The sequence below is a fragment of the Desmodus rotundus genome, chromosome 12, assembly GCF_022682495.2.
Source record: "Desmodus rotundus isolate HL8 chromosome 12, HLdesRot8A.1, whole genome shotgun sequence".
Taxonomy (NCBI): Eukaryota; Metazoa; Chordata; class Mammalia; order Chiroptera; family Phyllostomidae; genus Desmodus; species Desmodus rotundus.
The window spans coordinates 99,773,151-100,028,589 of record NC_071398.1 but is presented as its reverse complement, the minus strand read 5'-3'; the positions used below and the strand labels follow the sequence as shown (position 1 = coordinate 100,028,589).

Sequence of the window (255,439 nt, the reverse complement as noted above, 5' to 3'; positions counted from 1 at the left end):
GTGGGACGGGGTGAAAGGCCCGGACACGCGGGACCACCAGCTCCGCAGTCCGCGCCCGGCCGATCCCATGCGCCCCTCACCTGCCCCGCCGAAAGGGCAGTGCAAGCGGTCCGGACTCGGCGCGGGGCGTCCTCCTGCCGCCCGCCGGTGCCGGGAACGTCTGCGGGAGCAGAGGAGTCGCCTCGGGGCGGAGCCGCGCCGGCCCCGCGCACTCTTGGCTGCGTTTCAAATCAACTTTCAGAAACGCCGGCGCGAGCCGGAGCCCAGCGCGGGCCGCCTCCCTTACCTGACGGGCGAGCTCGCTGCGCGGCCGGAGAGGGACCAGTTGCGGCCCGGGAGGCGGAGGTGCTCGAGGCTGCAGCGAGCGCCCGCCCGGCTCCGGCGCGCCCGGGAAGGAGCCCGCTCCTCTGAGCGCGGGCCAGGCCGGGACGTGGCCGCCGGCGCCGGCCTTCTCGGGACGTCCTGCCCTCCCGGCCGCTCCTCCGGTCGAGGAGATGGCCGACGCTTCTCCGAATCGGGGAGGGACGGCGGCAGCTCGGGTCCTGGGTGCGAGTCGGGCCCTGTCGGCCAGGGCGAATCCGGCCGCTCCGCCCGGGCGACGGCTGCGTGCGCGGCGCAGGGAGGGGTGGAGAGCTCGGGGAGGGGGCTGGAGCGAATCCCGCGGAGGGGCCGCCGCGCTCCCGTTTCGAGCCGGCTGCGCGGCCCCCGCCGGGCGCGCCCTGCGGCCGCAGCGACCTCCCGGGCGCGCCAAGTTTCCTCCCTCCACGTGTAATCGCCACCTCAGGGCGCGCGGGCCTGCACCGAGCTCCCAGCGCCGCCCCGACCGCGGCGTCCGCACGCCGCTGCAAGTGAGGAAGCCGGGCAGCCCTCGCCCGGCCGCGGGGCGCGCGCAGAGGCAGCTTGCCGCGTGTGGTTGCGGCCCCTGCACCTCCGAGCTCTTCTAGCCCCGTCTGGTCACCCAGAGGCCCCCTGGAGCTCCCAAGTTGGGCTCGAAACCTGCTCATCGATGGAGTGTGCAGATGCAACGGGACCCCCCGCCCCCGCGATGCTCGAATCAGGGTCCTGCTGCAGGCCAGGTGCTGTCTGACCCCAGACCCAGAGGCGGCAATGACGGGGCGCCGGAAGTCCGCTGAGGGGGCATTCCCAGGGGAGCCAAGTGTCTGCGGGAAATGTGAGGTCACCTTAGCCTGCAACGCTAGACGCTTGGCCCCTCCAGGAGCAGGGACAGGGTCTTAATCGGCAGTGTAACCAGGAGGCCAGGTCCGTGCCAGGCCCCCAGTGGGCGCTCAATAAATCACAAGGCCAGCTAACATTTATCCTACATCTATTTGGTGCCAGGCTTGGTTAACTCATTTCATCGTTACCACAACCCTGTGAGGTGGGGACACAGTCACTATCCCAATAATCACAGGTGATGAAAGCAGAGCTCGGGGAGCACCTGAGCGCCCCAGGACAGCCCTGTTCACCGGGACCCTCCCCTGCCTCTTAGTGACTGGACTGAAGGGGACTGAATTAGAATCACCAGGCGCAACCCCAAATTGCACCTGAGCCAGTGAGATGCCACATAGCAAGCATGCGCGATTACCTTCTCCGAGGACAGGATCACTTCTTTATTTTTAAGAGAAAGTTTTGGTCAGCCCTCGCTCTGTTGGGCTCAGGGGTGGTGACAGTGGCCTCGCCAGCAGGCACAAGCCAGACTGCCTGTGGCCTCAGGGATTGTGGGGAAGAACAAAGAGTCCCACACTTTGCGTTGAGTGCCGCTTTATCCTGCCGGGCCCTTTCACAGACCTGGCTCTGCTTGATCTTTACCACCAGCCTATGAGGCAGGCAGAGCAAACAGGCTTGGCCGTCTTTTCCCGTGAGTCTTTGGGGCTCAGGGCACTGGGGGAGGTCTCTGATGTCACCCACATGGCCAGTGGCTTGTCTCCAGACACCTGTCCTTTATGCATCTGCCACCCCAAAAAGAGTAGGGGAAACATGAATTACAAGCACTATTCAGATAACGTATAAACGAGAAGTTAGACAAGGGGAAAAAATGGAGTAGGACAAATACTGTCACAAGGAGAACTTATTTTAAAGGTGTTATTTATTTATTTTTAGAGAGAGGGGAAGGGAGGGAGAAAGAAAGGGAGAGAAACATCCATGTGTGGTTGCTTCTCATGCATCTCTCACCAGGGAACCTGGCCCACAACCCAGGCATGTGCCCTGACTGGGAGTCGAACCAGCGAACCTTTGGTTTGCAGGCCGGTGCTCAGTCCACTGAGCTGCACCAGCCTGGGAGCCAAAGAACACTTTTCAATGCCCTGCAGACCATGGGTCTCACTACAGGCCTTAAACTTGGGAAATACATTGAGCGAGTGAGAGAATGTTCCTTGTAGAGTCTCTCGAGTGTTTGGTGGTGATGTCTTTCCCCTGCTGGGGGCTCTTGGGCACCTTCGGGAGGGAGACTGTGTTCCCTCGTCACAGCATCAGCCCCAGGGCCTTGCGCCGAGCCAGGCACCTGGACGGGATGGACAGACACCACTTGCTGGGCTGACGCTGAGCGCTGGGCTGACACTGAGCGCTGGGCTATCTGCAGTGGGATCTGCCGTGAAGGCGAAAACACGTGGGGTCCCCATTCTCAGGGCCTGCGTTCCATCCCTGCTCTGCTCCTGAGTGGGCAGGGCCCTCCAGTGGCCTGGGCAGCAAGCAACCCTTCCTCCCTGAAATGAAGGGGCTGCACCTGATGGTCTGAAAGGCCCTCACTGTCTGAAGCTTGTAAAATCAGGCTGGGGTCAGAGGACAGAGGGATCGGGGAGGGGGAGAATGGGAGGGGGTAGCGGAACCAACAGGTCCTGTGCTTCGCAGAATCTGCCCAGGCGTGGGCTGGCTGGTGGGTCTGAGCAGCGCGTCTGAGCCAGTAAGGAGACCCCTTAGCTGGGGGTCTCTCTTCTGTGGTCCATTGGACCCCTCCCGGTGCATTAGGGACACTGCGTACAGTCCCTGCCCGACTCTGTGATGCGGGTGAGTGGACAGGCATCGCCCCACCTGCAGAAGGCCCTCCCGCGTAGACCTCGCGGTTTTCCACCGCAAACTCAAAGTCTGCCATTTTACCTTTTTAATGAAAGCACGCGCCACAGAGCCACTGGCCGGCAGCGCTGCGCAGAGCGAGCTACATTCTCCCTTTCCGCACGAAGAAGTCTGGAGGATTTGAGGAAGTGAGCCAAACACGACCCCCAAGGACACGTGGAGTTCAAAGTAGCCTGAAAGCTCTTCTGGTCCAACTTCAGCTTAAATTTGGTCAAGATTCACTTTCTCCGAGCTTCCACCGCTGGCCCATTGATTTTGGGGGCCGGCCACTTGCCAAGGGAGCTGCTCCTTCCAAGACCTGTCGGGTGGGGCAGAGCTGCGGCTCCGTCCTATTCCCCTTCCTCCAAACCTGCCCGCACCGGCTCCTCCTTGTCTCTCACACACTGTGGCCCCCAGGCCTGTGTCACTTCCAGCGATGGTGTGTTCACGGCCCCGTCTCCTGTTAGCGTGGCTGCTGCTGACGTCCTGCAGGTGTCATTCCCGAGGCCCATGTCCTTTTCCCCAGGGGGACATTGGGTCCCACACGCAGAAACTTGCATATATCTTTGCTAAGAGACCGGCCGCTGGTCCAAACGTTGGGAGTCACTGAACTTCGAGCAGATTCCAAGACATCTGGCGTCTCTGTCTTAAGCCGAGCACTTTGCTTTGGGCAGGAGTCGGGGGTCCTTACCAGGCTAGCCCTGGGGGGCGTCATCACTAGAAACGAGAGACAAGGGCCAATGCACGAGGGGTCACCGTGGGGTCCCAAGAAGCCGTGCAGGGGAACTTGTGACCTGGGCGAACCTCTTCCAGAGGGAGGTGCCCTCCTATCATCCGTCCTCAGTCAAGTTCAGTCGTGGCAGACTCTCCGGGGCGGGAAATATGGAGCAGCACTAGGAGACCCGTGAATCTCTGTGGCTGAGACCTGGGGGGGCGGCGCAGGGCTGGGTGGGGGGCAGAGAGAGGGTTGTCCCACAGCAGAGTGGAGATGACAGCAACATGTTGTTTTACTTTCCCTTTCTTGCTTTCATTGCTGTGTTTTATTAAGGGAAACACAAAGGGAAAATTGTGTTATTTGTTAAAAAAAAAAAAAAGAAAAAAGAAAAAAGCCAAAGTGCATTTCCAGTGCGAGGAGAAAAAGCAGACACATTACCGCCCAGACGGAGAAGGTGGTCCTCCCGGTGGGGTGGGGGGCAGCCAGAGCCTGGCCCAGTGGGGGCACATTGGAGCTGCAGACCCTCCTGGTCGCTGGATTCTTCCCTGGGAAGGCCCTGGCCCCGGGGACAGTCACATCACTCTGGAGAGCTAGGGGCTAGGTTCCGCCACACTTTCTGGGGTGAAGGGGGCACCACACAGTGGCTTCCGGAAGGGAAGGGAAAGCCAGGCGAGCGTGGACCTGCGGCCAGCAGGGCAAGGATGGCCCCAGGCACGGAGGACACTCGTCCCGGCCACCTGGGGCACCATCTAAAGTACCGTATTCTTTGGGTTTTGTAAAAGAATTATCCACCTACCCACTTATCCCCCCGTGGCACGGAACGCATTCAGAGAAGGACCCACGTCACGTCCACCTGGGTCTCACCTGTGACCAGCACACCAGAGACACAAGGACTCCTTGGTGACTAAGTAGAGAGTGCCCTCCGTTTGCGTCCACGTCACAGGTCACGGGCTATGACGGAAAGACAGAGGTCTGAGTTCCAGTCCCAGCGGTGACGTTTGTGAACGGCTTAACCTTGAATCGCTCGGCCCCTCCAGGTTCCGGGTTGCTTATCTGTGCCAGGGGAGGGGGGCCATTGTCCTCAAGAGTTCACAGAGTCGAGGACGTAAAACACTCAGCGGTCTGTCTGGGTGCGTTCGTGTGTAAATACACGGGGTGGTGAGCGGTCTCCTATGGCCTCCCCACGAGTGAGCGGACAGGGTTTCGAAGGAAAGTCGATTCGGCTGGGAGGGGCTCTGCAGGCCAGAGGAGAGATCCTGGGTCGCCCCCGGGCCTGGGCGTCCTTAACCTCTCCAAGCCTCGGTCTCCCCACGGAGGGCGTCTCACGTGTGTTAGATGACATAATACAAACAACATGCCCCGCACCGGGACAGCACGGAGTCAGAGTCCACATGCTTCAGTCGCTGTCGCCATCCTCATCCTCACCCTCCTCCTGCAGGACGAGTCCACTAGGGCGTGTTGTACTGATAAGTGTGGCCCGTCCCTAGCCCTGGGGCGCGGGCGTGGAGACACGGGACCTGCCTCAGACCAGACTGAACTGAACTGGGACCGCCTTTGGCTGGGAAGGGATTTCCTCTGGGACAACCCCGCCTGCAATGTGACGAGTCCCAAGACCGCTGGCTGCCTGGCGACCCTCTCCCTCCCAGGCTCCCATGGGCCCCGCCTTTGATGCCTCTATGTGACATTTCACAGCAGATACCAGGAACCTGGAAATCATGGGGGCAAGGGGGGGTTGGCCATGAGCAGTGCACTCCCCGGCCCCCAAACAGAGAGAGGCGTGTGAGGAGGGGAGGTTTCCCGCCCTGGGCCCCAGGCACTGACCCAGGTGCCCGCCCCGCCTCAGGGCGGTGGATGAGGCCCCGTGGAGCGGTCCGGGGCCCTTGGCATCACTGAGGTGTCCAGGGCTGGGGTTCAGCAGCTCTGCATGAGCCCCCCCCCCCCCCCACCGGCCACCATGGGCAGGGCCCAGCACAGAGGCAGCTTTACGCTGAGCGGACGCAGACAGCATCCCCACCAGCCCCATATCGAGACCCCGGCCACTTACAGGCATTTCCAGGAAGGAAGGGACCCACCTGCATCTCCACCCACCAAGGACAGTGAAACTACAGTGGCTGCTGAAGGGACACTAGAGGACACCACTCAGGCCTGAACCCACATACCCTCTCACTTCTTCTGAGGGGGGACCCTGTCCCCTCGGTTAACTCATTGACATACGGCATCTCCCCTGCTTCCCAACAAGGACCGGAGGTGACATGCACTTAATATTAACATTGCAATGGATTTTGAAAATTAAAATTGCATACTGGGGACGGGAAAGGAAGTCACCCCTCAAAACAGTAACCGGGAGCTGCTGTTTTAACTGCGGTAGGAGGCTGACTGTCCGTCTGAGCTTACAGGGTGCAACAGGAAAGTGAAGTCTGCAAAACGGCCAGGTCCCACCAGACAGTGGGCTGGCTGCCCTCACACGTCCACGCGGCGTTGGGGGCAAGTCTGCAATGGAAGAACGGGAATGCACACCTCGTGACCCCAGAGGGCAAACCTGTGACCTCATGGCCGGGGCTGGGACATTGCTGCTTTTAGGGGTGGGGCACAAGTAGTTTACAGCTGTTCGTCTGGAAAATGATACAATAATTAATAACAATAATACAAGAACAAACTCTGTGGCCCGGCCCGTGTGGCCCAGCTGGCTGGAGCGTTGTCCCATCACCAAAGGGTTGCAGGTTCGATCCCCAGTCCAGGCGCGTGCGGGAGGCAACCAATTGATGTTTCTCTCTCTCCTTTCCTCTCTCTCTACAATCAGTGAAAAAAAATGTCCTCAGGTGAGGATTAAAAAAAGAGGAAGAAGAAACTGTTTTTCATGTACTCACCAGGGTAAGCCCCCTTTTGCCCGCCCTGTATATAGCAACAGGGCCTCCTCTTTTCTGAAAAGAATTTCAGTTTACATAAAACTGGAGGCATGCGCCACAGACTAATAAGATAGAACTGCAGGGTGAGGACTAGAGAGAGCAGACCGTGCAGACACGCTACCCCTACGAGTTCAAGGTCGTCCCTTGCTCCCCGCAGTCTCATCTGGCAGAGCTCTGAGCGCACCCCTGGCACCTGCTACGTGCACACGTGTGCATGAGCCAACAGGGACTGTGACCGAGAACCACATTTGCCTTTGAGCTTCCTGGTAGCTGGAGCTAAAAGGGGAACAGGACTCCGCAGATGCTTTTGCACCAGTATTAGAGTTGTGATTGTGGATTTGTTTGAGCAAACAAACAAACAACAAAAAAAGTGTAGCCTTAACCCCCGTAGCTCCAGACCCCATGGCCCAGGTGGGTCTCCTGGGCCTTCCACCCGATCCTCAGCCCAGTGTCTGCCACCCGGTGAGCACCTGTGATGTGAATACACGAAGGAGATTGGGAAAAAGAAGGATTCTGTGCTGTACCTGAAATATAATCATTCCCACCCTTCTTATCCCGTAATTACTCCACAACCCTTTCTGAACCTTGAAGAAAAGAGGGGGGGGATGGGGGGGGATTCACCGGGAGGTTGTTGATCGTGAGGCGTGCTGGGCAGGTGGCCCGGTGAACACACCAATGGCAAAGGATCTCTGTGAACACAGGCATGTGGGCAAGCCAGGAGTTCGAATCTTGGGCCTGAGAGTTTATTAGTCTGCATGCTACAGAGAACCTTTGCCGGTCGGGGCTGGGGTGGAAGATACAACAGTGGTGTGGTCTGAGGAGACCGTCCCTGGTCACAGCATGTGACAAGGCAAGAGGAGAAGAAAGGGGAGGTGGTGAAGCAGACAGATGTTACTACTCTAGTATAAGTAAGAACCCCCAGGCCCGGACCAGGGCGGGGACGGCAGCCATGAACTCTCGGGGCAGGAAGGGGAGTCACCTCAGAAACCCGGTCAGCAAGGCCCAGTGCCTGCGGGTGGTGAGGGGGGAGGAAGGCAGGGGAAAGGTCGCACGGAGCTCGGGGACACGGCAGGACAGCGCAGAGCAGGAAGGGAAGAAGGATGGGGAGCAGCGAACGTTCGGCGACTTTTCCAAAACTTTCCACACCCATTACCTCATTGATTTCACACGCCGTGGAGGGAGGTCCGCCCTGAGCCTCAGCCTGAACGTGCTCTGCCCCTGGTTGGAGCTGCCAAGTGTCCATGGCCGAGGCTTTGCCTCCGGTCCGTCCCCTCGACAGCAGGGCCCCCACCGGCAGCCCGGACCCCCACCACAATTGGGCCGCCCGGCCTGGTTCTGCGCCAGCAGCTGCTGAGAGCCAGGTAGCCGAGCAGCCACGGCCCTGCTGGCCCACACACAGTGGGTGTGCCCCAGGCTGCAGCCAGAACCTCCCAGAACATCTGGGCTGGGTGGGGAGGGAGGAGGGCGTCCCTCGGAGTTCCTCGGGCTCAGCTTTCTCCCCACGGGGGCGCTGGCTCCAGCCCCGCTGACTCACTCGCAGCCGCAGGCCGGGATGCGTCCTCTCCCCCAGCGACAGGGTGGACACGGGGCTGGACCTCCCTGGACAGGCCGGTGTGGCCTCCAGAAGAGAAAGTCAGCCTGGGGGACCCTCGGGCTCGGCTAGCCCGACCCCCTGCTGCCCCACTCCATCACCACTGGTTCTCAACACGCATGCTGGGTCCTGTGACAGAGCCCCATCTCCACAAAAGTCCAAATGTCTCCTCACCACTGGCCACATGGACTGTTCGAGCCTCCCCTCCTCCACTCCTCTCCAACACTAGCCCTGCCCCCCAGGCCCCTCCCCCGCACACCCTGCATGTCCCCTCTGTCCCCGCCCTGCTGACTGCCTGCCTCTTACTCTCTCAGACAGGTCCTGGGTACCTCCTGTGGGTCTCTTCGTTTGTCACAGGACCTTACCTATCCTCACCTGTCTAGGTGTGCACACCTGTGTCTGGGCCCTGTCCTCCAGCCTGGCCAAGTTGGACCCGCCGGCTGGTGGGGAGGGAAGAAGGCAAGAGCAGGAGCTGACAGGGTTCGAACCCAGGGCATAAAGACGGTGGCCTGTTCCCCCACCCCCATTCCAGTCCTCCCATGCCGACAAGGTGCCCTTATTCACCCACACCTAACAAAACACGAAGACCAAGCCTTCACTTCCCACGTGGCAACCCAAAAGCAACACCGCTCCAAACCGGGTTTTCCCCACAGGAAGCCCTTCTGCAGCCTTCAAAGTTCCTTATAGTCATCCCGTTTTTATATAAATCTCCAACTTGGAGTTGAAATGGCCAAGAAACAGCGAAGTCACAGAATAGGCACAGCTGGCCTTGAAAAGGGCCGAGTTCCTGGGAAACCCCGTGTAAATCCCATCGCCACCACCCCATCCTGTCTCCCGTGCGTGCAGAGGGGTTCTCCTCGTCAGTGAGGAGCTGGTGGGCGAGGCTGCTCCCCAAACCGTGTCTCAGGCTCGGGCTTGTGGACACCTCGGTCTGTGAGAACCAGCCACACAGATCTCAATGACAATGAGGTTCTCTGTCTAGGAGAAAAAGGGTGAAATTTCAAGCAAGAGTCTCTCCCCCAGAAGCCCCCGACGCCGGTAAAAGTGGGATCTGCCAGCTCGGGCTGACCCCGCGGCCGGGTCCCAAGAGCGCAGCTCCTTCCCGGGAACAGCGAGGTGGGGCCGAAGGCACTCCGATGGTTTCAGCCCACGGTGGGCCACCTAATGGCTTCAGCCGTGACCCAGTGACTCAGCCATGGGCCCAACCCCCTCGCCGCCTGGTTTTGCAAGGCTGGCAAGCTAAGAACAGTGTTTACCTCTTAAAATAATTTTATAAAGTCAAAAGGAGGACGTTGTTGTGGCACCACCAGAAAATCATGCAAAATGTAGATGATAAAGTGGTATCAGAACACCATCTGCTCTTTGGATCGGCTCCCACCTGTGGCCACTCTCCAACTGCAGTGGCGACCTGAGTGACTGAGGTGGAGACGGCACGGTCACAGCCCACAGTACGTACTGCCTGACTCTTCGGAGGGACAGCTCGCTGACCCCTGTGTAACAGGGTCCTCCGGGGCCCAGGCCGGTGTCCGTAGCCGACCGCATAGGCCATTAGGATCTCTGAGCAGCGGGTGGAAGGCTCCGTGATGAGACCGTCATTCCTTCTGAAGAAAGACATGAGTCACCGGAACCAGTGCCGAGCGCTCCCTTGTCGGCATCAAGGATCATACTGGTCATCCCTGGAGGTCAAGGCTGAGGAAACTCGAAGTCACCAGACAGCCAATAGTAGGTCACATTACCCTCCTGCAGAACCACAAGTGTCCACAAGGGGACAGCAGCTCCCCTCATTTGTAGCATTTCCCGTGACCTCCCAGCTTAGGAGGGCCGCCCAGACACCCCAGTCTTGCCATCTGCAGAGAACATTCTCCAGCTTGAAGGTCAGGAATGGGGGCGTCTCACTGTGCAGGAACCTGGGCAGCCGGTCGGACATCTTGGGGGTTGGTCATCCCACCTGTTTGTCTTCAAGCATCAGCCACAAAAAAAAAAAAAAAGGAAAGGGAAAAATCACAGGTTGGGTCCCCCGCGCTTCTCCTTGCTCACTGCTGTCCCGGGGTGCAGCCTGCCCACAGCAGAGCGGGCTGCCCGGTGTCCACCTGAGGGACACATGCACCCGATGGCTGTGCCCCATCCCCAGAGCCCTGCATCCCAGGTCCACAGGCCTCTCCTCCAAGGCCCTAATTGTCATCATTCCAACCTCCTCCCTGGGACCCCCAATCCCCGATAGCGGGCCCTCCCGCTGATGCTACAGTCACGATGACCAAGTGTCTGCCTCCTGCCTTTCGGCGGCCTGAGCGGCAGTGAGGGGCCCCGTCCACTGTTCCTTGTAGGATGTCCTCGCCCTTTCCTACCTGGTCTGGCTGCTACGTCCCTTTCCTCAGCTCTCACACTCCCACGGGATTTCACTGCGAAATACTGGGCCCCAGACCCTCCTGGTTCCCACCTGAAAATTTAAGGCCACAAATGCCTGATGGGTGCCCACCTGTCTCAGGTATCAGACTCTCGGGCCCCTGCTGGGCCCAAGCCTAGTTCCCTGCCGGGCCAGCAGGGCGGCCTGGTGACTGTGCCTGTGGGGAGGGAAGAAGGCAGGCTAGCCAGCGTCTGTCCCCCTTGCCCACCTCACCTGGCCCCCACCCAGCTCCCCACCACCCAGACAAAGGGACCCAGAGAAGTAAGCATGCCGGAGCCCCCTGGGACACTCCCAGTGTGCAGCCGCGTCTGGTCCAGCCGGAGCCCTGCCTATTGGACACAGGTCCCTCCAGCAGCACCGCAACTAGGAGAAGAGGAAGAGGCCACCTCGGACACCAGAGGAGGGGCCCAGATGCCCTACCTGCTGACACCCAACCGGAGCGCCTGGCGGTCACACTGGAGGAAGACCGAGATGCACAGGAAGAAGGCGCTTCGTGTCAGGAGCAGACATTAATTTCCAGTGGAAAAAAATTAAAAATAGAAATGCCAAATGCCGGGTGGCAGATGGGGGTGGGGAGGATGGTCCCCCTGTCCCTGCCTAACACGAAGCCACCAGTCAAGGCCCTCTCTGCAGTGACACAGCGTGCCGTCTTTGGTGCTGAGACAACAGCTGTCATCCCTGGAGAGCACTGGTCGCCAGATGACTTCACTGGGATTCCTGCTCAGGAAGCCTCTGTCCCCTTGCCCAGAATGCCACCAACCGCCACCAACCCGAGGCTCCAACAGTGCTTCGAACTCGAGCACCCCCTGGTGGCCACTGCCTGCAAAGGCATGATGGGGCCATCTCCCAGCCTCCCCACCATCCCAAGTTCAGGGTTACTCAAATCTTCATGTTTTCATTACACATTCCTACGGGGTTAAACAAATGCCAGCCTCCTCATGCCCCTCCACTTCCTGATTTCTCCCTCCAGCTCGCCTACTCAAGCTACCAGGAAGAACTCTCGGGTCATGGATGGAAGTGACAGTATTTATTACAGGGGAGCCCCTTCCAACTCTCCGACTTTCCGGTGTCAGAGGCCTGTTAGAAGGGGGCCACCCCTGGAGACCAGAACCCCAAAACGACATTGGTCCTGCCGCTGACCTCCGCCACCAGACCCCACAACCAGAGAGGCTAACTCATCTGGTTTCCGAATGGACAATAAGAATTCGACGCCCTTGCTGTAGTGTCCTTCCCAGGAACTCGGGGGGATACAGGTAGTCGCCCAGCACCTCTCTGACCTTCTTTGAGCACCGCCCCCCCCCCCCCCCGCACTGTGGCTGTCAGGGTGCAGGGGGCAGGTGTGCGGGGAGGCCAGACCCCGGCACAGTGCATGCGAGCAAGGCTGGGGGGGGGGGGCGTTACTGTAGGGATGGAGCTCTCCCCGCTCTGTGCCTGTGTGCACTCCCCCGGAGAACTGAACGCAAAACCAGTGCTCCTCGTGGAACCTGCCTGCGTCCATGATGGCAAACGCGAGGCCTCCTCGCCGTCGGGGCCCATCCCACGCACATGCACACGCCCCCCAGGGCCGAGTGCCGAGACCCAGCTCAGAGTCCTGCTCTGCCGCAGCCGCTCACATCCCTCGGATGCGATGCACGAGACCCAGCCTTGGTGCTGAACCTGGCCGAGTTCGAAACAAAAGACCGACAGAAGTTGTCCTTGGGCACGCTCACTACTCCCGGTCTGAGTGCCCGGTCCACGGCCTCGTAAGTGTCTCAAAGCCGCCCGCTTTTTGAAATGTGGGTGTCTGGGGTCCTTCCATGTGCCCTTGAACAGGATCGCACCTCAGGGCCTTCGCACCGGCGCCCCTTCTGCCTGTCCCACTCCCCCAGGTGTCTGTGCCTCCTGCCTGCATCTTCAGTCCTCTGTGCTGTTCTTTCTCCATCGGGGGGGGGGCAGCCGGACCCTCACTGGACAGCGGCTCCCTCTGCCTCCCCGTCCACTCTGCCCCTGTGCCCAGTTTTTCTTCATAGCATTCGTCACTGTCGGGGTTGCTATGTGGTCGCCTTTGAGTTGGTGGTCTGTTTCCCTTGTAGGAGGAAAGGCCCGTGCGGTCAGGGGCTGCTTTGCTCACTGCTGTTTCCATGATGCCCATAGTGAGCCATGATGCCCACGCGCTTGGGAAATAGACAGACACGTCCACATGCCAGCAAGGAAGGGACCTGAAAGGGGACATTCGGCCGCACCCTGGAAGGTGACCGGCAGCTCTGCACCAAGGGCCGTGTGACAGAGACCAGACGTGGAAGGTGGACCACAACCTCCCGCCGGTCTTACCCACACAACATTCCCAGTCCCATCGAGCAAAGTTCATAGCCTTAATTGTAAATAGAAACATTCTCGTTTGTTTTCCTGATATAAACACCGAGATGGCCAGTATCTACACAAACATCTCCCAAAACACCTCCAACACGTATAAAATGCCTCTGCCAACTCCGACTATTTGGATATCAAGCGAAAGGGAATTACTGGGAAGTCCAGACTATTACAATTGCTAATCAAATACACTTTTACTATTTTCAGATCCAGGGCCCCCCCTCATTCAGCACACAGACACTTAAAATCCCGATTCAATTTAATTCCATTCAACTGCCAAGAAAAGCCGCAAACCGGGAAGTAATCAGAACCCTTCAAGCATCGACAGCAGTGAAAATATCCAGAAAGAGCCCAAAGCAGGAAATTTGCTGCGATTCCGTTATTTGCCAACCGAAAGTAAGTGGGACGCGAAACAGACAGTCAAGGCCCGGAGACTGGAGACCGCCGGCCCCCCGTCGGGAGGACCAGGAGGAAACGTATAGTAATTTTCATGGTAATGCTCATAATAATGTCACGCAACGTTAGCAACTGGTATTCACTGGGCACTTTCTCCATGACGGGCCCTAGTCCAGCGGCCTGTCCATGCGTTATCTAGGAAACCTATCCAGCGACCCAGTCGGGTAGGAGCTAGGGGCGTCCCCATTTGACAGATGAGAGCCCTGGGGAACAGAGAGCACAGCCGTGAAGGACAAAAACGGACGAGGGAGCCCCTGTTTAGAGAGCTCCACCAACTACAGACGTGGAGAGGACAGCTTAGATTAGAAATACGCAGTCGACCAGAGGACATGGCCATGGTGAGTGGAGGTGGCCAAGGGGGAGGACACACTCATCCGTCCCTGCAGGGGAATCAGTGTGGGGACCCTCAGAGACCGTAGGGTCCCTGTTCTGCAGGACAGGTCCGTTCGGACTCCGTAAGTCAGCCCCTCCCCACTGAAACCTCCTGAGCGGTCAGCTCGAGTTTCCGTACACCGGTCAGCCGGAATTCCTCGCCCGGGTGCGTGGGCAACAGCAGTTACTGCACCGGCTGGCGTGAGTTTTCGGTGTGTCATCCCCGGCACATGTATGTGAAGTGTGGCTCCAGCGTGCCTCACCAGTCACCTGCATGCAGCGCGGGGCAGGCGGGCTTCCCACCCGGCCATTTCTGAGTGACCACCGCTGCCTTCGAGCCTGGGCCGGCCCCCGTCCTCTGGGCGCAGCTGCTGTCCTGCCACCCACAGAAATGGGTTTCCCATGGCTCTGGAGAGGGAGGGGCCGGGGTGGGCGGTCATTTGGAGGTTCAGGGTGTAACAATCTGTCAGCACGCAGCCGGGAACCGTGAGCAGGATGATGGGACTTTCGGGGCTGCAGAGGCTGTCTCCCCGTCGTCCACACAAGGTCACTGGCTGTAAGGCCGCAGCTCCTGGACGTGTCCCCAGCACCCCCTGAAGGTGTCCTCCGGGCCCTGCGTCCGGTCCATGGTGTGGTGAACGTGCTTGTGAGGAGGCGCTTGATAATTTCTCCCACTCACCAGTGGGGCTCAGCCGTCCCCCCAGTTTATCATGTGAGCCCAGCCTCTCACTCACACACATCCCAGACCCCTCAAGCTCGATGCGGACCCCAAGCTAAAACTTGTCAGACATGATTCTGCAGGAAGACCGCGTCCCTGTCCACGGCAGGAGCCTGGCTCCACCACGTCAGTCTCTCGGTCACGGCAGAGGGTCCCCTCTCCAAGCACCGGCCAGGTCTCAGACCTGCTGTGCCCGCCCCAGTGAGCTGAGTCCAGTCATGGATGTGCGGTCACCTCATGCTGCCCACCCGCACTGACAGGGCCCGGAGATTTGTGCTCCGTTTCAAACCCTACCCCCCCAAGGAATGGAACTTGGGGTGTCGCTGTCCCTTCAGGGGACAGATGGCCTTTATTCTTGAATCTTCTAGTCTCCTCTGGTGGCCAGAGGTCCTCGTTCACTCCCTAGAGAACGGCTGCCTTCACGGGGACCCCGAGTGCTTCCCACCAAGTCACCCAACCTCCCCCAAAGGCAGAGCCGAGGGAGGGCTGGCGTCGGGTTGGTGTGGAGGCCGCGGGGCAGGCCTGGCACTGGTCCAGCATGCTGGCATCTGGTGCCTGGCGCCCGGGGGCCCTGGGTAAACTTCGCGTGGCCGCCCTATTTCGGGTGGATCTCTTGCGCTTCCATCTACTTTTCTGCGAACACCACCCTTCCCTGTCCAGGCGTAACCTTCAGCGAGAAAAGCGTCTGTCCTCAATAGGAAGAAATAGCTCAGATCTGCCACAGACGGATTCCCTGTGCATTTCAACGTTAACGTGTTTCGTGGTTTGTTTACGTCAGCGCTGTGTAAGCATCGACGTTGCCACTTGACTAACTGGCCCCGTTATGGGGAGGTGAGGGTCTCAGCTGTGTGTCTGGGTCAGGTGGGCCCCTCCTTCCACCTGTCCCCTCCCAGCTGGCTGGCTGTCCCTTGCCCATGGGCCTTCCTAGCCCAAGTTCACTTTCTCCTTCCCCGGGAGACACACAGAGGCCAGACTGAGTAGTTCCGGTTTTTCAGCTGAGAAAGCCCAGCTATGGTGAGGAGGGGTCCCCGTGGAGCCCCCAGTCCCATGAAGCACTGATGGGGTTCCGAGCTCTGTCCTTGAAGACTCACCCCGGGGCCCAGCCGTGTGTTCTCACGAGTGTCATTGCACCCGGAGTGGAGTCACAGCTAGGGGGGAAGGTGGAGGAGGCTCAGCAGGTTAGCCTGCCCGCAGCCGGACTGGTGGCCTCCCCAGGCACTCACACCCAAGGGTCTCACCTGGGCAGGACTCACCTGCACTGCTGAGGTGCTGCAGCCATCCTGCATGTGGAAAGGAGATGGGGACCCTTCACCCCAGCCCCTCCTCAGTGCGCCCCATCCCCACTGGGGCACCGGCTATGCTCACCGACGTTGGCACTCAGGGACCCCAGGTGCACTTGCTGCACCGCCCCAGGGGCTGCGAGGTGGCCACACCCCCCACCCTCAGGCAGCCCACGGGGTCCAGCTCAGCCCAGGGGTGCTCGGGTAGACCAGCTGTGGCGGGAGCATGGAACCCTGGCAGGGGTGCTTTCAGTCGCCCTCCGCGGCCGGCACAGACGCCCCCGCTCCGAGAAAGTGGTCAGCAGTCCTCCACCTGGGCTTCCCTTCCCAGTGCTCGCGTCCCATCCCCGTCCAGGGCCTTAAGTCCCCATCGCTCAGGCCCTGCCTGCCTAGTGAGTTACATTTATTGGCGAATCAGGCAGGAGTTTCCAATGTTCCCGTCTCTGCGTGTTTTCTGACGGTATTTTCCACAGATGATTTTGCAGTATCTTGGACCAACAAACATAAAATCTCTCATGTTTTAACAGGAATAGCATCCAAAGCACAATAAAACAAATAATAAAAAACACCCACAAAACACTGGAAGACACGGCACGCCTGAGCCCACCCCCGAGACGAGCCGCACGGTGCCACGGAATGGGAGGGGACACTGAGCCCTCGTACCAATAATGAATAATGTCCAACACTGGCCCAGGGCTCATTCTGCACTGGAGTCTGACCACAACCCAGGGAGGAGGGCAGGTTCTGTCACTCAAGGTCACACGTCAGGAAACTGAGGCTTGGAGACGAGCCTAGGGAGGGTGGGGCCGGCCCCTCCCTTGTGCCCTTGTGACCCAGGTGAAGCGCCCAGCTCCTCAGCTCCCCAGCCCCCACCCCTGGGGGGCCCTGGACAGCAGGCAGGCCTGGGGCTTCGGGGGGCACAGCCCTGGGCACGTGGTTAGATCCCCCCAGGATAGCCAGGGCGCACTCCTTGCCAAACCGCAGGGAGGGACCAGGCCAGTGCAGCGAGGGGGCTGCCAGCTGTCGCTGTGGCTTTTTCTGAATTAAAAGAAAACCCAGGAACAGAGCGAGGGAGGGAGCAAAGTTCAAGGGAAGACCTGGCAAGCCACCTCGGGCAGACCCCTGGACGGCCTCCAGAACGCTCTCTTGGAATGGGCGAGGCCGCCGAGTGGGCGATGAGAGCTCCGTGAGGACTCGTGGCGGATGATGGATGGAGGGCCTGGAATCCGTCCACACCGCAAATTTGTTCCTTGTACACCCAGGCAACCGAGAAGCCAGAGCGGGGGTGCTGCTTCAACGGCATTCTCTCTGCGGCTGGCACTGGGGCCTCCTCAGGGCCTTGGCTCCTGCCCTTTCCCCCTTGGCCCCTGGGGTCCCCGAATCACAGCCCCGAGTCACCCTTCCCTCTCTGCCAGCCCGGTCCCAGCGGGCTCCCCGGGCTGGCAGGCGGGACGCTTCTGGCTGGAACCAGCAAGGACTGCCTCGCAGGCTCCAGCCCCAGCCCTCCGCCACTGCGCAGCTGCCAGAATCGCATTTCCGCTCCCTGGTTTTAATCATGTAGCATCCCCCCTTGGAAGACCGGTCTGGGTCCCAGTGGCCTTATATGTCAAATCTCAATTTCTAACTGTGAGCGGCAAGATCTTCCCCCCGGCCCCCCATCTTGCCTGCCCTGCCTCAGGGCCTGCTCTCCAAACTCATCCCCTCAAAACTTGGGCTCAGAATATGTAAAACTCGGGGGCCCCTCCCACACCCCTTAGTCGGCTGGGCAACTGTGGATGGAGCGCCTATGCAGGGCCAGACCCTCAACCCCGAGGGGGCGCGGACACAAGGAAGGCTCATCTCGGCCTGCACAGGCGGACAGTGAAGCAAGAAAGGGAATTTCCTGGCTCCCAATCGCCGCGGAAACCACAGCGCCCACACTCAAACCCGAACACGGGAGATAACCCTGAGAACCAGCAGCGCACAGAAGAGGGACTGAAAGGAACTGAGCCGGGAGGGCCGACCCGACTCCTGGGCACGCGGAGCGGAGTGACCGTCCCCTCCCCGGTCCCGTTGGGCAGTCTCCGGAATCTCCCAGCTGACCAGACGTTCGTTTCATGATAAAAAGCCAACCATGCTGGGAGCTTTCTTACCCTTTTTTCTGACCCAAACAGCCACGCCATCTCTTTTAAAAAAGTGTTTAAACCACACAAAGCAAAAATAGGAAGATTAACAGCACCCACCATTCCGGGGTGAACACCTAACAAATACCGACACTCTCTTTTACTCTCGACTGTCGCCGTCGTATTTTTCCACAAGCTCAGGTCCCCCCCACCCCCCCACCCCCCCACCCCCCGGTGCACAGGGTTGAGTCACCCAGACAGGACACACTGCGAACCGGTTTCCAGGGTGCAGGGGTGCTCTCCAGCCTCGGGGTCCGTGTCTGCGTAATGCACAGCTTGCGAACTCTGGTGCTGGTTTAATCGGTCCTCAAACATCAACCCCTGCCTTCGCCCCTAAAGGGGGAAAAAACTGTGCCGGCTGGAAACAGGCTTTGGAGTCACTCAGACGTAGGTTCGAATCCTGGCTCTGTCTCTTGCTCATGGCACCTTTGGACAAATTCACTCCATTTTCCTGGGTCCCATACTTCTCCCGCACGGCGTGGCCGTACCACTGCCTCCCACCCAGATGCTCCACAAGGGCATCCGAGGATGAAATAAAACAACCCACTGAGACGGTTTGTGCCCAGCCTCGCACACGGAACTCGGGTCATGGGCGCCGTAGCCCCGAGCGTTTCCTTGGAACACGCTCCTGGACGTAAAAAGTTTTTGGGTGTTGGAGTTCGTCTGTATCTAACTTTTCTGAGGCACACCGCCAAGCTGCACTATAAAAAAAGAGCATGGATTTCATTTACTGGGGACAGACTTTTAACAAGCAAATGTGCGTTGCGCCCTGCGAGCCCAGGGCCATTGTGGGCTCCTTCAGGAGCTCGCAGACGTGGGCAACACCCTCACGGCGCTCCAGTGCCACAGCCTGGCCGGTGACTGGCCGCCTTTCCACCAGCATCTGTCCCTCCCTGTCCTGGAAGTCCCCTCCTCTGCAGAGGATTCCAGGTGGGTCCCCTACAGCTTACTCAGGGCGCCTCCCTGGAAGACCCTTCTTTCTCTACGGAACCCACCGGCCGTCTCTTCGCTCTGTGGGGCCTGCGACCTTTGCCGTCGCTGCCACAAGCTCCCACCACCTCCTCCGTCAGATGGTAAACTTGTGAAGGTCAAGGACCAAAGCTAGGCGATGACAATGAACTGCTTTCAGTCCCTTAGTTCTCCCCTCGCTGTCTGGAAGAGGAGGAACTGTGCCCAGGTTAGGGTACACAGGAAGCTCTCGGACACGCGCACCCCAGACTGGAAGGTGCTCTTTGCAGGTGAGGAATTGAGGTCCTTTCCAAGATCTCCCGTGAGCAAAGCAGCCCCCACCCCGCCCGCTGCAGCCCGTTCCTGCCATCATGGGCGCCTCCCACTCCTTTGCTTGTTTTATTGCTCCATCTGAGGCCTGTGCTATCGGCCAGCCATCGCAGCTTGAAAAATCTCGCCCCTGCCTCCTGCTTTCAGGCAGCCCTGGCCTGCTATCTGCCGGGATCGCGTCTGCGCCGGGACCCCACACTCCCAGCCCGTGGCCTGCCCTGAACCGGGAGATAAGAGCCCCTGCCCGCATTCCTGCACATCCCAGACATGAAAGCGGCCGAGACGCACGCCGCACCCTCCCCGATTTATTTCTTTGTGCCGTCCATCCCTTCCGCTTTGATGTCAGGGGAGTCTGTGAAGGGAAAGAATCTAACGTGACCTCCTCGCCTGGAATGCCGAGAAAAGCAATTACCGGGCAAGGGGGCGCAGGGAGCGGACGGCGGGCAAACGGGGCGAGGACGGCTTTGTTCCCTGCACTCCTGGGCCACCTCGGGGCTGAGCGGCCCGGCCTTCTGCTGCAAGGTTTCAGTGCCGCATGCTTACAGGGGCTCGGGGCCCCACAATCCTTCCAAAAGAGGCCCCTCAGATCTTCCGTCTCCTTCCAGGGCTCCTTAAGACCCCTAGAAACTGCCCAGGAGTCAAGTAGATTCAAAACCACTGAGGGAGGGGGACCCACCCTCTTCCCGGGCCAGCTACTGGTGATGCCAAACTGCCACAGGCAGGTCCCCAAGAACCTGGCTCTCTGCTGCGAGGACCCCCATCTCCCCAGTTCCCGCGACGACGGTGACTGTGCCCCTGTGTACAGAGGCGGGGGTGCAGGCGATGGCGGTCAGTGGGGGCTCTGAAACGGGCTGTCTCTGGTGGGCCAGAATCTGACCCTTAGCACAGACAGGGAGGCTGGTCTTGACGTGGTCCTTCGTTTCCTGCGCTTGCCTGCTCTCCAGGACACCGGTTCCTGCCCCCTTCTCACCAGGCTACTTCCTGCCAAGGACCTTACACTCTTGCACACACTCATGCACACATGCACACATGTGTGTGCACACGCTGAATGGAGCACTGGGCCCTTCTCCTTATCCAGGGCTCCGGTGAGGAGCGTCTCTCTGAAGGCCCCCCCAGTCCCTCTGTCTGAGGCAGCCAGCCCCACCCCGACACAGGGCATCCTGCCTTCCCTTCCCCTGTGGGTTCCTCCCTCACGAGGCTGAACCCCACGATCCAGAACAGAAGCAGACTCCCAGTGTGTCATGTCGGGCAGGGCTTCCCCGTGCATCCGACTCCTGGGGTGCAGGGGGGTGGGCTGCATGGCGGCCGGAGAGGCTCAGTGGCTGAATGTCTGATTTTACTTTCGGGCACTGTGTTTCTGTGCACCGACTGGCTGAGCAGCTGCTGCAGAGCTGGGACACCCCAGAAGCTGGGGCACCCCCAGTGAGAAGAGGTTGGAAGAGATTGGCTGAAAAAGGAGGCGTTTGCAAGTGATGGCTCAGGGGCGCAGAACCTAAACAGACACCTCACGTCAGGGGTGGATGGACGCACACAGATCATCCGTGAGTCAAGCCTGGGAGTCTGCTGTCGCCCAAGGAGGCGCTGTTGCCAACAGGCACAGGCCACTTACAAATGTGACAGGCGTCCTGAGCCCGAAAGGAGGGACAGTCTGGAAGAAGGCTGGACGCGGAATTTCAACCTTTTTGCTCTTTTCTGCAACCTGTTGGAATCGGTTCTTTTCCAAGTTTGACTAGCGGAGACGCAAAGGACCCAGGAGGGCGGCCAGTGGATGCCACGGGACCCTCAGCACCGAAAGCTGTGTGACGTGGGGTGGGACGCCCCCCGAACCCGGTCTCTTGTGCCGGTGTGGTGGTGTCTCCTCCTGCCGCCTGGGTGGTGACCGTCCTCACACGCAGTGGTGGACACAGCGCGCGCTCACAGAGGTCTCGGGTTCACTTCTCCCACCGGCACTGTCCCTCCAGGTCGATGTGTTCTCACCTTGGCCTGCGGCCTGCGCACGGGGTGATGTGCCTCGCACTTGGTGGAGAACATTCCAGAGCTGGCCTCAGTCTCCCTGTTTCCTTTCCTGCCGCCGTGACCCCGACGTCTGGCACCAAGAGGGAACTGCAGACTGTCCAGGTGGCCCCCGGGGAGTCTGCCATCAACAGTCCGCCTTCGCCACCGCCCCGAGCACAGCTGCAGGGAGAAGTGAAGCCTTGTCGTACACCCTGAGATGTCGAGTCTGCTAAAAGGGCAGCGGGTGCAGCCTGTCCTGACCCAGGTGGACCTAAGACAGCACGGGCGGGTTTTCCCGAGCGCCAGCTCACGGGGCTGCGCCCTCACCCCACGAGCCACACCCCCACGAGCCCAGGAGTCTCCCGGCTCAGCTTCCAAACAGACCCCGGGGCCGACGGTCTCTGCTGTGCTGCCCACCAGGTCTCCTCCGGAAGAGGCTCGGCCTTCGTGCCCCCCCAGCGCCTGTGGGGCCCACAGCCCCTGTGCCGGAGCCACGACTCAGGCTGGGATTTGTTGAGGCCTGTGGCCTAGTGGCTTCAGGATTTAATGAGGGAATCCGAGAGACAAGGCAACCCTTCCCCCTGCTCCCCAGAAAAATGGGGCCAGAGCAGGCCAAGCGAGGTCAGCAGGGCCCGGGGGACACCGCGCCGTGGGCGGCCTCGGCCAGGGGGCTGACAGTCACGGGTGACGTGAGATGGGCCCAGCTGCTGGCAGCCTCGGCTGGTGAGTCACCCCTGGGCCCACCGCCCAGCTGTGGAGAGGGCCTCTTGGATCCCGGCCCGCCTGTCCTCAGCAACACCTGGGAGCCTTAAGGAGACAAATACACACCCACCCTCTGAGGTTCTGACCCTGAGGTCAGGGCTGTGCTTGGGCCTCTGGTGTCTTCAAGGGCTTTTAGAAGGACCCTGAGGCGCGGGCGGATTTCGGTGTCTCGGACCAGAACATTCCAGGGCACCTTTCTGCCATTCCTGTAGCCGCCGGGCCAGCATGGCTGGGGGCCGGTGTGCCGAAGGCATCATCACCGTTTCCCGAGTCCACCCCGGACCTCTGCAGACACGTGTTGGAAGCCTGTGCTAGAACCGCAGGGCCCCTCAGAGTCCGAGGCTGCAGGGGGCAGCGGGCCCCCAGGGGACGCTCTCCCCGCCTCTCAGGTGGTGCCCCTGAGCGCCAGGCCTCCCTTTCTGGCACAAAGAGCTGGCGGGGCTGGGAAGGTGGGAGAGCAGATGCCGCCCGGGGACAGACCTCAGCGTCCTCATCCTGGGAAAGGTTTCAAGGTGAGGGTCCTTGGGCCCCTGCCTGGGACGTCGCCCTCGCTCCCAAAGCCCGCCTCCCAGCCTCTTCCGTGCTGCTCTCGACAGAGCTGCCCCAGGACCCTGGCCCCTGCAGCGGGGTCGGAGAAGGCCCCCCAACCCACGGAGCCAGTGCAGACCTCGGGCTGCCCGCCCCGTCCTGGCTGGACCCTGGGTGACCCCTTGGCTAGTGCGCTGCGACCGGGCTGCTGGGGGCTCGCCGGCTGTAGCACCAGACTCCGTGGCAGAGGGCAAATTGCGTGCCGCGTCGGCGGGTGAGCACATCCCAGCGTCTAGGAGTCCTGGAGACCACGCGGCAAGTCAGTCACCGAAAGCCCCCGGAGGCCAGCACCGCCTCGTCACCGACACAGGCGGGCTGCTTAACAGAATGGGTGGGAGGAACGTCTCCCCTGCACCCCCCACACCTGTCTGCGGTCCTGAGTCGCTCAGGGGCCGTCCCGGCGGTGGCAGCAGCCGGGTCTCTCTGGCAAGCCCAGCGCCTCCTGCCTGCGGGCACCCGCTGTGAGCACAGCAGCCTCCACAGCTGCACCCTGCGCCAGGCCCGGGCGGCCCAGGGCTGGCACCCGGCCCTGGCACCTTGAGCCCCCCCTCCATGTGGGCGCTGCCTCTGCGGGGCGATTTGAGAAGCAGAGAGGACGCCCTTGGCCCCTGTCCCTGACTCACCTGCAAGGGCTGGTCCCACGGTCTGCCTTCCTCCCGCACAGCGTGCCGACTTCCAAAAAGGATCTGAAAGGACACAGGTCATGACACCGTCACCCCACCCGCCCCCACCCCCCTGACCCCCGACCAGGAAGAGAGGGAAGGAGGCTGGGGGCGGGTCCTGAAGTCAAGGGGGATAGTGAAGAGTAGGAAGTCTCATTCCAGGAAGGCCTTGTCCTGTCCCTGCTACTGGCTGCAGAGCTTGGCCCTGAGCATCCAGTGACAGCCCTCCCCTCCCCACAGTCCTGGAGAAGCAGCTGCCCCCTAGTGTTCACACCCTGAACGCCTGGGGCAGCCCCCCGGGTTCCTGGCAGACAGGGGTCCTTCATTCCCTCGACAGAACAGAGCAGCTGGGCAGAGGAGGGCCCAGGAGTCTGCACCCAACTGGCCGCCTGGCACCCTATGCCCTGCACGGCCCCCGGAATGAAGCCGGTGGCTGCAGTGTTGGCAGCTGCCTTGATCCAGGCACCCACAGTGGGATGGGGGGGGAGTCAGAAACTTTTTCTTGGCTCCCGAATCCAGCCCCATGGCGGGCGGTGTGGAGGTTCCTCGTCCTGCCTACACCTCTGTCCTCACTTCTCTCTCGTCCGTCCCACGCAGCCTCGCTGCCACATGACCACATCGTGTGTGTGTGTGTGTGTGTGTGTGTGTGTGTGTGTGTTGCACACTACTGGCCCCAGGGCAAGAGGCCCTGAGAAGCCACTGGCTTGGAAGGGACACTCCAGAGAGCCTGTCTCTGTGTCCAGGAAGCTTGTGCGGAAGGCGTGGCCAGGAGCTGGGCGTGTTCCAGCTTGTAAAGCCCTTCGAGGGAACTGCGGCCAGTCTGCTCCCATCCTGGACCAGCTTTCAAAGCGCATTTTTGCAGACAAATTCGCTTCCTCCCGCGTCCCCGGACTCCCACTAAATCACACTGTGTCTTTCCGTGGACCGCACGCCCTCACGTAAGCGACTCTGCCTTCTGGGCATTGCTGACAGTTTTCAGCTTCGCCTGCGGCTCATCCCTCACGCAGGGCTTCCTTACCTCAGATGTGCGAGAGAGCAGCTTTGAAAGGGAGGCGCTCAGCCACTTTTGAAATATATGTAAAATGCTCATTTTCGCTCAGTTTTTATCTCTGCGCATTTCCAACAGGCTTGCTCTTTTCCTTACGTGAACTAGCGCTCTGCAACCCTGGCCAGGGTCCCTAGCTGGCGTCACTGTTTCTAACGACTGGGCATCTAGGCGCAGGCCCCGACCCCTGCTCAGCATCACCACCCGCCACCACCATCTCAGATGGGACCCTTGGTTACCAAGCACCGGATGTTAGGGCTGAGAGACGGTGTCCATTACAACCTCCTGTCCCCACCCACTCGTCCTGAGCTCGTCCTCTGGCTGCAAATCGCTCCATGCTCTCTCCCCACCCCAGGGGTGACATTGCTTGGAAAATCTGAACAGAATTGGCTCAGCCAGTTTGGAATCGGGCAACATTGTTGGGGGGTGGGGTGGGTGGGCAGAGGAAAAACCAAGTGTGTCTCTGGCTGTGACCACTCCAAACAGCTGTCCCCTCTAACGCCAGCTGTTCCTTGGGTAGCCAGCTTTCTCCCAGGGAGGGAGTCTGAGTGGAGTGAAATCCAGATTTCACAGCAGAAATCGAGAGTGAAAGCCCGGATTTCTGCATTCTGCGTCAGTCTGTTGGGCGGGGCCTGGAACGGGCTGTCTTCCTGAAGGGGGCGGCAGGGAGGGGGTGGTACGTGATGTATGTTAAGGCGTGTTCCTGAGCTCGTGTTTGGGTTCTGTCCCTCAATAGCCACGTGACCTTGGATGACTGCTGGAACTAAGAGTGTGTCATGAACTTGGGCCCTGTGAACTTGGGAAGGGCTGGGCCAGCACATCTACATGCTACATGGCAGGCAGCTCGTGGCCTTTCCAGGAAAAGAATAGAACTTGTCCCTAAAACACAGTCTTCTTGGACACCTGCCCTCAGTCCCTCTCAGGAGTCCCCTCTGAGAAAGAAGCCTGAGTGTTAGTGTTGCTGTGGGAACATCTGCGGTCACACGCCCTGTGATCCAGCCCCATCACCCAGAAGACCCAGGCCTGGGGCCCCTGGAGCTAGTGAGGGGCTGGCAGGTGAGAAGGGGCTGGTTCCTTCCCAGCCAGACGGGCCCTGTTGCAAACCTTCTCCTCCTGACCACCATCTTCCCCAGGACACCCCCTCTTTCCCATGGGCCCCTCTGATCCTCTGAGCCCATCCCCCTAGAAGCTGACACTCCACCGCCGGGCGTCTGGCCAGGGCTCTCCTTGACCTCCTGGGTCCATTGAAGGCTTTATTTTTCAACCTACAGCTTCCCCCCACTTCCCGAAGGTAGAGCTTCCTCCAAAACCTTCCGTAACCCCAAACGGCACAAAGTGAAGACCGATGGCCGTTGATTCTGCAGGGAAACATTTCCGAGCGTTCCCAGGCCCCCAAATTCCGGAGCGCGTCTCGCCCAATAACGCCTGCGGCCTGACCTGGCGCCCCTGCTCCAGGGAGCCCCACTTACCGGTGCGATGCCGCCTTTCTCCCCTTTTTCCTTAAAGCGACCATCTCTGGATATCTTTCCATCGGCGTTTGGTGGAAACAGGTGCAGACGTAGGTCTTCCCTAAAAGCGAAGCGGCGGCGCAGGGCGAGCTCTGGGAAGGCGGGGGAGACCCGCATCCTGGTGGTTTCCTGGCCCGAGATCGGAGGCCACGCTCCGGGAAGGTGCCTGCGACGCCCCGGGCTGGCGGCAGAGGGCGCCCGCGCCCGGCAATCTGGGCGCCGAGGGCCCCTTGGGATGGGCCTGCTACACTCACCAGGCAGGTGCACCGAGCAGGGCCCGTGGCACGCAGTGTGCAGACGGCACCCTGGGGCTCCACGACGGGGTGACAGTGCCTCTTCCCCGGCTGGGACAGGCCCTGTGTCCCCTCCTCCCCTTCACGGGCTGCAGAGCTCCTCTCTGAGACCCACCTTCTCGGCCTACGGGGCGGTAGTGAGGGGACGCGTGGAAGCCCACGATCCCTGCTCTCGCGGGGTTTACCAGCCGCGCAGGTGGGATGCCCACCGAGTCTGTGGCACACAGCACAGGTGTTCGAGTCAGGGGCCCATGGGGAACACAGCGACAGTGGGGTCACCGTGTCTAATCATGTTGTACACCTGCAGCTAATAGAATATTGTATTTCAACTGTCGCTGAGAATAATTGTTTTAATGGGGGAGCCGAAGAATGATAACGTGACCCAGAGCGGGAAATGGGGGGAAGCTGCAGAGCCCTGGGAGTTCACACCTGGCAGAGAGGAGGGGCCGCCTGAGCAGGAAGAGGCCCCGGTGGGTGGAGGGACAGCTCCGTGGGCAGGAGGGGAGCAGGCCCTGGGTGGGTAAGGAAGAAGAAATGGCAAGTCTAGGGGGGACCCAGCCAGGGAGACCCTTGGTCACCCTGGGAAAGGCCTGTGCTTATCTCGGAGGAGAGACCCCGTTGATGCAGCTGAGGCAGGGGCAGTGGGACCCGAGGAAGCCCGGTGCTGACGGGAGCCGCAGGTACCTCGAACATCTAACGTTCCCCTTCCCCGGAGACAGGGCCCCAGGGAGCACCCCAGTTAAAAAGTCCAGTTGCATCTAAAGGTCCACCACACATCGGCTCCAAAGCCCTCCAGCCTGGCCCGCCGTCCTGTCTCCCTCCTCCGCGCCCCCCCCCCCACTCTCTGGATCTAACTCCCCTCCCTGCACTTGATGGGAAGAAAGGGGCAGGTCCCAGCAATGCCCTTCACCTGGCAAGTCCCCACCAGGTGCCTCTCACTAGGGGTGCAGGGGAGCTGGTTCTTCAGGGGGCCCCATGGGGGACGGCACCCGGGACAGGAACCAGGTGGAGGCAGCGCGGGCTCTCCTGGACCTCGTATTTGATACAAGCACCCCCTGTGTGACCCCCTCGTCACAGCCCGCCATAGCTCAGCCACAGCCTCTTACTGCCGGGGTCTCCTGGCCTTGGCGGCAGCTCCCTCGGGCCCGGACCTGCAGACAGCCCAAGCTTGACTCCCCGCAGGGTGCTCACTTGGCCCACAGGAAATGCCACGTCCTGGCTGGATCGAGTGGGTGGGGGACACTCAGCACTGCCCCCTCTCCCTGCCCCCTCTCACCCTCAAGGTGGGTGGGCCGAGTCTTCGGATCCCCGGTCAAGGGGAAGGCATGGGTCTCCCTGTCCACAGGCACCGCGTCAGGCTCACTAGGGTGGCCCTGTGCTCCTGCCACCGAGGAGCCTCAGCCCGGAGTGGGATCCCAGCCTCCCCTTCCTGGCTTGGGAGGGTTCCCTTGTGGCCCCTCTTTTGACTTGGGGCTGGGGCCCCCTCCATCCTCCTGGGCCCCCTGGCAGAGCGGGATAAGGCCCAGCTCTGCCCCCAAGTTTCCCTCATTCTTAGCAGCTCTCTCCTTCAGTCTCGACCTTCTGTGAGCACAGGACCGAGAAGAATGTGAGTGCTGGCCCAGAATCACCTCACACTGTCTGTGGGTCCTGCAGACGCCTCTGGGAGGTAGTTCCTGCCTAGGATTCCAGGGGACTGCTGGTCTCACCTCGGGGCTTTAGCCAGCATCCCCAAACAAGAGGACGTCCCACTTCATCGTCGGCTCCGTTAGTGACACTTTCCAGCAGTTTCTCAGTCTCCGCACCATTGACCTTTGGGGCCAGACACCTCTGTGGGGACTGTCCCACACATGGTGGACATTTAGCAACTCCAGGTCGGGGGGCGATCCCCCCATGGACAGCACCTTCAGACACCGCCCCCGGTGAGACCCCCTGCTTAGTAGACAGAGGAACTCGCAGGAAGTTTCTGAGCCAGGAAGTAACTTCAAGTTCTAACCCAGCGCCGTTCGGCTGGTTTCCCTGAATGGCAGGGACAGAGGTGGTCAAAGCCACAAATGCGTCACCATACCAACGGCCTCTTCTCCACAGCGCCCCCTAGTGTATGAGGCGCTATTGTAGCCTCATCTCGTTCCCACACCGACCCTCCCCGGAAGGGGGGACCACGCTTCACTTAGGAGTGGGACGTGTGCAGCAGAGAATCGGGCGCCCCCTAAGCCCTGGTCCTACCGCCCGCAGAGAGATGATGACCTGCAGACGGTGGGCTGGTTGTGACTTCAGTAAGACGCAGTCCCTCCCCTCTGGCACGCAGTACTCTGTCCCTCACCGTCCAGCACACAGTAGGGCTCCAAGGGCTAGAGCTGGGGAGGTTTTCTCCCATCCCCCTTTTAGGGACGGGCGATGTGGGGTTAGATAATAACGAAAATAAATTTGGTGGACTCTGGTCTTTTCACTCTTGCTGGGTGATGACAGGAACTCCATTTTTAGTTACCATGCGTCCCCCCCTCCCAGGACCCAAGACTCTTCCCGGCCTTCCTCCTCAATGCCCACCCCTCCCCCAGGCCAGGACGAGGCTCTTTCTGCTTGTTATTCTTAGGAGGAAAAACCAGAACCAACAAGACAAGCCGACTCTGAAACACAGTGCTCCTTCCCCGTGTGTCCAGGGGGCTGCCTAAGGACCCCAGCCCCGGTCCACACCCCAACCCCTACCGCCGGCCCCGCTCCCCTCTGATGTACTGGCTTCGGTGCTGCCAAGAGCAGGCATATTATTTTATTGTTCATTCCTTTGCTTCCTTGGCAAGGGGAAAATAATTTAAACCTGGTATATGTGCAGAGGCTGGGTTAGTTTTCCCAAGCACTTCCAGAAAGATCCCCAGCCCCTTAGCCAGCCAGGAAGGGGTGGCCTCTAACACCTACACAAAAGTCCACCTAGGAAAGTCAAGGGCATAGAAAGGTGTCTTTATTATAAGCGTCACACTGTGGGAACAGGAAGGGGCCATGGGGTGTGGAGGACCGTGGGCAGGGCGGGGCCACACACACCTGCCCGGAGGCTCAGGTGACCTGAAGCGGAGCCTCCAGCATCTCCATGAGGAAGGTGTCGATGGGCGTGTCCCCGATGAGCTTGAAGAAGAAGAGGTGTTCCAGGCACTTCAAGCCGATGGAGCGCAGGGCTGGCAGCCGCAGCAGCAGCTTGGCGAACCTGCGGGGGGGGCGGGGGGGGGGGCGATGCCCAGGAGGGGTCAGGATGCGGGCGAACACGCGTGGCCACGGGGGCAGGGGCAGTGACTGGGGGCGGGGCCTGTCCTCTGGACCTTCAGTGTGGAAGAGGGAGCCCCGAGAGGGTGAGGGGGCCAGAGAATCTGACCCCCGGGAGTGTCAGACACGGGCTGCAGCTGTCTTCCTAAAGGCGGCAGTCAGACCCTGTGACCTCTGGGGAACCTTCCGGTGTGACGGGTTCAGATCAGAATTTTGACACTCCCTGACAACACATCTGTCCCTACACGCACGCCGCAGGGGGACTGGCAATGCGAGAAAAGCAGAGCGGCCCCGGCTGGACAGGTAGGAGTCACTTCTCTGCATGGAGACACGGAAGCCCTACACCCAGGCCGACGGGACCTCCCCAAACATGGCTCTGAGCCTCCCGGTGCGTCTGCCCGGCTTCCCGAGCAGCGGAGGGGCAGCGGCTGAAGGGACCGGAAGTGAGCCCCAGGGTGGGGCTCCACCGTGAGAGGGTTTATGGAATTCAGCAAAGGAAGCAGCTTCCCTATGAAGTGCAGGGTTAGACTAACTCTGAGAACACTTTTTCACTCTAAAAACGTCAGTTTTATTCTTTGTGAAATGCTGAGTATACGGGGCTGCGGCTCTTTGCTGTCTGGCCTGGATTTCGGAGCTGAGATGGGGACTCATTCACAGTCACAGCCCTGACGCGGCCGCTGCTGTCCTTGCTCGCTCACAGGTAAGGAGCAGGGAGGTGGCAGGCTTTGGAGAGGCCTGCTGTGGGTGTGGGAACCCTTCTGCACCCTCCTGTGTCCGCCAGAGCGTGGAGCTTGGCCCTGTGACATGCATTCTGAGGAGTGTCCACAGGGTGGCAGCACGCCACCACCCAGAAACAGCCTCTCCCCGCCTGCCTGACTTGGCTGCTCAGCCTCCGGGTGGTCACCTTGTTTCCTTACCCCAGGGACACCAGGGGCACAGCCTCTGCCCGCCCTCCCTGACCTCCCAGGCTCTGCCCGAGGCCAGGCAGCCCCTTCAAGGGAACACAGGTACATTCCAAAGTTTTTCAAGTGACAGCCACTGGAAAGGAGCTCCGGCCACCCGGGGCCACTACTGCACAGGGCAGGACACACCCACCCCGGGACACTCTACGTCGACACTGAAAACCATCATGTTGCGTTTCTCAGTGTCCAGTTCTCAAAGGACTAGGGGAGGAAGAGAGTGCACCACGCTGCGTGATGGACAGGGGACGCGGGAGCCCCGCTGTCCCCGAGCCAAGGCTTGTCGTGGACATTAAGTCCCACTTGGAAGCGATCGGGGCAGTGCCCACCGGCCCCACCGCCCACAAGGGGCGGTGAGGACAGCGGCGGCCGCCTCACCTGCCTGGCTGCTCCGGGTACTTCTGCTTGGTGTAGGCCTCGAGGGTGGCGTAGACCTTCTCCCGGAGCGCCTCCACGTCGGAGGGGTTGGACAGACCCTTGGCATCTGGAAAAGACTGCTGACTTCACCTCCAAGGACGCCTTCCACAGAGGCCGCCCCCCCGCCCCGAGTTCCCAGACACAGGCTGGCTGGGGAGCAGCCACAAAACACACAGCCGGTTCCTTGTACCCCGTCAGCTCCCACACTCCTGCTGCTGACCCCCAGGAGAGTTTTGCTTCACCTGCTTCAGGGGGTGAAGCAGGTGCCCAGATGGCTTCGTGGTTCCCAGTGCCCATCTCCCAACCACAGCCCAGCGGGCAAAGCCACCCACCCCAGCTGGGGAAGTCTCCTCACTGGCCTGCGGGACCCACTGGCCGGTCCCCTCCCCGCCTCCCTCGCTGCCCCTTCTCGGGTCCTTTCTGAATCTTCCTTTCTGTGCCTCTCACAGACTCTGGCCCTCCACCTGCTTCCTGCCAGCCTTGCCCCGCCCCCAGGGGGTGGGGCCCGCTCACACCTGGCGCCCAGCCCTGCCTGCCCATCTCCGGTCCTGTCCTCTGAGCTCCAGACTCACAGGGACTGTGGCCTCCCGGACACTAGTCCCAGAAGTCTCCCTGTCAGCTCAGACGGTGACATCCAAACACAGAATCCTGGTCCCTATGAAGCCCTTTATGGCCCCACCTCCATTACTGGGAGCTCCACGTCCCCAGCCGTTTGAGGAAACGACACAAAAGCCACGAGGGTCATATTAACCTTTACCGCCTGTCTTTCTTCCACATGGGCGCACCTCGTCTCACCCATCGGCAACGCCCCCCCAGGTTTACCTAAAAGTCCATGCAGGATCTGACCACCTTCGACCTTCCCCCAGTCCTCCCGGAGGCCACTGGTCTCCCCAGTGGCCCCAAACACCCACGCCCTGCACATTCAAGACTTTCTGAGATGGCGCTGGGAGGGGCGGCCGTGCAGAGCTGACCCTCTGCCCTCCCCAAGGACAGTGTCCCGGCCCCACATCCTCTGTCTCAGCTGAGCTGGAGGGCCGGAGGACGTGGGCCCGCTGGAGCCACCGTGAAGAGGGGCTGAGGATCTCGCCGTCACCTGGGTTAAACAGCACGATGGCCCGCAGGCAGCCCAGCTCCGACTTGTCCATCTGCATGTCTTTCATTTTGGAGACCAGCTCGGTCAGGACTCTGCAGAGGACCCAGGGACAGGCAGTGAGAAGCCCAGGCGGGCTGGCCCGGGCCGAGGACATGAGCACGACCAGCACTTCTCAGGCGCCCACCCCATTTCCAGCCGGTGCACCAGGGACGAGGGGCACGGACCGGGATGAGCTGCAGCCCCGACCTCAAGGGGGTCACGTGATGGGAGGGACAGACACGGAAACAACACGCAGCCACACGAAGGCAGTAGTGGCTGTGAGCCAAGTCCAAGGGGGGCCTCTTGGGGCTGGTCCTCACACACGCACACACACATGCACACACGCACGCACACACGCGTGCCGGGAGCAGAAGAGACACCTGTCGAAGATGGAGCCCACGCCCGCGCTGTGAGCGCTGCTCCGGTGCACATGCAGGCCCGTGGCCAGCAGGATCCCGTCCTGCACGGACACCGAGCGGTGGGAGAAGGAGGCGATCAGGAGCTCGTTCCATCCTGCGGGGACGAGAAGGGCCGTGAGGGGACCCGGCCACCGTCTTGCTTCACTGGCCATCGTCCGGCCCCTGTCACAACCTCCTCGGAACAAAGGTGGGGTCACAAGTCCCGGGAGGCTAAAGGCTAGTTCTGGGCATCGGCGCTGATGAGTGCAGAAACAGAGGGTGAGCCTGGGGCCCGAGGCTTCAGGGGGGCCTCAATCCGAAGGACCGAACTATCTTTGAAAATTAAACGCAGACCGTGGAAAAAGAGTCTCACCCCTCTGTCAACAAAAGACGTTTCATTGGGGGATGAAAGTGTTTTGTGGGGGGCCTACAAGCAACACAGAAGCGAGCCACCTGGAGAGTTACCTTGTCGGCTGAGTGGCACACGGCTTGGACAGACCACGGCCCCTTCGACTTGCTCGTTCTCCGGCCCCAAGGGGAATTTCAAAATGGCAGCCTAAAGGAGTGTCCCCAGAAGAACCGAACCCCCACATCCTTTACCTGCCCGGAGCAGGATGACCTGGTCCTCCAAGGTGAGGTCGGAGAAGTGGGGGATGCGCTTGGCCCACTCGACGAGGGTGAACAGCTGCTTGTCGGCGGCGTGACATATGTTAGTCACGGGGTCATTTGTCTGGAAGGGGACGAAGCGCCGGGGGGCAGATTCTGGGACTCTCGCACACCCCTCCCCCCTCCAGCTGCACCCGGGAGGTGGGAGCCAGGCAGGGGGCCAGACCACCTACCGAGTTCTCCGTGCTAACATCACCGTAGGCTTCCGTCTTTGGTTCCACAGCAAGCTCGGCCTCCAGAATGCGCTCCACGGGCATGTCCTCGTGGCCCCCGCTGGCCCCCTCGGCCTCGCTCTCCGCCCGCTCCCGGCCCCTCTGCCTCTCCTCCTGCACAGCTGGCAGATGGAGGGACACAGAGACATCACCCTACAGGAAGGCAGTGGAAGCAGGCATCCCGCCCAGCCTCCTTGTGTGTGAAGTGGGTGTCACCTTGGTGCAGAATCAGGCAGGTCGTGGTGCAGACGGGGAACGGAGAACACAGAGCTTTGGCTTACGCCCCGTGCGGGACTGTGGGTCCCTGGGCGCACGCCCTCCCCAGCTCATTATGCTCACAACCTCCGATTCTTCCCCTTTCCATGAGGCACTCTCCCCTGTCCCCCATGGCCCCCCACCTGCCTCCAGCTGCCCGCCCCTAGAAAAAGTCAGGGTTTCAGGGGTAGGCACCCTGCTTTAACTCTCCGGCCCTGTCAGGTCCCACTCGTCATCCTTGGCATTCACATCCCATTAGCTCCACCCCCAGTGCAGCCCCCCCCCCCCAGACACATGTCACCTGCTCCGTCTTGTCAGGGCTGCTCTTCGGGGCCGTGTGGGGGTTTCATGAGTGAAGTGGCGGAGGAAAGTCCTCCGCACGACACTGCAGCCCCCCGTGGGGGCGGGAAGGGAGCACAGGCCCAGCTGGGGGCGGCAATGACCTCGGCCTCCCCACACAGAACATTCCCACCCAGGCCCAGTGCCGTCTGGGATGTCAGGGGGACCCGGCCTGGCCCTGTGTCCCCCCACTGTGAGGACAGCCCTTGTGTGCTGCTCTCCATCACCCCCAGAGCCAGGGTCTCCATCCGCCTGCTCCCGGAGCAAGGGCGGAGTTAACGTGAGCACATTTTTCTTAATCCCAAGACTCAAGAGAATAGTCGTCTAAAAGCCACAAATCTGGTGTGAATGGATCAGAATTATGCCTATTTTTTGGTCAGATTGGCAAAAAGTATATGTATTTTTTGGTGGGATGCAGAATTTTAGTAATTAGTTTATGTATGCCGTGAGGTGAAAAAAGTTGAAAGTCGTTGCTTTAATGCAATCTTAGGTAACGAAAGCATTATTTTTCCAAGATGACCTGAAACTTCTCTCATCTGTCCTGGGGGGGAGATGACCCTGCTGACACCGTGTCTCTCTCTTGCCAATGGACGGGGTCCCCGATTAGGTGGCGGAAGCTACAGAGAATGTCTGCTCCGTCCTGGGGACGGGGTCCCCAGCTCACTCCCTGTCACAGGTTCTCGGGAGCCCAGGCCATGGGATTGGCCAGCTTCCCCAGAGGGAGACATGGCACTAGAGGGGAGACGACGGCTGCACCAGGGTCGGTCTGCCGTCCCTGCGTGGGGGGCGGGCAGGGGGCACCAGGCCCCCGACCCCCGGGCTCTCAGACTTGCAGTCTGACCACCGGAAGGGGCCCGATGGGGGCTGTGTCCTCGAGGGTGGACACGGAGGCAGAAGCTGCTGCTGCCCCCTTTGCTCTGATGACACATCTGATCACAGCACTCGAGAAACCACAGTCTGCAAAGTCCCCTCCCAGCTGCTGCCCACGGAGCCCAGCCCCGCAGGCTCTGCCCAGTCCCACGTGGGCCGCCCCTTCAGTCCCTGCCACCGCCACCGTCTCTGTGCGTGCGGGAGGGGCCGGGCCACGGCGGGCGCCTACCTTCGCGCTTCATGCCCATGAGCAGGCACTTCTGGTAGCGGCAGTACTGGCAGCGGTTGCGCTGGCGCTTGTCGATGAGGCAGCCCTTGCTGTCCCGGCAGGTGTACAGCAGGTCCTTGCGGATGGTCCGCTTGAAGAAGCCCTTGCAGCCCTCGCAGCTGTACACGCCGTAGTGCTTGCCTGCGCGGGGCAGACAGGCCGGGCCAGTCTAGGCGTGTTTGCGTCACGCATTCAAAAGACGCCCCCCCACCCCCGCCGCCCCCTCCCACGGGGCACCGGGGCAGAAAGCGACCACCATGCAACCCGCAGCGGCGGTGGCAACAGGCTGCTGCTCCCGGCACCAGCCCAGGTCCCGAGCTCAGATATCACTTACTTTTATTTCCTCAAGCAACTCTTGTCTTTAGTGAAACAAAGTATCTGCTTCCATCCCAGACACAGCTGCATTTGCTAAAACTGCCCACGCTCGTTGTGTGTGATGTAGCAGAAAGACGCCCTCGGCTTCCCTAATGTGTCCCCACCGTTGAGGCCCAGAGACTTAGGAACCTCCCCGCCAAAAGTATTATCCTCGTCTACACACTATGAGCAGGCCCAGCACAATGAGCTTTTTAAATGCTCTCCCCAGTGGAGAAATAAATCGGTCCAGGTCTCTGTAGCATAGCGCGACGTGCCGTCTGGAGATACGACATAACTTTCTGACGGAAGGCAGTTTTGCTGGACCCGGAATAATCTGTTACCTGTTTCAGCGCCCTGGTCACCTGTCGCGACGCTCAGCCTGCAGGGACCCTGTCCAGGGACGGCTGCTTTGTGGCAGGAGAGGCAGCAGGCGCCCCCCGCTGACCCAGCCTCACCCTCCGTCCCGGCCCTTTCTGAGCTGCCGACTTCTCAAGACCTCACACCAGGCAGCCCGGCCCAGTGGGACTCGAGAAACACTGGAAAGCAGACCGTTCCCAGTCTACTGGTGTCTGATCCCTGAGGGTAATGCGTGATGCTGGTCAGCTGCAGACCTGACGCGACTCTCCAATTCGCTGCCAGGCCGGCATTACAGTGAACGGGAAGTCCCCGAGAGCCAGCACACGTAGCGTGGTGTCGGGGCCCTGCCTTTGCGAGGAAGCCAGCCTGAGGTGGCACGGGGGCTGAGGCGGGTGGGAAGTCGGTCTCTGTCTGGCCCGCCGACTGCACTGCCTTTCCGGACTCCCGTGGATCCCAAACACGGGGTTTCAGCTTGGGCCCGGAGGCTTCAGGCTCCCCCGGCTCGGAGGTGTTTGTCTTCGAGAAACGTGGGGCCGACTCATCGTCTGCGACCCTTCGATAGACAGATGGCCCTCCCAGGTCTCAACTGAACCACAGCGGAGAAAGTCCCCGCCAGGGCGGGGCTGGCATTCAGCGACTACGGCCTCGGCCAGGCCCGCACGATTCGGAAACAACTCTGGGAAGCACGTGGACATCAGCCACGTGGCCAGGTAAGTTCTGGGAACTCCCCGGGGAGGGGCCTTTAGGTGTGGCTTTGGCGACAAGAAGAGGAAGTATTCGGTCAGTCCTGGGGGACCAGCTACGGGAAGGGGCCTTCCTCATCCTCTCGGTCATCGGATTGGACATTCGACGTCCTCCAAACCAGTGGGGTGCAGTGGGGAGTCGGGGGCAGAAAGGGTGGAAGAAGGGAAAGACTCGGGAAGGAGCCAACTGTGGCAAAAGGGGAAGAGGCGCAAAGAAGATGAAGTCGGTGAAAACACTTATTTCCACCCCTGAAAACAGGTCACAAACCTGGACTGTTACAGTCACAAACGAGCTAAAATCCTAAGGGGTGTCTTTCGAGGGCACAATATAGACAACTTCTTTCAGATTCTTTTGTACTTTTCTAGTTCTTCCAAATTTTCTATAAATTGGGACATTATTTTCGGAATTATAAAAATCATCGTTGTCAAAACCTCACCCGAGGCCGTTCTATTAACTTTCGAGCGAGAAGAAGGGAGAGAGAGAGAAATATCCATCGGTTGTCTTCCGTTCTCACCGCACCAGGGGGTCGAACCCCCAACCTAGGCATGTGCCCTGACTGGGAATCGAGCCTGTGACCTTTTTGGTGTATGGGATGACACTCCAGCCCACCGAGCCACCTGCTCAGAGAACATCTTTTCTTTAATTAAAGAAACTCTAGCTTGTGACCACCAGCCAATCAGAACAGCGTCTCTATCCCAGATACGCACCAAACACAGCGACTCCAGAGCAAGAGGCTTCCAAGATGTTCCCTATACGTCTAACCCTCAACCATCAGGTCAGGCTTTAAATTCATCAAGACTTACAGGTGGGGCCCCAAGCTGGACCATCCCAACAGGCCCTTGTTCTTTCATCGGGGACCAAGCAGCAGAGGAGCAGACCAGCGGAAACTTCCGCGGGTCGCCCTCACCTGGGGCGGTGGGGAGGGGCCTCTTCACGCACCTGAGGACCTGTCCCCGCAGATGGCACAGATGTGCTTCACCAGAGACCCGGGGCTGGAGGACGGGTGGTTCATGCTTCCGATCCCGGGGAGCCCCGGTAAGGGCTTGATGTCCTCGGAAAGGCCGCCACTGTTGACCACATTGAGCTGCAAGAGGGAAAAAAGGCAATGAAACCCAGGGCCAGGCAGGCAGCCCCGGCCCCTGCGGCCGAGGCCGAAAGCCACACAGGTGTCCTCGAGAATGCACGAGGTCCTCTTCGAGAAGCAGTTCCCGAGCAGAGAGCGTCTGAGAAATGCGCGGATGCACGAGAAATGGGGCAGAGCGCCCCAGATCGCGTTTTGGAAGGAACAGTTGATCTTCCCGCGAAGTACAAAATTCGTGGAGCCTGAGACGGTCGCCTCTGCCTTCCCGGTGCCCGTTGTGAGTCTGGCCTGCGCTGGGGAGCCAGCGGTGTGAGCCTCTGAACCGGTGAACCTTCTCTGCACCCCCTCTCTGCACCCCGACTGCACCCCTGCCGGCATCCGTCCGCTGTCCCCCAGCGAAGGAGCCGCTGCTAAGGGTTTTGTGCTCTTCCAAGAAGACAGGTCAGCAGGATCCCACCTGCAGCATTTCTGCGACCCGTGGGAGCAGACCCACAGCCGAGGCACGGTGAAGCGAGGGAGAAAGCCTGGAAGACCTGTCTCTCGTCCCTCAAAACTGCGCAGGCTCATTGAGGATTCAGGACGGGCACCAACATCGACAACATGCGCGAGAAAACTCAAGTGAAGGGGGCGCAGGGTGTTTCAGTGGCCCGTGGAGGCGGCTGGTGACGATCTGGGGGTCTACGGGAGGTCCCCGACTTCTACACGGGCCGTGTGAATTGTGAGTCCCTATCACCTAATCCTGTGACCACCGAAATCCTTGCGCTGAACCAAAGCTGGGATAGAAGGAATGATCGATAAAGCATAAAACACGACAGAACACACGGACAGCCCAGAGGAGAGATGTATGAGCTGTCACACCCGCCAGGTGCCAGGGGCGGTGCCTTCCAGGCGTGACGGGTGGGAGGTGCACCCTGGGCTCCTGGACGCCTGTCTGCACCCCTCCTCCACCACGCTGTCCTGGCAGGAGCCCTGGGGGGCAGCCCCTGTCCTCCTCCCGAGTCCACGTGGTTCGAGGAGGGGGTGCGGCTGGGACGAGTGGTGGGTGCTCTCTTCTCCCAGCCTCCTTGCAGCAGGAGGCCTGGGTGGCGGGCTGCGAGCAGTGGGAGAGGAGAAGCAGGCAGCCCTCCAAGTGTACACCCATGAGCTACCAGTCCCCGAGCCCCATCCCTCTGCCTCTTCCCACTAGAAGCAGCCCCACCGGAGGAGGCTGCAGGCTCTGACTGCCCCCCGAGATCCAGATGCAAACACACAAGGCAGACTCGGCCAGTGAGGAGCCACACAGAGCCTGGGGCCCCACATCGGAGCCACTTTCAGCCCAAACGATCCCTTGGAAGGCAGAGGGGTGGCTGCGGGGGCAGGAAGACCCTCCCTGTCCAGGAAAGAGACTCTTTGCTGCACCCGGTTCCTCCAGTGAGGGTCTTGGAGGGCGTGTGTCGTGAGGATGAAGAAGGTCCCCTGGGAAGAGAGGCGCCCCCAGCTCTGGCCCTGACCCGCTGCTTCTTCGCCGTGCTGAGCGGGGCCGTAGTGGCCAGGCCATGTCCCTGGACTGTGTCTCCCGTCTACAGGTAGGTCAGTGGTTTCCAAACACCGAGCGTGTGGTGGCAGGTGGGGGGAGGTACGTGGAGACTGCAGGTGGCATGGAGAAGGTGTCTCCTGCCCCTGGTTCCGCCAGACCGGCTTTTATTCGACGCGTCTGCGGTTAGCCTCTCAGACAGGGTTTCACGTGAAGAACAGACCTCACGGCTCACGTTTTCTTTCGTCCCTAAGCAAGATGCCCTTTCAGGTCCAGCTCGCCCGTTTGCCTCTGTTGTAGCAGTGCAGACCCTGAAGGACGCTGACTCAGGTACGACCACCTCCTGGGCAGGATCCTCCGCAGACAGAGCCCAGGTCGGGCGGCAAGGTCAGGAGGGGGCAGTGGAGGGAGCCTGCCAGGGACACCCGGGCCTGTTCCGGGTCCAGCCGGCAGGCCCTCCACTTATGACACACACAGACACATACCACACACTGGCGGCATACACTCACACACACATTCGCACACTACACTCTCACATCCAGGCAAACGTGGGCTGGATCGGCTTGTCTGAGAGCGGCATCGGTCCCTGCCCCGCTCCACACTTGGTGCTTTTGGAACCGGCTCATCCTCTCAGGCAGGCCTCACCGGGCCGGCCACGGCCGTACAGACTTCCTAATCCCCGGAGCCCATGGCGGCCAGTGCTCGCTGACGTGAACCTGTCTAGATGCTCCCAGCACCGGCGGGCACCTGAGTCAGTGATCTCATAGATGTATGATACATGTCCCCTGGGTGCGTGACATATCACTTAGGAGTAGTAAAATAATAATAATGAGTAACTTACTGTCATTGAGCTTTGTAAGCATCCAAGAAGTGATTTTTCAAATCACTTTGATTTTCATAAAAATCTCTGTTGGGTTTCAGGGCAAAATTTGTTCCCCCATAATGGAGGACAAGGACCTGAGAGACCCAGTGGTTTGCACAGGGTGACCCAGCCCTCGTCCCAGAGAATCAGTCCAGTTCCCTTCAGTCCTCAAGACTGAGGATCCAGCAAGAGGGGAAAGAGAAGCTCAGACCGCGAGTGACTAAGTTGGGAACAGGGGACCTGCCTGCCGCCCCCACCAGGGCTCCGCCCCCAGCCCCGCGCCCAAGGCCGTCCTCACCCAGACCTGGTCACAGGACAAGGCCCGCTCAGCCCAGGGGGCTCCAGGACAGGCACACCCTGGTCAGGCCACCTGGTCAGGGTGTGACTTGCGTGGCCAATGCCGAGGGCATTACATGTCCCACGTCCCCTGGTTAACTGGGCCCAGTGTCGCTGCCCTGGGGTTCCGGAGCCCCAGCCCACACGCGCTGGGTGCTGAGGCCACCGAGGCCCCACAGCACTTGGCAGGCTGAACACAGCTCCCAGAGCCAAACTTGGCCTCGGCCCTGCCCACAGCCCAGGTGGCCGGGACCCGGCTCTGAGCTGATCTTGCAGCCCCTCCGCACAGACAGACGGTCCAGGAATAGCGGCCACGCTCACAGGGCTTTGAGACGGGTTGATCGGCCAGCGCTGGCTCCTTGGGCGCCGAGTGTGGCGGCCACGAGCAGCGGTGGGGGCCGGCGCCTGCCCACTCCCCGCCCACCCTGTTCACGTGCTCGTGGAGAGAGCAGCTGCCCCCTGCAACTCTGTCCTTCGTCCGTTTGGCTTTGTGTGGCGTGCCTGTGCCACCGTCACTGCCGTGACAGCACAGACGTTGGCCACCTGACGCAGAGCTTGTCCCACCCGGGCCCCAGGGCAGGGTCTCGGGGTGCGTGAAGCCCGAGCGCTTCACGAACTGGCGTCTGGATGAACGGACTCCCTCTGCAAAACGTTACTGTGTCCCGGAACTTCCACACGCCTCTCTCTCTTCACCTGCCCCCGGGAATCCACTGACACGAAGGGAAATGAATCGCCAGCCTCCGCAGGAGGGAAGGGGCTGCTGACCATGCTGGGAGGGCGCCTACCTGAGAGCTGGGTGGGGCGACCAGGTTGACCCCTGGAGGGGCCGCCAGCGCTCCTGAGGGTGGGCCCATGGCCGACGTGATGACTCGATACGGGGAGCCCAGGGCGGTCAGGGGGGTCCCCACCGTGCCCAGAGTCCGCGGAGCGCTCCCGGGGGTGTCCGTGTAGCTAGGGTGGCTCTCCATGGGCTTCCCGCTGGGCAGGGCTGCCGACGGGCTCATGGACGTGGAGCCAGAGTGGCCAGGGGCACCTGTGGGGAGAAGAGCGTAGGTGGAGGGGGCTGGGGAGCGCAGACTGGCCCTGTGGGAATGGAGCTCCCCCAGCCCCACCCTGGGGTCGCCTCCTGGGCCCTGCCCTTCCTCCTGCTGAACCAGGCACTCGCCCCCTCACTGAGCTGGTAGCTCAAAGGCCAGCAAAGAGCAGGGAGGGGAGAGGGCTGCTGAGAACAAGCTCACTCTCTGATGGGCTGGTTGTCTGGGCCCCACCTGGAACCCACCATCAGCAGATCAGATCAGCCAGGGCCATAGGGGCCCGGCCCACAGGTCCCTGGGTCTAGGCCACTGGGGCCTGGGCCAGGGAAGAGGAGCCAACACCCTCCCCCAGGCACGGGGTGAAGACAGCAGGTAGCCAGGTCGCTCCAGAGCCCCCGGCCTAGAGCCACTGTGGTGACTAGGGGCTGAGCCTGCGCATCGGACACCCACACACGCGTGCTGGCCACAGCGAGCACTCACAGAGGTGCCAGGGACTGTCCCAGTGGCTGAGCCCGAGAGCACACAGTTGTCCCACCACGCCCCTCCCCGGGCCACCACCCATCTGTCCTCCGTCTCGGAGTCCAGTTTTTGTTTTGTTTCGTTCATTAGATTCCACGTGGTAGAGTCCATCCTGTCTTTCTCGGCCTGACCTGTCACTTAGCATACTACCCTCAAGGTCCATCTGCGTGCTCGCCAATGGCAGGATCCCCCCCCCACCGGTTTATACGGCCGAGTCCTGCTGCACTGCACACAGGTACCACACCTGTGCCCGTTCACCCACCGAGGGGCGGATCCCACCGCGTGGCTGCCGCGAATGACGCCGCAGTGAGCGCGGGCCACAGACGTCTTCTTAGTCATTCTGCCTGGAGAGTCTCCGCGCTCAGGGACCACTGTCTCACCAACGGATGAACCCCCCCAGCTGAGGAGGAACCACTCGCTGTGGGCCCACGGAGACGTTCACTCATTTCACCCTGCACGGACCATTTCCGCCTGTTCCAGAGAAGCTTGGGCTCGGTCTCACCCACCTGCTGCGCCTGGGGCCCGGGTGACTGGCCCCCACCTCTGGTGTCTACTGAGTTCTTATTCACCCTTCAAGGTCTAACTCAAGTGTCACCTCCTCCAGGAAGCCTTCCCTGGCATTCCTGGTCTGGTTTCATGCTTTCTTCCTGTTTTCTAAGTACCCGTCTGTTTATTTCCATCTCTTCCAGTAACCTGGGACGGGGAGGGACGGTGTCTGGTTCTGTTCGCCCACTCCCAGCACGGTGCCCCGCCACTGCCCAGGTGGTGAGTGGCAGAACCCAGACGCAAGCTGTCCGCCTGAAAGCCCTGGCCCTCTCCTGCCTGCGCTGCCAGGAACAGCAGAGACGATGTGAAGAGCTCTCACATCGCAGAGTCAAGACGATTCAATTCTGAAGTGACCTCACACCGAAAGGCCATATGAACAGGGGAGTGGGGGCAGCTCCCAAGAACCCAAGCCGGCAAAACCAAAACCCTTCCCAGACGGCTAGGGACTGGAAAGAATAATTTTAGACTCTTCTGGGGCCCTGGCAGGCTGTGACATTTACAGAGGCCAGTGTCTACCTGGAGCCCGGCCCTGAGACAGCATGTGACTCGGTGGGGGAGGAGCCGTGAGCCCCCTGGGACTCAGCCAGTCCCCCAACAGCCACACCACCTGAAGGGAATCACTGTCCCTTCCTCCCGGCTTTGCAAACACGACCCAAGGGCCCTGTAGCCCTCCTTCCGTTCTGCTCCCGCGGGTCTCGGAGAGACCTGCCTGCCCTCTCTGCACCCCGGGGACACCTGTGCATGCCACCAGGCCCAGAGCTGCAGGGACGGACGGGGCCGAAACTGTGCCCCTCACACTCACCAGCCCAGGAGGGAAGGGGTGTGGCGGGGGGGCAGTGAGGTGGTCTGGAGGCAGACTTTAGGGAGCACTAATGGTTTTATACTTATGTTCAGCATTTCCCTCGGTTTACAGCAACTGACCGGGCTTCCATTTTTGTGTAGAGTTGTCTTCTGAAAAGTAGCTATTTACGTTTTTTTTTTTAAAGAGTAAATTGACCTAAGAAAAAGTTATACTCAATGAACAAGGACCCTCAATATGTAAACTATCCTAAAATTAGTCTGCAAAGGCATGATATTTAGGAAACATCGACCAGCAGAAATATATAAACATAGACTTTGCAGAACACGGGTTGTTTCAAGACAAGATCAACTGAGATGATGTGCGAGAGATCTGAGATGTAAAGTACACTGTTTTCATCACCAGGGAGAATAATAGAAATGGACACTATCCGGATAGGCCTGGACTGCTCGTCTGGGGGAGGGGTACGTGGGGTGAGGAGACGCTGAACGAGAGAGCCCCGGTTAGGTTTGCAGCAGTTTGCAAAAATGTGCTTTTATTTCTGCTGAGTCGGCAACCCCCAAGAGCAAGGCTAGTGTGTGACGACCGTGCTTTTTAAAACTGAAATTCGAAGGGTCCAAGGCACCTTATGCAAACGCTTGCCGGTTCTTTGCAGCTCCCAGGGACCCAGTCGTTCCAGGAAATGAATGAACGGCTTTGCTTTTAGAAAAAGGTGAAGCAGTGGCTTCCATGACAAAGGCGCTTCAAGATGGAAAGTCCGCCCGCTCCCACGGGCAGACTCGAGGGCTTGCCTGCCCTGGATGGCGGTGCCGGTCTCCCGCTCACCTGCCCGTTTTCACAGCCACGTGGGAACCACAGCCAGGACCGGAAGGCACTGTACCCTTGCCAGAACCCTGGTTTCTGGCCCAGACCCGAAGTCAAGGCTTTCTCCACTGCTTCTTCTGGTCCCACAGCTTAGTTCTACGAGGCTCGGCAACCCCTCAGCCTCGCTCTCCCTGGGCATGTGCCCTCTCCGTCCCTCGTGCCCACTGCCAGACGCCCAGGAAACGCACCGTTCCTCACCCACGCGGCTCACGCTCTTCGCTCAGACACCCGTTTTAGAAAATTAAACCTCTCTGATGGGGAAGGGCTGGTGGGCTTTCCCCTCACGACTTTTCCATGGTCCTGGCCTGCCCCTGCCCGCCAGGAGGGCTCCCCCAGCCCCGTTTGGTGAACACAGAGACGGCAGTGCTGACTGGCATCCATGAGAAGCAGGTGCAGGTGGCGGCCTGGGCTGGTCGAGTCTGGACCAGGAGCCCAGTTGTGAACTGGACCTTGTCAGGCCTTCAGGCTCTCGGGGGGCCACCAGGAACCAGAACCGCTGGGACTCTGCAGGGTGCCCCCACTGCCGTGGCCTCTAAAGTCCCCGCGGGCTTCGGGACACCCAGGTGGCAAGAGGACAGTCCAGAAGAAGACTCTGAAGCCAAAATGCCGCAGGCTGGATTTGAACCTCGAACCGCAGCTCCCATGCCCGCAAATGGAGTTACGCGCGGCCTCTGGCCCAGGGGTAGCAGCCGCAATCACTCACTAGACTGTGAAGGTTTGGGGTGGGGCCGTGTCTGGCCTGAGCTCCATGGCAGACGGTGTGCCTGAAGGATTCGGCCCAGGCCAGGCCACCGGTAGAGGCTCCATTAAGTAAGGTCATTGCTGACAGCGGTGAGGGTGGTGACACGCCACGTGTACAGTACTCACTTTTCTGAATTGCGTAGGAAATAGTCGCAGCTCTGGGCCCCAAGAGCCCCTGCATTGTCCCAGCCACCCCTCTCTCTTCCCCAAGGCCCCCAGGGCTCCTCATGGTCCAGAACGGCACCCAGAGGTCCTCCACACTGACTTGCATTCTGAATTCCTGCTGCCCTCCTGGCCGTCACCGAGTTCCAGTCCCCCGCCCCCCGGCTGCTGACAACGATCACCGTCTAGATGCTCAGAAAGTGTCTGCTGACAAATCCATGAGTGGGCTCCTTTTTTTCTTCTTTTGCTCATTAATGTAAGTAACCACAGATAGAGTTCACCCATAGAAATTATTTGCCTAAGAAATCTATGTCTCTGATGTTTACCCAAACGCAAACCTCTGAAACCTCCGAATGAGGAGTTGTGTGTGCGTGTTGAAGAGGCACTTATTGAGAAAGAGGAGCCGGTACTTCGAACTACAGAATTCTAACCAAGGTGAGGAAGTTGCTTAGCAACCTCATCCTCAGCCAATGAAAGCAAAATGCCACGCATGGGTCTTTCTGATTGGCTGGGTGGGAGCAAATGGCCTTAGCTGTTGTGCCTGGGCAGCGAGTTTGCTGTCCCATTAGCAACCCTGCTGGGGATGGAGATGGTTAGTACCCAGCCACAGGGAAGGGGACAGAGGGAAACACCCCACAGTGGGCAGCCCCTTTCCATCCCTGGAGGGATGTGGTGCAGAAGCCCGAGAACCTTGGCTATCCTCACACCCCGCCTGTGCTCCCTGCCCTCGGGGAACTCCTGCATCCTTGGCCTGCAATACGCAGACAGGCTGCTCCGCACGGTCGTCAGGGCCCTGCTGCGTGAAGGCCCTGCCATGTCACCTCCTCCCCGCAACAGCAACCGCTAATGTTTGCTTCTAAACTCCTTACGTACGTGGTCGTGTTTCATACCCACAAACATGAGGCTGGGACTCTTCTCGCTCCCGGACAAACACAAAAACTGGGGGACAGAGAATTATATGGCCTGCTCAAGGGAGCATGTGGGCAAATGGTACTGGTGGAGTGTGGATCTCGGGGAAAAGCAGCAGTTGTGGGTTCTAATCCCAGCCCCGCCAGGTACTGACCGTCTGCGCGGCCCCTTCTTTTTAAATCTGCAAAACACATTTCTTCGGGGAAGCTGAAATCTGGACAAAGCATGTGGAGCTTTTTAGGAAAAGCTTATGCAAAATTGTGTTGTTTCTTCCTGATACATTAACAACCTAGAAATAAGGAAGAAAAAACTTTGAAAACGGTGTTGTTCCAGGTTGTCATCATGTGACTTAAAATATCCTGTTCTGTGAGGTATAAGCTGCAAACTTTGCCAAAGTTAGAAAAAGAAACAAATAACTCCAAAATATGCAAAAAACCCCTAAGTTATAGTTTTCTTGGTATATATACAGTAACTATAACACATTTTTCATGTAGAAAAAGTGGTTTTTTTTTAATTTGTGTAAATCTCAATAGGCAAGTGGGAAATTCCATTTAAAGGGCCCACAACACACAAACCATCCCCACACTCACCCCCATGGGGAGGACGGGCTGACTCCTGCTCCTCCCTCTTGACACCCCCACCAGGATTACCGTCCCTCTCCTTCCTCTCCTGCCTTTCCCAGCCAGCCGGGGCCTGTCTCGGGATTTTAACCTGGCACTTTCTGATGAGGACCCTCCCGAACCTGGCCCAGCCCCTCACAATTCATTCCCAACTTTGGTTCCCTCCTCAGGGCTCCCAGCTCAGCCCAGCCCCCCTCCCCCCCTTCTTCCACAGAAGCCAGGGCGTTGCAACACGCCTGTTCAATATTTGAATTGCTCTCTGCATTCCCAAGCGCGCTTTCACACGACTGTCGGAGCTGCACAGCTGCCCTGAGCTTGGACAGGGAGGGCAGGTCCAGGCACAGAGCTGTGCAGGTGGACATGCATGCAGACCCACGGGGACACCAGGACCCGAGACACAGGAGTCCCAGGGTGGGGGCAGCGGAGGTGCAGGCCGCCTCTTTGAAGGGGAGCCCCTCAATGGGAACGTGAAGGAAGACCTTCCTCCTGCCCCAGGCTCCACCCCCAGGCCACTGGCAGGACCAGGAGGATGCAGAGAGGCAGCGTCAGATGGACAGACCCCCTGCATGCAGGACTGACCACCAGGCAGTCAGCCTTTCAGAGCCCACAGGGGCAGCTCCGATTCCCCAAAGGAGGGCTGGCTGGCTGGCTGTGCGGGGTGGGGGTGGGGATGCAGGAAGGGTGGGGTTACAGCTTCTGGTGCTGAGAAGAGGGGGTGGGGTGGCCCCTTCTCTCCTGCTCACCTCCTCCTCCCCCCAAATCTGGAATGATGGAGAGGGTGAAAAGCAGGCAAAGATTGATAATCAGCCTCATTATCACCAACATTATATATAATTATAGCAAAACCTCACTCATCTGGATCAATTGAGAGAAAAATCCATCTAAATTCGTGACAAGTTGGCAGATTACTTTTAAATTACAATTTTATTACTTCTAAGTAACACATGTGAAGAGTTTGTGTTTCAAGTACCGTGAGCTAATGGTTATTAAGTGGGGATTTTGTAAAATCTGCTCTAAAAGAGTCTTTTGTAATTAACACCCCGTTAATATGCTAATGATGCTCCTACTATGCCTTTTAAATTGCTTGAAAACAGATGCAATTTAAATAGGCTCAACACTTCTACAATCTTATTTGCTTAACCAACCTTTTGGGGGTTTTATTTTTATTTTATTTTATTTTTTTGGTGAGCGAGCAAATACAAACTAGCTCCTACTATGATGACTTAATCACCATTCCAAGTTAATTATGTCGTAAATTTATAAGGCCATATTGCTTTGGGTTAGAAACCAGACTTTTGAGATTTGAAGATCCACCTCATTTTATAGAAGAGAAAATAATCCCAGAGAAGCAGCTGATTTGCTCAAAGCCACACAGAACAAAAACCCTGGGTCTTCCTGCTCCCAAGTTCAAGCTCATTCCACCCACTGAGTACTACTGCCTTCCACTCATTCACACGACTCCTTACAACACTACACTGCTATTTTCCATATCATCTGGTTCAGTCAAAAAGAAATTTGTTGAGCGCCTACTATGTGCCAGGTCCGTGCTGGGCACGACAGAGACAGTGGTTCTTGCTGAAGGCCACGGTCATTTCATTGACTTCAAACTGGCTCAGAGTGGTCCGTAAGTCCGGAATTTTCCTCACAGAGTTAGGAAACAGGCTCAGAATGATAAAGCGAGCCTTCCAAGGGCCTGCTGTGAATTGCCACGGGCCCGGATTCTGAGTCTAGTTCAGCACAGGGTCCGTCCGCGTTTCTGCATGTAACTCCCCGCATTTTGCTTGCACCCCACCTGCCCCCCCACCCAGAACCAAATTATGAACCTTGATGGGACAGGTGGGTGAGATACTGTCCCTAACACTTGAGAGGCACAGGTGGACAGGGGCGACCCTAATAGGAAACAGCCCTGTCCCTTTAAACCATTTCAAATACTGCACACCCCATAGCAGTTGGTCCCTTAAGATAAATGCCAGAGTGTTTCCGGCAAGTGCTGAGGGTGCCCCCTGCCTTGTTCCTGGGGTCCCTGGACACCAACTGCGTCCACACCCCGCTCCTGAATCCAAGGCCTCCCTCCCTCTCTGTCTCTCTGGACTCGGTGGCCAGATGTCCTCTCCTGAGCCTCTGAACACGGGCCGTCTCCTAAACACTGCCCTCATCTTAAAATAGTGAAGGAGGCCCTGGCTGGGTAGCCCAGCGGTTAGAACGTCATCCCAATGCGCCAAGGATGCAGGTTCCATCCCGTCAGGGCATGTACAAGAATCGACCAAGAATCAGTAAGTGGAACAACAAATCGATGTCTCTCTCTTTCTCTCGCTCTCTGTGTCTCTCTCCTTCTGTCCCAAAAATCAATAAACTAAAAAATTATATATAGTGACCGACGTCTGTCCACTCCAACATTACCATCGGGTAACGCACGCAGCCTCATTCCTCCTCAGGTTAAGACCTCCATTCCTCAGACCCCATTCACCCAACGTGAGCCCTAAGAAACATTCCCAGAAGTACTGCTCTCCAAACGTTCTGCAGACTTGAGACATTGTAACTAGTTCCCCGCTCCCCGCATATTTATTAGGCACGTTCTCTGCCTCCCCTCTGACTTCTTGGGAATGCTTTTGGAATTAAAGGTCACAAGCCTTCCCTCTTGTTAAATTCAAATGTGGGATTCTGAAATCCCATCTGGAGGCTGAGCTGCTCTTGAACTTGAAGCTCTTGCTGTCTCCCTTGCCCCCGCTCAGGCTCAGCCTGTGATGGAGGCGCCGAGGTGTCCTGTAGATCACAAGGTTGGAGGCCCCGGGTCCCAGCTCTTTCTGCCAGATCTCAGGAGAGAACCGGGTGACTTTTTAACACGGAACTTTCAGTAACTGTGGTGGAAACCCGTCTGGTTCGCTTCACTTTGTCAGCCTCTCCCGAACGCACAGCCCAACGTTTTCCAACCAGACGGCCTCCTCTGGGAAAAACCTGCCAACAGAATTCTAGCTGGACTTAGACCGCACTCTCCAGCCGTTCTGAAATGGGCAAGGGAACTACCTTCACTGTACATTTGTAATTCTCCAGCCTTTACTTTGTCGAATCCCCATACGGTGCAGTTAACCCGGACCCCAGGCGGTTGGTGTAGTTACTTTACCTCAGGGTGGGGGGAAGCTCTCTGTAGCTTAGACCCCTCTCCTCTTCCTCCCCGCCAGGGGGCCTCAGGGGAGCTCAGGGGGACCCAGTGCGAAGACCACAAATAGCTATTGGTCCTGGGCAAGCCACACCTGTTTCCCAAGTGTCCTCATCTGTAACCGAGGGGTCAGGTGGCCCGCAGGTCCCTCGGTCTAGCTGTGAAGATTCAGCTCAGTGACAGGAAAACGCCGGGAAGAGCCAGCACTGGGGGTCACTGTGAGCCGGGAGAAAAATCAGCAATGGGAATAAACTTCTCCAGAACGATCCCCTGGGGGCTGGCAAACTGCCCGGCGGCAGCACGCCCTGAGCCCGAGGTGACGACAGCAGCTCTCACACCGGGACAGACCCGAGCACTGAGGCAGCGCCCGTAGCTGGCCAAGACCAGGGTGTTTCCTCTGCAGCTCTTTAGAGGAAAAGTTTGCCGGTCCCTGCCCCGGAAGGGAACAGAAGGGGACAGAAGGGGACATGGGGTCCCACGTATTAGATAAAGTGCGGCCACCTGGAAAAATTGGGCCTGTTTAGAAGGACCCCAAAGGGCCCAGCCCCCTGATCACCCCCCAGTGTTTTATTCACTCGCCTCAGTTACTTCTGTTCGAGAGAGGAGAGAGCATGATGACCCCTCATGAGCTGGGAGGGCACAGAGCAAGAGAGTCCCTGCAGCTGGACACTGCCGAGTGAAGGGGGCGGGGATGAGGACAGCTCCCCCCCCCCCCCCCCCCCCCGTCCCGGGGTCCTTGACAGGACTGAGGTGGCACCTGTCACAGCCTTGGAAAAGGGTCCGGCCTGGCAAACACTGAGTGCTGCTTCCACTCTGTGAGCATCACCTTGCCAGGACTGACGCCGGTCTCGTGAGAGCAGCCCAGGCCCGGGCATCCTGGAGAACCAACGGCACCTACTTCCACTGAACGGGAAAACGACCGGGGTCCTCAGGGAGCCCCGCACGTCCCGGTCCCCCCGTCTGGTGGCTGAGTCTCTGCGGACACACCAGCTACAGAGCGAGGGGCAGGGGGAGGCGGGCAGTCGACGGCGCTCTGCACACACTCTCTCCCCCACTTGCTGTTCCACTCGCGCGCATGCGCTCGTTCACGTGCTCTCTCTCTCTCTCTGTAAAATTTGAAATACTTCAGAAAATAGTTTATGCTAAATGTGCTCCTTCCTAGATCTCACGAATCATTGCTCCCCCCTGCGGCAGCCCTCGCCACTGGCCACTTACAGGACTGTGGATCCCTATCAGCCACCCACACGCGTGCAGAGAGAAAAACGTTCTGGCACACACACACACACACAATGCGCACACACTTATATGCTTGCACATGCATGCACACACCCCATCATATTGCCCCCACACACACACAAGCGTTCTCCAGCTCAGACCTCCCCTGTGTCCACTCGGGGAGGGAGAGGACTCCTCCAGATGGTCAGGGCCGGGACTCTTGCAAATCAGGAGGCCCCCAGAGGAAGCCACCCATGAACTCTCCGGGACTCGCTGTGGGCCCAGAGTGACTGCTAAGCTGCCCTGGTTTTCCTCCTCGAGGGACAGGCCAGGAGTCTGCAGCAGTGGGCGGGGCCAAGGCTGCGGGGCTCCCGAGCCCTGGGGTGGGCCGCCTGCAGCACCCAGAGCAAGGCCAAGGCCCAGAGTGGCCTCCAGATGCAGCTCAGCGGAGCGGGCTTTGCAGCCTGATGCTTGCTTCCAACCCCTGGCTGAGCCTCCTCCCCGCTCTGGGGCCTTGGACACCGGCTGCCCCCAGTTCGGCCTCCGCACCTGCCTCTGCAGGCGGGCCGGGATCACACCGGCACCAGTGCCCATGCAGACACCACCTCTGAGTTTAAGTGAGCGAGCTGGGCAAGAACGTGCAGGGGTGGTATGAGAAGGAGCCCCCTCTCCCTGAAGCCTCCTGGCCCTGAGGATCAGCGCACGGTCGCACAGGAGATGATGGGCTTTGTCTGCCGTCTTCCGAGAGGTAACAACTGGCTCGTCCCGGCAAACTGGTCTCTTCCTGAGCAGCTGGGAAAGCCGGGACTTGGCAGAGAAGACGAGGGTCTTCTCATCACAGGGCAGGGCCAGAGTGGGGACAGTGGGCCCTCTGTGGGGCCACTGCCACCCAGCTGGTCACCACCCTCTGGCCAATCTGACCAGCGTCTTGTTCACTAAGGACCTGGTGGCCTGACAGCTGGCAGATGAGCGCAGCCCTGGACCCCAGGTGTTGCTTCCCGAGGGCGAGGCTGGGCCCCCGGAGGTCCCCCGCACACGTCCCCGGGGCCCCTGAGGCTCTACCTGCTGATGGGTAAAGGGGCAGCGGGGACACCCCCAGTGAGTCCAAGAGTGCCGCCAACCCTCCGCATTGGGGCAAAGGCGGCTAGAAGCCACAGGGGCACCGTCTCCAGCCCTCAGGTGTGCCTGTCCCCACACAAACCTCCAGCAGGTGGGACCCTGTCATCAGCCTCAGAGTCGGAGCAGCCTCCTACCTGGCCCAGGTGAGCACAGCAAACAGCTGCAGGACGAACCGAAACCACCGTTCTCTCAGCACTGAGCAGACAAAGCAGCCTTCAGGGACTGGGGACCCACCCACCTGGACGCGCCTCGGCTTCCTCCCTTCCAGGCGGCCTTTGACCCCACACCGAACACCGAACAGCGGGGCCCCCATCTAGACCAGCAAAGTCTGTGTGTCTTCACGGGTTTCCTGTCGGCTCCCAAACTCCTGATTCGCCTTTCCGCGGGAACGTTGGGTTTTCAAATCAATTGGCACGTTAGAACTGAAGGGGCATGGAGGGAGCGAATGTGTTCGCTTTTTGTTATCAAGTGTCCCACATTGGGACAACGACGCGGGTGCTGCTCTCTCCGCGTCAGCACCTTGAGTTTTTACCGCAGTAAGGAGGGGATTATGACCTGCATTTTACAGATGACGACACCGGGGCTCAGAGAGGTTCAGCATCTTTCCTAACGTCACACAGCTGGTCGGTGAAAAACTGGACACCAAACTTAGTCCGTCCTTCCTTCCTCCATCCCCCCTCTTTCTTCCTTCTTTCTGTCCTGCTCTTGCCGCTACACCAGATCGAAGGGGCACTAGTATCAGTTTGAGTCAGGGCTTTCTGAAAGGGCTTCCCCTCTCAACCCCCCAGACCTTGGACTAGTCCCCGCTGTCCTTGGGGCCCTGTTGATGCACCTACACGGTGAGAGGTCTGACATGCTCTTTGAGGTCCCCAGGGTGCCAGCATTCCAAGAGACCGTCAAGCAGCCCCCCTGAGTTTTATACTAGGCCTTCTCTCTCCAGCCTTTGCCTTAGCTCTCTCCCCAGGTCTCTCCACCCTCAATCTTTTTACGCATCCCAGTTGTCCCAGAGGGTCTCCTTGGCATTCAAGGAGCCAGAGCCTCCCAGACCTTGGGGACCCCGAGAATCTCAGGGGGAAGCCTGTTCTTCAAACACCTGAACTCAGAGGGCAAAGGGGACAGGGCGGTGAGCGGGGCCGAGACGGGAGCTGAGAAGGCCTTTCACCCCCAGGACCTGGCTGCCCAGCTACGGACGGGAGATCGGGTGTCCAGCTCACAGTGTCGGCCACCACCCTCACCAGGCCATGTCACAAGACTGGCCCCAACAGCCTGAACACTACCGCTTCCGGGAACGCGTCCACAGCCCACAGCCCCTGCGTCCAAGCAGCAACCTGCACGGCATTTCCACGTGCCGTCTGCGGGCTGAGCCCACCGGACCCAAGTGGCGAAGCCCGAGTCCCAGTCACACCTGCACCCCGGTGCCTAACCCCATGCTCACGGCTCACCACCGCGCCCCCTGGCCCTGAATGAACGAGGAGGCCCCCTGGCCTGACCCCCCCCTCCCCCCCCCACCGCACGCAGCTCACAGCGCGCCGGGCCCTGCAGGGTGTTGCTGCCGCGCTTCGCTCCAAGTCTGTCCGCACGGGAGGTCAGGCGAGCACGGACGTCTCCATTCTCCAAACTTGACAAGAATTTCTGCTTTGCCCTGCCTGCCAGGACAGGAACTGCAAGGCTCCCAGAAGCACCAGCTGCCGAGGGAGAGGCCGGCCGGTCAGCTGTTAGCTGGGCGACTGTCCCTGAATCCCAGGGACTTGGGAACGAGTGTGCCTGAGGGTGAGGGCTGCCCCCTGCACAGCTTTTGACGGAGCTCCAGCCAGCCCTGACCCTCCATGGAAGTGAAGGCAGTGACCCCTGCCGCGGAATTGGAATTGGGGACAGCGGGGGAGGGAGCCAGAGGCTATTAGCAAATCAAAAGGGAAGCCAACAGGAAGGAAATCAAGGTGGCAAATGAAAGCCTTACGTTTGCTTTTTAAAAACCCAATTATGGGGAAATCTGCTCCTGAATACGACCAGCATGCCCTCCTTGGGAAGCGTCCCGGGGACCCTTAACAGAGGCAAACACTGCTTCTCCCTTTTTCCTCATTGCAAGCGGGGTGGTCGGCAGTCCTAGTAATTCGCCTTGAACTCCGCACTTTCACACCCACACAAACTCGCAGCTGCAACAATGTCTCTTTCCAGCTCTGTCGCAGGTGTTCCGACACGCTGCCTGGAATGCCCCATATCCCGTCCTGTGCTCTCCCCTCCTGGCCGCCTCTCCCCTCTCCCCTGCACGGGCACACTCACACGTACGCACCCTGTACTCGCAGGTACACAAGCAGGATTCAACACTAATCCTGTTAGCTTGTCCCCCACCCCGCCCCCACCGCCATGTCCCCTCCCTCTCCCCAGATGGACCAGATGGTGCGGCACTCACCGCCGAAGCCGGTGGGGAACTTCATGAAGTGCGAATAATTCCCGTACATGTTTCCTCGTCCGTTCCTTGTCCTCTCCGGGCGTCTCCTGAAGCCCACGGCCCAGCCCCAGGCACAGCTCCCGCCCTTCAACTCGGGCGACCGAGAGTGGTCATCGCCGCCCCGCAGCCGGGAGCGCGGGCTGGGCCAGCCCTCCCGGATGAGCCAGGAATCCGCCTCTAGATCGGGGCGGCCACATAGCGAGCTGGAGCCGGCGACCGAAGCAGCTGGTGCCTGTCAGTAATCACGCATAATGCCGCCGCCACCGCCGCCGCGCCCGAGATCCTGTTGCTAGTTTGATTAACTCGGGGCTGGGCTGCTGCGTGCGACTCCTCCAGCTCCCTGCCGGTCCCCAGAGGTCCCTGCCGGTGGCAGGGTCTATTATCTGGGAAGCCGATCGATGTGTGACCGCCCCGCAGGAGGTCAGGAGAGAGGGGGAGGTGGCAGGGGATGGAAGACCCTTTAGGTGCCTGTTCCTCGACTTGCACCCATCAAAATCAATGGGGTTTTATTAAAATGTGTTTTCTCACTCCAGCTGCCCTCTGTCCGACGCACTTGCTCTTGGATCTGGGACTGGCTGTGGGAGGTGGGGGCTTGGAGAGGGCAGGCGGATCCCCAGCGACGGAAACTACAGTGGAGTAGGCCTGGGGTCCGGTGGGCACTCCTGTGCTGGCCGGAAGCACGGGGATCTCAGAGGGCAAGGCTGACCAGGCAGCTGTGGGCCGGGCTCACCTCACAGGCAGGGAGGGCGCGCTGGCCCCATGCAAGGGCCCCTCACTGACCTTCCCAGGGCCAGTGCCCTCACCTACGTCCCCCTGGCAAAGCGCCCCCAGGTCCTCCCTGACACAGACACTCTCGTGAGTATAACTGACCCACAGATCAGAGTCCAGGTTCCTCTTCGATGTCTGGGTCTGTGATACAGCTATCCTAACAAGCTGCTGCTCAGCCTATACTTGAATACCTCCAACAACAGGGAGCTCACTACTCTACTATTCCACTCCTGGACAGTTCTGACCATGAGAAAGTTGTTACTGAGCTGAGTCTGCCCCTCCTCCCTACAGCGTCAGCCCACAGATTCAACTTCCTGGGGCCACGCAAGAGAAGCCTGTGGGGGGTCGTGACCGTGGGGTCTTTGGCAAACTCAGACACAAATTCCCAGGCCCACAGCACCCCGTCTCTAAGCACTCTTATCTCTCACCACCATGCCGTGTATCGCCGAGTGTCCGATGCATTCGCGACCTGTCCTTTCTCTACAGATGGGCTGTAACAGAGCTGCTCTTTCGGGCGCGATACTCCAGATAGGGTGCAAATCTGCCCCCCTGGATTACGCTGGCAGGGCGATGGGGGTGCCATCAGCATCCCCCATGGGGCTGAGCCCTGAGGGGCTGGAACAAGGACCCAGGGCTTCTCCTGATAGAGCCAAGGACAGAGAGAGCCAGGGAAGTAGACCAAATCAGAGCCCCACGGGAGAAAATCAAGACTCCCACGCGAGGAGAACCCAGGGCAAAAACTAAGGAAAAAGGGCAGGAAGAAAGTCAGGAGCTTTGGCGCCGTGGGTAAACTCATGTAAAAGTAACTCTACAGCCGCTCCCCCCACCCAGGTTCTGCCTCTTTTCTACACATTCCCCACCCCATTCTCAGACCGTTAGTTGGGGGGCCCCATGCACTCCTTCCCCACATTTCTCTGCAAAGAAATCGGGGTCCACCTGCCCTTCCAGGTCTTTGGGATGCAGTTTCTTGCCTGGTGTATTTCTTATTCCTCCCTCAGTTCAGAGCTACTAAAGGTCTGGGGGACGGCTCTCCATCTGTAATCCAACACGTGGATAGCAATGTTGCCAAGGGCATAGCCAGGACGTCTTACAGCCGCCACCAGAACGCCCATTCGCTAGTGCCGTGGACCCTCCGTCCCGCCACCTTCCAGTGGCATGGCCTGGAGAGGGCGGCTCCGCAGAGAAACTACCAACGCAGAGTCAGCCGTGCCAGGCCCGGATCCCAGCTCCGCAGCTCACACCCTCACGGTACTAGCAAGTGGCTGCGCCCCCGGGGCCGCAGTGACCGCAGGGGCTCCTCGTGAGGCTCCAGGGAATCCGCACACACCACCCACCCAGACGACACCGCAGGCACAGTAAACACGGACAAGCTCTTTCGGTGAGGATGACAACGATGATGATTTGTACTCCTCACCTCCTTGTGCTCCCTCGTAAAATGACGGGGCAGGGCTGGACGAGGTCTGGAGTCCCCTTCGACTTTAAATTCAACATGCATTCGTCCAACACTCACCCCACAGTGGTCCGTTTTCTCCCTGGGGGTCTTGGAAACACGGGTCCTCACTGAAGCACAAGCCATGTTTTCCATCCTACGCCTGGCGGAGGAGGAAGCAAGTGGCCCCAGCAAAATTGGCTCCAAGCCCTCCCAAAGATCCTCTCAAAGTCTGTCCAGAGCCTTGTCCAAGGTCAACATTATGAGGACCCGGTGGTGGTTGGAGGTGGCGTCTGCTTTCCTCCTGTCGCTGGGTTAGGTGCCTTCTTCACAGAATGAAGGCCAGACTTCTCGGTCTGGTGTGGGGAGGCCTCCGGAGCGACCTCTCTGGCAAGCGCCCTGGGACAGCCGCCGCCAGGCCCACACACCCACCGCTCCGCCGCGGCCCTGTGCCCTGGCTGGCTCACTCACTCTCCAGGGAAACACCCACGCCGCCACCTCACTGAGGTTTCTGGGTTTTGTTTGGCTTTCGTGGCCTACACGAGATAATACTGCATGTGTTTTGTCTTGGGTGGGTCTGAGGTTTTTGTTTGCTTTATACTGTGACGTTCTGTACAGATACAAGGAAGGAATACTTTCTTGCTTTTTCTCTTTCTTTTCTCCGATGGTCCCTTCCGGTCCGGAGACTTTGCTGGTGGTGGAAACATGGCTCGTTCAGTCCACTGTCTGGTTCGTTGCTCATGCCGTTCACTTTGCCCCGCCTGCGTCCCCACAGAAATTGTCTTCCCACGTAAATGCTGGAAATGCTAGTAGGTGCTCAATAGATATTTTTCATTAGAAAATGCTTGGTATGCTTCTACCAAAGTGTTCCTTGTGATACCTTCCATACGGCTTCATGCCCCTTAACGGGCCATGAACTTGGCCTGAACGGCAAGAAATGGGAACGGGGCTTTTGTTTTTCAACCACGTGTTTTGCATGGCACCACCGTGTCGTGTCCCAGACCATTGTTGGCATAACAACGTGATCCTCCCATAAGCCCTTCCCAGACAGCCCCACCGACTTCAGCCACTCCGGAGTCTCCAGCTGTCCCTGAATCCTCACTCAGATGTCAGACAAACGGCCAAATACTCAGGGCTCAGAGTGGGAATTAGCGGGTTCATTCCGCAGAGCGTGGAGCGGGGCCCTGGGGAGATCTCCTCCTCCCTAACGACAGGCTCCGCGTTCACTGAAGCCGTCCGGGCCTCTCGGGAGCCGCGAAGGGCGGGTGTTTTCGCTGGGGTGTCCGACCCAGAGTCGGCCTGGCATCTGATGTCCAGCCTGGAAATAAGAGGGCACGGCTTCCCCACCGGTCTAGTTCACGGATTGTTTGTTTGGCTCTTGCCCAGAGGCGACAGAAAACAGTATTTTGCAGCAAACACGAATGAAATACAAAGTCATGTTACCTGATTCTTGCCAATAGGCACGAGGTGGAAAATTTAGAGGCAACTATCTCCACGCTGTTGAACAGATTCATGTTTTTATGTTTGCGTAACAGTATCTAAAGTTCTGATGGGTCTTCCCCGGTATTGACATTCAGTAGAACAGACGGTATTTCCCCAATGTTACACATGAGGAATTTGAGGCCTGCAGAGAAGGAAAAGGTAGCTACTGTAACGAGTCCCATCTCAGATCTCTGTCTCTCTCCACTCAGAAGTGACAGAAATGGCCGGGAAAACCGGCTCTGAGTCTCAGCCAAGGAGCCTCTCACCAAACAATGATCCTTCTCTTATTAATAATATGTTTCTGTTACGTGTGTGTGTGGGTGGTCTATGTATTGTTTTCTGTTTTGTTTTGTTTTTTGTCTGGCATTCATCTATTCAATTATCACTCAGCCCACACTTAGGAGACCTTTTTGCGTGTCAGCCACTGGGGACAGACTAAGGGAGCGGATGCGTGGAGTCCCTGACCACAGGGACTTGCGCGGCCCGGCGGAGGAGAGCGGCCGCAAGCCGGTCGTCGCAGAAACGTCAGTTCAGACCAGGATAAGGGCTTCGAATGGAAATCTCGGGGGAGATGGGACACCAACGCAGGGAGTCGCAGGTGAAGGAAGGGCCAGGGCAGACTCCTTAGAGGAAGTGACGGTGACACTGGGGTCTGAGGGTGAGGAGGACTGAGCCTGGGGACAGAGGACCAGGCCCGGACACAGAGGGCCTTATAGCCCCAGGGAGGAAGGGAGCCCAGTGCATTCAGGAGGCCGGGGGGTGGGGGGCGGACGTTCAGGCCTCCCCTTTGGACGACATGGCCTTTGGGAGCACCATGCACCGTGGTCTCGGCCGTGAGCCTGTGCTTAGCCTGCAGGGACCCTCGCTTCCCGGCCCTGTCTCCCCTCACAGGCTGGTCAGAGATGACACACCATTTCCCACTGCCGACACACAGGCACTGACCCATCCTCACTGCTCCTGCGCTCGGGAGAGCCTTCCTTCCTTCCTTCCTTCCTCCCTCCCTTCCTTCCCTCCCGCTTTCCTTCCTTCCGTTTGCTGTCCAGTACGACTCGGTCCCTGAGGCCAGTCCCCTGGGCCAGCAGGGGGCCCCTGGTGGAAGCACTGTCTCTCCCAGGGCCCCTCAGTCTGTGCTGGGGCCACCCCTGGGCCTCTCAACAGGCCCCTCCGTGCACTATTATCACGAACACCCCTGAGAGCCCCTCATTGGACAGCAGACCCCGAGTGAGGGGCCCCTGGGCCGGCGGCATCTGTGTCGCCCCGGCAGCCTGCGCACCACAGCGCAACACAGGAGAGAAGTCCCGCGAATGCGACTGATGCGGGAATACAGGTTCTCCGGTGGCGTTGGGATCTCCCGACACCAGCAGGTGAGGACACGACGTCCCCAGGCCCCAGCACAGTGCACGGCCCAGGTGCCCCGTCCACGGGCCCCTCCTCCCGGCGTCACGGGCTCCACACTGGCGGCAGCACAGCACGTCTGTCCGGGTGGCTGAGATCCTGAGAGACAGGGACGGCTCAGAAAGAGTGCCGGCTGCCTTCCATGAGAACTGCCTCTGCCCTCAGGAAACAGGGGACCATCCCCAGAAGGCCTGAGACGTGTCCAAAGGTGCCCACTCTGCGTGCAAGGTGCCACCCATGGCTCTGCAGCCGGTGACGTTCGTGTCAGAGCTGACTGCTGTGTCACCAGTGCATCTACCCTAAGGGACGGCCCCCAAACTTGTCCGCACAAACGGCAGAGGCCTTTGTCCTTTCCAGAGATGATTCAGTTGGTCAGCGGTGGGGGAGTCTGGATTTCGGAACAGGTAAAGGAACCCCATGCGATTCTAAAGTGCCAATCTGGGGGATTTCTGCCTTCCAGAAAGAGAATCTTCCCACAGCAAGAAGCTGCAAATGAGAAACCACTTCCACCAGGATGATCCCCAGGGACCAATGAGACTCGCTTGGCCCATCTGTCCCACGCTCACAGTCGGGCTCACGAACCCCAGAAGCTCTTGCCTGCAGGAGACGCAGCGGGGAGGTCAGCGGCTGGGAGGACTCCGCACACACTGACGTCGGGTGTGCGGGCTGGTGCCCTCAGCACGACAGGCTCCTACCTGCACCTCTGCCCTCACATCGCCCATCAGAAGGGCCGCTCCCCTAGGGCTCATTCCCTCTGTCAATCTTCCCTGTGGAGAGTGAGTGCCACCACCGTTTGCCCCTGAAAAGACTTCTTAAATATCTGTGACAGCACAAGTTCAATTCCCCGCTGGCCAAGAAGTCCCTTTGGTCTTGTCCATGCGAGGGCTCTAGTAGCGCTCAGTTGTCCCTAACTTCACTCAAAACAATTTTGTTAGATTGTATTGTGACAGCTGTCCTATCAGCGGGCATTCAAAAGAAACAATCAGTGAATTTTTATGTAGCCATTTTAATATTGAAGATGGAAGGAAATATGCAACATTTTCAGTGTGTTATGCTTTATTATTTCAAGAAAGGTAAAGATGCAACTGAAATTAAAAAAAAAAAAAAAAAAGACCTGTGCCGTGTACGGAGAAGGTGCCGTAACAGATCAAACGTGTCAGAAGTGGTTTGCGCGGTTCCGTGCTGGAGATTTCTCGCTGGACGATGCTCCACGGCCCGGCAGACCAGTTGAAGGTGATAGCGGTCGAATCAAGACATTAACTGAGAGCAATCCATGTTCTACCACACGGGCGAGAGCTCACACACTCAAACTATCCAAATCAATAAAGTTATTGGTGAAAATGAAAAACGTGTCTTTTATTTTACGGAAAAACCGAACGGACTTTTTGGCCAGCCCAATGTCATCACTGGTCACTACACGGGAATGTTTTTCTTGAGGGTAGGGACACCTCTCACTCACCTCTACTTTATCGAGGAACCTAGCACTCGCTTCACAGGCAGTAAGCGCCCCCTAAATGCTTACCGAGCGGGTGCTGGATTACAACCAGGAACAGGGCAGGCTTCCCTCTCGCTCTGCTGGGATGAGCTTAGGGGTGACTTATAACTACTTCAAACTTCACACTACAACTCAGCTCCCGCTGCAGAGCCCGTGGGAGCTCTTAGGGTGCAGAGCAACTGTGACCCCCTGAGGGACAGTCTGGTCCCTTCCAGAGAGAGGCCAGCAGTGCAAACACTCTTCTCCAGCCTGGGTCCAGATCCAAGGCGCCCCAGCCAAAGAGGTGGGTGTCACTGCTCGACCTCAGGAAGGCCTGCCCGCATCCCAGAGGGTGGAGGAAGCGGGGCTGGAATCGAGCCCAGCCCCCAAGTCCAGGCCAGTGTCCCTGGGACGCTGCTGGACAGACGCACATGAAGCTGGCTACTGGCCGCAGGCAGGTGGGGATTGGAGGCTGCGGCCTACTTGCGCACAGCCCAAGTGATCTATTTTCAGGTCCCACTCCGTCGGGGCGGGGGGTGGGGGAGGCTCTAAATATACCCCCAGCGACTGCTGGAGGCAGATAATCCCGCAGGCAGCTGAGGAGGGCGGGGCCGGGAGGGACGCAGGAGCCCCGGCGCTAACCTCGGTGCAGCCCGGGGCCTCCGCACTTGTGAGCTATATTTACAGAAGGGCACGTGTCCATTCTATTTGACTGGGTCCTGGGCAGGGGCTCTGTGGGATAGTAAAAGCCACGCTCTGTCCCCCTTTGTCATGAAGATCCCCTGAGCAAAGAGTGTGGAAGCCACCGAGGATGCCGGCTACACCGCCCCGGTCTGCTCCCAGGCACCCCACCGTAGCAGGTTCTTGCGATTCCGTAAACTGAAGACGTGACCTTTCCCGTACGTGTAATGCCTGGCCATCGACACAACGCTTTTCTAGCTTATGTATCGACAGCTATGAACTTGCGTTAAAACCCAAACCCAAGGAGGCTGCGGACAGAAAGGAGGTTGGCTACACAGACCTGAGAATTTCCCTGGCTCCGCAGTTTTCCCTCCAACGGGGAAAGCCTTCGTGGTGTTCAGCCAGGATACAGCTGCCTCACAGCCCAGAGCCAGACATCGTACGACACCCCCTTTTCCAGGCAGCACACCCCAAAAGGCCGGAAAGCATTTCACTTCAGAGCCAGCTACGTGAGAGTAGCTTTCACACCAGCATCCGGGTAACTGTGCCCAGGTGCCAAAATGAACAGAAATACCTAAACGTGGAGACACAGGTGACCAGAGGCGGGGCCGGGAGGCGGCACCAGGAAGGTTGTGAGGTCAGACAGAGCTGGAGAGATTTCTATGCATTCTATCATGTCAGCCGCAGGAGAGACACTGGAACCAGCTTGGCCAGAATCAACCACAGCAGAGGGAGCTGGGGTATGCAGTGGGGGGGCTCAAAAAGCCCAGGCACCGTGTGCCTCAGCCTCCTCTGGGGGGCTTGCTGAACACAGAGAGTTCTGGGTCCTACCTGGACCCCCAGCGTCAGGACCTTGGGGGCCAGAACACGCCTCCTGGTCGCTCTGGGAGGTGGCGTTCACGTCTCCCTACAGCCTGACTGAGGTCCCCCCCAGTGCGGTCAAGCTGAGGAGCCAGTTCTCCCGACTCTGTGCTCCTTCCAGCACACTTGACCTTGGGGCTGCAGCCCTTGAACTGCCCGAACCTCTATCTCTGGCAAGCAGGAGGCCAGGCGTTGGTCAGGGGAAGGTTCTGGAAAACAGGCTGAGTGTGGTGGCGAGTGGCTGCTGGCCTGCGGCCACGGGTCTTAGAAAGTCTTCGTTAGGAGAAAGTAGGCCCAGGAGAGAAGAACTAGCTCACAGGGTTCGCACACAGTGGGCCTGCCTGGTGGAGAGGCACCACCCGGCAAAGGCATCTGGGTCTGTGGGGAGAGGGGCAGAGCTGGAGGATCGGGGGAGGGGGAGGCAAGGAGGGGGCAGCGGGAAGCAGTTCCCAGGGTGCAGAGCTCTCAGGCAGCAGCTGTGAGGGACCCCTCGCTAGTTCCGAAGTAGCACAAACCTCAGCAACGCTCCAGGTGGCATTTCAGACACACCAGCCAGCCCGGGGCCCGGATACTGAGGGACTGCAGCCTTTCTGACGCCAAATCCCAGCCGATGTGCGTGGGGGGCTGACGCCGCCCCTCCTGCCTCTGCCCAGTCCCACGGGTCATTCCTGATCCTGCGCAGGCCTCAGCCCAGGCTAGACAGCTGCGACATCAGAGAGGACGTCCCCTTGAGATCCCAGAAGGTGGACGCAGCTCCTGAGAACCCAAGGCCCCCAAAAGCTAAAGCAAAAAGGGAGGAGATTCAACGGACCCAACACGACTTTCTTGAATATCCACTATTCCCACCGTTTGAGGGACAGGGACAAGCCCTCTGCACTTCCGGGAGGGTCCGACAGAAGAGCGATCACAATGAGTGCTAGACCCAATCCCACTCTTCCGAGGGAGGGTGGGCGCGGACTGTGTGAAAACTTCCACTGATTGGCTCAGTGGACTGAGCGCCAGCCTGCGAAGTAAAACTTCCATTGACTGATCAGCTGGCCGGCGGTAGACGAGGAAGACGCAGGAGTGAATTTGGGGGGTGGTGTGCCATGAGAGGGGCAGCGGCCTCCCGCCCTCCCCAGCCCCCCACCCGCCTGTGCACCCTGGCCGGTGAGTCGCTGACAGCTCCCCCGCTGCCCACATGGGTGTCTACACGGGTCCCCTCCCACTCCTCCAAGCCCGTCAGCCCTCCCCAGACTGAGTCCACTCCCGTCCCCGGAAAAGTGCGCAGCAGACTCACTCCTGAGCACGCCCCACACACACCTTTGTACCCGGCTTTCACCCACGATGCCTCACTTTTCTGGACCGCCGTCTTCCCCGCTGCCCTCCCCGCTGCCCGGCCCCGGTTGCTGAATCCGAGCTTACCCTAACTGCACCTCCCTGATCCCCCAGCTGGGCAGCCTCAGTCTCCTCCGTCTTGCTCCCCCCTCCCTTTCTCTGGGTGTCTCTCTGCTTCTGTCCCTGATGTGAACACCCCCACCCCCAGCCCTGAGGGCCTGTCCCTTCTGATCCGCTGGGCTTTCTCCACGTGGAGGACACCTGCAGAACTCCACTGCACATGTGCTCCTGAGAACCCAGCCCGAGGGCCTTTACTTTCCAACCCCCGCTGTCATCTCTGCTTCCAGGAAGGGCCCACCCCCGTAGTGAGGGGGCAGGGACCTCGGTTTCCTGTCTGGATCCACCTCTCTCCCTTAGGAAGCTCCCCATGCCACGCCCCCTCGTCCCACCCCAGCCAAGGCCAGATCTTCTCCTCCTGGACGCTCCACCGCATGTAAATGTGTCCGACACCGGGCCCCCCACGGGCAGAGAGCCCCACGAGCGCAGGCCCAGGTCTCAGCCACCCACCCCTGATCCCGGGCCGCCGCTGGCTGGCAGGAGACGGGAGGGGCGCGGATGGAGACGCTGATCACACTCTGCGTGTGTGCAGCCTGGTTGTCCACCTGCCCTTGCCTGCCCGGCACCCCCAGCAAGGCCAAGTCCACAGGAGGTGCTCAACGAGGAAGAAAGGGAAGGAAAGAAGGGGGGGAAGGCAGGGGAAAAGTTTGTCTACTGGGGAAAAGTTTGTCTAATCCAAGGCCAGTGCTGGGGGTCAGTGACTTCACATTTGATTCAAAAGCAGACACGTTTAGTCCAATAAATGAACAAATAATGACTGAGCGCCCATTCTGCACAAGGCATGGAGTTATTTCTGCGTGCCTGCCCATCTGCCTGTCTGTCCTTGGGCCTGGCCCTCTGTCTGTGTGTCTGTGATGACAGATGTGGCCATGGAGACACCGGAGGGTCCTCTGGGAAGCCCAGGGTGGCCTCTGAGTAACTGCGTGGCCCTGAGCACTCAGACCCACCCTCTGAATGCCCCTCCCAGCGTCCTCGGCCTTTAAAGTGAGCCCCACCCGCTGAGCGCAGGGCGGGGCCCTGCGGTGGACAGAGAGAAGGCGTGGACCTGAAAGCGCCCTGTGCAACGTGAGAGGCGGGACAGCCCGAGTGGAAGCCTCCCAGGAAGACTCCCAGGACCCCGGCGTGAGGGCCACGCCCTCCGACCTGACAGAGCCATCCTGACCCCTAGCAAGTCCCCAGCCTCTCCACATGGACTCCCAGCAGGGGCAGGCTCGCCAATAAAGAGATCTTTTTCATAATGCGGAGGCCCGGGTGCTATGGTAACGGGCATTACTGGATCTGGAGAACAGGAGCTGCTCTCCATAAGAAGAGGGAGCCTGCAGATGGGGGAGGGGTGGGGGAGACAGACACGGCACCACAGGGAACCCGAGGGGTCCTGCCTCTGCTGGGGGGGCCTCTTCTGTCTGTGCCCCGCCACCTGGAGGGGCTGTTAAGCCCTCCAGCTTTCCTGCTGCTAATGCAATTTGGCCACCCCTCCCCACCCCCAGACTTAAGCTGGTAGGTCCAAAGGCTTGTTTGTTTGTTCGTTTTCAAGATACAAGCACATACAAAAATCTGGATGAAACCAGGTTGTGAATGTGCGAAAAAATGAGAAATGTGCGTGTTTCCTCGGACTCAGCTGTGGATGACGCTCAGAACCCCCTTGGGACTGTTCGGCGTTGGCTCTTGGTTGACGAGGTTCGCCGTGAGTCCTGCCAGCCAGGAGAGGCAGCGAGTCTGAGCACCATGTGTGAAGAGTCAAAACTCCTGCCGAGGAGCTCAGCCGGTTAGAGCGTCGTCCCGACCCGCCGAGGTTGCGGGCTCCCCCCCCAGTCAGGGCACACACAAACATCAGCCATGAATGCAACAAAAAGTGGACAAATGGACGTTTCTGTCTCTCTCCCCCTCCCCGCACTTGCTGTCTCTCTAAAAAATCAATAACTAGATACAAATTTTAAAGAAGACGAAGGCTGATTTCCACACCGCCCAAGGCCACTGCCCTCTGCAAACAGCACCTGTCTGTCTGAGGACAGAGGAGGCTGTTGACACGACGGAAGCCACGTAGCCGGGCCAGGAAGGGGGCTCCCGCCTCGTGAGTCCCTCTGAGTTCTAGGCCCTGCACTGGGCTCTCCGTCCACATCAGCCTCTGCCAGGGAGTTGGAAGTCGTGGGCTCTAAGCCACCAGCCCGCTGTGAGGGCTTTGTTTTCTCAGTGAGAAGAACACAGTTCACAGACGTTATTGTGATTCCTTATTAAAAAGAATTTCCCCTTCCAGGGGTCCCTAGCTGTCTTAACCTTGCTTCCTTTTTTTTTCATCTCCTGTTGGTCCCCAGCGATGACCGGGGCGCTGTGAAAACCAGTCCCTCCCTGGTCTTCGCCCATCACCCGGCTCAGGCTCCTCCCGTAAAAGAGCAGGTGCCTCAAAGCCCAGTTGAACTCGACCACTTTGTGTTTATGGGCTACACAGACGTCCCTTCTGCTGCCAGGACTAACGGACGTGGGCGTGAACAAGAAGAGGGTGTAGCCGTGGGAACTGAACGGGTGCGGGGGCAGTTGGAATAGTGTATCGTGGGTGGCTGGGTTTGTTTTTTTTTCCCTATTTCTATGGTTTTTAGGAAAACCTAGATTTCTCTTGGTCCATTAGTTAAGATCAAACATGTGTGCAGGGAAAAGGAGCGACGAGCTACCAGTCCTTTCAATATTTTATGTGAGTTTCAAGGAGCTCTGGATTTTTTTCAGAATTGTCCTCCAGACCGGGACACAGCGGAGATGGGACAGCGGGGAACTGGTCATGGGCTTTCAAGGTGATTTCTAGTCTGTTCTGCGTGCCTCTCGACCGTTTACAAGTTCTCCATTGCCTGTTACCTACGGCATACAGGGAGAAAAACAATTTAAATGTTCTAAACAAAGACATTCTTTAGTCCTCTGAAAGGTTTGCTCCTGCCACGGCGCATCGCAAACCACCGCCCCATTCCGCCGCGCATTTCATTCCATATGGCAAGTAGCTCAGGAACCTCAAAACAAGCCGGCCAAGCCTGCGACCTCGTGCCCTGGACAAGCCCTGCGGCTGGAGCTGAAAACCTGGGTTCTCTGAGCATCTTCTCGGCACAGCCCCCGGGCCCGCTCCCCCGAATTACGTTAGAGGCGCTCATCCCGCTGATGACTCAGCCTCTGCAGCTCCCCCGCCCGCTCCCACCCATGACCATTCCCTCGCCGTCCGATTTTCCTGTCTCTGGAAAGTCACCGAGGAGACACACCATCAAGAGTCTGAGACCATCCCAGCACACCCTGCTGATGTCCCACGTGCTGTGACATCCCGGGACCCAGGGTCAAGTCCTCACGCCGCTCGTCACAGCACAGGTGACCGTCCCCGGCCTCGCATGCTCCCCTCAGTGAAATGGGAGCGATCGCTGTGGCAGTGACGGGTCTGGGGGAACGGGTGGGCTGTGAAAAGGCGAGAAGGCCCACGGCCTGAGGATGGGGGCGTCCAGGGCTCTCAGAACAAGAACGAACGCTCTGCAGGCCTCCTGACCTGGGAGGAGGCTCAGCTCTAGCGGCAGGACCTGGGGTTGACCAGTAGGCCCACCGACCCTGTCACTCTTTCCCAGGTGGGGCCCTCAGTGATTAACCCCCAAGAGGCCAGGCTGACGAGGACACTGAACACAAGTCAAGACTGCCACACGGTGCTGCGGTGTGGACCCGTGACCCGCCTCCACGCAGCCCTGGAGGCGGAGGGCAGACTAGTTCCCTCTGCCTTGGGCCATCCACGGGGCTCCTTGCTAAGGGCCTGCAGATTCCAACAGACTCGGCAAGCACGGCTTCATGGGCCACCCTCACCCGGCTCCCATGACAGCCGGAGCCCAGGCAGAAGCACAAGCTGGTAAGGTCTTTAAAATATGCTCAGCTGGACTTTGGTTTTCAGGTCGGTGGCCAGTCTCCCGAGCTATTTGCACCTTGCAGAACGGACGCTCTTCGCCCCGTAAATGGCACCTCTATTCCTGCCACTTTGCAGAAGAGGATACTCAGAGGAGTCAGGTCAAACCGCGCTGTTTCTCAACCACTTTTGCCCCGAACGAGGGGCCATGCAGAATCATTCTGAGGAAGCGGTCAGCAGCCCGTGCCAGTGACAAGAGCCAGGGTTCCGCTTTGCCTGCAAAGCCCTGGGACACGGGCGGAGAGCGCCCGGGAGAGTGGACTAAGTCACCCGGGAGAAGAGAGGACGCAGGAGACCCAGGGAAAGTGAACGGGACTTTTTGTGCCCGAGAAAGGGGCGGGGAACCTCCCCTCGGTCGTTCCAAGGCGGCGCTACCGGGGTGAATCCAGGTTTGCAGACAGGACCCGACACAGTTCAGTTGAGGGAAATCACCTTTTTACAAAAGGAGACAAGTGCGTGTGTTTTTCACGCCTTCTCTTCTCCGGGCTTGTCTCTTCTTCACACGACTTTCGGCGCCCTTCTCAGTCACGCAGGGGGGCTTTCAGGAGGCGTGAAGCGCATCGGGGTGAGAGGCTGCGCACCTGTCCGCCGCGGGGAGAACACGGGCATTGCCCCAAAGCGGGGACAGGGGCACAGTCCTTGCACCCCGCCGCCCTGTCCCTCTGCAGCTGGGAGGATGGCTTCATGGAGACATGATTGTTTTAATATCCCACATGCACCTCCCTTGGAGTGCCGTGCACCCGGAAAAGTCTCCTGTCCCTCAGGGCCCTGAGTCAGAGGGTCGTCCGTCACCCTAGCCGCACCTCACCCCCCTGGCCTAGCCTTCTCTGCACCCTCCTCCCCCCTCCTCTCTGCTCAGTACGCCCCTGCCCCCCAAAACCTTCAGCACACGCTCAGCCTTCCTTCTGACGTTCAGAAAACTCTGTAGGCGGAAAGAAATTTCCTCAGTAATAATGAGGCTGTCTATTTTTGGTGCCTCTGCCTTCTGAGCAACCCGGAGAATGCCACAGCTAGAACGGGATCGGTGACAGGGTTGAAAGGGTCTTCGGAAGGTCTTCTAGAAAAGTCCCTGCTGTGGGCAAAACCCGGAAACCTGTCTCCCCTGTCTGACCCTGGAGTCACACGCAGGCCCACCCCTGCTGTCTCAACCTCGCAAGCCCCACACCCCGCTCCCGCAGGCCCCTGTCTGCAGCCCCACTCCCTGGATGGCTGGCCTCCCAGCCTCTGTCTCCGGCCCAGCCAGCCTCCATGCCTCCGACACAGGGACCTTTCGGAGTCGCAGCCCTGGCCTCACTCAGAAGGCGAGGTTGGCTGCGCACAGTGTACGGAAAGACAGTGTGGCCGGGTTACGGGAAGTGTCACACGGTGGGACTCGGAAGACCGTAGGAGGTCACCACCAAAAGCGAGGGGAGCGATCTGTCAGGCAAAGGGCTCTCCAAGCAAAGGCCGGGGTCCCAGTGCTCGGTGTCTCAGGCCCAGGGCGAGCTGCAGAGTGGTGGGGATGGGGACGGAGGCGAGTGGGGTTACTGGAGGGGAGGATGGGGTGGAGGTTCGGGACCAGGCTGGGAGCCGGGACTTTTCCTGATGGCAGCTGGGGGGTGGGGGGGTGAGCTACAGCAAGGCCTCAGGCAGAGTGAAGTCGAAAGGCCAGATTCGGGGAAGAGAAGTGTGTTGGACAGGAAGCTGCCACAGAAAAGTGCCACGCGGGTCAGCAGCTCGCCCGTCACCAGGGCCCCCGGTTCCTTAAACTGTCGCACACAGACACACACTCATTGACGCACACAAACACACAGATATACACACTCACAGAGACACAAACACAGACATGCACAGACTCACCGTCGCCCACTCATTCACACACACTAGAGACACACACATAGACAGGCACACACTCACACACCCTCACAGACACCACTACCAGAGACACACATTCACACAGACACACACACAGTCACATACACACTCTTGCCTTCCGGAGTCGTCTGCTAGGGTTCCTAAGCCACAGGATGGCACAGGGGGCCCAGCCTGGAGTCAAAGGCCTGGTTGCAGACCCACCACGCAGGGGTCGGACCTGGCACCGCCTCCGGTCCTGCAGCACCCAGAGGCCCCAAGGCAGCTCCTCCCGTGGGGGCCGAGACCCTCCCAGGAGTAACAGGTGGGACGTTCCCGGGCACACGGTGGTGCCCGGAAAATGCCGCTTTCATTTTGTTGTTTTCTTTGCGATCTCCGTCACCAGGAGTTCTGCCGCCCCGACTTCCAGGGAGGTGGGCGTGGGCTCCAGCCAAGGGCACTTCTGGTGCCTTCCAGGGGGCCTGGGCTGGGGTGAGGCTGACAGCCTGCAGAGGTGGTGTGTGTGTCTGTTTCTGTGTGTGCTTGTCTGGGTGTGTGAATGTGTGTGTGTGTGTGTGGTGGGTACAGAGTTTCAGGGGAGGGGACTGCGGTCCAGCTGGCTCAGTCCCCGCTGACCGCCAGGTGGACGCCAGGAGAGCAGACGACAGAAGGCCACGTGCTCTCAGTGGGCCCAGCCCCAGGGCCGCACCTCCAAGCAGGAGAAATTCTCAGGGGCTGGCGCTGGGGCTGCTGGGAGGCCGGGCAGCGTGGGGACAGGGTGTCCACCAACTGTTTCCAGAGCGTCTTGGGAGGACCGGCTCTCCGACCACGGGCTTTTCCGTGACATCACTGTCCATGACCTTTGGGGGCCCGCGGGGTGGGGTCCGAGGGGACGGGCACAGGCTGCGATTCTTCGGTGGTCACAAAGGTTGGGATTGTGAGCTGCCTGGAGCCGGAGAGCAGCCTCAATGGGGACAATGTCTCTGGCGGGACTGGCGGTGGCCTCCCTGCCCTAGGGTCTCGAGGGACGACAGTGGCCTGTTGTCTCTGCTCTTGCTGTGCAGCAAGAGCTCACTGTCCAGCACAGAGGCCGTGTGTGCGCACACGCAGGGGTGTGAAGACGCGGGAAATCGCACTTTGCCTGGAGAGCAAGTGGCCATGATGTGGAGTGGGGAGCTCGCAGCCCCGCCGGCAGGAAGCAGGCTGCTTTGCTTTTGAGAGGGAAGCCTTGGGAAGGAAGGAAGGAAGGAGGGGTGCAGAGGGGAGGGAAGGGAGCAGGGGAGGGGAGGGGAGGCTTCCGCTGATGCTTCCAGAACACCAGACGCACTGGAAGAGATCAGTGCACCCAATGAGTCCAAAGTGATTACATCAAACAGCCCACCACCCCCTGCTCACTTAGAGTAATAGCCCTGACCCTCCACGGAGATGGCTCCACTCTCCTCGCGATCCGGGATTCCAGCCCCTCCCCCGGCGTCTTCGTTCTGCCTCATTCTAAACTCTAATGTAACGGGCGGGACCTGCTCCACCAGCTCAGAAGACAAATAAAACTCATCTGCTTTCCATCTGTGTGCCAACCACTCGACCCCCACCCCCCACCCGCCCAGATTGGAGGATGGCCAGCGCCAGCTCCCCTGGGGCCTCCTCCCCCAGGACTGAAGAGCCCCAGGTGGGCACTCAGCTCAAACTGGGTCACAGAAAGAAAGACCAGAGAAACCCCACCAGTTCACCAGCACCCCCCACCCCCCACTCCCTCACACCCCCAGTTGTCATTTCACCCCTACAGGCCATGTATGATGAACCCACGCAGCCCCAGGCGATCGAGGAAGTCTCAGGGGAGTCCCTGTGTTTCCCACCACAGCCGGGCGCCCTGGGCTCGCTCAGGTGTTCCTGCGTTTCCCCACATCCCTCTCCCGGCTCCTCTGTGCCCCCTCCAGCCTCTGCCCCATGCCCCCTCTCTCTGCCCTTGTCCACCTCCCCAGCCTGGCCTCTCTCTTCTCCTCTCTTCCTGTACTTTCCTTCCCTCAAAGAACAGTTGTTGATGAGCCTCCCCGCCCCTGTCCCCCACAGTCCTGTCCCTCGTCCCTGAACATGCATTGGGTGGGAAAGGCCACAGCTCTTACTGACCACGACCAGGACATGCCCAGGTGTGGCCATCTGGCGCTCCCTGAGCAGTGGGGAGGAGGGTGGGCCCAGGAAGGGGGGACAGCCCAGGCTGCTGTCCCCAGAAATGTCCACCCTGTAACTGTCCAGCTGTCCGGTGGGGACAGCCAAGGCTTGTCCTCTGGCCGGGAGATTTCAGGTGTCCAGCTGCTGAGACAGAGACCCCCCAAAACCAGGGAGAAGGGGGCATCTGTTCAGCTGCTTCCAAAGGAAAAGGCTGCAGCACTGCCCCGCCCCCCCCGCCCCCCAGTCTTTCTCTTTCTGAAGGAAGAGGTTTTGTGTCATAAGGGCCTCTTCTTGCCGTCACATTCTTTTTCTGTGTGAAGCCATGGAGGAGCTTGCTCGGGGCCACGCGTGGGCCCTGACGTCCCCGTCCCTGACAGACAACACGCCATTTTCTGAGGAATGCGGCCCAATCCACGAATGCCGGGTATCAGGCATTGTTCTAGGAGTTGGGGACACAGTGGTGGACAGGCTGTCCCCTGCCCTCCTGGGGCTCACATTCTAGGGGGGGACAGACAGGATGCGTGTACAGATAAAATCATCACAGATTGTCAGAGGTGCTGAGAGGACGGGCACAGGGCGCAGGGGCGTCCCCCGGGTGTGGGGAAGGAAGGTCTCGCAAAGCAGGGGTCGCTGAGCTGAGGCCTGGACAACACACGGCTGGAGGGGAGGGCAGGAGAAGGGCCTGCCGGCCGCGCTCTCTACCACCGGTCTTTCCCGTCACCGTTGCCCACGGTTTGCGAGGCTTCAGGAAACGGAGCCTCTGAGAGATGAGGGAACGTGCCCAGCGGCACTTCAATGCAACGTGATGGGCACTTGTCCCCCGCGGGGACTTGTCCCTTCATGCTGAAGAAGGAGAAGGACCCGGGAACTTGGAACACCGATGGGTTTGCCGCTTTTGGCCAGCCCTTCTTTGAGCTCCATGCCCGTCCCCCCGAAGCTCAGGAGCTGAGTGCCTCCTCGGGCCCAGGGAAGGCATTTTCTCAAGGCTCTCGGAAGGTGAGCCAGGCACGGCCCAGAGCCCGGACCTGGCTGGGAAAGCCATGCCCAGTCGGCAGGACGGCTGAAGTCGGTGTCCTCGGACCCGGAGCCGACCGGGCAAGGACAGGCCGTGGGGCCAAGCAGACAGGAGGGGCGAAGGCTCAGGCCAGGTGTGCACCCAGGGAGGGGGCTGCCGACCTTGCTGTGACCTGCCGCAACCCGGGAGGGCAGGGGCCAGCGCCCGACGCCTGTATCCTTCCACCGGCTGACGTCTTCAGAGGTTCGGCTGGCGGGTCCTAAGTGCTGCACAGAGTCCTGGGAAGACATCCAACGACATGAGAGCCCTGAGCTCGGCTCTCGATGACCCTTGAAGACAAGCACTCGAGGTTACGAAACAGCAGCAGACAGAAGCCACGTGGCCCAGCAGCTGAGGCTGCGAGAGTGGTGGGGAGACAGCCCGATGGGCAGAGGTGGGGCAGGGAGAACATTTCAGACGTGCCACTTGCAAGGACCCAAAGAAGGGTAGCTGGGGTGGGGACGGGTGTCAGAGCACAGGGGACAGGGCTTGGGAGGCCAGACCCTCCCCAGGGTCGGGGAAGAGTGACTCAGAGAAGGTTCGGGAGCAAGGGAGTCACAGGATGAAAGCAGCGCTTCCAAAGGCAGCACAGCGATCCCTTGCTTGCCTGCCCCGTTTTCCAGGTCTCAGGGTTTCGCTCAGTCCTCACAACCTTCCGTGAGAGACAAACTTATCACCACTGCCCTTCGTAGCGGAGGGGGCAGAAGGGCGACGTTGGAACGGCTCACCCAACGGCACACAGCGGAGGGGAGGGGCCTGAGAGAGCCTCGGTTCTCTCCTTTCTACAATAAGAATAACAACACCTTAGACTGGCGGGGGTCCAACCCACGGCCGGCCCCACAGGGGCCAGGAGGGCTGTGAATGCGCCCCAGCCCAACATCGTAAATGTACCTAGAACATCATGAGCTGTCGTTGTGATCACATGTCACAGTGTATTTACTGTGTGGCCCAAGACAATTCTTCTTCTTCCAGTGTGGCCCAGAGACACCAAAAGGTTAGATGGCTACCCCAGCTGAGAGAGTGGCAGGCGTATCATGCGGCATGAGCTCCTGCTGGCCCCTGGCACAGTGGAGAGTTCTCCCTCTTTTTCTACCAGCCCCAATCAGGTCCTGAACAAACCAAGATGTGGACCCTGCTTCCCTCCGCTTCTCGGTGGTGCCCAGGGAGCTCTGGAGGGAAGGGGCTTCACCGGTGGCCACGCAGCGTGGACCGGGCCAGGCCGTGCGAGGGGCCGTGGCAGCAGGTGGGTGCCTGGCCAAGCGGTGCGTCCCATCAGATCAAGTCCCCTTGGGACAGGCCGGCCGAGCCACAGACAGGGTGGCCTGCAACGCTGGGACAGGACACCCTCCGCTGTCTGGGGAGGGCAGGCTGGGTCCTCTCCTTATTTATTTTTTAAACCAGCAGGGTTTACAGGAACAGCCCACACGAATGACCGCTCGGGTATCTCCCCCAGGCTCATCGTCTAGAACGAACACCACTTCTTATCCTAGAAAAGCTCTTTATTCTTTTCGGAACATTTCCATATGCATCGTTGGGCTTGATTCTCAGGTCGCTGAAAGGGAGACAGGCCGGCTTTACTGTTCCCGTGGAACGGACGGAAAATCCATGGCTTACAGTGGGAGGAGGGACCCCGGGCGCCCGGCGCTCTCCCCGCTCCCTGCGCTCAATTCAGAGTCCAGACCATCCACTGCGAGGCTCAGCTCTGATGTCTGAAATCCTCCGTCCCCTCGGCTGCTGAATCATGAGACTCTGGCGTGGAGCTCATATAACTGGGGGCTTGCGGGGAGGGTAGCGAGGTGACAGCGGCCTCGGGCAGCCCCCGTCCTGCATGTGTGCGGAACTCGCCCTGGGAGCAGCCTGGGATCCCTCACACAGGAGGCTCACTGGGGGTCAGGTCCCTGAGGCTGGAGGCTGTGACTGGTCCGCTCACCCCAGGACGCTTGCTCGTGGCCCTGGTCCAGATGAGGGCTCAGCAGCCACCTCATCGAGCGCCCCGGGCACTCGGGAACCTTGGGCACTTGTGTTCTGTCCCAGGGAGGGGGACAGGAAAGCAAAGTCTGGCACGAGGAAGAGGAAGTGGAGGGTTAGGTCAGGCGGACACGGCTGTGTGACAAGAGTCACTGGCATGGGACAGATGGCACTGGGGAGGACGGGGTTCCTATCGTAAGGAGGATTGTCACAAGCTTGGTTGGGAAGTTGACAGTTGAGCAAAGATGTGAAGGAACAAGGGTGTCAGCACCTAGATATCAGGAGGACTGGGCTGCCACCGAGGGGACAGCCAGAGAGAGCAGAGGCCCCGGGGCCCAGGGCCTTTGGCTGAGCAGAGGGGCCAGAGGGTGACAGTGGAAGGAGGTGAAGTTTGGTGGCACGCTCCAGCTCCGGTTTCGGTCACGGAGGGGCTCACCGAGTTTCTTCAAGGCCGATGGCAGGGCTACCCCACGCAGAAAATCATGCTGTTCTTAAAAGTACCATCGCTTCCTTCACAAAGTGCTGCATATTCGTGTGTGTACAGCACCGCGACCCGCCGAGGGTCGTGGCAGGGGCGACCCAGTCTCCGTTCATGAGACGCAGACTGTAGGTGAGGATTCCAGCAAGGAGAGCAGGAAGGAGGAAAACTGCCGGTTTGGCAAATACTCATTTTGGATAGATCAGAGACCCGCTGCTTCCAGACTCCCAGATCAAGCCTTGAATGGCACAGTGATGGGAGGGGAGGAAGAAGGGGGAAGAAGGAAATGAGCAGTAAAATGAACAGAGAGCGAGAAAGAGAGAGAGACAGAAACAGACAGACAGACAGAGACGAAGGGAAATGGTGGTACAGAGAGGTAGACAAGGAGAGAGAGAGGGAGTCTGGGGTCAAGACGCCTCTGGCCGAGGTCGTTTCCTGTGTTCCAAGCAGCTGGCTGGGTGCGGGCTTTGGGTGACTCACCCTTGGGAAGGGGCTGAGGGGAGAAAGGAGGAAGTCACAGGAGATGGAGCCCGGTCCAGTCCCCCGAGGGCAGGGCTCCGGCGTTCTGCCTCAGGGCCTCACACCTGCCAGCTAAGAGCCCAGCCTTCAGGGTGGAGTCACTCTCCAGAGGGTTTTAAGAGTTCCCCCCCCCAGGTGCCCAGGGGCTCACCTGAGAACCCAGGGATGCCGGTGTCCTTGGGTATAAGCCTGAGCGACCACAGGTGAAGGATCTCTGAGAAGGAGAGGCATTCACCTGTCCGACAGAGATGTTAGCAGCCATCTTCCTCCAGGGGGGAGGAGGTGGGGGGAGCAGGACCGGCCTTCGAACCAAACCTCGTGTGGGGGCTGCACGGCAAAGGCCCATGTAGCTGTGTGGTCTCTGCCCCTCGTGCAGGCTCAGGGGGGTCCTGGTGCGAAGGACAAAATTGTCCCCCCACCCCATCTTCCGAGGCTGAAGTCCGTACCCCAGGACCCCAGAAAAGGTCACCGTGGAATAAAGCCTTTAAAGAGACTAAGTTAAAATGAGACTGTTAGTCGGGGCCCTGATCCAACCTGACCGGCGTCCTTATAAGAAGAGGAGATCGGGTCACATGCAGAGACACCAGAGCCACGCGCACAGAGGGACGGCTGCGTGAAGACGCAGCCGGAGGGCAGCCGGCTGCCAGCGGGGCAGGGAGGCCGAAGGGCAAACCCACCTGCCCGCCCCTCGGTACTCAGCCCGGCTGCTTCCACCTCGGTCCACTGTCAGCGCAAACCCGAGGCTCAGAACAAGGTAACTGGTTCCACCCAGGACCCCCAGTTAGGACGTGCTGGACCCCGGTGGAAGCCACACCCCATCCTGGCTTCCCTCTGCCAGGGAACTTGTGGCAGATTTTACTTCATTTCATTTCATTTCCTTTTTAATCCTCACCCGGGGATAGGTTTATTGATTTTAGAGAGGAGGAGTGCGAGACACATGGATGTGAGGGAGAAACACCGATCGGTTGCCCCCCATCTGCACCCTGACCAGGGACCCCCTGTCCGCACCCTGACCAGGGATCGGGCCCACAGCCTTTTGCTGCACAGGACGACGCTGCAGCCAACTGAGTCCCTCGGCCAGCTCTTAAAGACCAGGGGTGTTGCACCCACACGCCACTCTCTCTTTCCAAAGTCAGCCTGGTCCTCCCAGGAGCACGGTCACCCCAACCCCTCCCTGGGGTTCCGACTGGGTCCTGTGCTAGAGAGGAAAAAATATTAAACCCTAAGGCTACCTTTCGTGGGCTTCCCGAGAGGAATCTGTCTCTGCGTGCTCTGCACGGCTTCGTAGCTGATGAAGAGCCGTGTGCATCCCCGAGACACGACTGAGGGATCGTGGAGGAGACTACTACTGCGTTCCGGGCGACGGGCTACGCTTCCGTGCTCAGCCCAGTGTGCCGAGCAGAGGTGTGCCTGGAGCTCCCGGTCAATATCTATGTTTAATGGGGTCTATTTATCATGGGGTGTATTTAGAACCTCTTCCCCAGGGGCACTGCTTCGCGGAGGTATTTTAACAGACCGGCTAAGGCAGCAAAGTGACCAGATGCAGGTTGGGCCTGGTTGCCCTCGGGGCCTGGCCATCCTGAGAGGCGGGTGGCCGAGACGCTTCAGGAAGAAGCCGAGGCACCGCTGGGGTCCGGTTCCCCGTTCCACAAAGGGGGTCTGCCACGTCCGGGAAGGACCGAGGGCGTCGAGGGGCTCGGGAGGGTCGGTCAGTGGAGCTGCGAGAAGCCCTCCATGGAAACCCTGTGGTTTGATGCTGCTGGACGCAAACACTCCCTGCCTCTCCAGTCCCCGCTGGGCACGGACTCATTGCCGGAGACAGAGTATTTGAGGCAAAATTGTTGAACCCCAGCGTCAGGGCTGGAAGAAACCTCGGAGACTGGGTGGTCTGGCTCCCTCACGGCAGCGCAAGAGGCCCAAACGGGGGAGACTGGTCCAAGGGCAAACCATCGGCTCTTGGCAGGCGGGGGTGAGGGTATCACGGACGCCCAGCCCGGCGGCTCCCACATCCTGGCCAGCGAGCAGGCTCTGCCGTGGCCACGTCGGTTCGGCATATCATGAAAGCCGTGACCACATCTGGGAAGAATCCACAGTGAAATAACCAGAACTGACAAGGGATGGAAAATAGACTTCACACTGAAGTAGCCGAGATTCCAGCCGGTCACGAGAAAGCACATTGTGGCTGCCAAGCTGATAAAGCAGCGGCGGGGGAGTGGATCGAAGGGGAGCATGCGGAGAAATCCCCGAGAGGACGCGGGAAGAGCGTCTGTCCTGGATGGCTGGAGGACATCTGTCCTGCTCAAACCTGAGAGCTGCAGCCGAAGGCCCATCCCCTCCCCGAGGCTCTGCAAGGGCGCGGTGAGGGCTGCAGTTTCTCCTACGAGACTGGCGGAGCTGCTACTCCGAGCTCTCTGGCATTGCCGATCCTGTGATTTGCCCGAAATTTCCACCGAAAACCACTTCTTTGTCCTGGTGTTTTTTTTTTATTTTAAAAAGCGTTCCTGTGAAATGCCTTTGGAAGGGGCCAGAGCAGAACCTGGAATGTCTGAAGCTTTTTCTTTCTCTCCCTCTTTTGTTTTTATTTCATTTTTGCCAGAGGTGATATGCTGAGGGGTTATTCTTGGCAGTCACCACAGGTCCAGGCAGGCCAAAGGTCAAGTGCAAGGCGAAGCGGGTTGACACACACCACAGAGCTGGACAGGCAGGATCTTGGAGCTCCGGTGGCCTTATCTAACACAGCTGGACTCTGACCTTAGGACACAAGGCCAGTTGCTTTCTGTCCTTTCACATAATCTAAACGTAAGTCACCTGAGGTGGGACCCAAGCCAGGAGCAGAATGAGGACAGAAGCCTGAGACGGCCAGTTAGAGAGGCGAGGCCACATTCACACCCCCGAGTGGCCCTGCGCACATTCGGAGAGAGTAATGAGCCCTGGCTGGTGTGGCTCAGGGGATTGAGGGCCAGCCTGGGAACCAAAGCGTAGCCAGTTCGAGTCCCAGTCAGGGCACACGCCTGGGTTGCAGGCCAGGTCCCCGGTTGGGGGCATGTGAGAGGCAACCACACATTGGTATTTCTCTCCTTCTCTTTCTCCCTCCCGCCCCTCTGTCCAAAAATCAAAAATTAAAAAGAATCTGGTCTTGACACATTCTAACTAGCAACACGGTTTGGAAAAGAAACTGATTTCCCAGGGCCTCTTCGATTTCTTCACCTCTGGAAGTTGCCAGGATGAACTCGGCTTCTCAGCCTTGGCCACCTGGCAGAGTGCCCGGGGAGGGCCACACCACTGTCCCTGGGGCCACGGGCCCTGCTCTGCAGGTGTCTGAGCCACTGGGAGGTGATTACATATATTCTAGGAGAGTCACCAACAACTGGTATCTCCCAGAGACACACGCAAACTTGGCCTCACAAAACTGCTGCCATTTCTTTTTTAAAAAATGAACAAACCTATCAACTAAGCAGAAACATCTAAAACAGCTTTGAAAACAGGTCCCTCCACATCCTGTGCCTTTGACGTCCTTCACGGGCCTGAGAAGTGGTCCAGGGGCCTCCCCACAGCCTGGTCCCAGTGCGGAGACATCTGCTGGGGGGGGGGGGGGTGGGCGCAGGGGTTTCGGTATCAATCAGTCCCCCAGCTGCACTCCTGCCTCCCCACTTCTGCTAGACATCCGTGCCATGGGCCACACGCATTTCTCCAGTTGGCCTTAAAGGCTGCTCCATATCTCCACTTCCATTCGTGCCCGGGTGGCCCCGCCCAAGCCCTGCTCCTCCTGTGCCAGCTAAGCCACCGCCTGAAAGCCCCAGAAGAAGCCCCAGGGCTGGGGTGTCGCCAGCCAAGTGACGTCAGGGGCTCCAGCCCCTCTCGGCCCAGCATGGTCAAGCCCTGCCCCAGCTAGGGAGCCATCCGGATGCCCCCGGCGATCCAGTCCCTGGTTTCCACAGCAGAGAACAAGCCAAAGGCGGGGGCTGGCAGGGGCTGGGCGGGGGGGACACACATCCAAAGAAGCCCGAATCCAAGGCCAGATGAAACAAGCAAGCTGCTAAACAGACGTTCTGAGCCAAACCACACTTCTGGACACGGATAAAGTACAAATTAAAGCCAGGACGGAGTAATTATGTCTAGACACGCTTGGTCAGCCAAGGTCCCCGTGTCACTGAACTGCCCGGGGAAGGGCTCCGACCTGCACCTCTTTTTGGCTCTGGAGACACAGCTTCCCTGTGTGAAAACGTCCGAATAAACACTTTCCGGCCGGCAGCCGAGGTGGCCATTGGAAACCAACAGCCGGCAGAGAGTCGGTCTTTGGCTCAGGGGACCAGGCTGGTGTCAGCGGGCGAACTTTATAGCCTGGAGAACTATTTTCAACCTGCTCCGACTCCGCGGAATGACAGCTCTTTCCACGAAGGTCTTCCGAGTGCGAGGCAGCGTGGGGTCACCCAGGCCTCTATCTGGGGTTCGCCCGGAGCTCCTGACCGACCACAGGCTCCCCATTCCCGAGATAAATATCCTCTTTAATAAGAACATTTCTGGGGTGTTGTGTCCATTCATCATTAAACTGTTCTAGAGCCTTCACACCAAAGTGGAAACAAGATAAGATGGGGCAGGTGCCTGGGGAAAGGTCAGAGACAGGTTTAAACACAGCCCACTTAGCAGCCAGCCAGTGTCCCTGCTCCTGTGCCAGCTGTCACTGTCCTCCAGTGTCCCAGGCCCAGCCCCGTCCCTCCCCTGCCCGGGGAGAGTGCCCAAAGGAATCTCCAACCCTCCAGAGCCCTGAGCAAATACGAGTTCTAGGATAGCTGCCTCTCCTCACCCCACTCTGTAACACAGGGTGTCGCTGTTCCTGGAGGCACTGAGCCAGGAATGGCCCTCGGTCGCCCTCAGGGGACACAGGCTGGTGACACTACAAACTGAATTGGAGGGTCGGGAGGCTGCAGACACTGTGCCGTGGGCAGTGTCACGCGTGTGGCTCACTGGTGACCAGCACGGGCTCTGGCCTCCCTCCCAGCCAGGCCGTGGGCAGGCGACGCCACTTCCGGCCCCCAGTTTCCTCCTCTTTGAAACGGGTGGAGTCCGCCTACTTCAGAGTGCAGGTGGGGGGATAAGGGCCACGTGAATGCTGCAACCCTGGAGGTTCTCACGAAATTTGAGTCCAATTGCCCTTCCCAGTGACCCAGAGCGACGCGGCTTAAGGGACAGACTGCCCCTCGATAGAAAACCTCTGAGCCTTATTTGGTCCCTTGGCTTCAGTTTTCACTGAACAACTTTCACACCTCGAATCAGACATCAACAGGGGGTGCAGCACAGAGCAGCGGCATCGGGAGAGGGGAACAGGCCGCTGAGGACCAATAGGGCACACCGTCCCATGGCACACTGGCCCAGCCCGCGTGCTAGGGCCAGGCCAGCGGCTCTGCTGAACGCCCGAACTGAGGGCGCTTTCAGAGAACAGCGGTTGTATAGCTTCCAGATATGAGCTACAAGTGGCGTAGGGCCCTGGCACTGGGTTTGGGCACATCAGCGCCACCACCAGCACTGGGCGAGGCTTTGCTTTACGGCATCTCCGTGACGACACCTCTGGCTACGACGTCCCAATGCTGGCTACAGCGTCACACACCTGGCTACGACGTCCCTGGGCTGTAGAGATTTTCTGCTCCATTTAACTTACGGGGCCATCATCCTATACGCCACCTGCCACATCTACTCAGTTCCTGAATGTGCCGGTCGTTGTGCTGAGCATGCTTTCCAGAAAGTCCCTCACTGAACCCTGGTGATACTCTGTGTCTGGATACGTTATTCATTCATTCCTTCATTCCTTCATTGTTGCAACTAATCTTTGGGCAGCTGATGTTGGTTCAAGAATTACAATGTATTTTACAGGTGAAGGAGCATGAGGGTTTGGACCCACCTGGCAGCTGTGAACAGGAAAAACAGACATGAGAGGCAGCGTTCAAGAAAAATACCAGAAGTCAAAACAGCAGACTGCGTGATTGGTTGAATGTGGGGGAAGAAATAGTCCAGGATGACTCTGAGATTCTTCCACCCGGGGGACTGGATAGACGGTACCCATCAATCCCAAGCAAGAGAAGGAGGAGATCTAGTTTGGGGAAGATACTGAGTTCGGCCAGGAATGCATTGGAGCAGCACCCACAGAGCAAACAAGGAGGGCTGGCCCAGAGGTCTGGCAACAGGGCAGGAGCTCAGCATTGATGTTTGGGAGCCCACCGTCTAGACATGGGGGCTAGGGCCCCAAGTGTGAGTCAGGGAAGCTGGAGGAGAGCATGGGAAGTGAGGAGAAGAGCAGAAGACTCTGGCAAGGGGCCTGTGAGGGCTTGGAGAGAGGAGGGGAAGGGCCAGGAGACAAGTAGATGTCTGGAACCCGAGGGAGGGGCCGGTGATGGGAGGGCAGCCAGCGTGGGGCCCAGGCTGCGGGAGCACAGGCCACCGGGGCCAGGGCACAGGCCAGATGTGCCCAGGCAGCAGCACGGGCCCTGGGCCCCCCGCCAGCCTGCTCCTGCCCTCACCTCCTTGCATCCGTCAGAGGGAGGAAAACCAGCCTCAAAGCCCAGGTTAGGCCAGGTCTGCCCTGGGGAGGCCGTGGCTCCCGCTGCTGCGTTGGAAAGTTAGACGTACAGGGAGTGGGTGGGCAGGGACGGGCAGACAGGTCGCCGAGGTGGACACGTGCATGTCCAGGTGCACCTGCAGCCCAAAGGCCAGCTCGAAAGAGCCACAGAAACAAACCACGAAGTAAGAGCAACTTTAAAAAAAAAAAAAAATCCTTTCCTTCTGTAGCAAAAGAAAGTAGTTCCACCCCAGGAAAATGCCCCAGCACATCTCTGGCTGCCTGACCTCTGACCCCAGGCCAGAGAATGCCGGAGTCTTATTAAACGCTCGCCACGTGGGAGGGAAGGCAGGACCAGCTTCCCAAGCTCTGGTCTCAACTCCAAACCCAAACAGTGTGCCATCGACCTCGAAGGGGCAAGAGGTGTCTTTCCCTTCAGGATGGTGGACAAAGAGCAAGCGTGATGTGGTCTCAGTGGGAACTCCCACTCCTGGGAAGCAGCTCTGCTTTTAATGCACGCTCGGAGAAAACCGGGTCCACTCACAGCGGGCCCCTCTTCCAGGCCTGGCATTGCAACTGGGGGAGGGGGCGGGGGAGAAACCACGTGACCTGGAGTCGGGCACGTGACCTTCAGTTGGCCCCACCCCCGTTGTTCATCCCCATGCCTCCAGCGGGCATCACCCAGGTATCTTTTAAGAGCAGGGACGAGCCCGGGACTGTGCGATCACCTGGCATCACCAGATGTCCCCACCGGCCCACATGCTTCTTTCCTCATGTGGCAGAAGCACCCGGGACATTCCTGTGGGAGACACCACCCAGGCCTCCTCACGCTGCCTCCTTCAGTCTGACCAACCCCATCACAAATTTTGTTCCAGCTCGGGGCTTCGACCTGTTGCCATCTGCCTGCTTTTCTCTCTACAGGACGCCAGCTGTGTCCCCTGAGAGAAAACCTTCAGTTTCTGGTTCCTAGAGGCGTCCAAAGGGGCCGGGGAGGGCATGAGAAGCCCCAGCCCAGGGCCCCAGGTCCTCCGTTGCCCTTTGCTCACACCCCACACTGGCTGCACTCCTCTCCTCAGTTCTGTCACCGTGTGTTGCATTTGCTGTCCTCGACCTCATCAGTCCCCCACTCTGTCCCCCCACTGTTGTCAGAGCAACTGGCTAATGCACGGCTAATACACAGCTAAGTTCAAGAGGAGCCAGTGAGGCGGGAGGGTGGGCCAGGAGTGGAAGGCACCGGGAGGACACTGTCCCCAGGGAGCGCCCCCACCCCCACCCCCAGCCCAGGCCTGCGCCCGGCCTGAGGGACCAGGGCCGGGGCTGCAGAACTTGCTCTTTAGTCTCAGAAGGTGCTCGAAAGGTGGCCCACAGGCAGGAGAGAGACCTGTTGGGACCTCGGGCTGGTCGCCAGGACGCGGAGGGCCTGCTGTGAATGACCTTGGCCCCGCCTGTTCTGGCTGTGTCCTCTCCTTCTGCTCAGTGACCCCACCAAGACAGGGAAAGAGGCTGCCGGGACCCCCAGGCTGCTTGGCTTCATCCCAGCTCCTCCCAACTCCAGCCGCCTTCCCAGAACAAACCACATTCCTGGTCACGCCAGCCACGGCTTCTGTAGGATGCAGGCTTCCCAGACACTCTGATGATGAGCCGGCATGGCCGCTGGGGCTGCCAAGTGAAAGCCCCAGTTGCTCTGGTGTTCTTCATCCCTATCGACAGCAGTTTCATTCGGTTAAGCCGCATCTCATCTTGGGAAAGTCTCCAGACTCGGAGGAGAGGGGTCGGGATGCCACCCCCCTCGACGGGGACCTGGGCCCCGAGGCTGGGTCTGCACGTGTGTCTGCCGCAGCCGAGGGGAAACGAACCCACCGAAATGTTGCCACAGAGCCCCCCAAACAGTCATTTGGTTCTGTCTGGACTCTTTCCCCAAATGCACCATTTTAGAGAATCTAGCAAAGCTAGAATTTTTAAAAGTATTTGACGGTAATTTTAGATGATTTTATTTTGAGAGTATTGTGTGAATTTCACAAAACCCCTGTGTCCCCTTAGACACGTGGGCTTGTTCCCAGAAAAGCGCTGAAGAATCAGTTGTCTGCCCCACGGGTCCGGGCCTGGTCTCAGCAACGCTAACAAAGGGAGGTATGGTTCTCATGACTCAGGGCTCTCCCGGGAGCCGCATGCATGGCACGGTAGGAAGGGCTAGGACATGCCCATTCCACTCGTCCAGACCCTCAGAGAAGGCAGCATGAGGGTCTTCAGGGGGTTCTTAAAGGGGGCAGGGATATTGGAGGGGGCGGGGCTAGAGGGAGGGGCCCTCACTGCTCCCAGGACTACATCTCCCAGTAGATGGCTGGCGTTCCTGAGCTCGTACCTGCGGCGGGTCCTATTCTACACAAACCCACAGGTTGAATGCTTGCACCAGCTTTCCGAAGTTGATGCTCAAATCATCCCCACATAAGCACGGGCAGAAAACTACAGCACAGGGAGATAACGCGGTTTGTCCAGAGGCTCGCAGCAAACACATGGCCGTTCCAGGAGCCCCGCAGAGGAAGTCTGACTCCGGGCCCCGAAGTTCCGATTGGCCCAGCCCTGCAGCACCCAAGCCCGAGCAGGGAAAGTGGCCAGGAGGGCTTGTTGAGATGCGGGTGCATGGGCAACATGCCCAATTTCCAACTCAGCAGCTCTGGCTGGGGCCCGAGACTTACATTCGAGCACATTCCCGACAACAGCGATGCCGCTGGCCGCACGTGGAGCACCTCCGGAGGAAGCTCTGGCTAGAACCACTTCTTCCCCACACACGGCTCCAATCCAGAAGACAGCTCAGGGACAGCCGCTGCCACGAGTGATCTCCTGCGAGCCAACAACCTACCGGCATCCCAAGACACCTCGCCAGTGTCTCAGCCGGCCCTCTGCTAGGTAAGACTAGGGGTGGGGGGTGCAGGGGAAAGTCACAGCCACATCAGAGGAGCCCCCTGGAGCCCCCGCCTGGGAATCAGCCTGCGGGAGGTGTCCCTGCGGCCTCTGCCCGCTCCCCCTTCCCACCTACAGCTCTCTAGTTGATAACACGCGGTCCCTCAGCGAAGCAGCATTAGTAAACAAAAACGAATCCCATCTGCTCGTTCACACCTCCTCTGTCAAGTCTCTCGTCTCTCACGTTATTCCGTCCCCCCTAGTTAACTGACAAGCTCACGCACTCACCCGTGCCCTCCAGCGTCCCCTTGGGAGTACGCGTGATGACATGGGAGGAAAATGGAAGCAAAGATCTGATAAGAACTGCGCAGTTCCAACTCCGAAGCTGGGGCGAAGGTCACACACAGAAACGCCAACCAGGAGAAAAGAGGGAGAGACCCCCTGCAGTCTGGAAGGCCCTCCGGGTTCTCCACAGCATCCCCGTGTCAAATACAAACACCTCCCACAGAGCATCCAGAAGGGGACCTCACAGGACCCCAGGCTCTGCAGCTCTCCAAACAGGGCCCCGTGGGGTCTCACGGGACAGGACCGGGGGGGCCCTGCCCACAGCAGGGAGGGCTTCAAGAGCGAGCACGCTCACGGCAGTCTCGCTCTGCCCTGCTTGCTGCGTACACATAAAGTCACATAAAGTCTCACACAAATTCTCACACAAAGAGCTGTGACTCTGCTTCCTTCCAACAGCCCAGAGCCCTGACCCCCCCTCCACCCTCTGTCCCCCAGCACCCACCTGATCGATTTTAACCTGCTTACGCTCACAGGCTGCCACGAGATCACTCCGGGGAAGGTCAGGGCACGTGTTCTTGTTTTAATTTCTTGGGGTAACGTCAGTGAATAACATTCACACTTTCTGTTACACAGAGCCCATTGTTTGTTACAAGATCATCCCTAAAAGATTTGCCATCAGGCGCGCTCACCGCAGAATCCACAGACCAGTCTGGGCCTCTGGCACTCTGGGTGCATGCCAGCGCCGTCTGGCGTGATGACGGCCACTCAGACGGGTGTCCAGAGGCTGGGGCATCCTGTCCCCATACTTTGTGGCTGTGTGGCTTAGCCTGTCTCAGCCTGGCTTTCTCGTGTGTCAAATGGGAGGGGGAAAACTCTCATGCAAATCCCCTCATTTACTAAGAAAAAACGAAAAGACCTTAAGGAACTAATGTTTACTGTTAGGAATTAAAGTTACGGTAATGACCCTGACTAAAGGTCAGCGGCGGGTTGTCCCCCAGGGGTGGATGCATTTGTGGGGATGATGGCTGTGTGGTGGCCCCTGGGCTGCCAGGGTGGCAAGGATGGACCCACACGGGGGGTCCCGGAGGACGGAGGAGCTTTGGCACAGCTCAGCCAAAGCCGCTCAGATCCAGGGGTGAGCTTGGCAAACATGCCCACACCAACCTCGGCAGCACAGGGTCAAGAGCAGAGCAGACAGAATTGGAGGATGAGGAGAGAACAGAAACAGGGAGTGGGAACGGAAACCCAGGGGACCACCTGCAGAACCTTCGGCAGGTGGTGAGCCAACATCCACGGTTGGACTTGACCTACTTCTCACCATCCATTGCTGGGGACAGTGGGCCTGTCTCGACAGACAGGAAGGAGCCCACGACACAGACCCAGCCACCCAGGGTCACCCCCAACCCCCACCCCATTAGTGGCACATCTCACAAGCTGTCGTGAAGCAGGGAATGATGCAGAGGCGGGCCCCAGTTTCACACTGCGGTTCCGCATGCTGGGGTCCCTGCTGGGCCCCTCGGTCGCCGGCGGAGGACTCCAGGTCTTGCAGAGGGTTTGTCACAGGCCACAGCGACAGGCACAGGCCTTATTCACACAAACCAGAAGAGAGCCGAGTGTCTGCCCACAATGACCCCTCTCTGCATTCCGGAATCGAAAAGCCAGCCGGGGGTAGCAGTGTGCAGTCTGCGAAATGCACCTCATCTGAGGACTGGCCCCTGAGCGTGTGGCATGTGACAGGAGGGGACGTCATCAGTCGTGGGAAGGTGGTTGGGAGCCACTGGGACGGCCAAACGAGCCTCGTGGAGACACCACACAGCAGGGACTCGCCGTGGAAGGCCCATTACATATTTCAGAGACTCCAGGAGTGTACCGGGACCCGAGGGCTCTCTGCTCACAGTGACGCAAAGTGGAATCCACCTTCTGGAACTCTGCTCAATGACCCATCACTGTTGACCCTAAGTCTTTCTCCCTGAAAGAGCTCAAGTTCGCAACTGGGCTTCACGCGCCTGGAATTTTTTTTTTATCACGGCAGTACTCGGGGGAAGATTGCCAAAAGACAGCTAGCTAACCCACCCCATTCTGGTCAAGTGACTCACTTGTGATTTGGGCATTAATGACTGGCGGTGGGTGGCGCCCAGGGACCCCGCCTCCCGGCGCCGTGCACACCCTGCGTGGTCTTTCCCCACACGCCCCAGAGCTGCTTCTTGGGTGGTCCAGAAACCACAGCAGAACGGTGATGTGGGACTTCCCACACTTAGTAATAAAGGGCATTCCTGCCTCTGCCCTCCCTGTTCTAGGAGGAGCTGGCTGGCTGACACGCAGCGGGGACGTTTCGCCCGCCCTGTGGGGGGCTCTCCCTTGAAGAAAAATGGAGGCGAGAGCCTGCTGGCACGAGAGGCGCCCCGGTAGAAGCAGACCCTGCAGCCATCGAGCCCCTAGATGACGGACGAAGACGGAGATGGCATCCTGGCTACAGTCTCCGCCAAGTCCCTGAGCCATAACCACCCAGCTGCTCCATTTCCGGAAACCTGTACATAATAGATGCTTCTTGTTACCTTCAGCCACGCCGTTTCGGGATGATTGGCTATGTCGCAGTAGATCATAAATACATAACTGATGTGCTAATTACAATTCACTTTTATCAGTCATTCAAACCAGATACTCGAGGATCCTTATTTCCCAAAACTTTTAAAAATATTTATTAAAGATGGGTTGCTCATTTCCCAGAAGCGGCCCAAATGAGTTCCGGGTGTTACCACACGCATGTGAATCTGTTTCTCATTCTGGCCCATTGGTAATAATATTTCCTTGGGAGTAGGGTCTGTTCCCCATTGGTGGCCCCTCAGAAACAAGCCCCCTGAAGCACGGTCTATTTCACATTTGTGTACGTTGTGTGATGGGCCCCTGGCCAATGTTTGGGGCTCAGCCGGTTATTTGTGCTGATTTAAAAGGGCACAGAGGGGCTTCTCTTGCATAAGAGGAAACAAAAATTTATCCTCCCAAAAGAAATGCATTTTCCATGGATTTGGCAACAAGTTTTTATGGCACCAAGAGGGAACGGGCAGCCAGGGTGATCTCTGAGAATTTTTGCCACCTCTCGAATAGATCGAGAGGTTCCCGATGATTCTGCCTGTCTGCCGAAAACCAGGAAACAAAACAACCTAAAGCCCAAACAATTCTCTCTCCCCACAGGGAAGGGGAGAGCCAGCAGCCCTGGCAAAGCGTCAGCCTGAGGGACCGACCGCAGGCTCCACTTGCCGGCCCTCGGCGACTGAGTCGGGCCTGCGTGGTCCGGAACGTCTCCTGCGGCCACGTCTGGGAGCCAACAGAAAACACGGACTCCTGAGTCTACGCACACCCTGTCTAGGTTGCTACCATCCTGAGTGCCAGGCTCCCCTTTATTTAGTGCAAACACTCAAAGGCTGGCAATACTGACAAGCGTCTCGCCTCCGATTTAGTTGCCCCGTGGAAGAATCTCCCCCACCCACCGCAGCAGGAAAAGAAGGCAATCAGGTTCCCACCCCCACTGCGGCCGAAAGGGCTTTAAAAACAATAGGCCAGCCGGAGCCTATATTTTCCAAGTATTGCAGCACCGGTCCCCCAGATACATCTGGAATTTCTCTACTTTTCACCTTCGGGAAGCCATCCTGCTACCCAGACTGCGTGAAGGGCCCCTCCTCCGTGCGCCCCAATACACACTTTGCAGGCTCGGTTCCTGTTGGATTGGTTTTTGGGGCCAGCGGCTAGCCCGGAGCCTGGTGCATTGTGGGAACAAACGCGTCTAAACTGAAGTGTCCGTGGGGCCCACGATGTTTATACCGTGACGTTTTGCCCTTTCTCGTATTGCGTGTACCAGACAATTTACTTATTTTCTCTGTCGGTTCCCCCTTACACCTCTCATTCTGAAAGTCTATGTTTTGCTAAGCTTGGATGGGCTTAAGGCAAAAAATCAAACAAAAACCTCCACATTTTCACCCAGAGTGTGAGGATATTACAACCCCCTACCCCAAAATTATTGTACCATGTAACGTGACCCCCCCTGGGATGGCCATGGGCAAAGACCAGGAAACAAGTGTTGGCGAGGATGCGGAGAAACAAGAGAGATTAGAACCCTCGTGTAAGGCTGGCGGGAACGTAAAAGGGCTGAGCCACTGCAGAACACAATTCGGCAATCCTCGAAAAATTCAGCACGCAAGTGCCCTGGGGCCCAGCCCTCCCACTCCTATGGACACAGCCAGAAGCACTGGAAACGGGTGTTCAAACAAAAACGTGCCCACGATTGTTCACAATAGCCAAAAGGCGGGGACAAGCCAAACGTCCGTGAATCGAGGAATGAATAGCTACACTGACGTGGGATCTCCACGCGTGGAATATCATTTGGCCGTCGAAGGGAACGAAATAGTGCTACATGTAGCTACACAGTGCTACAATGTCAGCGCTACATCAGCTGACAGACAGTCAGGCACAGGAGACCCTTATCACACGGTTCGGTTTATAGGAAATGTCCACAATGGGCACATCCAGACAAAGGTAGATGAGTGGCCGCCCAGGGCTGGAGGGGGTGGGGCGGGGGGTGGATAGCTGAGGGGCAAGGGGTCTCTTTGTGATGGTGAAAACGTTCTCAGACGGACTGGTGATGGTTACATGTATCTGAATATACTAAAAACCACTAAATTGCATACTTTAAATGTGTGGTATGTGATTATGTGTCAATAGGCTGTTTTGTTTTGTTTTTTTAATAAAAGGCCTGTGCAGCCTGGGAATGAGCTAAGACACTGGGATTGTCCGGTTTATGGTGCTCATTATAAGACTTGATACAGGTGTTAAAATCCATAGACCTTTGTGCTCCAATATAGTGAATTTTAGTGGATGTAATTTTTTTTAAACCACGTGTCCTTCATTATAGGCTGAGGTCCATGGCCACGTCCATGTTGGGCCATGTTGGGTCCTCAGTTGGCACAACTAAGGAAGAACTCCGGTGTGCACAGGGAGGCCACTCAGAGCCAAGGCCAAGCCCAGGCCTGGCTCCAACAGCCTCATTCGGCAGCCGAAACCCAGACAAATACAGAGTCACCACAGAGAGGTGATCCCCCGTGGGTCCTGTCTACACTGCGAGCTTCCAGCAGGGGTGAGTCCAGGGGTCCTCGTTTCCTCCCAGGTCCCAGGAGCCCCCCGACTGCTCTGCACTCTCCCTTTCCTGTGTGCTGGATACTGAGCTTGGGCCCCAAATGTAGAAGGGCGGCTCTCCACTAACACCCCGTGGTCTCTCATGGGTGCTGGGTGTGCCTCAGATCCTAACCATCAACCTGTCAGCTGAGCCCTGTGGCTCCCTGTCCATCGTTGGCTCCGGTCCCCTCTGACTCTGAAGGGAGAGTGACAAGGCCTGCAGTAGGGACCAGGTGCAGGGACTGAATGCTCCAGGCCACACGCCCCAGAGGCTAGCCGCTTCCTGAGCTCGGGGGACCACCAGGGTCCTCTGGGCCAGATGCAGCAGCAGCCAATGCAAAGCCCCCGGTAACTGAGACCGAAACCCAGGAAGTTGCTCTGCGGGGAGGCCGTCTGTGACAGATACACAATCAGCAGGGACTCGGGTCCTTCTGACTTCCCTGCTCCACCACCCTCAGTTCATGGTGTCCACATGCACGGTCCAGGATGACCCCTGGAATCCCAGGCACCACCTTCAAATTCCACCTGCAAAATGGGGGCTTTTCCAGGTGAATCCACAGTTCTTGACAAAGAACCTTCCTGGAGAGCCACGTAGACGATCCACCTGGAGGTCGACGGCCAGAACATGGTGACGAGACTACGCATACGTTCGAGGGAAGCCGGGAAATGCGGTTTTGCACTTGGGCACGTTGCCGCCTTCCACGAGGCCAACCGGAGGTCTGTGGGTCTGGAGTAGGGAAAGACTGGGGCTGCCACCTGCCCCCGGGAGCACTGGGTGGTCCCTGGAGGAGCTGACGCAGGCCTGATCCCACCGCCACCTGCAGGTCTGCAGCCGGGCCTTGTTTCCCACCTGCACAGACTGCGCACTCTCTCTCCTCCAGCCGGAGCGCAGGGGCTATGCCCATACACACAGTTTCTCCACTTTTCCAGCTCCTCCCCTCACCCCGTGGGGGCTGGTGCAGGAGCAGGGGGACCAGTCGGGTCCCTACCCCCGAACTGCTGGCACGTGTCCCTCAGAACGCTGCTTTCTGCAGTTCGGCGGAGCTGGAAGACGTGGGTCTGGGGAAGGTGGAGAGAGGCGCCTCCAAAACCCACCAGGCAGGCACCCGTGGTTGCTACGGTTACCGGGCGCTTGGCTGTCTCCCAGCCTCTCCTAGCGAAGGAGATCCTAACCAGACTCAGGCACTCAAGCCCAATTCACCCCATCACTCCACTCGCTCATCAGGACGCCCACGGCCGAGTCAGGGGTCACCGGGGCTGTGAGGGGACACACTGTTGGAGTACCTGTGAAGATGAGAAGGAATCTCAACAGGGAAGTCACAGCCAGCAGCCCCTGCGCTCTCTGGGTGTCCCTCTCTTTGGCTTTGTTCCTGTTTCCTCTTGAGCCAGAACTAACGCCACACCAGTCAGGTCCTCCTGCGCCCAGCAGCCAAGCACGCGGATGCCAGCAGGGCCGGGCAGCGGGCCGGGGAACGCTGGGCGGGACCCCGTGGGGAGGCTCCCCTCCTTCTACTGGGGCCGCAGACTCTGGGGTTCCAGGCTCCAGATGGCCGTCCCGGTTGTTACAAAGCAAGCGTTGCCGCTGTTAATGAGGTTAATAAAACTGAACAATTCACGAGCACCAACGACATATGGAACTCCACACACAACACAGATTTGCCGGCGTTATCAGGAAATGGAGTTTTCCACATCAGTGAGTTTTCGGGAAAATGAGGGCTTACCTCTTTAGCACCAATATTTTTGCTGAAGATATTAACCATGTGGGACGGAAACCTGTGTCACATACGTAATGCACTCGTCTGTCTTGTGAAACAATTTATCAAAAGCCGCACGCACAATTTTCTTCCAGGACGCCTCATCATGAGCGTGCCATGGAGCACGCGTGGGGCGTCTCCATTGGTAACATCTCGGGGTGTCATTGGGACACCTCTCGCAGAGACAGGGCGGTCTTTCTGCACGAGCCAGTACGCTCCTCTAGTGGGAACCAGGGCTTTTTAACCTTAACCTTGTATTGCTTACAGCCTTACCGCTCCAAAGGTGGTCCCCGGGACAACCGGTCCACACACCGCCGGGAGCAGGAGACGAGCTGAACCTCTGTCCCCAACCCCGACCTGCTCACAGAACGAGATCCTGCATTTTCACGGAGTCCTCAGATGGCTCCTCTGCACGGTGCCGGCGGAGGAGTGTGACCCTCCCACTGTCCTTGCCAGTGTGTCCCTGACAGTCACACCATCCTCACCTGAGGGTGCCTGTTAGACTCCCCGGACACGGAGCCCTGTGCAGGCCCCACAGGCTGAATCTCCGGGGAGCAACACCCAGAAATCTGTTTTTACCGCCGTCCAGGGGCAAACCACCCCAGGGTGATTCTGATGCCCGCCTCGGCTAGTAGAGCACCCAGCCCTCTGTTTTGCTCACGGGAGGCACTCGGTACGTCTGGTTTTTCCCAACGCAAACACTTTATTCCGACCTTGAGTAGCCAGACCAAGTCCATGAACTTCTGCAAGGCCTCGGAGAGGGGCTGTCTGTAACGCAGCTGTCATGTCTGCGGGGGAAGGAGCCCTGGCTTCCAGCACAGGCCTGAAGTGCGGCCAGGCCCTGTGACTGGTGCTCCCACATCACTAGGGACAGAAGGCTCAGCGAGGACTTCCACCCAAAGCTCCTAGAAAGTGACTGCTTCAGCCCCTCTAGCACCTCCTAGTCTCAGAGATACAGTCCCACCTCTAACTGACACCCTGGTTAAGACCTCTGGCTTTGCTAAGTAGAAGGAGCAGCCACATCTGCTCGCTCGCCTGAGCCTCTTCTCTCACCCCCCGGTCACCATGACAACATGCCCTGGTTGGCTGGGGGGCCTAGGGCGGCAGGCCTCCTGCACTCTGAGTGAGCCTAGCCAAGACCAGCATAGCTGCCTCACGGACCTCCCGACACGGGGTCCACAGCTCTACGGTTTCTCTAAGCCACTGAGATTTCAGTTGCTGGTCACATGGCATCATTGTAGCAACAGAGAAGCCATAGAGTCTGTGGGATGGGGCCCCGCAAACCGCAAAGTGCTACACAATCAATCGTAAACCAGTGAAGCTCGAGGAGATTGGGTAAATACATGATATAGTAATCTGTTAATATGTATAATGTGTGTATCTCCGAGACCCCCTTGGTCTAGGAGAGACTAGAGGCTGTGGGGAAAAACCTCACAGAGTTCTTATTCAGAGAGCCACGGGGTCAAAGTGCGAGTTGGGCGGAACCTTGGGTTTGGTCTGATCTACCTGCCCCTGGTGTTAGAAGCCTCTTTTTTCTCAGCCACAGGGAGTCTCTTCGGGTCCCAGCAGGCTTCCTCCCTCTGCCACCCCTGCTCCATTAGGAAAACCTTGTCCTCCCCCCAAGCCCTCTCTCTGGCCATCCCATGCGGACAACCCTGGAGCCTGGGTCCACCTCCACGGGCCGCTTCTCTGTCCTGGTGTCTGTCGCTTACGCTCTGGCCGAGGTGTGGGGTGCAATCTCTCCAGATGCCTCCCACAGGCGGCCGCTTTGCCAACCAGAAGCCGCTGATCCGGCATCATTTCTCGAGTCCCCTGCATATCGCATTCATCTCGAAGGCTCGCAGCCTCACGCACACTGGCACCCCTCTGAACACAAGAGGAAGGACTGGGCCGCACAGGCCCCTAACACTGGCGTCCGCCTGGGTTTCCAAAGGGCCGGAAAGCCACAAGCAAGCACTGGGCGGGGACCCAAGAAAGCTGTTTCTTATTTTTGAAAGGAAGAAATCGTTGCGCCCGACTCAAAGCCCGGTCAGGCACCTCGCACGTTTTTATCATTGAGGAAATGCAAGGTGACCGAGGTGGCGCTTTTCTTCCTGAGGGGACAGGACTCGTCCCTTGTCCCTCGGCCGGGTGTTGGGCGGCAGCGGCAGCTCAGCCTCGGGAGGGTGCTTTCCTCTCTACCCGAGAGGAAGGCGGGAGGCGAGCGCCTGTCTGGAGAAGTGAAGTGACAGATCAGACATTCCGACCCGTTGCGTCTGTCACATGTCTCCTCTTAACTCTTCTCAGCAATTAAGGCTGCCACGGGCCTCCCACTCCTTTTCAAACCCTGCTCGGGAGGCACTTGTCATTAACACTCCCCCCTCCCCAATTCCTCGAGGCTTCGTCTTTGTCAAATGCCTCTACCTGAGAAGAGTCCCCCTTCCCACATTCCCCCAAACACCCTTTCCTGACTCGGGCTGTGATGATCTCGCGGAGACCTTCGCCTCCTTCTCGTCTGTATCCAAACTCAGGTCAAGCACCACCTCCTCCAGGAAGTCTTCCCTGCTCACGTCTGAAGGAGGGCAGAGACGTTAAAAGAAGTTAAATAACTAGTCTGTGGTCAAGCCTGACACAGTGCCGGGAAAGACGGGAACAACACCCACAGATACTCCAACATCAAAGAAAATAAATCCCAGAGGGAGCAAAGAGTTAAACGTGGAAATGAAACCGTTTCCTTCTTCCAGAAAGGAAACAAAAGGAGCAGCAGGAGCTGAAGAGCAGCGGAGCTCAGGAGGAAGAAAGGTTTTTCGGGCGTAAACACTAGAAGAAACCACAGAAGACAATGAATAGATCACTCTAGATAGAAACGAACACCTTTTACAAGCCACACAGCCAGATAAAAAGCAAGCAGCGCTCTGAGGATAAATTGCCAGAGAAACGGCCAGGCAGTTGTGGCAGGACCCTGCCTGGTCCCGGTCATGGCAGGGCCACCTCCGGACCGTGGGGCCAGGGGTGCTGGCTTCGATGCTAAGCCCCCGGCTGGAGGCCAGGCCTCTGGGGGCTGAGCGGCCCCTGTCCCTATCGGCAGAGAAGAGCGACCGGGCAGGGTGCACCCAGGTGTGAACTGTGCTTTCGGAAGTAGCCCTTTCCGTTTCTTCCTTACACTTGCCTGCATTTTCCATCTTTTGCAAAACGCATAGTAACAAAAACGGCTTTATACTCAGAAAAACTGTGTTATTGTTTTGACGTGAGCATGGGGGAGGGGTTTCTGAGTTCCTTGCCCTCTCTCGTCACCACACCTGCCCAGAGCAATGGTGCCAAGGTGCCCCTAACTCCTCAGAGACAGCGGCACAGGGGCCACTCTCGGGGTGAGACAGAGTTTCATTCTCACACGTGCTCGCGGACAGCTGTCGCCGCCGGTGCGCTTTCTCAGCTCTCCGCGCCCTTCAAGGTTAATGAGGACATTTCCCTTTTCTCGCCCAGGACAACTGCACTGAGGGGGAGAGAAAGAACTGGGGGCGGAGAGGGGGAGCTCCCACCTACTGTCTGCCACCCGCAGGGCCGGGCAGGGTTTGGTCACATCACAACATCTGTGGCAGGTTCTGGAGTCACCGCTCAACAGAGAAGGTTCTGAGTCAAGTGCATTGTCTGGTAAGAGCTGCAGACGGGATTCCCTGCGGGACCGTGAGCCCCGAACCTTGGCTCACCCATCGACACCTCACTGCCTCCCGTCAGGGGGCTACAGCCCCGTCCTGCAGCTCAGCAAGTCTGGGAGGTGAGCAATCACAGGACAGGCCCTGGCGGGCAACGTGGCATGGGGTCAGGTGCCAAGCGCAGGCCGAGAGTCAGGAGACTGCTAATTGGCTGGGTCCAAGGAGCTGATGACTTTGGACACGCTGGCATTTTCGTCCTCGGGAGCAGTGGCTAAGGACGCAGGCGCCTGCCCAAGGTGCATGGCGAGCTCACGAAACACCAGGACTAACACCCCAGTCCCCAACTTCCCAGCTGCAGGCTCTTCCCAGCTAGACCACCTCCCGCGTCCACCCCACCCGGCCTGCCCATCAGTTTTCAGGGGAGCAAAGCAAGAGGCGGGGAAGAACGGGGTCCCAGCCAGCAGCTCTGGAGCCTCGGACAGGCACTGGCCTGGCACGGACGCTGGCTGGGCTTCAGGCCAGGCCAGAGGCACGTGTGGGACCCACAAGGACACCTGGTCATTTCCTCAGGCCTCAGCCTCCTTCACAGACCTCCACGGCACAACGTTCCTCCCGCAGTCAGAACAGGGTGCTCTGACTTCAGAAACCTCTGCCCTTAAACAATGGGACTGAGAGAGAGAGGAGAGAGACAAATAGTGGAAAGGCAGAGGGCGTGGAATAAAGCGACTCCTCTCTGCAACAATACATAGTCACAGAGGGGAACGTTCAGGAAACAAAATGGGGGTGCGGAGTCCCCGTTTTGACGGCTCTATTTATTTAGCACAGTTTATACACGCTCTCTCAAAATGAGCAATGAGCTTGGGTGTTACAGGTGGCATCCAGAGAGGAGGAGGAGGCAGCCTCAGAGGCGGTCTTCCTTGCGTGGCTGGGCCAAAGGCAGTGCCACGTGGCCGTGCCCACGAAGCTGTGCTCACGTGGCCATGCCCACATGGCCATGCCCACATGGCTGTGTCCGGGCTCATGAAACACGTCCTTGGACTGTTCAGTCCGGGAGCCTCGCCCGCTGGTGTCAGACCCGCGGGTGTCTGAGCAGCTTCCTCTGGTCACCTGAGCAGAGAGGGTGTTTGGATTCTTCTGGAACCGGCTCTTGACTCTGGCCATCCTCACAAAGCTAGCCACAAGCCCAATTCTAAGTCACCGGCCAGGGAGTGGTAATCACTGCAGAGGCTATTTCTTTGGGGGAACTTACATCACTGTGTTCTTTGGTAGGACTGTGGTACCTTTTTTAGTAACTCACGACCACTCCAACTCAGACAGAAATAACAGCGATGATGTTTTGTTAAACCCATTCCTGCTGGGCAGGTGCCCTGCTCTTCACGCGGCCTGAATGTTTCATTTACACTCAAAACTGCCTTAGGCATCAGAGGGGATTGTCTCCACTCCCCAGAGAAAACGGAAGAGAAGTTCAGTAAGTCACCAGTTCCACGGCTGACGGCCAGGTCTGCCTGACTCCCAAGTTCATGGCTGAAGCACCAAACGAGTCAGCCCTCCCGGGCAGGAGTATTCAGAGCCCTTCCGGGATGCGATTGGGACCGTGAAGGAAGTGATGCTTTTGTGGCCTGTGAGCTGACCTCTCCACCTGTTATCCAAAGGCAGCAGTAGCCCTGGGTGAGTGGCCTGCTCTCGCTGCCTCGTCCACGAAGACCATCCTCCTTAAACGGGCCCCTGGGGGGCTTTTATTTGCAACAGGAGAGAGAAGACCGGGGTCAGATCACTCACTCCCTTACAAAACACCTGGGTCACATCGCAATGAGTCCTATTAACTGGCAGCGTAACGGCATTAACTGCGCACCCTTCAGCAAGAATGGTTCAGGACCTACTCTGAGCTCAGAGCTCGGCTTGGTATAAATATATTATATTTACATTTGCTCGGCTTGGCAAATAAATCAGACAAGGTCCCCAGGCGCCAAGGAGCTCCCAGTATTCACAGGGAAGTGAACACTTAGGCTACACCATGAGGAGAATGGCCAGGAAAGTACAAAGCCCGGGAAAGCCTGGGTGATACTGTCTGAAGGGACCCACGAAAAAGTAGCATCTGAACAGGACGGGGACTTGAACGAGGTCTTGAAGGACACTCGGGAACGCCTGAGCAACAGAGCTGGAGAAAGAGTGCCCAAGGGTGAACGAGGCTGGGTGTCACAGCGGCAGCCAGCACCCACAGCTCGAGGTGGCCACAAATGAGCTGGGGAAGGGCGCTGGGGTCAGCTCTGCCACAGCTGGACTGTCACATGCTAAGATCGAATGCCGTCTGTACATGGGACAAGAGTGAGCCACCACTAGCTTCTGAGCAGAGGCAGGGAGCAGTGGGAAGCTCTCCTGGGGGCTGGATATTCAACCCATGAATAGGTATCTGGGTCTGAGTGGACTCAGTGGCCCTGAATATTTCATTAAACGAGTTTCCTAAACACGAAGAGTATGATACATTTTAATGCGTTTCTGTCTCTCTCTATGGCAACTAAGTGTAATTTCTCAGAGCTGGCTCCAAAAGATATCTGAAGTGTTTATCTTCACAGGGAACACGTCGAGAGTTTACTCTGGGTATTAAATGTACATCTTTATAGGTTTGGGCTTAATGAGATAGGATTGAAACCCATGTGAACAGGTAGGTTCCTGGAATGAGGGCGGGGGAGAGGGGGATGCTTACAAGTTGCCACGTGGAGGCATTGTTATTAAAAGAACAGAAAAGGGTTAAAAGCCAGCCCATTGCACCCTGGTGTCTAGTTCCACTCCGGCTGCACCAGGATGCCTTATAAATAGCTCACCTACCCTTCCCAGGCCCGGAAGCTGGAGGCCTGAAGTTCAGCCATCCATGTGGTCAGGAGAGGGCCCACCTCCAGTCTCAGACTCTGTGTACCCCCCACCCCACAGGCACTCCCTGGGGCCCCTTTCCTAAGAGACTAATCCGCTTGATGAGGGCCCCACCCACGGGGCCTGGCCAGCCCTCCCCGAGGCGCCCCTCCTGATCCATCACATTGGCCTCTCGGATTAACCCTAGTGTCTAAATTCCACCTCCTGCAGGTACATCCATGTCCCCTGGATTCCCAGAGCATCTTCCCTCGCTGCAAAGAATGTTCGTGGAGGAAATATGGTCCAGCCTACCCCATCCCTCCACACCTGTGACCCCTTCCTCCTCAGCCCCAGCCACATACACAGGCATACACCCAACACCCAACACCAACACCCTACCCTAACCCTAAACATTACACCGTGTCACCTCCCAACTAGCCAGCCCCCACTCAGCCCTCTGGAGTCCCTCTCTAGTCCCTGCTGGCTCCATCCCATCCCTGCCCATAGTCAGTCACGGCCACAGCCACGGCCACAGCCTCTCAGCTGGAGCACTGCAGGAGGCAGGAAGTGCCATGGGGCGCTTGGGCTGGTGGGGAGTTGGCCAGTGTGGGGTCTCCAAGACCAGGAAAGAGCCTCACAGGGCCGGGAGGGGAGGGTGGGCAGGGGCATAAGGCCACGGAGGAGCCGGGGGCAGCTGTCCAGGTGTGAGGCCGGGAGGGCCTGGAGCTGGCAATGGAGGGACGGGAGGATGAGGAGGCTGGATGTGACAGACGTTACCTCACCAGGCACAGATACTCTGCAACTTAGCTTAATAATTCTGTTACTAGGGCAACAGCCAAAGACTCTGTCTCTGCGAGCACCGAACGTGGCAGCTGTCAGCTGGGAAAACAGGGCTGACGGTGAGCGGCAGACTGACGCAACCGCACGTGCGGCCCGGGAGTCTCAGGTGGGCATCTCTCTGTGCAGCTGCCTCCCCACAGCGACGACGTCCACCAGGCACCAGGCGGGAGAGCCCTCCCCGGTCAGCGGGCTCCCACGCCGGGTCCCCACGCGCGTGCCGGCGTGATGACAGCTCCTCCCGGGGTCGTGTGTATTTGTTAGAAGCCACAACTGTGATCCAAGCCCCTGAAAACGGTATGGATTTCCAGGCGTCCTCTGGGGTCGCTCTGGGAACGGAAGCCAAACCAACCCAGTCCTGAAAACAGACCCAAGGCTCACAGGGAGATACAGACATGGAGGGGAGGAGGTGCGTATGCGTGGCCCTGGGGCCCCAGCCTGCAGTCCAGCAGGTTTTGGACATTTTTTCTCTTTTTTTAGAAAAAGATTTTATGTATTTATTGTTAGAGAGAGGGTAAGGGAGAGAGAAGGAGAGGGAAACATTAATGTGTGGTTGCCTCTCACACACCTCCCTACTGGGGACCTAGCCCGCAACCCAGGCATGTGCACTGGCTGGGAATCGAACCGGCAACCCTTTGGTTCACAGGCCCGTGCTCAGTCCACTGGGCCACACCAGCTGTGGTGAAACTCTCTTCTCTTCCAAGAGGACCAGTTCGTCTGCTTCCCAGGGGATGCTTACATGGGGAAGGCAGTGTCCCCATCAGATTCAGCTAAAAGTGGGAGCCTGCCAAGGCTGGACTCAGCTGGAGATTGTGCCCATACCAGGGGCCCCTCAGCCGCTCGCTGGGCACCCGCCCGGCAGGATGGTCACCTGCCCCCTAAAGGGCAGAGGCGGGCTGGTGAGACAGCCACACACACCGAGGGCAGCCCAGCCGTGGCTGACGCTCTAAGTTTGGTCCCTGCAGCCACCTGACAAAGGTCACATGGCCTCAAATACCTCCCCTCCCAGGTGGTGTCTGAGACCTTTCCACGAAGAAGGAATGTGCAGCCCTGAAGAGAGTCGAAAACAATCAAGGCTGCCTCCCCCAATACACAGAGGAGACGAAGAAACCCAGAGATACCCAGCCACTCTACCCAGGGCAAACAGCCTTGTCTGAAACGTCCCAAGGCAGGACTCCTGAAGTAACCTCTCATAGGGTGTCGCTTGAAAAACAGTCTTGAGGACCCTCAGAGTCAGCTAGCTGGGGAAGGCTCCATTCTCTGTTCTGCCTCCTCTAGCCCACTCAGTCTCCGCTTCACAAACATTTCCTGTGTCAAAACGAGGAACACATTTCAGGGACCTGGTCTACACAGGCAAAGCTGAAACTCGCCCCGGGGTGTTGAGATTTCAGGACCCACACACACAGTGCCACCTCCAGCAAAAGGACGGATTTTGGAGGTTAATTGCTGCACTGTTAGGTTAAAACGGCACTCGGAGAGAGAGAGGCGGAGCCAACCGGTGTGGGTCGGTGACCCTGGATGTGCTTCCCGTCTCCCGGGCTTTGCTAAGTGGAAGCTCTGGCAACCCCACAGGCAGACAGGCAAGCCTGAGGCCGAAGCTGCTGTCTCAAGAAAGCCCGTCTGCGGGAGGAGGCCGGAAATTCAGTGGGGCAGCCTGGAGACAGGCTCCCCGAGGACAGGAAGAGTCAGAAAGCAGGAGGAAGGCCAGAAAGATGAGGTGGGAAGTCAGGGAAGCCACTCGGTGAGCCTGAGCGGGCCAGGCAGCCATGAACTCTCATCAGAAGGAGACAGGCTACCGAGGGATTGAGAAAAAAAAAATCCCTCATAGACACAGTCAGCTGCTTGGTCAGGACCAGAGGGGCGGGGGTGGGGGAGGCAGAGGAGGGTAAAGGGGTGGGAGGTGGTGACGGAAGGAGACCAGACTCGGGGCGGTGAGCACGCAGTACGATGTACAGATGACGTGTTGTAGAACTGCACCCCTGAAACCTACGTAATTTTATTAACCAAGGTCACCTCAACAAAGTCCATTAAAACAAGGAACAACCAGCATAGACCACTGCCCACTCTGAGGAAAGCGTCCCCACTGCCCCATCTGACCGCAGCCCCGACCCGGCCCCCGGAGAAATCGGACGGCTCCAGAAACCAGTTCCCCTCTGTGGGCACACGCCTCCCCCAGGCGGTCCCATAAAAGCCACCAGCAAGGAACTTTTTTTTTTAATTATAGGGAAAGGGTCAGTCCCCTATCCATATCGCCCTGCTTCAATTAGTACAATTATCATGGGGGTCATTATTTTAAGTGTTTGCATTTCTACTTAAATGAGGTCACTTTCAATTTGCTAAACACTCCTAAGTCATCATCTTAACTCACGCCCAGTCACCCGAGGAACGCTGAGTAAGTAATCACAGTCAGGCACCAGCCACCCAGCCTCGGATCCACCGAGGTCATTAACTTCTCTCCCGGCGGAGAAGAGGAGGGAGCACTCAGGCGCCAGCCATTGATGGTTATTACCCACCAGGTGCCGGCACGGTGCTAAGCGAAACACGCCTTTCATTTCCTCACCCACACCACAGCTAGCTTTGATAGGGACGCTTTAAAGAATGAAATCATTTTCCAGACTGGATGGCACATTTTAACCCTTAAGGGGCTCTCCGTCCACCCCCCCACACACACCCCCGGCAGGTAGGTAACGCACACAGGTTCACACTGGAAGCACTCAGCTTTGTAAAAGCCCTAGGAGAGTAGAAATGGTGAGAAGTAGGTCGAATCATCACACTCGGGTTTTTCAAAACATACATTTGCATTTTGTTTTAAGGAGAGTACTTACCCTTGTTCAAATGGTCTGGTCAAACACCGGCATGTGTGTAGACAGACAGACAGACAGACGGACACCGGGTCCGGCGGAAGGAGCGCCTGCCTGAGCGTGGTTGGTGGGTACGTGAGCGTCTCACACGAGATGGGCAGCACTTTGAACATTTCGCCTAAAATGTCATACGGGTGCCCGACTGTGACAGAGCGCTGTTACAGAATTACGTGCTTTTGATTTTGCAGTACAAGATTTTGTAGCAAAAAGGGGGCACTACCTGTGCCGGACCCTGTGTGTGTGTGTGATGCACAGCATCATGTGCAAACTAGGAACGCAGGCTCAGAGAGCATCTCAGCAGCGGAAGGCCCCTGCTCACTTCGAAGGTGGCTCCCCCTTTTCCTGTCTTCTCCGGACAACACACAAACAATGGTGCCCACCCAAGTTCAAGGTCCCTCTGAGGAGACACCTTACACAAGTCACTTTGTACATCGGTAAGGAAGGGAGTGGGACTGGAGATTTCCACGTTCCCTATCCGGGCTACCTACGGATGAGAGAGTCCGATGTAACCTAATCCTCTGCCGTGGGGAGCTGTCACACACTCACGCTCACACACACACACACACGCTGAAGACCCCAATCCCCCAGGGGACAGCCACTTACCGACACACTAACACCCCACACCACCCGGAGGGAGAGGCAGCTCCCTCCCCCCCGGCCATATTCTGAGGCTGCTGACATCACAGAGGTGCCCACGGGCAACCTCGCGGTCACACGGCTCTCCCCCGGCTCTCCTTCACTAGCAAACTCCGGGCAAGGGTGAGACCTTTCAGAGCTGCCGAGCGGGCCGGCTGCCAGCGGCAGCCTGGGAGCGCGCCACGGGCAGAGCCGCCCAGCAAGCGGTGGGGCCCTGGGCCTCGCGTCTCAACTTCTGTTGGGTTCTGCTGTAATGGAAAACTGCTTTGCACCAAGCTAGAGTGTTCCGGTTCTTTCCGGCGCCCCGCCTGCCCCTCCGCAGCCTTCTGATCAGAGGGACAGCGCCCGCCAGCCCACTGACGGAAGGTGGAAGGAGAGGGTGGTGGCACAGTGCCTTCCTACTATGTCCCCTGCCCCAGGCCCTGGCCCCGGGTGGCTACTCTTTTCCTTTGGCATGGGGCTGGTGTCGGGGTCCAAGTGTCCAAACAGCTGCCAGTGCCAAGCCCAGGAAGTGGTCTGCACGGGGGCGCAGCTAAAGGAGTACCCCCCCAACATACCCCTGAACACCCGGAGGCTCTACCTGAATGACAACCGCATCACCTTTTTGCCGGCCATGAACCTGGGTCTGCTCAGCGACCTCGTCTACCTGGACTGTCAGAACAACCTGATCGGCAACGTGATGGATTATACCTTCCTCGGGGTCTTCAAGCTCATCTACCTCGATCTCAGCTCCAACAACCTGACCTTGATCTCCCCGTACAGCTTCTCCATGCTCAGCAGCCTGGTGCAGCTGAACCTGTCCAATAACCCACACCTGTCATCTCTGAGCAAGTACACCTTCGCCAACACCAGCTCTCTGAGGCTCCTGGACCTCAGGGACACCGGCTTGCAGACCTTGGACCACGCTGCCTTCCAAAACCTCCCCACGCTGCAGACCCTGTATCTGAGTGGGAACCCCTGGAAATGTAACTGTTCCTTCCTGGACTTCACCATCTACTTAATCGTGTCCCATCTGGACCACCCAGGTGAGGGTGCGATGGGGCGGCGGGGGGAGGGGAAGGGGGGGGACATGTGCTGGAGTCAGAGCCATGGGTTCCAGACAAGGGGGAGCCAGAACACAGGAGGGAGGGGGGCACCTGGCTGAAGCCGATGGAACGAGAGCATGCTTACTGCTCTGCAGGGCCCATCCTTGGGTTGGCTGTGGAGCAGTAGGGACCTGGAGGGAGGCTCTGGGAGAGGAATTCAAAGAGCCGAGCTCTGGCCCCAAACTCAGCATGTGCTCACAGGCTGCCCTTGGCAGAGTCACCGATTCTCCGGGCCTCAGCTTCCTGATCCCTAGGCTGGGGACCAAACACACAGAGCTATCGGGTCGACGGACAAGGGTGAGTGTGGAAACGGTAAAGGACCGGAGTGACAAAGGAAGAGAGTAACACAGGGGCACCGTATCCCGCTGGGAAGTATTTTAATCTGTTCCGTTCAGACGCCGGGTTCCAGGATGCCAGCACACCCTGTCACTCACAGGCGGCAGAAAACCCAACAGGCGCTGCGTAGCAGGGCAAGTTCGATAGGCTTGGGGGGGGACACGTGAGCCCCCGGACAGTGAGAGAGGGGAGGGCCGGGGAGGGGAGCGGCTTCGATACGGGCGACCCTTTGTCTTCAAGATGCTGACTTCTCAGGCCGCAGGGGACGGCCTGAACCGGGTCTCACCTGGTAGATCTCCAGGCTGGCCGCTGCCACTCTGTCCACTGCCCCCTCCCTTCTGCCAGGGCCCTGGGGGGAACCCCAGCGCCTCTTCGCTCATCTTTCAGACAGGTGTAAGAATAGAACCAATGCGCCGAGTTCTGGCACACCGTAAGCATTCCGTACACACTCGCTTGGCAGATGTGGAGAGACAGAGTCAGGTGACCAGCACCGGGTGGCGGGAAGGGTCAGCACACGTGGTGGGAAAGGCCAGTGCACCTGTCCGGGAGACGCAACTGCACAGGTGCCTGTGCGGCACAGGTGGGATGGGGAAGGAGGGCAGCAGGTCCCAGGGCTCTCGTCCCGGGGAAGACCGGACAGAGGGAATCTTGGAGGGAGCTGGGCTGTTACACAAGTTATGGACCCAGGGGCTGAGCCCCTGGAGAACAAAAAACCAGAAGCCTGACCGGGCCTGGTCTCAGCCCGGCTGTGAGCCTCTGGCGTGGCCAGCGGCAGCAGGGCGGCCGTTGCTGGGCCTGAAAGTGAAGCTCTCCCTAGAGACCAGCACCCCCCGCCCCGCCTCTCCAGAAACAGGTGTGGACGTGCAGGTGGCTTTCCGGGGATGAGGGCAAGGAGGCCAGTCCCACTGTGGGGAGAAAGAGTCACGCACTTGCTGTGCTTGGGGGCCTGCAGGGCCCTGAGCAATTCCTTTCTTCCAATATCTCCCCGTCTGAGGCCTCTCACGGGGCTCAAATGAGCCGTCTGAGGTCCACCCTTCCGAGTCCCAAAAAGTGCTCCTATCTTGAAGAGGACCCTGCAAAAATACATGAATCCCTGGCCAGCATGACGCGCGTGCCCCTAACTCTACCAGCTCTTGCTTCAGAGGAAGGAGGAAATTCTTGGGAAATCCAATAAGCTGAGATTTTCCTGCAACCTGTGTCACCTTGAAGGAAGCTGAGTCCGGGGAAAGAAATGGGGAGGTCATAAGACAAAAGGCATCAGGACGACAATGTGTCTTTCCCATGCTACATTCTGGCTAAAGCCGCCCCCACGGAGCAGCAGCAGGCGTGTTCCGTTCACCAGATTTCATGGCTACACCGAGCAGGAACATCGAGGCTTGGTGCTATTACCAAAGGTCTCCTCTAAAGAGACCCTCCAACGGGACACGCGCCAGAGGCACTGAAATCCGCCGGGGCTCTCCAAGGGTCCAGGCGCTCACTTTGCAATGCAGACATTGTGGGAGAGGCAGCGGTGGGCCGCCCTGGACCAGCTGCCAGGACGCTCTGAGCCCTGATCCTCCTGATCGATACGGAGCTGAAACAGACACACGGAGCCCATTTCCTTTCTGGCAGAGGTCAGCAAAGACGAGGACCCGCTCCTGGTGGGAGCTGGAATTTTCCAGTCACCAGAGCTATTTGAAGGTGAGAGTGGCAACTGAGCCCCACCCCGAACAGCGCTCCCTCGCAGGACCGGGTCCAGGCCTCTCCTGATGCTCTCAGAGCAAAAGGGGGGCCTCCCCGCACTCCCAAGGCCTGGTCCAGCGCTGCCCGGTGGAGACGGTCCAGATGCGGTCAGTCCCTGAGCCCTTGAAATGTGGCGAGTGCGACTGAGGAACTGGACTTTTTCTTTTACTTCATTCCTATTCGTCTGAACAGCCACATGAGGGGCCAGTGGCTGCCATGTGAGTCCGTACCACCTTTTAAAGAGGATGCTTTTGAACCCTGCCTCCTCACAGCATGGAGCTCCCCTGCCATCCAAGTTCAACTCTTCTCCCGGTGCTGGGGGACACACCACTGTCCCTTCACCTCGAACGTGGATTGTTTGTTCATCCTGCAGCCAAGTTGTCGGGGTGCTTTGACCGCAGAGCGAGAGAGGTCACAGTTCCTGACTTTAATAAGACAAGGGAGACAAGAGGGAGAAAGCACCGGGGAAGCCAGAGGGCACGGCCCTGGCCCCCAAAAAGCCACGGTGTGATTTCAGATATCCTCTCTCTGAGCCTTGCCTGTCCCTGAGGGAAGGGAGTAGGGTCACACACTGTCTTAGGTCCCCCTAGCCGGCCGTCCAACAACCTAAATAGAAAGGCAAGGTGCACTTAGATGAAGTGAGAGGATGCTAGTGGGCAGCGGATGGTGTCCCAGACGAGCCACGATGGGTCTGTGCCAAGGGCACTGTCCCTAGAGATGGGACTATGGTCACACAGCTGCTGGTGTGATTAAGAAGCAGGCGGCCTGGCTCCCCACTCCTGCACTCCCCACCCCGTCCTAAGTGCCCCGTTTTTGACTAGAACAACATCTCTACCACCACCACCCTCCCCCGCCGACCCGGGAACTCAGTGCCCTGCCCTCTCCCTCCAGGCCTGGCCTGCTCAACCAGCGGTTCTCGAACTCTGTGAGCACAGGAACCCAGGCCCAGAGATTCTGGGTCAGACAGCCGTAGGGGCAGGTGCGCCTCAGGCCACATCCCGGGACCCCTGTGCCAATGGCCTGTGTTCTAGCCCCACAGCAGCTACTCTAACTGGGCCGGTGCAGAGACATTAGTGGGTGATAATGTTTCCAAATGTCTCCCTCATGCGGCATTTGCAATGTGACCGGGAACAATCAGAAACAGTGAGAACTCACAAAGGGACAGGTGCCAGGGGTGGGCGTGGGGTGGTTTCAGGACAGAGGGACCCTCTGTGTCAGCTGTTCAGTGACAGTCCCCAGGCGGTCCTGCATGAGCCAGTGGTCTGGGCAGGACTGCCACAAAGGATGGGGGGGGCAGGGCAAAGCCACTCGGGGCATCTGCGTGGAGCAGATGGCTCCATCCTGTGCTGTTCCGGGTCCAGGCCATTTGAGTGTGCTGTGAGCAGAGAGCATCCTTGCCTCGTTCCAAGGCTATTCCTCCCTGCACTAAAGGCTGCTGTGACTGGGTCACCACCCCGCGTCCACCCACCCACCCAGCACTCAGATTTCCAGAATGAGCTAGGTCCTCACACTTCCGCTGCCGCAGGCGCCGGTCCCCGCAGCAGAGGCCAGAGCGAAGGGCTGGGGAAGGACACTGCCCAGGCTGTGCAGGGCCCTGCTCACCTGTGTCCCCACCTGACCTCAAAGCCCTGGCCTGCGGCTTCCCCCAGCTGACAGCCGGAGGAGCAGCCCCAGGGGGCCAGTGAGGGGCTAAGAGGGGACAGCTGTGCCAGGTGTCCCTAAACCACCCAGAAAACCCGAGAGACGAGGGGGCAGCACACCTGTGCAGTTCAGGAAGGGTCCCAGCCCAGCCCAGTCAGGTTCCCTGAGAGCAGGTGAGCTCAGAAACGCCGGGCCTCTTGCCCCTCCGAGCCCCTGTTCCTGGCACACGGGTTCCTACCTGAGAGCAGCGTGCTACACGTGGAAATAAATAAGGGGGTAGGTTATGTTTCCTTAGGAACGGTTTGCAGGAAGGATTTAAACATTAATGACACCTGTAATTATACCTGGGCTCTTTAACTGGGGCGAAGGCCCGGGGCCCACGGGATGGGGCCAAGCGAGGGAGTACGTGGGTCCAGGCACCTGTTGGGGAGGTGAACGGGGCCCTGAGTGCCGCAGTGCCCAGCACACACAATGGTACCTGGTAGGTTTTTGTCAGAGGCAAGCAGATCGAGCAAGCCAGAGAGGGAATGATTTATAAACAGTGGGCTCATTCTGTAGCATGGGAATAATTAAAACTACACGGCAGGGTAATCAAGAGCAGAGGTTAATTTTGTAAAGCACCTCACGTATCAGGCAGTCCGGAAGTAGATGGGTCTATAATCTCGAAGCCATCATACCAGAGCAGGAAAAGGATGGGCAATCAACAAGCTAAGGAAAGGAAAGGAAATAATGAATAGAAGGCAACAACGTGGAGGGAAAGGGACATCAATAAGCGGTGAACAGAAACAGTTAATCTAAATGTATCAGTCTAACATGGAATGTTAATGGACTGATTCGCATACAAGGTTTGCTAGACTGGATACAAAACAACACCCAGCTACGTGCTGCTCACCAAAAATATGCCTTAAGTATAGCCACACAGAAAGAGTAACAAGGATGGGAAAAGATACACAGAGCGAACCCTAACCCCGGAAACTCGATACAGCCCTTCTCCTGGCCTTGAAGGCCAGCAGCGGGCAGCGTTACTTGAGATGATGGGAAAGGGTCAGGCTCCCAGGAGGAGGTGGATGGCGGCTATTACCTCCTCTGCACCTCACCGTGTAGCTTCACTGTGTGAGGCAGAGTGTGACGGGACCGTGCGCAGAAGCAGAGCCACGCACGCCCCGAGCTAGAGACTTGAACGTGCTTCCCTCAATAACGAATAGACCACTAGTAAGGAGGAGACGCGATGGTTCAGAAAAGTCGACAGAAAGTCAGCAAAGATCAAGAGTCAGGAAAGGTGTGGAAGGGCTCTCTAAACCCACACCCGGGTCAGCACCCATGGGACCAGGGACCCAGCAAAGAGCCCACACGCAGCGCTCCAGGCCACGGGCCGCCGTCGCTACAACTGACTTCACGTTCGGCCATAAAGCATGTTCTCAATAAATCCCACAGCACAGAGATCATAGAGGGCACATCTCTGAACGCAGTCGGCGCCACTAGAATTCGAGAATAAAAACAGTACTATCCAACCCCCAAATATTTAAAAAGTTAACTAGTTCTTCCCATGAATGATGGTCCTTATGAACAGGGACGAGGATCACACACGGATTACATGAGCTGAAAGCCGTCCTCTTAGGGTGGAAAAACTGCCCCCTCCTGGGGTAAACGACCACCCAGCAAGGTAGCACATGGTGGGGGCAGTAAGGGGGCTATGAGGAAATGCCACAGAAGAGTTCGGCGGTGGGGACAGTTACATGTCCTCTGAGCCACAGGGGTGAGGTTGGAGAAGGTCTCTTGGGAAGATGCATTTGCACTTGACCCTGAGGGACAGAAAAGCAGCACTCGTGAAAAATCGGGGGGGGGGGGGGAGGAGCAGTGCAGGGCAACAAAGACAGCTTCAGGCAGGACGAGGAAGAGGAGGGCGCTGATGCGACTGGAGCTGGGAGCGGAGAAGCCAGAGGGGGAAGGCGGAAGGGGCAGGTGCTCAGGGGGCCCACAGGAGAGTGGGGTTTGGGGGGCTCAGAGCCAGAGAGCCGTGGGCAGAGCTGTGCTTGAGGAAGGAAACCCCGGGCGTGTGGGAAGTGGACCGGAGCTGGGAGACTAGGGACCAGTGGGCATCTTGCAGTGACAGGGAGCAGGGAGGAGGACAGAGAAAGTGGGTAGAAAAACCCAGGCCCCTCCCCCCACAGCCACCCACACCCCTCGCTTAAGAGCAGCCTGACAACTTGATACAATCACCGCCTAATTGCTCCTTTGAAGGTAACGCTCTAAACGGAGAAACGAGTGGTTGATGTCTAGTCTCATCTCTGCCGCCCAAGCCCCAGTGTGAAAGCCACATAAATCTCCTGAGAAACATAACGTGATACCCCCACCCCAGACACACCCAGCCCCTCCGAAGCCCACGGTTTCCTTTCTCAGCACATCATTCTTTGTCGGTTACCAAGTGGAGGCTGGGGCCCACGGCCGAGCCCCTCCCACTAGAATCCCTGAGGAGCTACCCAGAGCCTCCCCTGCTGGGCCTCTGCACCCACCCCACCCAGGGGAGGGGGGCCTCCTGGCCGAAGCCCCAGAGCTGCTGAACCAGGCCGAAGGAGACACTCTGAAGGGTCGCTGTGTCCCTGCCCCTCTCCTCTCCTGCCAGATCTCCACGGCCGGGCTGCCCGGGGGCTGCTGACCACACTCAGTCTCAGAGGGCGTCTTCCTCCCCTTCCTCTGTCACAAACCCCTGCGCTGGGATTGGAGATGCTGCATCTCTGACGAGGCCCCGGTGGTGCCCCCAGACCATACCTGGAGCAGCGAGGGCGGGTCCAGACCACCCCTCCAGATGCCCTTTGGCCTCGGGACCCTGGGGGTCCGCCGTTTCAGCATTCTGCCTGCTGTGCTTTTCCTCCAGATGGCCAGAATGCCACATGCGTGGAGCCCACGGAGCTGGCCGGGTGGCCCATCACGCAGGTGGGGAACCCGCTGCGGTACATGTGCATCACACACCTGGACGGCCGGGACTACCTCTTCCTGCTGCTCATCGGCTTCTGCATCTTCTCGGCGGGCACCGTGGCCGCCTGGCTCACGGGCATGTGCGCCGTGGTCTACCAGACCGCCCGGCGCAAGTCCAGCGAGGCGGAGGACGAGGACGAGCGCGGGCAGCGGGTGGTGGTCAGCCGGCGGATTTTCCAGAGCAAGGTGGACACGGGCCAGGACGGCTTCCCGCAGCTGATTTAGCCGCCAGGGGCCACTCGCGGCCAGGCCACCTGGCCCAGGCTCCCGCCTCCGCCCTCGCCCTCCCTGCCCACTCCCGCAGAGCGGTCCTAGGGGTTGGAACTTATCCGTAAAATAAAAGGTTTGGTTGCCGGTTCACAGGCTGGTCCTTTCCTGCTCGACCTGCCCAAGGGCACGGCTGAGGGCTCAGCAGGACGGCAGACCGAAGCCCTGAGCAGGTGACTCTACCCTCCGCTGGGTACTGGAGCGGGCGGAGAAATACGGGGTGCAAGGTGCGCCCTCCGAGGGTAAACAGTTCGGAGGAATCACGGTAAAATGCATCAACTGGGGAAAAATACAGACCCAGAGACAAGAGCTGACGTGGATGGGAGCCGCCCTTGGGCATCGGCACGCTCCCTCCTAACAAAGGCAGTGAGCCCGCGACGCCCACCCGAGCTCACAGTGGCAGAGTGCGGCCTGGGCACGTTAAAGACGGGGCCACCCAGACGGTCAGAAGCAAAGCCCCCCAAGCCCACGTTCTCCCCTTCACACAAAGCGGTCCTCCACCCCGGAGATGTCTGTCCACAGGCTCGTCGCGTGGGCCCTGGACAGAGCTCGGGAGGGAGGCTGCAGAGGGGCCTCCACGTGCCGCAACGTGCCCAGCCCTGACCCAGCTTTTTGCTCAGGTTCTCACCGGTTAGCGCTCGATAACCAGGTCAGGTGGTCATGTCTAGCCTTGTTTTCCTGAAGCTCAGAGAGGCTCCGGCACTAGCACACAGTCGTACGGTGGCCAGGAGGCAGAACAGTGGCTGACCCCAGGCCGCCGCTCCCCACGCCCGTGCATCCAGCACAGCAACCACACACCGTGTGGTCCAGCTCCCGGGGCGGCCCCTCTCACAGCCAGGGTGCAGAGCCCAGGGCAGGACAAGAGGAGACAGCGTGTTGGAGAGGGACGCAAGGCCAGGCCCTGTAGGGCCTCAGGTGCACCTGCTCCTCAGGGTTAGGACGGCCGAGCTGCGGTAACAGGTAAACCCTGAAGTATCATGAGCTCAGCACAATGAAGTCTCACCCCTCACAGGGGGCGTGGGAAGGGGCACGGGTAGAGGCAAAGGGCGAGGATGGAGGGGCTTCTCCTGCTTCTCGGCCTGCCAAGTCCATAGGCAGCGTCCGTCTAGGCAAAGCTATCAAGGAACAAAACAAGCATGTTCTTTACCAATATAAAAAAAAAAATCCAAAGTGTTTCAAGGGTCCGCCCCCAGGGAGGGGACACGGGGAGCAGGAGGGAAGGCTGCTGCTTCTCCCAGCAAATGGCATAGGACTCCAACCTTTCAATAAACTGTGTGTGTGCATTTGGTAAAAATGAGTGAGTGTGTGTTTTTTTAAAGACTGGCTGGTCTAGGGCATTGCCACCTTCCAGAGGGTTCCTGAGCCCCTAGCACAGAGGGACGGCCGCCCCATACGGCTTGGGATTGTCTGGGGTGCCCTGCCTGTGCCCCCTCAGTGGCTCCTTCCCCACAGCCAAGTGCGGGGCAGCAGGCCTAGCCCTGGGCCCGGCCCCCCGCAGAAGTAGCGCGAGGCTTGTGTTCTTCCGTCCGCTGCACCCGGCGGGCCGTGCCCACGGCAGGGACTCTGCGGCCCTCTGACCAGCCGCCCCACAGGAGCAACCTGACACAGAAGCTCCGAAACCACGCAGAAGAAAGAAAAGAACTTGGTTCTGCCCCGACATTCAAACCACAGGCTCTTGCTCCTTCCGTTGGCTCCCAGGAAGCCCACTGTGGACAGTCCAGTAAAACCGGTGGGAGATCAGCCTCCCACCCCTGACCAACAGCCCTGAAGGTGGGGGGGAAACACCCGCTCTCAGCGAGGTCCGACCGGCCGGCCCCAAACACGCCACACGCCAGAGTCCGCGTCTATCCTCGGATCCCCCTGGGTCTCCGTGGATTCTCTCTCGGGACCAGGTCAGCAGTTCCGCCCAGGCTGCACAGTCCTGTGCCCAGCTCCTGACCCCTGGCCACACGGCCACCCAGGCTGTGAAACCAGAGGGATCGAGTCACAAGACCTGGGTTACCACGAGCTAGGAAACGGGGCGAAATTGTGAAAATTTCGCTGTGGCTCTTCAGTTGTGTAAAGGGCATTCGTGGTCACTGTGCCATCTGGCTGGACCTGACTGGCACCCAGAATCCCCTGGGTTAGAGGAGAAAGAATCAGCCACAAAGACCCCAGAATTCCCATCCGAGGTCTTTGGCTCTCATCTCACCTTGACCTCCACCAGCACAGCTGCTGAGATGAGCGCAGAACCGTCCCAGGCCCGTTTCTGAGGACGTTCTCCCGGGCACCGCTGAGCAGCGTGGGTTCCCTGCGATGCTGACCCCCCTTCCCCAACCTGACAGCACGTGAGAGAGCGAAAACCTGGATTAGCACCTTGGCCTTTTAGCCCGGGAAACAAGGAGCATGCTGGACCGGCTGCAGCAAGCTGGTCTCCAAAGAGACCTGGAAAGCAAGTGAAATCTTCACTGCAATTTCTGTACGAGGTGCCAGGGGGCGTCCCGTTCTTCGTCGTCGTCATCATCATCATCATCATCATCATAACAACAACAATAACTTCTCCAGACCCTTTTGCCATCTCTCATTGAGCACGGAGGCACTTCCAAGTTCAAGTCCACCCTCCCCAAATGCCCCCAAACCACCTCTCAAGTCTCCATCCTTCAGGATTCCTGTTCTGGAATGCTCTGCCTACCCCCAGCACAGCCCTGCCTGCCCACGGAGGCAGCTCAACCATTCAGCTCTTGCTCCTTCTCCCCTGGGACCCACAGAACAGAAGCAGCCGCCCCCCACCCCCCACCGACAAGCTGCTCTTCTTCTAGAAGGCAGGGGGAGGAAAAGGGTCTGGACGGGAACTTGTCCACTGGTTTGTCTTATCCCATCTGGTCACTGCAATACGGATGTCCAGGGGGCTGGAGTCGATGGCCCGGGTTGTCTGTCACTGTATGTGACTTTGGGGTAATTAACTCAACTCACTTCGCTTCTATTTCTTACTTTGTTTCACGTTTATTGTTATTTCTAACAGAATTTTCATTTGTTGGTTCTATGAACTGTATGGCCAGAAAACAAAAGTGACAAATATGTCATATTTGTCTACATTTTCTCAGAAAAGTCTTGCTTTCCATCCGGCTGGGACTCTTCTCTCAGCTCACCAATGCAAGCTTCTGATCAGCCCCCATCGACACAGTGCGCTCTTTGCTGATTTTATTTTATCTTTTTATCATCTTTTTTTCTGGACGCCCCTCCCCTCTGGCCACCCTCAGCCTGTTTCTTTGGTCTCTTTGTCTAGAAAAGAAGGGGACAGTGATTCCTTCCTCACAAGGACGCGGTGGCCATTAGGTAGAAACATGTTCGCGCGCTTTGTCACAGGAAAACAAGTGCACCTTAAAGTGCCCTGCGGACGTAACTCCTCACCCTGCTGGCCTCAGTTCTCTGCCTTGGTCCGGACATTATACACGCACCATCAACCGCGACAGAAGGTTTAATAAGACACTCAGACACATAAAATGGTCTGTTTTCTAAGTCGGTCCCTCTTCACAGTCTCGGCTAGAACCTCAGGTGGGCCACCTAACTCTGCCAACTCGTTCTGGCACACTCCGTAAGGTGGGACTCTCTGAAGAGACACCCCCACCCCGTTCCAAATCTGAATTCCTAGTCCTCAGCCCAGGCGCCCCGTAAAACTTCAAGCCTCGGCTAGCCATCGCACAAAAGATATTTCTGCGTGGGACCCCCTTTTTAAAGGGGATTCCCACTAATGTTTAATTACAGCAATCAAGCTCCCCGCCATCTCCAAGTTCCTAACGAGCAGCAGACAAAGGCAGCAGACCCAGGGGACGTGAGGGAGGGGACTCAGGGAGTCAGGTCAGCAGGGGAACGACTGTGAGAGCCAGGACCGAAGGGACAACGGCCTGAGGAAGAGGCACCAGGCACTTGCACAAAAATACCTAGTCAACTCCTTCTAAAACGTGAAGTTGTGAGCCCGTGGATCCCCTGATTTCCGGGGAAAACACGTGAGAAGGTGTCGGTGTGAGTGAGTCAGGTTGGGTAGCGGGGGGCCTAGAAAGGGAACACGAAAGCCCAAGGGGTAAGCAAGCGACAGAGGACGGCAACAAGACCGCGGGTCTTCTTTACGTTTGGCCTCCCCACTGGGGATGTGGCCCCCCGGGGCCAGGTGGAGGAGAACCCGTCAGCTCAGGAAAGGGGACGGGGCGGAGGAGCTGAAGAGGTGGCTTTGACCTTGGCTCAGGATGCCTGCCAGCTAGCCCATCACTGGGCAGGGGAGGATGATGGGTGAGAGAAGATGGGGGTCAGCCGCTGGGAAGAGGCTTTTAAAGAGACTATCGAGTTACTCTCTTTGCCAGATTCCACACGGGACAGATCATCAGTAACAGACTTAGTCTCCCTGGGTCTTCCCCGAGGAAGACCTTCTGCAGGACCCGAGGGCTCGCAAGGGTGGGTGGTAAGGACTCCACCGGCAAGGATGAGCGCGCAAGCGGGTGAGACACTACAAGCCCGGATGGATGGATCGAGGGCTCCCGGTATAAGACTGAGACCTGACGGGAAGGAGCGGCACTGCATTCTGCTCCCAAGCAGTGGTGCAAGCGCGGCCGCAGAGAGCCAAGGAGCCCCGCGCAGGACGGAAGGCTGCGTCTCGGGAACTCCACTCCCTGATCGCGTTTCAGCGGCAGGACAGACGGGCACCGCCAAGCCGGGCCCAGCGTCCTGGCTGTGGCTCCTCGCCGTCCCTTCTGGTTCTATCTGTGAGTCACGGAAAAACCTGGAAACGCTATACAGACACCAAACACGAAAATGTTTCCAAGGGACCCAGGATGCTGTTCCAAGAGGAGCAGCTTTTCCCGTGACCTGAATATCTGCCCTCCCCGCCCCACCCCCACCCCCACCCCCGCATGTTCTCAGCACGGTCCCTGCATAGGGGCAACCGAGTTAAACATCTCAAGGAAAACTGGGCCGGGTGGTGAGATGGCCTTAGAGGGGTGAGGATTTTTCCCCAAAGAGGACAATTTTGTCCTTCGGAGCATATCTGAAGACTCGACTATCTGCCTGTGCCTTCTTTGATTGCGGACACTTCCACTCCTCCAAGTTAACTGTTCTCAAAGTCAGTGTCGAGGTCTTCACCATCTGGCTGAGAGGTCAGACATCACGCAGATTCTGACGGGCATCCACGCATCCACTCGACAAACAAATATTCAGCAGGACACGACACCTACCTGGAAAATACCCACGCGGCCAGCAGAATGGGGCATATGAAAATGGTGGAGAGACAGGCCTTATTCGAGACACGCACACACACACATCAGGTGGGAAACACTCACAGCCCTGAGAGGGGACAGACGAGGCGCCGAGCCCCGTGAGTTCGGCGAAGGCTGGGATTATTCCGGGGAGAAAGCGGTGTGTCAGGTGACGTCTGAAGGAAGAATGCAGACCCGTAGGGTGAAAGGTGCATGCGCCCGGGGCGGGGGGGCGGGGGGGGGTGGTCAGCGATGGGCCTGAGCAGCAGACACAGGAAACCGGACGCTTGCCAGTCCGGCATGTAACGCAGGGGGACGAGAGTTGTTAGAATAAGCTGCATGGTTTCACCACTGCACTTACTCACCCTGTTCACCCAGACAGGTGAGAGAGGCGGTCCCTGTGGGTTAGCAGTGAGAGCCAAACTGCTTTGGGTGCTGGAGGTTTATTGAAGGGCTTTTTTTTTTTCTAATTATTGATTTCAGAGAGAGGGGGCAGGGGAGAGAGAAAGAAACCTTGACTTGCTGTTCCACTTATTGGTGCATTTGCTGGTTGCTTCTTGTTTATGCCCCTGACCGGGGACCGAACCCACAACCTTACTGAATCGGGACGATGCTGTAACCAACTGAGCTACCCGGCCAGTTCCTGGTGTTGGGGACTTCCATTCCTGGCAACAAGACGTAAAAACCCAGAATGACTGTTTCAGCACATCCTTCTAATTCAAAGACGGCAGGTCCTGCTAAGGGGAGATGGGAGTGAGAAGGTTACTTCCCAGTTGCCACAGCGAACGGACAAGATGAGCCTTCGATGCTTGTCAGCTGCCTCTGTTTGTAGAGGGTCTTGCTGGTTTTTTTCATCATCTCTGAGGGTCAACCCCTCTTCCCTCTCCAACCCCGCGCCTTGGCCTTGACCTTGGGGATCCCCTGCTGGAGGCCGGGTTATCCTGCCCTGCCCTCCAGGTCCCTGCCCCACGCCCACCTCCATCGGGCAGGCGGCTGGACTCTGGGCTGCAGGTGCCTGTCTCCCCAAGGGCTCCGCAGTGACCGCAGCTGTCCTGGGTTTCCTCCGGCACACTGGGGGGTGGACTGGACTCCGCCCTAGACTCTTTGATGAAAATTCTCTTTCACGTTGCAAGAATGAACCGAGAATGAACAGTAGAGAATTGCAAAGTCCAAAAACGGAAACTCAGTGGCGGGCGCGGAGGGCGGTGACTTAGACAATGCTGCCACCTGCAGGTCGAGAGTGAAATTGCTGCTGGTCTGCTCGCCTGGCTTGGAGTGATTTCACGCAACATTTCTCGTGAATCTGGAAAGGGCAGTTGCTAATGTATTGCCGACAAGAAGCTTTTGACATGGATAACACAGCGGGACACCCGGGAGGACTGTAACCTCATTCAAGTATGAAAGGCCAGTCAGTCCACAGACCTGCAGGCACTCCCAGCTCAGATACAGGGGGCCCATCAGAACTGGGTGTGCTGCTCCCCAAGCCCATTCCATGCTGCTGTCCACGGCCGCCTGGCCTCATATCCACCTGGTCGCCTGTCCTCGCCACTCAGCTGGTTTAGGGCAGACGGTGAGTTTCTACGATTTTGGTCACAATCTCCTGCTGGGTGTGAGAGAAAGGAAGCCAATGCTTTTGGTTCCACGTTTGAACAGAAGGACTCAGAGAAATCTGGGACCGTGGATTCTCTCTGTCCAGCAAGGGGCCCTTCCTTTCCTCCTTCCCACCCCTTGTCCGGACCCTCTGAAGTCCTTTGCCTGGCGTGAGACACAGTAGCAATTCAAAGCTCTGTGGACCACGAGCTCCCGAGGAGACTTAGCACCTGAGATGTAGCTCATCTGAACTAATACCCACCTTACATGCAAAATACACACCGGGTTTCTAAGACTGCATACAGACATCGAAATATAAATGATCGCACTAATGACTTTCATGTGGTTTACATGGTGATATGATGTTATTTGGGGTCTATTGGGTTAAATGAAATATATTGTTAACATTAACTGCATTCCTCCAAGCGAAAAGTCGCCAGTTCGATTCCCGGTCCGGGCACATGCCTGAGCTGCGGGTCCCATCCCTGGTATGAGTGCATATATGAGGCAACCGCTCCAAGTCTCTCTCCCTCTCTTTCTCCCTCCCTCCCCCTCTCTCCAAAAATAAATACATAAAAGCTTTTAAAAAATTAATTGCATCTGTTTCTTTCTCCTCTTTAAGGGGACCACTAGAACATTTAAATCACCTCCATGGGCAGCACGGTATTTCTACCCGGTGGCACTAGTTTAAGGAGCAGGGATACGCTTTGGTAAACGGGGGCATTTCATACGTTAATTAGTGCATGACCACCGGCAAGGGTCCAAAATCTCCACCGGAGATTCTACCCGCGGCTCCGTGCAGACAGCTGCACCTCTTAACCAGGGGTCTCACCTAGTGAGGAGCAAATGAAGCCCGACTTTTCTTTGGCCGTGTGTCTCACAGGTGATGGACTTATCCCCTAAGTATCCCAACGTCCTCACCCTGCAGATTCCATGAATAAGACTGGAAGGAATATTCAGGAAGCGCGGCCTCACGAAGCGCTTCCCCTTTCTCGCGCTAAAGAGAGTCCAGGCTCTGCCGCCTCCCGCGGCATCTTCACCCCTGTCGGTTCGATGCCTTTGAAAACACAGAGATCTCTCCGCCAGCTAGACTGTTACCTTTCAAGGGTAAGGCAGTTTAGCCCCCAAGGCTCATCCCTTCCCAGGCTAACCCGGGCTTCCTGGCAGGTTTTTCCAAATCTCATCCAAAACAACCCTGGAAAAGTGGCCTTCGAGAAACCCACAAGGCCACCAGCTCCTGAAGATAAGGAACACAGTTCCTAACCAGAGATGAGGACAGGCTCCGTCGATGGGTGACAAACCAGGGGTCCAAACCACACGGAGTCACCTCCTTGCAGAGCCCTCAGAATGGTGGCCCCGGCACAGCACCTGGGCGAGGCTAAGCCCCATCCAGAATTCCCCCGCCTGCCGAGGCTCTGGAGCCAGGCTCCCGGTCCACTGTAGGGGGGATATGGATGAACTGGTTTCTCAAGTTCACCTTCAAAACTGGACTCTGATCCTCAGCTCCTGGCAGAAAGGAGCACGCCCCACAAGTGAAACCGAAGGGAAAAATAACCTTGAACTGAGGTCTCCCAGAAACCCACTGGTGAGGACAGAGTTCCTCCCCGGGATCTTCTGCCAGCATTTCCCCATCTTCCTGTTATGTGTGATATTTTCCATGGATGAGACCAGAGATGCTGGTCGTAAATGATAGTCAGATGTTCAAACAATTTTGTTGCTGAAACATGATAATTTCCAGAAGCCCCTTTTCCATACACCGTGTCTTTGGGTGAGACCCACCGCCAAGAAAATGGATTGTACGAGAAGAATGGAAGAAGATCTGGAAATTCACCAGGAAACCGCACCACGGCGGGTCTCACACAAAATGAAGGATCGCTAATCGGAAACAGGCCCACTCGCCAGGGTCAAGGAAAGAACACAGGCCGGGCTCCCAGCGCCTGGCTCCGTGTCTGAGCCGGCAGCTGCCAGCTTGTCAGGGAGGGCAGTGGCTACTGCCGTGAAAGACGCGTGCTGAAAGCTTCCCGCTGCCCCCGAATCCCCGCACTTGCGGTCCGAGACTCGCACCACACGTGTGCAGAACAGAGGAGGCTGGCAGGTTGGAAGGGGGCCGGCCGCAAGGGGGCGCAACAGATAAAATCTTCACTTACAAAGTCAGTCCATTAGGAGTTGATTATTTAATGAAAAAAGGATTCAACGTCAACATCTGAAGAACAATTTTTCCGATTCAGATATTAGGTGGAATCCCAGGAAACTGCCAATGTCATTGACTGTTTGGACCAAATGGAACCGAAACCCTGGCAAACCCACACGGTTCAAACTACACAGTTTATGAACAAAGGTGCTAGAAAAAAATAAAAATTAAGGAGAGAATTAGGAATCCCTACTAATTTCAAAGTGACAGAAATATTTTTTAAAGATTGTATTTATTTTTAGAGAGAGGGGAAGGAAAGGAGAGAGGGAAATATCAACGTGTGGTTGCCTCTTGAGCACCCCCTACTGGGGACCTGGCCCACAACCCAGGCATGTGCCCTGACTGGGAATCGAACCCAAGACCCTTCGGTTCGCAGGCCAGCATTCAAACCACTGAGCCACAGCAGCCAGGGTGAAATAAAGATTTTTAAAATACTTCCCAAGTGGTAAATTGCAGCCAACAGGAAATTATTCTGTTCAACATTTTCTATGTTGATCTACATAATTTTTCAGTAGTACACCCAGAGACTGTTTTACGCTGAGTACTACAAGATGTAGTCAGTGATGGCTAAGAGTGTTGGTCATAAATGTGGTAATGCCTAAAATAATAGGAATAAACTCCACATTCATATACAGGGTCCGGCAGAAGTAACTCCATTGAGTGTGGCTGGTAGCGTACGTGAATGTCTCACACGAGACGGGCAGCAGTCTGAACATGCCACCTAAAATGTCATACGCTGTGCTTGAGTGGGATACCGTGTTACAGAATTACATACTTAGATTTTGTAACAAGATTTGTAAGTGATAAAAAGGGGGGGGGGGCGTTACTTGTGCTGCACCGTGTGTGTGTGTGTGTGTGTGTGTGTGTGTATATATTTTCACATTTCAAAGCAGCTTGAATTGAAATGAACGTATTGAGTAAACCACGTTCCCAAATCCTTTGTGAAAATGAGACAAAAAAGCAAGCAAGGAAGGAGCAAAAAAAAAAAAAAAGGAAAGATGAACTGATTTGGATCATCAGAACTGACACATCCAAATGCGACTTGCTTTTCAAAGGTGTTCCCATGGGAAGCTGTACAGCGACCTCCAGGTGGCGCTGTCACGTTGCCCAGAATGGTACCGGGTCTGTCTCGGAAGCGGGGGAAAACCAGTTCATTCCTCACATCTCTCCTTCTTCTTCCTCCTAAATTCCAAACCGGAATCACCAGCCGTCAACCTGCTTATTTCATAAGCTTGTCCAAATGCGTTCAGGTTATCTGCTAAGCTACCTGCGTAATTTGTCCAAACCTGTTGATTGTGCAACACCAAGGGGAACCCAGAGGTGAACCATGGACGTGGGGTGAGGACGATGATGTCACTGTAACCAGCCACCCTGGTGGGGGACGGCTGCGTTTGGGGGTGAGGGGGCAGGGGACGCCTGGGAAATCTCTGCACTTCTATTCTGCTTCGAATCTAAAAACATAAAACCTCAATAAAAAGAGAGAAACTAGCCCTTGCTGGTGTGGCTCAGTGGGTTGAGTGCCAGTCTGTAAACCAAAGGGTTGCAGGTTTGATTCCTCATCAGGGCACATGCCTGGGTTGTGGGTCAAGCCCCCAGTAGGGGGCGTGTGAGAGGCAACCCCACATTGATGTTTCTCTCCCTTTCTGTCTCCCTCCCATCCCCTCTGTCTAAAAATAAATATTAAATTTTTTTTAAAAGAAAAACTACATATATAAAAATAAAGTTGAAAAACTACTCTCGGGTAAGGGAAATTCGTCCACACTGAGGATACCCATGAAGCCCCCACTTTCTCTTTTGACTTTTATTCCACCCCCTTCTCCATCCCTTCCCTCCAGCCTCTGGAGAACGAAACCCAGGCCCAGCCTTAACCCAAGGCGATGGAGAATGAGACCTTACATCACGTCCCTGACAGCGGACAGCCCCTATCCCCACTCCCCGCCCCTCACGACTTCAGCATATTCCTTTGCTCCTTCTGCATTGTTAACGTATCTCGAAATTTCAGAAGGTGGCAGGGATCGCTGAGGTGACCTTCCTCGTAAAAAACACACGTGGGTGCTTAACAAAAGATGTCTAGCAAGCATATCAAGTAACCAGTGGGAAAATGTGTGTGCTTTTCCCCCTGGTTATTTCCCAGAGAAGAGAGAGGTGAGGAAAAGGCTGAGTGACTGAGTTTGTTGAACAGTCACGTTGGCCCAAGAGTAAACATATTTCTTAGACCCACGTCGAGGCAAGTGGATTTCTCCTTTAAGAGTGATAAATAACTGGGGCGAGGGGGAGTGGTGGGGAGAAAATGCAGACAACTGTAATTGAAAAACAGTAAAGGAATTTTGAAACATAAAAAAATGACAAATAAGTAAGTATTCTGGGGATGCAGAGTAAGTATTCTGGGGCTACCCTTGCTGAAGAAAAGAGGCAGCTGAGGCCGGGCCATCTCTCCATCAATCCGGGAAGGTTTTCTGGAGGAAGGGGGTTTGTGTCCTGGCTCGTGGGGTCTGCACGGGGCGGGGGGGGGGGGGCAGGGCTCTGCTGCACTGCGCGTGCTGCCCGGAGTTTCGCAGTTGTTCAGGCAACAGGCATCCTCAGTGACGCAGGAGCAACCTGTGACTCTACAGAGGCTTCTGCGGTTGCTATCACAACAGGCCCCCTTGCCAAGCCTCTGATTCTGCCCAAAGGGCTCCGCCCCCTCTTTCGTGCTCACTGCGACCCACCAATCAGACGCTGCTACGTAATAATGGCTGATGCTGAGTGACTGTTTGCGGATCCGCTGGGAGATCACACCTGCTGGGGGCCTGGCAGGACCCGCTGAGGATGGAGCAGCTAACTGGTCACCAGTCCCAGGGTTTGCTCTCTGAGCCAAGAAAAGAAAACCACCCATCCGCATCTTCATCCTCATCCTCATCCTCATCGCCTCCAGGAGGGCGCAGGTGCCCCAGCGGACATGCGCGACAGCTTGCAAGTGTTGGGCTCAGGGAAGATTTGGGCAGGTGGGTGAAGGAAGACTATGAGTGAAGAGGAAGAAATACTGTCCGCAAACCAGGGAGCACGGCGAGGTGACGGGTCCTCCGCCAGCCCCATTCCGCAGGCCAGAGAGGAACGAGGGCATCAGGAAGAGAGAGGAAAGACGAGCGGAATGTTCGTAAGGTCTGGGAGAAAGGGAACCGCTGAGCCCCAGTGAAAACAGGAGAACATTTCCTAAGCTGTTTCTCCGTGGGTAAATGGTGCTCCATCTCCACGTGTGAAAAGAAGCCACTGCCCTGGCGGAGAAAGTTGAGGCTGCTTTAAGTGACTTCTGCCCCTGCACTCCCAGGGCGCGCGGCTGCCGGCCCGAGGCGAGGGTGGGCTGCACTCCTGGCCCAGAGGCCTGGCGCTGAAGGGGGGATCACAGGACGCCCGGTGACCAGGGGAGAGGACTCAGCCGGCGAGGTACTGCGCTCAGGCCGCCCGGGAACACGGCCATTCCTGTGTCAGAATCACGTGGTGTGCACGTCCAGATGGGTTTTTCTTCTCCTCCATCAAACGCACATAAAAACATGCAAGCTCAGCCGCTGAGACCGCGTCCTTTCTCTAAAAGCACACCGGTTCTAAGAGGAGATGATTTTTAAAGAACTACATGTGAGTGGCATCTCTGTACTTTATTTATTTATTTACTTACTTAAATATTTAATCCTCAGTCGAGGATATGTTTATTGATTTAGAGAGAGGAAGGGAAACAGAGAGAGAGACATTGATGAGAGAGAAACATTGATCTGTTGTCTTGCCTCCAGGCCTCCACTGGGAACCGAACCTGCAACCTTCCGGTATTGTGTATCCCGGCCTGCGGGATCCATGTGCTGTAGCTGAGATGAGACAAATTCACAGCTGAAAGGTTTTCTTAGGCTCCACCGAGGAATAAATGCCAATCAGCCGCAAAACTAGGTAGTACAGAGCTTTATTTGGGATTTGCCCTCTGGGTGGAAATTCTCCCGTCTGCAGAGTGGGGGCTGGGAGAGGGCTGGGCAAGTCCCGCCAAGCAGGGAATATGGGGGGGGGGGGGGCTAGGGATTGGCCTCCTGGAACAAAGCCACGATCCATTATTGGTGGTTCCCTGGTTTGACGTCAGCCATCTCTTCCGGGTTGTAGTTCAGCTGCCATTTTGTCTTACCCCGCCCATCCTGACACCGCCCCCTGGGGGTTCCTCTGTGACCCCCACCTGCAGCCCCGGCAGCGGAAGAACTCGATGGAGAGGTGCTCTGTGCCCTGCCCACCACGAGAGGGCGCCACAGTCGGATCCCTCCGCTGGGGTCTTGGAAGCGGTGCCCTCTAACTCTCACCCTAACCCGGCGCTGGTCTTCAGCCCTGCTGCGGGCACCGCTCAAGCGACAGTGGCTTTGACAGGGGCAGCTGCAGCAGGAAACGCAGAGGGAATGAGGGCAAGGGGAGACTCGGTGGGAAGTGATAAGGTGGCCACTGAGGGGCACAGGACAACAGCCAGGGGGCTCCCTTCCCGCGGGGCGACTCCCTGCCATCATAAATGCCCTTCTCCCCCACTCCCCGTCTGTGGGCCTTTCTCCTGCCCTGTCCCTCTTTTTAAGAAATCTCCATTCCCATCGCTACACCCCAGCGTGGACCCCGACAGCTGGTCCTATACTCAGCCACTCCTCTGCTTCTGACAAGCGGGCTCCACCGGGCACCTCCAGGTCGCGCTCCGCGGTGTCGGAGTGAGGCCCGTGGGTTAGCATCCTGCCCCCCCCCCCGCCCCGGGCCATGCAGCTGGGGTCCCAAGGCTGTCGGTGTGCCTCCGGTTACCCTCAGAGTTCCCTGAGGCAGTGCCCGTGGGAGTTTTCTAGCGGGTTTGACCTTCTCCAGGGGGCGCCCATGGGGCATCACCAGTGGGAGGGCAGCGCCTTGCTGCTCGGGTTGGGGAGTCAGTGCCCAAAAGCAAGGGCCTGGGAGTCGGGAGGCTGGTTCCTGTCTCAACCCCCACCCTTGGGTCTGCAGGCCAGTCACCTCCTTGTTCCGAGTGGCACCTCCTTATCCGTGCAGTGCGGGTGATAACCGCCTCCTAGGATTTATAACCCTCCTGAGCATCCCCACCCCTCCTGCCCCTGCCAGGCTTTCCAGGCCTTCGAAGGGGTGTGACAGCCTCCTGCCCCTCAGCCAAGGGCCACTCGGAGAGGAAGGCTCGGCCTCCCAAGCACTGAGTCCTGGCCCAGAGGCTCACACTTCGTTCCTCGGGCTGGCCACCTCCTCACAGAAACCGCAGATGCTGCAAACGCCAGTGTCAGGGACACTCGGGGTGGAAGGTGACGAACTGCAGGAGTCGGTTCTTCCTGCACACCCTGCCGCCTGACCCGGACACTCCCGGCTAGGAGGACAGGCCGTGTGACATCTCCCCAACCCAACCGCCGGCCTGGCCTCCCCGCTCACCCAAGCCCTGGGAGACTGGATGGAGTCGGGCCTCTGCTGCCACTCGGGAGTTCCCCCATCAGCCTGATGGACCGAGTCCTTCCTGACCTTGTCCACCAGCCCCTACATGCCTGCCACACTGACTCAGGCGAAGAAAACAAAGCCCGACTCATGTTCATGTCCCCAGGGCTCAGGCAGGAAATGGGCAGGAGTTTGTCAAAGAAAACCGTATTACATTCAGAGAAAGAAATGTGCTAAACTGACCTCCTGTGTGGGAACAAAGCCTTCCATGATTCCTGGGATGGCATGCCAGCCATGAATGAGAGGTTACAAGGACAAGTGCTTGTAAGGAGTAAAGTGGCGGGCGGGGAATGAGGCGTCTGCCGCACTCCCACAGGACTGGCAGGACTAAAGAGAGACGATGGGGCTCGGTTTCTTGGCCAAACACCAGAAGCATTTGGTTAAACAGTCTCTGGCTGCGCTACAGATAAAGGTCTGCTGACTCCGAGCCCTCGTTTACAGAAGGAACAGGCTCCCCAGAGTGTACCTGGAAAGAGGGAAAACCTCATCTCCTCCTTCACCCAGTTCCAGACCAGCAACCCCCATCCTCTGGGGGACTGTAACAGCCTCGCGCCGCCCCCGCCCCCCCCCCCCCCCCCCCGGGGTCAGGCCACTTCCTCGAACCCCAGCCTGAGTGTGACTTTGCATGACCGCCCACAGCGGGCTGCAATGTAAAATCCACTTCCGACCGTGAGTAAGGGGCCATCAGAGATGGGAGAGCACAGCCCTAGCCGTTTCCCCTGAGCTGCCTTTGTCTGGATTGCTGATCATGGGACGGTTACGGCAGGACCCGGAGCGGGCGATGCCCAGCTGCCCCAGAGCAGTGCGCGCCAGCGCCCTCGGACTGCCTGTCCTGAAAACAGTCCGCCAGCCCCCTCTGCTTGGTGGGACGATGTCAGGTGCCAAGCCATCTCCAGGTGGGGCTGGGTGCAGGCAGACACCGTTCCCCTGACAGCCTGCAGGGCGCCCCGACTCTCGTCTCATCCCTGCTCCGCTAAGCGACACTACCTGTCCTTCCAGTGTCCTGCAGCCATCATGGTAAGACCGCTGCTGGTAGTTCTCGGCTGTGTGTAAGGATGTGTGTGGGGCAGGCAGAGAAGTGAGGGCACAGAAAGTCCCCGAGCCCCTCCTCCTCGGGGCCTCCAGCCCCAGTTCCCTCCAGAGGCAGTCCTGTTGATGAGCTGGCACCAACACTAGCACATTTTAGAACTGGCCGGGAAAGAAGGCTCCTGAAGACTGGCGTTGCCACGCTTGGGTTTTCACCAGCTCCCTGAGGGGTGATTTGGTGGGAAGCACAGGAGACTCCCAGATTAGGAGCGGCCCCCGCCTACACCATATAGGCACCTTCCGGGCCTTTCATGCCTGTGTTGGCATTAATCAGCCAGACGTCCCCGCGGCCCCCTGAACTGTACGCCCACAGGGCTGGTGTCGGCCACCTGTGGGTCTGCGACAGCAGCACCTCCTGTCCCCTCCCACCTCTGGGAGGCGTCACCGTGGCCGGCACTGCGGCATGCTGCCCTGCACAGGAGGCTTGGCCGGGGCCCCTCTTGCTTGTGACTCAGGACACCGCGGCAGGCTCCCCCTCTGAGGAGCCGCTTGGCACGACCCACCCATCACTCGCCCATCAGGCTGTTTTCCAACAACAAGCTCCCCGCCCCGTTCACGGGTGCTTCCACAGGACGGACCCACAGTCCTTGTCACACCTCCCACCATGGGTGTGACCCCCAGTGAGGAGAGCAGGGGCCTCCAGAGATGAGACCGTCAACCCGTCTGAGCACCAGGAGGGCCTGGGCACATCCAAAACGGATCATCTTGAGGCCGAGCGCAGAACCTTGGGTACGGGGGTCAGAAAAGATCTACGGCCCAGGGCCTGGGCAAGTGGCTGCTGCGGAGGGAGGCGCACTGCACAGGTGGCTGGGGGGAGGGGCAGAGGGGCTGAAAGCTGAGGGTCACAGCAGGGTCAAGAAGCAATGTCTGAAAGTGACATCTGGACACCCGGTAGCACAAACACAATATACAGAGGTGAGGAGGCACCGCCCGCCAGAAAGTCCACGACAGACAGGTCCCAGGCACTCGCTCCCGGGCTGCCCTGGTGGGACTAGGCGGGCCGGGGAGCGGGGCCTGTGCCAGGACCGCATAAATGAACATGCTAGAACTCAGAGGGGTGGTCCTGGTGCTTTGAGAGAGCTGGCCATCCGAGTAGTACAAACGAGACGCACTGTGTGGTTTAAGGACCTTTGTTCTTCCCCGAAAATGGAGCCATTTGTTGAGGGTGGAGGAGAGCCCAAGTCCTACCACACCCGTTCTCCTTTGGACCCAAAGTAGGTCCACCTCCGGCCCCTGGCCGCTGAACCCCGAGTCCTGCAGCTGAGTTACACTGTAACTACTTAACTAAGGACAAACTGACACCCAGGCACCGGGTGCACCATTGTTTTAAATGAGATCAGACTTTGCCCCAAGATATGGGCCCTACCGCCGTGTGCTGTGTGCTGCCCTGCTGAACTCGCAGTTTCACGTGGGGGGGCACTTCTTCCCCATCAAGCATCACAGAACACGCCTCTTTTGCACCCTGGTCTGGCCAGCCCAAGCTCTGTGCCAGGTGGCCACGCCTAGGCCGCCTCCCACACAACCTCGCTTGCAGGGGTCTGGCGCAACCTGGGGTAAGGAAAAGGGAATGTTTGCTTAGTAAAGCCTAGGCAGGAGCAGAATTTATAACTTTTCCTATGGGAGAAAAATAAATAGACATCACTGAAGTAAAATGGAGAACCACAAAAAACCAGACCCCAATACAAATGGCATTTTAGTTCACAGCGAAGGCGACTTTCAAAGAGGAGAGAAAACGCAAATTCACTGACAGACTCTCGGGAGGAAGGAGCTCAGTCCCCAACGTGGGCCCTCAGTTTGGTGCCTCAGAGGTTTGAATACAAATCGTCAAAGTTTTAGCACGGATCAGGGAAGCCGATGGAAACTAAACCATAACATTTCAAAAAGGATGCATGAGGGAAGGTAGAAAAGACCTTCTGAAGAATAAAAAACTGGTAAATTCGAACACACAACTTTTTCTCTGTAGAATGAGTCAAATGAAACCCAGAACCAGTGGCAAATGAGAAAAGATGTTCACAACCTACACGGCAGCAAAGGCCTCTCAGCTGATGAAGCGCTTGCATGAGCTGAGGAGAAAAAAAATGACCATCTAATATGAAAATGGGCAAAAGGTAAGAACGAGCAGTTTTCACCAAAAAAAAATTGAGCTGTTAAATACAAATGAATAAATGGTGAAACTTACTAGTAATTAGGTAAGTGCAAATCAAAACAAAATGTGACAGCCGGCAAACGGACGGCCCTCTGGAGATGACAGGGCTGGGGCGCCGTGGGGGGCGCTCTGGGCGGCCGCAGAAACATGAACCCGTGGGCTCTGGGGGAGGAAAAGCTGACGATCGATGTTTACGTTACCTTGGCTCAGCATCCCCACTAATAAGGCACATATTAGGATATATTTACAAAGTCTTGCCAAGATACTCTGTGAGGTTGGGTTTCTCACAGCTTTTGTAATGACAAAGGCTGGAAGGAAAGAAAGAGAAACAACTAAATTGACCTTCAGCAAGAAACTTATAAAAAATCACGTACCAGCCCGATGACACCAGGCACTGGTGAGGCTGCTGCTGAGCACGGGGAAGCCCCCTCTGCGGCCCAGGGGGTGGGGAGGGCTGGGTGCTGACATTTACGAAAAGTCTGGCACCCCCAGGTGAAACTGACAAAGCCCATGACCTAGACATTCCAGTCCTAGAAACGTACCGTTAAATTTGGTGCGCAGAAACCAAAAGGCATCTATAAGCATGTTCGTTCATAACAACAAGAGTTCGTTCATCTTTCTACAAGAGACCCAGACTGGGAACAGTCCAAATGTCCAACACGAGAACTGCTTTTTTAAGTGTGATTTAGGACAATGAACATGAACTCAGCCACATGCTACGAAATAATGAATCTCATAAACCTAACATTGAGCAAAAGAGGCAAGGAACAACAAAATTCCAGTACGATTCCATTTGAACAGAGCCCATAAACAGAAAAATAACTATCGTATTTAGAAATGCATCCACGGGTAGTAAAATTTTTTTAAACGCAAGGAAACCATAACCACGGAAGTCAGGATAGAGTGACTCCTAGCAGGGCTGAGGCTGCAGGTGACTAGGGTCTGCTGGGGGCCTCCGTCTATGTTTCTGATGGGGCGGAATGGAAATGGCCTGTTCGAGAGTCTAGACTTCGTCCTGAAGCCACTGCTCGGCCATCAAACAGGAGGTCAGCTTCACAGAGGGAGCTGCAGCTGTGGGTGAGGAACTCTGCAAGAGAAGCCAGTAAAAATACTAGTGTGATTTTCCAGGTCAGAGGACACTTCAGTCCCAAATGAAGGCAGAGGGATTAGCAAGAAGACTTTTGAGGTGCCATCAACAAGAACCGTAATAACAACAGCTTTTATTAAGCGCCTACTGTGGGCCCCGACTACCTACTATCTTCACAACAGCCAGGCAAAATATATGTATAGTAGGCAAATTTTGCAGATAAAAAGACCCGACGAGTTTCGGAGAGGTTACGCCATTCCTCCCAGAATCACACAGCTACGTACTGGCTATTCTGGAATGCCTCTGCAGGACCGAGGCCCAGGCCCACGCAGTGAGGGACAGGAGCCTTGCCCCGTCTCTGGCAGAGGCAGTGACATAGTCGCTGCCCTCTGTCGAGTATGTGAGGTGGCTCCGCACGCAGAAAGGGACTCTGGCTCATTTGCTGCGTTGGATGCTGCTTGCAAGGCTGCAGGACTACCAGGGTCAGTGGTCACTAGAGGTGCAGGCTTCACAGAAAGGTCTGGAAACCAGGGAGTTCCAGACGGCTCGGCAACAGGAACTGGCCATCTGGGCATCCATGTAACAATTATTGAGTGCTAACTGTATGCCAGGCCCTTCGAAGCACTGGGGATACGGTGGAAAATAGACCATATCATCCCCTTCATCCAACTAACACTGGAGCCGGGGAGCCATAAACCAGTGACTTCACCAAGTCCCGGAATAGGCCACATGGTACAAACTAAAGCAAGGAAGGGGAGAAGTGTCTGCTGCAGCTTCTCCTGCGTGATTCTGTGGTCTAACAGGAAACACTGGGAAGGAGGGGCCAGAATCCTGCTCCTGATTCTTCAGTCCCTCCTCCCAGCACCTCCCACTGCCTCTTCTTACAGAGAAGAGCCAGCAAGTGACTCACTTCCTTCCAGCTGCAACAAAAGCACCATAGGCTGGAGGCTTAAACAGCAGGCATTTATTTCTGGAAGTTCTGCAGGCTGAGAAGGCCAAGGTCAAGGTACCAGCAGATTCAGTGTCTAATGACAGCCTTGGCTGAGGGTGCTTTCTGGGGTCTCTCACCAGGGCACTAATCCCATTCATGGGGGCCCCACCTTCAAGACTAATCACCTCTTCCTTCCCAAAGGTTGCACCTTGAAACGCCAACACACTGGGGATTGAGTTTCAAGATAGGAAGAGGGGCATCTGGTCTATAGCAGCAAGGGGGGGGCAGGGGGCCTTCCTCCATAAGAAAGTACTGCTTTCCTATCTTCTTCCTTTCAAAGTTCAATAAAACAAGCTCTTTCCAAGCAACATGCCAGAACCCTGAAATATGTAAGGCCTTCTTGCACCTAAGAAGTCGAAAGCGTGAGAATGCTTGGAAGGTGCTGAAACGGGGACAGTAGACCTTTTACGAGCCCTCGCCGGGCGCGCGCGCGCGTGTGTGTATGTGCATGCCAGCCCAGCAAACCGCACCCCACCCGCAGCCTGCAGCCCTCTGAGATCTGGAGCGCTGCCTGCCGCGCCTCCATTTGGAATCGTTCGGCTCCCAGGCGCTCTCAAAGGGGACCAGCGCCCCCAGGGGCCGGAGATGGCGCCCCTGCAGGAGGCGGGGGTCGGAGCGAAGGGGCGAGCCGAGTTCACAGCGCCAGCGCGAGTCCTGAGTCCTGCTCCCGAGGCCGCCCCCACCGCCAAGCCGCCCGCGACGGGACTCCACGCACAACTGGGGCTCGCACATGCGATCCCCTTGGTCCCTGAGGCCACGCAGTCCGTTCGGAAGAACAGAACAGCGAGAACGGGGTGGGGTGGGAAGAAGCCTGGGCAAGTGCAACCGGCAAGGCTCAGCTCGGGATCTCGACAACGGTGACTAACAGGAACCTTCCCCAGTCGCGGGAAAGCGCGGGCCCGCACACCCCTAAACCCCTTCCCTCCACCAATGCGGCCGTGGGAGACACCGAGCACGTGCTGCACCAACCCCACCCACGCCGGGGCGCCCCTACTTCCACGCACGCGCAGTACCAGCCTGCGCCGCGCCCAGATGCAAGCTACGGTGGCGGTAGTAGGGACAAACTACTTACGTGCGACCGTTCTGCAAACCCAATCCGGAAAGCATGAGCTGGCAGGGCCACCGTGGAAAAGCAGCTACAAAGGCACTTGTGGGTGGGAGTAGATAAATAAATTTGGGAGTGGAAGGGGTAAACCAGTGGACAGGCGTGAGGAGCAAGAAATTTCAGTTTCTGGTTCACAAGGGGGAGCCTAGAGCTGTCCTTCAAAGGCGCAAGCGGACCCTCGCCTTGGAGGCGGGGCCTCGCCTGGCCTTGGGGGCGGGCGGGGCCTTCTCGAGCCACGCCCCATCCTGCCGGAGGCCTTGGGTGCTGCATCCACACTCCGCTGCGCACCTGGGGTCTGCACCAGCCCTTCCGAGGTGACCCAGGTGAGTGCACGCTGCGGGGCACGCCGGCCCTCGGAGGCACTTCAGCCCCTGCTCCGGGCACTGCCCATAACTCTGTCTTCCCCAGCTGAATAGGGACTCGTGCTCTCTTCCTCTTCCTGTCTGTACATTCCTTTTTACCTTTCCATCCCCTTCGCCCTCTACCTGCCCTGTACCCTCCCAGGATGGAGTCGGTTTGCGGCGTCTAAGCCAGGCCTGACCGTGCCATCTGCAACTCAGGGAGATTCTCAAGGTCAACCCTCCCCAAGTCCCTTCCTTCCCTCTCCTCCTGTCCCCGCGCTGTGCCTCCCGAGCGCACACGACCTTGCCGGCCGCAGATCTGCTGCGAAAGGATGGGCGGCCAGGCACAGCGGACAGTGGACAGGGCAGGCCCACAGGTAGCTCCGGGCTTAAAGCGGCCTGGAGCGCGGTGCCCGCTGCAGATGTGACTGTGTTGCTAGGGACCTTCTGAGAGTCCCCAGAGCATCGTGTTTGTTTTCCTCCTGCTGCGCAGAAACGTTTGTCAGTTTGCATTGGAGCCTTAAAGTGGGGTATTTCCTACCTCAGCCTTAGAGCAGGAACCGTGCGCTGGAGGAGGCGGAATCTTCATTTACAGTTCTGCCCTGGATTTCTGTCAACTTCCCCCCTGTCTGGTGGCGCTGCGGGGCGGTGGATGGGGCTGGAGACTCCATGGTGAGTCATCCGCGAGTTGTGGCTTCTGCTGATACTTTCCTCGGGAGTCACGAGGTTACGAGCTACATTGTAGCGTAGGGGACAAGAGTGGGAAAGGAGGTGAAGGGAGAGCGGAGGCAGGAGGCTGGGTAGGAGAGGGGGTGGGGCGCCCTGGATGAAGGACTTTTCTGCTCTGCAGATGTGCCAGGGACCTAGGCGTGGTCATGCAGGACTGGGGCCATTGGGTGTAGCTTCCTCTGTGCCCGGGGGCCAGAGCAGGGCTTCCCTTGGGATATCTGAGGTCACTGCGGGCTTGCAGTGTGGCGAGGCTCCCACGGGTGTTCTATTTAGTTCAGTGAATTCAGTTCAGTGAATGCACTTCCGTGAACCTGGTTCACGACTACCTGAGTAGGGGGATCAAGAATGTTTCTCCTCCCAGGAGTTAAATATAAGGGGGTTCAATAAAACTAACATCTAAATCCAAACAAATACTTTTCAGCTCCTTGGAAGATGTGTTAAGCCTCCTTTCTGACACAGTGTTACAGAAATAGAAAATTTTGTCAAGCGTCTTCCCCAGCCCATGTTACTATATATAAACTAGCTAGGGCTGGTAGAGAGAGACGCTGGCCCTCCACAGAAAGTGCGCCCCAGGCTTCCTTACAGGAAGGGACAAACAGAGGAGGGCAGTGTCCCCGCATTTTGAAGTCCTCCTGCTGACCTGTGTCTCCAAGGAGAGAGTCACCAAAGGGAACCTAATCGGAGGACAGCATGTGGACTGAGTGTGTGTAAAAGAAGGGCTTTAGCCCCTCATCCAGGGACATGCCGATCAGCCCCGAACAATCTGGATGACGTGGATGACAATCAGTCTGTCAAAAAGTAATGCCGTGCCCACTGCACTGCTGGCTGCATTGAAATATACTGTTCCCTACGTTCATCTTTAAACATCTAAATCCATATCCAGAACCCCAGTGCCCACCACATCTGACCGTGAACTGGTTAGCATTTTTAAAGCAGTACTTGTTTGAAAGGATATATACTGCCACGGTTTTTGCAGCTGATTTATGGATCCTTGTTACGAGTTTACCATCCTCCTGGAAAGAAGGATTTAGCGGTTAGCAAGTAGGTGGCTGCCGTGTAAAATAGAATTCCTGAGTCTCCCACACTCTCTCTCACAGGTGGGGGAGTGTGGGAGAAACGCAGCGAGGAGACAGGGCAGGTGTACTACCCTCCAAATGCGTTTGCAAATACCTTTAAGGATTTCGGCATTTGGGATCTTAGGTCCCCCCCCGAACCCCAAGTTCTTTCTAGAGTTGACCTGTTTATTAGCTGGGAGTTGGGTTCTACTATTTTGGGGCCTTAGGACGCTTTTTAAAATAAGCGATGTTTTCTCTCCCCAGCCTCAGAAATGGGAATGGCTGGTACAGACAGTTAGACTCCTGTCCTGGGCGCCAGCCAGCAGCCTGGCGGTTCCTTCCTTCCCAGCAGCTGGTACCCTGATGGGGACCCTGTGGCTGGGACTTGACTGCCATCGGCCCGTGTTTCTTGTGACGGAAAATCCAAGTGGTGGCAGTGTGACCCATTTGAGATGCCTTTTCCCCTCTTCTGGAGATTTGGGTCTTGGGTCCCTGTGGTCCTCGGTGCCTGTCTGATGCCGGTTAAGGGACGGTCACAAAAAAGGGGCGTCCGTCCCTGTGCAGCCTGTCTCCTTGCAGACCTGGGCACCCGAGAGGCGGGAGGCCGCTCTTCCCTTCCTGCGATCTCTCCTCGTTTGTCATACTGCGATGCCGGCGCTTGTTTTTTTAAAAATGTTCCTTTTTGGACCTTTTCCAAGGGTTTTCTTTCTTCCACTTAGAAAGCTCTCAGGCTTTAGTCGCTCACCAAGTCAGCATTAATGACTAGCTTCCTGTTCTTGCTGGCACTACGCTCCGGAGGGCAGGTGTGGTCAAAGGTGGCTCCGGCCTGCAAGGCCACCTAGGACTGAGGGCACAGACCCTGCTACCCACGGCCTGGCTGTGTGACCTTGGGCCGACGGCATAACCTCCTCTGCAAGGTGGAAACAGTAACCTGTCGCGGGGCTGCTCCGAGGGGCTTCCGGAGTCACGACTGGCAAGCCCCTCAGAACAGTGGTCGGCGGGCAGTCATAACAGATGTGCTGGTAACGAGCATCACAGGTGAAAATAACCGACCACTCCACGCACTCTTCCCCGCCCTCGCTGCTGCCCACCCGCACACGCCGGTCCCCTTTCCCTGTCTTCCATGCCTCGGGCTTGCTGTGCTCTCTGCCCGTGTTTTCCTCACGCGTCTCGGTCTCTGTGCCACGGAGCCTTCGCTGCAGTCTGTCCCCTCCTGTTTCACAGCCCTCCACGCCCTGTCCCTCCCCTTGTCTGTGTCCTTCCTTCCGGGTCAGGAGCACCGCATGGCCACTCCCTTCGAGCACGGTGTCCAGTAGGGGGCGGGGTGCAGGGCTTGGTCCTGGGAGCGAAGGAACCGTGCTGAGCAGCGCTGAGGACCGTGGCAGGTGAGCGCGGCTGGCAAGCAGTCCCCACCGGTAAATGGTTTTGTCTGGCAGCGACTTGAACAGATAAGCCCCATTAAAGGAATCGCTAAGAATTTTATTTTCTTCTGTGTCCCGTGGCTTCTCCCCATTCTCTCCCTGCCTCTGAGGTTGCTGCCCTCAGACCCTGGAGAATATTCTGCAGCCTGTCCCCAGTGTCACATCTCCTGGGAGGCCAGGCTCCAGAGGGTCCAGCGTGACCGGGGGTGTGTAGGTGAGACGTCACTGGCTGGTAGAGAACACCGTACCTCCTCACTCAGGACTTATTTCCCACGTGGACAGACACACGCGAGTGCCCCCCCCCCCCCATTGACAGTGCGTGCATTTGGACCAGGGCGGGTCAAACATTCGTATCTCGTTTATGTCACTGAATTCCTCCCACCGTCCTGGGGCGGCCGCGGTCAGCAGTCTCCCATTTGCAGAGAGACTCGATGGCTCCCCCCACCCGGCTTGGAGGCTGTGTGTGGACCCAGGGCCTGCTCAGAATTCTCCCTGTCTCCTCCGCCCCGCCCCGTTTTCTCCACTGGAGAGGACAGGAGGAGTCAGCCAGGGTATCCCAGTCTGCCAAGAGTGAGAACGTCCCCCAGGGCATCCCTTCTTAACTCAGTGACAGGGGGTGTCTAATTAAGCCAGAAAAACTGCCCTGGCCGGGCTGCTCCGAGCTCGTTCAGTAACCCAAAGGTGCAGGTGGTGGCAGGTTTGATCCCCGGTTGAGGCACGCAGGGGAGGCAGCTGATTCATGTTTCTCTCTCTCCCTCTCTCCCTCTGACCCCTCCCTCCCTCCTTCTCTCTCTAATATCAACTTAAAAATATCCTCACATGAGGATTGAAAACAAGAAGAAAAATTGGATAGAATGATTCAGGTTCCCTTAACCCTCTGACGTCATCTTCTCTCAAGTGTGCTGTTTCGACCTCTGTCCAGACCGCCAGGAATCTGCTGGCTCGAAGCCCGCACCGCCTCAAAAATGCCGCCTGCCTCTCCCCAACCCGCTCGGTTTTGTTTTTGTGGGGGCTTTCTGTGCCCAGCTTCTGACCATCGCTGTGATGGGAAAAATCTGGAATTAGCTGCCTGCTTGCTTACTTTCTGCTCCCCCCACTAGAAATGAGCCTCGTGGGGGTGGGGGCCCAAGTCTGACTGTGACCCCCCTCGCCTGCAGCCCCAGCCCAGTGAGTGGCACACAGTAGGCACACAGCAGGTGCACAGTAGGCATAGGTAAACGAGGACAGGTGAATGCACACACACTCGTCCCTGCCAGGGATGGGCCGAATGGACGAAGTTTGCTTTTTTCCCCAGAGTCAGCCCTGGTAAGACGCTGCCTCCTAAACATCCCTGCTTTTCAGATGGTATATTTGGACACGGCTGGCTGCTCAGACTTCAGAAAAGGAGGGGAATACACACAGCTCTAAGCTTCATTTGCTATTTTAAAGTAGCAGTTCTAAGTGATGAGTGCTTAAATGTACATCCGTTACCATTTATTCAAACATCCCCTTTCATAACTGAATCAGGGCCAACCCCAGTCCACAGAGCATCAGTGTAGGAAGGTAGCCCGAGGTTTTGCACTGACAAGCACCGCTGAGTGTTGGGCACCAAGGGGGGTACAGACTCCGCCTCCACCTGCTCCTCACGCCCACAGGCAGGGCAGGCACCCTTATTTTCTCCACTGAATAAACGAGGCAGCAGGCAGCTGAAAGATGCCGATTTTTCCCAGGACACAGCTACGAGGCGTGAGGGCCACGTTCTGACTCAGACCGTCGGACCCCCAGGGAGCGTTCTCCCTGCTAAGCAGCCTGGTGACCACAGAGTGGGTGTCGGGACGCAAGCCTGGTGCCATCCGGACACACTGCCGACTAGGGCCAGGCCGTCTTTATATAACTTCTTGGGTAGATATTGGCTCCTTTTGGAAATTATAGGGAAGTGCGAAGGAAAAATCTATAATTCAGCCATCTAGAAATAAGTAGGCTATGGCTTTGCTATTTTCTTCTGTAATCGTTTTCTGTTATTGAGAAAACCAAGACCGTAGGACATACACACGCTCTTGGTTACCGCGCACGCGATCAGCTAACCCTGACTCGGCATTTTCCTCGCTGTACTACATCACCTTGTTCGTGTGGTCCTTTCTGCTTGGGCGGCCGCACTATTTCTGCCTTCGCGATGATAAATAGTGCAGAGGTGAAGGTCTTTGAACCAGCCAGATTCCTGGTGGAATAACCAGCGAGAGGGAAGAACAACATCAGGGGTGTTATTCTTGTAGGATTTTCCGCATGAGCAAGCCTGCATCTGCCCCACCCTGTATACGCCCAAGTACACCTGTGTTTATACAGACCGTAAGTTTTAACCTGGAGCACTGCACGGTGGTTCACGAACGAGCGGGCCGGGGAGGCAAGAGTCGCTCCGAACTGTGCGCTGAGCCCTCTGGGGCTCCTGGACCCGGCTGGTGCCTCAGCCACGTAGAGGACAGTCCAGGGCGGAGCCCTCACCCCAGCACCTTATCTGGGAGGGGCAGATGAAAGGGCTGCAGGGGACAGAGCAGGGTGTGCCGCCCTGCAGGAGCGCAGTGCGGAGACTGGAAGGTGCCACTTATCAGCCTCTGGAGCCTGAGCCGGGAAGCTATCTGCCAGGCTGTGGGCTGGCGGGGCCTGGGCGTGGCTGTGACTGCCGGGCAGGGCCCTGTGAGCAGAGCCAGCAGTTTGGGTGCCTGCATCCTGGAAACGTCCCTCCCTTTGCCCCAGGCTCCTAGGAAAAAGGGACTCACCTGATAAAGGTGTTCTGACCCCCGAGGGAATTAAGTTGACTCTTTCCCACAAGGACTCGTCTTACCTGCTTTCAGTCCCTCCTGGACTTAGGTTTTCTGCAGCCTCTCTGGGTTCTGACTCCTCCTTCGAAGCAGTGCAGCCAAGGTCACTTCCATGGTTTCCACAGGGACTTCTGAGGGGGAACAAAAGGAAACTTAAGTACGTAGGGTGCTTCCTTTGTTCCCACTGCCAGCCCACGAGGAGCATCTCAGTTGGAGGGGGTCATTCCCAAAAGCCACCTGAATGCCAGGTTGCTCCAGGGACCCCACAGGCATCTATAGGCACAGCCCCATGCTTGGCGCAGAGGGCACCTCTCCTGAGGGAGCTCCACCGCTGGCCCCACGGGAGAGCAGCTCTGTGTTAGCACGGGACCTACGGAGCACGGCGCCCCACCTGGTGGGTGCTCCGGGGTGTCGGGACAGCTGTGCAGGCTTTGCTCCTGCCCCTGTGCAGCTGGGTCAGCAGCTGCTGCAGGGAAGCCTTGGGGACGGTGGATCGTCTCCTGTCCCCTCCGAGGACAATGCGGTCCTTTGCAAACCATCCATCCCCTGTCACTTTAGCAAGGTGTGAGGGGAGTGGCGGTCGCTGGGTCTAACCTCCTGGACTGCGTCTCTGCTTTGGAAGAGGAGCGGAGTCGCACCCCTCGATCCTAGCTGCAGGTTTCTGAATGCTTGCTCTCAGGGGTTTGTTGCCTGCAGTAGAAACACCCCCTCGGGAGGCACTTGGTCCTGCCACCGGGCTTCTCCCACCCCCAGCCCGTACACACGGGAAGAGCAAGCCGCCAAATGCTTACGGTTTGCCTGGGCTGGTTGGGTTGGGGGGAGAACCCTAAAACACGCCCTGGTCTCACCTCTGCCCTCCTCCCGCTGAGCTCCCATTTCCTCGTGCATCCAGTGGAGCTGGGGGGGCGGTTGGGGAGGAGCGCACGTGAGCTGAGCTGGAACGTGCTGGGCAAACGCCAGGTGGACGTCCCCACGCGGCCAGCAAGCCCGGCACCCTGTGCAGACTTTTGGTCCTGGAAGCTCTCAACTTGGAAACTCGGACCTAAACCAAATGTGTTTAGTTGTACTGTTCTTAAACCGGCAGCTTGTCCCAAAGTGAGAGACGGCTTTATTCTCGACGGCCCGGTCGCTCAGATGTTCGCAATTCCGAGGGCGTCAGGCGGCTCGGAAAGCGCAGTCATTCATTTTCAAAGGTGTTCAGAACGCAGCCCGCACTTCTGTTCTGAGCTGGCTTTCTCCACTTGGAAAATGACTCACCCAGGAGAGAACAGGGGCGCACCAGCTCAGGGTGCGGCCTGTCTCCTCGTCCTCTGCCGGCCACACAGGGTGGCCAGGAGACGGGACCGGCAGGTGACACCTGTGCTGGGGCTGGAGACAGCCCTTTCCCGTGTGTCCCCATCCCAGAGACGGGGGGCGCGTGGACGCCCCTCACGAGCAGCTCAGAAATTAGAAACATCTCAGTAATGTGCTGATCCAAAGCACCAGGCACGAGAGGGAGCAGACGTAAGATGGTGACCTTTCCAGGAATTGCATCTTTGGGTGATTTCTAAACTCCGTTGCCTGACATCCCGCAGCACCTCCCGCCACGTCTTCAAAGCATTGGTCACTGGCCTGTCTCTGACCTGCAGGTGTGCTCGAGCTCTGGCCGCGCCTGCCGCGGGCCTGCCTCACCTGTGCTTTGTCCCCCAGAGCCGAGATGGCCGTCCTCTCCAAGGAGTACGGGTTCGTGGTTCTGACGGGGGCCGCCAGCTTCATCATGGTCGCCCATCTCGCCATCAACGTCTCCAAGGCCCGCAAGAAGTACAAGGTGGAGGTGAGTGGGGGCACGCTGGTGCTGCTGTGGGCTTGCCCAGGTGAGAACTTGTCTCCTGGCCTGGAGGGACAGGTGAGGCGAGCTAGGGGTCCTCAGCAGCACCTGTCGGAAATCCCGCCCCTTTCTGGCAGGAAGACGGCGAGAATATGGGCCTTGCTGGGAGGGGTTCCTTCCTGGCTTCACTTGGTCTCTCCTGTGGAAAGGCCAGGTGGGCTGGCAGGAGACCAGTCTGCCTTTGGCCAGAGCTCTTTGCCAGGAAGGTGTTATTTTTCTAATGAGGGCTCAACGACCACATTGTTCCCTGGTGTGGCCGCCTCCGGTGACGTCCTGTTTCCCAGGCAGAGAGTCGTGGTGCTGCTGGGAGCCTGGGCCGAGGCGCTGGGCACGGGGAAGCGGCCTCTCAGATGCCTCCATTAGTCCGGGCTGGGCTGGGGGGCATCACTGAGGTTGTCCCCGGCGAGCACATCAAGGTGTCCATTTCTGTTTAGCAACTTATGATTAGACTCTTTAATTAGAGCTTCTTTTAACGTTTTCTTACCTAGTTTCTTGGGTTTTTTCTTTTCATTTTTTAATGGACACGTCCATTAAAATTCTCACCCACTTGGTGTCTGCCCCCACGAAGGAGCCTCTTGCAAGGCGGGGGCATCTGGTGACTCTGGGCAGGCGCCGTTTCCCTGGGTCGCCAGTGGAATGCATGAGAAGTCCGTCAGTGATGGCTTTGCGCAAGCTGCCTCTGTCCCTTATGACTGCGTGTGGACAGACCCCGATCAGATCTGCCGTGGGAACCAGCCCCGGTCACTGCTAACGCCCAGCAGACATTGATCATCTGTCGGGGGTCCGGTAGGAGATGCTGGGGGCCGGAGCAGCTCCTAGTCGATGGGTAACTGTGCTGACGTCTGACCGTCACACCCTCTTTCCCGCAGTACCCCACCATGTACAGCTCGGACCCGGAGAATGGGCACCTCTTCAACTGCATCCAGCGAGCCCACCAGAACACGTGAGTGGGCCTGCGGCACCCAAGCCCCGTGTGGAGGGGATGCCTCTGTCCACCCCCGGCCTTTAGTGCCCTGTTTGTTGTAGCCATGGTGGAGATCATTAAAAGTATCCTTTAAGACACTTGTAAGCGGCCCTGGCTAGTGTGGCTCAGTGGATTGCGCACTGGCCTGCAAACCAAAGTGTCGCTGGTTCGATTCCCAGTCAGGGCCCATGCCTGGGTTGCAAGCCAGGTCCCCAGTAGGGGGCGTGAGAGACACAACCACACATTGATGTTTCTCTCTCTTTCTCCTTCCCTTCCCCTCTCTCTAAAAATAAATAAATAAAATCTTTAAAAAAAACTTGTAACTGAACAGATTGAATGTTAAGCAAAGTGAAGAGGGGTAGAACGGTGGGATTCTGGGTAATCTTTTCAGGACTGTCCCTAGTGCCGCACTGACCTCTGTGTGCGCCTAGCACATCCCCTCTAAAGTGACATCGAGTCTGCCAGCCCCAGGGAGGGAGGGGCCCCGAGCTCTATAAGGAAGCCCACTCTGAGTCACAAGGCTGTTCTCATCAGCTGGTTAGACAGAGGGGTGGGCTCCCACTCCGCTTTCTCAGCCACCTCTGATCCCAGAGGCGGGTCAGGGCCCTGCTCTTCCCCCTTGGACGCTGTTTATTTCCCTCTCGGGGGTCGAACTTGGCAAGTAAAGTAAAGGGCTCCCCATTCTACAAAAACGTCCTTATAGGGGCGCTTTTTCAGTGAGTGCCTTTCTGTGTCTTGCAGGTTGGAAGTCTACCCTCCCTTCTTATTCTTCCTAGCTGTGGGCGGTGTGTACCACCCGGTAAGTTAGTCCCGGCCTTTCGTCTGGGATACGATGGATTTCGTCTGGGTGCCCTGTGTATAAAAGAATTTCATTCAGTTGCCTCTTACCCGGTTCTTTAAAGTGGGTAGACTTTCCCGTTTCTTTACAGATAAGGGGAAACGTTGTGGATACTCTGTAACTTTCTCAAGGTCAAAGGGCTACAGGGTTGAAGAGTTAGAATTTGAACCCAGATCTAACTCTAGAAGGCTTGTGTCCATTAGCGGGGTTTTTTTGCATATTCATTCATTTGTGCAACACATACCTACTGATCCCCTGAGGTGACCCAGGAGAGCTGACCAGGCAGACAGCTGGCTTAGCAGACCTGACCCGTAGGCACCTGCATGTAGGACGCATCCGTTAGAGGTGGGGCGGGCCTCGGGGTTGGTCGGCACCAATTACTTGCTTTTTGGGTCCTTGGACAGAAAGTGTCTCCCCTTAACCAAGCTGTGACCAAATATCAGATGTTCCCACTCCTGGAACTAAACCTGCAGAGTCCCCTGGTCTGCACCAGCTGCCAGAAGCCACGTCTATGGTCATGACCCACCAAAGTGAGGGACCCCCAGCCCCAGGGAGTGAAATCGTGGACTTTTGGCTAAAATGTTGTACAGTCAGCCCTAAATGTTCGTACACATCTGCCTGTTCCGTGAATGCAAACACTCACATTACACACCCCTGCTCCTTTTTTTTTTTCAGAGAATAGTCTCGGGCTTGGGCTTGGCCTGGATTGTTGGACGAGTCCTTTACGCCTATGGCTACTACACAGGAGGTGAGTGGAGCATCCCCGCCTGGGTCGCAAACAGGGACCCGGGGCCGCAAACAGGGACCCTGGGCTATTGTGTTTCCCATCCTTTCAGGAGAGGGGGGTAACGTGACGTCTAGGCGAAAGGCCCGCTACCTTCTTTCTTTTTACTGACCTGTGAATGGTAACAAAACTTACTGCTTTTATTGAGCATTTTCTGTGTGTCCCGTTGCTGTTCTAAGAACTTTGCATATTACTATTGGAAACCTTCCAACAATTCTGCGATGTGGATAATATTACCCTATTTTATAGACGAGGAAACTGAGGCTTAGAAAGATTAAGGCTCCAGCCCTGGCTGGTGTGGCTCAGTGGATTGAGTGCTGCCCTGCCAGCCAAAGGGTCGCCAGTTCAATTCCCAGTCAGGGCACATGCCTGGGTTGCAGGGCAGGTCCCCAGTTGGGGGGCATGCAAAAGGCAACTTCTGTCCCTCTCTTTCTCCCTCCCTTCCCCTCTCTCTAAAAGTAAATAAATAAAATCTTTAAAAGGAAAAAGGAAGACTAAGCCTCTGTGTAGGACACAGGGCTACTGTGTGGAGACTGTGCGCTGAGGCAGAGCCAGACAAGCTGACTCTGGAGCCCGGCTCCTCACCGCGGACGTTTTTGCCGTGCTTACATCTAAAGAAGAGGAGAGCACCGCCAAGGTCCCGGTTCTAAGCGGCTCCAGGCGTTATCCCGATACTCTTCTAAGGTCCCAGCCACCCCGTCCTGACACGTTACTTTGCATAAAGGGGGTCAGCCAGCTGGTCTGGCGCAGCAGCCGACTCCCCGAGAGGACGTGCCGTGGGTGCCAAAGGCGTCGAAGCTCCTGGAGCCTCCCGGTAACTTCGGCTTTCCCCTCTCTTCCAGAACCCGGCAAACGGAGCAGGGGCGCCCTGGGCTCCATCGCCCTCCTCGGCCTGATGGGCACGACCGTGTGCTCTGCCTTCCAGCATCTGGGTTGGGTTAAAACGGGCTTGGGCGGTGGGTCCAGATGCTGCCACTAGAGAAGCATTGGGGTTGGGGGGGGACGTTAAACACGCTCATGCTTTGTGAGTGACTGACTTTCATTTCCAGTTCCTTTTTTTTCTACATATAATAAAATTTATCTGGCATCAGCCTCGTCCGTGACCCTGACTCTACGATTATTTCCTGTCGAGGGCCTGTTCCCTGGTGGTAACAGGGGCCTGAGGGTTGGCGGGGGGGCGTGCGCTCTGGCCAGCCAGCCAGTGCCGACTTCACACCGGAGGCCGGAAGACGTCTAATTGTGGTAACGGGTTCACAGTAGCAACATTTTCACAGCTGCAGAACACTGGACTCGAGGAGGAAAGTGCTCGTTCTAGTTAGGACCTACGATGGCTAATACACAGGATGATAGTGAAGTTTTACACAGCTCTGTTGAGCCCTAGCTGGTGTGGCTCAGCGGATTGAGTGCCAGCTTGCAAACTGAAAGGTCTCTGGTTCGATTCCCAGCTGGGGCACAGGCCTGGGTTGCAGGCTGGGTCCCCCGTTAGAGACATGCAGGAGGCGGCCAATTGATGGGCCCGTCACACATCAGATGTTTCTCTCCCTCCCTTCTCCTCTCTCTAAAAATAAATAAATAAAACCCTTTTTTAAAAACATCACTGTGGAAGACTGTTCCTCTTGCCTAACAACTGAAGTCAGAGTTTAAATTGAAGGAGGAGGTGAAACTCGACAGAGATGAATGGAAGTGCCCACATTTGGGTACAAAGACCAGATTTTATCAGTGCAAATGGGCACAGAGACACTTAGCGACACCACGTGAGGACTTACAGCTTCTGGTGGATCCGGGGATGGATGCGAGACGGAGGGCGGCTCCAAACTCAAAAGTGGCCGCAAGCTGCAGTGACGGAACCCAAGGGCCTGGGTCTGTGTTGTACAGCGCGGGAGCCACCCACTGGGTGGAGCTGTCTGCACTGCAATGGATAAAATGTAACAAAATGAGTTCTTCCCGTGCTTTCGCTGCATTTCAAGTGCAGTAGCTGTGAGCATCAGAGGCAGGAAGGGAGCCCAGGCCTGAGTCTGACATCCATGCGTTTTCTATTGTGCCCTCTGTCCCTTAGAGGAGAGGAGGCATTTGGGGGTAGCGTGCTCTGATCAGCCAAGGAGGGTCAGCCTTGGCCCCCAGACCACCCAGGGCCTCCAGTGAGGTTGGACTAGACCCGCCCACTCTCCAGGGTGGGTCAGTCCGTGAGGAATTCTCAGCAGTGAGGAGCAGCTGGACAGTGAGGAGGTGGTTTCCATAAGGCTGTGACATGTACCCCATGTTTTATGATGGCCCCTAAGAAAGGAGGTGACAGTGAAGGCAGGGGGTCGGGTCCTAACACTACAAAGTAACAAGGAAGAATGTGTACTAAGCTGGCGTGTGTGTGTTTCCATCTGTCCGGGTTTTGTCAGGTAGCCAATATACCCGGAAGGACGGGAACACCTGCGGAGGCCCCTTCCTGTGATGTAGGGTGTGGGTGGCAGTGAGGCAGGTAGGGGACCTGGGGACAGGTGGGTTTTCACCTTTGCAGCCTTAACAGGGCTCACCTTCACAGGAATCCATCCTCTCCGTCACTTCTTCACAGCCTGGACTCTGACGCCGTTTGTAAGGAGCCCCAGCCTGTCAGAGGGCGCTGTGACTGGCATGGGGACCCCGGGGCCCAGTCTGTTTACAGCTCCCCGGCCCCCCCACAACTGCACTGTCTGGCCCCCTCAAGCTGGTCGCAGTCCGGTCTGTGGGTGGCTGCTGCAGAGCGCCCCTGTCTGGCCTGCTAGTCTCTGCTCAGCTCCCTTGCCTGGTGGACTGAGAACTGGCCTGAGGATCCCCACCACTCTGCTAATGTGGCCGTGTGCATGGAGTCGGTTTACTTCATGGAAAGACACAAGCTGAGCTCTCCTAGGGGGATGTCAGAGAACCGTGGGGAGGCGTGTGCCCAGCAGTGAGCACAGAGGTGGGGGGGGGGTGACAGTACTCGCCTCAGTCCTGGAGGGCACACAGGGTCCTGCATGAGGTGTGGGGTGGACTCGGGAGCCACCTGCTGGAGAACCAGTGCCAGAGGTTGACAGCCAGGTGGTCCTCTGGGGTCCCCAAGACCCGGGCCTGCCCCCTTTCTGCACTGTCACTGTGAGCCGCACTGAGCGCTTGAAACAAGGCTGGAAGACTGACGAACTGAACTTGTATTTGATTGTGACGAACTGAATTTTCAGCAGCTGCATGTGGCTCGTGGCTACTGCACTTAGCACAGCCCCGAAGCGGTGTTCTCAGCCTGGGCTGTCCACCAGATTCACCTGGGCAGACTCCCACTGCCCCTGACCAATTAAATCAGAATCTCAGGATGTTTAAAGCTTCTCTGGGTGATGCTAACGTGCGGCCAAAGCTGAGGACCACGGCTGTACCAGCCTGGCAATCTGCTGTGCATAAGAATCACTGGTCAGCCCTGGCTGGTGTGGCTCACTGGATGGAGTGCTGGGCTGCGAACTGAAGAGCCACCAGTTCGAGTCCCAGTCAGGGCACATGCCTGAGTTGCAGGCCAGGTCCCCAGTAGGGGGCGTGGGAGAGGCAACCACACATTGATGTGTCTCTCCCTCTCTTTCTCCCTCCCTTCCCCTCCATCTAAACATAATCTTTTTTTTTTAACCTTGAAAGGTGTTTGGTTTCAAAACATGACACTGAACAGATTAACGAGTGATCTATTTAATTCTGATACAGTGAGAGCATGGAAATAAACTGTGCATTAAACAGGTAACTGCTGTGTCGCAGGAGAGCAAGCTGAAGGTCAAAGACGCAGCCCCAGGGGAAGCACAATGCTTCCTCTGGCAAGTCAACGCTCACACGGATGGACGGGCTCATCCAGTGCCCGGCCCCTCAGTGTCCGACCCCTCTGTCCCGACTCACAGCTTCGCCACGGGATGACAAGGGGCCGGAGTTGAAAATGTGTCAGTGACCCGAAATCATCTGGCCTGGGTCCACCAGGCACCTAAAAGGAGCAAGTTCTTTACAGGAAGCTAGAGAGAGGATGCGGGCAGGGGTGGAGTCTGGCTGGGGACGAGGCAGAGTCTGGGCCGGTCCACAGAGGTGCGTTACTGAGGCCCAGGGTCCCACAGAAACTTGCTCTGCGGGGAATCGTGGCTGTCTTGGTTAGAATCTAAGGCACTTCTGCACACGGTCCGTTGGGGGGGACGACTGAGTGACAGGGACTGAGTGACGGGACACTGGGCTGGACTCTCGCTCTCGAGGGCCCTTGGCCGGGTGCGTCTTCATGGCCGCATTCAGAAAATAGACTCCACGTCACCCATCTCCACAAGCACGGTCTTCAGTTGTGAATAGTACTCAATGGTCACGCGGCCGTTCTCTCTGCCGAACCCTGGAGGGAAGACGGGGGAGGGTGAGCCACCGCTGCGGCAGTCTGAAAAGCCGCAGTGACCTGCAGAGACGGGCTCTAAACACACTTCTCCAGGAACTGACGGCGACATGAGAACACAAGCAGGCCCGGTCCCACTCCGCATCGGGCCCTGTGTACAGCCCATGGGGGGCCCCACGGGAACGAGGATGATCGGGGGCTGTGCTCAGGGACATGACCGGGACATGACCAGGACAAGACCGAAGCAAACTGCCAGAGCAGCGCCCACGCCGGGCCCGCTGCCATGGATCGGGGTTCTCTACGCCGGCCGACTCCGGCGGCCACAGATTCGTGCCAGCAGACGAGGGGATGGGACTGGAATCCAAACCAACGCTGACAAGAGTACGAGACGTCGGCGAACAGGGACAGGCAACCCCGTCCAAAGAGAGGCCCCTGAAGGACTGGTGACATGCCTGATGCCTCCAACGCCCCCCGACGCGCAGACTTGCCACCTCGAGGTGACAGCCCCAGCTGATCACTGAAGAAATGGAAGGAACAGGCGGTGGCTTAGGGATGCCACTCCTATGCCGCCTGGTATGACAATGACAGTAATTGATGGTTGAGTGCTGGATTAAGGGACTGTATTAATCTGTCATAATGGAGAAGACAAATTAATATGTGCTTTCTGAGACACGAGACACACTGCCCCTAAACCGGATCTGCAGACTCCGAGGAGGACGGTGACCAAGGCTGCTGTGATGGGACCTCGGGCAGAGGGTTTGTTACCATGGAGACCACAGACTGTGGAGAACAGTAACTCTCCACACGAGACATAGTGTCTGTGGGACATAGGTGAGCCAATGACACCCCCCACCCCTGGAGACTGCACAGGGCCTGGGGAGGGCGAGGGGACTGCATGTGCTCCCTGGGGCTGTGACACACCCCCGGCAACGGGGACTGAATGACACCCCGTGTCCCTAGAGGCCTGGTCGGCCTGCCGGAGGCTGGCTCCTCACCTGACTTCTTGTATCCGCCGAAGGGCAGCTCCACGGGGCTGACGTTGTAGTTGTTGACATAACAGACTCCAGTCTGCAGCTCGGCTGCCACGCGGTGGGCGCGCTGCACGTCCCTGGGGGAAAGGGCACCGCCTGGTCAGGCCTTTCCAAGGGCTCCTCTCGCTGCCGCTTGGACAGGAAGCAGGCTCTCAGTTCCCGCACAGAGCCTGGCGCACGCCGAGTCGTGCGTGACGGCCAAAACGCAGAGTCAGCCCTCGTGTCCGCCAGCGTGACGGAGGCGTGGCACAAACACGCACTGGACCACTACTCGGGAATGGAGGGGAGCGGCGCCGTGAGTGAGCCCTGAAAACGTGCTCAGGGAAGGAAGCCAGACCCAGAAGGTCACACAGTGCATCATTCCACTTACGTGAAGGTTCAGAGTAAGCAGACTCGCGCGGAGACAGAGAGGGCGAGCGGTGGCTGCCCGAGGCTGGGGGCGGGGCGAGCGAGGAGTGACTCAGTGTCCTTGGACCCGGGAGAATGTGTTAAACTCAGGGTTGGGGAGGGGTGCACATCCGTGAACACACTGCAAACCGCGGTCGCACACCAGAACTGGGTGAGGGCTCCATACGTGAATCACCCAATAGAGTGGTCAGAGCAGGAACAGCCCAGGGGTCCGCTCCTCTGTGACCAGCCTTTGCCTGTGTCGTGGCAGCAAAGTGTCAGCCGAGGCTTAGCCCACCGGACCCCCACATCGCCGAGCCGCCCCTCACAGGGGCTGGCAGGGCAGGGACTCCACTCTCTGTGGTCCCTTAACGTGGGTCCCGGTCACCGCAGGCCTGCCCAAAGCCACAGGCTGCACCGCACCGAGTGAGCCCCAGTGTGGACGGCGGCCTTGGGGTGAGGACGATGGGTCCCTGCAGGTTCATCAGTTGTGACAAACGGCCTGTCTGTGGGGACGTTGCTAATAAGGGAGGCGGCACGTGTGCGGGGGCGGGGCAGGTGGGAGAGCTCTGTACCTTCTGCTCGATTTTGTGGTGAGCCTAAAATTACTCTGAAAGATAATTTTTTTTTTGTTTTTCCTTTTAAAGCAGCAGCCCCTCAATCTTTTCTTCAGAGCTCAAAGAGAAGCTACTCCATCAGGCCCCCCAGGGAGACTCGGGTGTCCCTTCCAGGTTCTGGGCCGCAAAGCTACACAAAAGTGTCACCTTGGTTATCACCAAAAAGAAAACGGCCAAAATCCCAGGGCGAAGCAGCCCCAGACAGCTGCCTGCGACGGCCGAGGGCTGGTCCGAGTGCGCACGCCACCAGGCGCCCGCGACCGTCTCAAACACACTCTGCTTCCCAGTCCCGCTTCGCCTCCATTGCCGTGGTAGGAGTTTACATAGAAAGGTAACACTGGAAGTACCGTAAAGAGGCAGGAACAGACAAAGCGTCGCCGGGAGGACAACTCGGGCCACCGAGGAACCGCTCAGAGCCGCCAGACCTCGAGTTCCGGAGGACTCGGCCTCCATTCACGGCTGAGTTTCTAGTCCCTGGACGCGCACCTTTTCACGCTTCACACAGACCAGCACCCTGAATGTTTACCCAGTGAATCAACGGGGAAGGAGAGTCTCCGCCGACCCAGTTCACGGCTCCACGCACACTCGGTGGCCAACTACACACCGCGACTCGGGCACCCCTGCCTTCCCGGGAAGCGCCGACGCAAACGCAGCGAGGGAGGGCAGACCCCCTCTCAGACCGTGTCCCCCCCGCCCCGCCCCCCGAGCCTGCGGGGGCCTCCCCACGTACCTGGTGAAGACACCAGAGGCCAGCCCGAAAGAGGTGCCGTTGGCTCTCTCCAGCACCTCGGCCTCAGTGTCGAAGGGCAGGATGGACATGACCGGGCCGAAGATCTCCTCTTTCACGCACACCATGTCGTCTCTGCAGTCGGCTGCACGGGCACAAGGGACCGGCTCATGAGGCGTGGTCGCTGCTGCGCACAAATGCACAGCTCCCGATCACTTCCGCAGGACGCGCCCAGTGGGAGGGGACGTGGGGACACCCCTTCCGCGTGGCTGCCGGACAGTCCGGCAGCAGCACGGCCTTTGTGTGATTTTAAATCCGTCTTTTAACTCATCACGAGGAAACCACTAGCAAGGTGACCGGCATGCGTCTGCAGGACCCTTGTCACATCACATCACGTCACCTACCAGAGTGACAACTAGAAGGGACGGCCTGAACAGGAGAAAGGACCGCGCTCACACCACACACGTCCCCAGGCCCGACTGTGCCAAAGCTTCTCAAAGTGACGTTTTCAAAGAGAATTTCATAAGTAAATGCTCACAATGAAGCATTCACCAAAAAACACACACACCGTATAAGGTCTCGTCCCAATTTCTGTTAAAATGTTACATATGTGATTAATGTTTTTTATACCTTTCCCCTTTTCCTTTTTTTTCTTTCATTTTTTAAAGATTTTATTTATTTATTTTTAGAGGGGAAGGAAAAAGAGAGGAAGAGACACACCAATGTGTGGTTGCCTCTTGCACACACCCAACAGGGGACCTGGCCGGCAACCCAGGCGTGTGTCCTGACTGGGAATCGAACCGGTGCCCCTTTGGTTCATAGGCTGGCACTCAATCCACTGACGCACACCTGCCAGGGCTCCCCTTTTTCTTAATGACTGTGATTTACTCAGAATTAGAAATTGAAAGTTCCATTATAAAAATACAAACTTAAGAAATAACAGATGCGGTGTTTCCTTGATAGGAAAACGTACTTAAGTTCAAGGGGCCAATCCTCTGAAGCAACCCAATTCACACGTGACATTTCCACACAGGCCTGTGGACAGGCGCTCCTATGCTCAGAGGCTGCAGGCTGCACCCCCGTGATCTGCAGAGGGGGAGCCCTAACTGCCCCTACCTGAGACTTGAGGCTGGCTGCCGGAGGGGGCGACCACAGCATGGGGGGGGGGGGGCACTGGCTCCTGAAGTTGTGCCATGACGTACGCAAATGAGGCCAAAGGACAGCATGGGAACCTCCTAGCAACACCAGCTCTGCAGGAGCCGAGGTCTCTACACCCTGCGTTCACACGCCCACAGAACTGCGGAGCCCACATCTCCTAAGATGGGGATGAGAGCTTATGCATGCGTGGGTGTCGCACAGTCCTCGGGGTGTCCTTGAGCATGGCTTACTACGCCCTGACTCTGAAAACGAGTAATCCGCATGACACTTTCAGGGAAACCATTGGCCAAAGTATCGTTACTCAAGACAATTCACTACTCAACAGCCCCAGGAGGCAGCTGCTTCCCTGCAGGCAGTAGGCTCCGCACTGAGAGCCGGCAGCGAGGACAGAGAGAGAGCGGCTGCCGTGCAAGGAAAGGCCGCCGCCCGAAACCTGACTCACTCTGCTTTGCTCCCCGCCCAACAGTAAGTAAGTGAAAACCAAGGATCCCATCTTCAGAAACGCACAAAGAATGACAAAAACCACCTTCCCTGCCAGCATCCAGAGGAAGCCACTGCTGACACGTCACGCACACTTCGTTCCTTCCTTTCCACGCACGCACTTGGTCTCCAGGAGACTGGGGACAGACCGTAGTTTGCATTCCAAGGACATTGCCAACTCTTCCTATGCATTAGTAACCACTGCTAGTCCAAGGGCATTGAGCATCGGCGGTAAAACTGACACCACATCGACCCTGGGGACAAAAATCAGCTGGCTCTACCTTTGCAATAAGGCGTGATGAATCACATAACTCAACCTGCACATGGCTTGTGAAAGCCTAGGGAACACGCAGGTGACAGCAATGCATGCCATGGAGCGATGGAGGAAAGCCTGACAGGACAACGGCCTCGAGAGCGGCCGTCACCCTGGGCCGGGACCAACAGACCTGGCCGAGGTCCGCAGGATGACCTTGCTGCTGCAAGCCCACCGCGCCGGGAGGGGTGCAGATTGAAGGGGGTGCTGCAAGTGCCTAAGCCACGTAATTGTTAGGAATCCCGCCACATTGTCTGACAGACTGGCGTGACGACACTGAGGACCCGTAGTTCACAGAAAGGTGCGTTCGTAACCGCATGACTTAAAATTCATGACTTTTTTAAAGAATCAAAGGTGCACGTTCATTTCTTTAAAGCCCTTCTTTCCAGGACAACAGGTGTGGACGCAGCGAGTCCTCGGTGCACTAACCCACCTGGCCGTCCCAGGGACGGGGTGCACAGGGACTCGGGGGGTAACGGCCAACTTCTGGTTCTTACATCGGGGTAATGGGGACACACCATCTGCCAACCCCTGCTTGGCACCACGCACATACTTGACAAGAATTCTCTTCCATCCGATAGTTAATTCAAACTGTTTGAGAGCAAATGAGAAGAGGAAGGACGTACTCAGCACACAAGGTCTCATGTAGTAGCCGTCCTTCAACTTGGGGTCTTCGGGTGTGTACAGGTCTCCCCCACACAGCACCTTAGCCCCCTGCAAAAAAAAATCCCCAAAACACAATGCTTACTTCACGTCAAACAGGCAAGCCCCCGTGCACCCCTGCACAAACGAGTACTTAGTCACTCACCGCAGGGACACATGGGGACACTGCCCCAGACCCCAAGAGCCAAGGGGTACAGTCCCAGGAAGGCCTCCCCTGCCCTCCATCCCAGCCCCAGTTCCTCACCTGCTCCTTGGCCTGTTTGACAAACCCAAGGACGCGCTCCAGGTGTGGCCGGTTGATGAGGGCGCCCATTCTGGTGTCCTCCAGCAGGGGGTCTCCAATCTTTATCCCCTGGGTCTGTTTCACCACTTGCTCTGTGAATTTGTCCAGAATCTCCGTTTGCACAAACACCCTTGTGCCGTTACAGCAAACCTGAAACACAGACGCGAATTACCAGTATGCAGAGGAGAAAGAAGGAAAGGGCGGAGAATCCCACAGGTTCAAGCTGAAAAAAATACACTATACTTTTATTTATTTTTTTAAAGATGTTATTTATTTATTTTTAGAGACATGGGAAGGGAGAAAGAGAGGGAGAGCAACATCAGTGTGTGTTTGCCTCTTGAGCACCCCCCACGGGGAACCTTGGCCCACAACCCAGGCATGTGCCCTGAGAGGGAATCGAACCAGAGTCCTTTTGGTTTGCAGGTCAGTGCTCAATCCACTGAGCCACACCAGCCAGGGCAAAAAAATACACTGTATTTGTGTAAAGGTTACTTCCATTGATGAAACCTACCCCCATATGAAGACGATCACACATGTAATTGTGAGAACATCACCCCACCGCACAAACTATCAGCCCTTTGAGATGAAACTGCCATCTTCCTGTGATTAAACGTTCTCAGGGCCCTCAGGCCCTCTCCCATGTGCTCCCAGCAGCCGCTCAGTCTGGCGCATATTCAAGAGGAAGAGGGAAGAATGGGAGCGGATGGAGCCAGAATAGCTGAGAACTCAGGGCTTAAGCCTAATAAAACCCCAGAGCATTGCGTAATCCATGCTTATCTCCGAAACCCCAATTAACAAGTATCTCGACTCTCCCATAGACGTGAACTTCAGTCCTTCTCAAATGCTACCAGTGGCACAGGGAATTATACTGGGCAGCCAGGGTTTCCAGATACAGCTGAGAAAGCAAAGTGCAAGAACGGACCTCTGACATGCCAGGTTCCACGCATAAGATGGGAGATGAGAAAAGTGTAAGTGCCCTGGCTGGTGTTGAGAAAAGTGTAAGTGCCCTGGCTGGTGTGGCTCAGTGGCTTGAGTGCTGGCCTGTGAACCAAAGGGTCGCCAGTTCGATTCCCAGTCAGGGCACATGCCTGGGTTGTGGGCCAGGTCCCCAGTAGGGGGCGCTTGAGAGGCACCTGATCAATATATCACTCACACGTTGATGTTTGTCTCTCTCTCTTTCTCCCTCCCTTCCCCTGTAAGAATAAATAAAAATTTTTAAATGCATATATTTAAATATCCGCTCACTTGTGTAAAAAGAAACACAGGGAGGAAAAATGAGAAACAGACTGGGCCGGCTGCCTCCAGGAGGGTGTGGGAGACGTCAGGAGCAATGCGGAAGACTGACGTTTCTGTGTGGCTTTTTGCAAAATTCTGCCTTTTAGAACCATGTTGGTGTTCCCCCACTTTAAAACCAGCAGGATGTAGAAAACAAACCTCAAATGAGAGAAAAGAGAACTACATGAACTTGTTACTTAAGCATCAACCACACTGCGGGTCGGGCAGAAGCCGGACTGAACCAACTACCTTTTGAGAATAGAATTTTAATGACGCCCTCGGGCTAAACACAGAAAGAACCATAAAAAATATGAACTCCTAATAGTTAGGTTTATTTTTCACGAATCTGTTTAGCCTGAAAAACAAAGAGAAAACTGTTTGCTTTTGCTGAAACGTCCGCGGTCAAACAAAAATAAGACCTGAGGACTGGGTCATCGTAGTAGTGGTTTCCGAAGTATGTTGCGCTGGTGTAGAGAACACACTCGTTTTCAGGATACACACGAATACTTAGAGGCTGGGGTCTTCCGCCTGCAACTTTCAGGCAGTTCACAGAGAGTAACACACACACACATTACAGAGAGACACAGGAGGACGAAGTAAACGCGAGGGGACGTGGACGCGGGGGAACCCGGCTCAGCAGTGCGCTCGAACACCTTGTAGGCTATCTGTGCGACTCCTCTGTGAGTCGGAATCACTTCCACACAAAGCTGTCTCTAAAGCCCGCCACTGGGCCGCCCGGGCACACGCACCTCGCCCTGTGTGAGGAAGTTGGCCATCAGCGCCCCCTTCACGGCGTTCTCCAGGTCGCAGTCCGAGAAGATGATCAGCGGGGACTTGCCTCCGAGCTCCAAGGTGACGGGCTTGATCCCCTTCGCTGCTGTCTCCATGACCTTAGGGAACAACAAGAGGTGCAGCAGGAGTTTAATGCCAAGGAGCGCGCACGCTGAGTGAGCTCGGCCGGGACCGCCAGCGTCGCCGCCGTGGACCAAGTGGCCCTGCTCTCCACACTTGCTGCACTCTGTCCACTTAAATGCTCTCCCCCCCCTCCGACACTGAAGAGAACCCACAGGAGTGCTCTCAACATTCAGAAGAGGGAACGTATCCAAACACTACTGAGGACCAAGGGGGACCCTCGAGGGCAGCAACACTTTGCACTGCCGTCACCATGTTCAGGGCGGACGGAGTCAGAGCCCGAACTACAGTCACAGCGGTGAACGCGGAACACACCGAGAAACACCCTCCTTCTGAGGTGGCTGCTCCAGATGCGTTAAGTCATCCAACCGCACAGCAGCAGCCCAGGGACACGGGAGGCTAAAAGTGGTGGACTTCTTGTCCACCTCGCCTGGGGGACACCCATGGTCTTCCTCCCAGACCAGCCGGGGAAGACTGGAGGTCGGGCCTCCACCGTAGGCGCCGGGTGCCGGGTGCCATTTGCACCGGTGGAACCTCACCTTCGCACCGGTAGGCACGCTTCCGGTGAAGGAGACCTTGGCCACGTCAGGATGCTGACACAGGAACTGGCCCGTGGCGGCCCCACCCTGCACCACGTTGAAGAGGCCGGGGGGTGCCCCGGCCTGGGTGTAGATCTCGGCCAGCAGCAACACGGACACGGGCGTGAAGGGGGACGGCTTGAAGACCATGGCGTTCCCTGCACAAACCCAACACACACACACAAAGATGGGGGCCCTCTCCGGGCGGGACCGGGCACAAACCGGGAAAGCCTCCAGCTGTTCCCTGTCCCACCAAATCCTTCTCCATCGACAGACGTATCTTGTTCCTCCCCCTTGGCCTCTCTCATCAGACAGACCCCACCCCCACGTGTGCTCAGCCACCGGCAGCCCCACACCGGCGTGCGCAGGCCTTTCCCCAGCCGCGCCGCACATGGCGCCTGCGCCAGCCGGAGGAGGCGGGTCGGATTAGGCCCATTTCACAACAGTTGACATCGGAGCCCAGAGAGGTCAGTGAATCCGACAAGTCCCCAAAGCCAGGGACGCCGTCCTGTTTCTCCTCTGTGGCTCAGGGACGCGCAAGAAGAATGCAGAGGGCAGCGAGCGAGCGCTGCATTTCAGCACGGCGTCCTTTCTAACCACACATGCCGCGTTCTGAGACAGAGGCACCCTCCCCACAGACTGCTGTCTTTAAACAGGAGGAGGGCACCTGTGAAGCCTGCCGGCCAAAATGTCGGTGACAGGGGCCGTGGGCGTCCTTTCTCCACATACGAATGGAGGCGGGAGCTCGCCTCTGCTCCCTGAGCCAAGTCAGACTGCCTCTGTGTAAGGGTTCCCCCGGCACAGAAACCACGTCCAGGGAGGAAGAGAACTTCCAGGGAACACACGTCTAATGAAATCTGACGCGCAGGTAAGAAACGAACCTCGGACACCCACACTGACCACCTTCCCTCCCACGAGCAGAAGCAAGTGAGGCGACCACCACTGCAAACAGCCTGGCCAGCACCTGGGCGCACCCCCACACCACAAGCCCCCAAAGGGCCAGGCAGGAAGGGACACGTGTCCTCTGAGGCTTCAGATGCCCAGCACGGCCTCCTGATGTGAAGTGTGTGTGTGTATCAGTGTATATAAGTGAGAACGGGTGTGTGTGGGTATAGGATGGGAGAGTATGAATGAGTGTGGGGGGTGGTGTATGTGTGTGAGTGTGTGTGTGGGAGTCAGTGTGTATGAGTGAGAGCGTGTGTATGTGAGTATGGGCGTGTGTGTGAGTGTGCAGAGGTGAGGGAGAGACTGGGCAGGCTCGCACTGGAAGGACGGTTCTTTCTTACCACAAGCCAAGGCCGGAGCTGACTTCCAGCAGGCGATCTGAAAGGGGTAGTTCCAGGGCCCTATGCCCACGCACACGCCCAGCGGCTCCCGTCTGGTATAAGCGAAGGACCCGCCTGGGAGCTGAATGTGCTCACCTGTGGGGAAGACGAGGGCAAGAAAGAAGGCAGATCTGCTGCTCCTGAGGCCTCACGATACCGTTCTCACCTGGTCCTCGACCCGCCCCCGGATACTCACAGCGCATGGCCCCCCAGATGCATTCTCCCATCCGTTCTTGGCGTCCCCATAGGCTCTGGCACACCACCCTCTGCACACACTGAATCCTGGCCTTCCTTCCCACCCAGCGCAACCGACCTCCCAGCATTCTCTAAAACCCATGGGGCCTCCGGGAGATAATCCAGACGACATGAAATGGGGGAGACTCAGGAATGTCTCACTCCCGAAACCTTTGCCCTGAACCCCAGGCTCTGCCCTCCGCCCCCCGGCAGCCAATCGCGGAAGGTGGGCGAGGCTCACCGGCCATGGAGCCAGCCAGGCCTGCGTAGTACTCCAGGCACTGCCAGGAGGTGTCGATGTCCCAGCGGGCCTCGAAGATGGACTTGCCGTTGTTGATGGTCTCCAGGGTGGCGATCTCATCCTTCCGCTCCTGGGGCCAAACAGAGACCAGCTTTTAGACACATTACTATGCTCCAGAAGGGACTGAGTCCACCTGCACATGGACAACGTGGCCCAGGAGGGAAAGACAGAAACAGCTTTTATTTAAATGAAAATAAAGGGAATGGGCCCTGGCTGGCGTGGCTCAGTGGATTCAGTGCCGGACTGAGAAGCAAAGGGTCACCAGTTCGATTCCCAGTCAGGGAACATGCCCAGATTGCAGGCTAGGTCCCCAGTAGGGGGCGCTCGAGAGGCAACCACACATTGATGTTTCTCTCCCTCTCTTTCTCCCTAAAAATAAATAAATAAAACCTTTAAAAAACAAAGAGAAAAGAAAGGGAACGGCAGTGTTATGCTGGGAAGAGAGACGAAGGCTGAGTGCTGAACAGCCAACCCGTTCTCCCATTAAGTGAACGGTCCTGGGTCTGAGACAGACGCCTCGTTTCACGATCAGCTGGAAAAGCGACGTTTTGAGACATGTGTATTATACATGGACACATGTATGAGTCCACGTATATGAGTTTGCATGTACCCAGTAGGAGAGGAACGCCCTTAGAGAAGTTACGCAAGACAGCCAGCCACCCCACGGGCAGTGAAGAGGTCAGACGCAGGGAGGGTGGGGGGGTTGGTTCACCCAAAGAAAGTCAGCGTTACCCCCGACACTCAGAACTCAGCGATTCTCTTTACAAATGCCGTTTCCGGCTGCAGCCTACGATTTAGAGACGGTAGAGACGGCTCAGGGATGAACGGGGAAGTCTGGGAAAATGCACTTAAAGTGAAAATCTAAATAATGCCTTTGCCCCCCGGAGAAGATGAAAGGATTGAATATGTCAGAGAAAGATATTTGCTTTTGTGGATCCGAATTAAAGAGGAATCAAACGGCAGGAAGGAGTGAGGCTGACCAGAAGCAGAGGGAAACGGCAGCAGAAGCCAACACAAACGTCCACAGCACAGATCTCGGAGAACACAGAATCGGGTGTCTGACATCAGCAGGGAAAACACAGGCTGTTTCGACCAGGACCGGAGGGACGCAGGGCTGCTCCACCCTCGCTCCCGAGAGAAAAGCACAGAGCCCGTCCTGGCCATCAAGCGGCTCGCTCACAGCAGCAGACCGTCAGCGAGTCCTTAACGTACAGGCAGCTGACTGAACGGACGTCCTCCTTCAGAAAGGGTCACCTGCTCACATGCCAGCACACGGCAAACTAAACTGCCTTCCAAAGCCTCACCTCGTCTCCTCTGTCCCCGATTCCAGAGCCACAGAAACAACCTCCGAACAGTGCGTTTCCCAGTTACGGGGACGCTGGGAGGAGCGAGCCTACAAGCACAGCAGCACCAGCTCCCGATCAGTGGTCCCTTATCCTGGGACTGCTGATTGTGATGCCCACGCAGCTTCACCGGCCGCAAGGGGCTGAAACCTGGGTGCTGGAATGTGGAGGGGAGCCGGGTCCTGCGGGGACGCACGGCTGGCTCTCAGGTCAGTCAGTGTGTTCACCCTCAGGGGAGACCCGAGTGGACTTCCTGCTAGTTTTTGTCAAGGACTTTCTGGATGATCCTAACGACCTTTCACAAATCACCTTTTCTGTGTGGGTGGAGAATGACAGAGTAGGACAGGAAAAACCTCAGAGGCCAGCCAGTAACCAGCAAATCGAGTTTTCAGTAACCAGTAAATCGAGTTATCTCTGAGAATTGGAATCTTCTTCTTCTTCTTCTTCTTCTTTTTTTTGAGAGGGGAAGGGAGGGAGAAAGAGAGGGAGAGAAACATCAATGTGTGGCTGCCTCTCACTTGGTCCCCACTGGGGACCTGGCCTGCAACCCAGGCATGTGCCCTGACTGGGAATTGAACCGGTGACCCTGTGGTGTGCAGCCCACGCTCAATCCACTGAGCTGCACCAGCCAGGGTGGGAGTTGGAATCTTGACATGGTCCTCCAAGTCTGTCCGTCATCCTGGAAGGGAATAAACGGAAACGTACCCGTATGATCCGGGCAGCCTCCAAGAGGATTTGGCCCCGCTCCAGGCCAGACTTCTGCCTCCATATCTTCCAGGCGGCCTTTGCATCCTGAACAGCCAAATTCACCTCCTTTTCTCCGGAGCACGTGAAAGTAGCTATCACCCGGCCTAGAGAGAGACACGGGACAAGGGTTAACTCACACCGCTGCACACAGGGAAATAAGCTACTACGTATCCCAGGTTCCTCTCAGGGGTCAGTCAGGCTCCTTCACCCAGATGTCCAGGCAGCTGTAACTTAGCCGTGTGCATGTAACCTAGATATGGGCCCCACACGTGCAGAATTACACTGTTACGTAATGTTTTGGCATCAGCCAATTTCACTGGCATTTAGTACATAAGGGAGTCGGGACTTCACGCCGTGAGACACCTGGCTGGTGGCACGCGTGGACTTCCCCGACCTTTCCCAGCATAAAGACCTATCAGACGTCGCCACAGCTCCGCACATTTTGTTCCGTCTGCCAGTGTACCCCGTGAACCCGCCCAGCCTCAACCAGTCAAAGGACAGACTCCCCCCCCCCTTTCTTGTCTTTCAGTATGGAGCGACTTAGTGACCGCCCCTCCCCCAGCAGTTCCCACTCTATTCTGGGGTCACTGGCGCCCTTTAAGAATCTAATAAAAGTTGCAGACCCCTCTGCAGAGGAACGTCAAGCTCTCACACAGTTAGTGAGGTCAGGTCCGTTGCCCCAAGCACACCCCGATGGAAGGTGAGGACCCCCTTCACCGCCTGTTTTACAGGCGTGTTTACTGACACTAACTTCCTGGTCTCCCTCTGCCGCGCTCATTTCCAGTGTTTGAGGAGGGCAGGGGCCTTACAACCTCAGTCAACAAGGAAAGCACTGTGCTCAGTCTCCTGGGTTACGGGTTCTGACTGCAAACCCCGGGCCTGGCTCCCACATAAATTCTCTCACGGCGCTTATACTAACACTTGATAAATACGGTGAATGAACAGCAATGTCAGGAAAAGATCTCCTTAAAAACGCAACCAGGTTGTCCCCCCCACCCCCCCAAATATATATTTTTTCAAATCCCTTCCTTCTCTTACTCCAGCCTTATTCCCTGTCCCTATTCTGGGGCAAAATACCATCCTAGCCCCCTATCCCCATGGCTGGGACCCACGGACTGTACCAACGGGAACTCTGTCGGTTGGTCAAGTCAGCCCTTCTGTCCCTCCCACAAAAACTGCAGGGACTCTGCTTTCTCAGAGTTGCACAAACCTGCAATTTGTTACAAAGTCAGCAGCCAGCCAGTGAAGGCAACGGCTACGGATCACACACAATCACACACATCACAGGGGATCAACAGAGAGAGTCGGCTTCCCCACTTCCCCACTTCTGCGTTCACGGCTGGGGGCAGGAGTAGCTTGCGCTCAGCTGGAGGGCGGACCGGAGGCGGCTTCAGGGCCGCTTCCTGCTCGGTGGCTCGGTGCGATCGGTGAGCCTACTTGGCGCTCGGGCTGCAGGCCTTTCTGGTTTGCACACCCCGCAAATAATCCACAAAACCCAGCAAAACAAACCAAACGGGAAACCTCTCGCTCCTTCGCTTTGTTCCCGGAGCAGTGCTGGGCACCCTTTGGGCCTGACTTGGACTCATGCACAGAAAAGTTTAACTCTGGGGAGGGGCCGCCAGGTCCCCTCGGTGCTCACAGCGTCATCGAGGAGCCTCCCCTGTCCCCCGCCCCCCTCGGGCAGCCCCTTCTGCCACCGGGCCTGGCTTTGGGCGGTAATCATTACCAGGGCTGTGCGCCCGCTCCAGGCCTCGCGCCGTCCCCGACCCGCAGGCCGCGCGCGGCTGGCCGGACCTCGGACCTCGGACCCCGTCCCCGCCCCCGCGCCGTTACCGGTGGCCGGCTCAAACGCCTTCTCGGTGCCCGAGGAGTCCGCCGGCTCCACGCGGGCTCCGCCGCGGTAGTTGAGCGGCTGCGAAACGACGAAGGTGCCAGTGCTCATGGAGGCGACCGACGCGGGCCGGAGAGCGCGCAGGAGCCGGGGAAGCGCTGCCAGGCTGACCCGAAGCAACATGCGGGGGGAGACTGCGGGCGAGGGCGCGGAGCAGCGCTGGACGCGTCCGGGGCGGGGCGGGGCCTCACGTGGGGGGCGGGGCCGAGGCCTCGCGTGTGGGCGGGGGCACTGGGGGCGGGGTCCTCCGGTGGGCGGGGCTCGAACGAGGTGTCAGGGCAGGTGCACTGGAGGGGCAGCGTCTGGGGGACTTTCGGGGGGGGGGGGGTCACCCGGCTCCAGGTCAGGCCCTCGCTTAGGCGGAAGGCTGGGGCGATTCTATCCACGTGCGCGCTCCTTCCCTCCCCCTCCCTCTTCCTCCTCCTCCTCCCCCCCCTTCTTAGTCTGTCTCCCTCTGTCTGGTCATCATCCTGGGATCCCCCCACTCTTGATCCCACCACCTAAAGAAAGCGGAGGATTGGGGTGCCGGAAGTGTTACTTGGGGGGGTTACTTCGCTCTGAAGCCTCCATTACTTTTTATTATAGAAGTATGAACTGCATGATAATACTTGGAAACGGTCATTGTAACGACCACGGCCAACGAGACACTCGATGTGAGGGTGCTTTCCATTCTGACGCAGCCCTGTGACTGCCCTTTAATAAAGAGCACAAAAGCCCCCGCCTCAGGCTCTCTCCCAGAGCTAGCTGGACCCCATAAAGCGTGACTTGACCCTCACTGTTTTATGAGACTTTATCTTCGGGGCTAGAAAATTGCCGGAAGCGTCCTGAAGGTGCCCCGGGCTCCAGGAACTTGCAAAACGGCGCACCAGGCCACAGCGACCGCCAGACCCTGCACCCAAAGACGGCAGAGAAACGAGCTGCGGCCTCGCTGACACATCCTGCTCTGCAGCCACCTCGTTCCCGCTGACCCTCCCAGCCCTAACCCCTCAGAGCTGCGCTTCCTTCTCTCTGTGAATTCCTTCACAGCCCACGTCCCCGACCACCCTGACACCCTTGACCACGCAGTGCAGAAACAGGAGCCTGGCCAGGGACCTAAAGGACAAAGGCCTGGGCACTCCCAAGCCTCGGGGCCTTCCGCGCAGTCCCCTGGCTGAGCTCCGGGGTCTGCAGTGGGCACTTTGAGCAACTGAATCTGGCCGCGTGGACACCACTCTTTCCTGCTTGTTTCTTCCTCCTCCGGGAGCTGCAGTCTTCCTCAGGGTTCTTTCCCATCTCACCTACACGACATTAGAGATGGCGCTTTTCAGGGTTAGAGCAGAATCGAGCGGCGCTGATCCGCACTTCCAGCTCTCTGCACCCCTTCGCGAGCCCTCTCAATGCTCCTGAGGTGTGGAGGGGGCGGTCCCCAAGCGAAAGGGCAGTCCGCAAACTCAGAGAACTCCAGGGCCACCCTCAGCGGCTCCCTTTGTGATCAGCGTCCACCAGAAACAGAGTCCAAACCTATCAGGCGTTGGGGACCAGTGCTGTAGAGCCACAGGGCGGCTATGTATGTGCACAGGAACTGTCGCAGGTGGGCACAGGTACCCAGGTTCTTTGGGACCTCGAACAATGAATGGAAGGGAACACAGAGAGAGCTTACAGCAGAAAGGGAGCGAGCACATTTATTAAGCAACAGTGCGCTCCACAGGACATGGGAGCGGGCCGACTCCAGCAGAGGTGGACCCTCAGGGGCTGGAGGGACTCTGTTCTCACAGGGCGGACACTCCCTGGCTGGTTTCGGCGGGCTTTTATTGTGCCTGTACAAGTAGTTACATTACTTTTAAGCTACAGCACATGTGGTCTCCCGTGATTTTCCTTGATTGGCCGGGGGAAGGGGGGTCGCACAAAGTTAATTTATTATGATGCAGTTATAACGAAGCAGGGGTCACGTAGCATCTTCTGCACAGATGCATCCGTAATTTACCATCATTCAGTGCTTTTCCAGAAAGCGGGACAACCGGTCCTAGAACAGGGTCTCGGTCTTGTATCAGTGTCCTTTGTCTCAGTTGGTCCTCAGGCACCTCCGGAGTTTCCTCCCTCCTGACCACCTCCAGCCTCAAAACCGCACATCTCACACTGGGGTGTGGGGGCCACACCCACGTATGATTTCTGCCCCCAATCAACGCATTTTGACAAATCATGATTCTTGATGCTTTTTTAGAAAGGTGGTCGCGATGTTTATTGATATAATTCATACGTTAGAAAATGACAAACCTCCTCCAGAACTTCTAGCTGTTCATCTCAACTACGTGTGCTTTTACTGTTAGTGCCATTAAAATATCATGCGCAGAACTTAACGAGTAGAGAGAGCGTTACCGGCCGCGAAGCCCAGCCGCTCAGCTGACCGTTACAATGACCCTGGGAAGGAAAAGGAAACTGGCCCAGACTGGGCCAGAAGCTAGAGTGTGGCACTTTGGAAACTATCTCAGGGGCCATTCTGCAGGAGCGCTTCGGTCATCCCTGGTCATCCCTGGTCATCCTTGGTCATCCTTGGTGCAGAGGAGGAAACTCGGCTCAGAAAGGTCACAGCGCTGCCCCCAAGAGGGAGGAGCTGGGATTGCCGTCCAGGCCCTCCAAGTGTCCTCTCACTGCGCTGAGTCCAGACGTCGTCCTCAGGAGGGTCGCCATCAAAACTCACTCTTATTTGGGCGGTCACTTTTCAAAGAAAAAGGGGATTTTGCACCCCAGAAAGCTGGCCCTGGGGAGAAGACTCAAAAGGACATTCAGCCTCCCAGGAGGAGCTCGTCGGCAATATTCCCACAGCAGCTGAGAGGGCACGGAGGGCGTTGCCGCCAGCTCTGCAAGCTCAGGGTGAGAATTCAAAGAGACAGAGGGCCAGGAGGAGGAGGAGGAGTGTGCCAGGCGCCAGAGGAGGGGCACACCCTCAGGTGGGAGTGACTGGAGGGCAGAGAATGTGTGCCGAGGCAGGTGTGTTCCTGAGCAGAGGGTGCCAGCTGCGGCTCAGAGTTCGCTAGCTAGGAGAGCGGGGTGTGGATCTGGGGAGCCAGGGTTGTCCAGACACAGAACTGATACTATGTTTCCACAGAGAGGGAGAGAGCGTGAGAGAGAGAGAGGAGGGAGCTGGCTTACACGACTGTGGGGCTGGCAGGTCTGAAACCCACAGAGCAGGCTGCCAGGCTGGCTGGGCAGAACTCAGGTAACACCTGATGTTGCCATCTTCACTCCAGATTCCGCAGGGCTGCAAGCTGAAAACCTGGGCAGCATTTCTATGCTGCAGTCTTTGCTGCTTTGTAAAGATTTTGTTTATTTATTTTTAGAGAGGGGAAGAGAGGGATAGAAGGAGAACATCAACGTGTGGTTGCCTCTCCTGTGCCCCCTTCTGGGGACCTGACTTGCAACCCAGGCATGTGCCCTGACTGGGAATCCAACCAGTGACCCTTTGGTTGACAGGCCGGGGCTCAATCCATTGAGCCACACCAGCCAGGACTTAGTCTTTGCTTTTAAGGCCTTCAACCACTTAGATGAGGTTCTGGTCACATGAAGGAGGGTCTCACGCTTCACTCAAAATCTACTGATTGTTGGTTTTTTTAATATATCTTTTATTTTTAGAGAGAGGGGAAGGGAGGGAGAAAGAGAGGGAGAGAAACATCAATGTGTGGTTGCCTCCCGTGTGTCCCCCACTGGGAACCTGGCCTGCAACCCAGGCATGTGCCCTGACTGGGAATCGAACAGGCAGCTCCTTGGTTCGTAGGCCGGCGCTCAATCTGCTGAGCTACACCAGCCAGGGCTTTTTAAAAATTACTCTTAAGAAGGGAGATGAGATGTTACAGACTGATGGTATAATCCGAAAAGAGAGGCTCTTTGGAGACCAGAGACAGAGCAGCCTGTGCTCACGGTGGACTCGGTCTCCCTCCTGACAAAGCCAGGTTTCCAGTTAACGAGGCAGGGGCGTTCCCCGGTAACACCGAGGGTGCAGCAAAGTCTCAGCCAAGGACAGGGGCCACAGAGGCCTGGGTGGAGAGACGGGAACCCAGGGGGAAAGCCGGGGGAAGGGCCCCTTTACGCTAAAGAAGCCTTTGTTTTCCTCGAATGCTTCAGCCGTGGTACACCAGAGCCAAATGCTGGCAACTCAAATTGGTCTCAAAAAATTGGAAGAATTTAAACAGACTTTGTCACGATGGAAACTCCATGTTTCATGGCGGATGTTTTCCTAAATCAAATGTTTTTGTCCCGTTTTGGCCTCTTTTCTGTGGAGGATAAACTAAAACACTAAGAGAGCAGAGAGTGCCGAGCATCCCTGAGTCTGTTACTCTTCTGTTCTCTGTTACTTCCCCCACACCTGAGTCAGTACAATTATTGTTAGCAACTGGCTTTCAATGACTTAATCAAATGAATCTCCATAGAAGCCAGTCTCTTTCTGCATTCACGTTTCACTAAGTTACATAATGTAATCTACACACTGTAATGAACAAGCGAACAAGTAATGCTACAGTTCCTGGGGCAGCAGGGGCAGCAGGGGCAGCAGACGCTGAAGCACAGAGCGGCCAGCTGAGACCATCTGTCCCCAGGGGTTCCCAGGGGCGGCGGCAGGTGCTTTGCGGATGGAACAGAGGACCCATCCAAAGACTCGGGTAAGTGTGTGGTGGATAGGGGACTTCTGACTGGAGCATGAACCCCATTTTTCAGATGAGGCCATGAAGGCTTAGCAAATTAACAGTCTTTTCTGCCCATTTTTTAAATAAGTGACTCACACGGCAGAGTAAAGAAGGTCCTAGGAGAAAAGCAGGTAAGTAAGAGGAAGAACACCCCACGCAGACAAAACAATGGAAGTACAGAAAGAAGGTGAAGGATGCAGAATTTGAGGACACATCTGCCTACCTGGAGGCAGAAAGGTGTGGGGAGGAGAGGGGGAGCCGCCAGAGAGCCGGACGGGGCTGGGCCCCGTTTAATCGTCCACATCTCCCCAAAGCCTACGGAAGCAGTGTGCTTCGACTTCGATGTTACAAAGACTGTTGCCACAATGGAGGGACGGTGGACCACAGTGAGTGACGGAAGGCTGCTGCGAGGACCCGGGCAGGACAGAGATGGGGACCTGAGCGAGGGAGCTGGTGATGTCCCACTGCTGCTGCACTCTCTCCCCAGCAGGTGTCCTCCTCCGCCCAGGGAGCGAGGGGAAGGACAGGGCAGCAGCGTCACCGCAGGTTCCGCTGTCCCTACTGTTGGCTGAAAATAAAGTGGTGTCCGCCCATGTTTCCAAAACCCGTCCCAGGGCTTAGGAGTGGGTGACACGTGTAAGAGCAAGGTGACAAGGGACAGTCAGGGGCCCGCCCCTGTGCAGGTTAAATACACTTTGGGGCTAGCCCGGAAGCCCATTCGGATGTCATGTGCTGGTTTTGTGAAGGTCAGGGCCATTAGGGCACGGGGCCTGAGAGCTGGGGACCAAGGCACCCGGACCAGTGTCAGCATACGTTTACCCACCTGGTGGCGCCCACTCAACCAAGAAACCACTCCAGGTGCCCAGCATGTCCGTCCGCAACGTGACTGCGAACCCGGGGTGGGATGTATCTGAAAGAACACCCACCCAGCCCTGGCGGCTATGGCTTGGTGGGTTGAGTGCCTGCCTGCGAACCACAGGGTCGCCGGTTTGATTCCCAGTCAGGGCACATGCCTGGGTTGCAGGCCAGGTTCCCAGTGGGGGGCGCATGGGAGGCAACCACACGTGGATGTTTCTCTCCTTCTTTCTCCCTCCCTTCCCCTCTCTCTAAGAATAAACAAACAAATAGAATACCCATCCACCCCAAAACACCCCAAATACTCTCAGTAATCATATGGTCGGTATTATTGATATTCTGAGACTTTGGAATGGATGTTTGGGGATTATGCTAATAATTGTATGATATTTACTTCTACCATTCCTGGGACTGAAAACTGGTTTTTTTGCATCAGATAGAAGAGACACAGAGCAAAGAAATTAAGTAAATTAAGTAAAAACTCTGTAGCCGCGAACTTAAGTGGCAGGCAGAGCATCAGCATTAATTCTTCATGTATTTTGGGCTGGTCCCAAGGCCGGCCTGGAAACCCCCAGCCACGTCTCTGCAAACGAACTCGGTGCCTGAGTCCCCAATACCAGCCACAGCAACCAGGCCTCCTGGGAGAAGGTGCCGCCTGCGGTCACAGCCCCTGGAACTCCTCACACCACGTAGCGAAGATGCCACCAGAGACGAGGGGGGCCATGTCAGTGGGACCCAGGAGCCGGTAAAGAGCCTTCACTGGCCGAAAAAGATGCTTCCCTGGAGCATCCACCGGGAAACTAGTTTCCGTGGATTGAAGTGAATCAAGTGGGTTTAAATCTATGAGTTTCCCATCACACACACTCACACACACGAATGGCTCACCTGGGCAGGTCCCGGAGCGCACCCCATCATTCTGACCACCCGACAGTCGGGCACTCGTCCTGCCTTGCCCAGTACACTCAGCGCAGGGGAACCCCGTGGCGGCCACGTGCCCCCACTTCTCAGCACCCCACTGATCAATGAATCAGAACGGGAAAGCCGACGGTATGGAAAACAGGCCTGCAATCACGAATCCCAGCAGGGCACGCGAGGAAGATTCCTCAAGCACCACATGGCTGGGGTGGGCGCAGTGAGAGAGAGGCGGGGCCGCCGCAGAGCGCATGGGCTCCAGACCTGCAGCACTGCGTTCCCCTGGAACTTGTCCGAGGGGCCGGTGCCCAGGCGGCACGCAGCCTGGAGCCAGACACTCTGGGTGGAGCCTTTAAGGAAAGCCTGCGGCCCTTCCGTCTGAAAAGCCACCTCCTCAGATGAGACGCGATTCACACTGCTCGCCCACCACCTGCAGTGTGGCTCTCCTAGTTGGCTCCCCATTCAAAAGAACCGTAACGAGTTCTGATATCCCAGACAACGTTATGGTCTCAGACTGTGCATTTTTAAGAGTGTCAAGGGTATTGAGATTATAGACACGTGTAAAAGCCCCAAGAGCTAAGGATAAAAGGCATGATGCCTAGGACGCGAGGCTGACCGTGAGTCGTACGTGTGAGAGTTGCACAGCGGGTACCTGGGTGTTCTTTATGCTCTACTTCCAGACACTTCTATTTGTGAGGTTCTTTCCACTCTAAAAGTTTAAAAACTCAAAGCAAACAATGAGCTAAAATAAATGACTGGAACTTAAGCAGAATCAATCCAGTTCAGTGACAGTCTGGTTTGCAGCCGTCGGAAGGGAAAGCACACGGGCCTCCCACTGTGCTGCAGGGCAGTGCGCAGGCACAGAGGTGTCACCCCTACTGACACGCCCTACGGCACACCGGTGCGCGGCCGTGACCCTGACTGCGGTGCACGGGGCTCCCTTCCAGCCCCTGACCCTCTGCAGAGGGCCACCCCCGGGGGAAGGGGCCCCAGCCCGGCCAGGGCAGGAACGCCGACACCCACGCACTGTCCAGTCTCACCTGGCTCAGGTTCGGGGACCTGCGAAGTCCCCGCGCAGAAACTCAGGTGTGCCTGCAGTGATGAGACAGTCACTGGGTCAGCAGGCTGCGAGTGCACCCCAGCAGCCCAATGCAGGCATCACTGGTGCTCGGTCTCCTCGCCTTCTGACTAGAAAGAGGACATGCCGTCCTTCACACAGGCGGAGCAGCCAAACCACGCGTTCCAAGGGCACACGGGCTTCCTGGCTTGGGGCGTCAGCTCCAGTAATTCAGTGATGGACTGGTGTGATGATGTCCCGATGGCGAGTCTTGAAACTTCTTCAGGTCAGGGATTAGAACAGCTCATGGGGAGGCTGCGGCAGGCCTTCCGGTCCCCCGGGTCTGCGGCACGTGACGGGCAGCTCCCCTCCTCTGCGTGTGCGTGGCAGCCTTGCTGCGTGCGCCCACGCGTGGCAGCCTTGCTGCGTGCGCCCACGCGTGGCAGCCTTGCTGCGTGCGCCCACGCGTGGCAGCCTTGCTGCGTGCACCTACAGGAGAGCCCAGCAGGCGGCCGGGGCGGGAGGGCCAGGACCTGCAGGTCTCTGCCCTGCGAGTCCCCACCCCCTCCGGTCCCTGCAGCGGGACCACTGCTCAGTGGGAGCACAGGGGACAAACGTGAGAAAACAGGACCTTAAACGCTGTAACCTAGCCTTTCCTGGCCAGCATTCACCTTTACGTTAAGATCACTAAACACGTGTGTGTGTGCAAATGTGGCAAAACGACACAGGTCTCTCCTCGCAGGCGAGACAGCTTCAAGTTTGGCCTCTTTATTGACTGCAGGTCATATTCGTGGCCTAAGAAACACACACAGCAATCGGTTCCAATTAAGAGTCACTGAGTAGAGGAAAGCTGCACTTGTCTCTCCGCCTGCTGAGTGCTCCGGGGGACCGGCCTGCAGGCTCGCGGCAGCCGCGGGAGCCGGTCCCTGTTACAGAAGCGTCACGGGGACTTGTCTGACCAACACGCCGATTTGGAGGCCTGGCCCCCTGGTGCCGTTCTCATTCAAATCCCGTCTATGACATCTCGGAACAAGACTAGAAAGTGGCCCGAGGGCTGAGGCTGCCTATGGCTTGGCTACAAAACAGCTGCTAGTCTACTCTGAGGATCTCTACAAGTGACGGGAATTACAGCGTTCTTCTCGGTTTCAGGAGAACTTCCCGGAGGGAGGCGGAGGGCCCAGGAACCCGCCGGCCTGCTTGGTGGCCGCTCGCGAAGGGGCGAGGCCGAGGATCTTCTGGATGTTCTGTGAGGGAGACAGAACCAAGACGGGGTTTTACTACGGGCTGCAGAAGCGCTCGCTGCACAGACCCCGCAGGCGGGGGGGCCACACAGACCAGCGTCCCGGGATGAGCTCTGGTGGGTGACTGCCACCACGTGACTTTCTGAAAGGCCCACGACATGGGGAGACCACAAACAGAAGCCCCCTTACCGGACGGGACTTCCGCCCGCGAACCAAAGGAGCTGGTCTTTCCCGGGGAGAACTTTAAAAGAAGTCACCCTCCACTTTAGCACAAAGCATCTAAAGCACACTCGCTAGCTGTGTTTTGAAGGAAGGCCTTTGCCCCGAGTGTGGGTCTCCTGCGTGGGCTCAGTCGTCACTGCACTACGCGGGCTGGAACCGAGACGTTCCGTTTCGGTTTCTTCACAGAAGTGAGGGGACTCAGACCCCGCAAAGTCACCTGCGCCCAGCTCCTCCTCCATGTTGAGCACAGCCCCCAACCTTTCCAGCTGTCCCACCTGGATCGGATGCCACGGTGTCTTAGAAACTTACCTTTATCGAAGCCAGTTCTCATAAACACTACTAGTTCATACTCAGACTTCACCAGTTAATGAAGCATTAAATTACATCAACCCAACGACAAATAAAACCCGCAGTGTGGAGACAAAGAGTCATCAGAGACAGTGACGCAGTTGTGGGAGCAGACAGGTGTAGGCCGGCTGGGTGCCGAATGAGTGCGGGGACCGTGTGACAGGGACTCACTGGCATGCCTCTGGAGGGAAGGGGGAGGGCTGATGAAGCGCAGAGGTTAATAAGAACCAGTTGTTACAATTCTGTACAGAATGTAGAAGAGGGAAAATCCTTAAAGACCATCTGCTCATGCTTGCTCAACTCTTTCATGTTGTATTTGAGGAATTCCAATTAAAACGCAGAAAAGTAGGATGGCTCGTTCAAAGTTACAAAGTTAAATGAAGAGCAGTCAGAATTAAAAACCACATGTTTTGATTGTCAATCCAATGGGCTTCCTTAACCAGCACCTCCCACGTGACTGTTCTGGTCTTAGCATGAACTCCACCCCCCACCCCCGCCCCACCGCAGCAGGCAGGTCGGCGTGTCCGCACTCGCCATTCGGTGGTCACCGAGCGCCGACTGTGTGTGCAGAAGGCACCCGAGAACCCCCAGAGCCCGGCTCCCCTGAAGTGCTCACGCCCCGACCCTGAGGCGGGAAGGATGCTGGTGGGCACAGAGCAGAGCACTTCTACTTCTGAGACAGCAGCCTGTCGGATTCCGACAGACTGCACAAGAATATAAAGTTACAACCTTAAGATTTCACTTAAATATAATTACTGTAAAACACTTTATTTATCCCCAACACTACAGCTCATGCTTTACTTTAATAAGAAACCTGGAAACAAGTTAAGAAGACAATTCTCTAGTGGAGCAGGTTTGTACTATTTGCATAATACAAACAGCCCTACCTGCCCACCTCTAAAAAATCCACTGACAAAGCAACGAGAAGACCAAATGAAGCAATGTCACAAATTTCCAATTGCTTTTACTTAACCAGTATTTACTCACCACCTACAATGTATCCAGGGCTAAGCAAGGCATTGCGGGGAAATTACTTTAAAGATAAAATGTGAAATAATAATGTTACCAAATCAGCTGCTGATAAACACAGCTGTCTAGTTAACAAACACAATAACACGGTCCAGACAAAACAGACCCAGCACCCTTGCTCGCTTGTTCTGTACAGACGGGTCCGTTAAATGAGTCTTTATCGCTGCAGAGATAGAGGCCAGTGTGAAGCCTCTGATGCCACTTCAGGTACAAGGTCACTTGATTTACAGAGGACAAGTGAAAGGACAGGGACACAGTCTTTCCAAGGGCAGGCTGTTGACAGTCTCGGCTGCTGAGTAAAAACAAATGGCTGTGAAGCACGAGCCACGAGCAAGCGAGCACTGCCCTGCAGGGGGCAGCTCCGACAACACCACCCCCGCAGCCCTGTGGACAACATGCAGGCCTGAAGTCATGGGACCCGGCAGCTCTGTGCTTGGTGCTCCCTGTGACCCAGGCCACGGGCTCCCTGCGGGAACACTGCGCCACGTTTACCCACGTGACATGACTCAAGCATTTGTTATTTCAATACAAGCGCCCTGCAAGTACCGTGAGCAACCTTAGCCTCAGGGAAACCACACAGTCTGTTCAGTTCCTGCAGGCACTCTCACAGATGAAACCAGGTCTCAGGACGGCTCTTCTTGGATGACCCCCCCCCCCGACCCCCCCAACACCGTCAGTTAAGTCTTTCCTGTAAACACGTGACTCAGGAACTGCCCGCGGCCTCTGGATCAAAGGCCTGGTGCCACCATCCTCTCTACAGCAGCACTGGCCGACATTTCCACACGCTCTCAGTCCAGAGCAATTCACAGACTTGTCCTCGCCCTGGTGACGGAGCTGAGGCAGAGAGAGGCTGGGCCGTGAGCTGGCCCAGAGCCACAGTTAGGCTGTCCCCCAACAAGCCGCAGCTCCAACGGACCCTCACCTGAGGGATGACGTCCTTGTAGCAGGCTGGCCTACTTTTCAAAAATCACAGTTCTGAAGACTAGGTGTGAGCACACCACTGTGAACCCAAAACTACTCTAAAACACAAAGTCTATTAAAAAAACGCACACAGAGCCTGTCGGACTTCATGGGAAACAAGCTCTGCTGATGATGGCTGCACACCCTTCCCAGTGCTCACCGCCAGCGTTTTGGAATTTCGCACAACAGGACGACGTCAGGTGGAGACAGCGCTCTGGGCAGGTCCCACGGAGCTGCTTACTGAAATCCTCACAGCTCGGAGAAGAGCCTCCCCCACGTGCAGAGGGGAAGGGGGACGCGCGCCAGTCAGCACGCAGGCCGTCACACGGGCAGCAGGCACTTCAGCACGCGTGGTCTCCCGCCGTCTCCCCCTGCCCTCCACTCCGCCTGCCCGCCTGCAGACCCACGCGGCCTCTCCGCGCTCCTCCTGGAGGCCATGTTCTCGGGCCTTCCTGAGTTGCAAGATCGAGGTTAGACACATGACTTTTGCTAACCAACAGGAGTTTTCACACATTACTGAGTTGATGGAGAACACTACACTTCACACAAGTTTTAGGAAAATGTAAAACAATTATGCTGATTTCTGCCCAGTCCTGGTCCTAGGGTCACAACTGAAGGGTGTGTGTTGGGAGGGGCGGATGAGTCCGGTCATCACACCTTCTCCTGGCGGGAAACCCCGACAAGGACGCCCCAGGCTCTGCAGCCCTTCCTCCCGAGGGGGGAAGAGCCAGCATCAAGAAAAGGAAGTTGTTGGTCACTCCCTGGCTATTTTGGGAAGACCCAGATCATTGGCAATAAACACGGGCTGCTACATTGTATCCCTTAGTGGTTAAGCTAAAATAACTCATCCCCGGAAACCACCTGGCTGCCCTCTGTCTCTCCGGCTTCTGGCCACCCGACCTCACTTACTGCCGACTGCAGCCTCACCGAGTCCAGGATATACCTTGGCCACACCCGCAAAGCTGTGTGCAGGACCCAACCACCCCGAACGACCCCTGCCGGCACACCCAGGGTTGTGCTTTTTGTTCTTTTGGTCCTTCAGTGTGTCTGAATAGGCTGTTTGAGGGAATGGCCTAAATTAAACATTTATGGAAAACCCTGGCAACACCAGGCTGGCCTCCATGACCTCCTGGGTCAGCTGTTGGAACGCCTGTGTGCCAGCACTGGCGACCCAGGTGAAGGGACAGGCGATGTCTTTCCACCTCGCCAACCCTCGGCTTCCTTGCACTTACAAGGGGGTAGGGGGCGGTCACTAAATCAATAGTTTTCAAACCCGGTAAAGCCACAGAATCTTTTCTTTCACCAAAATCTCACGTAAGAACCCCACACAGAAAACAGGGGAAAGAGGGTAGGGGACCTGGAGGTCCCTGCTGGGTCCTTCGGGCATCCCCCCCCCATTTAAGTACCTTCAAAGAACAACACAGAACCTTGAGGCTGTGGCTCTCCGGTTCTGGAACATGTCTAGGTTGTAACAAATCACGTGGCCAAAGTCAACACCGTCTTGCAAAGTGAAAGCCCCAACTCTGAAAGGAGGATGCGCACACTGAGTCTGCGCCGGAAGCCGTGCTACTTCCTTTGTAACTCGGATGACTACTTCCTGTCCTCCAGCGTCCAAGGGCCGCTTCTGTACTAAAGGTCTTTGGGGATGCCCAGGGGGCCCAGGGACAATCTCTGTCTTCTTATCATCCACCTTTCTGACGAAAACTTCCCTAGGCCTCCTGTTTAGCCCCTTATTTGAGGACCAGTCAAGGGGAATGTTCTAGACTTTGGTTTAGCGCAGTAAGACGAGATGCTTTCTTTATTGTGTTTATTTTTAACATCTCATAGTGGATGGCGAGGCCCAGCTGGCACCACGTAGGTGTCTGAAAAGAGAAGGAAACTGTAGTGTCACTGGTTGAAGAACCAAAGGGCAGGGATTAGGGCAAGCAGAGCACCTGGAAACTGAGGGACACTGGATAACAGCTAAGAGCGGGGAGCTCTAACCTCTGCCCAGATCTCTGGCTGAACCTTACGCTGTGCGCGCCCAGGACAGCCTTCAGCCGGCCCAGGAAGCACTGAGACGGCTGAGACTTTGGGGGCTGCCGACCACAGAGGCGGCAGTTTGGAGTTTGAACACCAGGTGAGTTGCCTGCTTCCCCCAAAATCAACACTCTTCCAAAGACGAACAGAATGGAGTCTCTTCAACTTATCATTCGCAAGGTCCAAGGTACAATCCAAAATGATGAGACACACCAAGAAACAGGAAACACGACCCGTACTTAAAAGAATAAGCGACAGAGTCCAGCCTTGAGGTGACCCCAAGGCTGGGATCCGCAGACGAGGTTTCCAAGGCAGATAAATAGCTGTGCCTCAAAGAATAAAAAATACTCTCACAGTAAAGAAACAAACAGGAAATCTCAGCATGGAAAAAAGGGGGCAAAGAAAAATCTTCTGACCTGAAAAAATATTGTGTCAGAATGTAAACGTCACCGGATGGAGAGAGGGCTAGCTCAGACGGAAGGAAGGGTCAGTGACCCTGACAGCAATTAACAGAAATCGTCCATCCCATCTGAGGACAGAAGGAGAAAGGCTTTAAAAAATTAAACAGAGCCTCGGTTTCCTATTGGACGTGATACCAGCAAGATGGACAACTAACTGGCATCACAGAAGAAGAAAGAATGGGGTGGAAAAAATACTTGAAAAAATTATGGCTGAAATGTTCTGAGGTTTAATGAAAACCAAGCAGGATAAAAAAAAATAATAATCCTATCACAGTCAACATGCTAAAAACCAAACTTAACCCTTCGCATCGGATTCCGTGGAGGCCCGAAGAGAATGGGACAGCATCTTAAAAGTGCTGGGGGGGAAACGAAACCGAACCAGCCAACCCTGGGCACCGCCACTCGCCCTGTGAACACAGCCTCGGAGGAGAAGGGTGTCTGCGGGTCCAGGAGGGGAGAGGCCGTGCCCAGCACACCTGCCCGACACGCAGCACGAGGGAGGGAGGACCTGGGGCTGGGTGGTGAGGGGCAGCGACGGTCAGCTCCGCCCTGACCGCATATGCCTGCTTCGGGAGACCACGCCAAGTTCTCACCGATACTTCTTCACATCACAGCCTCACCCTCGTCAAGTTATACAACAAGGTGTGGGTGACAAAAGAAAAAAAAGAGAAGAAACGCGTTATTCCACATTTCCTCGGACCCACTCATGCTTTCTGCTTTCAAAGTGAAGAGTTCTGTTCGCAGCTTTCCCAGGCCTGTGAGTTTACAAGAGGGTCCAGTTTCCCCCAGCTGTTTCCCAGGTGAGTTTGCTTGGAGTTTTACTGAGATCTAGAGCACTTTCTGCAGAGGAGATAACCCTGTACTCAATCCACTGACTCAGAATAAGGAAACAAAACAAGCCAGCCCCTTAATTAAGGCCTGAAGGAAATGCCCCCGCCGCCTGGGCTGACTTGGCAGCAGCTCCTGGGAAGCCGGCGGCCTCGCGCGTCCGCTGCTGCCGATGCACACGGCGGCCACGGCGGGGCTGGGAAGGCCAGGGCGGCTTATCGTTAATCACCAAACATCCACACATCAACAGATGGAGAGAGATAAAGCGAGAAAAGGTAATTACTTATTTTCGGTTAACATGACACACCAGGTCTTAATTTGTGAAAAGGAACTCTGTTCTATCTTGGGCTGGGAACAAACACTCGTTTCAAACCCACCTCAGGATGCGGGGCGGGAGGGGCAGCGTGGCCTCGAGAAGAGCCGTCTCCACGCTTGGCCGCTGCCCTCTGACTCTCGGCAGACCCGTGTGCCCCCCGTGAAAACCGAGGCTCAGGGAGGACCCTCGGCCTGTGTGGCCATGAGACCCCCTGGCCTTGTGATACAGTCCTGCCCTCCCCACAATTTTAGAGTAGAAATGGGTCTGAAGTTCTATTTTACAAGGTGGGGCCAAAGGAGGTTCACAGTTGTGAGTATGTGAAACAGTTTATTTTTGTATTTGTGTTTACTAATCATTGTATCACTTTCCGTGTGAACAGCTGCAAGCCTGCTCGAGCCCCACGCTGTATGATCAGCTTTTTTTTTTTCCTTGAAAGCTCTTAAGTCAATGGCAAACCACGCAATCAGTACGCCCGAGAATGGGGAAGTGACATGTAATAGATGAGACCCACACTCACAAATACTCGGTTTAACCTGCTTCCACTTGGAACGACTAGCACAGCAGAAATAATTGTAAGTATCTTCTACACACTCATATTTGATCGTGTTTCTTTTTTTTCCCCCCAAAGTGAAGCTATAGGTGGGAAATTAACCTTTTTATTTTAAAAGGAACATAAGCCCCACAAGGACAAGGGCCACGGTTTTGTCTCCCACTGGACGTGGAGTGTCCAGCACGGAGTCTGCACACGTATTTGCTCTTCCTTTGTTGACAGACGAATCTGTCAAGGAAGGGCCACTAATGTGACCATCAGTTCTGTTAAGGATAAGGGAAAATTGGGGAAGCAGAAAGCGACCCTTCATTCAGCCGAGGATTATACCTCTTTCCTAAAGGGCGGAGCGCTTTATCGCTACCAAGGGCCCCACGGAGCTTGCTGGCTTAATGAACCATCGCTCACGTCGGTAAAGGAAGCGATCTGGCTAACCTGGTACGGATGTGACTACCTGACACAGGTAAGGGTAGTCCCAGTCTTCTGCGGACACTGGAAAGCCATTCCCATCAGACAGGCTCACCCCGCTCCCCAGGTCCTGGGAGGAGGACCAGCAGGTTAGAACACGCGGCCACGCCTCCGGTGGAGGGAAGGCTCGTCTAATGCAGGTCGTTTTTACCTGCTGGGTGCAAACAGTAGCTTGAATGAAGGAAGGAAACTGGCCCTCACTCCCTGCAGCAGAAACCGAGAAATTACTTGTGTCCGTCAGACACCCGCCCGGCTGGTGGGGAATGGGAGCCTCAGGCCACAGCAGTGCTGGGTGAGACAGTGCAGCAGCCGCGCTAAACAGGTGGGAGGGGGTGGGGTGGGGGTTGGGGGGGACGCCCACCCACAACTCCCAGGCCCGCCTCTGAAACCACAGCCCAGAGGGACAGACGGGTTGCTGCCACAGTGGCAACCACGTGTCCACGGGCAGGAGGAGGGCAGAGTGGGGGCCGGACCACCCCGACAGGGAAGCAGCATTTGGCCTCAACAAAGGAAAGGCATTCTGACAATGCAGAAAAAATCTTGAAAGTATTACACCAGTCACAAAAGGACAAAAATGCTACACGATTTTACTGATAATGAGGCCAACGTCACAGACACCGGAGGTCTGACTCATGGACAGAGGTAGGACAGTGGCTGCCAGGGGCAGTGGGCGGGGTGGGGAGCTGGTGTCTCACGGGGACAGATTCCAGTTTGGATCAAGAAGTTCTGGGGACAGAGCCAGTACGGCCTGCGACCGAAGGTCAACAGACCCATGCCCAGGCAGGGCGCCTGGGTTGCGGCCGCCCCTGGCCAAGGGCGTGCGAGAGGCAGCCACTCAATGTCTCTCTCTCACGTCGATGTTTAACTGCTCCTCTTTCTCCCTCCCTTCTCCTCTCTCTAAAAAATGAGTGAAATCTTAAAAAAAAAAAAAAAAATAGAAAGTTCCAGAGCTGGACAGCGGTGGCCGCTGCACAACAAGGGGATGCACTCAATGCCACAGGGCTGCACGGTTAGAAACGGTCCCATCACGTTACGTCTACTTTGCCACAATAAACCAGAAAGGTTAACGGCAGGGGAACTGCGTAGGCACTTTGAGATGTACACAGACAACTAAGAAGGCACTGCCTCCAAAGAGCTAGAGAGGAGGGAGCGTCAGATGAAAGCAAGACCAACACTGACAGACGCACTTCCAGCAAACCGAGAGCGCCGTGTCCGCGGTCCGGCAGTGCGGGTGCCGGCCCACGGGCTGTAGGTGCGACACGGAGCGGCACCCTGAAAGGCGAGCCCTCTCCCTCTCTCAAGTCCCCCCTCAAAGCACGTCACTCCCTAGCCCTCCCCCCGTACTGACCAGTGTGAAGCCAGCCCTCTGGGCTCCCCTAGCCGTCTCTTCTCCCTCCCTCCCTCTGTTCTCATTCATTTTCTCTGTGAATGTCTGACCTTCCTGTTGGCCTCATCTCAACTCTGAGCAACTTAAAGTCACCAAATCCCCTGCTGGCTTGGGCTCTGGAAGTGACAAGAAGGCACCGGTGTCTAATGGAGAGGAAGTGCCGCAGGAAGGAGGAAGCCCGTGCCTTTGGACAGCCACCAGGAAGAGGGAACCTGGCAGCTCCAAGCGCGCTGTAGGACCTGTCTGGGCTTACAGCCACCTCCCGTCCCTAAGTGACCCCACCCACACACACCCCAAGCAGTGGTCGTGGGAACGGCGGGCCCTAGCACAAGCGAGTGAAAGGCCCCCCAGGGCAACGGCGCACACCCACTGGTACCGGGTCAGAGCTAACGCAGGCTCTGAGGGTAGGGAGGACACACTGGCACTCGCGGCTTACTGCCGGGGCACTTGCTGAGCAGTGTGTCCTCAGGTACTGGCGTCCTCTCTCACCTTCGGAGAGGACACCTGCGCAAACCTAGGTGGGGCCACCAGACCCGACAGCTGACCACCCCAGAGGCTGGGTGATAACCCACACTGTATGCACGGTCTCTTGTTCTCTGAAATGCCGAGGCACCAGGGCCCTGGCCCCTCACCTGCCGAATGGACATGGTGCAGAGGATGTACAGGAAGATGAAGGAGCAGTCGGTGCTGTCGTCCCCCAGCAGGTTCCGGTGCGACAGGCCCTGGATGTAGGAGAGCGGGGTGAACGGCAGCTTGGCCACCACTCGGCCGTCAAATCTGAAAAGGAAAAAACAAGGGACTGTTGTATTTGGAAGACTGACAAGCTTCTGAGTTCCAGAGAAGAGCCTGGGACCGAAATAGAACTTTCAGCCCCTTGATCTTTAGGAAACAAAGACAGGCCAGTACTCTAAACACAGGCCTTAGTACACGGACGTAAGGGAGGACGCAGACCGCTCCTGTCGATCTTTCTCTGAACCACTGACTCCTAGTTTTTTCAGCCTCAGGATCCTGGGCGAAAAATGCATCTGAAGCCTTGCCCATAGAGCGGCCTGCAGCCCGGCGTGTGCGCCTGGGTGGGGTCACGGGACTGCACGTGAACACAAGGCAGCCTCAGTGCCAGTGGGAGCGGCCAGTTATTTCTGCGTCAGCCTGTCTCCTTAGAACGCGCCTGCGCATGAGAGCAGGGGGTAAAGCTAACGCTGGACTTCGAGCAAAGCAGGGCTCAAGTCCACCGCAGCAATCAAGGCCAAAATGAACAGCTACCCACAACCCCCCACTAAGCTATAAAACACTGCTTTAGAAACCAGAAGTGTGAGCACCTCGCGGGACTCAGCCGGAAAGGGACAGAGCTCAGAACATGCGGATGGGCTTGTGCCGATGAAGCTCACTCATTGACTATACAGCCTTTCAGTGTTTGGTCTGCTTGGCAACTCAGGGTGATGTGTACCCTAGAAGTGAGAGACAGCGCGGCAGTGGAAAAAGGAGACCGCTGAGCTTAGAATTATGTCAGAAATTCTGGGACTTCCGGAAACCTTGGGCAAGTTACTGAAGTTACTTGTCAAGTGGACAATTCTGTATTGAAGCCATTAGAGCCCCTCCGCGGCCCCCACTCTGGCACAGGCAATCTTTCTCTCCCTACTGTGCCACACGCACACACGCGCAACCCCCGTCACAACTTCCATCAAGTGCGTATCTATCAGCCTTGTCTCCCGGAGATGCTGGTCTCATGGAGGGCAGAGGCGCCTTACTCGTCACATTCCCACACCTGGCACAATGCTTAGCACAAAGCGCCGCTGAACAGACGGGGAGAGAACAGACTGGGGGGCCTTTACAGGGAGAGGGCAAGACAGACAGACAGACAGTCAAACATGAAGCGGGGGAGGAAGAGCAGGAGGAAGAGGAGGAGGAGAGCGGAGAAAGTCCTGTCCGTGTGGCAGGGTTCTGGCAGGCTCAGACAGGGGCCAGTGTCCCCTTGGAGCTGCCCGCTCCTGTCAGAGCCACTCCGCCAGCGCTCAGGCTGGACCATGGGCCCACCTCACCATCGCAGGGGGCGCAGCTGTGAGGACCCCACTTTAACGGCCCGAAGGTCTCCACGTGACCGCCTTCCTTCTGGAGACCACACAGCACCCAAGTCTTTGCCTCGCACACAGGACACGCTCACTGTTGCGAGGGGGAGAAGGTTACCCTACGTTTGTCCTCTGTCAGAACCAAGCCTCCCTGACTGTGAGAACTGGACTGAGGTCATGTCCTCAGCGAGCAGGAAGGCCGCAGAGTGGTCCCGGATGACCCGGGAAAGTACTCGGATCACGGCCGCATGAGTGCACGCAGGACGTGCAGAGAGAGGAAAGGAGGGGGCGGGGGCAAACTGCCAACTGCTGTGGATGTGGACGGCGGTGCACTGGGAACAGCGAAACCACCAGAGCCGCAGCGACGGCAGGCGGAGCCGCGCAGGAGGTACTCACATGGAGTTGAACATCCCCATCAGGGCGGTGAAGCAGAAGCCGATGGCAAACATGGACTTCATGCGGACCTGCAGGGAGACCCAACCGTCACTTCACACTGGGCACACCACCGAGTCTGCTTCCACGCCACACTTCTAATGGCGCTCCTTAGCCAAGAGCTGTCTGCTGCCCTCTTCTCCTGGCCGCCTGCTGGGCCCCACCCTGGGGTGGCCCTGACACCCGATTCCGGCAGATGAGTTCTAAGCACAAGCGGGAACAGAACTCTGGAGGGATGCTAGCACCGTGCTCCAGGCCCCGGGCCCCGCCTTCTTGCCAGGAATGAGGGGCAGGAGGCCTGAGGGTGAAGCCGACGGACACCCAACAGCCGGAAGCTCAGGTTGGCTGCATCAATAGAAAAGTAAAGTTATTTTTTTTAAAGTACCTCTAAAGTATCATCTTCTTCATAAGAATTTCAAGATAAAGATATCGACCAAAGGTCTCTCAGTAACCAAGAAACAGCTGTGGCAGAGTCCAGATGTGCCACATGAAACACTTAGAAACGCAGAAGAAAAGCGGTCAGGCCCTACCATCAGCCCACCTCTGCCTCGGAAAGAGATGCTTGAACAAACCGTCCCTACAGACAGCCAGCAAGCGGTCACGAAACCCCCTGGCCTTACACGTCACGCACGCCTGCCCCTCGGGACAGAGGCCCCTCCGGGGGCAAAGGGCACAAGGAAGGCCCTCTATAACGCTCCACTCCCAACACTGGGGCGACTAGGTCCCCAAACCAGAGAGGCAGCGTTAACAGAAGGAAGAAGCAGCCCCTAAACCCAGGGGCCAATCCGAACCGTGGGGAAGGAACAGGGCCATCGGACAGCACTGTTCCTGGCCCCGCAGTGCAGTTCCGGCCCCCGCGGCACCTTTTCACCTCCATCCGCCGGGGACCACCCGGCGCTCTGCACAGCCTGCAGGACTTAACGTTTCTGAACAGGTGAGCGTGGTGTTCTCTGTGCAGGTGGGGTCTTTCGCTAACGAACAGCGTGTGGCTTACCAGGAGGGTGTGTTTAGCACTCTTACCATGGATAGGTCTCTGTTGTTATTCTTCAGCTTCTCTTCTTGCCTCTCTGGAAGGGATACAGAAGTGGTTAGGGCACAGAGCGCTGCGCGCGGGCAGATGCGACACCACTGCTGGCCGGGGCTGCGAAAGCACTTCTGCTTCACTCTTCCCCATTTTAACGAGACGAGCCGGTTACCTGGCACATTGTACACTTGGCACTAACAAAAAATCCACTGGCAGCAGAGCACCAAACTATTTCAATTTAAATAAATGAAAATCTTTCAAGTTTAATTTTTTTAAATCCTCACCTGAGGATATATTCGCTGATTTGAGAGAGAGGAAGAGAGGCATTGATGTGAGAGAGATGCATCGTTCAGGTCCTCCTGCATGTGCCCTGAATGGGGATTGAACCTACAACCTTCTGCACAGGATGATGCTCCAACCAACTGAGCCCCCAGGCCAGGGCTCCAGCTTAAGTTCTGAAAACTACCTCTGGTGTGGTCTCGACTCTGCACACGAAGCAGCACCCCTGGATTAAGCCCTGAGGCAGTGTCCACGGCAGACTGCACCTGGGTGAGCTGTTCACACAGGCCTCAGGGCACCAACGTCCCGGCGAAAGTGCAGGAGCAATTTTACATCGTGGCAGACAATGCAGTTTAGGGCTACAGATTTCTGACAGCTGGGCTTCATCTGAGAGTGAAACCTGCAAACCTAGAGAACGGATAAATGGTTTGTCTTTTCTGCAGCCCCTAATGAATATTGTGTCTGGTGAGTCCTGATAAGATTCTGATACTCAACTCCTCGTAAACACGATCTCACTTCTCTTCTTGGTGAGCAGACAATTCAAGGCTGCATCCCACGTGGAGATCACCCAAGTTTAGGCGCTCTGGCATCAGTTTAAGGACAGCGGGCCACCCGCCGCCCATCTCCATCCCTCTCCCGCCTTGCCTGGCAGAGCTCCCGGTCTGGGTCCCGCAGTGCGACCATCTCCTAACCTGCGCAGTCTGGCTCTGCCCTCCAACACGACGACCCTGATACCTCCACTCTGCCCCTCAGACACGACACACCCGCCTTCGGACCTTCCTGCCCGGACCTCTCCCCTCAGCGTCCAGGCTCGACACTGCTTCCCGGCTGTGCCCTCTCAGAGCTCTGAGTCTGCCTTTGCCAACCATGCCCTCTGGACCCTCGGTCCCTGGCCTCCGTGTTGCTCACTCCGTGTGGTCTCCCTGTGGACTCAGCTGCTACTTATCAGCCTATGATTCCAACATGTCCTTGCAGCCTTTCTCCCTCTGCCAGCTCCAAAGCCACCACCCAACGGCGCACCCAACATCTGCCCCCATGGTTACACGGGCGCACCCAGCCCGGTGTGCTCAGACCTGAGACCACCCTCGCTTCTCCCGCCGGCCCCAATCTGCTGCTCCTCCAACCAGGGCCCTGGGCTTCCCCCATTCCCCGCCCTCTCTCCCACCTGCATCGCCCCAGTGTTTCTCCAGGGTGACCGGGCCCACACAGTAGACGCATGGTAGCATCTGGCCACAGAACTAAGCAAGCAGGCCCCTTGGAAGACCCCTGGTACCCCCACACTAAACTGGAAAGCTTGCATCCAAAGAGGACGCTGGCACCATCCAGCCTGGCAGAACTCTCTCCTGGGACAGAACAGCAAGGACCTACGTACAGAAACACAGCGTCTGAACCAAACACACAATTTTCCCGATTTCAGAGTCAGGAAGCATCGTAAATACAAATCATGTCCAATCATTTATAAATTGTCTTTTTGGAAGAGAATTACATTTGGTAATTAAGTTCTAAAACACACCGAAAGCCAAGATCACATCACCAGTTTTCAGACGAGATGAGAGTTGCTCAGCAGAAAGCCTCCTGCCCTTGTGGGCCCCCGTCTCCCGTGAGCCCTCAGGAGGGAGGCCACGGCAGCGACAAGCGCAGGTGACGCAGACCCAGCTGGAGATGGTCACCCCAGACATGAGACATGGTGTGTTTCACCACACGGCCAGGAACCTCAGCCAAGGTCAAAGGCTGCGGCTGCCAACATCGTTTCACCAAAGCTGACCTTTCAAAGCTGAGAGCACAAAGGAGCAACTGCGTGAACTCGGCCCATAAAACAGTCGGGAGAACCGGGAAAGGTAACGTGAGCCAGTGCCCGGAGGGCTGCGGACTCATTCCCTCGAGTGACCGCGGTCAGCACCCTTGTTATGGTGTCGTCCGCTCAGAATTCACTCCTTCCAGGAAGACCTGCCCTTCGTGTACACCGATAACTCAGCTTACCTATCTTCTTCTTCTGCTGCCGGCCAGCTGACTCTGTGATTGTTTCCTTCTTCTTTTCCACTGTAAACACAGAGTAACAGTAACGGTTAATTGTGCGTGACGCTAAGGAAACAAAGTCTGGGCCAGTGACAGAGGCTTCCAAGCAAGTCCCACGCTGACTCTGGTTATGGTCACAACCAAGCCGGCTAGTCCACTCCTGCGCCTGCTGGCAGGAAACGGCAGCCCCACACTCTGGTCCAGGCACACCAGCCACGTGGCAGGTGCCCTCACTCCAGGGCCCATAAAGGACCGCAGGAGAACACGGGCATGATCTAGACGAGACCACTGGGCGGAGGGGTTGCCGGGGGTGGGCCAGCAAGGTTTTCAGGCTGCTGTGACGAGCTCTGGCCTGAAAAAGGGCCGCACTCTCACTGACCCCGCTGCAGGGGTGGGGTCGCTGGTCAGCAGCAGGCTGCCCGCCTGACAGGCACAGTTCTGGGGAGGTGGGAAGATAAACAGGGTCCACGCTCTCTAAAGACCGATCCAGGTGACAACAACAGCGCAGGAGACACACAAGGCGGGCGTAGGCATGGGGCAGGAAGAGCAGGAGGCCAACAAAGCTACGGCCGACGCTTTTTGGTGTGTTTCCATTCAAAGGACGGTGGAGCAACCAGAAGCTTTTGAAGAGAAATAGTGTAATGTATTTATTTATATTTTATACTTACTATCTTCGAGTCCCATTGAATGGACCAAAAACAGACATGTCAAAAACTACCTTTCCTTGGTTTATTTATATCATCTGTTCTGTACAGTATTACTACCAGGGGGGATACCCGCCAAAAAACCGCAATTACCATCTGGAGGGCGGGCTCCTTGTAGTCTAGGCTTTCCTCGCTAGGTGAGTGTTCCAGGAGCCCGCCTGTATCACTGCACCCGCTGGCGTTGTTGTGAGAGGCTGCATTCGGCTTCACTGGATCTTTTGTGAAGACTCTTTCAACGCGTTTGCCCATTTCATGGCGGGTGGTTTGCGGGCACACCTGCCCACACCACGCTGAGTGTTCAACAGTCTTTGACCCAAACTGCCCTGCCCTCCCCGTGTCCCACCCTCCTCTTCGCCCAATCTCGGTCTGTGCGACTTTTTTTTGTTTGTTTCCCCAGATGAAAGAAGTCCTCAAAGGGAAACATTTTGCTGATGTGGAAGAAGTGAAACACAAACAGCAGAAGCACTAAAAGGCATCAAAATCAATGATTTCAAAAACTGTTTTGAGTAGTGGAAAAAACATCTCAATAGGTGTATTGTAAGAATAACTACACAATTTTTAATTTTTTTATTTATTGATTTTTTGGGGGGGGAGAGAGAGAATGAATCATCCATTTGTTGTTCCACTCATTTATACTTTGATTGGTTGTGTCTGTATGCGCCCTGACTAGGTATTGAACCTGCAACCTTGGCGTATCGGGATGATGCTCCAACCAACCGAGCTACCCAGACAGGTCTAAATATACAACTTTTATAAATAAGAAGTTGTAAACATACAACTTTGTATAAACAAATTGTGGGGGTTCCCCTCATACACTTTTTTTTGCCAGCAAACAATACAGTGTGTGCGTTATTTCTAAAAGTCTTATTAAAGAGAACTGGCAGGCAGGACACTTCCCCTTGTTAAGTTAAGTACGCTGTCTGAATTTGAAAAGCAGAGTTGGTGTTACTGCTTCAGGAAAGAGATGTACGGTTCAACTGGGCTGCAATGTCGCAAATGGAATGCTGAAGAGCTGACTGAAGTACTGTGTGTGTGTGTGTGTGTGTGTGTGTGTGTTTGCGTGTACATGTACGTCTAGGTCACAGGTGCTTTTCTAGGTATATAAAAATACACAAGAAGAAGAAAGAGACGTAGAATAAACCTACCAGTAAGAGAGCATCAAAGGAAACTAAGTCAATTCCACAAGATGCCACAGAAATAACATTGTAGAAAACAAAATGCACAGAAAACCTTGAATGGTTTACTCCTTATCGTTAGTATTACCCCCCAAACCAAAACCATTTCTCCCCCACCGAGAAGGACCATGACGCGACCACTTGGCATTGAACCATGACCGTGTAAGGCACCAGGGCAAAGGCAGAGGCCGAGAGCGGAAAACACCCTGCTGCCACAGACAATGAGCTGCCCTCCCAGCAGGCCAGGCTGAGAACAGTGCGTCTTCTCTAGCGGCAAGATAAATTACTCCAGCGTCTTTCTCACTGAGATGGCAGAGAAACTGCTGTGTTGACACTTATTCACCAGAGCCTCACCCCATTACAAGCAGTGGAGATGGTGGAGCTGACAAAAATAAAACATGGGCCCCGAAACACATTTTTTCCCTGACCTCGTATTGCCGCATTCTGAATTCCGGAGATCTCTCAATTTACACATTATTCAAAAAGCTGCATCCTGTTTTCCTGCGAACAACAGAAACACTTCACAAACGCTCCCCCTGGGTCACAGCAGCAGATTATGCACATTGCAATCCCTTTCATGACTGAAGTAACAAGGCGGAGTTACACCACGAGTTACAAAGGAAACACCACGAAAGGGGACTTCCTGATCTTCAGGGCGCACCTGAAGGTGCTGATGCTCAGACACCACCGGGAGTCAGCCCACTTAGTATATTTTTTAAAAAAAATTCGTTTATTTACTGCTAGAGAGAGGGGAAAGAGAGGGAGAGAAACATCAGTGTGTAAGAAAGACATTGATTGGTTGCCTCTCACATGACCCAGCTGGGACCTGGCCCGCAAACAGGTGTGTGCCCTGCCTGGGAATGGAACCGGCGACCTTTCAGTTCACAGGCCAGCGCTCAATCCACTGACCCACTCCAGCCAGGGAAACCCACTTACTATCTTTAAGAGAGCATCCTTTCCCCTCTCTCTCCCCCTCTCAAAAAAAAAAAAAAAAAAAATGAGTAAAGTCTTTAAATAAAAAAGAAAGCACCTTTTGTCAAAGGCCCACCACAGTAGGACAGATTTTTGGGTGACACCAGTATCCTCCAAATAACGTCTAAGATCAGATCAGTACAAGAATCTCATCCTGATTCAAATCTACTTATATTTTTGCATTTCTCAAAAGCCCCACAGACGCTTCCTGCCTAGATCCGTACCACTTTCCGAACGCAGCATGGCAGAACAGGCCACGTATTTGCAACGAGGACATTTGCACGACGGAGGAGTGTGCCTCATCTCCTCCTGTGCCACATATACCAGCCGTGCCCCTGGCGAGAAGCGACTAGCAGACAGGGTGGGCGCCCGTCTGTTTTGTGGTGCGCGAACCACGGTGAACTCCACACGCAGCAAGCTCACAGGCCAGCTGCTCACAGGCAGGAAGACGGCACGCACGTCCTGAGTTTGACGGTGCTCCTGGAAGGCAACGTGATTGCCATCGTCACCAGCTCACCTTCAAAGTGAGCGTGCCGAGGAATTTTTATTAAAAATCGTAACTCTGGAAGCTTTGCCCGGCAACTACATCAGTTTGAATTGAGGTATGAAGACAACTGTTTCTATAATGCAGATGACTAGACACGAAGCAATTAGGGTGGACCCTGAAGAAAATACTTAATACGTAAATACTTAAGGTATGACAACATTCATCCAAACAAATGTGAAGCCAGACGTGACTTGTGTTTCATAAGACTCTTCACTGACACGTGTGACATGAAGAAATCGTACGCACGGATGCTGTCACGTGACAGCTGGCTGGGTTAGGGTCAGAGCAGAACAAGTCCTCACGGAGAACACACGTGGTGCCAGGCTGTGCAGACAACGCGCTCTTTACTCTGAGCCGCACACCCGTGTCGCTCTGCGCCAGCCACTGCAGCGAGCGCTACAGAAACTGTGCAGTGGCCTTCGCCCTCGTTGAAATGACAGTTCAGCTGGAGAGAGGACATTATTTTAATGATCATAATCACGCACTGGAAAAAGTGCACTTATAAAAGCTTCCCTAAGGAGAGGTATAGAGATGAATCGGAGCCCACGGCAGGAAGACCTGACCCCATCTGGGAGACCAGACAGACTGGGTCAGGGTCACTGCCCAGCAGAGGGAACAGCAGACAGAGAGGCCGGCCCACGGCAGGAAAACGCAGGGCTGGTCGGTCTGGAGGACAGAAAAGGCCTGAGAGGCTGGAGGACACAGAGGAGGAAGAACATGACCGAAGAGGGGGCTGGAGGGAGGGAGGGGGGAGGGGAGGGGAGGCACCAGGTCATGTCAGCCTGGAGGCCACACCTGTACCCTAAAAGCAACGGGAAGACATGGAATGTTTTCAGAAGGGCCAGTAACCATCAGATTTGTGTCTGAGAAAGGACTCGAGGCCCCGCAGAGATTCAGTTTGAGGGGCCGCAAGCAACCCAACGAGGAGGCTACTGCAGTGCGCCCAGCGAAACAGGACCGATGCATGCACTGGGGTGGTGGCACAAGTGGACAGGGCTGGGAAGGCTGAAACGACCCAGGAGGAGGCAGGAACAGGGTGCGACTGTGGACGGCCCATACAAGGAGAGAAGAAAGGACTCAGTCAACGGGCATTTATTACCCCCTCACCACGTGCCAGTCCCTGTGCGAGGTGGTGACCATCCACTACAGCACAAAGAGTCCCAGCCCAGGGAAGCTCTCATTCCAGGCGGCGGGGATGAACCAACAGCAACAACACGGTGAGTGAGTGACACAGTGTATCAGAAGGTGATGAAAGCCACAGGGGACGGAGCAGGGCGAGGCCAGGGGCAACGGTGGCAGAGGGGGTGGGCAGGCTGCAGCTGCGCCCAGCGGTTGAGCTAAGAGCCACGGAGTCGCGCTCTGAACAAAGGTGTGAAGAAGACGCGATGGCTACCTGTCAGGGGAGAGCGTTCTGGGCAGAGCGCACAGCCCCAGCCAGGCCCCAGCACGGGAGTGTGGCTGCGTGCGGGGAGGGCGGCAAGCAGGCTGGTGCGGGTGGAGCCGGCTGACAAACTCGACTTGTTCTTAACCTCTTCGTCAAACATGCCTTCAACCAACCGGAACGTGGCTTATCCCCGAGGACACCACTTTCCTTGATACCAATAGTAACGACCTGTTATTTGCCAAACACACCTTAGTCCTTAATATGTCCCTTTCTGCACATTTGCCACATTCTCTGTCTGGAAATCCTTCCCCCATCTCATTCCCCATGCAAATTCTAACCACCCAGGAGGCCGCCTGAGTCAAAAAGGCTTCCACCGCCCCTAACAGGTACCTCTCACATCGCGACACTCTGCATAAAAGTCTATTCCCAAGCAGACTTCAAGTTGGAATCGTCTCTGCACCCCTCTCCGGTTTTCCCATCAGCTGGTGCTCCTCAAATACCCGCTGCGAATAGGTGCTTCATGCACTTGACCCATTGAAACTACATCTTTTTTTGTTTTGTTTTGTTTAATTGAAACCACTTCTGAAAGGGAGCTGCCATACTCACGTTTTTTACTCTGTTTTTCCACTTCCGCCTTCAGTCTCTTGTACTTGTCTGTCCTGTACACCAGAACCCACGTGATACCTGCAACATGAAGAGCGACGTGCTACATGGAGACATGTTTGCAGAGGCCCCAACAACTGACGCTGCAACCAAAGCACCTAGCGCGTGGGGTGAGGGTGTCTCCACAAACACGCCAGTGTCCAGAGACACGCGGCCGTCGTGCGCACACGACCCCGCCCGCCCCTTCGCACGAGCCGCCCCGAAGTTCCCTGGGATAGAGAGGTGGAGCCCCCAAGCAAGCAAGGCTGGCAACTTGTCCCGCGGTGGCGCGAGGAACCCCTGGCCTGGGACCCTCCCCTCGGAGACAGCTCAAACGTGAGGGGAGCAGCCGCCCTCACCCTCGGCGAGAAGAGCCGTGCACACGGAGATAAAAACGATGAGCAGCGTGTCCGCGAACATGGTGCTCATCTCGCACTCCCGGCTCTGCACTTCCACCCGCCAGGGGGGAAGCGCTCCACGGCCAAGAAGGATGCAGCGAGAGACGACTTCCCTAGACTTCAGGACCACCAAGTCCCACTGCGACTCTGACAGCCTGGGCGTCACACTTCCGCTTCCGGGGGCACAGCGTCCGCAAAGCTCCTTCCGGAGAGAGGCGTGGCCGCACGAACCTCGCGGAAACCAAGCCGCCCTCGGGCGGGTCTCGCGAGAGGTGGAGTGGGAGCGAGCGACGTCGTCCTGCCGGAGGAGTCGCGATTGCGGGCGCGCCTTACGGGGGCCAGGAACCACGCGTCTGGACTTGTCCGCGCTCTGCCTCGGCCTCCACCTCTAAGGCTGGTTTGGTAGTGGAGCCGACGTTCACTGCAACGTGGAGAGACTGACTTCCGCCAACGCGCACGGCACGTACTGCACGCCTGCGGGGCCCGCGGAGGTCGCGCGCGCCGCCGGCACCCGCGGACTGTGGCCCTAGCGAAGGAGGGACGCTGTGCCCACGGGGTGACTAGGGACCTGAAGGTATGCGCCGGGGGCCGCGGCGGCCCAGTGGAGGGCGGGGTCGGAGGCAGCGAGCGGGAGCAGTGGTCGCAGCGACTCGGAGGAGCAGCGCTTCTGGGGGAGGCGGGAACACCCTCGGAGCAAGGGGTGGGGTGTCCGAGACGGGACCGCGACCCCTGCTGTCTACGGAGGGCACAATTCAATCAACACTGCAGGCTGGGCGTGGGCCAGTGGTGGGAGGTGCTAGGATGAAGGAGGGGGCACTGACGTACAACCAGTCCCCCTGCGAGAACGAGCGCCCCGTTTCCAACATCGCACCGTTTTCCAGGGAAATCCAGAAGTCCTGATATTATGGGAAAGTTCAAGTATGAGTGCTGGTAGTTCATTAAAATTAAAAACTGCTGTATAGTCTAAAGTAATATCTCAGCAGCCTGGTTTCCGCCAGATTTTGTGTGTGTGTAAACCTGGAAGCTCGCTGAACTGTCTCCCAGCCACATGTGCTTGGTATCATTGGCTCTTTTCTCTTAAACTCCAATGCACTTTATTTATACTGCTCGGGTAAGATTGCTTTTGTCCTTATTTAGTTATATGTGCATTTCTCGTCTTCTCTGTCGACTTAGAGACAGAGACCCTGCTCCTTTCAGCAGACCTGGAGCTCCTGCCGCGGCGGGAACAGCGGTGGGCACCATAGGGGCAGAGCGGGTGACTAAGGCACTATTAAGTTACGTGTTATAAGAAGGAGTAACAGAGGGAGTCATAAAACGTTAGCGGAAAACAGGTGAGGGTGAGATCGATGGTTCCTGGAGGAGCTGGGAAGGCTTTTCATTTGAGCCGCACCTTGATTTGAGTGGTTTGGGTGTGGTAGGTTTTTATCCAGCTTCGTACCCCGTAGTAAATGTGGAAGGGCAGTGAGGGTGCGAGTTTTGAAGTCATGCCTGGTTTTCTTTCTGGCTGTGCCACGTCATGGACAGCCGCCCTGAGCATGTCATTTAGTCCTTGAGCCTCAGTTTCCCTGTCTGTAAAATGGTGGTAACACCACCAGCTGCATAGAACTGTCACAGAGATTACCTGAGGAGTGTGTTACAGAGCTGTTCCTGGCACGCACACCTCTTCCAACCCAGCATGCTGCTGATTGCGAGGTGCGCCATTTTCTATCCAAAAAGTAAATAAACAAACAACTAACTAAGCTATGACACACCATTGATCGGAAGATGCATGTCACTCCCAGGTGCCAAAGTGTGAGAAAACCACATGTCTCAGGCAGTGAAATACACAAGGGGAAAGCATTTCCTTGATTCCTGTGCGGAGGTTACCTGCGGAACCAGGGACCGCTGGGGTCACACTTCCTTCTCTAGGGCAGCGATGTCATAACCCTGAGTCCCACGTTGAAAAACAGTGCTAGAGGCAAGTTCACGTAACATCTTCCCTGCGTCCTCCCGGATTCCTGTGTCGGGTTTTCAGGGTTTCCCCATGAAGACCACCCACCCAAAGTTCCCTGTCCTGCTCCCGTTTCCGCGGCAGGCTGGTCTGAGACTGCCTTCTACTCTTGTCTAGGGTAGGGCTCCCTGCTCCCTGCTCCCACATCGCCCTCCTTAGGTTATAGTTTGTTAACGCGGTACGTGCTCGGGTCACTTCCTGTGAAAGGTAAGTGGGGGATAAACGCAGTGTTCTCACATTATTAGTAGGGTTAGTAATAGCAACACCGTTCTTTAAACAGATGCTCAGTACAGGGCGAGGCTGCACAAAAGACTCAGGGAGAAGTTAACCCCTGCTGCTGACTGCCCTCGGAGGGATGCGGGCTTCCGGTTTGACTCCTGGCCCCGCAGTTCGAGCTCTGTTACTGGAGCAAGTGGTTGAATTTCTCTGAGCCTCATTTTTTTCCCCAAAATCTGTAAAAAGTGGAGGTAAAAATTCCTAGTTTCCACAATTGCTGTGAGGTTTATTGAGGGTTGAGAGCAAGTTCTGGCTTCGGACCACCTGTCTTCAAATCTTTGCGTCTCCTCTCAACCAGATGTGTGTTTTAGGCAAATCATTTCTGCAGTCCATGCCTCGGTTTCCCTGAATGCAGAAGGGCGTGATAATAGCACCTAAGTCCAAGGGTTTGATTTGTTTTTGAAAGATGTGAGTAAAATGTATGGGACAGTACTTGGCTAGAAAGGGCAGAGTAAGTGGTAACTGTTACTGTTGCTTCTGTTAAACCACCAGCACGTGACCTGCGAACTGATTTTCCTCATTCAGTTCATTCGCCTGTGAGGTTCTCCTCAGTAGCTTCGGCGACTGCCTAGCACTGATGATTTTTGTAAAATAGCATCTGTAGCCCAAGTTTCTTTCCTGAGCTTCAGACCTCATGTGGCCCATAAGCGCAGAATGGACGCTGGACGTCACCGATCGTTAGGAAATGCAAATCAGCTCGGTGAGGTGCCACTTCACAGGCAGCGGGACGGCCGGCACACACCCTGGCCGGGCAGCTCGGTTGGTTGCGCATCGTCCTGATTGGCCAAAGCTGTGGGGTTGATGCCCAGTCAGGGCACCTGAGAGAATTCACCAATGGATGTACATAAGTGGGACAACAAATTGATGTCCCCCCAAATCAATAAATAAAAAATTTTTAAATGTTGGCGATGACGTGGAAATCAGAACCCTTGTGCACTGCTGGGGGGGATAGAAAATGGCGCGGCGGTTCCTCAGGAACGTAACCCCAGAACTCCCGTAAGACCAGCAGTTGCACCTGTGGGTGCACAGCCACAGGCACTGAAAGCAGGGACTCGCGTGGACAGGTGCCCCCTGCCCCCGTGTTCGTGGCAGCGTCATTCACAACGGCCAGAGGGTGGCAGCCACCCAGAGCGCATCGCCGAATGAGTGGATAAGCAGACGCCAACATGCGTATAATGGAATGTTAGTCAGCCTTAAAAAAGAGGTGAATTCGGCCCTGGCTCCTGTGGCTCAGTGGGTTGAATGTCGTCCCCGCAAGGCAGAAGGTCGCCAGTTTGATTCCCGGTCAGGGCACAAGCCTGGGTTGCGGGTTCGGTCCCAGGTCGGGATGCGTGTGAGAGGCAACCAATCAATGTTTCTCACATTGGTGTTTCTCTCTCTTTCTCCCTCCCTTCCCCTCTCTCTAGAAATAAATAGAACCTTTAAAAAAGAACAAGTAAATTCTGACACACGCTGCAAGGTGGATGAGCCTGAAGACATGTGAAATGAAATAAGCCAGTCACAAAGGACAAATACTGTATGATTCCCCTTGAATGCGGCCCCTGGGGGCACCCAAGTCAGAGAGAGAGAAAGTAGGGGGGGGGGCTGGGGTTGCAGGAGGGGAGAACGGGGGGCTGTGGGTTACTGGGTGTGGGGTTCCAGTCTGGGGAGATGGAAAGGCTCTGGTGGTGGCCGGTGGTGAGTGAGTGTTGCACAACAGTGTGAGTGTGCTTGATGCCGCTGAGAGGCACCTGCGGACGTGGTGAGCGTGTCAACCTGATGTCACCTGTACATTACCACAGTTTTCAAAAAGTGTTTGCCCTGGCCGGGGGCTCAGTGGGTTGGAGCTGAGCCCCAACCTTTTTGGTCCTGTAACCAAAAGGTTTCGGGTCCCGCCCCCAGTCCAGGTTCATGTGGGGGGCAACCAAGTGATGTTTCTCTTTCTCTCTCTCCCTCCCTCACTCCCTCCCTCTCTCCAAACACAAAACAAAAAAAGAAAACCGTGTCCCAGTCGTTTGGACACCATGCTGCGAAGCGGAAGGCCCCTGGTTCGATTCAGTCCCCGGTCAGGTCGGGACCTTGACGTTTCTCACCCTCTTTCTCCCTCCCTTCCCCTCTCTCTTAAAACATAAAGAGAGAAAGTGTCCTCGGGTCAGAATAGAAAGATTTAAGCGGGACCCTATCTAGAGGACGGGGATCAGCAAATCCTGTGACCCTCCCTGGTGGGAGTGTAGACCGCCACGGCCCTCTTGAAACCCTGTGCCCTGTAAAGGGAAGCCTCTGCAGTCCCCACGGCCTGTCACTCTGCTCCAAGTGCACGCCCACAGGAAACTCCTGAGCGCCCCCCAGGACACAGGAACCAGGCTGTTCCCGGGGGCAGGCGCGCTCATACCCAGATCTGAAAACAGCCCAAGTGCCCACCTACAGCTGAGTAGCAGATACGCCAATCAGGTCATGGTCACACAGCACTCCAAGCGAGTTTGCTACAGTTCCACGCCACAGTATGGGTCAGTCCCAGCAATACGGGGGGAGGCAATAGGAGGCTTACAGTTGTGAGGACGCGAAACAGTTTTTTCTAGTATTATCTATTATTGTAATATTTCCACGTGAACAACTGTAAGCCTGCTTTCGCTCCACCCTGTATAAAATGATGTGACAAGAGTAAGTCCTGAGAGATGATGCACACCATGTGACGAAGTTTTTGTAAGTTAATAGCTTTATGAAAGTGCCCTCCTCCCCCCACTCTTTAGGACGTTAACGGGAGGAGCCAGAGAAGGGTGGCTTTGCAGCCGCTACCCTGAGGGGAAGAGGCTGGGCGATGGGGCAGAGGACCAGAGGGGAAGGTGGACGGAGATCTGTGCCCCGGTTTCTGTGTGGGTGGTGAGGTCACAAGTACTTGTTGGGGCACGTTGATGAGAGAATGGATGGATGCTGAGGTCCTTGAACGCGCCCACGAAGAATGTCATGGGCCAAGAATGGTGACAAATCAAATTCTCTGCCTCTCAGCTTCCCCCCAATTTTTTTTCCCTTTGCATTCAACTTTGTATCTGATGCAAGTGAAGAGAAAGAAGGAGGGAGTAATATGTTTAATTACATGGCATCAAGTAAAAATAATGCTTTTTTATTAAAAAAAAAAAGTGTCACATATGGCTGGTCCAATAGTGGTGGATTATCAGAACACACCTAAAGTTAGTGTCACTAAAAAAGTGTCGCAGTTCTCCTGTGGCCTCAGGTACCCGCTGATTGATCGCCACCTTGCCTGGCCACGTGGGCATCCCAGTTTCAGGAGATCGGGGAAAGTGGGAAGTCGACCAAGTATCTTGAGCTTGGATGGTAAGAACGCAAAGTAAGCCCTGTTTCCGTTTTCAATCAGCCTGGCATCTGCACACAGGGCAGCTTCATCGAGGGGCTTCATCGAGGGAGACCGCAGTCGGGGAACCACCTGTCTGGCCGCCTTCAGGCCGTGTCGGAGTGAGGGGGCCCTGAGCCGAACACGTCAGATCAGCGGGAATCGAGGAGGAAGAGCAAAGTCCGAGAGAATTTTGAAGAATGAAATAGTAATTCTTAGAACTAAATAAGGTGGGATGAAGAAGAAAAATACTTTAATCATTCTAAGGTTCGACCAAAGGCACTTCTAATTCTTATATGCCCTAAAGCTTTTACAGTTCTTGGGGCTCCCTAAGAAAAAGGAATATGGACTCATGGGTCAAAATCAGGCACCAAAGTGAGTCCCTGATTAGAAGTGCAAGTGAGGGTCTCAGTTGCAGTTTCCTTGATTTCGGGGTAAACCTGTCTGCGTTCTAACTGGATGGGGGCCACCCTGACAGTGGCTGGGGAGGCTTTTAAGAGAGGGAAATATAAAAACTTCAGTTTCAACACTAAACTTCTGTAATATTAGAAGGGACCTTTGAGCCCTGGCTGCTGTGTCTCATTGGAAGCAAAGGGTCACTGGTTTGATTCCCAGTCAGGGCACATGCCTGGGTTGAGGGCCAGGTCCCCAGTAGGGGGAGCACAAGAGACAACCACACACTGATGTTTCTCTCCCTCTCTTTCTCCCTCCCTCCCCCTCTCTAGAAATAAATAAAATCTTTTTAAAAATAAGGAGCCTTTGAAAATATTTAAACACCTAAACAAATTCACTTTTTTTTTGTCATGCATGAGGCTGGGCCATCTTAAATGGAAGCTAAAACCCGAGGTGACATTTCACATTCCAAATACACACTGTCCTGCTTACTCAGTGTTCCCATGATGCACTGTTGGCCCCTAGTCCACTTTTACTCACTAACAGACTCTTACCCTTCATCATGGTGATTCACTTGGCTGCCAAAAAGACATTGATTTTCATTCACAGAGAAACACAAATACCATAAGCAGTGCTACTGAACCTCCCATCACTTCATCGCTCCGACTCCAGGGCTTTCTGGAAGCTCAGTCTCTGCACCTAGCTCAGGGCCCCTGAGCAGATACTCAGACACGTCTGTGGAAGGGATGACATGCGTGTCCCGAGGACAAAAGCCCTCCACCAAAGTGCAGGAGACTCCGCTTCTCCTTCCTGGGCTTCGGATCCCTTGGCCTGTGCCAGGCACAGGGACGTGGCTCTGCATGGGACGCAGACCTCCTGCTTCATTTTCTGCGGTCTGGGCTCTCGAGCCCGTGCAAATAATTCCTTCCACAGGCTTTGAACGTGGGGAGAGGCCACGCAAGCCTCGCTCACAGGAAGCTGGAGGGCTTGGGCCTTATGAGCCCATGAACTTCAGGACAGGCGAGTTACCAGGGACAACGAGAACACTTGATCATAACAAAAGGGTCAGTTCAACGTGAAGAGCTAACGCTCTTAAATATCTTTGTACCACGTTCAGAGCTTCAAAAACCATGAAATAAAAACTGGCAGACCTGAAAGGAAAAATAGATAAATCTTCAGTTAGTGTTTGTTGGATACAAGTAGACAGAAAATCAGTAAGGGTAGACAAGACTTGAAAAATAATTACAAGTGAAGCACATTTGAGACCCGAATCTAAAAACCTGAAACCGTACGTGAATTCCCACAAGAAGTGGGAATTTGTCTCTTTAGAAATGGGAGCACTTAGCGGGGGAACATCTGCGTGGCAAAAAGCGCCAGGAGCAAAAGACAAATGACAAAAAGTACTTGCAGCGTGTACTACAGACCAAAGGCTGATGCTATTCAAAAAAAAAAGAAAAAAAAGACCAAAACCATGACAAGATGATGGACAGAACTCCCCAGTAGAGGGTTCACCCAAAAAAGTACCTTAAACCAATGAAAAGATGCCTGTGCCCTCCGTCTCCACTATCCCTTCACCTGGACGGTCAACTTGTCAGAAATCCGAAACTTGGACCCCTCACGCAGCCAGTGTGGCTGTGGACCGTCAGACCCTCTCTCCTGCGTGTTACTGATGGGGATGCGAAGTTGTGCAGACCGTGCCAGGGGCTGTAGTATTATCTAATGAAATCATACATGCAAACCAACTTTCAGGGAGCCACCTCGAAGCGCCAAGGTGAAGGAGAAGGAAAAACACCTCCATTCCCACTGAAAATATCCGTTTTCAGGGCGTGGGCCCTCTCGCATGTTCAGACGGCCTGTTCTTTCTTCCCTTGCGGGAACTGCTAAGCTGTTTTCCTCTGCCTGGCGGTTTCCCGCAGTAATTGTGTGAAGTTCTGGAATCCGTCAACATCCTTCCTGCTCCTAGGGCATCTTGACTTTGGGCTGGGTCAAGAAGCTTCAGCCCACGTTTGCCATCTTATGCCAAAGGGGCGTTTTTGAAAGATGTTTTACCTTTTTTTTAAGCGATGCTGTTTTATTGAGGTATGATGGACAAAGAGCACTGGTAAGATAGTTAACGTGTGCATCGTGGCGCTACAGTCCAGGTCTGCACCGGGAACGACCCGCTGTCCAGGTCTGCACTGGGAACGACCCGCTGTCCGGGCAGTCAACACCTCCATCACCTCACACGTGTGTGCGGTGTACACGTATCTGTGTGACCTTCTCGAAGAGTTGGAATTCTGGTTGCTTCCAAGGTGTAAGGGGAGGTGTAAGGGGAGCAGGTTTGATTGTGAAGGGAACTTCCTGGATATGGGTGGACTATGGACTATGGACATTATCTTTTCATTTAAATTCTTTTCATTTATTGATGTGAGAAAGACAGAGGGACATTGATTTGTTGTTCCACTTAGTGATGCATTCACTGGTTGATTCTTGCATGTGCCCTGACCAGGGATTGAACCCGCAACCATGGTATATCAGGACCATGGTCTAACCAACTGAGTTACCTGGCCAGGGCTTTTAATTTTCACTTTATTGTGCTCTTGGGGATAAGGAATAAGACCTTATGTTTGGGACTCCTGATCCCTCTGTAGGGGGGCTTCTGTATAAATCAGAGAGCTGGGGTAGAAACAGAAGGGGAAGGGAAATGATACTTATTTAACAGCTACTCTGTGACAATACATATTCGTTAGTTTCATGACCATCCCACAAGCCAGGAGCAGGTATTATGTAACAGTCGAAGAAACTGAGGCATATAGAAATTCAGAGACTCACCAAAGGTTACAAAGTCAGTAGCAATGCAACACTGTGGACCTTGCTTTTCTGGCCAGAGCTCACGTGGTTTTCTCTCCACTAGGGCAGTAGTGCTCCAGCTTGCCTGGGCCCCAGAGTCTCCTCCTGCAGGGCTCATGGGACCCAGACTGCCAGCTTGCCCTGGAGCCCCCCACACGGCTCTGGGGCAGAGCCTGCGGACCTGCATGCCTGACGCTGCTGCGCCCCGAGACTGAGCTGTGGCCAACTGGATGCATGCCGCCGCGTCTGCAAATGCGACTGATGGAGATTCCAGACCTAGATGTGAAGTGGCCTTAAGAGCATCTGATCATCTTTCCAGAGCTGCCCTTTTATGGTCTGTCAGGGCAGGGCTGATTGATGAGAGGCACCGTGTGGTCTCTTTGTAAAGTACAGGAGCGTATACCCACGATGCTGTGCACCTGATTCATACGACATAATGCTGAATGTCAACTGTAATGGAAAAATAAATTTTTAAGAAATGGCCGAAAGTCGTTAGGCAGGCAATACAGAGAACTAAAAGTGCTTTGGAGACGTGCTGAAGTGGAATAATATATTTTCTGCTGGGGAATGTAATGAGAAATTAAAGAACGAGGCGTGGTGCACCTAGAGGAAGGACTTCCAGGCTGGAGGCGAAATGGAACGTTCAGCGGCTCAGGGAGAGAAGACAGGTGGGTGGGCAGGCGGAGGACTGGCCAGCAGCATCTCTCCAGCAGCTGCCCTCTCTTGCTGACTTCCTCCCTAGATGTGAACGAGGCCAGAGCTTGATGAGGCTGAATAAAGAGTGATCACAGGTATTGAGAGAATATATTTCCTTGAATCTGTTCTAACTCTGCATTTTATTGAAAACCTTTGTTTTTGTGGGTTTTTTTTGTTTGTTTATGTTTTGTTTTGTTTTAGTGGGAGGGAAAGGAGAACAGCCAAAAAAACTAAACACTGAATTCAGAATCCGCAGCGTCACTGCCACCGCAGGCTCAGACGTGACTTGAGCATCCTGGGCTCTGGGATTTGGTGACCTGGCTCCCCGGAGAGGATGACACAGCACAGGGAGTTGCAGACTACCTGCCTTGCTTTGTAGAGAGCAAAGACAAGCCAGCCCTTCTCGGGGCCACCAGAGCCGGGAGAACTCCCAGCATCTGAATGGACATGAGCAACTGATGTGTAGGGGAGCGAGCCCTAGGGACAGGAAAGCAAAAATGCCGCACGGTGAAAGCTGGCAATTCTCTGCCCATCAGGCCTTCCCTTCACCCAGACAGCTTTGGTTTGATGTGTATTAACGCATCCTCAGAGGTCAAATATTATTAAACAGTGCAGAGATGTGTAATGAGGTAGCTCAGTTAATGCGTTGGTTTAACTAGTTAGTAAACACACCCTAGGACTAGATGTAGTTACTTAGAATGCCATGGAAACAAAGCATTGGGAGCTAAGAGTGGTAACCACAGGAATACCACCTAGGGAACCCAGCTTTTCCTTCCACCGTGGTGCACTGGGGGGCACCGTTCAGGGACTTTGTCACCTCTCCCACAGTGGTTCATTTGTTCCTCCTTCATTCAGGTAACATGTATCTGATGCTTCCTACCTGCCAGGCATAGTGCTCGGTGGCCCTTAGGAATGTTCCAATGACACACAGTATTTCTTAATTTATTCAACAGATATTTGTTAGGGTCCTACTTTGTGCCAGAAACAGTGCCGGGTGCGGGGGGGATGTAGTAATTAAAAACAAACCACAAACCACGTGAGAACTGTATCAACCCGTTGAGAGTAAGCCACTTAAAACTAACAAAGGCAAGGGTTGAAACAAGTACTGTAACTCAATGTGACGGTTGCAGGGAAGGGCCGAGGACCGGTTAAAAGCAAGAACAGGACAATGTGAACCTCAGCGTCCAGGTGGTGTTTACCGTAAAACGTCCTAGCTCTGTGTTTGAAAAAGTATGTGATAAAACACTGTGGAAACAGTGGTGGGAATGATAAGGAAGGTGGGGATTTGGGAGAAGCTCTGGAAGGACTGGCATCCCTGTATCTCCCTCTCTTCCTCTCAGCTACTTAACTGGCGCAGCCCGTTTGCTCTGGGTGTGTCAGGTTCCAAATCCCCACGGCCTGCTCTGGGCTGCCCGGCCTGCTCTGGGCTGCCCGTGCCTCTCTGTAGAAGTCCTTGAGGGCTGTCAGATGTCCTCAGTGGAGGAAGGACCAGGGAGAAGCAGCCCACTCACAAGTTAGTGCAAACCCACCCACCCCACAGCCTTCAGGAGGGCGCCTTCTTCCTGCTAACTTCAAAAATGAAAAGAACATTGCTGTTTCCTAATACTCTCTTAATTTTCCTTAATCATTTTTCCCCCAACATGTTTCTTGAATTTAAGTGAATTTACTAAGTTTTAAAAGAGGATGCTATTGCCTTACATCCCCTCTTAGACCGCGGGACCCCCGACCAGAGCCTGGAGCCCAGCCCCGGGTTCACAGGGGCAGGGGCTGGAAGCGACAGACAGGGAGGTCTGTGCCCTTCGCAATTCGGGCCTTTTTCTCTTGGAGCACCTCCTACATACGGTCTGGAGCCCAGGCCGCATCCTCAGAACTTCCCATACAACAATTCACGTTCAACTCCCAACAATCCCGGCCGGTACCCACCCTGCCTACGCCCGGGTAACGCACAGAACGCTGAGGCCCGGGGAGGTGGCGTAACTTGCTCAGGGAGCCGCCCGGCCACACAGACGCCACGGCACCCCCCCCCCCCCCCCCCCCCCCCCCGCGGTGGAGAGGCCGCTCCGAGTCCACAGCGAATGCTGCCCTTCTAACCCGATAGGCCCGTCTCTGGAAAACCAGCTCAATTAAAGCTATTCAGCAGGACAGTAAGTATTCCGTGACTGTTCTCACACACCCGGACTCCGCAGGAGCCTCGGCATTTCGGATTCTAACTGCGGTGGGAAAGGGCGCTGACGTGGGGAGGGAGCGCGCCCTCAAATAACCCTTCTCCACGGGGTCGCCGGTTAAGGGGGATGGTGTTCGGGAGTTCCAAGACAGGGAATGTTTCCAGCCAGGGGCTGACATTATTTTGGCTAACGGGAAGGGAAAAAATACTCATTTTTGGAAAACACGTTTTTAGCCTGAACAGCGGGTGAACGCATTAACTCTTTGTTCCATCCCAATCTTCCACGCGAGTTCTAATTTTGCTCCTTAACCCCGGGCATGCCCTCCAGGATGGGACCCTCCCTTCCAGCGTTTTATTCGTTTTGAAAAAGGTGGTGGTACACCTAGTTAAAGCGCAGCCCGCCCAAGGTTGTGGGGGAGGCTTAACTGCCGGGGAGAGGCGGGGGGGAGGGGGTCAGCTCGCACCCTCCCGGGGCCCGCGGGCGGGCGGGCGGGCGGGCAGGCGGGCGGGGGCTGGGCCAGACGCCCGCCGCCACCGCCGCCTGGCGAATAGCAGCGCGCCGCCCGCCGGATTGGAGCAGCGGCATCACGCTGCCCGCCGCCGGGGATGTAAGCGGGCCGCCGCGGCACGCAGAGGCAGGCGCTCGCTCCTCCGGGACCGCAGCCCACACAAGCTCCCAGCGGCTGGCGGTGGCGGCGGCCTCCCGGGGCGGCGGCCGGGCGGAGGGAGCAGGGCGCAGCGGGCGGGGAGCAGGGAGCGAGGGCGCGTGCGTCCACGCGCACAGGCCGCGGAGGAGGGGCGGCGCGAGCCATGGCTGGGGACAGCGAGCAGACCCTACAGAACCACCAGCAGCCCAACGGCGGGGAGCCCTTCCTGATCGGCGTCAGCGGGGGCACGGCCAGCGGCAAGGTATGGAGGGCTGCGCTCTCCCCCTCCCCTCCCGGGCGGCGCGGCGCCGGTGGCCGGCGGCCGCGGGCCGTGTCAGCTGCTGAAGCCACCGCGTGGCCCGCGCGCCTCCCTGCTGGCCGCGCTCCATCGCCGAGTCTCGGGCGCGAACTTGGAGCACGCCGGGCGGGCGCGCGGGCCATCGAGGGCCAGGGTGCCGGCCACCCAACGCAGGTTATTACCCTCCCCCCCCTCCCCCCGTAACTCGTGGCCGGGGTCCTGTGGGGGAGGGGCAGAGGAGGCGGATGCTTATTGTTTTACAAGTCGGCTCCCTGTTGGGGACAGGGCTGCGAGCCGGGTCCCCAGCGAGCCCCTCACGCCTCCCTCCTCCGGACTTGCATGGCTGTGCGCCCAGCGGTGCCGCCGGGTGCCGAGGGCGGAGCGCACCGGGACCCGACCGGAGGCTGCGAGAGCGCGCCGGGTGCGTCTCAGGGAAGACGAGCCTGTGTGGGCTGGGCATCGCAGGGCTTTCCGGGTGCAATCCTGAGCCACAGAGGTGCGGTGACATCAGCGAGATGCGAATGGCCGGGGCTTCCCGTTTGGTGGTTACAGAGGAAACGGGGCCGGCTTCCACGAGAAAGTTGTGCCGGCTCCACGTTCTCGGACGCCTGGGGCCAAAGCGCTGGCGCCCTCCGAAAGGGGTCCGCGTGCGGGTGCCGGGCTCCCCCGGAGTCTGCTCTCCTTGTGTTATCCTGCGAAGGGAGACCAGGGAAATGCTTTCCTCGAGTGCCCCGGGCTGTTTCTGCAGGTGGGCAAGGGTGGAGACTACCCAGCTGTTTCTTTCTTTGCCTTTAAGAGGTGGCTACTGTTTCCCCTGACTCTCTGCCACCTCTGCCTTGGTGCGGAGCAGGACTCCTCCCACGGCCCCGGCCAGAGGTGGGCGCCACGTGCCGGGCTCGGCCAGGGCTGGCGCCTCCAAGCCGGTGAACCCAGAGCAAGGCTGTCGGCGCCATGAGAAGCCACCACGAGGTTTTCTTCCCGGGGCCCACTCCGCTGTGGCCCCTCCCTTTTGGTTCCACATTTTCCCTCCAGGTCTGTTCGGCTTTGGCACAGACGCGGCCGCTGGCGCGGGGGGCACTTCCTTATTGATTAAGATGACCTGGTCCCCAGCTTCCAAGGTCTGGGAACTGCCTGCTTGGGGTCCCTGAACTTTCTGTTGCTTTTGCCCCTGGTTGAATGCATTTTTTTTTAAATGCCTTTTTTCCCATATGCTTTACTAGTAGTACTGTTACGAGTAATTCGAAGCCAAACCAGGATGCCCTCTCTTTCAGGAAGCTTCACCTCTTTTTCAGAATTGTTCTTTCCATAGCTCATTCCTGTTCATGGGACCTTCCCCCCCCCCCCCCCCGCCGGTTTGTTCAGGCTGCGTTTGCAGCGCTCCCAGCGCCGTGCCTGCTGTGTAATTGGGTCCAGATGTTAACCTGCGGGACAGTCCTGGGGGGTGGTGTGGCGGCGGGGAGGAGGCTGAAGCCGGCAGTGGAGTGCAGCGTTTAGAAGCAAAGACACGGGGTAATCACCTAAATAGTTGAGTCACTGTAGAGGCGGGAAGAGGTCCTAGAACTCCACTCTCCTTGTCTTCCTCCACCGCAGCCCTTCTCAGTTCAGCATCTGAGTTGATGAACCGTCCAGGAGTCCGTGAACCATTATTGGGGGGTGGGGTGGTATGGGGAACTCTGCTGTCCCTATTTCTTATCAAGGATGACACAGAAACTCCCAAGAAAGGGTCTCTTTTCATGTCGGTTTCAAAGCCTGTTGTATACTTTTTGGCGTTGATAAGTACTTTGTTGTTTTATGATTTTTTAAAGGGATTTTATTGTTAGAGCGAGGGGAAGGGAGGGAGAAAGAAGAGAGAAACAGCAGTGTGGGAGAGAAACATGGATCAGTTGACTCTTGCACGCCCCCACCTGGGGGCCTGGCCCACAACCCAGGCGTGTGCCCTGACTGGGAAGGACCTTCTGCTTTGTGGGAGGACGCTCAGCCCACGGAGCCACACCACTCAGGGCTGTTCTGTAATTGTTCAAGTTGAAGAGCATTGGACCTCTACAGTTGCATATCGTAGTCGCTGTGCTGCAGTTACATATTTCGATTCTGCTGTTAGGGTCCTTAACAGCCTTTCCTTCAACAAATTCCACCTTTCTCTTTTCTGAGGATGGTCAGCATCGGCAAGCTGGACCTTTCTGGGGGGAGGCTCAGGCCTCAGCACCGTAATGCAGGGTAGTCTGGAAGTGAGGCTGATACCCTGGGTGTTTTGTTACCGGCAGGCCTGTTAAAGGAATTTCAGAGAAGGCAGAGGGCCTAAGGGCATCGTCAAAAAACGACAGCCTGAGAGGTGGAAGCTCAGAGCCTTTGGAGCCGAACAGGTAGTCTCATCACTTAGAGATGAGAGAGAACGTGTTCAGAGCTGGATTTGGGGTCCGAGCGGACCCTGCCGCTGCTGGCTTGTGGAAGAGGAGTTGACTCAGGCTTGTGGGTTGGGGGTGGGGGAGCTTCACCTGGGAAAGAGGCTACTTGGAGGAAAGGCTGCAGACTGGTTTCCCAGGTGCTTGACAGGAAGTGGAAAGGCATCTATCTGGACAGGTCTCCCCCGCCCCCATAATAAGCAAAACCTGTTAGTCTCTCCAGGGCTCTCCTTGGTCCCGCTGTTGTGGCTGCCTGAACTCCAGCATTTTATCTCAGACTAAATGATTCAGGTTGGAGAGGGCGGAACTTACTAAGGGCCGTCGCACAGGCCACGTTTGCTAGTTTGTTTTGTGAACGCAGATGGCTTTGAACTTCCCGAGGAAGCTTTGCTGGGCTGACCCGGCCGATCGGTGTGGACAAACCGCATGTTAACGTTGCGATAGGTTAAGAAAGTTACTCTGATCCATGTGAAAAAACAGATTCTTGCATTTCCCCCTAAGGGATGGGTCTGGAAATGGAGCAAGAAGCAACCTTGGAAGGGAGGAAAAACAGTTTAAGCTTCTTTGCCCGCATCTCCTCTCCTGTTCTGTCCTTGTCCTTGCGACTTCCTCTTCGCCCTTGGGCCAGTGCGGTCCCTCACGCTGGTCTTCCTTGGCTGTGGGTCTGACTGTGTCGCTGTGCTTCCTGGAAACCTTGGACGACTCCCCATCACCGGGACTGCAGGGCGGACGTTTCCGCACAGCGCAGGTCCCCTGGGCCCCCAAGTGCGATCCCGGACTTCATGTTCCCACACTTACTCCTCCCCGACACCCACATGCAAAAAGACACATCCAGGGGGCTGCTTTCCTCGACGCTTTGGCTCCTGAGCCCCTCTTTGGAGTGGCCCCTCAACCTTTGAAGCCTAGGTTCTGTTAATAACTCCCTCCCTCCAGGAGATCTTGTTCCCTATTTCCTCAATCAGAATCTTTTTTTTTTTTTTTGTCTCGAATGCTTCCGCAGATTTAGCCTTGTACTGCACTGAGGTGACGACTGTAATAAAAGTTCTGAGTGTCCCGTTTATGCCTTCATGCCCCTTACTGCGTTTGTTGAACTGAGTTAGGCAGGCCATAATTCGTAATCACCCTTTTAGTTTTTAATCCATAAGATTCTTTGAATTAGGATTTCGGGCCCCGGGTGGAACTCCATTTAGCTGTTGTTCCTGTGGCCGTGACTCAGAAATGAAGCAAGCTCCAAACCCTCGTACCCGCGTCCTGCTGCTTTGGGGCCTGGTGTTGAGTCAGCGTATGCTGAGGGCATGTTTGGTGAATGACTGTTACTATGCAGGACACAAGTCTGTGTCGGTCGGTGTTCTGTAGTTGGAAGCGGCTTGAACCCCTCTTACCGGGGAGCCCGTATGTCTGCTCCCTTTGAAGGCCTGCGGTGCCCTCCCTGTTGACTGGCGGGTGACTTTGAGAGATAAGGTCAGGATGGTGTTTGACTTGAGGTCACCTAGCTAGGAAGTGAGAGAACTTGGACTAGAATCCAGATTTTTCCTTTACTGAGCTGTCTCCACAAGCCCTGACTAGTCCTCAGCAGGGCTGGTCTGACTGTGAGCAATCCAAGTGAGGAGGGGACAGTGCAGTCCCTCTGTCCCCTCTGAGGTGTGGGCCGTCAGCCAGTTCCACCATGAGTCAGCATCTGCCTTGGGAGCATTCCGCTCCAGACCTGCGGCCCCTTAGAGCTGTTCCTGGAACCTCAGCTGCCGCCCATCTGGCCAGGTGGCCCCGTCCACACCCTCCTTCTATCAGGGGCCCCCAGAGCCAGGGGCTGGGTCGGGTGCTCCTGTTTTCTCAGAGCTGGCATTGTGTGCTTTCTACCACCACGCTGCCCCCAGGGCCACGGAGTGCTGCAGTGGGTGGCCTGGCCCGGCACTCTCCCTGGGTGCGCTCCGTGCCAGCCACACCTTGCGCCCTCCCTGGACCTGGTGCTCGAGGTTCCCTGGTTCTCTGCGCCTGAGGGCCGCTGGGGAGCATCCCTGCAGAGCGGTGTGGGCGCCCGCTGCCTGTGTCCCCCTGGCTGCTGCTCGCGACTCTCTGGAGTGGTGTTTGCCTCGGCCGAGTGCCTGGTGCTGTCACCGCTTCATGCAATCTGGCTCTTAGGAGATTCCGTGGCGGAGACAGATTGTATTTGGGGATTTCACCGCCGAGCACCTGACCTTCCTGTCAGTGGGCTCTGAGAGCGCTCCACTGGGACTCCTCGAAGGTCTCGGAGGCACGAGAGGTTCTCAAATCAGTAAAAGACGTTGGAGGGTGTGTTCTTCGTGTGCGTGGGTATCCGTGCTTCGTCTACTCAACCGGATTCATCTTTAAGCTGCATAATCATTAAAGCATTTGATTCCTATAATGTATCATGTACGTGTGTATATGAATTATGGAAATACAAGTCCTATGGAATTATGAAGCCCCAAAATAAGAACTATACGAGGATGTGAGAAATGAAATAAACACTAAAACTGGTTGTTTCCATGATATAAAGGCTTTTGGTTCTTACAAAAGTATTTTCTCTTTGTGACTAAAAATGTTTTAAAAATCTTCTTTCATGCATGAGATTTATGGATCTTGGATGATGTCAGTGATATTTGTCTTTGGGATAATACAAGGCTGAAGGTTCGGCTCTCCACGAGTCTTTCTGAGTGCTGATTTGATGGCCGTTGTGTTTGAAAGAGTTATCCCCTAAAAGGAACCAAGTTTAAGAGACTCATCTTTTCCAGGGTCTGCAAATCACAGAGTGTCATTGCCCAGTTATGCAGTGGCTTTTGTTAATAGCCAGCTAGAAAATTTTCACTTTCTCTGTTGTCCATCAATTGTTTTTAGAAACTAAGATACTCCATTTAAAGTTATTATTATTATTATTTTTACCTGGGAGATGCAAAACCCCAGGACAGCCCCCATTTGCAGTGTTTTTCAGTTTTACAGGTGCAGCATAGCTTTTGGCAACAAAGTTGCTTAACAATGGGAACATTTTTAAGTATCTTTGTAGCAGATAGTTTGATCATTAAAATACACGTCGCTTCTTTCAATGCTACATAAAACAGCAAGTCAGAACTTCATTTGTCAACGTGAAATATTTGCACATGAACAAGTAACGGCAGAGTTTCCATGACAATAAATAGGGAAAGCCAGGATTTTCTCAAAGACTAAGTAAAGGTGTGAGAGTTGTCAGGTATTCACGCGAAGTCCTAACCAGCACACAGTCCATGGGCGCGCAGGAGTCAGCCCGACGTGAGGGTCACGCAGAGAAAGCCCACGTACCTCCAGTCGTGAAAGTACTGTGGACAGGCTGTTGGGTGCGGTTACCTGAGCTACGAGAAGAATCACATAAAGCGTCCGGCTTTCGGCCCCTCGTACGCAGCGATTTGATTCCACGTTGGTTTGAAAACGAATTGCCTGTGCTTTGAGAATCCTGCACCATGATTGGGAGAGAGTGCTGATTCCAGAAAAGAGTTTGCTTTGCCACCTGGCTGTTAAAAGTGGTTGTTCCATACGTAACACGGGCTTTTTTTTTTTAATAGTTATTTCCATATAGTGACTCCCTAGGCAATGGCAGGAAATGTGTCAAGACTCTCTGAACCTGCCGCCCTTGCCCTTGCCCTTCCTAGAGCACTGGCAGTCCTCTGCAGAGGGACCTCGAGTGCCCTCCACAGTGCCCCGCGGAGCAGGTGCCCGGGAGCGCCTTTCCCCGAGGTCCTGTGCGTCCCGCATTTTACTTTGGAAGAGCACACTTTTGAGGGCAGAAGATTCTGCCGGTGCTGTTTGTGTGACTTGTGACACATCATCATGGGGCTTTGGTAAGGTTGCCTGCTACGTCCGTGGTGGAGGCGTGAGTATTTTTCGAGTGGGGGTGAGGGAGGGCTGTGCTTCCTTATGGCTTTCATTGGTCCATCAGTCTGCTGCTGGCCTGGCTTTTTGACCCGCTTATTTCTTGGCTGCAGGGCTGTTTGGACGCGTCTCAGCAAACGTTCTCTGTTTGCCCTTGCCCTTCCTGCAGGGAGTCCAGGGCTCCGCAGCTGTGTGCAGAGGGCCCCCTCCCCGACGGCGGAGGGGGAGCGCGGCCTCTCTCGCAGCTTGGTGGTCTCTCTCCAGCTAGGTAGAGAGACTCGGGGCAGATGGGGGCCAGCGTGCCGGCCTGCGGTCCTGGACTGGGGCCCTCTAGCAGGTGTGCGGCCGTGAGGTGCAGAGAGAGTTTTGGGAAGTGCTTTGTCTTATCACATTGTTGGCATCGGTTTTTTTCATCCTGAGTGAAGAGTTGCAAAAGATGTCATTTTGGACCTACTGTAAACACTGACATCTTAAATTGATCACTGTTTCGTTCTTTTTAAAGTATCGGACGGGCTCTAAATAATGCAATAGTTTGACCTATTGTCATCCATTTTAAAACAGATGGATAAGCTGTCATTCGAGTCAGGAATGTTCTTTTTTTTTCTTTTCCTCCTTGGTATCATATTTCAGTGTCACCTCCCCCCCTAAATGTTAACTTCCTTTATTTTAGTTTTTAAAAGATTTCATTTCTTTCTTTTTAGAGGGGAAGGAAAGGAGAAAGAGGGGGAGAGGAACATCGATCGGTTGCCTCTCGCATGCGCCCCCAACTGGTGACAGAACCCAAAACCCAGGCATGTGCCCTGATGAGGAATCGAACTGGCGACCTTCCGTTTTGCAGGATGGCACCCAACCCCCTGAGCCACACCGGTCAGGGCTCATTGCATTGATTTTTGTGCTCGAAAATCTTTTCTTGATCATTCTATCATCCTTCTGCAGCTAAAGTCAGTGTACGCGTGGAGCTGATTCTGTTTCCTGTTCTCATTAGTCTCTCCGCCGTCAATTTCTTTTGAATCGCATCACTGCCCTTATTAGCATCAGTTAATCAGAACCAGACACGCACTTTGATAAGTCATTAAACATGAAAGGTACAATGAGACTTGTTGGTTTGTACAGGCAAGAGGCTTTGAGAAACCCAGCTGACAGGTGATGACCGCGGAAGGCTTTTGTTACATCAAAGTCCTTAGTTGTTTTTTTTTTTAATCCTCACCGGAGGGTATGTTTATTGATTTCAGAGAGAGACAGTGATTGTTTGCCTCCCATACACGCCCCAAATGGGGATTGCACCTGCACCTTTTGTTACACAGGACGATGCTCTCACCAGTGGAGCCGCCCAAGGAAACTCCGTGGGTACCTTTCTAGTTACACGTCCGAACCTGGTGTGTGTTTATGGACCAGCCAGCCTGCCACTGGCCCCTTTAATTTGCTGGAAGGCAGGAAACTGGGAACCTTGTAAAAGGATGTGTCACTCCGTCACTGTGTCACTCACCCTTCAGGAGCAGCACCAGTATTTCAGTCACCCCTACGTACAGCCACTGACTTGGGACCCTTGGGTAGCAACCTCGCTGTGCCAGTCACTTTCTGGGTGTCTGTGTAGTACAGAAGAGGGTCGGCTCGCCTCTTGCACCCCATAATTCTGTGACGAGCCTGGAGTACTTCCTGAATCTCCAGTCTGGTCCTGCACACTGCGGTTGGCATTTGTCATCTCTTGTGGGGTTCTGAGAGGCTGGCGTCCCCTGTCCCTTGCCCACATGCACCTCACCTGGATGCTAGCTGGGTTCCTGGAGGGTCGTGGGGCCCCCTGTGCTTATCCACAGGTGGCCTGTCCTGAGTGCCTCTCTGCTCTGTTGCTAATGCCTCTTAGCAGCTCTCGTGGTAGGATTTCCCCACCCCGTCCGTGTGGCCCACACACTGTCTTCCTGTCCAGACCTCGCTCTCAGGATCGGGGTGCTAGGTTCCTCGCTGTTGGCTGAGCGAACACGAGGCCTGAAACTGTGTGTGTCCTCCTGGAGAAAGGTGTGTCGATTAACTAAAATAGAAAGGACCTTTTTCTCCATCTCCTCGGCATCTTCTCCTGAAAAATGGGTTACTTTGCTCAGTGACCTTTCTAGTTTTCAGCCTTTCAACCCATTGCTTTTGCCCTGGCTGGTGTGGCTCAGTGGATTGAGCGCTAGCCTGCCAACCAAAAGGTCGCCTGTCTGATTCCCAGTCAGGGCCCATGCCTGGATTGCAGGCCAGGTCCCCAGTTGGGGGTGCGAGAGGCCACTGGTCAATGTATCTCTCAACCTGTTGCTTTTGCCCTGACCAGTGTGACACAGTGGGTTGGGCATCGTCCTGCAAACTCAAAGGTCCCCGGTTCGATTCCCAGTCAGGACACAGGCCTGGGTTGTGGTTCGATCCTCCGTTGGGGCTGCACAAGAAGCAATCAATTGATGTTTCTCTCACACATTGATTTCTCTCTCCCTCTCCTTCTCCCTCCCTTCCCCTCTCTCTAAAAAATAAATAAAATCTTAAAAGAAAGTAAACCTGTTGCTTTGGCTCTTACCGGGGCTTCCTCTTGGGGTCTCTTCCCCTGGTGGCACTGCCTGCACATTGCCAGCCACAGGGATCAGGTGGGTGTGCATGCAGGGTGGCCTCGGTGCCTCTTTAATGGTGCCTTTAAGAAAATGAAAACCAGCTGGAGCGTAACCTCAAGACCTTGCGTCCAGTTCTTACTGCAGATGCCGGCTGTTTTGTTTAGCTAAACGCTCGTTGATCAGGGCTGGATATTTTCACTCAGGAACTGTTAGAAGGGTCCATCTTTTTAAACCAAAGGGTTGATCTTGCTCGTTTTAGCGGGAGGTGGACCGTCATCATCAGGGAAAAACTCTCCATGTATTGGGCACCCGCCGTCGTTGGCCTGTTGGCTGCTTGGAGCGTGGACCGGAGCCTGGATGGCGCTGAGTGGGACTGCCGCCTGGGGAGCAGGCAGCTCCGTAGGTCCTTCCGCGTGTGGAGTGGCCGGTAGGGAGTGGGCCGTGCCCTTAGTGAATCAGTGACTCGGCACGGCAGAGACACTTCCCAAAGCTTGACTGTATTTGTCATCCCCAAACACGGGGGTTATTAGTGTTCCTCCTTGCACCAACACAGGTGGTGTACAGTTATCTGGGTTACACACTTTCGTTTCTGCTGTGCAACAGCAGTTGGGGATCCGAGGTGGCGCCGTCCAAAACGTGTCCTTTTATTGACGGAAGTAATGCAGATGCTCTGTGAACTGGAGCAGTTGCAGAGTTCGCTTATCCAGGAAATTTGCGAAAGGGCTTGGGGATGAGCAGGAGCTCCGAGCAGGATGGGACCTGGGGACCCAGGTGCCCAGGTGGCCTGCCCCATCTGTGCCCATGGGGGCGCGGGATTGGTGTGACGTCTGAGGAGGCGGGCGTGGCAGGCCTGACCTTCGTCTCAGGCAGGTTTCCAAGGGTGCGTCTCCACTGGGTGACTTCTTGGTTGTCTGAGGAACTTTCTCCAGATTTCTCCAGAGTCAAGTGTGGTGAGGAGGTTGGCTCAGTGAGGGACACCTCCTGCAGACCTGGTCTTTTTAAATTTTACCGTTTTTGGAGCCAGAAACATGCTCTCGAGATCAGTCAGTGTTTGAACAGGGGAGGCATCAGCGGGTGCCCTTTCGGAAGGAAACGCAGGACGGAGCCCAGGCCTCGGGAGGACGTGGCCAGGAGACTATGTCGCCCTTGGGGACGAGTGGACAGGGCCGGCGCTGACCTCCTTTGGCGGGTCTTAGTGGGGGGATAGAATTACAGAGTGCATGCTGGGAATCCAGCTGCATTCAGTGAAGCCTCGTGGTGCTCCCTGTCTGGTCTGCCTCATCTGGGTGAGCACCAGCCCAGGGCTCACAGCGCCCGGCCGTGCGGCTGGCGTTCAGGGGACATCTGCTAAACTGAAATGTTACTGTTCTCCCATGGCAGCCACCTTTTCGTGACCTCTGGGCTCCAGGCTCCTGGGAGGCGGGCCCCCGTCTTTGTACGCCCAGCCTCTGGCACAGGCAGGGCTCCAGGCTGGTTGCTGAGGCTGTGACCGGTTGCCGGGGGCCGGGGGGGGGGGGGGGGGGGCGGGGAGTCATGGGGGGGAGGCCATGCCGTCTGAGGTCAGGAGGACTTGGGAGGAGTTCAAGGCTGTGGTGAAGCTCGTCTTGCTGAGGTCACTAATAGTCACCCGTCCTAGGAGGCCCGTGGAAGCTGCGGGTTCCTTATCTGAGTTTGTGCTAACATTTGACCCGGGCCATCTCCCCGGGGAGCTGTGCTGGTGTCTGCCTCTCTCCCCGCGCAGGGGCAATGGCTGTGGGTGCTCCCCCGCCCTGTCTGTCAGCCGCAAAGCCCCGCCCTGCCCCGCCCCCTTCCGCTCTGCACACCCTGTCCTGTTGGTCAGAGACTCCAGGTCTTTTCCTGCCCTGACCCCTTCCCCACTTTTCAGCTGTCTCCCAGGCATTGCAGCCTGATGCTTTGTTTTTTTTTTAATTTATTTATTTTTAGAGCAAGAGGGAATGAGGGACAAGAAGAGGGAGTGAAACATCAATTGCACGCCCCCCAACAGGGACCCAGCCTGTATTCTAGGCATGTGCCCTGACTGGGAATTGAACTAGCCACCCTTTGGTTTACAGACCAACACTCAATCCACTGAGCCGCTGATGTTCATGAACTAAGTTGATTCAGAACTAGACCCTAAAACCTGAGCACGGCCTGCATTTTCTGTCCACGCAAATCAGAGGACAGGAGCCTGGGCTGGCTCTGCCCTTCTCCAGCATTCCCACCTCCTCCCACAGCCACGTGGTGGTCTCCTCACCTCTCTCGAATTGCTCTTGAAATCACCCCGCCTCACCCCCCGCCACCCGTGGCCGGGTTTCCCAGCTGCCAGTGGGTCCTCTTTCACAACATCCTCTGCATCACTGCTGAAGGCGGCTGTAAAAAATGCAGCTCTGACTGGGCTGCCACTCCCCTGCAATTCTTCAATGGTGCTTCAGTCTGGCTGTGAGCGTCTCCTCCCACGGGAGCCGGCCTTCCTGTCACCCCCATGTGCCTGGCCTGTCCTTTCCCACCTCAGAGATCCCACCTCCACCCCCGTCCCCAACACCTCTGGACCTGCCCCTGCTTCTGCCTGACGTGTCTCCTGCCCTCTTGTCTGGTGGCTTTGAAGCCCCAGGAAGCCTCTCTGTCACTCCACCGCCATCTGCATCGAGGTTCAGCCCTGCAGATGCCTTCCCTCCAGTCACCCAGGGCTGCTGCTGACTTGTCTGTCTTCCCAGGGGATGGAGCTGAGGGACCTTGGCTCTCGTCTCTGCTCACTGTGCCTGGAACGTAGGCGATCCAAACACTTGAGTGACTGTAACAAGGTCAGCTTATGTGGGACTGAGTTTTATGGGGGCTCCTCTGGGTCATTTTATTTTTTTCATTCTGCCATTGGAATTTGCGATCTGGAAAGTTAGTTTGACGTGTAGTTCTGGGGTGATGCTGGTCTTCACAGGAGTTGCCGTCAGCAGGGTTAGTTACCACTGGACAGGGGTGGGCAGCCCCGTAGCGGGAGGCACTCTGCCCCGCCTGCCGCAGGAGTGCGGTGCGTGGCTGGGACGGGAGGGGCCCGGCAGAGGCACAGCGGGGGGACAGTGCACGCCTGTTCTGGAACTCGGGAGGACTACAGAAAACTTTCATCTCGTGAATTTAAACGGTGCTAGTTTGTATCAAAAGTTATTGTATAAGAGTGTGCAAAAGTCAGCTTTAGACGAACCCTGTATTTATAGCCGAACTCTTGCTCTTCCCTTGAGCTCGTAGGCAGACGTGTGAGGGTCCAGGAGTCGTTGGCTCACAGGGTTTTCCAGGGGTGGCACAAGCTTTTAATTTATTCGAGAGAACTTTCATCACATTTCTCCACGTTTGTTTCCTTAATCAAAAGTAACGTGCTCTTGTGAAAGACTGATACAATGCTGTTGGAGGGCTGCCTGTCTTATTTTTCCTTACATCACTTAACACCATCTGAAGTGATCTGTGTATGGCCTGTTTCTTCTCAAAATACTTTTACTAATAATAGCTAACGTGTTCCAAACACTGGCTGTGTTTGATGTTTATTAACTCCTTGACCCTTCTAAGTGCTGGGAGAGGTAACAGTGTAATTATCTCAGCCTCCAGCGGAGACCGAGGCAGCGGAAGTTCGGGAACTGTGTTAAGAGCTGTGAGCAGCTATGTGCTGGGGCTGGATCAGAAGCCCACTCTGTGCTCTTTGAGTCTCAGGGGAACCTCACGGGCAGGTGCGCCTGCCACCCCAGTGCCCAGCGTGGGGGGCCCTGCCCTCTGCTCCTCCTGGGCCCCTGGGGTGTGGAATGAATGTGAAATATGTGAAATACACCCGTGAAATGTGCCCGTGAAATCCTAGTTCAGCGCCCTTCCTCGGCACCATTTGTTTTTTTCCTAAAGCTCTCTCTCTTCAGTATTGAAGCACAGGTGTTGTCATTTTTTTTTTAAGATTTTATTTACTTCTATATTTTTAGAGAGAGGGGAAGGCATGTGGGGGCCTGTCCTGCAACCCAGGCATGTGCCCTGACTGGGACTCGAACCAGCAACTTTTTGGTTTGCAGGCTGGCACTCACTCCACTGAGCCACACCAGTCAGGGCTTGTCCTTTCTACATAATTGTTACCCTCTTGGGAAACACATTTTTTTTTCCTTCCCCAGGACTCCTTGGGGCCCATGTCCCTTGAGATGTGACATTATCTTAGCTGTGCCACAGTGAACAGGATGAGGTGGTTTTACATGAGCCAAATAAATATCAGCCTCCTTGAGAGCCGGGGAATCAGCCTCATCAGCAATATCCTGGGGGGCGGGGCGCTCCTGCCCCGGCTGTGGCCACCTGTTTTCCGTTCTTGCTGGAAGACGTCATCCCTGTAAGGAATGTTAATGTTGCTGGATGCGCAGGACGCATGGTGTTTGGGGTTTTGAGCATCCTGGGTTTTGACTGTAATCTTTTTCTAGTTCATGTAATTGTGTTGATGAGGGAGAAGACAGCCTGAAAAAGAAATTTCAATAACAACATTTAGGAGGTGGTTCAGTCTGTCTGTTTCTTCTACCCCCTCCAGTGGGAGCAGAGGACTTCCCTGCAGGGCAGGGGTCCACAGGTGGCCTTCAGAAGGGCCACCACTCCCCTGCACATTGTGGGGCTTGAGGACAGTGAGGAAGGAGCCCTTTTTGACACAGTGTTAACACACACCCAGTCTCTGGAGGCAAGGATCCTGGAAGCTTAAAAAAAAAAAAAAAAGGATTTTATTTATTTATTTTTAGACACGGGGAAGGGAGGGAGAAAGAGAAGGAGAGAAACATCGTTGTGTGGTTGCCTCTTTTGTGCCCCCTACTGGGGACCTGGCCTGCACCCCAGGCATGTGTCCTGCCTGGGAATCAAACTGATAACAATTTGGCTCATAGGCCAGCACTCAATCCACTGAGCCACTCCAGCCAGGGTGGGTCCCAGAAGCTGACTTGACTTAGAGATTGGAAATACTTCTTCCAGTCCCAGAAAGTGAGGTGGGCGTGAACCGAGCTCCTGAGGGGCACGTCACACTTGCACCTCTGCACAGGGCGCTCACTCACCGGGTGGGGGCCTGGGCTCAGCCTGTGTGTGTGGGGTCACCTGGGCAGATGGAATCAGCACGGGGCTGTGCCTGCGTCCGTGCCCCTCGGAGCCTGAGATCCTGCGGACGCTCCCACCCTCCCGTTTCACCGGGGTCCTCACTTCCCGGTGGCTGCTGTTCGTGTGCATGTTCACGATTACAAGGGTGCCTGCGCGTTACCACTTCGGTAAAAGTTACAGTGACGTGTAACGGGACACACAGTGTCCTGCCACTTCTAGCGCACGGATCTCGTTTAATTGCTCCTTTCGTTTATCTCTGTGGTGTTTTGTTTGTTTGTTTGTTTGTTTTTAGAAACTCACGCGTACCCCGCTGTTTCCTGACGACCGCCTCCCAGCATTAGGCGCCCTTTACTGACCTGGTACAGTAAACGTTCGGGTTTCCTGACACTCCCCGCGCAGCCGGCTCTCCTAGTGTGATCCTCACATCGAGTCCCTGTTACAGCAGCGCTTAGGGTTTTACGTCATTAGGGTTGTATGAGCAGGTTCTCAGCAGAGTTGCCCGAGGTGGGGGAGACTCTGGGGGTTCCGAACGCGGGAACTGCCGTCTGAGCCGTGAAGGACGAGGGGGTCATGCTGCGGATTTGCCTTTGGTTGGGAGTGAAGTTCACGGTTGTTAGGTGGTTGGTGTCTCCTTAGGTTTATTTTGTGACTAGCTCTTTTTTTTTTTTTTCCTCCTCAATGTTCAGTTCTCCCTAACTCGTTCGTGTCACCGTTCTGGAATCTTATAAAGACGTGGCAGGGGCTAAACTTGTAAAAGAAGAAACGTGGGGCTTTAGAGTGATTGGGGTTCGGGAGTGGAAATGGCCAGTGTACAAGGCTCGGGTGGCTTGCTGGGACCTGGCAGGCTCTGGTCCTCAGCTCCCTCCAGAGAACACGGTGGTCACAGGAGAGCAGAGCCCAGTTGGGGAACAGGCACATGAACGAGATGATGAGCAGTAAGTAAGAATGATGGGCCCTGGCTGGGTGGCTCAATGAGTTGGGCGGCGTCCCATACACCAAAAGGTTGCAGGTTTGATCCCCAGCTGGGGTGTGTACACCGATTCATTTTTCTCTCTGACTTACATCAGTGTTTCTGTCTCTCTCCCTCTCTCCTTCCCTCCCCGCTCCTTCTCTCTCTGAAGTCAGTAAACACTTCCTTGTTGAGGGTTGTAAAAAATGCTGGGGAAGGAAGAGCCTGGGAAGAGCTCCCAGCAGAAGAACCAGGCAGGTTGTCAGTGTCGGGGTTGATTTACTGTTACTAGTACAGTTTACTGGGGCGGGGAGGGGGGGCGGGAAGGAGAAGGGGGTTGTGGTTTTGTGGGTCTCCTGCGGTTACCGGTGAACCAGATGGAGGGGGTCAGGTGGTTCCTAGACTTCCAGATCCCAACTGCAGGGTGGGTGCTGTCTGTGCGGATGGTCACACGGCCGAGTGGGGGGTTCTGGATCCTGGAGGGGGTGGGGAAGCCCAGAACCGAAGGACACTTCCCCCCTGGGGCTCCAGTTCGTGAGGTCGCCCTGATGAAGTGGGTGATCCAGGCCTGGGCCATGCCGGCTTCTGAAGTCAGAGGGCAGGGGTGGGTGGGGTGAGGGCTGAAGGAGTGAGGGAGAGGACGAAGCTTTCTCCCCCCGCAGGTTTCCACGACATTACAAGATGCTGTGTTGATAGGGAAAAACGAGGTGAATGCCAAAAACACAGTTCTTCTCCCGTGTTTGGCTGTGATGGGCTTTGTGTGTTGGGCATCAGGGACCAGCTGGGGAGGGGGGGATGGCAGGGCCAGCACCTCAGCATCTGTGATAGCTGGAAATGCTGGTGTCGGATGGGAGACGGTCTCCTGGGACGGGGTGGGGAGCAGAGGGTTTTCGGGGTGGTTTTCCTTCCCTCCGTTGTCGGCGTGCTGCCTCACTCCGGTTTGCTTGTGGCCTTTTCCAAGGCCAGGCTGCTCGCGGGTCCATGCTTCTGTGACTTGGTCATTTCCTGGGTGACGCAGGGTCAGTGAGTAACAGAGCGACTGAGTCAGCAGGTTGGGTGGCCGAGAAATGGTGTGGAGTAGTGAGAAGGACTGAGACCATCACCCTGTGTCCCAGATTGGCCTCCTTCCTTAGGGACACACTGAGGGGGAGTGGCACTGGACCTGAAGTCCCGGCCGGGTCAGGTGGGAGGATCTTCGGCAAGGCGAACACAACCTCCTGCTCCCTGTGTTGTGTCTGTCTGACCTTGGGAGCTAGCCCTGTACCCCTGGGACTCTGAGAGCCTGTGGACCCCTTGGCCGGTCCCCTCGTCCCTTCACCCCACGTGGAGATGTCTGGTTTATCCCCCGTCTCCTGGCTCCAGCCTCCAGCACACAGGACCTTTGCAAGCTCTCGTTTTGTGCCGTGTCCTCTTCCCTGGACCTGGGTGTGCTGTTCTTAGGAGTCTCCTCCGAGCCAGCCGGACTCCCGGCACAGTGAGTCCCCACCATTGTCATGTCCAGGTTCTGTGACGCTAAGCAAAATGGCACGTAGCAGAACCAGTGTAACCAAAGGCTCGTGGGTAGATTCCAGGGTGAAGTCCCTACAGCATCTCACCAACGTTATAGTGAAGTGACTTTGAACGGGGTGGCGTTATTCCAGGACCGGCTGCTCAGTCTGGCTTACCTCGGACGTTCTGGGAAGTCTTCCTAGAGCGGAGACGTTCCAGCTCAGGCTGGTAACGCTGTGGCTTTGAGGCAGACATCTCCGGTGTCAGAGAGGCCTTCCCGTAAAGGCTGTTGTTCCCCAGGTTGTCCCCGTGCCCAACCCCCAGGTTCTTTTCCTTCCAAGCCGCCCCTTGGTCAGCGTTACATGCCCTGTGAGTATCCAGGCCCCAGTCCCCTGACCCGAGGGGCCCTCGTCTGGCAGTTTTGCAGGAGCCCCTGGGTCACGAGAACAGACGAGAACACCGCGGACCGCTGTCCGAGCCGGTGTCAGATGTACCAGGAAGAACCGGCCCTGCTGGCGACATCTCTCTCTCTCTGGACCTGCCTGCGGTGGGGAAGATGGGAGAATTTGGGTTCTGCGGGCCACTCAGTGCCCAGCAGGTCATCTTGGGGGTTTTCATGCCCACCTGTGTCCGCAAAAGAAAGGGAAAAACATATTCCCCTACTCCAGCCCTTACCTTGTCGGGCATATTTATGAGACTGTTTTGTTTGCCTTCATGAAAAATAAGGAAAACCTGCCAGAAGACCAAATACTTATATATTTTTTAAAAGATTTTATTTATTTCTTTTCAGAGAGAGGGTAAGAGAGGGAGAGAAACATCAATGTGTGGTTGCCTCTCACATGCCCCCTACTGGGGATCTGGCCCATAACCCAGGTATGTGCCCTGACTGGGAATCAAACCAGTGACCCTTTGGTTCAGTGCCCCCCGCCCTGAATGTCACATGCAGCCAGGGCGCAGTTCACGGACCATTTTTCTTCTCGCTCTCTGGCCCCCTGGCCACTCGTGATCCGTGTGAGTCCCAAGAAGCCTGTATTCGGGGCCCCTCGCGTTACCAGGGTTAGGCGCTGCTTACATCCCGGATCTCCTTCACTCCCCTCTGAGTGCCCTAATTGTGTCTCTCCTCTTGAGAGTGTCACCGTTGGGGACAAACAAGTGTGTTTTCTTCTTGGGAGCTCTTCCTTCACATCAGCCCAGGACTCTGGGGGAAGAGTGGGGGGCTTTGGGAATGCCCCACCTTCGGTGATTGGACCGGCAGGGTCTCATCTCCTGCTGTGTCTTCCTTCACAGTTGTGGCGCCTAGTGCTGGCCAGAGCTCGCGGTCAGCGGTCCCTGCTCTCTGGGAAGCGGGGAGGTTAGAGTCCCATTCCTGTCCCCCTGCATTTTGGAGCTCCAGCTGTGAGGACGGCGGCAGTCACGCAGTGGGGTCTGGAGTGGCTTCCCCAGACCTGAGGCCACCCCAGCCCAGGGAGGGCTGGGAACAGGTGGGGTCTGGTCCTGGAGTGTTGTTGAACTTCACTCCAGCGGTTCCCACGCATCCCACGAGAACCTCACCTTTGGTTTCTCTGGTTTCCGCTGAGACTTGGTCCCTCGGATAAGGCAGGGAATAGACAGGTGGCTGGCTCCCTGCCCTCAGCAACCCCACCTGTGCAGCTGTGCAGCTGTGACAGGGGCCTTTGTGGGGCCCTGGAGCCCCGCCCCCAGGCCCCGCCCCCCTCACAGATAGACTGTACTTTGCTAACTCAGCCTTTTTTTCTTCACTGTATGTTCTGAACCCCTTTAGGTTTAAAACATCTGTATGTACGTTTGCATCCTGATTTTTGTCTGCTGTAGCTCCCCCGCCGTCTGCATGTGGCGCTTCGCCCTCTCCCTACTAGTCCGTAAAGCACACCATTCTTTCCCTGTTGCAGCCCTCGGAGTCTTTCCGTTCTGCCCGTCTCCCCTGACAGCGCCCTGCCGCTTACCGAACCCTGCCTGGGGCGAGCAGAAGGGTGAAGCTGCTCCCAGGGTTTGAAGCACATTCCCTTCTGGGGGTGTAACTGGTAATCGATCTGCTAGGCACCTTGTCCACGGGGACACCGGAAAGAGAAGGGGGCGGTGACGTCGCCCCTTGGCCAGCCTGGTGCAGTCAGGAGTGCTGAACGTTTGCCAGGCGGTGGTTCTTCCCTCCCTCTTTTGAACTGTCCTGCCCTGGAGGGCGGGCACGCGGACCGAGAGGGAAAGGTCATCCGTTATTTCCGGAATGGCACAGTGTCATGGGCAGAGGGCAGCCGGCCCTCTTCGGGACGCCTTTCCCGAAGCCGCAGGCTTTCGTGGGGGAGGCAAGCTGCCATGAGTCAAGCTTCCTGAATCCGTTCCACGAACGCCTACTCTTGGCCGTCTGTGGCTGTGTGTATCTCGTGGCAAAGATGTCCCAAAATAAGGTGCTTATCTATGGCAACAGACCCCACTTCCTCGCCTCTTGTTTCGGAACGGCTCACAGTGGAGCACATTTCAAGAGGCACCAAACGCACCCGAGTGGGAGGAAAAACTGCTTTTACATGTGTGTTCAGTCGCTTCCCAGGTTTTGCATTTCCGGTCAAGCTCCTCCTTGTCCCTGACTGGGACCCACAGAACCTCTGTCGGCCGGTCGCACACCCCCGAGTTTCTGTGGGTGTCTGGACATGTGTGGGCCGGTACAGGGCGTGCTCCTGGAACCCGCGTGGGGTGTTGTGCTGGAAGTCACTGCGTCTGAGACTGGCAGGTAGACGCAGGGTCCCCAGGGATGGAGAACACGGAGGTAACGGGACAGCCGGTGCATGGGGACAGGGAGAATGGGTACTCTGCCCGGCAGAGGCGGGGATACTGAGCCTGCGCTCCCCTGGTGCCCGGTAAGCAACCTCAGCATCTCCCAGCACCTCTGTAAAGTGGGAGTGTCTCCGGCACCCAGGGATCGAGCGGCTAAAATGGAGAGATGCTCTAGGTGTGACGATGGTTTTAAACCGTAAGCAACTGTCTGTGGTCAAGGGACCTGTGTCTTCCAGCGTGGGGGGGTTCCGTGTTAGATATTGCGTCACACGCGACGTAACGTGCCTGTCGCACTTAGAGGAGACGGTAAATCTGCGGCTCCCGGGTCACCCTCTTCCCCAGGCTCACACAGTGCGCAGACGGCATGGCCAGTACTTGAAGCTTCTCTTAGAAACTCGGTTTCTGCGAAGCTGACTGGGCTCCATCGAAGCTCTTGGCAACCTGTGGGTCCTGGGTGCCGTCTGCCATGTTGTTTTGTGCTTAAAACGTGGCAGTTTAGGTGTTGTGGGTGAGTTATTATTTTATTTTAAGATTTTATTTTCAGACAGAAGGGAAGGGAAAAAGGAAGAGAGAAACACCAATGTGTGTTTGCTTTTCGTGTGTCCCCCACTGGGGACCTGGTCTGCAATCCAGGCATGGGCCCTGACTGGGAATTGAACTGGGCGACTCTTTGGTCTGTGGGCCCGCGCTCAATCCACTGAGCCACACCAGCCAGGGTGAGAGCCCGAGAATGTTGACATTTGGGGACGTGCGGACACAGAGGAGACTCGGGGGGCCTTGCACACACCACGGCTCTGTTCTCTGTGCAGGCGTGTGTCCAGGGGCTGGGAGAGTGTCGGCACTCGGGGCAGCAACGGGAGAGAGTCCTCTCACACCTGCATCCGCCCACCAGCACTCCTGAGGTCCGCCGCAGCTGCGGGGGGTGGGTACTCTGCGTCACCCCACCTGCTTTTCACCCAGAACTGAAAGTGACCGCCCCCAGTGCGCATGGTGGGCACAGCGGCCCTGAGTCCTCGTTCCAGCCAAGCTCCTGAGTGCCATCCGCATCATGGGCCGGCTAAGGGCCTGTGGTGTCCCTCGTACCTGGCACACAGAGAGGAAAAGAGTCAGGAGTGGCAGAGGACAGGTGGCCGGCACAGTGATGACGGTGCAGTGAGTGAGGAGCACGGTGCAGGGTGCCGAGCGTGGCTCAGATACCCAGAGGAGCCGTCCTTGCTGGGGTGGGGAGTGGGGGAGGCAGGTGGCCGGAGGTGATGCCAGAGCTGGGTAGGAAGGGTGAGCAGGAGTTGGCTGGATTGGAGGGGGTCACACAGGGAGGCGCTGCAGGCAGGATCTGGGAGCCAGGAGCAGCAGAGTGGGCGTGTCACCCCGGCACGCGGCTGGTGAGAGGCAGGAGCAGCGGTCTCCAGCCAACAGTGCCGTGCTGAGGGAGCATTTGAATGACATCCCAAGGCCACTGCGCACCACCTGTCCCTCACCCACAGTTCCTGCTGTCACTGACCATCCTGCTGGCCCTCCCCCATCTCCCCATGCTCTGCCCGCCCCCGGGAACTGGTCGGAACCAGTCGGATACCCTCTGTGTTCCGGGGAGGTTTCCCCACATCCGAGTCTGCTGGGGGGATCCAGAGGTGGTGCAGGAGGGTCTCGGCCTCTGGAATGCGCTCTCTGAGAGACAGGGACGGGGAGCTGGGTAGGGGGCCTGGACGGGGGTTGGTCTCTCTAGGCTATCACAGGAGCCTTGCGTTTGGGGTCTGGTGTGTGTGTGTGTGTGTGTGTGTGTGTGTGTGTGTGTGTGTGTGTGTGTGTGAGAGAGAGAGAGAGAGAGAGAGAGAGAGAGAGAGAGAGAGAGGGAGAGAGAGGGAGGGAGGGAGAGAGAGAGAGAGGGAGGGAGAGAGAGAGAGAGGGAGGGAGGGAGGGAGGGAGGGAGGCAGGGAGAGGTGGGCCATGGGAGGCCCCTCTGGCATTCCTGGAGTGTTCTGGCCACTACCAGGTGCACACAAGGATGCACAGCTGCCTGTTCACTTCCATCCTGAGGTGTGAGGTTCTGGTCCTGTTTCAGGGGAGGGAGTGGAGGCTCAGAGAGGTTGGGTGGCCTGTCCATTTCTCCACGAGTGCTGGTGCCTCCTGTGTGGGGGCTGGGGTGGGTGGTGGTTGGTTCCACCCTGAGAGTCTCGTGCAGACAGCAGCTGGGGTTCCCAGGCGGCGCCCGGCAGCCTTGCCTAGGCCAGCTCGTTTTTGCTGACAGAGGAACAAGCCAGCAGCCAGCTGCTGATAGGCCTGGGAACTGGCCCCTGGAGAGAGTGGCTGAGTCCAGGAAGGCTCTGCCAGGCCTCGCAGCTGAAGTGTCTGGTCTGCTGAGTCAGCAGCACCTGCTCTGAATCCCATGCTGGAGGTTACAGGTGATCGCAAAGCCCCGCCTGGCACCCAAAGCTCAGCCGTCAGCCTGGAGGCCCCCTGCAGGAGGAACCAGAGATCCAGCACCCAGGCCCCAGGAATGTCCCCTCCCTGTCCTTATCTCCCCTCCCTGCAAGTGAAGTCCCCACAGGACAAGAGCAGCCCGGAGCTGGGGAATTCCAGTTTGCGTAGAGGCCCTGTGGGAGCTGGGGAGGTTTCAGTGCCGCCATTCGGGGCCTTGACGGGCTGTGTTTAGGGAAGGGAGGCCAGGCCATCTCCAGGACCTCCCAGGGTGGGTGGCTGTGTGTCGCTGACAGTGTGTTTAATGACCATGTGTTTTGAAGGACGAAGAAGAGCAGATGGCTCACTGAGTTAAGGCGCCAAGGGCGCAGGAAGGCCGTGGTCAAACCCGAAGGAAGGGGCGATGCTCTCCTGGGGACTTTGAATGCACTGGGGCGGGTGTTCCCAGTGCCTGGCGGCCAACACCCACAGGGGCCCCTTGAGCCCAGGGCAGCCTCTTCCACCCATTCTGGCTGCTGTCACCCCAGGTCCCAGCCCTCAGTCACATGTCATCGACCCGTCTCTGAACCTGCCCCTGCACTTCAGACCTGACAGCTGTCTGTTAACAGGACAGAAAGTGAGCCTCCCTCCCACTCCCCGTTGCCTGGCCCGAGGCAGCAGGCCTTCCGTCCAGTCACCCCGTCACCCACCCGGCTCCTGTTCTGTGGGTTTCTGGGAGGGGCGAGGGCTTCAGCCTTGGTGGCTCAGGGCAGGGGCGCTGTCACATTGGCTGTGGGACAGAGTCGTGTCCCCCACCCCCCATGGACTTCCACCAGCTCCCTGCCTGTTCCTCGGCTCCGGTCCGTTTGCAGGCCACATGGGTCGCCTGCCGTTCCGGATCAGCGTCCTCGTTCTCCCTCTTCTCCACCACTCTCCTGCTGTCCTGTCTTCTTCAGGCTGCCTTTTTCTCTGCTGAAGTCTTCCCACGGTTGATAAAGGGAGAGAGGGGACAGTGGCCTGCCCTGGGCTCCCTGCCTGTGTCTAGCAGAGTCGCTCTTATCTAGTACTGTTCCCTTCCCTTCCCTTCCCTCCAGGCTTGGTAGGGTCCTTGGCGTGGTGGTGGTGGTGGTGGTGGTGGTGGTGGTGGTGGTGGTGCATACCTACCCAAGCACAAGCAGGAGCTTGACACTGTGCTCGGTTTAAAAAAAAATCAATACAGGAAAAAGAAGAACAAGCCACTCGTCAAACCGAACTTGTGCTTCACAGCAGTGGAATGAATTGCACGCGGCTTATTGAACGCCTAGTGCGTACTGTGAGATGGTCCCCAGCCCCAACCAAGGCCACCTCACGGATGCAGAAACTGGGGCTGGAGGGGTCTCCTGGCCACAGCGCGATTCTAATCCAGGTGCCTGTAACCCGAGCCTGGTTTTCTGCTCTGTGCTGTCCTGCCTCCGGGGAAATCCTTATCACTTTGGTAGTAAATTATGTCCTCGTTTTCAAGTAAGCCACGGAGAATTACTGGGTGGGCCTTGGGAGGCAGGAAGGGTTGAACGGGGAGCCCTGATCACTTTTATTCTTAAATGCCTCCCACTTGAAGGCCTTTGCTTATTGAAAAGGAAGACCTCTTACCAGCCCTCGTAGGAATCCTTACGCAGTACTTGACGGGGAACGGAGAGAAGGCGCCTCTTGCTCCTGCTGTCTCTCATCTGCCTTGTGTTCACGTGCGTGGCTCCTGCTCTCTGTTTTCCCTTCCTTTCAAGGACCTCATTTGATACAGTCCTTGGAAGCTGGACCTTCACCTGGGCTCCGAGTTTCTTCCTCCAAACACTCCAGGTGTGACTTGGCTGAGGCAGCCAGGGCCAGCAACCTTGGCAGGGCTGTGTCTGGCTGCGTCCCCGCCGCTCAGCCAGGCGCACCAGCATCTGGCAAACACAGGGGCCTGGAGTCTGCTTCCCCTGGCACCCCCAGGTCAGCATGGCTCAGCCACAGGGCGCTTGCCAGGACCAACACCTGGGAAACCTTCCTTTTAGGGAGATGTGGTTAAAACGTGTTCCAAGCAGCCCCTTGTTTTTGTAGGAGCAGCGAGCAGGTGGTCAGAGACTCAAGTCAGCTGTTTGTTACCTGCCCTGGCGGTCGGGGCGGGGGGAGGGGCTGCTGGCTGCCACCTTGGGAACAGGCCAGGTGGGACACAGTTTCAGCTCACGAGTCTCGTGTTGTTGCTGAGTGGCCCTGACATGACATTTGTACTTTTTTAAAAAAGATTTTACTTATTTATTTTTAGAGGGGGGAAGGGAGGGAGGGAGAGAAACATCAATGTGTGGTTGCTCTTGTGTGCCCCCTACATGGGAATAAAACAGTGCTGCCTGCTATCCCCCCCCTGCCGCTGGTGTCCCTGGAAGGGTGGCAGAAAAGCTGCTTAGGCTGGTGTGTAAGGGTAGACCTGGGGTCGCGGCTGCTCTGTCTGTGCGGGAAGAGCAGAGCCTGATGTATTTTAACCAGGGACCTTGACAGGCTGCTGGCTGCAGAGCGCTCGTTGTTTTTGGCTGGTTCTCAACTGCCCGACCAGGTCTGAGCCACGTGTGGGACGTGTATGATTAATTGTGGGCGAGCCTGTGGGCCTGAGGGCGGGGCGTGCTGCTTGCTGTTAGGGTGTCCATTTGGAGGGCTGCTCTGTTGCACCTGGTGCCCAGGGCTGCTGGCCGTCTGCTGGGCAGGTGTGCGCCCTGAAAGCAGAGTGTGTGCTTGGGGGCTCCTCTCTGGGGATGTCCAGAGACCTAGGGGGCAGAGGGGTCTGCAGTGAAGTCCTGCGGGAGGTGGGCAGGTGATGCGTTGGCCAGAAGCCACATAGGACATTTTCTGTGAGAGGCAAGAAGAAAAAGCTTCAGCCACGTGGGCTTTTCTGTGTCTTCAAGCACCAGCATTGACTCACTTGTACTGGCTTTTTTTTTTTTTTAAGAAACAGGGGGAGGGAGGAAGAAAGAGGGAGAAAACCATTTATCAGTTGTCTCTTACATGTGCCCCGACCAGGGACCGAAACCACAACCCAGGCCTGTGCCCTGACTGGGAACCGAACCGGTGACCTTTCAGTTTGCAGGATGATGCCCCGCCCACTGAGCCATGCCAGTCAGGGCTGTGCTGGTTCTTTTTCACTTAAATTGTAGAGTGGCAGCACTCTGTGATTTGTAGACAGACTGTCTGTGTTTCATCAGCAGCACGGGTTAAATTGACGCTGGGCACTGAACCCTCACTTGTTGGTGTGGAAAACTGTGTCCCCATTTTGCACAGTCCGTGAACCACTGGGTGGCCACGTGTTAGTAAGTTGGGGACGTCTCAGAGGGTGTCTGGTAAAGAAGGAAATGTTCAAGCCAGGGCCTTCTGTGGGGTTAAACGAGACGTCATCGGTGGAACCAGATGCTAGAAAAGCATGTTGACAATTAGTGTTGGGCTTGACCTTCGTGTGGGGGAGCCTGCGTCACCTCGAACGGGGCGTTCTGGGCGTGAAGGCTCTTCGTGCTCCTGGTCTGCTACCGACGTGCTCTGTGACAAGGACTCAGTTCTCTGTGTCAACCGCATGACGTGCCTGCGAAACGTGGTGGCCAGCTTGCATGGGTTCTAGAAATGTCACTACGTTTTTGGTTTTTTTATACTTCCTGCTCTCTTTTTCCAACAACCAGGTAAGTGACCCCACCCATCAGGGCCCTGGATCTGCTGCCTGTTTCTGTGCATTCTTTGGCTTTTGTTCCAGTCAGACCCACAGTGCCTGACGAGAGGAGGAAGCCACAGCATTTTTTCCATCTCCCGCCGGGCACGCCTGGCCCCGATGGTGAGGGAGGGCAAGCCTCAACAGTGCACACAGCTCCTCCTCTTCGTGGTCGTTCTTTAGGGCTGTAAGTAGAGTGATGAACAGAAAATCACATCTCAGAAACAAATGTCATGTTATTTTGATCAGTATCAGTAACTTCTGTATGGGGTTGGACCTCTTTCTGCTTGAGACCTGTCCTTGGGTGCATACAAAGTAACTAAGAGTCCTGGCCTGAGCCGGGCCGGGGAGCTCAGAGCGGTCCAGCATGGTCCCCATACACCGCCGCTGCAGTTTCGAGCCCCCGTCAGGGCACATATAAGAATCAGCCAATGAGCCCTGGCTGGTGTGGCTCAGTGGATTGAGTGTCAGCCTGCGAATCAAAGGGTTGCTGGTTCGATTCCCAGTCAGGGGACATGCCTGCGCCAGTTGGGGACATGTGAGAGGCAAGCACACATTGATGTTTCTCTCCCTCTCTTTCTCCCTGTCTTCCCCTCTCTAAAATAAATAAATAAATAAATAAATAAATAAATGTAAAAAAGAAAAAGAATCAACCAATGAACGCATCAGTAAGTGGAACATCAGATAGATGTCTCTCAAAAACAATAAGAACAAACCACCAGAAGTTGACTTACTGGTTAAAAGAATCGCCATTTTCACGCTCTTGCCTAATTGTGGGCAGAGTCCAGTGCGGTTGGGGTGGGTTGTCCCTAACAGTGTCTGCCTGCCCTTGCTTTGTTTGGGGACAGGGGCCATGGGCATTTATTCCTTGTTTCCCATGTAAAAAGATAGACCTGTATTACATTGTCTTTTTTAACCTCTCTCCCACTTAGAAAAGTGAGCCCTATCTGTTGTGTTTCAGTGGGAAACTCTTCAAACTAAGTTGTCCCCCCACAACACCCCACACCCCCCAGTCCGGGCGTTCCGAATGCCCAGGGAGAAAGCCTGGGAGAGGAGGGAGGGGACGTTCCCTGGGGTGACCGCGCGTGATGACTGATGCACTCGCTCGTCCGATGGTTCTTGGCTCCAGGAAGGCGAGAGGCCCAGCCCGCTGCTTCCCTCCAACTCAGCACGAAGGTCTGCTCCCCCCTCACTGGCCTGGCCTTGTCTCCGACCCTTGGTGTGCGGCTGGAGACTGAGAAGGGCTGAAAACGAGTGGCCAGCCAGTGTGGGGCGCAGGGAGAGGAAGAAGGGAGGTGCAGGGCGAAGGTGCTGTGAAGGAGCAGTCCCTTACGTCGGCCTGGCGCCCCCTGGGGTACGCTCTGCTCGAGCGGCCTGTGTGCCGGGCAGCATGCACCTCCTTCCCGTGGGCACCTAGTCGTGCAAGCTGTCAGGTTCTTCATTAAGCCCTTGTTAATGAGGGAGGTGATTTTTAGAGCTGAGAAAAGAACTATAGACTGGGTCTCTCTCTCCCTGGCCTCCCCCACCCCCACCCCCATCACGGTTTCTGGTGCGACTTCTGAACCTGAACTGGGGGGGCGTTGGCTCTGGATGCTTCCCTTGAGGGCGCAACCCTGGGGGAGGCGTGCAAAGGCGAATGAGATAAGATCCTTGACCTTGACCTACATTATTAAGTGGGGGAGAGGAGCGTAGTAATGTAACTAGGTAACACTTTCTTTTATGGTGCTAAAACATACATATTGTACACTTCCCAGCCGTCCTGAAGCGCACAGCCCGGGGCCTTCAGCGCCCTCCCGTCGTCACCGGGTGGTCGCCACCATCCATGTCCAGAACTCTTTCATCCTCCAACCTGAACTCTGGAGTCACCCACCGGCGACTTCTCCCACGCCCCTCCCCCAGCCCCTGGACACCAGCCTTCTCCTTTCTGTCTCTGAGTGGCACTGCCCTGGGGGGGCCTTCTGTAAGTGGGGTCTTGTGGCCTTCTGTAAGTGGGGTCTTGTGGCATTTGTCCTTTGGCGGCGGCCTTATTTTACTTAGTTCAGTCCCTTGAGGAATTATCTCGAGGTTCACCCACATTCTGGCAGGCTCACAACTTCCTTCCTGTTTAGGGCGCGTACGCACTCAGCGGTAGGTGCGGCCTACCTCTGCTGTACCCGCTCATCTGTGGCGGACACCGGGGTGGCTCCCACCTTTCGGCTATTAATAACGCCGCTGCGAACACCGGGGAACAGACATCTGCTTCCTGCTTTCGGTCCCCTTGGGCTGTGCCTAGACGTGGAATTGCTGGATCCCAAGGCAGGTCTGTGTTCAGTGTTTTCAGGGATCGCTGCAGCATTTTGCACCCCACCAGCAGCGCCCCGGGTTCCACTGTCTCCTCGTGCTCCCCAACGCTTCTCAGTTTGTTTTTTCTTAAAGCAGCCATCCTGTTGGGTGTGAAGAGAGGGCACATTGAGGTTCTGACTTGCGTTTCCTAATGATGAGTGATGTTGAGCATCTGTTCAGGTATTTGCTGGCCATTTATATATATACGTAGATTTGTATTTATATATTTTTTTATATATTTTTATTTCTGGGAGAAATATTGGTTCAAGTCTTGCCCATTTTTTCATCAGGCTTTTCGGGTTGAGTTGTAGGAATTCTTTATGTTTTCCGGATACCGATCTTCCTGTTCGATATGTGATCTGCGAGCATTTTCTCCCGGTCCTCAGGTTGCTTTTTCACGTGTGGATAGTGCCCTTCGATGAACAAAAGTTTTTAATTTTGAAGTCCATCCTGTTTATTTTTCTTCTATTGCCTGTGGTTTTGGTGTCCTGTCCAAGAAGTCATTGCCAAATCCAGCATCGCGGTGCTTTCCTCCTGCGTTTTCTTTTGAGTTTGATAGTTTAAACTCTTCTGGGTAGGCCTTTGATCCACATAGAGTTAATTTTTTAAAAAAGATGATTTGCTTATATTTATTTATTTTGAGGGGGGGAAGGGAGGGAGAAAGAGAGGGAGAGAAACATCCATGTGTGGTTGCCTTTCACGCGCCCCCTACTGGGGACCTGGCCTGCAACCCAGGCATGTGCCCTGACTGGGAATTGAACCGGCAACCCTTTGATTTGCAGGCTAGCACTCTATCCACTGAGCCACACCAGCCAGGGCTCAAGTTAATTTTTTAAAATTGATTTTGAGAGAGAACGAGAAGGAAAGAAGTATCGATTTGTTGTTCCACATTTGTACTCATTGGTTGATCCTCGTATGTGCCCTGACCAGGGATTGAACCCGCAGCCCGGCCAGGGCATTTTGAGTTAATTTTTACACACCGTGTAAAGTAAGGTTCCAGCTTCATCCTTTTTTTGGAAGGGAGGGGGCATGTGGTTACCCAGCTTTCCTGAGACGATCGTTTTAATGTATAAAAGCTGATGCTTAGCTGCTCCTCTCAGGGGTCCTGGTGACGTTGGGGAGGAAGAGGTTCCAGCCTCTTCTGCGCTGTGGGCTGCCGGCTCCCCGGGGAGCTCTCTCTGCTCACTGTTTCCTAGAAATCTGCAGGGGCCGGTGCAGGGGAGCTGGGGGACGGAAAAGCTCGTGGAGGGAAGAGGAGAAACACGTAGTAGTTAATATGCCGCCTCACTTCCTGTCTTCACTCGTGTGTGTTTTGTTTCCCGAGGGCTTGCTGCGGCTGACACGTCCCATCAGTCTTCACTCTGGTGTTCTCGGGTGGGCGGGTGTGCATATTTTAGCTCTTCATCGTGGTGGGGAGAAACGCAACTTCACCCCCTTCCCAGAGTACCCTGCCCAGGGTGTTTCTGAAGAAGATGACTTTACAAATGGGTGTCGCCTGTCAGCTACAGTGCTGGGCGCTGCTACCTGCTGCAGAGTTCTGCTCTTCAACGGGCGCACCACAAGCCCGATTCCTGTGGGTGCAGCTGCGGGCCGGAGGGCAGCAAGTGGATCCTGGGGGTCTTTCCGGGTGACTTCCCAGGGGACACAGCTGCAGGGCTTTCTGTGACTCTGCCTGTGCACAGGAAGCTCGGAGCAGCCCCCTCTGTGAGATCTCACTTCCGTTCCGTTAGTGCCCTCTGCGCCCCTTGGGAGGGGGTGTCTGGCCCCCACCCGCAGGTTCAGGGGTGGCAGTGGCTGGGTTGGTGCCCTCGGCTGGCCCCCCTTCAATCAGTTGGGGTCGTGGATGGTGAAGGCAAAGCAAGGGCGGGCGAGAGGGTCGCTCAGGAGAAGACTTAGGGGCAGTTATTATAAATTTCCACATGTGAAAGTCTTTTCTAAATATAAAAACATGTAAAGTTCATCAATTCAACTATACTGGTAAAAATTTTTTAAGGAAACATCACTTTAAAGTAAAAAGGAGAGTTAACTGGAAAAAAGGCTGGTGGCACAAATGAGAAACAGCCGGTTTTCTTGACACGTGAAGGGCTTTTGTAAGTCCGTAAGAAGACCCAGTGATTCAGCAGAAGAGCGAGGGCAAGGAATCTGCAGACGGGTGGCCGAAAAAAAGGAGCAGCGGAGAGCTTTCCAGTCTGTGAAGATGCTTCAGTATCCTCACTTAAACGGGCAGGTGAACCAGGCAGAGGTCATGAAGGGGACGAGGAAGTGGGGGTACAGAAACCGTTGGCAGTGGGAGCTCACTGGGCGTGTGTTTGGAGATGTGCAAATGCAGGTTCTTTGCTCTCGCAGTGTGTCCTGCAGACACACACACACACACACACACACACACACACACACACACACGTCTGCTGCAGCGGGAGCAGCGCCCTCCACGGCCGCACGATGGGGAGGCCTTAAGCCCACGAGTGGGCGGAGGCTTGGACAGCATGGTGTCACTTGTGGCTTTGCCTGCGGCCACCACCTCTGAAGGGTTGTACGTGGGACTGAAAACGCAGAGGCTGTGTGGGGTCAGGGGTCAGGTAATAGGGGTATGGGATGGCAAGGGGACGGACGGCCTTGGCCCTCTGGACCTTTTCCTTGGGTGCTGTTAGAGAGGTACGGCCTCTCGACAAGTGGACAGCCCTGAAGAGGGTAACAGAAAGAAACCAAGTAAGTTGAAAGACCACAGTCAGAACCTGAAAAAAAGAAACCAGAATTTCAGCTCAGTTTTCGGGTCAGCAGGACGGAAGGACGAAGCCGTAGCACAGGATTCCCAGCCAGAGGGAGAACGGAGTTTTTTTGCCCGGTTTTATTAGGTGTAAAAACACTGGGCGAGCCATCTTCAACTGAGCTGCAAAATGAGCAGCTTCCAGACACTGCTCCCGTGTGAATGGCAGTGGCGGGAGCCTTAGAGAAGAGAATAACTTGTAGCAAACACGAGGCGTTGGTTAGGTACCACCTTTGGTACGTTAGCCCCTCTGGGATGCAGGGCGGTCACTTCTCACGGTGGAGAAGTTCAGTGATGGTCCGAGAGATGACCCGCGTGGGTGTGGTAGAGGCGGGAGTCAAGCCGGGTCCTGCCACGCTGATGGTAAAGGACCCGTACTTTGCTGTGGCAGTTTGGGGTCGTTTTCATCCATCTTGCTTTTTTTTTTTGGTTCTGAATCTGTCTTGCCCAGCAGTTTATTGGGGCATTTCTATTGAAACACAGAAATCTCTCAAACAACACTTTTGCACAGTTGCTGGATCTGGAAACTTCTTTGTTGCCAAAGAAACAGTAAGATGAAGCCCAGGGCTCAGTGTAGTGTTACTCTTTTTCCTTTTTTAAAGATTTTGTTCATTTATTTTTAGAGACAGGGGAAGGGAGGGAGAAAGAGAGGGAGAGAAACACCGATGTGACAGAGAAACATCGATCTGTTGTTGCCTCTCGTAAGCACCCCGACGGGGGACCGAACCCGCGACCTTTCGCTTTGCAGGAGGACGCCCAACCCACTGAGCCACACCAGTCGGGTCTGTGCTGTTCCTTAAGTACAGCTGAAGTTTTTAAAACCTGGTGGAGTCTGGTTAGCCTGTGTGCTAATGGTTAACCCGGGTATTGGATGGCGTGGACACTCCTGTGTGCCGGCCAGCGATACATTGCAGCGAGAGCGAACAGGAAATGGCTGGGGAAATCCTGCAGGAGAAGATGTGAAGTGAGACGATACATTCTTACAGCCTGCGGCTTCGGGACAAAGAAAAATATCTGTGTGCGGGCGTCGTATACGTATATACAAACGTTGAAGAAAGTGCTCCGCGGGTAGAAAAGAGAAATTAAACCCCTCCGCTACAAAATGACAGGCGGGTTTGTTTCCTAGGGCTTCAGTAGCCTACTGTGCAAACTTGGAGCTTTAAGACGACAGAGATTTATTCTCTTCCGGTTCTGGAGGCCAGATTCCCCAGCCCAGCTGTTCAGCTGCCTCGGCCCTGCAGGCGGGTCCTTCGGGCTCCTGCCGGTGGCTGGAGGCTGTCCTTGGCTCAGACAGGCATCATCCAGCCTCTGCCTCCCTCTTCACGTGCCCCTCCCCCCGCCTCTGTGTTTCCTCCTTGTCTGTTTCTTTCAAGAAGGACATTTGTCATGGAGTTCAGCAGCCTCCTATCCGGGATGGTCTCACCTCACGATTCTTCACCTTGGTTCCATCTGCAAAGACCTTTGTTCAAAATAAGGCCACATTCTGAAGTTCTGGGAGTTAGGACTTGGTTGTCTGTCTTGGGGGGCCACAGTTTCACCCAAGACAGTCTGTCACTTGGCTTCCCAAATTTATGTCTGTTCCATGAGCCAAACACATTCACCCCACACCAATTCACCATTAATGAACGCTGGCTTGTGAGGGAAGAATTTTGAAAGTGAGGGGCTTCAGGCAAACTTCTCTTTTCGAAGCGAAAACAGACGTTTCCGTCAACCATGGTGCCATCCCGTCGTCCATGATGGGCCACCACCCACCTCATCCCTAATCCCGGCCAGCCGCTAACGGTTCCCCGCTTCCATGTTTCGTCACTTCTAGAGAGTTACATACGTGGGTTTGTGCAGGGAGCGGCCTTCTCCCGTTGGCGTCATTCTCGGGAGATTCATCGGGGTAGTAACTCACGCCTTCTGATGGCTCAGCAGCGCTCCGTGGTGCGTACCGTCCATCGTGGGGGCACATCCTGTGGGAGGGCTGCTGTGCACGCGTGTCTGTGTGTGTGAACATGCGGTCCTGTCTCTGGGATAAATGCCCAGGGGCACAGTTGCCAGAGCATGGGGCGGTTGCATGTTAGTTTTTACAGAAAGCGTGGAGTTGTTTTCCTGAGTAGCTGGACCCCTTACCACTGTTCTGCCAGCAGCGTAGAACTTTCTCCTCTTCGTCACGGGCGTTTGCTGTTGTCACTGATTTTTTATTTACAGCTGCTCTCGTGGGAACTGAGTGAAGTGACATCCTGGTTTTGGTTTTTATGTCCCGAGTGGCTAATGATGCTAGGTCTCTTTCCATGTGCTTCCTTGTCGTGTGTGTGCCTGCTGGGGGGGAGGTGCCTTCTCCTGTCTTTTGCCCATACTGTGGAGGTTTGAAAATTCTTTACATGTTCCAGGTAACAGCCCTCTGTGTGATACGTGCTTTGGGAGTATTTTTCCCAGCCTGTGGCTTATCTTTCCATCCTCTTCAGAGAGTTTCACCAAGTTTTACTTTGAAAAAAACTTCTATTGATTGATTTTTCGAGAGATGGCATGGGGGTAGGGGGTGCGGAGAGGGAGAGAGAGAAAGAGAGAGACATCGATTTGTTGTTCCACTCATTTATGCGTTCGTTGGGTGCTTCTTGCATGTGCCCTGACCGGGGATCGAACTCCCAACCTTGGTGAATCGAGAGGCTCCAACCAACTGAGCTACCCGGCCAGGCCCCATTAAGTTTCACTTCTGTTGAAATTGAGTGTTTCTGTGGATTAGGGTTTTGGTGTCAAGTCCCAAAATTTTCGCCAAGCCCTGGATCCTGAAGACTTCCTCTCATGCTCTTTTCGTAGTAACTTTTGCCGTTTTATGTTTTCCATAAGCCCCTGACCCATTTTGAGTTAATTTGCCCGCAATGGCAGAGGGTTTGGGTCAGGCCCCTGGGTGTCCAGTTGCCCCAGCTCTGTGTCCGGAAAAGGCCGTCCTCCTGCCACCGAGGTGCACTTGCTTTTGGTCCAAATGGTCGCACATGGTTGACGTGGGTCCCAAACAGAAGTGCAGCCTGTGTCTGAATGTTGCTTCTGTCCCGCGAGGCAGCGAGAAGTCCTCATTGCAGAGGGTGCTAACTTCAACTCCTCTTTCCCAACCAAAGATTAGCCCTCGTCGGTTCTGATGGCGTCCATCATGGTCGGCTCACAGAGCAACGCGGTCTGCACCGCATTTGTTTATTTGTTGGATTCCTCGGAGTTTGGGGAGGCTCCGGAGGTGCTGGAGAATGATCTAGAAGGCGGGACTCGAGGAATCGGAGTCTGTGAATAGATGGAAAACGGCTGGGAGGAATGAGTCTAAGCCGTAGGTTTTCAAGGACAGGAGAAGGGAAGTCGGTGCTGCGTGCCTGCCTTCGGTTCCCTCCCCCGCTGCTCTGTGGTTAGGCACTGCCGCGGGGGGAGATCTAGGGAGGAAATCATAAAAAAAAAAGCATGGTTGGATAACCAGAGCGTCCGATTTCCGCTTTTCCACAGTTGGAATAGGGGTGGCCGGACGGGGAGAGTGAACGCAGTCTGCTTCTGCTTCGCAGCAAAGCCTGGCTGCCCACGCGTGGCCTCCACGTGGAGAGGCTGAGTGGAGGGTCCAGCTGGCCGCTCGCATTCTCCTTCGTCCATTCAGTTTCTGAAAACGGGGAAGTCAGCTTTCGCCGGGAGCCTGTGCCCCAGAAGACCTCGCGTCCTGGGCCATCGTTGCTGTTAACAGGCTCTTTATCCTTGCTCAGCAAGCCAGACAGAAGCGAGTGGGTGGCTTTGGAATGCCTCGCCAGAGCCGTCCTTGTCTTTTCCTGGGACAAAGGGCTCAGTTCATGGGGTTTACCATCTCAGCTTGCCTCCTGACCCTCACGGAAAACGGGGAGGACGACAGGGCCAACCTCACCTGCACCCACACAGCAGGGAGAACAGACCCTCCAGCAGGTCCTCCCTCAGTGCTTCCACCTTTACAAGAGGGGTGCACAGCAGCAAAATGAGCACACTGTGTGCGTGTGCGCGTGTGTTTTTGTGTGTGAGGGGGGGAGAGAGAGAGAGAGAGAGAGAGTGTGTGAGTGTGTGTGTCTGTGGGGAGTACAGACAGGGATCCACAGACCCCCTATTCAGGCTCAGAATCTGCACAGGGAGACCATAATCAATCAGCATTTTGTGCTGAATGATTTTAATCCGACCTCGAGGCCTGCGCCACCGCTTGGGCACAGGCACCGTCCTGTCCTGTACTGCTTTTGCTTGGTGGCAGCTGTCAGCCAGGCTGTGGCTGAGACCACAGCTTGACTTCCTGAGAGGGTGGGGCTGGGGGTGCGTGTGCGCGCACACACACACACACACACACACACTCACACCCCACTTTTCTGTTGTTTGAGATGATGCAGAAGAACCAAGGCGTAACCTCCCTGCTTCCCCCCTGTTTACTCGCATCTGTTACGGAGTTGCCTTTCCGCTTCCGTGTTGACTCACAGTCCTGTAACCCTCATCGTAGGTTCGTTCCCTGGTTAGCAGGGGGCCTTCTGCAAGGGTTGTTTCAGTGTGCCAGGGTTGTACGGCGTTCGATCCTTTCTGCTCCCAACGCCTGCACGGGCTCCACTGTCCCCAGGGCGTCCGCACCTGTCCCTTCGAGCCTGGACTTAGAGACCGTTTCCTACCAGAGAACCAGTTGGAGGGGCTCAGAAGTGGCCTGCCTGCCTTGCTCTGTCCCGTGTGAAGTGGTCATCAGGAAAATGAACTCCTGAGGAAGCCCGACTGGCCTGTGCTTTTGCAGAGCCGACCGGGGGCACGTCCCGGGGCTGAGCTGAGACCGTCCTACCGCTCCTGCAGCTTCCATGTCATCGAGGCTGCAGGGCCATGTGGCACCTGGGAAGGGGTGTCCGTCCCCTCTGATGGCATGGTGAGTTGGGATGTATGGTGGTTAAGAGCAAGTGACCTGCATTTGTTGAGCAACTCACATAACCTGCCTACCTGTCTGCGCCTCGGTTTCCTGCTGTGTGAAATGGGCGTGGTAAGGACACCTGCCTCCCCGAGTTGGTTTGAAGGTTAAAGACCAGGCTGCCTGTCAAGTCCTGGGAACATCTCCCGGCTCACGCCGTGTTCTGTGCTCAGCGGCTCACGATCCTTCCTGTGACTCGGACCCAGGTTAACTTCCTGCGTACGGAGGTGCGTGTGGCTCTAAAGATAGCAGAGCCAACCCCAAGTGTCCCTTCCTGGGGATGCACTGAACCCCGGACAAGTCCCGGGAGGGGGTGTATGTCGCTGCCTGCTGATGGGCCACGATCTTTCCCACGCAGCCCAGTAGCTGCAGCTGTCCGATATTCTGGGGGCCCCCGCCCTGCCCTGCCCTGGGTTCTGCTTCCTCTGTGGAGAGCTCGGCCTGCAGTGCCAGCAGGTGTGGAAAGATAGGGAGGATGTTAGCCTGTTCTGACCCTTCAGGGTGGACACATGGAGGCTGGCAGGTGGCAGTGCCTGGTGGCTGGGGACATGGGTCTAGACAAAAACTCCTCCCCCCTAGCCTTTCAGCCTCACGTGGACGTGACTTGGCTGATGAGGTCATTGTGGCACTGTGGCTATGGGGGTGTCGCCATCTGTAGTAGGATCATTGTTGTCGAAAGTGACAGAAAACCTCAAATAACAGGGTTTAAACCAGAATGTTTGTCTCACTCTTTCTTCATTCCTCTCTCTGTGCTGTGATCATTTGAGTCTGTAGCTCCTTTATTTAGTGGTATCACTACCCTTAGTTAGTATGAGAGCAGTGTTGCAAAGTGGCTGCTTGAGCTCCAGCCCTTGAGTCTTCATCCCAGCCAACAGGAAGGAAAATCAAGAAGGGACCCTTGCCCTTTAAGCAAACTCCAGGAAGCTGCCCCTTCACACTTCTGCTTATCTGATTGCCCAGAAGGTAGCAGGTGCACAACAAGTTGCAAGGGAGGCTGGGAAATGGAGTCACGTGTCCCACTAAAATTCAGGGACGGAGATTTGAGCTGCCTCTGCCCAAGCTGCCAGGATGGGATCAAGGCTGCTGCAAAGAATGATCAGGGCACACTGCAGTTTTGAAATTCTGAAGGAATGAAGAGGGTACCAGAGGCATCAAGACATTTCCAGTGGCCATCTCAACACCTGTTGGAGGGGACACCCCTCCTACCCCGGGTGCCACAACCCTGCCAGGCTCTGGGGATAAAAGCTCAGTCACAGCTGGTGCCTGTGCTCTAGGAGCTACAGGCGATCGGATTGACCTGTGTCTGCTTTTTGGTTATTGGTGTGTGTGTGTGTGTGTGTGTCGGCGGCGGCAATGGTATTGTAACCCACCTAACAATGCATGGTTTCTGGGGCCACTCGGGACCCCAGGACTGGATGTCAGGACGTCGGCAGGGACGCGTTGAGTGGCACCACCCACTGCTGCTGCAGTCAGCCGGTGGACTTCGGATCGACCAGCCAGTCCGTTGCACGCTGGGCAAATGGCTGGCACGTGTGCCTGCAAATGAGAGCTTTTGAGCTGAGTGGGAGTGACTCCTGAGTTGGGGGCGTGTTTCTTAGTTAATGATGGTGACGGGGAAGCAAACTTGTCACGGGTCACTGAGGTGACTCCTACATAGGCCCGGAGTGAGGGAGCTAGGTGAGCTGAGGTCTTTCTGCCCGAAGCTTGTCACCTTCGTACGCGGTGAGTTCAGGGCAGGAGTCAGCTGGTGCCCACCCCTCATTCTACAGTGGGGAAGGAGGGGTCGAGTGGGTGAGCCTCACCTGGAGCTGTGTGGTTTTCCTCCCGAGTGTGAAGCAGCTCACTCAGAGCGGGACAGACCACTTCTGGGCTTCTGAGATGCTGGGCCGCACCTGTAAGGTGCCCCGGCCCCTAGGGACACAGGTCCCTGCCATCTGGCTAGGCTCACTCAGGCCGTTGCACTGAGCATTGCCGTGGAGGGCTCTTAACGAGAGGCTGCTTGCGTTTGGCTGCGTTCATTCTGTGACACTGGGATGGGCCGAGGGTCTGGGGGACGGGGTCCTGGCAGACACCCCGGAAGTTGGGCGCCCTCCCGTGAGCATTGTTGAGAGAAATGTGCTTCCTGTGGCAGCAGCGTGGGAGCCTGAGCAGACCACCTGGAGCCGCCCGCTGGGGCCTGTGGATGAGCCGTAGACCCCGGGGGTTCCCGAGGGGGAAGTGTCTGAGGAAGGGGCCCTGCGCATGGCTCAGCATGTCCCCAGCATGTCTGGGGACCGGCCTGGTCGTGAAGCTTGCTGTGGGCTTGTTCCCTACGTTGCCAAGCATTCTTTGGGCCCACAGTTACCGGCTTCGAACAGCTGGCTTCTTTCGAAGATAATCCAAATTTAGGTTTCAAATACCTGGGACAGGTGGGTGCGTGCTACTTTTTCTTCTAGCTGCTTCCTCTTTTTTTTTTTTTTTTTCAAGATTTTACTTATTTACTTTTAGAGATGGGGGAAAGGAGGAAGAGAGGGAGAGAAACATCAATGTGTGGTTGCCTCTCACATGCCACCCCACTGGGGGCCTGGCCTGCAACCCAGGCATGCGCCCTGAGAGGGAATCGAACCGGCGACACTTTGGTTCACTCAATCCACTGGAGCCACACCAGCCAGGGCTCTTCTAGCTTCTTGACAAACAGATCACCTGCCTGCCGTGGTGGTTCCAGGAAACCGTATGAAATTTCACGTGCATGTGGACTTCCGGGATGGAGGAGGACAGAGCAGCACCCGATTTCTGGCTGATTCCCTCCCCATCTCGTCCCCTCCCCCCCCCCCCCCGCCCCGCCCCAGGCCCGCTCTGTAGACACGGGATGAACTGACGGAGCTGTGAGACTTTGGCTGTGGAATAGTGAGAAGCGCGGCCTGTTTGCCGTTAGCCTCCCGGCCACTGAGCAAGTCACTGCACATGACTGGTTCTCGAAGTCTGTGTCCGCACCAGGAGAAAGTAGCCTGACAGCATCTCGTGATTTCCTGGGGCTTTTCTTTTCCTGAAGAGAACTTCCTACTGGCCTGGTCCTAGCTTGGTCTTCAGACGCAGCCCCGCGGCCGGCTGGCTTATCACCCCTCCCCCCAGCTGCCCCCCGTTGGGATAACGTGTTAGAAGGCGCAGGGGCAGGGTGTATCCTGCACCCAGCCTTGCGCTGCGTGTGGAGGAGACACGGCAAAGCTGAGCCTGGCTCCGGCCCCGGTTGGGAGGGTCAGTGAGCCCGGGAGGCGGGTTGTGGGTCTGGCTGTTTGGGTTGCAGCCCAGGGCTCCACTGCCACTCGGCCTCATGCCGGTTCGGCTTCCCACACCGAGTCCTCACCACCAGAAGAGCGGGTATAGTAATAATTGTCATCGTATAAGGTGGTAATCAGTAAACGAGATCGTGTTAAAGAAAGGTGAGCCCAGTACCCAGCAAAACAGGAAGCTGCCTGTTACGGGCAGACTCTTAGAGTAATAAGAGTCGTTATTTTTCATCGTGGCAAAATAGGGCCTAACAGAAACTTCTCCGCCTTAACCACGTTCAAGTGGACATTGTGGTCGTGTTAGATGCATTCACGTGGCTGGGCAGCCGCTCCCCAGAACTCTGTCACCCAAGACTGAAACCGGATCTCGAAACCTCTCTCCCCGCCCCCGCGCCAGGCCCCTGCTTGCCACCCTCCTCTCTGTGTTTCATCTCTCTGACTTTGACTGGATGCCGCCTATATGTGGGGTCCCTGGAGTTTGTCTCGGCGACTGTAATTACTTTCAGTCCTGGCCGCCCCGCGCCCACCCCGAAGTTGCTCACTCCTTACCATGCTGTAGGCTCATGGCCACCTGCTTGCACCCGAGCGGTTAACAAGTTCTTTCCTTTCTTAAGGGAATAGGACACCTTGCAGAGCCCTCTCGTGCCTGTGACAAGGGGACCCAGGGAAAAGTGAGGGGGACGCAGCCAGGGGGCATTCAGGCAGGAGAAGACCGCTGGGGTGGCCCCTTCCCCCGACTGTGTAAAAATTCAGACTACACCCCAGTGGGGAGAAGAGTAACATGAGCCTCTCTCTCTGTGTCCCGTGCCCCACTCAGCAGTGCCCAGGGCTTCGCTGGCCTGTTTGAAACGGAGCCTGTGGGTTCAAGTTCATTTGGGAATGGCTTCCCCGACGTTGCCATAGGTGTTGGTGTCCCAGGTCACTCCAGCTCCACGTGTCCGTGAACTGGCACCTGGTTTACCGTGAGGGTGAAGGACCCATGGCTGAGGTGGCAGAGGCAGGGTGAACGCCACGCCTGGCTTTCCTGGGGACCAGCTGAGCTCTGCAGCGGGTGCGGATCCTGTTGCTATAGAGAGATTGTGTGTGTGTGCTGGGAGGGGAGGTGCAGCATGCTGAGCGATGTCCTGTGAACACTTAGTCACTTCACGACCGGAGCCATCTGGCCCATCAGCATGCCATCATGGGCTCGCTTTCCACTCCGCTGCCTTTTCTGTGTGAGCATCTCAGGGCACGAGCAGGGGAGCAGGAGCCCGTGCAGGCTTTTATTGGCGCTTTGGGAAAGGCTGTGTGGAGGGAGAGGGGGGAGAAACAGCGGCCCTCCCACCTTCACCGCGGAAGCCCAAGAGTAGCAAGCTGTGTTGCAGACGGGGGGAGCCCCCCCGACTCCCTCCCAGCAGATGCACGCTGTCCCTCAGCCTCTCATCAGCACACGAGGCGGCAGCCTTGGGCTCTTGTGCCCCGAGCCCTTGCTGCGGGCATCCCTCCACTCGCGACGTTCTCTCCCCACAGTCCTCCGTGTGCGCGAAGATCGTGCAGCTCCTGGGCCAGAACGAGGTGGACTACCGCCAGAAGCAGGTGGTCATCCTGAGCCAGGACAGCTTCTACCGTGTCCTCACTTCGGAGCAGAAGGCCAAAGCCCTAAAGGGCCAGTTCAACTTCGATCACCCGGGTGAGCTGGGGGCTCAAAGGGGCATGGGCGGGGGTGTTGGTTGGTGGGGGAGCCGCCTGATCTTGCTGTTTCCCATCTGGAAATGGGGGCTGATGGGAGCCTTGCAAGGTCCTGGCGGGGCTGCGGGGGAAGCAACACACAGTGCTTGGCTCCCCAAATTCTCGTGGGATCTGTGTCCTGGATGAGGTGACCCTGTGTGAGCCTGTCACTCGAGATGGGCCAGACCCAGGAGAGACCGTGTATGGCTGGTGGTCCTGTCCTCTCTGCTCTGAAGCAGCCTGTCAGTCTCAATGTCCCTGGCACCCGACACTGTGCGGACGTGTGGGTGTCAGACTCACTGGCCGGCAGAAGGGCGGGGGGGCCCCGGGGTGGCTGTCTGAACCACTTTTGCCTGGACAGTCCGAAGCAAACTGCCCCTTTGGAAAGGGTGGGTGTTCTTTTTTTTTTTTTTTTAAGATTGCATTTATTTATTTTTTAGAGAAAGGGGAAGAGAGGGAGACAGAGAGGGACAGAAACATCAATATATGGTTACCTCTCTAATGCCCCCTACTGGGCAAATGACCTGCAACCCAGGCATGTGCCCTGACTGGGAATCGAACCAGCAACCCTTTGGTTTGTAGGCTGGTGCTCAATCCACTGAGCCACACCAGCCAGGACGGCTGGGGGTTCTTTAGTTGTTGAATTGGAGCTGGCGGGCATGGTGCCTGCTGCTTCCCCCAGGTCCTGGGGAGCTTTCCAGGTGGACGTGTGTGCATCCCAGGACGGCCACCGAACTGAGAGAGAGGAGAGCAGCCCCGAGTCCGGGGGGGACTCTGAGGCAGAAGGAAAAATCCGCTTCTCGGAGCTCATGCACACATTCTGAGACACGGAGTCTGCATTCTGCTTTGGGCAGAAATCTGGGTTTCTTGGGGGGAAGGAGGACATGCCTCTCCAGAGTGTGGTACCAGACGTGAAGGACAGGCTTGGAGGGGTGCCCTGTGCGCGGGTACGGAGAGGTCATTTTTGAAACGAAGAGCGTCTTAGCAGTTTGATCTCCTTCAGATGCCTTTGACAACGAGCTCATCCTCAAAACCCTCAGAGAGATCACCGAGGGGAAGACGGTGCAGATCCCCGTGTACGACTTCGTCTCCCATTCCCGGTGAGTGAGCCGCTGCGCGGGCTCCCGGCCACGCTCCTCGCCTGCCCATGCCCACGGCCGCCTGTCCGGGAAGGGCGGTGGCAGCGGCACGGGTCGGGGCGTCATCCAGGCACTTCTTGGAACAGTTCAGATGTGTTCGCTGGAGTTGGGGGGTGGGTTCGTTGGGGGCAGCTGGAACTTTCTTCAGTCCCTTCCTCCGTGCTTCCAGTCGCCCCAGGACTGGGGGAGGGGTGGGGTTGCTGGGAGGAAACTGAGCCGCTGGTTTTGAGTGGGCAGGGAAGGGAAGCTGCTGGTTTTGAGCGGGCAATGCCCGAGCACATCGCTGCAGACGCCTTTGGAGAAAAAGAGGCAGTGCGTCCACTTCTGTCTCTGGTCTCCATTCTGCAGCAGGTGTTTTCAGTCTGAGGGGCGGGCACGTCTGCCCTCTGAGTCTGCTTCACGCTGAAAGCTCAGACCGGCTGGGCCTCCCGAGGGACCGAGGGCTGCGTCGGGCTGCGCGTGCCCTGTGGGAAGTCTGAGGGGAGGGCCCCGGCTCCCCGCAAGGTTCTGGCTCCTGTCCCTGGGTGCCCGGCCCGCTCAGCCTGGCCCTGCCCTGTGCCCGCAGGAAGGAGGAGACGGTCACCGTGTACCCCGCGGACGTGGTGCTCTTCGAGGGCATTTTGGCCTTCTACTCGCAGGAGGTGCGGGACCTGTTCCAGATGAAGCTCTTCGTGGACACGGACGCGGACACCCGGCTCTCCCGCAGAGGTGCGTCCGCGGTGCCTCCGCAGCCCTGTTGGCCGCTCGGCGCCCAGCCGCACACGCCCAGGATGGCACCGGGATGGCCTGCTGCCCGGACGCTCGGTTACATTTGAGAAGGGATTAGGTGCTTACTGTGGTAACAAGGGGCTTGTGAGCTCACAGTGGTTGGTGAAAGAAGACATTTATGTTCTGGTTTCGCCGGAAAAACCTCTGGTTGGATGCTGGTTCTTGTGAGGTTCCAGCAGGCATCCAGGTGGAGATGTGGGAGCTAGGCACAGGGCCCAGGGGGTGGGGGCGCCCATGCCTGCGGTGCTGGCCTCCTCAGCTTCTCTAGCCCTTTTCTTTCCAGAAAGCTCTCCAGTGACATTTGTCCCTGTCCAGAAAGCAGATTGTTCCTTCCGCAGACCTCAGTGAGCACAGCCGGGGTCTTGGAGACAGAGCTGCCCGTGGGCTGGGAGCCATGCCCGGGTTCGGCTCTGTGGGGCGATGAGCGCAGCTCGGCAGCTGCATGGGGCAAGGGGGCCAAGACTTGGGTATGGTGGGCGGTGACCTGGGCAACCCACAGGGGTACATGGCGCAAAAACTCACACAAGTGCACAGCCATGCACACAAAGCACCCATGGACACGTGTATATATGTGCACACATGTGAAACCCTGCACACGGGGCCTGTGGGAGGCATGCTTCACCAATCTGGACGACAGGCAGCTTTCATATCATCGCCGTGGGAGGTGCTAGTGGGTGGCAGAGAGGTGGGAGAGGACCCAGCAGAGCCCGGGGCATGTGGAGGCCGAGGGTGGAACGAGAGCTGCCTCAGGCCTGGCGTGGAGACTCGGGAATGACCAGGTCAGCTCCCAACCCCCAGCCCCCAGTGGCAGGTTGGGGTTTGTGCGTCCAGCTCAGAGCCCTCCGACCTCAGCACCCGGGAGACGCGCAGTTCACCCAGCTCTAGTCTCCTTGCGGGAGCTGTACACGGAACGGCAGCGCGTGGAGAAGTGGGTCCAGGGCTGTGCTGTTGGCTGGCGTGTGACTTCTGCCCCAGGGGGCTGGGGAGGGGGTGGGCGGAAAAGGCAGGGGGACCCTGGATTCAGTCCCAGCAGCGCTCCAGCTGGTTTGTGACGCTGGTGGCTCTTGAGACCCCCCCCTCCCAGGTTCGGATTTCTTTGGGGTAATAGGGAGACAGGACGGGTTTTAGGGTCGTGACCCTGGCCAGCTGAGAGCTGCATGGCCTTTTGTGATAGTTGAGGCCCGAGTGTGACTGTCCCTCGTGCGTCTGCCCCAGGGCTGGCTGATCACGTAAGTCACAAACCCAATCCGAGTTCACTCGCACATCACGGGGGGCACGACAGCCTGGGGTCCGGGAGGAGAAACGCAAGTCGTGCGAACTGACCGCACCGTTCGGCATCGGGGTGGCCGCAGGCAAGCTCTGCTTTTACCGCTTTGCAGCTCATTCTCCATCCATCATCGGCTGCTTTGTTCTCCTGGGACAGCGGAAGTAACGCAGGGGCATTCTTCAATATATACCGGTCGGATGGGCCCTGAAATCTGCTTTGCCTGCGGTGGCAGGTGGGGCTCTGTGGGGACTGGTCCCCAGGAGCTGGTGGCCCCAGCAGGAGGTGCAGAAGTGTGGGGGAGGGGCCAAGGCACCACCCAGGGAATTTGAACTGCATCCCGTGTCACAGCCTTGGCCCTGGACGGCAGGCGGATCTCAGCCTGTCACTCAAGCGGAGAGTCGTGGGGGGGTTTGAACTGCTACTCCTCCAGCCCTCGCTTGTTCTGGCTCTTCTGGGAAGTTGGGGATGGCGGCCCCCTGGGGTCTTGTGGGCTCAGCTCAGGAGCCCTGCCTTCCTTCCCCTAGCTCCCGGGAAGGTGCTGGTGGCACTTCCCTGGGGCATCTGTGGGACTTTCCACGGCTGTTTCTACAGATCCAGTCTCCGTCCACGCGGGGCCAAGGGCTGGCCTGGCGTGCGCTCTGTGTGGGGTGGGGGCCATGCTTAGTCAGAAGCAGCTGCGGGTCACGGGGACATTCCTGCGGGCTTGACCCAGCTCCCTGGTTTTATCTGCCTGTCACACCTCGTGAGTCCTGCAGCCCTGGAGAGGTGTTTGCCCTTCTCATAGGGGCCTCTTGCCACTCACCCTCACACTCCTGGGGACCCAGAAGAACCCGGACAGGGGCCTGGGGCAGTGGAGGAATTATATTGATTCTCAGTCCTTCTGGCTTGTGTTCACAGCTTTGGCTGAGCAAAAGGGGTACAGTGGCTTTTGATGGGCCGGGGTGCACGCAGGGCAGCTGGGTGGGCATGCAGTGTCCTGCCCTTGACCCGCCTCTGGCTGGACCTGTCCTGGCCCAGTTGGGCCAGGTCACAGTGACGGCCAGGCAGCTGGCTTTGAGTCCCCGTGGTTTCGGCTCTGTGCCAAGAGCTTGTTCAGACTCGGCACTTGGCTTGGCCCTGTGTCCTGACGGCCCAGGAGCGAGTTGTGACCTGGCTGTGACTCGGTAACCAGTGCTGCTCTTGTGGAGGGGAGGGTCCCGGCCAGTTCTCGGTGACAGCTCCGTGGAGGGATCCCAGGACTGGAGGAGGATGGGCCTTTAGAGCCCCAGTGTCTCTGCCCTGGGGCAGAAACTGCAGGATGACCATTCCCGTCCTCCCCAGCAGCTCACTACTAAGTTTGGGGGGGACTGGGGTGGGGCCTGGGTTCCCGTCTCTTCCTCGGGTGGACCCTTTCCATGTTAGGTGAAAAGGAGTCTGAATGACCCCAAATAGCACTGCAGGGGGCGGGGAGCAGAACGGAATGAGTTTGGTCAGTCTGGCTGCGTCCCCGGATTGGCCCGCGCATTGCTCCCACCCCGTGGTTTCCTCATCCGCACTGCAGGGATTGTGTTTTTTTAAATCCTCACCCATTTTTATTGAGTTTGGAGAGAGAGAGAGAGAGAGAGAGAGAGAGAGAGAGAGAGAGAGATCCATTGGTTGCCTCCTGGGGATCGAGCCTGCAACCTGGGGGTGTGCCCTGACCAGGGATGGAACTGGAAACCTTTCGGTACATAGGATGGCTCTCCAACCAACCGAGCCACCGGGCCAGGGCACACTAAGTGGTTTTCTTTTTGCAAATCTCAGCACACGACTAGGTGGAAGGCCAGCTTCAGATGGGCCCCAGCCTGCTTCCCCCATGCAGGGCCTGAAGTGGGGGGCAGTAAGAGGGGCAGGACGAGGTGGGCACGTCAGCAGAGGGCCGCTGGAAGGCAGCAGGTGCATGGGACAGGAGTCGGTGGGCACCCTGGCCCACTCACTAGGAAGCCCCACCACCCCCTGTAGGAAGCTCTCCAGGATTGTTCATGCTGCACTTGGCTGGGGTCAAGTGCTACTTGAACCGCGGAGCCCGTGGGCAGCCTCTGCCTCAGAGAGCACATGCTGTCGCAGAACATAACTGCAGCAAGACGCGGCGATGAGACGTGTTGTTCCTAAAGCCGCAGGTGCCCTGCTCTCAGTCACCTCTCGGGACCCGGCTGGTGGGCCGTCCAAAGGCATCGTGGCGCCTGTGAGCCGGGTCGGCCTCCCGAAAGCAGGCGTGCCTGGGCCCCGGCACGCTCTCTGATTCCTGTCTCACCTTCTCCCGCAGTGTTAAGAGACATCAGTGAAAGGGGGCGGGACCTGGAGCAGATTTTATCCCAGTACATCACCTTCGTCAAGCCCGCCTTCGAGGAATTCTGCTTGCCGGTGAGTCACGTCCCGGTTGGGTTTCCATCGAATTCAGAATTTAAGACTTAGTCACACACACGCGCAGGGGTGGCGTGGAGGAGCCGGGGCTCACGGTGTACTTTGGAGGAGTGTCCCCTCTGTCCTGGGACCGGGGAAAGTGGCCTCTAGTGGATCCTTCCCAGCATCCTCCAGCTCTGTCCCGACTGTCACTGTCGGGGCACTTAGGGCCGTGCTGTTCGGTCCTAGCGAGCTCTCTGTCTCCTGGCTGGGCTCCTGGTGTGGCCCTTCGTTGAAGGTGTGTGACATCTCGGGACAGACTCGGCCGTTTGGACCTGGGAAGGGTGCACGGTGGGTGGAGTGTGTGCAGGGCACTCAGCTGTGGGGTCTTCCTTCTGACCCTCCGTCACTGAGGCCAAGCCTGCATTGAGCTGGTCTCGGCCCATATGTATCCCCGTTGGGAAGGGTGCCATGCTACGGAAGCTTCTGTGCGTCTGTCCTGGCCCAGAGCTGTTGGTCCTGGCAGCCGGGACTCCAGCGAGATCTTTCTGTGAAGGGAGGTTGGGTGTGGGGAGCTTTTGGCTTTTTTGGAACAGCCCTGAGCCCAGGACACACCCTCAGCTTCCTGGCGAAAGACAGTGAATATGGGGGAGACCACCAGGGACGGGGGTGGGGGGCGGGCTGCGGTGGAGGAGGGGGCTCCCACACTCGGGTCATGTGTCTTCCCCAGGCTGACCAAGGCCTGGTCTAACTCCCCAAGGGCTCTGCTCTGAGAAGGGCAGTGGGGCGACCCAGACGGGTCTGGGGGTCACCTGTGGGGGCCGGGGCTATGAGGGCTTTGAGAAGAGGTGCAGGTGAGGCCGAGGTGGGCATTTTCTCCACGTCTCCTAGCAGTTCTTCCTTCCTCCTCTCCTGGGAAAACAGGCTCCCACCCTGCCTTCGCTTCTGCAAGTCTGTCAGTGGGTCTTGCATCAGAGCAGACTGGAATTTTGTTTCCGGTCAGGGCTGGGCAGGCTGAGTCAGTGTGAGTAACCCTGGTGGATCGGGTTGCAGGATTAGGTTTCTGGGAAGTGGGCAGAGCGGTCAAGCAGCTGTGAAATTCTATCCATCCATCCACCCGCTGGCCACCTGAGCACCGCCTGGGCTCTGGGCCACGTAATGACCAACGCAGAGTGAATGTGTTTACAGCTCACCGCCCGTGCCCTGCCGGTTCACGCAGTTGTGACGGAGCTCGGAGTTCTGCACAGACGGGGCCTGGGTGGCTCCCGCTGCCCAGCCACTGTGGGCCCAGGCAAGAGGGGGCCACTCCCAAGTCAGCCCGGGGCTTGGACGGGCCTGTCTGCCTGGGTCAGGCTGGGCTGGGCCCTGATGAGGGTCTGCTTCAGCTGTGCTGGTCTGGATGCTGCAGAGGAGAGATGCCCGTGGACGCAAGACATTGTTCTGGGGGGTCCCACCCTAAACCTAGTTACCCACCCAGACAGAGGGGGTGCACAGAATCTCAGTAAATTAAAAAAAAAAAAAAAAGGACTGTGCTAAGTGTGCCTTCGAAAAAAACTGTGTTAACAGAGCCAGTGCAAGGGGCCCACTGGGAACACCTCAATTGGCCAGGCATGGTGGCCCCGAGGTCCCCACCCCCCCCCAACCCCGCCGGGTTGGGCGCTACCGGTTCCTGCCCCTCCTCGTGCTAGAGCTGTAGCTGCAGGTGCAGCCTCAAAGGCCCCGCTCCCTGAGCAGGCTGGACGTTCATGACGAGAACTCCAGGAAAAGCTGATTCAGTATCACTCAGATAAAGTGGGTAAAAAGTTCCGGCCACCCTCCACGCTCAGCAGACAAAAGGGCCCCTTCCCCACCGACCCCCCCCCCCCCCGGAGGCCAGTGTCTCTGAACGCCTGGGTAATGCTTTGCAAATATCTTTCCCCAGACAAAGAAGTACGCGGATGTGATCATCCCCAGGGGCGTCGACAATCTAGGTGAGTCCTTTCGGGGCGCGTGGTTGGGGGCAGGGTGTGGGGACCCACTGTGGTGACAAAGGAGTTCCGCCCACCCGGCAGCCTCGGGCACAGGCCCCTGAACAGGTACCTGGGCACACACGTGGAACGTTATTCACAGGCTGAAATAGGAAGCTGGAAAGGCCCTGTCTCCTCGCCCTCTTTATAATTTATTCCAATTTTTCTTCCTTTAAAACGGTTACATGTTGCCGAGCCACTTGGGAGTTCGTCCCAGCAGTGACCATTTCGCTCTGTCTCCCACCATCTCTCAGCCTTTCTTCCCTTTTCTCGACAGTCACGTTTTGCAGAGCGGCCCCTCCCCCGGGTCTGTCTTTGGGTCCCCACAAGCGGGTGAATTGGCACAATCAGGACAGAACGGGGAGACGTGTGGCTCTTTGTGCCCCCCCTCCCCCGGGAAGCACTTGACGTCTGTCTGGTTTTGGTGACATTAGTCAGTTGTTTTCATAATTTGTTTCTAAGGGTAAGAAAAGGGAGTCCCACACTGGAGTCTGTGTGGAGGAGAGGGCCTTCAGTGGGGCCGCTGTGCTGGGCGGGGAAGCCGGGGGGGGGGGGGGGGGGGGGGAGGGGGGGTTCCCGGGGGCGGGTCTCGGCTCACGGGGTAGAGACAGAGTGAGGGCAGGATTTTCGCTGGTTATTTCCACGCCGCCGAGTCTGATCATCTGCTAGGAAGCCCGTCTGTTAAGGGCTTCGTGGGTCCCAGGTCTTGCCTGTCTTACTCTGGGAAGCTTCCAGGGCGGGAGGTGGAGGGCCCCATGGGGGACTTGGAGGCGTGGTTTACCTCCTGCCCACGCCCACACGCAGCGTCTGCCCTGGGCGTGTCCCTAACGCCCTGCCCGTCTCCGCCCCCCAGTGGCCATCAACCTCATCGTGCAGCACATCCAGGACATCCTGAACGGAGGGCTGTCCAAGCGGCAGACCAACGGCTATCTCAACGGCTACACCCCTGCACGCAAGAGGCAGGCCTCGGAGTCCAGCAGCCGGCCGCATTGACCCCGTCTCCCCGGGACCCCGGCCCCTCCCCGCTCCAGGAGACGGGAGGCGGCAGCGGGGGCCTTGGCGGTCTGTACATACGGTTTCCTATGACTCTGCTTATTTAAGACAAGGACACGGAGAGGAAATGCCTTTGATCTTGAAACAGAACTTGACCCCGAGCTTGCGTTACAAACTGTGCCAACTACTGGTAATTGATGCCTGACGGTGAAGCCAACCTGTAAGCAGTTATAAATACATATACATACAAAAGGATCTATTTTTGTGTAAATGTACAAACGCTGTAAAGCTGTCTGCTCTAAGTATTTTGCAGGAAGACCTGCGTTGATGTTTGGGGACTGGAGCTGGCGCTTCCGCACGCGGGGAAGTGGCTCGTCCTGTCGCGTTCCAGGTGGCGGCTGGCACCTGGGCGGTGGGGAGTCTGAGCACGTGCCTGCGGAATGCCCCTGCTGGGGGCCGGAGCTTAGTATGTCGATGACATGCTTTTTTTTTTTTTTAATGTTTGAGTTGACATTAGGCAAGACCTCAACTGAAAAAGCAAACTCAGGGAAGGGGCCTAAGGGGGGGAGAGCGTGTCTTCTCTGTTATCCCGACACCCACCCTGCGCCCGCCCCTAGCTGCTTGGGTGGTCTTGTGACGACTCCTTCCTTACCTGCGTCTCGGTGTCTCCAAAGCTGGAGCTGCCTGTGCCTCGACCCTTGCAGACTGGGTGTTGGTGAGGACCTCTGCGGGCAGGAGGACGGCTGGCAGCCCCTCACAGGGTGACACAGAGCTCCACCTGTGCAAGGGACAGTAGTAGCTTTTGTCCCCGAGATGCGGGGCTTTGCCGTGAGGTGGGGTGGCACGCGTCTTCAGCAGCGTCCCAGACGGGCCGACTTAAGGGTTTGGCAGCACTGGGTGTTGGGCGGGAAATGGAGTCTGTAGGTCTTGATAAGCTGGGGTCTTGGGGTGCAGAGTTCCAGCTTTCCCCGGGGCTCCCTCTTGGCAAAAACTTGCATCTGTGGAGGAAGCACAGATTCTGTAAGAGTCTTGCTTCAGGGGCGCAGGAAGTCAGGGGACCAAGCGAAGCTGCGGTCTGATTCCAGAGCCACGCTTGTCCCCTGCAGCTGCCCTGCCTGAGGCGTCTCGGGGCCCTTCCCCTCCCAGTGCTGCCCCAGCTGTTGGAGCTGTTCAGGTCCAGCTGCCACTGGCGCTTTCTCGTCACCCAGCCGCGCCCTTCCACTCAGCACCATCCATTTGATCCCCCTTTTCTGGACTCAATTTGACTCTCTGTTTGCTGGATCAAAAAGTCAGACCTGAGCTTTGCCACCCCTGAGACACTGGGGAGACCCTGTCACGGACCCCCGAGGAGGCTCCCACCTGCGTGGAACTCGAGGGCTCTGAGGGGCCTGCTGTGAAGGCTGGCACCCTCTGGGCGGAGGTTCTGGAGGCCCTTCCGTCCTGCCGTGGACGGCTCTGAGGCACAGGGTGCGTGGCATGCCTGGGGGAGGGTCCTCTGGCCCCTACGGGCCTGTGTGCCCTGGGGAGGCCCATCCCTGTCTCTCAGTGGGTGGCATGCTCCACCCCACCTGACGCTTCCAGGTGCCAAACCACTTAGTGCCTTGGCTGTCGGTCCCACTGCGCTGGAAGGTGGGCTCCTCTTATCTCTGAGCCTTGGCTTTTGAGCCTCCTCCTCGTCTGCCTGTGGTGTTGGGACCAAGCCCCAGTGTCCCTGGGTAGCCCGGTCTTGGCCGGGAAGCAGTGCTGAGGTTGCCCTGCCTCCTGGTAGAACCGGCGCCAGGCCTCGGCGGCTTGGCCAGGGGCGCTGGGCCACCTCACTTGCGGTGCTGACGATGCCCCTGGTTCTGTGACTCCCCGTGGCCGCAGGAAGGGATGGGAAGCTCTGCCCTCTGTTGCGGCTAGCATTTAACCACCTGGTGTCTGACCTTGAGCTTTCTGTGGGACACATCCTGGTCTTGGCATTGCAGAGCCCCTGTGTCTCCGATGCCACTGGAGAGTCCTTAGGCCAGAAATCAGGCCCCGAGCCACCTGGGTGCTCCGCAGCCATGAGCTGCGTGCGTGGGTGACACTGGTCCTGCTCTTGGGATCTCTGCTTCAGAGTCTCCCCCCTCGGTGCTTGCTTCTCCCTCCTTGCCTCCCCTCCCAGGTGCCGTCTGCAGACCAGGTGTGTGGGAAATAGGTGTCCAAGCCCCACGCTCCTTCTGGCTAACGGAGCTCCCGCTGACCGGTGGCTTTTTCTTGGGCAGCGTGAGACCCACAGGAGCAGAGATGGGCGTTGGGATAAGGGGACGCAGGCCTCGTGAGCAGGTGTTGTGTCTTCTGGTGGCCTTTGCTGTGGAGGGGGTGGGTGAACGCTCGGTGGCAGGGGTGGTTAGACAACGGGGGTGCTGAGGAGCAGGCTGCAGGAGGGCACAGAGGGGTCTCCAGGGCTCCCTTCAGGCCCAGCCGCCCCACAGCACCCCACTCTGGTCTCAGCCACCGGGCCGTCCCACCTCTCCTGGGCTCCCCTGGACACCTGTCTGGGGGCAGGGTGGGGCGCCGGTGTCATTAAGCATCCGGGTCTGGCTGGAGCCCAGTTGGGTCAAGTGTCACCTGCGTGCTGGGTTGGGGAGTGGAGGCAGGCTGTGCCCCCCCCCCATTCTCAGGGTGAGGTGGGATAGGCTGGGGAGTCGGTGGGCCGAGTCTGGAGCCTAGTGCTCCACTGATCTCCTGTCTCTGGGCCCCTGCCTCCCCACGCAGGTGGCCCGTGTGGCAGCAGTGGGCCAGTAGCTGGGTAAGGACTTTTCCTTTGAGATGCTTGCTCCTCCCCTCTGCCTTCTACCGCCTGGACGCGATTTTCCACAGTCCCGGAAATGACCACATACTCTGTACTTGGCTGTAAATAAAGACCTAGAAGAAAGAGCCACCTCGTCCCTTGTGGTGTTTGGGCAGGAGCCGCCGCTCGGAGGCTGGGCCAGCGGGAGGGTAGTGCCTGGCCCCTGGCCGGATGGGGGCACGCGGGCATTTCCCCTTCACCCCTGGAGGCCAGGCTACCGTTTCTGGAGGCTGCTGTTCCCTGGACATGTGGCTTGGGGCTCCTTCTGCTGTCACCCAGTTTTGGCTGCATCCCCCACTGCTACCTTTCCTGGGCCAGTCACCCCCCATTCCTCAGCCTCCACAACAGAAGCCGAAACCGAAACCAAACCTCAGAGTTGATGTTGCCACAGTGTGAACAAGCCCCGATGAGGACGCTCAGGGTCATTACCCCCATCCCTGTGGTCGATGCCCCCAGGTGGTCCCTGCAGATTCTCCTGTTCCTGGTTGTGGAAGACCTCGGTCACCCACCTCCTGCCCCCCAGGGATTTTAAAATAATTGGCTCTGAATAGCAGCCCAGCGCCCCCTCCCCTCACCTCCCTGCCTTTCTTGGCTTCCCTTTTTCCTCCTCACTCCAGGCCTCCCAGGCACCCAGTGACCCTCGATGTGCTGGGTTACTGCTCCTAACAGCCATGTGTCCCCTTGACATGTGAACCCGTCAGGGAGCTGAGCAGAGACAAAGGGACTCCGTGGGGGAGGCCCGCCCACAGCAGTCCGAGGTGCTTCTGCGAGAGCTGCTGCCCAGCCGGGCTGTGCCCTGCAGGCTGGCGACGGGTCGTG

At 56.9% G+C, this 255,439-nt stretch overlaps 6 protein-coding genes and 1 long non-coding RNA gene across 16 annotated transcripts; 4 read left to right on the top strand and 3 right to left on the bottom strand.

Annotated features, from left to right (window-relative positions):
• Positions 1–29,063: 29,063 nt before the first annotated feature.
• RXRG (retinoid X receptor gamma) lies at positions 29,064–133,504 on the bottom strand. Of its 6 annotated transcripts, XM_053915426.1 has the most exons (11): positions 54,240–54,635; positions 45,873–46,007; positions 40,930–41,177; positions 37,292–37,436; positions 34,859–35,038; positions 33,127–33,287; positions 32,888–33,017; positions 32,270–32,402; positions 31,851–31,942; positions 30,719–30,824; positions 29,064–29,325 (listed from the first exon to the last, which is right to left on the bottom strand). In XM_053915426.1, exons 2-11 carry the CDS (start codon positions 45,943–45,945, stop codon positions 29,178–29,180), a joined length of 1,416 nt encoding a protein of 471 aa, XP_053771401.1. In that variant the 5' UTR covers positions 45,946–46,007; positions 54,240–54,635; the 3' UTR covers positions 29,064–29,177. The 6 variants fall into 6 exon arrangements, with proteins under 6 accessions (XP_053771401.1, XP_053771402.1, XP_053771404.1 ...); XM_053915427.2 differs by lacking the exons at positions 45,873–46,007; positions 54,240–54,635 and adding an exon at positions 132,996–133,504; XM_053915429.2 differs by lacking the exons at positions 45,873–46,007; positions 54,240–54,635 and adding an exon at positions 132,081–132,283.
• LRRC52 (leucine rich repeat containing 52) lies at positions 103,603–111,184 on the top strand. The gene is made up of 2 exons (XM_024552168.2): positions 103,603–104,224; positions 110,859–111,184. Exons 1-2 carry the CDS (start codon positions 103,603–103,605, stop codon positions 111,182–111,184), a joined length of 948 nt encoding a protein of 315 aa, XP_024407936.2.
• MGST3 (microsomal glutathione S-transferase 3) lies at positions 132,288–144,010 on the top strand. The gene is made up of 6 exons (XM_024553915.3): positions 132,288–132,436; positions 140,144–140,267; positions 141,191–141,264; positions 142,027–142,084; positions 142,799–142,871; positions 143,750–144,010. The coding sequence occupies exons 2-6, from the start codon at positions 140,151–140,153 to the stop codon at positions 143,884–143,886; spliced, it is 459 nt and encodes a 152-aa protein (XP_024409683.1). The 5' UTR covers positions 132,288–132,436; positions 140,144–140,150; the 3' UTR covers positions 143,887–144,010.
• A 2,553-nt stretch (positions 144,011–146,563) lies between these two features.
• ALDH9A1 (aldehyde dehydrogenase 9 family member A1) lies at positions 146,564–161,682 on the bottom strand. Its single transcript, XM_024553903.3, has 11 exons — positions 161,454–161,682; positions 159,579–159,724; positions 157,471–157,600; positions 156,957–157,091; positions 155,632–155,828; positions 154,930–155,070; positions 152,867–153,055; positions 152,586–152,673; positions 150,012–150,153; positions 148,242–148,354; positions 146,564–147,249 (listed from the first exon to the last, which is right to left on the bottom strand). The coding sequence occupies exons 1-11, from the start codon at positions 161,632–161,634 to the stop codon at positions 147,155–147,157; spliced, it is 1,557 nt and encodes a 518-aa protein (XP_024409671.1). The 5' UTR covers positions 161,635–161,682; the 3' UTR covers positions 146,564–147,154.
• Positions 161,683–169,742: 8,060 nt separating this feature from the next.
• TMCO1 (transmembrane and coiled-coil domains 1) lies at positions 169,743–190,640 on the bottom strand. Of its 2 annotated transcripts, none has more exons than XM_024553891.4 (7): positions 190,417–190,640; positions 190,022–190,099; positions 184,598–184,657; positions 182,335–182,381; positions 181,279–181,346; positions 179,449–179,593; positions 169,743–170,234 (listed from the first exon to the last, which is right to left on the bottom strand). In XM_024553891.4, exons 1-7 carry the CDS (start codon positions 190,484–190,486, stop codon positions 170,136–170,138), a joined length of 567 nt encoding a protein of 188 aa, XP_024409659.1. In that variant the 5' UTR covers positions 190,487–190,640; the 3' UTR covers positions 169,743–170,135. The 2 variants fall into 2 exon arrangements, with proteins under 2 accessions (XP_024409659.1, XP_045045961.1); XM_045190026.3 differs by lacking the exon at positions 169,743–170,234 and adding an exon at positions 170,245–170,980.
• Positions 190,641–190,714: 74 nt separating this feature from the next.
• LOC139440388 (uncharacterized) lies at positions 190,715–200,065 on the top strand. 3 transcript variants are annotated; one of them, XR_011650612.1, is made up of 5 exons: positions 190,715–191,029; positions 194,128–194,237; positions 194,697–194,770; positions 196,092–196,279; positions 199,336–200,065. It is a non-coding gene; the product is annotated as an uncharacterized lncRNA (long non-coding RNA). The 3 variants fall into 3 exon arrangements; XR_011650611.1 differs by having other exon boundaries at positions 190,717–191,029; positions 196,074–196,279; positions 199,341–200,065; XR_011650610.1 differs by having other exon boundaries at positions 190,717–191,029; positions 196,074–196,279.
• A 2,660-nt stretch (positions 200,066–202,725) lies between these two features.
• Positions 202,726–254,706, top strand: UCK2 (uridine-cytidine kinase 2). 2 transcript variants are annotated; one of them, XM_053915354.2, is made up of 7 exons: positions 202,726–203,040; positions 243,074–243,233; positions 244,275–244,371; positions 244,976–245,118; positions 248,730–248,827; positions 250,728–250,776; positions 251,666–254,706. In XM_053915354.2, the coding sequence occupies exons 1-7, from the start codon at positions 202,942–202,944 to the stop codon at positions 251,803–251,805; spliced, it is 786 nt and encodes a 261-aa protein (XP_053771329.1). In that variant the 5' UTR covers positions 202,726–202,941; the 3' UTR covers positions 251,806–254,706. The 2 variants fall into 2 exon arrangements, with proteins under 2 accessions (XP_053771329.1, XP_024409639.2); XM_024553871.4 differs by lacking the exon at positions 202,726–203,040 and adding an exon at positions 203,923–204,108.
• Positions 254,707–255,439: the final 733 nt, after the last annotated feature.

Coding starts and splice junctions, on each gene's coding strand:
- TMCO1 (XM_024553891.4), bottom strand. CDS start 190,486: ATGAGCACCATGTTCGCGGACACGCTGCTCATCGTTTTTATCTCCGTG. Junction 184,658..190,021: donor GGAAAAACAGAGTAAAAAAC/GTGAGTATGGCA, acceptor CTGTGTTTACAG/TGGAAAAGAAGAAGGAAACA. Junction 182,382..184,597: donor GCAGCAGAAGAAGAAGATAG/GTAAGCTGAGTT, acceptor TATCCCTTCCAG/AGAGGCAAGAAGAGAAGCTG.
- LRRC52 (XM_024552168.2), top strand. CDS start 103,603: ATGTCCCCTGCCCCAGGCCCTGGCCCCGGGTGGCTACTCTTTTCCTTT. Junction 104,225..110,858: donor GTCCCATCTGGACCACCCAG/GTGAGGGTGCGA, acceptor CTTTTCCTCCAG/ATGGCCAGAATGCCACATGC.
- UCK2 (XM_053915354.2), top strand. CDS start 202,942: ATGGCTGGGGACAGCGAGCAGACCCTACAGAACCACCAGCAGCCCAAC. Junction 243,234..244,274: donor GTTCAACTTCGATCACCCGG/GTGAGCTGGGGG, acceptor GATCTCCTTCAG/ATGCCTTTGACAACGAGCTC. Junction 248,828..250,727: donor TCGAGGAATTCTGCTTGCCG/GTGAGTCACGTC, acceptor ATCTTTCCCCAG/ACAAAGAAGTACGCGGATGT.
- ALDH9A1 (XM_024553903.3), bottom strand. CDS start 161,634: ATGTTGCTTCGGGTCAGCCTGGCAGCGCTTCCCCGGCTCCTGCGCGCT. Junction 159,725..161,453: donor GGCGTTTGAGCCGGCCACCG/GTAACGGCGCGG, acceptor GTCTCTCTCTAG/GCCGGGTGATAGCTACTTTC. Junction 147,250..148,241: donor CGGCGGATACAAGAAGTCAG/GTGAGGAGCCAG, acceptor TCTTCCCTCCAG/GGTTCGGCAGAGAGAACGGC.
- MGST3 (XM_024553915.3), top strand. CDS start 140,151: ATGGCCGTCCTCTCCAAGGAGTACGGGTTCGTGGTTCTGACGGGGGCC. Junction 140,268..141,190: donor GCAAGAAGTACAAGGTGGAG/GTGAGTGGGGGC, acceptor TCTTTCCCGCAG/TACCCCACCATGTACAGCTC. Junction 142,872..143,749: donor CTATGGCTACTACACAGGAG/GTGAGTGGAGCA, acceptor CCTCTCTTCCAG/AACCCGGCAAACGGAGCAGG.
- RXRG (XM_053915426.1), bottom strand. CDS start 45,945: ATGCTTTGTCCAGATTTCAGCTTCCCCGAAGAAATGTGTTTTGCAGAT. Junction 41,178..45,872: donor AAGAAGGGGCCGCGCAGACG/GTCAGTACCTGG, acceptor TTCTCCCCACAG/GTGCCCCTGGCCACTCTGGC. Junction 31,943..32,269: donor GTGGGCTCCATCTTCGACAG/GTGTCTCTTCTG, acceptor GGTCCTCTGCAG/AGTCCTGACCGAGCTGGTCT.